The sequence below is a fragment of the Heterodontus francisci genome, chromosome 11 (assembly GCF_036365525.1).
Source record: "Heterodontus francisci isolate sHetFra1 chromosome 11, sHetFra1.hap1, whole genome shotgun sequence".
Lineage (NCBI taxonomy): Eukaryota > Metazoa > Chordata > Chondrichthyes > Heterodontiformes > Heterodontidae > Heterodontus > Heterodontus francisci.
This window is the reverse complement of record NC_090381.1, coordinates 107,650,278-107,938,635: the sequence shown is the minus strand read 5'-3', so window position 1 is coordinate 107,938,635 and position 288,358 is coordinate 107,650,278. Positions and strand designations below refer to the sequence as shown.

Sequence of the window (288,358 nt, the reverse complement as noted above, 5' to 3'; positions counted from 1 at the left end):
ACCCACAGCGGGACATTGGCTCCTAATCCAGGTTGACACTGCAGTGTAATAATGAGGAACGCTACAGTGATGGAGTCGGATGAGATGCTAAACAGAGGCTCTATCTGCCTGTTTCAATGGACGTAAATGATCCTAGGGCAATAATTGAAGCGCCAGGGGCTCTCCCACTGTCATGGCCAACATTTATCCCTCAACCTACACCCCTAAAACAGATTAATTGATCTTATCTCTCAGTTACTGCTTGTGGGAGCTTGCTGCCCACAGTTCGGCTGCAGCATTTTCCTACATTACAACTTCAAAAGTACTTCCTTGGCTGCAAAGGGCTTTGGGACTTCCTGATGTCATGAACGGTGATATATTAATGCAATTTCTGTCTTCTTTCTCTTTTGCTCTGAAGATGCTGACTCACACCTCATATAAGCAGCCATTCTGTAAGCTGAGACATTAATTCATTTGTACACTTTTCATTTGGAGTGGAGAGGATTCTTCACTTTGGTCAGAAAAATAGAAAAACTGAATATTTTTTAAATAGTGAGAAACCCTTAAAAATTGTTGTTCGGAGGGCCTTGGGAATCCTTATATGAGAAACACAGAAAGTTAGCATGCAGGTACTGTAAGCAATTAGGAAGGCAAAAGATATGGTGGCCTTTATTGCAAGGGGTTGGCGTACAAGAGTAAGGAATTCTTGCTGCAAGTGTACTGGGCTTTGGTGAGACCACACCTGGTGTACTGTGTATAGATCTGGTCTCTATACCTAAAGAGGGGATGCAGTGAAGGTTCACTAGACTGATTCCTGTGATGAGAGGGTTGTCCAATGAGGAGAGACTGAGTAGAATGGGACTATACATGCTGGCATTTAGAAGAATTAGAGGTGATCTCATTGAAACATAAGATTCTGAGAGGACTTGACAGAGAAAATGTTGAGAGGTTATTTCCCCTGGCTGGAGAGTTTAGAACTTCTGGGCATTGTCTCAATAAAAGGAGTCAGCTAATTTAGAACTGGGAAATTTCTTCAGTTCGATGGTTGTAAATCTTTGGAATTCTGTACTGCAGAGGACAGTGGATGTTTAGTCATTGAGTATTTTCAAGGCTGAGACTGATAGATTTTTTCTCTAAAGAAATTGAGAAATATGGGGATTAGGTGGGAAAGTGGAGTTGAGGTTGAGGATCAGCCAGGATCTAATTAGATGGCGGAGAAGGCACAAAGCGTCATAAGGTCTAATCCTGCTCCTATTTTTATGTCCTTACTTTAAGTCAAGACACATGAGTATACACACGCTGGCTCACATGTGCGCACACACAAATACAGCAAATACAGTTGCAGAATTCATTGGGTAATGAAACTGGCTGAGAAGTTCTTTCTTGTCTGCTACCCAGGATCAGATCATCTAATTTAGGAGACACTGACCAGTATTTATCTATGTCATTAGTGTAGGGTAAAGCAAACAATAGACTAGACGGGGGTTAAATTGGTCTTGGGTGAAATGCGCTAGAGAATTGACAGCCTGCTTTACGCCCTACTTGACCTTTTTCATACCCACCTTGTTACAATGGAGCAGGGATTAGGGATTTTACTGAGGAATCTTCTATGTATTCCTTAAAGAAGCAAATAAACATTTACACCTTTTCTATTAAGGCCAGGAAAATGGATGCTCTGCCGATTTTAATGGCAAAGGGCCTCATTTAAATTAGCTGCTGATACCACCTGACAGCCAGGTTGGTTGGTGAGTGCGAGCGCAAAGAGCAGCAGGAGGTTGTAGCTGGAGAGCCGTGAGGATGGTCAGTAGCAGGTGGAAGGCTCTGGGCCACAGCCGGGATCGGGGTTTGGGAGGAGGATTTGGAGCAGGGACATTGGAATCATGATCAGCGCTGGGGTAGACTGAAGGATTCCTTGTGAGGTTTGGGTGGTGTGGGGTGGTGGGGGAGATGTGAAGCATTTGTGCTCCTCCTGGCCCTCAAGGAGTGCCAAATGGAGCTGATCTTTAGCGCATATGTTGGCCTTTTGGCACCCCTCGTCTCGGATCTGCTTCCAGGCAACTGACCAGTGCAAGACTCCTCCTCACCCACTGCTAACCAATAAGTGACGAGATGGATATAGGAGGTCAGTGCCCAATATTTTAGTTGTTTGCCCTTGGTGTACTTGTTGGTAGTGCCACATGTAGTGGTGGTTGTTGAAATCACTGATGTAGATGACTGTGTGGTTGACAGTTGGAATGAGTCTTGTGAAGTGTTTTGGAAATTTTTTTATTGCTCTATTAATACAACGTGTTGCTATAAGGGTTACCATCAATGCAGCACCATGCTGTAACTTCATCCAAGTCAAATCTTATAAACCATTTTTGACACTAGATGGCAAGATTTCACAGCTCTGGTCTTTGCTTGCACTAATAGAGGTACAGATTGCAGCTGCCGCTGAAGTTAATGCAAGTTATAAATTGGGCAATGTTAAAATTGGGCGGTGTGTACAATGGACATTCAATCCTCTCACATTCGAATTCTGTCTGACAGCTAGAGTGAGAATTTGCCTTTCACTGACAACTGTTCCAGAGTTTTGCAATCTGGAGTTAGAGCTTCCAATTATTTCTTCCCATAGTAAAAAAAAAGCCCATAGAATTTGACAGAACTATCCAATTACTTTCACTCGTTCTGCTCTTTGCCCATAGCTCTGCAAAGTTTTGCCACTTCAAATATCTTACAGCACAGAAAGAGCCCATTCAGCCCATCATGGCTGTTCTGGCTCTCTAAAAGAGCTATCCAATTAGTCCCACTCCCCTGACCTTTTCCCACAGCCCGACAGTTTTTCCCCTTCAAGTATTTATCCAATTTCCTTTTGAACCTTGCTATTGGATGTGCTTCCACCATCCTTCCAGATCATAACAACTTGCTGTGTGACAAAATTCTCAGCATCCGGTTCCTTTGCCAATCATCTTAAATTGTAATAAGGATATAGAGGCAATGGAGAAGGTACCATAAAGATTTATAGGGATGATACCAGAGCTGAGCAGTTATAACTATCAGGAACGACTGAGCAGGCTGAGGTTCTTTTCTGCAGAAAAGCGAAGTCTGAGAAGTGACCTGATAGAAGTCTTTAAATTTATGAAGGGATTTTATAGAGGAGAGGTAGGAAAGGTGTTCACACTTGTAGGGAGTACAAAATATGATAGTCACTAACAATAGGGAATTCAGGAAAACTGCTTTACTCAGAGAGCCAAAAGCCCTGTTTCTGTGCTGCATATTCGATGCAGTTACATGTTAACATGAAAAACATATGCACTGAAAATTTATGAGACGTAACAAAAAAGATTGACACGCTACTTCTTTGAAATGTTAATTTCCTGCTCAGACGCTATTCTGAGTCCAGCTGTGATACTATGTCGTGGAACATGTTTCCACTTCATCTGCTGAGTTCACTTGTGTTTGCAGAAATGAGCACATAAATAAGAATTCAAATACTTTCCACTGCATATTCGGTTGGACTGTATCAGATTCAACTGGACTGTTCACAACCCGGGATTCTGTTTGATCCCAAGCTAAGATTCCCACCCTGAATCCTCTCTAATGCAAACACCATCTACTTCTAGCTTTGTAATAGTGTTCACCTCTTCCGGTACCTAAGCCCATCTTCTGCTGAAACCCTCTTTCAACCTCCAGACTTGGTTACACCAGTCATCTCCTGGATAGCCTGCCATTCCCCAACCTCTGTATGCTTAACTCATCCCATACCCTATTCTATGCCAAGTCTATTTTGCACGACACCTCACTGACCTACATTGGATCCTGGCAGCCCCATACCTCTAATTTAAAAACACTGGTCCTTGTACCATATTTGCAAAGGAATTTACAACTGCCTTCTCCAAACAAGGTTAACTTTTGTTAACAATAACTTGCATTTATGTAGCACCTTCCATGTAATAAAATATCCCAGGCTGCGTCATAGGCACATTATCAAATAATATTTGACACTGAGTCACATAAAGAGATATTAGATCAGGTGACCAAAAGCTTGGTCAAAGAACTAGCCTTCAAGGGGTATCATAAAGGAGGAGAGAGAGAGGTGGAGAGGTGAAGACATTTAGGGAGGGAGCTTCAGAGCTTAGTGCCTAGATGCTGAACACATGGCAACCAATGATGGGACAAAAAATCAAGTATGTGCAAGAGACCAGGTCTAAAGGAGCAGAGAGATCTTGGAGGGTTGGAGGGAAGGGACAAGGCCATAGAAGGATTTGAAAACAAAGATAAAAGTTTTTAAATTGAGGCGCTGTCTCAGACGTAACAGTTTGTTGTCTTCTTTGTTTTGAGGAGGCACAGCCTGAAAATTGACAGCCTTGCAATTGCTTTTATTCACTCATCTATCTCCTGTTTAATAAAGCTTTCTATTAATGCACTACGGGTAATCGTGCTCTTTCAGTTCTTGTTCGATTGTTATAGGACTGAACTTTCATTTACTGACTCTTCACCAGCTGCAGCATCACTAGCAAGGCTATCATTTATTCCCCATCCTTAATTCTCCTTGAGAAGGTGGTGATGGGTCTTCTTCTTGAACTGCTGCAGTCCATGTGGTAACAATGCTTCCATAGTGCTATCAGGTAGGCAGTTCCAGGATTTTGATACAGTAGTGTCATGCTAGATACCCACCTGCCAAGAATGAGGCATATTAATTTTGCCACATGGACATAAAATTTCAAATTGTTGCTGGGAAGAAGAGAAGGCCTGTTATAAGGGCTGCCAGACACTTGGCTGGAAGACATTTACATGCCAATAGGGACAAGAGAGGTTACTCCCTTATCCATTTAACCCACAATGGACTTTGAGCACCAGACATTGAAGGCAGGGAAGCGCATTCCACGCCCTGCTAAAATGATACATTCCACAGAGCCAAAACATGGTCAGACCAGTTAGTCACATGATGAAATAAAAACAAGAAATGCTGGAATCACTCAGCAGGTCTGGCAGCATCTGTGAAAAGAGAAGCAGAGTTAACGTTTCGGGTCAGTGACCCTCCTTCGGAACATAATGAACCTGCTTGGCAACATGTGTTTTTCTGAATTGTACGAACTCTTTGAACACAGATTGTCTGTTTGCTCCTGGACTGAAAAGACCTGTCCTGGCTGGCTCACCACAGCCTCTCCTGTCTGCTCCCATCTCTTTTTCACAGAACTCCAAATCCACTGAAGACACATGAAACCCAAGAGAGAAAAGTCTCCTACAGCGAACAAGGTTTAAGAAGAATACTGGGCCCCAACGAAAAGCAAGATCTACCTACAATCAAGGACCCTACAGTGAGCTTGAAGAACCGTAACAAAAACCCTCTTCAGATATTGCCTCAAACCTTTCCACTTTATTTCTTCTGCTCTGTTCTGTTTCTATCTTCATATGTGTCTCGTGTATGCTAATGTGGGAGTGTAGTGTATCCATTTGCGTTAACCAAATTAGAGTTTAAATTTAAGTTTAATAAATTTCAACCTTTCTTCTTTAAACCTAAGAAAACCTGTTTGAGCTGGTATCTTTGCCTTATAATTGGAAAGCAGTGAACAAGGATTCACAAGGGGGGAACTAAAAACACGGTGTGTTTAAAATAAAACCCTGTTACAGGGAACCCTAGACACCTTTCTTACCTTGTTGTGACAGTAATGATGAAGGAATGACCAATATATTTCTAAGTCAGGAAGGTGTGTGACACGATGGGGAACTTGGAGGTGATGCTCCCATGCGCCTGTGGTGAGGGTGAAGAATGAGATCTGATAGTCAATTTGAAGACCGAATGGTCTTTCCTTGCCTTTCTTTTTGCATGTTGTTATGACCGAGGCAGGAGCAACGCACTGCCAATTCAGTCCCATCACTCCACAGGTCACAGTATATTGTTAAAGTTTTCCCACCCAACCAGAAAACAGCCAAATTAAACACTCTAGTAACCCCAGAATAAAACAGAACAAACCAGGTATCGTTAGACAACAACAAATTAAATATTTATTAAAAACTAAATCTTAAACACTATTAAGATAAACCTATGTCTAAAGACCTTATAACTTCTTATTTTAACCTAACTCCCCCGTACACACACATACATTCAAAAATAACAGTCGTTGACCGGTTTTAAAGGTGGTGTTTTTAAAGATTAGCTGTTTCTTAAAAATAAATAAATAAATAAATAAGTCTTTGTGGGTTACATTCCTGATAGGTGAGGTATCCTAGTGTGAAAATAATCAAATGCCTCTTGAAGTCTTCACACAGATTTGATGAAATAATTATTCAATTAGATAGGCATTCAAAACACTACAGCTGCAGCAGGCATCAAGTCCACCGATGAATTCCAGAAATGTAATCAGTCAAGAGAGATTCAATCTTGAAGCCAATACTTACTGGCTTGGAAATAAAGAAAAGGATTTTTGCTACCTTTAGCAATGCAAATGGTCTCTTCAAAAAAAGCTTTTTTTTTTCTCCTTAGACAATTAACTTGGCCTGTAGCTCCTTGTAGAATTTCTGCTGAGAAAGAATAGACAGCTCCTTTCTTCAGTAGCACGCCTCGCTGGTGTTTGTTTCAGACTGGTTTTTGCCAGTTTTACACACAGTCAAATCAAAACATTATACCATGGGACCTCTCCCTTTTCGGCTGTGGCCTAGGGACAGATACAGCTGGCACCCTGCACTCAGTCTTAAAGGCACACTGATTTCAAACAGAGTCTTAAAGGCACACACTTTTTTAAATCCGAGGAGTAAAAAATACAAGTTTGGGACAATGTTTATGTACTAGACAACTCACCAGCCCAGATCAACTTCTTTTTAAACTCCCCAAATGCCCTTGATTCTAATATCTTGCTTGATGGCTTTTTCCAAATACTTGTCAAACGTTGAGTAATTAGTATTCTCCAAGATCTGTTCTAAAAATTTACCTTTTGTTGAATAACATTTCTTGCACTGCCTTCCATTGCAGCAACATTTCTGACTGAAGGGATACTATATTCCGTGGGTGAAAAAATGAGTAATAAATGATCAAATATAACTTTAAAAAAATAAAGTGATATTTTAGATGCAGCTGTGAACTCCTGTTTATCTGCATTGACAGGAAATACTTTGTAGTTTAGATGGTGAAGTTTCACACTTGAAGGCAGATAATGAAACCATTAAACCAACAAGATTGCAAGCTCCAACTGAGGGAAAGTTTCTTCTGTGTGTGCTATGCAAATGCATTCTCGATAAACATTCTTTATAAACACCACCACCTGCAGGCTCCCCTCCAAGACACACACCATCCTGACTTGGAACTATATTTCCATTCCTTCACTGTTGCCGGGTCAAAATCCTGGAACTCCCTTCCTAAAAGCACTAACAGTTTACCTACACCCAAGGACAGCAGCCGTTCAAGAAGGCAGCTCACCACCACCTTCTCAAGGGCAATTAGGGATGGGCAATAAATACTGGCCTAGCCAGTGACAGCTACATCCCATGAATGAATAAAAAAAGAAGCAAGCCAAAGGTGTTTTTTCTAGAAGTTGCATGGAGATCTTCTTCCATTATTTTGCATGACTTCAAAAAGAAATCTTGGGACGTAAATTTAATGCCATCCAGATGTGAAATTGGCGTTGTTATAGAATCTGCTCGGTTTTCATCATATTTGCCCTGTATCCTCTTCAATCTCACCTGTGTTTCTCGAATAAATGCATTCACATGGTAGTACTTCGAAGAACAGCACAGGAATTCTCCCCAAAGTGTAGTCACTATTGCAATGCAGGAAATACAGCAGCCAATTTGTGCACAGCAAACTCCCACAAACAGGAATTTGGTAATGACTAGAAAATCAATTTATTGGGTGTTCGTTGAAGGATAGAATCACAGAATCGTTTCAGTGCAGGAGGCCATTCGGCCCATCGTGTCCGCACTGGCTCTCTGAAAGAGCAATTCCCTCAGTTCCATTCCCCTGTCTTCTCCCCATAACCCTGCACATTCTTCCTTTTCGTATAACTGTCTAATTCCCTTTTGAATGCTTCAATTGAACCTGCCTCCACCACACTCTCAGGCAGCGCATTCCAGACCTTAACCACTCGCTGCGTGAAAAACTTTTTCCTCATGTCACTTTTACTTCTCTGACCAAATAATTTAAATCTGTGCCCTCTCGTTCCCAATCCTTTCATGAGTGGGACCAGTTTCACTCTATCTACTTTGTCCAGATCCCTCATGATTTTTTAATACCTCTATTAAATCACCTCTCAGCCTTCTCTCCTCTGAGGAAACCAGTCCTAATTTCTCCAATCTATCTTCATAACTAAAGTTCTTCATCCATTGAACCATTCTCATGAATCTTTTCTGTACTCGCTCCAGTACCCTCACATCTTTCCAAAGGTGCGGCGCCCAGAACTGGAAGCAATACTCCAGCTGAGGCCGAACTAGTGTCTTATACAAGTTCAACATAACTTCCTTGCTCTTGTACTCTATGTCCCTATTAATAAAGCCCAGGATACTGTATGGTTTATTAACTGCTCTCTCAACCTGTCCTGCCAGCTTCAATGACTTATACACATATACACCTAGGTCCCTCTGTTCCTGCACCCCCTTTAGAATTGTACCCTTTATTTTATATTGTCTCTCCATGTTCTCCCTAACAAAATGAATAACTTCACATTTCTCTGCATTGAACTTCATCTGCCACCTGTCTGCCCATTCCACCAACTTGTCTATGTCCTTTTGAAGTTCTACACTTTTCTCCTCACAGTTCACAATGCTTCCAAGTTTTGTATCATCTACAAACTTTGAAATTGTGCCCTGTACACCAAAGTCTGGATCATTAATGTATATCAGGAAAAGCAAGGGTCCCAACACTGATCCCTGGGGAACTCCACTACAAACTTTCCTCCAGCCCGAAAAACATCCATTAACCACTACTTTTTGTTTCCTGTCACTCAGCCAATTCCATATCCATGTTGCTACCATCCCTTTTATTCTGTGAGCTACAAGTTTGCTCACAAGTCTGTTGTATGGCACTGTATCAAACGCCTTCTGAAAGTCCATGTATACCACATCAACAACACTGCTCTCATCAACCCTCTCTGTTACCTCCTCAAAAAACTCTAGCAAGTTAGTTAAACATGATTTTCCCTTAAGAAATCCATGCTGGCTTACCATAATTAACTCACATTTGCCCATGTGACTATTAATTTTCTCCCAAATTACTTTTTCTAGAAGTTTCCCCACCACTGAAGTTAAACTGACTGGCCTGTAGTTGCTGGGCTTATCTTTACACCCTTTTTTTGAACAAGGGTGTAACATTTGCAATTCTCCAGTCCTCTGGCACCACCCCTGAGTCTAAGAAAAACTGAAAAATTATGGCCAGTGCCTCTGCAATTTCCTCCCTAGGATCCTTGGATGCATCATCTGGTCCTGGTGCTTTATCCACTTTAAGTACAGACAGCCTATCTAATACTTCCTCTTTATCAATCTTAAACCCCTCTAGTGTCTGACTTAACTCCTGTTTCAACATTGCCTGGGTTGCATCTTCTTCCTTGGTAAAGACAGATGCAAAGTATTCATCCACTACCTCAGCTATGTCCTCTGCCTCCATGCGTAAATCCGGTTTCAGGACCCTAATCGGCCCCACTCCTCCTTTTACCACACTTTTACTATTTACATGCCTATAGAAGTGGCAAAGACACCAGAGCTCTCCTACTTCCATGAAGTACACAAATATCAAGAGCCCATTATTGTAAAATTTAGTCATAATTTCAACATGAATGCCTCCTTGCCTTCAAAACCGAAGGTGTGATGTGTGGAACCGTGTGATGAATTTGTTGTTAATCATGGCATCAGTCATGGCTCTATGGTAACAATCTCACCTTTAACCATAAAAATCAAAGCTGACATTTCAGTGCGCTACTTAGGGAGTGCGGCACTGTTAGAGGTGCTATCTTTCGGATGAGATGTTAAACTAAGGTGGACATGAAGGATCCCATAACGCTACTTCAAAGAAAAGTACCGTTGTGCTCCCTGTTGTTCTGGCCAATGTATATCCCACAACCAATATCATTAAAAACAGATTTTCTGGTCATTATCACACTGCTGTTTGTGGGAGCTTGCTGTGTGAAAATTGGCTGCTGCAGTTCCTACATTACAATAATGACTACACTTCAAAAGTACTTCATTTGCTGTAAGGAAGATGGTTGTGGTTGTTAGATGCAAAACATCTAAGTCCTAAAACATCACAGCAGGAGTTCCTCAGGATAGTGTCCTAGGCCCAAACATCTTCTGCTGCTTCATCAATGACCTTCCCTCCATCAGAAGGTCAGAAGTGGGAATGTTTGCTCATGATTGCACAGTGTTCTGTACCATTTGTGTCTCCTCAGGTAATGAAGCAGTCCATGCCCATAAGCAGCAAGACCTGGACAACATTCAGGTTTGGGCTGATAAGTGGCAAGAAACATTCGTGCCACTCAAGTGCTAGGCAATGACCACGTCCAACAAGACAGGATCTAACCATCTCCCATTGACTTTCAATGACATTACTGAGGTTACTCAGGTTACTGAGTTGGATGATCAGCCATAATTATCATGAATGGCGGAGCAGGCTCGAAGGGCCAAATGGCCTACTCCTGCTCCTATTTTCTATGCTTCTATGTTACCATCGCTGAATTCCCCCACAATCAACATTCTGGGGGTTACCATTAACCAGAAACTTAACTGGACCAGCCATATAAATACTGTGGCTACAACAGCAAGTGAGAGGTTGGGAATTCTGCAGCGAGTAACTCACCTCCTGACTCCCCAAAGCCTGTCCACCCTCTACAATGCAAAATCAGTAGTGTGCTGGAATACAGCACCGACGTACAGTGGCAGCAGTGTGTACCATCTACAAGATGCACTGCAGCAATGCACCAAGGCTCCTTAGACAGCACCTTTCAAACCCACGACCTCTACCAACTAGAAGGACAAGGGCAGCAAATACATGGGAACACCACCACCTGCAAGTTCCCCTCCAAGTCACACACCATCCTGACTTGGAACTATATCGCCGTTCCTTCACTGTCACTGGGTCAAAATCCTGGAACTCCCTTCCTAACAGCACTGTGGGTATACCTACCCCAAATGGACTGCAGTGGTTCAAGAAGGCAGCTCACCACCACCTTCTCAAGGGCAATTAGGGATGGGCAATAAACGCTGGCCTGGCCAGCGACACCCACATCCCATGAATGAATTTTTAAAAACTCTCACTTGCCTGGATGCGTACAGCTCAAACCACACTCAAGAAGTTCAACACCATCCAGGTCAAAGCAGCCTGCTTGATCGAGACCCCATCCACCACCTTCAACATTCACTCCCTCCACCACTGATGCACCATGGCAGCAGTGTGTACCATCTACAAGATGCACTGCAGCAACTCACCATGCCTCCTTCGACAGCACCTTCCAAACCCATGACCCCTACAACTAGAAGGACGAGGGCAGCAGATGCATGGGAACACCACCACCTGAAAGTTCCCCTCAAAGCGACACGCCATCCTGACTTGGAACTATATCGCCGTTCCTTCACTATTGCTGGGCCAAAAACCTGGAACTCCCTTCCTAACAACCTTGTGATGAAACGTCATCAACCTAAAACATTAGCTCCGTTTCTCCCTCCACAGGTGCTGCCTGATCCTTTGAGCATTTCCAGCATTTATCTTTTTATTTCAGATTTCCAACATCCACAGCATTTACTTTTGTCTAACTAAAGACAGATGCTGTGAGATGCCCACCCACTGCAAATTATGAGTCAGTAGTCCAGCAACAGCCATATGGCACATACAATCACTTCCATTCAATCACTTTGTACACAAAGTGCAGAACGCACTGTGCTTTGATTCTACATCTGAGCAAAATGTTTCCCAAGTGAAAAGCAGTTCAAGGTAATCAACTACTCAAAGTTGCCGTTGTTTATCTCTTGAATTCCAGACATTTAGTAATCATTGATAAAAGATCTGTGGCATCTTGGATGAGGCTAGTTATCGAAGCATATGCAGTGAGATCCTTTGGAAATGGTACAAGTCCAATGACTGGGTCAGGCACAAACACTGGTATATGGCTGTGTTTTATTGTTGGAGCTGCACACTAGATAAATATTCTACCCAATAAGTCCAAAAATGTTGATGCTATTTTTTGAAGTTCAAGGGTTCAATAATCAGCGTTTGGAACTCATGGTCATCGTGGAACTTCTATTTCACTGCCAGTTCCAATTGTTCCATACGAAACTGATCAACCATCTCTCCCACATTTAGTTGAGCCCAACAAATGGGGGACTTTATCATGCATAATGTTTTTCTTGGCACAGAATGATTGGAAAGTTCTGCTTTGGCCCTGGTGTAATCATCACTCTTTCCCCATATTAGTAAAAAAGCATTGTTGTAATCCCTCCCCATCACGATATGGGAGTACAGCCCTGTTCCACTCAAATGTAGTGATAGTAAATCAAATTATTGCTCCCTTTCAAGCTTTTTAAGTTTGTTTGGCCAAAGATTAGGGTTGCTAACCCTTCAAGATGGATCTGGAAACTCCAGGAATTAAAGATTAATCTCCTGGACTCTGATGCATGTGACGCAGGAGAAAAAGTATAAGGGTATTAAAAACAATTGTGCTTTTTTCTTCTGTTTTCTTTGAACGCTTTCATTTATTAGTTATAACAGTTTTGGAGATGGGAGAAAAGGGCTGTTTGGGTGAGATGGGAGGTAATGTGATTGAACCTCCAGGAGTATGTCCAATCAGATATGGCAACCTTATCAATGAATTGCAACTGGGAAGTTATCAGAATGCACAGCAAACACAGGCAGGATAAGCATTACTGATATAAAAGCAAAATACTGCGGATGCTGGAAATCTGAAACAAAAACAAGAAATGCTGGAATCACTCAGCAGGTCTGGCAGCATCTGTGGAAAGAGAAGCAGAGTTAACGTTTCGGGTCAGTGACCCTTCTTCGGAACTGACAAATATTAGAAAAGTCACAGATTATAAACAAGTGAGGTGGGAGTGGGGCAAGAGATAACAAAGGAGAAGGTGCAGATTGGACCAGGCCACATAGCTGACCTGGCGAAAATGGCGGAGGATGATCCTTTGGATATGGAGGCTGGTGGGATGAAAAGTGAGGACAAGGGGAACCCTGTCACGGTTCTGGGAGGGAGGGGAAGGGGTGAGGGTAGAGGTGCGGGGAATGGGTCGGACACGGTTGAGGGCCCTGTCAACTACAGTGGGGGGAACAGCATCTCATCTACCGATTAGGCACACTACAGCCTGCCGGACTGAACATTGAGTTCAATCATTTCAGAGCATGACAGCCCCCCATTTTACTTTCATTTTTAGTTATTTTTTCTTCCTTTTTTTTACATTCCTTTTTACATTTTTTACAATCTTTTTTTGCATTTATTTCATTTCATCTTAGTTTGTTCAGTTTTCTTACCCACTGTTTTTTTCAGGTTGTTTTTCTTCAGGTTTGCACTTGCTGCTGTTCAATATTCAGTGTATTCACACCTAATCTGTACTAATGCTTTGTCTTTCAACACACCATTAACATATTGTTTGCCTTTTCTCCGTGACCTTTTGGTCAGCTATGTGGCCTGGTCCAATCTGCACCTTCTCCTTTGTTATCTCTTGCCCCACCCCCACCTCACTTGTTTATAATCTGTGACTTTTCTAATATTTGTCAGTTCCGAAGAAGGGTCACTGACCCGAAACGTTAACTCTGCTTCTCTTTCCACAGATGCTGCCAGACCTGCTGAGTGATTCCAGCATTTCTTGTTTTTGTTTAAGCATTACTGATGCCATTTTGATAGATTCACAGATAAGAACTTGCATTTATACTGTACTTTTCAGGACCCCAGGACATCCCAAAGCATTTTACAGCCAATGAAGTTACTTTTAAAGTGTAGTTACTGTTGTAATGTAGAAAGCAGGGTAGCCAATTTGCATACAGCTATCTCCCACAAATAGCAGTGTGATAATGGCCATATCATCTGTTTTAGTGATGTTGGTTGAGGGATAAATATTGGCCAGGGTACTGGGGATAACTCCCATGCTCTTCTTCAAAAAGTGCCATGGGATCTTTTACATTCACCTGCGGGAGCAAACTGGGCCTTGGTTTAAAGAAAGACAGACTTGCATTTATATAGTGCCTTTGATGACCTCGGGATATCCCAAAGCACTTTAAGCCAGAGAAGTACTTTTGAAGTGTAGTCACCATTGTAATGTAGGTTTCAGGCAAACCCCCCACCCCCCAACCCCCCTCGCACCTGTCACGATTGAGGCACACATGATTTCATCACACAAACATTGAAACTTAAAATTGCAAACCCCTGACTGGAAAGATATTTGCATAGTAACAGACAGTGTTGGAACAAAGGGACCCAGTCTTTTGCTTCCCCAATACACAGAAGAAGTGGTCAGACCAGTTTTAGTCACATGACTAGCTGGCTGTTGGTTTTTTGAACTTGCCACAGATTTGAAATGAAAAAGCACTTTTCTCCTGGACTGAGAAGACCTCTCTCCTGTTGCTCTCATCTCACTCTCACCAGCTTCGGAAACCATTGAAGACATATGAACCCCAAGAGAGAAAAGTCTCCTACAGTGAACAAGGTTTAAGAAGAATACTGGGCCCAACAAAAAGTAAGAGCTGTCTGCAATCAAGGAATCTACGATGAGCTGGAAACAGAGAAATAGTAACAAGAAACCCCCTTTAAAGACTGCCTCAAACCTCTCCATTTTATTTTTCTTCTGCTCTTTTCTGTCCCTATTTGCATGTGTGTATCGTGTGTGCATGCTAGCATGGGTGCATCATATATCCGTAGGCATGAACCGTATTAGAGTTTAAGTTTAAGGTTTAATAAATTTCACTTTTCTCCTTTAAATCGAAGAAAGTCTTGCGCATTTCTTTGCCTTATAATTGGAAAGCTGTGAACAAGGATTCAAAAATTGAGTGGGAGGCTCCAGAAGGCCTTCCCGACCGTCTCCCATCTCCACCCCACTTTACGTGGGCCAGGGGTGGGGGGCTTGGGGGAGGGTGGAGAAACAGGCCGGCCGTACCAGGCCAATCAAGGCCCCTAAGTGGCCACTTAACGGCCACTTAAGGGCCTTCACCCGCCTCCACGGGGATTTTACCCGTGGCAAGCGAGCGTCCGGGAGATGTGAAAGGTCACTCAGTGAAACCTGGCGGCCTCTTAGAGCACTGGGGGCAGGGCCTGGACAAACAGGCACAGGGTGCCTAATTGAGGCTGCCCCCACCTCCCCAACCAGCCTCAATGTTTGAGACGCACCCCCTTCCCCCCAAATGACCATCCTTGCCTCACCGGGGCATGACTGATTAGCACGGCGAGGCAAACCCCAACCTGGACTCCTGGTTCCATGTCCTTGGCTGGGCTGCAGTCCCAGCAGTGGCCACCACTCCTGGTGGCGCTGCTGGGACTAAGAGCTGCTGGCCCGATGATTGGCTGGCAGCTCAATGAGGCGGGACTTCCTCCCTCAAGCGGGTGGAAGTCCTGCCTCGGAATAATTCAAACCTGGGGACCCGTAAAATGCGGAACAGATCCCCGGGCCAGGCGGAAGCGGGATCGCCACCGACTTTTACATCAGTGGCCAGCTCCTGACCGCCCGACATAAAATCCAGCCCAGTGTGTTTAAAAATAATACCCTGTTACAATAAGACCAGGCGAAGACAGTAACAGACCCCTAGACACCTTTCTCGCCTGGTCATAACAGTAGTAAATGTGACAGGCAATGTGACACACAGCAAGCTCCCACAAAACAACAATTTGATAATGACCAGATAATTTGTTTTTTGTGATGTGATTGAGGGATGAATATTGAACAGGACCAATGTTCCCTCTAAGCCGCATGGCTGCACAGGAACCTGGAAGTTCCTGCGCAGACCAAACACAAATTGACACCTTTAAGTTTACCACATAGATGCGGGTGAGCAAAAGGGCCCATGCACTTAAACGACTAGGCTGTGCACAACAACAAAAAATATTAGAGGGGATATTGGGGTCAGGACACAAAGAAGAACTCCCTGATCTGAAATATGCCATGGAATCTTTTTCAGGCTACACACGGCCTTGATATAAGGTCTCATTCGAAAGACAATGCCTTCAACAGTGCAGCACCCCCTCAGTACTGCATTGGAGCCTCAGCCTGGAATTTGTACACAAGTCCCTGTAGTGGGACTTGAACATACAGCCTTAGGTTTTCAGAGGCAAGAGTACAATTAACTGACCCACAATAGGTGTAATTTATTTTCCATGCAGACTTTTTCTCTCCTCACAAATAGCAGCTGCTTTTTTTGCCAATTCTCATCATCTAATGTTGCATGTGGAATTGGGTTTGTACCACTGAATAGGAATTATCAGCCATCTGCTTACTTGTCCATCCACAGCATTTCAGCAAGGATATTACCATATCAATAACATTAACTTCAGGATTAGGTTCCCTCTGCTGGACACATAAATAATTATATGATAATAATAAACCCAACAGTCAAAAGATCACAAGTTAGAGATGAAAATTGCCATTCAGCCCACCCTTGTTTATCCATTTAAAAGAAAAAATACTACAGTCTTCCAATCACTTGTGAATTTATCTATTGTTTTCACAGTTGCTAGCCTACCTGGAAGCATATTCCAAGTGAAAATCCTTTTTTGTGAGAATAAACAGGCTGGGGCTTTTTTCTCTCAGAAAGAGAAGACCGAGGGGGTGACCTGAGAGAGGTCTTAAGATTATGAAAGGGTTTGATACGGTAGACGTAGGGAAGATGTTTCCACTTGAGGGCATGACCAGAACTAGGGGCCATAAATATAAGATAGTTACTCACACGTCCAATAGAGAATTGAGAAGAAACGTCTTTATCTAGATACTGGTTAGGATGTGGAACTCGCTACCACAAGGTACAGTTGAGTTGAATAACATAGATGCATTTAAGTGGAAACTAGATAAGTACATGAGGGAGAAAGGAATAGAAAGATATGCTACAAAGTATAACAAAGTATTTACAGTAACAACTTGTATTATATAACGCCTTTAACATAATAAAACATCCCAAAGCTCTTTACAGGATCGTTATAAAACAAAATTTGACACAAAGTCAGATAAGAAGATATTCGAGCTTGATCAAAGGATTAGGTTTTAAGGAGCTTCTCAAAAAAGGAGAGACAGGTAGAGAGGCAGAGAGGTTGAGGGAGAGAATTCCAGAGTTTAGGGGCTTGGCAGCTGAAGGCACGATCACCAATAGTGAAGCAATTAAATTCAGGGATGCTCAAGAGGCCAGATTTAGATGACAGCAGAGAGTTTGGAGGGTTAGGTGACAGGAGGAGATTACAGAAATAGGAAGGAGCGAGGCCATAGAGCAATTTGAAAACAAGAATGAGAATTTTTAAATCGAGGCACTGCTGGACCGGAAGCCAATATAGGTCAGGGAGCAAAGAGGTGAGGGGTGAACTGGACTTGGTGTGAGTTAGGACATGGGCAAAAGCAGTTTAAACGACCTCAAGCTTGTGAAGGGTTGAACATGGGAGGCCGGCCAGGGTGTGTTAGAATAGTCAGGTCTAGAGGTAAGAAAGGCATGGATGAGGGTTTCAGCAGCAGATGAGCTGAGGAAGAGATGAAGTTGGGTGACATTATAGAGGTGAAAATAGTTGGACATAGTGATGGCGTAGATATATGGTCAAAAGCTTATTTTGGAGTCAAAGATGACAACAAGGTTGCGAACAGTTTGGCTCAGCCTCAGTCAATGGCTAGGGAACGGAGTGTGTCGCAGGGAAGGGAGACAATGGGTTTGGTCTTAGCAATATTGGAGGAAATTTCTACTCATTCAGCACTAAACGTCGGACAAGAGGTCTGACAATTTAGAGGAGTCAAGAGAAAAGTGGTGGTGAGGTAGAGCTGAGTGTCATCAGTGTACATGTGGAAACTGAGCTGTGTTTTCAGATGATGATCAGCATATAGATGAGAAATAGGAGGGCGGCAAGTATAACATTGCAGAGGTGGGAAGAGAAGTCATTGAAGGAGATTCTCTGGCTATGATTAGATAGATAAGAAATTACAGCACAGTAACAGGCCACTTAGCCCAACAGGTCCTTGCCAGTGTTTATGCTCCAAATGAGCCTCCTCCCAGCCCTCTTCAGCTAACCCCTTGATGGGAGTTACCTACCTTTTGTATGAGGTGGTCTGTGCCCCAGGCAGAAACAGGTCTAGCTCTCATTTGATGGAATTCAGTGAATCAGCATTCACTGCATGAGTTGGTAGCCTGTTCCAGAAATGCCACTATTCTCTGAGAAAAGAACCATCTCCTGATATCTAACCTAGATCTGGCCGTACATAACTAGAAATTGTCAAACTCTGCCCACCTCAGCCCACCCTGTCTCCCCAAACCCAATCCAGCCTGACCTATTGAGTGCCATCTGTGGCAGTGTGGTTGGCAGGGAATTGTCTGCTGCTTGTTATACAAAGGAAAGACAGTTACTGGTGCTTAATTGGGGTTCCAGTTCTCTTATGCCTTTATATCAAACAAAAAATGGCTTTTTGAAAAATCATTCCTAGTGAATGTTATCTCATGCGCTGAACAATTCAGCCAATAAAATTTCTTGGCTTGTTGTTAATCTTGATATTCTTGAAACATACTCTTCTATAGGAAATTTTGGCATGTTTATCAGTGGGCCAATTCCACAGAAAATAATAGTCCTTGAACAACTTTATTAAACAAGTTTGTTTATTTAAAAAAAAACTTTTAAAAGCATTCATCAATGTCTAAGTGCCATTATTGTAAATGGAGAGATATGCCTGCTATGGGGGAGAAGTGTTGTAAATGGAGAGGGAGTTTCACTCTCCTGGCAGACAACTTATAAATTTAAGTTTATAGAATGAAATAAAAAGGATAGATTCAAATAAATCAGGAACTGATGTGGAACAATGTCTTTAATTCCTAATTTAAATAGAGAAAGGAAGTCATTTGTCATCTCCTCTGACAGATATCAAACCATTGAAATTTCAGCACAGAAAGAAGCCATCTGTGTGATCATGTCTGTGCTACTACCGGCTTCATATTGGAACTATCTGCTCTGGGCCCATTTCCTTGTTGTTTACTTGGACCTTATGATCTTTTCCCACCCCACTCCTGAGCATTTGCCTAATTCACTTACAAATATTTATTTAAAGATTTAAACTTTTTCCAGTATTTGAAAGAGGGCAATAGTCAGACAGACATATATTGAGTTCAGGGAACAGACTCGGCAAGTAACACGCACGGAGGTCCCCTGGTGACTCAGTTGCTAAATGCGTTGTCCCAGTAAAAAAATAACCCTTGCTTATATTGAGTTAGCAGGGAGGTGGTAAGGAAGGTACAGTTATCCTCCAGGTAATGATAAATGGATGAACAGTTAATGCATGCATGGTCAATGTGACCTCCTGGACTGTTTTCAGTTGTCTGAGATGGTCAGAGAGAAATTGTCCAGTTTTTAAAATATTTCTTAGGCATGTTTTTGTTCTTTTTGTTTCTGCCTTTTCCAGAGGATGACATACCTGCAGGGTTGGGGAGAGGGAGGGGGCATAGGGTGGGCTGATAGGAAAGCTCGAGTCAGAATGTTCCAAGCATCAGGCAGTGTGGGGCAATCTCGATCAACCAGTGGGTCTTTTCCTGTCTGTTATTTTGTTATGTTCTGAGAAAGGAAACAAACAAAACACTCCCACTTCTGATTGGTGTCCAGTAGCTGCTGCTGGAAAGCACACACGTAAGCACAAGAGTTGGTCTGTCTCTGTTACCCTTCCATGGTCTACCAACAGTCATTGTCCAAGGTCACACATGAAGAACAGTTATGTGGCTGAGATCCTGAAAGGCTACCCATGAATCGTTACCCCAGCATAAGTTAGTGTCTAAAGCAGAGTAGGGAAAGGAACAGGCATGATGGACTGAATGGCCTCCTTCTGCACTGAATCATTCTAAAGGGAGAGAGAAAACACAATTACTGTCAACTTTGGGTAGTGCCATTTCTGTGTAAATTAGTCTATAAATGGACTTGGATAATTGGAATAAGCAGCCTCTTAGCAGTGAAGATCCCGGGCAATACATTCAACCGAAGCTGCATTACATATTTTATGATATCATCAATCAACATGTTTGCATGGCAAGGGTGAGCCTCTACTCTTTTTTTTTTTAAACATCAAGCAGTTATCTAATTTTCTGAAGCAAAGGGGATAAATTTTGTCTCTCAACATTTGTTACAAATTATGTTCAAGCACACTTGGTGAATGGACCAACGTGAACATATGAGTTAGGAGCAGGTGTAGGCCACTTGGCCTCTCAAGCCTGCTCTGCCATCAACAAGATCATGGCTGATCTGATTGTAACTTTAATTCCACATCCTGCCTATCCGCAATAATCTTTCCCCCCCTTGCTCATCAAGACTCCATCTACACCTACCTTAAAAATATTCAAAGACTCTGCTTCCACCGCCTTTTTGAGGAAGAGAGTTCCAAAGACTCACCAGCATCTTAAATGGGCAACCCCTTATTTTTTTACAGTGACCTCTAGTTCTATATTCTCTTTTCTTTCCACATCCACCCTGTCAAGACCCCTCAGGATCTAATATGATTCAATCAAGCCACCTCTTACTCGTCTAAACTCCAGTGGATGCAAGCCTAGCCTGTCCAATCTTTCCTCATAAAACAATCCGTCCAATCCAGGTATGAGTCTATTAGACCTTCTCTACTGCTTCCAACGCATTTACATCCTTCCTTAAACAAGGAGACCAATACTGTACACAGTACTCCAGATGTGGTCTCACCAATACCCTGTATAACTGTAGCATAACCTCCCTACTTTTGTATTCAATTTCACTTGCAATAAACAATAACCTTCCATTAGTTTTCCTGGTTACTTGCTGTATCTGCATACTAACCTTGTACGATTCATGTACTGGGATACCCAGATCCTTCTGCATCTCAGAGCTCTGCAATCTCTCACTATTTATATAATATGCCTCCTTTTTATTTTTCTTGCCAAAATGGACAATTACACATTTTCCCACATTATACTAATGTCCTTTAGGGAAGGAAATCTGCTGTCCTTACTTGGTCTGGCCTACATGTGATTCCAGACCCACAGCAATGTGATTGACTCTTACATGCCCCCTCTGAAATGGCCTAGCAAAGCACTCAGTTTTATCTAACCGTACGAAGTCAATAAAGAATGAAACTGAACGGACCACCCGGCATCGACCTAGGCACCGGAAGCGACAATGGCAAACCCTGCCCTGTCGACCCCGCAAAGTCCTCCTTACTAACATCTGGGGCTTGTCCCACAGACTCATCAAGCAACAGCCTGACATAGTCATACTCATGGAATCATACTGTACAGACAATGTCCCAGACACTGCCATCACTATCCCCGAGTATGTCCTGTCCCACCGGTAGGACAGACCCAGCAGAGGTGGCGGCACAGTGGTATACAGTGGGGAGGGAGTTGCCCTGGGAGTCCTCAACATGGGCTCTGGATCCTGTGAAGTTACATGGCATCAGGTCAAACATGGACAAGGTAACCTCCTGCTGATTACCACCTGCCGCCCTCCCTCAGCTGATGAATCAATACTCCTCCATTTGAACATCACTTGGAGGAAGCACTGAGGGTGGCAAGGGTGCAAAATGTTCTCTGGGTGGGGGACTTCAATGTCCATCACCAAGAGTGGCCTGGTAGCACCACTACTGACTGAGCTGGCCGAGTCCTAAAGGACATAGCAGCTAGTCTGAGTCTGTGGCAGGTGGTGAGGGAACCAACAAAAGGGAAAAACATACTTGACCTCATCCTCACCAATCTGTCTGCCGCAGATGCATCTGTCCATGACAGCATTGGTAGGAGTGACCACCGCACAGTCCTCGTGGAGACCAAGTCCCGCCTTCACATTGAGGATACCCACCAGTGTGTTGTGTGGCACTACCACCATGCTAAATGGGATAGATTTCGAACAGATCTAGCAATGCAAAACTGGGCACGCATGAGGCGCTGTGGGCCATCAGCAGCAGCAGAATTGTACTCAACCATACTCTCATGGTCCGGCATATCCCCAACTTTACCATCACCATCAAGCCGGGAGACCAACCCTGGTTCAATGAAGAGTGCAGAAGGGCATGCCAGGAGCAGCACCATTCATACCTCAAAATGAGGTGTTGACTTGGCGAAGCTACAAGCCAGGACTACTTGCGTACAAAACTGAGTAAGCAGCGTGCAATAGACAGAGCTAAAAGATCCCATAACGAATGGATCAGATCTAAGCTCTGCAGTCCTGCCACATCCAGTTGTGACAATTATACAACTAATTGGAGGAGGTGGATCCTCAAATATCCACATCCACAATGATGGGGGAGCCCAGCACATCAGTGCAAAAGATAAGGCTGAAGCATCTGCAACAATCTTCAGCCAGAAGTGCTGAGTTGATGATCCATCTCGGCTCCTCCTGAAGTCCCCAGCATCACAGATACCAGTCTTCCCATTTCAATTCACTCCACGTGATATCAAGAAACAACTGAAGGCATTGGATACTGCAAAGGCTATGGGCCCTGACAACATTCCAGCAATAGTACTGAAGACCTGTGCTCCAGAACTTGCCGCAACCTTAGCCAAGCTGTTCCTGTACAGCTACAACACTGGCACCTACCGGCAATGTGGAAAATTGCCCAGGTATGTCCTGTACACAAAAAGCAGGACAAGTCATACCCGGCCAATTATTGCCCCATCAGTCTACTCTCAATCATCAGTAAAGTGATGGAAGGTGTCGTCGACAGTGCCATCAAGTGGCACTTCCTTGGCAATAATCTGTTCAGTGATGCTCAGTTTGTGTTCTGCCATGGCCACACAGCTCTTGATCTCATTACAGCCTTGGTTCAAACATGTACAAAAGAGCTGAACACAAGAGGTGAGGTGAGTGTGACTTCCCTTGACATCAAGGAAGCATTTGACCGAGTATGGCATCAAGGAGCCCTAGCAAAACTGAAGTCAATGGCAATCAGGGAGAAAACTCTCAGTTGGTTGGAGTCATACCTAGCGTAAAGAAAGATGGTTGTGGTTATTGGAGGTCAATCATCTCAGCTCCAGGACACCACTGCAGGAGTTCCTCAGGGTAGTGTCCTAGGCCCAACCATCTTCAGCTGCTTCATCAATGACCTTCCTTCAATCATAAGGTCAGAAGTAGGGATGTTCGCTGATGATTGCACAATGTTCAGCACCATTCGTGACTCCTCAGATACTGAAGCAGTCTGTGTAGAAATGTAGCAAGACCTGGACAATATCCAGGCTTGGGCTGATAAGTGGCAAGTAACATTTGCGCCACACAAGTGCTAGGTAATGACCATCTCCAACAAGAGAGAATCTAACCATCTCCCCTTGACATTCAATGGCATTACCATCACTGAATCCCCCAATATCAACATCCTGGAGGTTACCAGTGACCAGAAACTGAACTGGAATAGCCATATAAATACCATAGCTACAAGAGCAGGTCAGAGGCTAGGAATCCTGCAGTGAGTAACTCACCTCCTGACTCCCCAAAGACGTCCATCATCTACAATGCACTAGTCAGGAGTGTGATGGAATACTCTCTACTTGCCTGGATGGGTGCAGTCCAACAAAACTCAAGAAGCTCAACACTATCCAGGACAAAGCAGCCCGCTTGATTCGTACCTCATCAACAAATATTCACTCCCTCCACCACCGACGCACTGCGGCAGCAGTGTGTGCCATCTACAAGATGGACTGTTGCAACGCACCAAGGCACATTGGACAGCACCTTCCAAACTGGCGACCTCCACCAACTAAAAGGACAATGGCAGCAAATGGTTGGGAATATCACCACCTGCAAGTTCTCCTCCAAGCCACACACCATCCTGACTTGGAACTATGTTGCCGTTCCTTCATTGTCACTGGGTCAAAATCCTGTAACTCCCTTCCTAACATCACTGTGGGTGTCCCTAACCCACATGGATTTCAGCAGTTTAAGAAGGCAGCTCACCACCACCTACCTAGCCAGCAATGCCCACATCCAAAAAAAAATACTCCGTTTGCCAGATCTTTGCCTACTCAGTTAACCTATCTATATCCCTTTGTAGCCTCCTTATGTCCTCATCACAACTTATTTTCCTCCTTATCTTTGTGTGATCAGCAATTTACCAACCATACTTTCAGTCCCTTCATCCAAGTCATTTATATAAATTGTAAAACGTTGAGGTCCCAGCACTGATCCCTGTGGCACACCATCCTGCCAACCAGAAAATGACCCATTTATGCCTACTCTCTGTTTCCTGTTAGCTAACCAATCTTCTATCCATGCTGATATGTTACCCCCTACACCATGAGCTATTATTTTCCACAATAACTTTTGATGTGGCACCCTATCAAATGCCTTCTGGAAATCTAAGTACCATAAATCCATCCATTTCTCTTTATCCACAGCACATGTTGCTTCTTCAAAGAACTCCAATAAATGATTTCCCTTTCACAAAACCATATTGACTCTGCTTGATTACCTTGAATTTTTCTAAATGCCCTGCTATAACGTCTTTAATAATAGCTTTCAACATTTTCCCTGAGACAGATGTTAAGCTAACTGGCCTGTAGTTTCTTGCTTTCTGGCTCCCTCCCTTTTTGCATAAAGGAGTTACATTTGCCATTCCCAATTTCTTCCCCAAATCTAGGGAATTTTGGAAAATTAAAACCAACACATCAACACATTCACTATCTCATTAGCCACTTCTTTTAATATGCTAGGATGAAGTCCATCAGGACCTGGGGGCTTGTCAGCCCACAGGTCCAACAATTTGCTCAGTACCACTTCCCTGCTGATGTTAATTTTCTTGAGTTCCTACCTCCCTTCCAGTTCCTGATTTATGCTATTTCTGGGCTGTTACTTGTATCCTCTATGGTGAAGACTGATGCAAAATACCTGTTCAATTCATTTGCTATCTCCTTATTTTCCATTATTAATTCCCTAGACTCACTGGACTCATGCTCATTTTGTTGACTCTTCTTCTTTAATTATCTATAGAAACTCTTACTATTTGTTTTTACATTTCTAGCTAGCTTTCTCTCGGACTCTAATTTTTCCCTCCTTATTAATCTTTTGGTCATTCTTCTGTCCAATCTTCTGACCTGCCACCCATTTTTGCATAATTATCTGCTTTTTCTTTAAGTTTGATACTATCTTTAACTTTTTTAGTTAAGAACGGATGGTGAGTCCACCCCTTGGAATTTTTCTTTCTCGTTGGAATGTATCTATTCTGTATATTCTGAAATATTCCCTTAAATGTCTGCCACTACACCTCTATTGACCTAATTTCCAGTTCAGTTTTCCTAGCTCTGCTTTCTTGCCCTCATAATTACCCTTATTTTAAAATACTAGTCTTAGTCCCACTCTTCTCTCCCGCAATCTGAATGTAAAATTCAATCATATTATGATCGCTGCTTCCTCGGGGCACCTTCACTATGAGGTCATAAATTAATCCTATCTCGTTGCACAATATCAGGTGAAGTATAGCCTGCTCTCTGGTTGGCTCCAGAATGCGCTGTTCTAAGAAACAATCCCAAAAACATTTTATGAACTCCTTTGGCTACCTCTAGGCTACTTTTGCCCATCTGATTTTTCCAGTCTATATGTAGATTAAAATCCCCCATGATTATTTCCATACCTTTCTGACAAGCTCCCATTATTTCTTCCTTTATGCCCTGTCCTACTGTGTGGTTACTGTTAGGGGGCCTGTACATCACTCCCACCAGTGACTTCTTGCCTTTATCATTTCTCATCCCCACCCAAACCGCATCGACATCCTGGTTTCCTGAACCAATTGTGCTAATACGAACATTAATTGACAGAACCACCTCTCCACCCTTTCGTAGCTTCGCTAATAGACCAGCAATTGCCATTCCTCAGCTCTGCTTTCCTAGGTCTGCACACAAGTTGGAACCCAAATTCGAAAGCATAGTAATACTGTGGCATCAACTTACGCATATATATTGTATTAATGCATTAAATAAATTCTTACATTACATTGAACAACAATTGACATACATACGAACATATGAACATACGAATTAGGAGCAGAAGTAGGCCATTCGCCCCTCTAGCCTGCTCCACCATTCAATAAGATCCTGACTGACCTGTTTGTGTCTTGACTTCCACACTCCCATCTACCTCTGATAACCTTTGATTCCCTTGCCTAACAAGAATCTACCCCCACCTTAAAATTATTCAATGACCCTGCCTCCTCCACCTTCTGAGGCAGAGAGTTCCAAAGTCGCACAACCCTCTGAGAGAAAAAAATTCTCTGTCCTAAAAGTATGACCCCAAATTCTAAAACAGTGCCCCCTAGTTCTGGACTTCCCCCACAAGAGGAAACATCCTTTCCACATCCACCTTGTCAAGACCATTCAGGATCTTATGTACTTCAATCAAGCATCCCTCACTCTTCTAATCTCCAGTGAAAACAAGCCCAGTCTGTCCAACCTTTCCTCATAAGACAGCCAGCTCATTCCAGGTATCAATCTAGTAAACCTCCTCTGAACCACCACCAACACATTCACATCCTTCCTTAAATAAGGAGACCAAAACTGCACACAGTATTCGAGATGTGGTCTCACCAATGCCCTGTATAACTGAAGCATAACATCTTTACTTTTATTTTCAATTCCTCTCGTAATAAAAGATAACGTTCCATTAGCCTTCTTTATTACTTGCTGTACCTATATACTAACTTTTAGTGACTCATGCACTAGAACACCTAGATCCCTCTGCACCTCAGAGTTCTGCAGGTGTTCTCCATTTAAGCAATACACTGCTTTTTTATAGTTCCAGCCAATGTGAACAACTTCACATTTTCCCACATTATATTCCATCTGCCAGACTTTTGCCCACTCAACCTATCTATATCGTTCTGCAACCTCCTTATGTTCTCTTCACAACATGCTTTCCTACCTACCTTTGTGTCATCTGCAAATTTAGCTACGATGCCATCACTCCCCTCATCTAAGTCATTGATATAAATAGTAGAAAGTTGAGGCCCCAGCACAGACCCCTGTGCGACTCCACTCGTCACATCCTGCTAATCAGAAAAGGACCCCTTTATGCATACTCTCTGTTTTCTGCCAGTCAGCCAATCTTCTATCCATGCTAATATGTTACCCACTACACCATGAGCTCCTACCTTGCGCAATAAACTTTTATGTGGCACCTTGTCAAATGCCTGCTGGAAATCCAAGTACAGTACATCAACAGGCTCCCCTTTATCCATGGCACCTGTTACTCCTTCAAAGAACTCCAAAAAATTGGTTAAACATGATTTCCCTTTCATAAAGCCATGCTGACTATTCCCGACTACCTTGAGTTTTTCAAAGTGCCCAGCTATCACCTCCTTAATGATTGATTCTAACACCTTCCCCACGACAGACGTCAACATAACTGGCCTATAGTTTTCTGTTTTCTGCCTGCCCCCCTTTTTAAATAGAGGGGTTATGTTTGTTATTTTCCAGTCTGAGGGAACCTTTCCAGAATCTAGTAATCTAGCGAATTTTGAAAAATTACCACCAACGCATCTACTACCTCATTAGCCATCTCTTTTAAGACCCTAGGATGAAGCCCATCAGGACCTGAGGACTCGTCAGCCTGCAGCTCCATCAGTTTGCTCAGTACCACTTCCCTGGTTATTGTAATTTCATCAAGTTCTTCTCTTCCTTCCATCTCCTGATTTACAGCTATTACTGGAATGTTTTCTGTATCCTCTATAGTGAAGACAGAAGCAAAATATTTGTTCATTTCATCCACCATTTCCTTATTATCCAATATTAACTCCCCATTCTCACTCACTAGAGGTTCAACACTCACTTTACTTACTCTTTTCCCTTTTAAATACCTGTAGAAACACTTGCTATCCGTTTTCACATTTCCAGCTAGCTTCTCATACTCTAATGTATTGCTCCTGATTAACCTTTTAGTCATTCTCTGCTGTTCTTTATCTTCTGACCAATCATCTGACCTGCCACTCATCTTTGCACAATTATATGCCTTTTCCTTAAGTTTGATGCTTTCTTTAACTTCTTTATTTAACCACGGATGATGGGTCCACCCCTTAGAACTTTTCTTTATAGTAGGAATATTCTTATACTGAGTATTCCGAAATATCCCCTTGAATGCCTGCCACTGCTTCTCTTTTGATCTATCTCCTAGCCTAGTAACCCAATTCACTTTGGTTAGCTTAGCTTTCATGCCCACATAGTTGACCTTATTTAAATTTAAAATTGGATGTAAAATTCAATCATATTGCTGCTGCCTAGAGGTGCCTTTACTCTGAGGTCATTAATTAATCTTGTCACATTACACAATACCAAGTCTAATATAACCTGCTCTCGGGTTGGTTCCAGAACATGCTGCTCCAAGAAACTATCTCGAAACCATTCTATGAACTCCTCATCCAGGCTACTATTGTCAAACAATGTAGATAATATACAGATTAAAATTACCCATGATTACTGCCGTTCCTTTATCACAAGCACCAATATTTCTTCTTGTTCCCTTCATCCTACATTATGGTTACTGTTAGGGGGCCTGCACGCCACTCCCACTAGTGACTTCTTTCCCCTAGTATTCCTCATCTCCACCCAAAGCTATTCTACATCCTGATCTCCTGAACCAAGGTCATCTCTAACTATTGCACCAATGCCATCCTTGATTAACAGTGCTACCCCTCCACCTTTACCTAGCTTCCTATTCTTCTTGAACGTCATATACCCCTCAATATTCAGGACCCAATCCTTGTCATCTGCAGCCACATGTCCATAATGGCTATCAGATCATATTTATTCACTTCAATGTGAGCTATCAGTTCATCTACTTTGTTATGAATGCTACGTGCATTCAGATACAGAGCCTTTAGTTTTGTCTTTTTGTTATCTTTATAACATCTAGTCTTGACTGTTGGTGTGTTATTAGGTTTTTTCTCTCTGTCCTTCCCTGCCATTCTCTGCCTTTCATTTCCCATATTACTATTCTGCTCTCCTGCCTTGACTCTACCCCTTGGTTTGCTACATCTACCCAGGCTTGATCCCTCACCCCCCTTGTTTAGTTTAAAGCCCTCTCTACTTCCCTAGTTATACAGTTTGCTAGAAGACTGGTCCCAGCACGGTTTAGGTGCAGATCGTCCCAACGGTACAGCTTCCACTTTCCCAGTGCTGGTGCCAGTGCCCCACGAACTGAAACCTACTTCTCCCACACCAGTCTTTGAACCATGTATTAATTTCACTAATATTATGTGCCCTCTGCCAATTGGCACGTGACTCAGGTAATAATTCAAAGATCATTACCCTTGAGGTTCTGCTCTTCAATTTGGTGCTTAGCTCCTCATACTGTCTAAGCTGAACCTCTTTCCTAGTCTTACCTATGTCATTGGTACCTACACGGACCACGACAATTGGATCCTCCCCCTCCCACTCCAAGTTCCTGTCCAGTCCTGAGCAGATCTCCTGAACCCTGGCACCGGGTAGGCACCACAGCCTTCTGGACTCATGCTCTCGACTGCACAGAACAATGTCAATCCCCCTCACCATACTATCCCTTACTACCACTACATTCCTTTTTGGTCCCCTCACTTGAATGGCTTCCTGTACCACAGTGCCATGGCCAGTCTGCTCATCCACCTTGCAGACCTCACTTTCGTCCATACAGGTTGAGAGCACCACAAACCTGTTTGACAACTGCAAAGTCTGAGGCTCCGACACTGCTGTCTGCTCTGTCCCTTTACCTGCCTCACTCACGGTCACATCCTTCTGTCCTTGCATTTGCTTTACATTGAGTCAGAACCGAAAGAGAAGAAATGAGGTTTTGCTGCTCCAAACCACGATTGGAACGAATTTCAGCTTTTGTCATAGTCTACACCAATGTTCATTTCAAAACTGTTGCCCAGACATTTCAAATGGAGATTGATATCAATTCTAAAACAACAGTTTCAATCTAATTTAGGAAGGAATATTAGGTTGTTCTTTACACTTCCAGGGGCAATGGTAAGAGCATTTAAAAACCTTTTCTCCCATTTGCTCAGAAGCACACAATGCAATAAAGCAAATTAGGTCAAAATGGGTTAATTGGGCCTTTTGGGCCTGAGAGGTAGTTTATGAAGAGCAATGAGCACACTTCATCCTCACAAAGAGACATTTGATGGAGGACCTTCAAAGCGACAGCAGCATCTGTACCTCAGTGGATAGCACTCTTGCTTCTGAGTTCAAAGGCTGTGGATTCAATTTTCACTCCAGAAACAACAGCACAAAAATCTAGGCTGACACTCCAGTACTGAGGGAGTGCTGCACTGTTTGAGATGCTGTCTTCTGGATGAAACATTAAACTGAGGCCCCATCTGCTCTTTCAGGTGGATGTAAAAGATCCTGTGCCACTATTTTGAAGACGAGCAGAGGGGATCTTCCTAGACTGCTGACTAATATCAATCCCTCAATCAACAGCACGACAGCAGATTATCTGGTCATTATCACACAGCTGTTTGTGGAGCTTGATGTGCGCAAATTGGCTGCCGCCTTTCCTGCAGTACAACAATGACTACACTTCAAAAGTGCTTTATCGGCTGCAAAGTGCTTTGGAATGTCCTGAGATCAGGAAAGGCTGCAGCCAATTTGCTTACAGCAAGCTGTCACAAGCAGCAATGTGATAATGACCAGATAATCTGCTGTCGTAATGTTGATTAAGCGATAAATATTGGACAGGACACCAGGGATAGCGCCCCTTCTCTTCTTCAAAATAGCAGCATGGGATCTTTTACAGGCAACTGGGGTCCTCAGTTTAATGGCTCATCTGAAAGGTCACACCTCTAACAGTGCAGACCTCCCTCAATCCTACCTTCGGATTTCAGCACTGATTTTTGTGCTTACCTGCTAGACTGGGACTTGAACTCAGAGCCTCACAGCTTAGTGATGAGACTGCTACTGACTGAACCACAGCTGGGACTGGATAGGGCTCAGGAAGTAAATGCATATTTTACAGATATCAATGAAACAAGTTCAGTGGGAAAATTGAGAACAAACATCAAGGCATATTTCTTTACGCAGAATGCAGTCATAGTTGGAATGGATTTTCAAGAAGGGAGGACACAGGACTGATTTAAGAGGCATTAGTTGCTTCAGTAGGAAGATGATAGGATTGGCTAGTCTGGTGTGGTGACATCAGCTGGATTGAAGTGTCTTCTTCAGCCAAATCTATCTTGTATCAAAAGATGTTTGGTTCTTCTCTCCACAGCAAAAATTGAAGATAATTTCTCTTTAACTATTGTGAAATACACCTTATACACTGGGCTTTCAACATTGAAGACCTATGAGATATGAATGTCCTGGAATATATAAGCAGAGCACACATTTTACAGAAAATTATATGCTAAACAACAAATGTTCCCCTAACAACCACAGTACCTGTAATGAATAGGGGAAATGCCAATTAGAATATTTCCTGCACTTATAGCCATGACAACAGTGACAGAGCCAATAAAGAATGAATGAAAGAACTTGCATTTATATATCACCTTTCACAAACTCAGGATGTCTCACAGCACTTTGCAGCCAATGAAGGACATTTGCAGTGTAGTTACAGGTTGACCTAAAACATTAACTCCGTTTCTCTCTCAACAGATGCTGCCTGACCTGCTGACCTACTTTCAGCATTTTCTGTTTTATTTTCAATCTGTTTTTGTAATGTTAGTTGAAGGGTAAATATTAGCCAGGACACTGGGGAAAACTCCCCTGCAGTTCTTTGAAATAGTGTCACAGGATCTTTTATATCCATCTGAGATGGTAAAAAGGGGCTTGGTTTAACATCTAATCCAAAAGACAGCACCTCTGACAGGACAGCACTCTCTCAGTCCTGCACTGGAATGTCAGCCTAAATTATGAGCTCAAGTCTCTGGAGTGGAACTGGAACCCCTGACCTTCTGACTCAGAGACAAGAATGCTGTCACTAAAAAAAAAACTGGTTATTTATCTCTGTTGTTTGTGGGAGTTTTCTGTGCACAAATTGACTGCTGCACTTCTGACATCACAACAGTGACTACACTTCAACAATATCTAATTTTCTGTGAAGTGCTTTGGGATGTACTCAGGTAGTGAAAGGCGCTATATGAATGTAAACTCTACCTATCTAGAGGTGAGGTACACATTGCTTTTGAGATGGAATGCTTTTTCTGTATCCTGTCTAGCAAAGAGAGAAAGAAATTGCATTTATATAGTGCCTCTCAGATCCACAAGGCAGCCCAAAACACTTTGCAACCAATGAATTTGTTTCAAAGTACAGTGACTTCTTGGTACACAAACATGATAGCCAATTTGCACACAGAAGAATTCCACAAACAGCAAATAATCAGTTAATCTGATGGTTGAAGGATGGATATTGATTAAATAGTGATATGGGATCTTCTACATTCATCTGAGCAGGTGGAGAGTGCCTCAGTTTGACATTTTATCTGAAACACTGCACCTCAGACATTGTGGCAGCCTCTCAGTACTGGTGTGTCAGTCTACATTATATAATCAAACCCAGGACTGAGGCTTTGAGACCTTTTGATTTAGAGTACAATCAACTTGGCCAAATAGCATCCACATGGGCACAATGAAATATGAAGTTATCTATTGGTCCACAGCAAATCAGGACCTTACCCATTGGTAATGAATTACTTAGTCTGGAGTAAGGCTTGAACATACACCTTCGAATTTACAGACATGATTACTGCCAACAGATACTCAGCAGTAAAGGCCTGCTACCCGACCCGAACCCAAAGGGATGACATGTTTGGGTCGGGCCGGATTGGGCCATGTCCGGATCAGGCTTTCGGGCTCGGGTCAGGTCGGGCCACGTCCGGGTTGGACACACAAAGTAAAAATTGAATTGTGCTCTGCTGGTAAGTGTTAAAAGTAATAAACCTAAATGAGCTGGGAGTCCGGGACGTCAAGGAATGAAACTCTGACTCTGCGCAGTGAGCGAGTGAGTGTCTCCATGACATCATCACGCTCATGCTGCAGCTTCCTGCAGATTCGGAATGGGAAGCTAGGTAAAGGGAAAAATTCAGTGGTCGGGTCGGGCTCGGGTCAGGTCAGGTTGGGGTCAGGCTCGGGTCGGGTCGGGTCGTGTGCGGGAAAAAATGGAGGGTCTTGGGCCGGGTTGGACAGGGGTCGGATGTGGTTCTGTTGGGTTCGAGTCGGGTTTTTTTTATCCCTGACCTGAAAAGGCCTTTACTCGGCAGGAACAGGAGTAGGCCATTCAGCCCTTCAAACCCCTTCTGCCATTCAATTAGATCCTGGCTGATCTGCACTTCATCTCCATTGACCCACCTTTGATCTCTGTCCCTTGATCCCATTACCCAACAAAATCTAACAATAACCGTCTTGAAAATTTAAATTGACCAGCATCTGCAACTTTTTGGGTGATGGAATTCCAGATTCCCGTTAGCCTTCATGTGAAAAAGAGCTTCCTGATTTCATTGCATTGTTTTGGGACTAAATTACAACTTGGGCAGATTGGCTGTCCGTTTTGCACACTGCCCAACTTTCTAATCAATTGAACTCTCAAAATCTAATTAATCCTATTAGAATGTGATAATGTCTGTTGCTGTCATGTCTTTGTTCTATGAAAGTCATTTCTGCAAGTTTTTTTAAACAATAACCTCTGGAAGGATCTAGAGGGAATTCAGTAATGAAACAGTACATTACGGAGGAAATGAAATGATATTAAAACAAGGCAGATGGCCCATAGTGATAAATGGGAACTTTTAAAAATAAGTAATTTTCAGATAGTCAGCTAGAAAGTTCTACTCACAAAAATGATTATAAACTGGTTATAATCATAAAACCTTCAAATGTGATAAATTGTGTCATCAGCCTGAAGGCGCAGGAATTTGAAACATTATTAATTATTAAACATTTGTCCAGTTTTTCAGAATTTTTGCACTAGTGCTCATCTTATCACATCTCAGAAATATTTCAGTGTGCCTCACATGGAATTAAATACTTTAGCATGCAGTGTTATACAGCAATCATTCTGTGCACAGGAAGATCTCACAAATAGCAATGAATGGCCAGTTAATCTGCTTTCAGCGTGCTAAAGAGAAATGCTGGCTAGGAGTATCGGGAGAGTTCCCTCATTCTTCTTCTTCTTCTTATAACATGCAATCTTTACTATCCAGCTGACTATGCAGTCAGGACATTACCTGTGATAACAGAGCACTCCATCAACACTGCACTTTTCCATCAGTCTAATATAACATTTAGAGGTGCAGTCACTGATGCAATGGTCCAGGTTTTATGCTTCCTGTTGCCCAATGTAGCTGTGTGAAATGAGCAGGTGGAAGCGTGTCAACCGAGTTCAGTTTGCTGCCTGATGGAGTTTCTCATGGGGGGTGGCCAGTAGCGGAGGAACAACCTGTCTGAAACAGGCAGACACTTTATTTAATTAATACTTTGGTAATTCAGGGATGGTAAGGCACAGAATAGATTCTTACGATCTAGCATGCACTGCCTGAAAGGGTGGTAGATTCAATAATAACTTTCAAAAGGGAATTGGAATTTGCAGGGCTATGGGGAAATGGCAGGGGAATGGGACTAATTGGGTGACTCTTCAAAGGAGCCGGCACAGGCATGATGGGCCGAATGGCTTCCTTCTGTGTTGTATCAGTCTATGATTCTATGAAATGAAAGAACTTGTTTTGATAGGACAACTTATCGCATCCTGAGGATGCTTCAAAGTGATTCCAAAGCTGTTAAACCTATTTGGAATGCAGTCACTGTTGTTATGTCGGCAAAAAGAGCAACTCGCTTGCTTTTCAGATGTGTTGGCAATAGCATCTAAGTAAGGTATGCCTTGTTGATATCAAGTGTAACCTTGAATGCAGCTGCTCTTTGATAGTGCCTTTATGTGCTCATGTTGTTTGTGGCATAATTTCTAACACATACTTTATGTGGAACATTGCAGCTTCTCTTACCAAAATAAAATGCTGCCTTAGTTTTCATTGCACTTTCTATTCCTTGCCATCTCCGAATCTCAGTCTCTATTAATTATTCCTTGTTAGGTCGGTTGGTTCTCATTCACCTTCCCATGAATATCTGCGCTGATTATAACTTGCCACTAATAGGATTCTGCAGGAAGAAAGGGAGGATGGATGGGCGAGTGACCTAACGACATGAGTTCAAATCCCACCACGACAACTGGGTAATTTAAATTCAGTTAATTTATTAGGTAAATATGGAATACAAATCTAGAATCAGTAATGGTGACTGTGTAACAACTGGATTGTTGTAAAAATCCATCTGGTTCACACAATGCACTTTAGGGAAGGAAATCTGCTGTCCTTATGTGGTTTAGCCTGTATGTGACTCCAGATCCACAGCAATGTGGCTGAATCTGAAGTGGCCAAGCAAGCCTGACAGTGGGGCAATAAATGCTGGTCTTGCCAGTCACAGCCATATCATGTGAATGAAATGAACTGCTTGTATTTATGCACGTTTCATTGAAACATCTCAAAGAATTTCACACAAAGAACTGTTTTCTTTGGAGTGCAATGATTATTACTATTGCTATTTAGCCAAATGTGACAAACATTTGATGATACAAAGCTCGGTGGAAAGGTTAGGTACGGGAAGGACGTAGAGAGGCTGCACAGAGATATGGACAGGTTAAGTGAGCGGGCAACAAAATGGCAAATGGAGCGTAATGTAGGGAAGTGTGAAGTTGTTCACTTTAGTCATAAAAATAGAAAAGCAGAATATTTTTTAAAAGGTATGAAACTGGTAAGTGTTGATGTTCAAAGAGAGTTGGGGGTACTTGTACAGGGAATGCATAAAGTTAACATGTAGGTACAGCAGGCTATTAGCAAGACAAATGGCCCGTTGGCCTTTGTTGCAAAGGGATTGTAGTACAGGAATAAAGAAGTCTTGCTAAAATTGTACAGGGCTTTGGTGAGACCGCACCTGGAATACTGTGTGCAGTTTGGGTCGCCACATTTAAGAAAGGATATACTTGCACTGGAGGCGGTGCAGCAAAGATTTGCTAAATTGGTCCCTGGATGAGGGGGTTGTCCTATGATGAGAGGCTGAGTAAATTGGGCCTATATTCTCTGGAGTTTCAAAGAATGAGAGGCGATCTAATTGACACATACAAGATTCTGAAAGGGCTTGATAGGGTAGAAGCTGAGAGATTGTTTCCACTGGTCAGGGAATGTAGAACACGGGGACACAGTCTCAGGATAAGGCGCCAATCATTCAGGACTGAGATGAGGAGAAAATACTTCACTCAAAGGGCTGTGACTCCTTGGAATTCTCTACTCCAGAAGGTTGTGGATGCTCCATCATTGAATACATTTAAGGCTGGGATTGATAGATGTTTGGTCTCACAGGGAATCAAGGAATATGGGGAGCAGGTAGGAAAGTGGCATTGAAGCCCAAGATCAGCCATGATCGTATTGAATGGCAGAGCAGGATTGATGGGCCATATGATCTACTTCTGCTCTTATTTCATTTGTTTTTGTGTTCTTGTGAACATTCTGTGCCAGAAATATTGTGCAAATAGCAATGAAATGAGTCATCAACTATTCCATTATCTTCTGATGAAAGGTCACCAACCTAAAATGTTAACTCTATATCTCTCTCCACAGATGCTGACTGACCTGCTGAGCATTTCCAGCATTTTCTGTTTGCATTTCAAATTTCCAGCATCTGCAGCATTTTGTCTTTGTATGCCATTAGCTATTGTGACAGAAACCACAACTGCCAAATGAAAATATATTAATTTTGTCATATGGAACATTATTTGATCATTTAATGGACATTGAAATAACTTATTTAAAAAGACCACAGAACAGTGGCTGAAAACATGGCTGAACATTTGCATTCTGAGAGACAGTTGCCCACAGACAATGGAAGTACTCCCAGATTCAATTAGCCGGATGGGTTTTGTCAATAGTGATGATCAAGAGATATTGTGAATCGTTGAATGTGTAAAAGCCAGGTTTACAACCCCCCATACCCCTCCCCCCACCCCCACTGAGTATGTCTGGTAAGCTTGGAAGAATCAACAAACTTTACAGGCAATGCTGTTTCAAACAAAGAGCGAGCAACATGATTAATCTGCTGGTCAGCCTGGAATTGATAAAATTGTGCTCACGGTAAAGTTTGGAGACAGAATGCTTTTTGAAGACCAAAGAGAAGCAAGGCCTCTCTCTCTCTCACACACAAAGTTCCAGGGACCCATGTAAGTAACTTAAGCCTCAAGACAGGAGACTCCTGCATCCTTCTGGTACCAGCAATACAAGTTTGAAAGTGTACACTGGGCCCCAACGAGAAGTGCAAGACTTAACTTCAATCAAAGACTTTACAACCAGTCCAAAACCGGTAACTGAATTCCATCTACTACTTCAAACCTTTCCCCGTTTAGTTCTTTCTCCTCCTCTGTACCTATTTTTGTGTGTGTTTATCGCGTATGCATGCTACCGTGGTCGCATTGCATATTCTTAGTAGTTTTAACTGAGTTAGAGTTTTAAGGTTAATAAACTTACACCTTTCTTGCTTAAACCTAAGAAAATCTGTCTGTTTGATTTCTTTACAATTACAACTAGAGAGCAGTGAGCAAGGACTCACTGAGGGGAAGCTAAAACACTGTGTTTTAAAATGTTAAACCTAATTATGGCCAAACCAGGAAAAGACCGAGATGGGAGCCCTAGACCCCTTCTTCAGCTGATCGTAACAGAAATTTTGGGGCTAGGGTCCATGATTGGAACCACAGACAAACGAGAAATTGGAAGTGGGAAATCAAATTGATCCCAATCAAAAAGAGGAAAGATTTCAATACAGGTATTCTTGTGTTTGTGTGTGCTAGGATACTAACATGTCCATGACTGAAGCCAGTAACTACCTCAGCCAGGGTGAAGTAACTTGGGATAAGTTAAAGGCACTGTCTATGGAGGAGTTGAGAAATATGGCTAAGCAGTGTGGGATCACTTTCTGGGTCAAGGCTTGGAAGTCCGAACTCCTAAGACAAGTGGCCAACCATTTTTCCCTCAAATCTGAAGAATCAGAAACAGGGTTAGAAATAGACTCTGACAGGGTATGTCTAGTAAAGATACAATTGGAACAGAGGAAACTTGAGTTAGAAGAGAGACAGGGAAAGCACCTTCCAGAACAAACGAGAGGAAAGAGAGCTGAGGCGGCTTGCGTTAGCTAGGGGGCGACAGAGTAACCCCAGTGAAAGCATGGAAAATACAAGTGGTGCAAGGCTGTGTACTGAATTATTAAAATTTTCCCAGCTGATTCCAAAATTCAATGAGGGAGATGTGGAAGAATATTTTGTATCTTTTGAGAAATTGGCAAGGCAGTTAAAATAGCCGGCTGAGAGTTGGGTTCTTCTGCTGCAAAGTAAGCTAACCAGGAAAACCCATGAGGTTGATTCCCTGTTGCCAGATGAGAGTTCATCAAATTATGAACTAACAAAAAATGCTATCCTCGGGACACATGAGCTAGTACCAGAGCCTACCGCCAGAAATTTTGAACCCTCGGCAAGCAAGTTGATCAAACTTACTTGGAGTTTGACAGAAGTAAGCAGCTGGCTTTTGACCAGTGGCGGAAGGCTCTTAAAGTGCAGCCCAGCTATGAAAATCTCAGAGAGGAGATTTTGCTAGAAGAATTTAAAACTCTCTCCCCCTCTCCATAAAGACCCATGTGGAGGAACAAAAAGTACATAAAGTGAGGCAAGCCACAGTTCTGGCTGATGAGTTTGCTCTAATATACAAGTCAGTTCCCCAGAGGAAAACTTTCCGAGTCACCACCACAAATCCGACAAGGACAAAGGGTGGGAAGATAGTCGAAGCCCAAGCAGTCCTGGAAAAATAAGAAAAGCAGGAGACACAGGGGGCCCTCCTCCAGCCAAAAATGAAGATGCTGTAACTAGGAGTGAGACCCAGAGATCTGTGTGCTTCCATTGTAATAAGGCAGGTCATCTGAGAGCTGACTGCTGGAAACTGTGGGGAAAGCCTTTAGGGTTAATCAGGGCACACCCACTCAGTGAAGGAGAAAGGACCCTGATGGAAAGCACAGTTGAACAAGCTGTGGCTTTAACTGGAGCAGTAGTAAGGCCCAGAAAACATACTGCTGTGGGTCCAGGAGAATTTAGTAGGATTTCTGAAGGTTATCAGGATTTTGTGCCTGAAGGGAGAGTAACCCCATACCCCTCGAGTGGGACAAGCAAGCCAATAGTAATCCTCAGGGACACAGGGGCCACGTGATCCCTTTTACTGGGAAAAGGACTGACCTTTCCCCCATAAAGTGCAGTAAATACCATATGGTGATGAATGGTATTGGAGGGCAGTGTACGCCTGTACCTTTACATCTGGTGCACTTAGAGTGTGACCTAGTTTCAGGATCAGTGACCATAGGGATTGTCCCTAGTTTGCCTGTGGACGGGATTGACTTGCTCCTAGGTAATGATGTGGCAGGGGTGAAGGTGTTAGCTACCCCAGTAGTGAAGGACAGATCGCAAGAGGTCAGAGAGACAGGGCAGTGGCAAGAGTTCCCCTGAATGTATAGTGAATCAGGCCATGACCAAACCAGCTCCCCCAGAGGAGACTGAATTGGCACTGCAGGCAAATGACCATGAGGTCTGTCTGTCTGAAATGATTTTTGGAAAGCTAGTGGACCCAGGGAATGGATTAAATGAATCTTTCCTAGTTGAGTCTCATCGAGCTGACCCAGTACTGAGAGAGCTAGCACAGGCTGCCCAGACTGAAATTGAAGCAGAGGGAGCTCCTGATTGCTACTATTTAAAGAATAAGGTATTGATGTGGAAATTGAGTTTTCCTCACAGACCTGAGGACAAAGAGTGGACAGTGGTTCACCAATTAGTGGTGCCACAAAGGTACCAGAGAGAAATATTAAGTATGGCCCATGAGATTACAGTGGCTGTACATGTCAGTATACGAAAAACCAAAGCCTGCATAAGACAGCAGTTTGACTGGCCAAAACGCCACAACGATGTGTGCTGGAGTACTGCAGGAGTTGCTACATGTGCCAGGTTGAGGGGAAGCCCCAATCTACAGTGAAATCTGCACCCCTCATTCCTGTATCGGCTTTTGGGAAATCCTCCAGCAGAGGTGGTGAATTGTAAGGGACCCCTGCCGAGAACAAAAAGGGACAGACAGGCACAGGGCTGGCAAAACGTTAGAGAGGAAAGGGGAAAAAGGGACAAAGAGGACAGGTTACAGGAGGTCCGAGAGGATTCCCAAATAAAAACCCCTACTGTCCGGTCAGCCAACCCCGAAATGTTGGAAAATTAGACCCCACATCCTCCGATGTAAATTCAGACACCAGAGGTACCCCACCAGAGTTGCTAACAGCATTTACATCCATCTGCAAGGACAAGGAAAGCCCTTGAGAGGGCAGAGAAACTGTTAGAGTGATGTCTCACCTAGTTGAAGTACTGCAGGGCAGTGTAGTAGAACCTGGACAAATATCTGCAAGCAGGAGTGTCCCAGAGGGCAAAGGCAAGATTAGCAAAGAATTCTCCCCACAGTCAGGAGAAAAGGGAACAAACCATACCCTAAAGTGAAAAGCAGTTGCATGACTCATCAGAGCACTGAAAGAGTGATCAGATTGGATCCACCCACTGCCGATGCCCAGGATCAAAACTCCAAACCAGGGCTAATTAAATCTAACTACCTTCCTGCGGACCTCAACAGGAACAAAGACACCCTAGACAATCATGGAATTGCTCAAACTGCAAACCTCCTGAAAAATTACATATTTATTGGGATGCCCATTCCCAACATATTGCAGGCTGATAGTGAAAAAACTTTAAACCCCTTGGGCAACACATAAATATCTCAGATCCACCTCAAGGACAAAAGGGGCAGTCCAAAGCAGCACTGCTACCAAGGAAAGACAGACTGTAACAATTTTAAGATTTCTGAATGAATAAGAATGAATGAGAGAAATGCATGTGTGTTTTCCTGTACTTTCTCTCCTTCCTATTTTACAATGAAATGCTTCCCGAAGGTCACATTTCATTCGGCCGGATATGGCGGTGTGACAGAATCCACACCTGCCAAATGGAAATATATTAATTTTGTCATATGAAACATTATTTGAACGTTTACTGGACATTTAAATAACTTATTGAAAAAGACCACAGAACAATGGCTGAAAACATGGCTGCACATTTGCTTTCTGAGACACAGTTGCCTAGAGAAGCAATCAAAGTACTCTGGATTCAATTAGCCAGATGGGTTTTGCCAATAGTGATGATCAAGAGACATTGAGAGTCATTGAATGTGTAAGAGCCAGCATTCCACCCCCCCTCCCTCCCGCGCCCCCCCCCCCCCCCCACACCCCCCCCCCCCCAACTCAGCATGTCTGGTAAGCTTGGAAGAATCAACAAACTTTACAGGCAATGCTGTTTCAAAGAACTAGTCACATGATTACCTGCTGGCCAACCTTGGAATTGATTCAATTATGCTCACAGTAAATTTTTGAGGCAGACTGCTTTTTAAAGACCAAAGAGAAGCAAGGCCTCTCTCTCTCTCTCTCACTCACTCACACACGCGCAAAGTTCCAGGGACCTACAGAAGTAACTTAAGCCTCAAGACAGAGGACTCCTGCATCCTTCTGGTACCAGCGAAACAAGTTTGAAAGTGTGCACTGGGCCCCATCAAGAACTGCAAGACTTAACTTCAAGCAAAGATTTTATATCCAGCCCAAAACGAATAACTGAATTCCATCTACTACTTCAGACCTTCCCACCTTTAGTTCTTTCTCCTCCTCTGCTTCTATTTGTGTGCATGTTTATTACGTATGCATGCTAGCGTGGTCGCATTGCGTATTCTTAGTAGTTTTAACTGAGGTAGAATTTTAAAGTTAATAAACTTGCACCTTTCATGTTTGAACCTAAGAAAATCTGTCTGGTCAATTTCTTTACAATTACAATTAGAGAGCTGTGAGCAAGGACTCACCGAGGGGAAGCTAAAACACTGTGTTTTAAAAGTTAAACCCTGTTACAACCAAGCCAGAAAAATGCCAAGAGCCCTTCCTCACTTGGTCATAACACTATGCTAGAAATGGTTCAATGAAACCTACTTCCCTGGTAGAATGCCTTGCTCTTGTAAGAACCTAGGAGTCTTAATGAAAAGAGAAAAAAAACTTGCATGTTTATAGTGCCTTTCAGAACCACAGGACATCCCTAATCTAATACCATACTTCTGAAGTGTAGTCACTGTTGAAATTTAGCAACTAACTTTCACACAGCGGTACCACAAATAGCAATGTGATATTAAATCATCTGTTTTTTAGGCATTGGTTGAGGAATAACTGTTGCCAGGACACCAGGAAAAGATACCATGCTTTTCTTCCAAATAGGGATATTTTACACCACCTCAGAGGGCAGACAGGACCTCAGTTTAATGCCTTATCCAAACGATAACAACTCTGACAGTGCAGCACTTCCTCAATACTACACTGTAGCGTCAGCCTGGATTATTTGGGCTCAAATCCTAGAGTTGTGACTTGAACTCACAAACCTTCTGGCTTAGAGGCAACTGAGCCACAGCTGATACTGCAGACTTACTACCCAGCACGTCAGAACAGCAATTAACACAGTTGAACTACATACCATGGGGATTCTGCAAGACATGGTACGAAACTCTATAAAGCTGCAGTCAGAAAAACACGTTCTTCTTGAATAGTTCCAAATTCCTTACTAAACAACTCTTCAGCCTGCTGTTTTATTAACTCTACTGCCTTACTAGTCTGTTATCATTCATCTAACGTCAGCTTTTGTTTAGCAACTTTCATCTAAGAGATTTATTCAGTGTTCAAGAAATAGGTCCATCCCTTAGTTTTTGCCAGACCATTAAACTCATAGGTTCTCACTGTGAGGCAATAGGGTTGATCTCCACTTGGTGATTTCTTTCATCTTCTGCATATGTAAGATTTCCGCGTCTTTCATTTCAGATTGCCAGGATCACTCATTTATTTTCTATTATGTTATACCAAGTATCAAATGCTCTCACTACCCACTGAGCCACGACTTCAAAAACATTGAAATAGTAATCTTCCCTTTACTGTTGGCCAATAAATTGTTCCCCATGCTGGGCCAGAGGCACTGTGCTATAGGACTGATCTTGGGACCTACTTTAACTTCAGCAGCTCTAATGATCCCAAAGCCTGTAGCTGTCTGTCAGCTACTCACACCAATATCATTACATAATCGGCCCAGAAACGTCTTTGCTTTGAATTCTCTCTGTCCTCTGGCAAACCACCTGTCATCTGATCACTGTCCCTGTATAACAATGACCAAAATCTTGCGATCAATGGTGACCGAACAGCGCTCGTAGTTCATTACTCTTACAGTTGCCCCAAAATTTTCTCTAGGCTTTCACACAGAAACTTTTCATTATTGTAGATCCAAAATGGCATGCTGCCCCTCTGCAGGGGATTTTGGACCTGTGTGAACAGGGCAAGCGATGGTGAACCAGCACAACTGAAGAATCCTTACTGAGACACACAGTCTAAAACAGAAAGTGTAAGTTAGAATATTAAATTCAATGCAAATCATGCACAGAAAGTGAAATAAAGAGAGGCAAAGAAATATGAGATTAAGAGAGAGAAAAGATAGAAAGAAAAAGTAAAACAAAAGTTTTTATTGCAATTTTTTATCTTTCAAAAACTCTCTAACATTAATCAAACACTGAAGGAATGAGACAACATGTTCTTAAAGGTAAATTTTCAGTGCCAGAATGTTGTTCCGTCAGTAATCGAAACTTATTATGCCGTTAACAGTTTACTTAAACTTAAGTGAACAGGCCTAAATTTTTCTGGCATGTTTAGTGGGTATCTAATAGGTAAGTACAACACCCTCATGCCTTTCCATATATGTGAATGCAAGTCTCTCAGCGAGATACTGGCAGAGTGAAATTTCTGGAGGAGCAGAGCAGCAACTTCCTGATTTTTGCATTGAACTGCACATGCGCATTTGCTGGAAGTTGCTGTCTGATTTACTCATTATAAATGGTGAGAGCGGACAGCCTTACTGTTATTTCCACTGTGAACATCAGGCCAGTATGACTAAAGTTAGGGGCCCAATGGAGTGGAACATCTGATCTGCATCTCTCCACTTTAGAGGTACTACACTCTAATGCACTGAGCCACTGGGCCTTCTGACCATAATTTATGGACATAAAATGTAAACATCTTTATCTTTCTGAAATTCATTTACAATGTTCCAGAGTTTACCTAATATGTATCTGGTGAACAAATTGTACCTACATGGGACACCAGTTTATGTCTTGATTACACTACTGCCCAACAAAGAAACATTTTGTATTGTTGGTCCTAGAGTTGTTGGGGCTAGCTGTGTTTGAGCATAGCTTGTCATGTTGTTCAATAGATTGCATGGTAAGCTCATAGCTGGAGAACAGTTCAAGTCTTCACAGAAAAACAACTGTGGTGCTATTTTCCCATCACTTTCCCACATATTGCCGTGAGAAATCACAACCAATAAACATACTATATAAGAACATAAGCGAAGATGATACAGACCCTCAAGAAGGGTCACTGACCCGAAACGTTAACTCTGCTTCTCTTTTCACAGATGCTGCCAGACCTGCTGAGTGGTTCCAGCATTTCTTGTTTTAATACAGACCCTCAAGTCTGCTCCGCCATTCAATCGATCAGACTGATCTACTATGTCAACCAAACCTCCCCCACCTAGTCCCATATGCCATGATTTCCTTAGTGTGCAAAAAACTATTATATTTTAGAAGTACATGGATATAACTTGCATTTATATAGTATCATTCATGACCTCAGGATGCCCTAAAGCGTATTACAGCCAAAGATGTAGTGCTGTTGTAACATAGGAAACAGATCAGCTAATTTTCATACAGCAAGATCCCACAAGCAGCAATGAGATAACAGTCAGAGAATGTTTTTTTTGTGATGTTGATTGAGGGATAAAGATAGACCAGGCCACCAGGGAGAACTCACCTGCACCTCTTTGAATTTAAGCCATGAGATCTACTTAAGAGGTAAGATTTATGATAATTGTTTCTAAAATTCTGACTTTTGTGACATATCAGAGCTATTCCATAGTATCCTGAAACTGTAAATCCACCATTTGAGAAAAGGTAGTTGTTTTTCTTAAAGATGTATTGAGCTAAATTTTTATTAGAATTTTATTTATCTCTTTAAGACTCTAATATCCAGTTAGGTTCTTCTATGAGAGGTTTAAATATTGAACAGGTTCAACATAGTTTTTCTGGTTTAGTACTCAATGTCTCTATTTATGAAGCCCAAGATCACATATGCTTTACTAACCATGATCTCAATATGTCCTGCCACCATCAAAGATCGATGCACATGCACCCCAGATCCCTCTGTTCCTGCACACTGTTTAGAACTGTGCCATTAAGTATATATTGCCTCTCCCTATTATTACTGCCAAAATGCGTCACTTCACACTTGTCAGTATTAAATTCCATCTGTCACTTGTCTGCCCATTCTGCTAGCCTATCTATGTCCTGTTGCAGGCAGTCCATATCATCCTCACTGTTTGCCTCACCTTCAAGTTTGGTGTAAATAGTAATTTTTGAGATTTCACTCTGTAACATAGCAAGTAACATCTGTGCCACACAACTGCCAGGCAATAACCATCTCAAACATTGTTGAATCCCCCACTATCAATATCCTAGCGGCTACCATTGACGAGAAACTGAACTGGAGTAGCCATATAAATACCGTGGCCACAAGAGCAAGTCAGAGGCTAGGAATTCTGTGTCGAGTAACTCACCAACTGACTCCCCAAAGCCTGTCCACCATCTACAAGGCACAAGCCAGAAGTGTGATGGAATACTCTCCACTTGCCTGAATGGGTGCAGCTCCAACACACTCAAGAAGCTCAACCCATCCAGGACAAAGCAGCCCACTTGATTGGCACCTCATCCACAAACAGTCACTCCCTCCACCACCGACGTACAGTGGCAGCAGTGTGTACCATCTACAAGATGCACTGCAGCAATGCATCAAGGCTCCTTAGACAGCACCTTCCAAACCCACAATCTCTACCACCTAGAAGGACAAGGGCAGCCGTTGCATGGGAACGCCACCACCTGAAAGTTCCCCTCCAAGTCACACACCATGCTGACTTGGAACTATATCACCGTTCCTTCACTGTCGCTCGGTCAAAATCCTGGAACTCACTTCCTAACAGCACTGTGGGTGTACCTACACCACATGGACTTCAGTGGTTCAAGGAGGTGGGTCACCACCACCTTCCCTTGAGCAATTAGGGATGGGCAATAAATTCTGGCCTAGCAAACAATGCCCACATCCCATGAATGAATTTTAAAAACTCCAAGGTCCAAGTATTTTATAAAAGCAAAATACTGCGGATGCTGGAAATCTGAAACAAAAACAAGAAATGCTGGATTCACTCAGCAGGTCTGGCAGCATCTGTGGAAAGAGAAGCAGAGTTAACGTTTCGGGTCAGTGACCCTTCTTCGGAACCGAAGAAGGGTCACTGACCCGAAACGTTAACTCTGCTTCTCTTTCCACAGATGCTGCCAGACCTGCTGAGTGACTCCAGCATTTCTTGTTTTTGTTCCAAGTATTTTATATCTAGCAAAAAAAGCAGTGGTTCTGTAGGCCTGAGGCCTGAGGCCTGCCGCCTCTACTTTTTGTATGTTTTTGCATTTTACTTCTGCCTTGCTTTTACTTTGCTTTTGATTTTTTTAAAAACTGTATTAAACCTGTCGTGAATTTTTCAAGGTTACTTTGTAGATATTGATCTAAAACTAAGTGTGATTGTACTCAGATTAAGTTCAGCAAGTTATCAATTATTTCATCAATGGCAATTAATACTATGAACTTCTTTTTCCCCAAGAACTTCTTTTTATTTTCATGTTGGTCAGGGTAGGCCACGAGCAGCTTCTTTTGTCGAAACTACTGTTTTCTCTTCTTGAAAATAATCATTGTTTAAACAGAAATCAGATCTTATGGTATCGATGACCCTTGAACTAAGACTATGGATAACCTTGCACTGGGGTGGTCCACTGCAGTGTTAGATGGAGTTTACTTGATGGACAGTATCACCGAATTGATGGCAGGTGAGAGACACCATCAAAGGATGTGTCAACAGCTTGAACAGCCTCATAGTTCCTGTGAGAAGAAGTTGATAAGGACTCATGGTTGTCAGATCTTTTTTTTGAGAAAGTCTGGATGGAAACCTCGGAAAGCCGGAATGGAGCCAGAAATTGGATTTAAAGGGACAAAGCATCCAATGCTCGAGGCTGCAGCCGGAGTGGACTAGTCAACCACTGAAGACTACGGAGAAAGGGATGTCAATGGAGTGACTGACTGGAGAGTCCATCCCATGCAAGGTTCTCCGGAGACTTAGTGATGTATGTAGCAAGGAACAGACTAATTTGGTGTTATAGCAGTGTGCCAAAAGATGTTTGGAGACCTAGTGGTGTATGTACCAAGGGTAACACTGTACCATTTTAGAGAGCTGTCATGAACAGACTAATTTGGGATTATAGCAGTGTGATATAAGGTTTTTTTTTTGTCTTTCTATACTCTTTTCCTTCCTTTCTTTTTAATAAAGTTATCTTTCTTTCCTTTTTATCATTAATAATTGTTCAATAATTACTTAATAATTGCTCAATAAAATTACTGTTTTTACACATTATTTGGTGTTGAGTCATTCATTCCTATTACGTCTCGAGTTCAGCTCTGAACCTAGGTGAGACACCACAGCAGACTTTCACACCCTATAGGTTTTTGGTGAGCCAGCGGGGAGCCCGAAGACGAACATGGCTATCAAGAGGTATCTTAGGGATAAGTTACCCCTGAAAGAAGGGTGGGTTCGACTCATTGTGAAGTCGGCCGATCCAGTCTTCGAGTTGGAACTCTGAATGGAGGGATTCTTGTGTAAAATAGGCCTTGATGGAAGCAGTTTGCCTGATGACATCTAAGAAACAGTGCAGGAGAGATAAGGCCAAGGAACTTTAAAGTGAGTAAAGGAATGTTACTGTGTCTTTTATTCAAGTCTGTATAAATGTTGGAGACTTCCATGACTAAATGTCCTTGTCTGTGTAGTTTGTGTTCTGTAGAGCTAATAATCGTCAGCACTTTGTAGTCTGGCTTTGATGTTGAAAGCATGAGTCTGTTACCTCTTCTATAGTTTCATGTTTATATGAGTTGTGGAACCCATCACAAGAATCCAGCCATGAGTCAAACCTGGAATCCTCTGGAATACTTATAAATTGCTTGGAATTAAGAAAGTGTAATTATTGAATGTGCCTATGTTAATTTAATATTATGTAAAGTTTAAATGGGAACTCAAAGGCAGGTTAATTATGAGAATTGTAAGTCGACAGGAATGTGGAATTTGTGCTGGGATATTATTGTGTTGTCACATTTCTCCCAGATGAAAGAAGAGAATTTTGCAGGAGGTAATGGACTGAATTTTATGTTGCCCACGCCATGATTGGCGGTGGCCATAAAATATGGCAGCCTGCGTGCGCGGGCTTTACTCCACAGAGCTGCCGCAATATTAAAGGTGATGGCTCATTTACATGGCTGGGGTGGACCGCCCCCCTCCCCCCGGTGACGTGGAGGGAACAGACGGTCCATCCCCTGCAATGGTGTCTGATGCCATTGCGCAAGCACTGACACCATTTTTAAAGGGCTTCTAGCCCTTACATTTAATTTGAATTTTTAAAGGAATAGGCACTTAGAATTTATTCAAACAAATTATCTGAATGTTTCAAGCCCCTCGCCCACCCCCTCAATGACCAAATAATTCTTTCCTTTCCCTATCACCCCCCCCCCAAAAAAATACTTACCTTGTGCACCTGACCTTCCCCTGCCAAAGTTCACAAACCTTAATCTTTAACCCTTCCTACAACCCCCTTGACCAATGAAATTAGTTTCACCCTGCTCCCCCGACTCCTGCACTGAGAAACCTTCCAGCTCCCCCTCCCCACCAGGGTTCCGCCTTACTTCAATGGTCGGAGATCCGACGGTGCGGGAGTGACGTCTGCTGGCTCCAATATGACACCAGAATGGACAGCGGAACGGTTAAATATTTAATTCTTTAATTAGCATTTTTAAAAATATGTTAATTTGTATCCTGCCGCCGAGTGGTGGCGGGGGGCTGCCGCGGGGCCTCGCTGCCACAGGCAATATGGAGCCGGGCCTTCCCAGCTTTGAGGCCAGTGGTGGGCCTCTCCTGGACCCATTTTCTGGGCCCCTCCGCCACAACCCCCGACGTCGTGAGGTCGGTAAAATCCAGACCAATGTGTTTGATTGAGAATCAGTTTGAGATTTTAAATCTGTACAGAATGAGTAATGCGGATAACATCAGAAATTGGAAGTTGGTTTAAGTTGCGAAAAGGGAGAAGTTAAGTTATGATGATATGAAGGAGAATAGAAAATTCTGTTTCAATCTCCCTGCGGCTGTGCAAAGTTTACAGGCTGTGAAAACTCTAGCAGATAATTTGTGAATACTTGACACTGCTGTTGATTTTCTTTTGTGTTTCTTTTTGTTTATTTGTGAGAATTAACTTTTTCTTTAGTTTTTGACGCCAGGTAACTGAAGAAAGAAAACAAAGTGATGTAATTTGTATTTCTTTCTGCCTTTTTCCAAAAATAAGCATGTGCTATTTTATTCTGTGTTTAGTTGATAAAGTATTGGTTTAACCTAAGTTGCAAGTTGTTAAGGTTGCACTTAAAGCAAAACTGCGTCATGAGAATGGAGAATGTAAAGTATACAGCACAAGGGAGCTCCTGCTTGTTTGTGGAATGAAAGGATTTCTGTGAATGATTTTTTAAATGTATTTCAAGTTTTAATGTATTTTTCTTCCTGAAATTGTAATTTTGCTGTAGGAGTTTTAGCACTTTATGTTTTTTTTTAAAAAAACACCAACAGTGAGAGCTACAAGCATAGATTAACAGGGAAGTGTAATTAATAAATGCTTTAGGTTATGAAAGCTGGAGTTGTGATTTTATTTATTTAGAGATACAGCACTGAAACAGGCCCTTTGGCCCACCGAGTCTGTGCCGACCAACAACCACCCATTTATACTAACCCTACAGTAATACCCATATTCCCTACCACCTACCTATACTAGGGGCAATTTACAGCAGCCAATTTACCTATCACCTGCAAGTCTTTGGCTGTGGGAGAAAACCAGAGCACCCGGTGAAAACTCACATGGTCACAGGGAGAACTTGCCAACTCCGCACAGACAGTACCCAGAATTAAACCCGGGTCCCTGGAGCTGTGAGGCTGTGGTGCTAACCACTGCGCCACTGTGCCACCCACTGGCCAATGTCACAACTTGAGCGTATTATTATAAATATTTGGGAATTTTACTCCGAACACAATTTTCAAAAAGAAAAGGGGAAATTTTTGGGATTGAGTGAACTGCTATTTGGAACTTGAAAACAAATAGTTTGAGCTTGGAACAGTCCCGGGTGTTCTGAACTCAAACTGTAAAACAAAAACTGAAAAGGGAATTTGAAGAAAAAGGGGGTTTGGAAACAATTGGTGTTCTCTTGTCTAAAAAAGAGAGACTGGGATGATGTTATCATGCCCATCTGACAGTGTAGCTCTACCCCCTATTAAAACTTGCAGGAAAGTTAACCCTTTCTACTAGCAGCCTAGCTTGCCACAACTGTTAGTTTGCTGAATGATAATTTATATATAGGGCACTACGAAATTTTAAGTTTCTGAATTGTCAGATACGTCTGGATGAATTAATGCCTTCAGCTCTGGGCAAAATGAGTCTTTTGCTTTTTTTTCCACAGGTAACTGCAAGTGCAACAGGATTTCCAGCAACTTCAAGAATTCAAGACTTTCAATGTCACTGCAGATTCACAATTTGGACTGAAGGCTTTGCCTTTTCAAAAACATTTGTTACTTGTTATCTTCTGAGACAAAGGGATTGAGAATGGAAGATATGTTACCTCTAAACTAGTTGCAAACATTACTGGCTTTAATATAAAACACCAGGCAATACCACCAAGCCTGGGCATAAGAACAAAGAACAAAGAACAAAGAAAATTACAGCACAGGAACAGGCCCTTCGGCCCTCCAAGCCTGCGCCGATCCAGATCCTCTATCTAAACATGTCGCCTATTTTCTAAGGGTCTGTATCTCTTTTCTTACTGCCCATTCATGTATCTGTCTAGATACATCTTAAAAGACGCCATCGTGCCCGCATCTATCACCTCCGCTGGCAACGTGTTTCAGGCACCCACCACACTCTGCGTAAAGAACTTTCCACGCATATCCCCCCTAAACTTTTCCCCTTTCACTTTGAACTCGTGTCCTCTAGTAATTGAATCCCCCACTCTGGGAAAAAGCCTCTTGCTATCCACCCTGTCTATACCTCTCATGATTTTGTACACCTCAATCAGGTCCCCCCTCAACCTTCGTCTTTCTAATGAAAATAATCCTAATCTACTCAACCTCTCTTCATAGCTAGCGCCCTCCATACCAGGCAACATCCTGGTGAACCTCCTCTGCACCCTCTCCAAAGCATCCACATCCTTTTGGTAATGTGGCGACCAGAACTGCACGCAGTATTCCAAATGTGGCCGAACCAAAGTCCTATACAACTGTAACATGACCTGCCAACTCTTGTACTCAATACCCCGTCCGATGAAGGAAAGCATGCCGTATGCCTTCTTGACCACTCTATTGACCTGCGTTGCCACCTTCAGGGAACAGTGGACCTGAACACCCAAATCTCTCTGGACATCAATTTTCCCCAGGACTTTTCCATCTATTGTATAGTTCACTCTTGAATTGGATCTTCCAAAATGCATCACCTCGCATTTGCCCTGATTGAACTCCATCTGCCATTTCTCTGCCCAACTCTCCAATCTATCTATATTCTGCTGTATTCTCTGACAGTCCCCTTCACTATCTGCTACTCCACCAATCTTAGTGTCGTCTGCAAACTTGCTAATCAGACCACCTATACTTTCCTCCAAATCATTTATGTATATCACAAACAACAGTGGTCCCAGCACGGATCCCTGTGGAACACCACTGGTCACACGTCTCCATTTTGAGAAACTCCCTTCTACTGCTACTCTCTGTCTCCTGTTGCCCAGCCAGTTCTTTATCCATCTAGCTAGTACACCTTGGACCCCATGCGCCTTCACTTTCTCCATCAGCCTGCCATGGGGAACCTTATCAAACGCCTTACTGAAGTCCATGTATATGACATCGACAGCCCTTCCCTCATCAATCAACTTTGTCACTTCCTCAAAGAATTCTATTAAGTTGGTAAGACATAACCTTCCCTGCACAAAACCATGTTGCCTATCACTGATAAGCCCATTTTCTTCCAAATGGGAATAGATCCTATCCCTCAGTATCTTCTCCAGCAGCTTCCCTACCACTGACGTCAGGCTCACCGGTCTATAATTACCTGGATTATCCCTGCTACCCTTTTTAAACAAGGGGACAACATTAGCAATTCTCCAGTCCTCCGGGACCTCACCCGTGTTTAAGGATGCTGCAAAGATATCTGTTAAGGCCCCAGCTATTTCCTCTCTCGCTTCCCTCAGTAACCTGGGATAGATCCCATCCGGACCTGGGGACTTGTCCACCTTAATGCCTTTAGAATACCCAACACTTCCTCCCTCCTTATGCCGACTTGACCTAGAGTAATCAAACATCTGTCCCTAACTTCAACATCCGTCATGTCCCTCTCCTCGGTGAATACCGATGCAAAGTACTCGTTTAGAATCTCACCCATTTTCTCTGACTCCAAGTATAACATTCCTCCTTTGTCCTTTAGTGGGCCAATCCTTTCTCTAGTTACCCTCTTTCTCCTTATATATGAATAAAAGGCTTTGGGATTTTCTTTAACCCTGTTTGCTAAAGATATTTCATGACCCCTTTTAGCCCTCTTAATTCCTCGTTTCAGATTGGTCCTACATTCCCGATATTCTTTCAAAGCTTCGTCTTTCATCAGCCGCCTAGACCTTATGTATGCTTCCTTTTTCCTCTTAGCTAGTCTCACAATTTCACAATTGGACTCAATAAGCAAAATTAAATTTATATGAGTGATTATTTCAAACACTCAAAGAGGAATTTATTTGAAGTTTAAGGGATAATAAAATTTAGCAAAACTAAAAAAACAAGTCTACCTGTAACCCTAGCAACACTTATTTGGGATAACTTTGAGATGCAAAATGTCCAGTGTAATTTAGCAAATTACTTTAAAAAACTAAAATGAATGTACTTTTAAGCTCAGATAAAGAACAAACAAACAAAATATGGTAATGCCTGGAATCAAATGTGAATGTTTGATTTCTGTTTTAAAGACTGTAAAATTTCTCCAGGAATCATGAATGAAATAGAATTATAATTAATGGGAATTGGAAGTTAAATATGGATGACGCAAGAGCTAATAAAGGAATTTTGGGGAAACACAATAGTGAAATTAAACTTCAAACCAGTAACATAGTCTGGAATTTCCAAGAAGTTCAGAACTTTCCAGTGAAAGTCAGGAAAGTGCAGAAAAAACTGGTAGTTTAATAGCTTTCTCTTGGAGATATTTGTATCTTTGCCTTCTGAGCTTTTTTAAAGGGAGCTGCATTTGACAGTCTGGCCACTACCCAAAACATCAGCCAGAATTTTACGCTGGGCGGACGGGAGCTGGAATCCGACGTAAATGTCGGTGCGTCCTGGTTCCCGGGGTTGGGGTGGGAGGTCGGGGCGGCCCTCAATCGGGCACCCTGTGCCCGATTGCCAGGCCCCCCCACCCCGGGGTGCGGAAAGGCCGGCAGCTGTAGCTAGGCGGCCTTTCACGTCCCCGGCACACCCGCTTGCCACGGGTAAAAAACACAGGCAATAGTATGAGTAGTGGAACCCTTTATGATTTGCTATTTGCTACTTGTGACAAATGTGTTACAAGACATGAAGCGTAGAGCTCACTGCTTTTCTTGAAAGTTGTAAAATAGTTTACGAGGGGTCAATACGAATTGTATTTAACTAGTATAAACTAACATTTAGCTTTATTAGAATCCTTCTTTATAGTATGGTAAGTGAAAAAAACTTGGGAAATAGGGCACAGAATAGAAAAGATGTCAAGGAAGAGGGACTCTGGGAGATTATGTCAACTTTTAAAATACTTACTTGCAGTAAAAGTGTGAGACCTTGAGAATAGACAGTGAAAAACTGCTGATGAGAACAAAATGTAGATTTGTTCCATACGAGATAAGGGACCATCCTAAAGCAACACGTGGGTTTAATCAAACATGAGTAAATTGCACAATGGAGGCTGTTAGAGGTCGCCTAAAGCCGATACAAACTGCACATGTAGGAGAAAGGGAATACTGTGTTACCATCATAGAACAAGAATATAATCATGGATAGGAAAAAATATGCCCTGTTCCTAAAGCAACCTTATGTTTTACCCCAGAATCACCTGTCAGAATTGGTGACCGAGAATTGATAAATATTTACCATCATAAAGATAAAAGGAAGGGACAATTATGGATGGATGTGGAAAGATCGGGTTATAATGTCCCACAGCTGCCCAAACATCTGGAAGAATTAAGAGAGAGCATTGCTAAATCCAAAAAATTGTATTTCTGCTTGCAGAAACATAACAAGTATATTAGTAAAAACATTGATGATATCAAGATTACCACATGGTGGGAGGATTTAAGGAATTGGGGCATGAATGTGAATGTTCATCCATGGATTAAGATTATATCGCATGAGTTAGTCTTTATTCAATTACTGATAATTTTGCCTCTGCTAGTTAATTGCTGTATACAATAACGCATAAGTAAAAAGTATCAACAATTGCCTGCTTTGAAACCCCAATGGAATATGAAAAAAATCATTCCAACTGAATAAATTACAAGAAGTAGTTATCCTGATTATAAACACTGCTAAAAGTTGTAATTTGAAGGGGGCAGCCTAAGGGCTGCAGCCACTACTTTTTGTATGTTTTTGCATTTTATTTCTGCCCTGCTTTTGCTTTTCTTTTGATTAAACAAAAACTAGTAAACCTGTGGTGAATTTTTAAAGGTGACTTTGTAGACATTGATTTAAAACTATGGGCGAATTTTACAGATCCCACCCCCCGACATCGGGGGTTGTGGTGGGGATGGACGGAAAATGCCTCCGGGAGAGGCCCTCAACAGTGGGAAGGCCTGGTGGGGCCCCCCTCACTCCCCACTCCTTCAGATCCCCATCTGGGGCGGAACACTACTAGGGAGGGGGCAGTAGGTACATTTCTTTGTGCGTGGGGGGGGGGAGGTGGTGGGGAGCGGGGTCATTGGTCTAAGAGATGGTAGGAAGGGGTAAAGTGTAAAGCTGATGGACTTTGGTGGGGGGAAGGTAATGTGCACAAGGTTTTGGGCGAGAGGGAAGATAATTAAATAAATGGTTTTTGAGGGGGTTGGAGAGGGGAAAGATCAATTTATTTAATTTTTTAAAGACAATTCTTCTTTAAATATTTAAATGTAAAGGTAGGGCTCGAAGCCCTTTAAAAATGGCGTCAGCACCTGCACAAAGGCAGCTGATGTCATTGCCAGGGACGGACTGCGCACCCCCTCTGCACCATCAGGTGGGGGGGGGGGGGGGTGTGAGTAGGGATCGGTCTGCCCTGGCTATTTAAATGAGCCACCATGCTTAATATCGCAGCGGCTCCGCGACATGCTGTCCGTGCAGATGGACCCTCATTGTTTCTGCCCGCCACCAGTCTCGGCAGCGGACTTTTAGATTCCAGCCCTTCGTGTGATTGTACTCTGATTAAGTCAAGTAAGTTATCAATTATGTAATCAATGGCAATCAATAGTGTGAATTTGTTTTTCTCCAAGAACTTTTTCTTTTTGTTTTCATGCTGGTCAAGGTCGGCCATGTACAGCTGTTGTTTTGTCTAAACTACTGTTTTTCTCTTCTTAAAAATAACTTTGTGTTCCTATTGTTTAGACAGAAGTCAGATCTTACGGCATCGATGACCCTTGAACTACAAGCCACTTCAATGGATAACTTTGCACATGGGGTGGTCCACGACAGTATTGGATGGCATTTAACTGATGGACAGTATAACCTAATTGATGGCAGGTGAGAGACAACATCAAAGGATGCGTCAACAGCTTGAATGGCCTCGCAGTGCCTGCGAAGAAGAATTTGATAAGGACTCATGGTTGTCAGACGTTTTTTTGAGAAAGTCCAGATGGAAACCTTGGGAAGCTGGAATGGAGCCAGAAATTGGACTTAACGAGATACAGCATCCAATGTTCAGGGCTGCAGCCAGAGTTGACTAGTCAACCATTGAAGACAACGGAGGAAGTGATGTCGATGGAGTGACTGACCAGACAGCCCACCCTCGTGCAGGATTCTCCAGAGACTTGGTGTCATGCAGACCCCCAACTGCCAAGAATGAGGCATATTAATTTTGTCATATGAACATTGATTTTAAACTGTTGCTGAAGTAAAGAAAGGACTGTGTTAAAAGGACTTGGCTGGAAAAACATTTGCATACTAACAGACAATGCATGGAGAAACAAAGGACTATTCCCTGGTCCACTTAACCCAAAATGGACTGTGATCACCAACCATTGAAGGTGAGGAAGCTCACATTCCAGGATGACTGCTAAGATGGCAGAATCAGCAAACAGCAGTGGTCAAGTCAGCTGGTCATATGACTAACCTGCTGAGCAACCTGGGTTTTTTTTTAATTGTGCCACAGAGAAAGAGGCAGAAGGTGGTTGAAACTGAAGCTGGAGCAAGGAAGCCTCTCTCTCTCTCTCACTTTTCCCCCAAGCCACCAGACCCATGGGAGGCAGGTAAACCTCAAGAGAGAAAAGACTCCGACATTGAAACAAGTTGAAGCGTGCACTGGGCCCCAGTGAACAGCAGGGCTGACCAACAACCAAAGACTCCACATTGAACTTAAAGGACTGTAACTACAAGATATTGCCTCAGACATTTCACCTTTATTCCTTCTACTTTTACTGTCTCTATCTGCGCGTGTGTTTATCACGTATGCATACTAGCGTGGTCATGTCGCAAATTCATAGTCGTTAACCGGATTAGAGTTTAAGATTAATAAACTTCTACCTTTCTTGATTAAATCTAAGAAAACGTGTCTGAAGTGATTTATTTGCCTTACCATTGAAAAGCGGTGAACAAGGATTCACTAAGTGGGAGCTAAAATGTGGAGTTTTTAAAAATTAAACCCTGTTATGGTTAAACTAGGCAAAGGCTGAGAGGGAAGCCCTAGACCCCTCTCCCCTGGTCATAACGCTTGGTGATATATGTACCAAGGGGAGCACTGTACCATTTTAAGGAGCTGTTGTGAACAGACTAATTTGGGGTTATAGCAGTTTACTATAAGCTTTTTTGTCTTTCGATACTCGTTTCCTTCCTTTCTTTTTCACAAAGTTATCTTTCTTTCCTTTTTATCATTAATAACTGTTTAATAATTACTTAATAATTGCTCAATAAAATTACTGTTTTTACACATTATTTGGTTTTGAGTCTCCCATTCCTGTTGCATCTAGAGTACGGCTCCAAACTGAAGTGAGACTCTGCAGGGGCCTTTCGTGCACTACAGTCCCAGCAATGACCCTTGGGGAACACCACAGCCTAACATCCTCCAGTCTGAAAAACAACCATTTACTATGACTCGCTGTTTTCTGTCCTTGAGCCAATTTTTTATCCAATTGGTCACTGACCCTCCTATTCCATGAGCCTCAGTTTTGTTAACCAGCTTTTTATGCATTTCATTATCAAACGTTATCTTAACATCCCTATAAACAACATCCACCGCATTCCCTTCATCAACCTTCTCTGTTACTTCATCAACAATTGAATTAGATTGTCAAGCATGATCTGCCTTTTACAAATCCATGCTGTCTATCTTTAATTAACTCGAACCTCTCTGAAGGGGGAATTTTATCCTGGCGGCAGGGGTCTCAACGTCTGAAAGAAGCGACGCCGATATCCCCACATTGCCTCTTCTCCAATCAGGCACTTAAGTAGACAGTGGTGGGCTTTGCACAGGATCAAGGACCCCGATACCGGAAGTCCCACCCTTGGAGAGCTGCGGACCAACCAGAGACCAACAACCGCAGCGCCACCGCAGAGGCAGTGGCTGAAGCTGGAAGAGCACCTACTGGAGGTCGGCAAGCATTGCTGGAACAAGACCTCAGGTAGGTCAGGGTGGGAAGGGTCTAGTGGGGTGGGTGGAGTCACAGGGGAGGGGGTCAGCAACAAGGGCAGGAGGTGTGGCCCTCTTCGGGTCCCCCTCTTCCCAATGTCAGGTCCCTCATTCAGGCTCTAAATGCCTGTAAATGAGGGCCCCACCTCCCAGAGGCAGAAAGCAGTTTGCACGGTTTTCCATACCATTTCTTCCTTAACGCCAACCTGGCTGCCCGCCACATGGCTAATTGCCACTGTGGTGGGAAGAGGCCCTTAATTGGAGGTTAATTGCCCAGTTAAGCACCTCAATTGGTGGCAGGGCAGGAAGACCATTAACAGGCTTTCCCATCCCGGACAAGATTCCCACCACCACAATCCTACCTAATTTTATGCTCTTCCCACCTCCAAACCTGTCACGGGACAGAGCATAAACCACACCAAGCCCCCGCAACCCACCCTCCCCCCCCCACCCCCACCCCCCCGCCCAAGTGTCTGTTGATTTCTTCCCCAATTATTGTTTCTAAAACCTTATCCGCCACTGATGTTAAACTAACTGGCCTGTAGTGCTAGGACTGTACTTACACCCTTTCTTCAACAAGGGTGTCACATTTGCCAGTCTTCAATCCTCTGGCATCTCCCCAGTATCCAGGGAAGATTGGAAGATTATGGCAAGCCCTTCTACTATCTCCTTCCCCACCTCCTTTAGCAACCTGGGATGCAAGCTATCTGGACCAGATGACTTATCTACCATAAGCATCGCCAGCCCTTTTAGTACCTTCCCCTTCTCAATTTTTACCCTATCCAATGCCTCTACTCTCTCTGCTTCTACTGATATTTGTCTGCCCATTTGTCCCGTCTGTCCATGTCCCTCCTGAACTCTCCTGCTCACTAACTGAAAGAAAACCTCTCCTTGGCAAACCTCCATAAACCAGCAATTATCCAGGTTTTAATTCTTTGGGAAATTATATTCATTATATTTAACTTTTAACTCTAGGTGACGGAGAGTAACGGGGAGAAATTCAATAAGGGCCATTTTAGAGCGTGGGGATCACAATGCGAGGTTACCCCACACCTGAGCCTGTTGAGGCAAGCAGCACGTAACCTTTGTGCTGCCTACACATCAGCATAATTAGAGCTTGCAGTCAATGCAAATGTGCTACTGACTGGCTATATGCATGACTAGCATGATGTCTAGCTAACCTGCACTTTTTAAAGGCAGCCTGCTCCTCTTAAAGGGGAGGTGCACTCAACTACAGCAGCTGCTCGAACAGTCTCAGTAAAGTATTGATGGAAGGGAGAAGACTGGTAATGGAGCAACAAATGAGAGAGAGGGCTTCCAGGTTCTCTGATGTGGTGATGGGGGCCTTAGTGATGGAAGTGAAAAGGAGGAAAGAGGTGATAATTCCACAGGGAGCCAGGAGGCTTTCAAAGCAAATCCTCTGAAGGAAATAGGAGTAGGTGGTCAGCAGGTCAATTTTCGAGTCTGGCTCTGAGACTGCAGTGGCAGAAAAAGTTCAATGACCTCACATGTGTGGTCAAGGTTAATGATTGCATCTTCAAATGACATCTCCTACCCAGTGCACCACCAACCTTTCACACTGCTCAATGGACCCAACATCATCACTCACCCATCATCAATCGGGATTCATGTCTAACATTCAGATGCTCCACCTTACCCTCACACATAGACCAGTCCTCAATGTCGGTTGAGGGAGAACTGCCCAGCTCTTCAAGAAGGTGCCATGGGCTCTTTTATGCCAAATGAGAGGACAGACAGGGACTCACTTTAACTTCTCATCTGAAAGAATGTGCTGCACTCCCTCAGTACTGCACTGGAGTGTTCATCTAGATTTTGCACTCAAGTCTCAAGAGACTTAGGAGTTCTATTACCTTCTGACTGAGAGGTGAGAGTGCTATCACTGAGATATGACTGAGCCACTATGCAACACACCACAGATTAAAGGCCTGCTCATGTCAGGGAAAAAAAACCCGACCAGAACCCGACAGAACTACATTGGACCCAAACCCAACCCAGCCCGAGTCCCTCCATTTTTTCCCCAGGCCCGACCCGAGCTCGACCCAACCCGACCCGACCCGACGACCGAAATGTTCAGTTTACCTACCTTCCGATTCCGAATCTGCCGGAAGCTGCAGCATGAGCGCGATGATGTCATAGAGACGCTCACTCGATCACTGCGCGGAGTCAGAGTTTCCCTCCTTGACGTCCCGTACTCCCAGCTCAAGTAGGCTTTTAAACTTTTGGCACATCCCAGCAGAGCAAAATGCAATACTTACCTTTTGTGTCCGACCCGCACCCGACCTGAGCCTGAAAGCCAGACCCGGAAATGCGACCCGACCCGACACCAACCCAACACGTCGTCGGGTCCCGTCAGGTTCGGGCCGGGTAGCAGGCCTTTACCACAGCTCAGTCCCAATATATACCCATCCTATATCATCAAATGTCAGCTTTAAATTGTGTGCAGGGAGGAAGTGGGAGGAATGGAACGCTGATCAATGTTTAATATTGCATCAGTAAGACACCGTACCACTCGTGGACTAAGAGCACAGAGTTCTTGCAGGTGTCCTGGCCAACAGTTCTTTGTCATCCATCACTCGGGAAGATAAAAAAGATGGAATTCAGCTCAGCGCTGGGTCTGGGACTCTGTGTGTGCAAAACAGTTGCTGTGTTTGCCTACATAACCACCAGTGATTGCCCTTCAAACAAACATTGGGAGCAGGTCTGAGAGTTACATGTTATTCAGCAACATCAGGCATGCAAGCTTCTGCTGAAATTCAACCATGATTTCATGCTACTCCCTGCTGGTCGATAAAATAATAAGTGATTTTCCTTTTCCATGCAATTGTTTCTCCTTCTCGCCTGTATGTTGAGATTGATTGAACAAGTGCCATTCTTCGTCTGATGCCATACCCTAGTAACTGCTCTTTTCAAGTTGTTGAAAAGTAAGGGTATCAAACCTTGTCAATCAGATTTCCACCCCTTCCACAATACTAAAACAACCCTTATCAACATTACAAATGATATCTTATGTGGCTGCAACTGTAGAAAACTATCTCTCTCTACATCGTTCCGGACCTGCCTGCAGACTTTGTGATGGGTGACCACTTCATTCTCCTCCAACACCTCTTGTTCCAGCAAACTTTCTGTGCCCCACCCCCCCATCAATCCCCACTAACCCAACCCCTCCCCGATCTTTCCCTTCCTACTCTCTGCTTCCTGGCTGAGGGCCTGATGCTGCAGGCCTGCTGGGCTCACATCCAGCTAGCCTTTCAATCTGGCTGGCTCCAGCCTGGAAACTAATTCTAAAAATGGTAATTGGGTCCTGCTGTTAAATTCAACAGGAGCAAGCGCGACCAGTAAACAGCTGCCCTGCTGTCTCCCCAACTCCTCATAAATATCTGGGCCTATATCTGTACAGAGGTTAGCTACAGGCAGCTTCGAGATCAGTTTGCACATGTTTACATTTTTTTCTCAGAGATTCAGCACTGAAACAGGCCCTTCAGCCCACCGAGTCTGTGCCGACCATCAACCACCCATTTATACCAATCCTACACTAATTCCATATTCCTATCACATCCCCACCTATCCCTATATTTCCCTACCACCTACCTATACTAGGGGCAATTTATAATGGTCAATTAACCTATCAACCTGCAAGTCTTTGGCATGTCGGAGGAAACCGGAGCATCCGGAGGAAACCCACGCAGACACAGGGAGAACTTGCAAATTCCACACAGGCAGTACCCGGAATTGAACCCGGGTCACTGGAGCTGTGAGGCTGCGGTGCTAACCACTGCGCCACTGTGCCGCCCATTTAAATTCACTTCATCACTCCAAACTGAAGACTTAGCTCGCCTTTTCTGCCTTGTTCACCCAAAACACAGATTTTTGTCTGTTCCCCTGCAGAACCATGGACATCAGAATTGGAAGTTAAATGTTTAGGTAGCCGGAAACATCTTGATAAATACTGATAGTGGGCTGAACTGAAAATGAGTGAAGACTTATGGAATGCAGATGTGTAACAGTGCAGCTAAAAACGATATAAATGATGAGATCACAGCCTTGAATTAGAAGAGGAGGAGGTTGAGTTCAATTAGATGTGATGTGTGTTCTTCGATGCAAAACGTCTTTTGTAATCTTGATGTTCGTGGTGAATGTATGTTCACTTAATCTTTAATTACCAAGCAAAGTCTCTGACGTTACGTCTCAAACACATTCGCGGTAAATAAGCACAGGAATGGCAGCCTTTGCTGAAACATATGGGCTTATTTTCCTTAGAGAAGAGAAGGTTAAGAGGAGATTTAATAGATCAAAATCATGAAGGATTTTGGTGGAGTACATAACGAGAAACTGTTTCCACTGGTAGAAGGGTTGATAACCAAAGGACATAGATTTCAGGTAATTGGAAAATGAACCAAAGATAAGAACAAAGAACAAAGAACAAAGAAAATTACAGCACAGGAACAGGCCCTTCGGCCCTCCAAGCCTGCACCGATCCAGGTCCTCTATCTTAACCTGTCGCCTATTTTCTAAGGGTCTTTATCTCTTTGCTTCCTGCCCATTCATGTATCTGTCTAGATACATCTTAAAACACGCTATCGTGCCCGCGTCTACCACCTCCGCTGGCAACGCGTTCCAAGCACCCACCACCCTCTGCATAAAGAACTTTCCACGCATATCCCCCCTAAACTTTTCCCCTCTCACTTTGAACTCGTGACCCCTAGTAATTGAATCCCCCACTCTGGGAAAAAGCTTCTTGCTATCCACCCTGTCTATACCTCTCATGATTTTGTACACCTCAATCAGGTCCCCCCTCAACCTCCGTCTTTCTAATGAAAATAATCCTAATCTACTCAACCTCTCTTCATAGCTAGCGCCCTCCATACCAGGCAACATCCTGGTGAACCTCCTCTGCACCCTCTAAAAAGCATCCACATCCTTTTGGTAATGTGGCGACCAGAACTGCACGCAGTATTCCAAATGTGGCCGAACCAAAGTCCTATACAACTGTAACATGACCTGCCAACTCTTGTACTCAATACCCCGTCCGATGAAGGAAAGCATGCCGTATGCCTTCTTGATCACTCTATTGACCTGCGTTGCCACCTTCAGGGAACAATGGACCTGAACACCCAAATCTCTCTGTACATCAATTTTCCCCAGGACTTTTCCATCTATTGTATAGTTCACTCTTGAATTGGATCTTCCAAAATGCATCACCTCGCATTTGCCCTGATTGAACTCCATCTGCCCTTTCTCTGCCCAACTCTCCAATCTATCTATATTCTGCTGTATTCTCTGACAGTCCCCTTCACTATCTGCTACTCCACCAATCTTAGTGTCGTCTGCAAACTTGCTAATCAGACCACCTATACTTTCCTCCAAATCATTTATGTATATCACAAACAACAGTGGTCCCAGCACGGATCCCTGTGGAACACCACTGGTCACACCTCTCCATTTTGAGAAATTCCCTTCCACTGCTACTCTCTGTCTCCTGTTGCCCAGCCAGTTCTTTATCCATCTAGCTAGTACACCCTGGACCCCATGCGACTTCACTTTCTCCATCAACCTACCATGGGGAACCTTATCAAACGCCTTACTGAAGTCCGTGTATATGACATCTACAGCCCTCCCCTCATCAATCAACTTTGTCACTTCCTCAAAGAATTCTATTAATTTGGTAAGACATGACCTTCCCTGCACAAAACCATGTTGCCTATCACTGATAAGCCCATTTTCTTCCAAATGGGAATAGATCCTATCCCTCAGTATCTTCTCCAGCAGCTTCCCTACCACTGACGTCAGGCTCACCGGTCTATAATTACCTGGATTATCCCTGCTACCCTTCTTAAACAAGGGGACAACATTTGCAATTCTCCAGTCCTCCGGGACCTCACCCGTGTTTAAGGATGCTGCAAAGATATCTGTTAAGGCCCCAGCTATTTCCTCTCTCGCTTCCCTCAGTAACCTGGGATAGATCCCATCCGGACCTGGGGACTTGTCCACCTTAATGCCTTTTAGAATACCCAATACTTCCTCCCTCCTTATGCCGACTTGACCTAGAGTAATCAAACATCTATCCCTCACCTCAACATCCGTCATGTCCCTCTCCTCGGTGAATACCGATGCAAAGTACTCGTTTAGAATCTCACCCATTTTCTCTGACTCCACGCATAATTTTCCTCCTTTGTCCTTGAGTGGGCCAATCCTTTCTCTAGTTACCCTCTTTCTCCTTATATATGAATAAAAGGCTTTGGGATTTTCCTTAACCCTGTTTGCTAAAGATATTTCATGACCCCTTTTAGCCCTCTTAATTCCTCGTTTCAGATTGGTCCTACATTCCCGATATTCTTCCAAAGCTTCGTCTTTCTTCAGCCGCCTAGACCTTATGTAAGCTTCCTTTTTCCTCTTAGCTAGTCTCACAATTTCACCTGTCATCCATGGTTCCCTAATCTTGCCATTTCTATTCCTCATTTTCACAGGAACATGTCTCTCCTGCACGCTAATCAACCTCTCTTTAAAAGCCTCCCACATATCACATGTGGATTTATCTTCAAACAGCTGCTCCCAATCTACATTCCCCAGTTCCTGCCGAATTTTGGTATAGTTGGCCTTCCCCCAATTTAGCACTCTTCCTTTGGGACCACTCTCGTCTTTGTCCATGAGTATTCTAAAACTTACGGAATTGTGATCACTATTCCCAAAGTAGTCCCCTACTGAAACTTCAACAACCTGGCCGGGCTCATTCCCCAACACCAGGTCCAGTATGGCCCCTTCCCCAGTTGGACTATTTACAGACTGCACTAGAAAACCCTCCTGGATGCTCCTTACAAATTCTGCTCCATCTAGACCTCTAACACTAAGCGAATCCCAGTCAATGTTGGGAAAATTAAAATCTCCTATCACCACCACCCTGTTGCTCCTACATCTTTCCATAATCTGTTTACATATTTGTACCTCTATCTCACGCTCGCTGTTGGGAGGCCTGTAGTACAGCCCCAACATTGTTACCGCACCCTTCCTATTTCTGAGTTCTGCCCATATTGCCTCACTGCTCGAGTCCTCCATAGTGCCCTCCTTCAGCACAGCTGTGATATCCTCTTTGACCAGTAATGCAACTACTCCACCCCTTTTACCTCCCTCTCTATCCCGTCTGAAGCATCGATATCCTGGGATATTTAGTTGCAAATCGTGCCCTTCCCTCAACCAAGTCTCAGTAATAGCAATAACATCATACTCCCAGGTACTAATCCAAGCCCTAAGTTCATCTGCCTTACCTGCTACACTTCTTGCATTAAAACAAATGCACCTCAGACCACCAGTCCCTTTGCGTTCATCATCTGCTCCCTGCCTACTCTTCCCCTTAGTCACACTGACTTCATTATCTAGTTCCTTACAGGCTTTAGTTACTACCTCCTTACTGTCCACTGACCTCCTCATTTGGTTCCCATCCCCCTGCCACATTAGTTTAAACCCTCCCCAACAGCGTTAGCAAAAGCACCCCTAAGGACATTGGTTCTAGTCCGGCACAGGTGTAGACCGTCCAATTTGTAATCGTCCCACCTCCCCTAGAACCGGTCCCAATGTCCCAAAAATCTGAACCCCTCCCTCCTGCACCATCTCTCAAGCCACGCATTCATCCTGCCAATTTTTCATTTCTACTCTGACTAGCACGTGGCACTGGTAGCAATCCTGAGATTACTACCTCTGAGGTCCTACTTTTTAACTTGGCTCCTAACTCCCTAAATTCTGCTTGTAGGACCTCATCCCGTTTTTTACCTATATCATTGGTGCCTATGTGCACAATGACAACTGGCTGTTCACCCTCCCCCTTCAGAATGTTCTGCAGCCGATCTGAGACATCCCTGACCCGTGCACCTGGGAGGCAACATACCATTCGGGAGTCTCGTTTTCGACCACAGAACCGCCTATCTACTCCCCTTACAATCGAATCCCCTATGACTATAGCCCTTCCAGTCTTTTTCCCGCCCTTCTGAACAGCAGAGCCAGCCACAGTGCCATGAACCTGGCTACTGCTGCCTTCCCCTGGTGAGCCATCTCCCTCAACAGTATCCAAAACGGTATAAGATGAGGAAATATTTTTTACTCAGCAAATTATTATGCTCAGTAATGAACTGCCTGAATGAATGGCGGAAGTAGATTTTATTGTAACTTTCATAAGGGCATTGGATAAATACTGGAAGGGGAAATAATTGCAGGGCTATGGGGAGAGATCAGAGGAGTGGAACTAATTGGATAGCTCTTTGAGAGAGCCAGAACAGTCACGATGGTCTGAATGGCCTCCTTCTATTCTGTAAGATTCTATGACTGTATATTATTACAAAAATACACATCCTGACATCTCCATAAGTCTTTGAAGCCTGAGGCCTATTATACTGCATATTAATCCCTGTCATGCAGGCCCCCACCTGCCAAAAATGAGGCACATCAATTTTGCCACATGGACATTAAATTTCCAATTGTTGCTGGGAAGAAGAGAAAGCCTGTGACAAGGGGTTGCCAAGCTACTGGCTGGAAAGACATTTTTGCATATTAACAGACAGCGTTTGGAACAAAGGAGCTATCCCCGGCTCCAATACAATCCACAAACAGACGTGGTCAAACCAGTTAGTCACATGACTAACCTGCTTGGCAGTCTGGATGTTTTTTCTGAATTGTACAGTTTAAACGGCACAGTATGGGCGGCACAGTGGCGCAGTGGTTAGCACCGCAGCCTCACAGCTCCAGCGACCCGGGTTCAATTCTGGGTACTGCCTGTGTGGGGTTTGCAAGTTCTCCCTGTGTCTGCGTGGGTTTCCTCCGAGTGCTCCGGTTTCCTCCCACATGCCAAAGACTTGCAGGTTGATAGGTAAATTGACCATTATAAATTGCCCCTAGTATAGGTAGGTGGTAGGGAAATATAGGGACAGGTGGGGATGTGGTAGGAATATGGAATTAGTGTAGGATTAGTATAAATGGGTGGTTGATGGTTGGCACAGACTCGGTGGGCCAAAGGGCCTGTTTCAGTGCTGTATCTCTAAATAAATAACTGAGAGTCTCCAGAAAGCGGAATGCGCCTGGACTGAAGAAAACCTCCTGTCTGCCTGTCTGCTCCTATCTCTTTCTCACGGAACTCCAAAACCCACTGAAGACAGATGAACCCCAAGGGAGAAAAGTCTCCTGCAGTGAACAAGGTTTAAGAAGAATACTAGGCCCCAACAAAAAGCAAGATCTACCGACAATCAAGGACTCTACAACAAGCTCAAAGCACAGTAACAAAAAAAACCCTCTTCAGAGATTGCCTCAAACCTTTCTGTCCCTATCTGCATGTGTGTATCGCGTATGCATGCTCACGTGGGCATGTTGTGTATTCATAGGTGTTAACCAAATTAGAGTTCAAGTTTAATAAATTTCAACCTTTCTTGTTTAAACCTAAGAAAGCCTCTTTGTGCGGGTTTCTTTGCCTTATAATTGGAAAGCGGTGAACAAGGATTCACCAAGCGGGAGCGAAGTACATGGTGTGTCTAAAATTCAACCCTGTTACAGTAAGACCAGGTGAAGGCTGGGAGAGACCCCTAGACCTCTTTCTCACCTGGTCGTAACACAAATTTGGGTGCTAGCATCCGGAATTGACCCACAGACGAACAAAAGAAATTGGAAGTGGGAAGCCAAATTGTTCCCAATCAAAAAAGAGCAAAATTAATACAGGTTTTCTTGTGGTTGTGTGTGCTTGAATACGAACATGTCTGCAACTGAAGCTAATAGCTCTCCAAGCAAGGGTGAAGAAACTTGGGATAAGTTAAAAGCACTGTTTTTGGAGGAGTTGAGGAAAATGGCTGAGCATTGTGGGATCACTGTAAGTGGCAAGGCTGGGAAGTCTGAATTCCTAAGTCTAGTGGCCAAACATTTTTCCCTTGAATCTGAGGAAGTAGAAATAGGGATAGAAGCAAACTCCAACAGGGTATTGTTAGCAAAGATACAATTGGAACAGAGGAAACTTGAATTTGAGGAATGTGAGAGGGAGAAAGACAGAGCCTTTCAGAAAGAACGTGAAGAATATGAAAGGCAGGAGAGGGAGAGAGAAAGAAGATTCCAGAAGGAATGTGAAGAAAGAGAGCTGAAGCGGCTTGAGTTAATTAGGGGTAGGGGTGGGGGAAACAGGGTAACCCTAATGAAAGCATGGCCAATATGGAGGAGCATAATTCAGGGCTGGGTACAAAATTGTTAAAACTAGTTCAACGAATTCCAAAATTCAATGAGGAAGATGTGGAGGACTTTTTGTTTCTTTTGAGAAACTGACAAGGCAGCTAAAATGGCCAGCTGAGATCTGGCCTCTTTTACTGCAAAGCAAACTAACTGGAAAAGCCCATGAGGTTTATTTCCTGTTGCCAGATGAGAGTTCATCAAATTATGAACTGACCAAAAATGCTATACCCAGGGCATATGAATTAGTACCCGAAGCCTATCGCCAAAAGTTTAAAACCCTCAAGAAGCAAGCTAATCAAACTTATCTGGAGTTTGAAAGAAGTAAGCAACTGGCTTTTGACCAGTGGCTGAGGGCTCTTAAAGTGCAGCTCAGCTATGAAAATCTCAGGGAAGTAATTCTGTTAGAGGAATTTAAAAACTCTCTCCCACTCTCCATAAAGACCCATGTAGAGGAGCAGCGGGTCCATAGAGCCCGGCAAGTGGCCGTTCTGGCCGATGAGTTTGCTTTAATTTTAAAGTCAGTTTCCCGGGGAGAACCTTTCCTCGTCACCCCTACAGATCCAAAAAGGACAAAGGATGGAAAGATGATAGAAGCCTAAGCAGTCCTGGGAGAGAAAGGAAAACAGGAGACACAGGGGGCCCTCCTATAGCCAAAAAGGAATGTGCTGGGAGCAAGAGTGAGACCCGGAGACCTTTGTGCTTCCATTGTAATAAACCAGGGCATTTAAAAGCTGACTGCTGGAAACTAAAGGGAAAACCGATAAGGTTGATCAGGGCACACCCACTCAGTGAAGAAGTGAATCTGATGGAAAGCACAGCAGAACAAGCTGTGGCTTTAGCTGCAATAAAAGTGAGACCCAGGAAGCTTACAGCAAGTGCAGGAAAATTTCATTGGATTCCTGAGGGTTATCAAGGTTTTGTGTCTGAAGGGAAAGTAACCCCATACCCCTCGAATGGGGCAGGCAAGCCCATAGTAATTCTCAGGGACACAGGGGCCACTAGATCCCTTTTAATGGGAAAAGGCCTGACCTTTCCCCCAGAGATTGCAGTGAACACCAGAATGGTGGTTAATGATATTGGAGGGCAATGTATGTCTGTACCTGTACACCGGGTGCACCTGGAGTGCGACCTAGTTTCGGGACCGGTGACCATAGGGATTGTCCCTAGTTTGCCTGTGGATGGGGTTGGCCTGCTCCTAGGTAATGATCTGGTGGGGGTGAAGGTGGTAGCACCCCTCCCCCCCCCCCCAGTAGTGAAAGAAAGACCGCAAGAGGTCAGAGAGAGAGGGCAGTGGCGGGAGTTTCTCTGAATGTGTAGTCAATCAGGCCATGATCCTCCCCCAGAGGAGACTGCATTGGCACTGCAGGCAGATGACCATGAGGTTTGCTTGTCCAAGACTTTCTTTGTAAAGTTAGAAGACCCAGGGAATGAATTAAATGGATTTTCCCTAGCTGAGACTCAGCAAGCCGAGCCAGTATTGCAAGAATTAGCACAGGCTGCCCAGTCTGAAAGTGAAGCAGAGGGAGCCCCTGATTGCTACTATTTAAAGAATGGAGTATTAATGAGGAAATGGAGTTCTTCTCACAGACCTGAGAACAAGGAATGGGCAGTAGTTCACCAGTTAGTGTGCCACAGAGGTACTGGAGAGAAATATTAATAATAGCCCACGAGACTACAGTGGCTGTACATGCTGGTATATGAAAGACCAAAACCCGCATAAGACAACGGTTTGACTGGCCAGAACTCCACAAAGATGTGGTGGAGTACTGCAGGAGTTGCCACATGTGCCAGGTTGAGGGGAAACCCCAAACTACAGTGAAACCTGCACCCCTACGTCCTGCACTGGTGTTAGGAAGACCCTCCAGCAGAGGGCTGGTGAACTATAAGGGACCCCTGCCGAGAACAAAAAGGGACAGGCAGGCACAAGGCTGGCAAAAGGTTAGAAAGGGAAGGGGAAAAAGCAACCAAGAGTTCAAGTTAAAGGAAGTCCGGGAGGAACCCTGGATGAAAACCCCTACTGTCCGGTCAGCCAACCCCGAAAAATGTGAAAAGTTAGGCCCCACATCCTCCTATGTCAATGCAGACACTGGAAGCACCCCACCAGAGTTGCTAACAGCATTTACCGGAACCTGTAGAGACAAAGGAAGACCTCCACAGGGCAGAGAAACCGTGAAGGTGATGCCTCACCTAGTTGAAGTGCCACAGGGGAGTGCAGTAGAGTCTGCACAAATACCTGCAGGCAGGAGTGTTCTCTGGGATAAAGGGAGAATAGCAAAGAATCCTCCTCCACAGTCAGAGAAAAAGGGAACCATCAACCCCCTGAAGTCAAAAGCCTTTGCATGACTCAGCAAAACACTGAGAGTTCAGGATTGGCCTGCGCAGTACTGACTCTCTTGGAAAAAAATTCCAATTTAGGGCAAATTAAATCTAACTCTCCGTACCCCCGCCCCCTCACCTCTTGGCAGACCTCAACAGGAACAAAGACCCCAGGCAGTCATGGCAATGGGCAAACTGAAGAAAAACTTCCCCAAAGAACCACATGTTTATTGGGATGCCTAAAAGGGGACAAATAAAGAAGCACTGGCACCAAGAAAAGACAGTCAATTTTTAAAAAGCATTAGGAATTATGAATGAATGGAAATGAATGAGAGAAATGCATTTTTTTCCTGTATCTTATATCTTCTCTCAACCCTTTTAATGAAATGTGCTTTTCTCAAATTGCATTTCATTTCCCTGGATGTGGAGGTGTCATGCAGGCCCCCACCTGCCAAGAATGAGGCATATTAATTTTGCCACATGGACATTAAATTTCCAATTGTTACTGGGAAGAAAAGAAGGCTTGTGACAAGGGGTTACCAGGCCACTGGCTGGAAAGACATTTTTGCATATTAACAGATAACGTTTGGAACAAAGGAACTGTCCCCAGCTCCAACACAATCCACAAACAGACGTGGTCAAACCAGTTAGTCACATGACTAACCTGCTTGGCAGTCTGGGTGTTTTTTCTGAATTGTACAGTTTGAACTGAGAGTCTGCAGAAAGCAGAATGCTCCTGGACTGAAGAAGAGCCCCTGACTGCCTGTCTGCTCCCATCTCTTTCTCACAGAACTCTAAAACTCACTGAAGACACATGAACCCCAAGGGAGAAAAGTCTCCTGCAGTGAACAAGGTTTAAGAAGAATACTAGGCCCCAACAAAAAGCAAGATCTACCTACAATCAAGGACTCTACAGTGAGCTCGAAGCACAGTAATAAAAAAACCCTCTTCAGAGATTGCCTCAAACCTTTCCACTTTATATTTCTTCTGCTCTTTCTGTCCATATCTGCATGTGTGCATCACAAATGCATGCTAGTGTGGGCATGTTGTGTATCTGTAGGCATTAACCAAATTAGAGTTTAAGTTTATATTTAATAACTTTCAACTTTTCTTCTTTAAACCTAAGAAAGCTTGTTTTGTGCTGGCTTCTTTTACTTATAATTGGAAAGCGGTGAACAAGGATTCACCAAGGGGGAGCTAAAAACACGGTGTGTTTAAAATTAAAACCTGTTACAGTAAGACCAGGTGAAGGCTGACAGGGACACCTAGACACCTTTCTCACCTGGTCTTAACAATCCTCAAGGCTGAAATCAGCCTGAGCTGATCCTGTTTTACTTTTAGGAATCAGTGGGGGCCATTTTAATTCTATCACCAAGCCAAGAATGGGTGATCTTGAATTGGATTCCCGTTTTATGCCTCGACCAATGTTTTGGCCCATTGAGTTGGAAAACAAATTGGAGTGGGTGTAAAATGGACAATTGATCCACTAACACCCGTTTTCTCCTGCCAGTAAAAGTTAAAGTTAACCCCAAAGCTTGTTAAAGATATTTCCTTACAAAGCCATTGGGTACCTCCTGTAGAGAATATCCCAAGGTGTCGCAGGAGCGTTAGCAAACATAATTTGACACCGAGCCACATAAGGACGCGTAAGGGCAGATGAACAAAAGCTTGGTCAAAGAGGTCAGTTTTGAGAAGCGTCTTAAAGGAGAAGAGAGAGATCGAGAGACAGAGAGGTTTAGGGAGGGAATTCCAGCTCTTAGGGCTTAGGCAGCTAAAGGCACAGCTGCCAATGTTGGAGGGAAGGGAATTGGGGATGCTCAAGAGGCCAGAATTTGGGAGGGTTGTAGAGCTGGAGGAAGTTACAGAGATAGGGAGGGACAAGGCCATGCAGGAACTTAGAAAAAAAGGATGAGAATTTTAAAACTGAGATGTTGCTGAACTAGCACCCAAAGTGGGTCAGTGAGCACAGGGATGATGGATATACTACAAAAAGTACTACAGTAAACAACTTAACTGTCATCTTGAGGCAAATGCAGTGTCATGCCTGATAGTGTAACCTCTTTATAAAAAGAGAATCTGAATATTCCAATGGCTTCAATGGGAAATGCAAACTAATAGTCATTGAATTATTGACAACACTCGAAGACTTGAAATGTCCTTGAGCTCAAAATACTTCGTGCCACAGCTTTCTTATTAGTTCTTCATCATCAAATATCAAAGGCAAAAGACTCGCGAAAGTGTATATTTCCATCACCCATCCCGCAGTCTCTCTGAACTATGTAGCAGAAGAGTAATTGCCTGCATGTTTATCCTTCTCTATTTTTGCAGACTCCCCAAAGACACATTGTACAGCGAGCTCGCCACTGGTATCAGACCCACCGGCCGTCCATGTCTCCGCTTTAAAGACGTCTGCAAACGCGACATGAAATCCTGTGACATTGATCACAAGTCGTGGGAGTCAGTTGCCAGCGTCCGCCAGAGCTGGCGGGCAGCCATAAAGACGGGGCTAAAGTGTGGTGAGTCGAAGAGACTTAGTAGTTGGCAGGAAAAAAGACAGAGGCGCAAGGGGAGAGCCAACTGTGTAACAGCCCCGACAAACAAATTTCTCTGCAGCACCTGTGGAAGAGCCTGTCACTCTAGAATTGGCCTTTATAGCCACTCCAGGCGCTGCTTCACAAACCACTGACCACATCCATTGTCTCTCGAGATAAGGAGGCCAAAGAAGAAGATTTTTGCAGACTGCTATTAGATGTGTGATTTTAAAACATAAGAAGGCACTAACATTTTGTACAAAAATGCATAAGTAATTCAGTGTGTTCTTGTCAGTTAATTATGGTGCTGCTCAGCTTCTGTGCTTTTGCAATTTATTTGTTTTTAATTAAGTGTTGGGTATCTGCCAAAATCTGGAATTAGAAATTTATTGAGCTACTGAATGAATACAAAGTAGGGAAGTGGAATTATGTTTTGTGCTTGGGGATTGTCTTTAAAATTCTGCACACGGAAAACCATATTCAAAGATTTCATTTTTGCAACTAACTTGGGTTCTGAGATGGTTTATTTGGTAAATGTGATGCATAGGGTTGAATAGAACTAAAGCAAGGTCCCAGATTCCTGTGGTCTGTACTGTTAGGACCAGGTGAGGAGGGGGTCTCAGGCTCCCCCTGTCGCCCTTTCTCTGGTTTAACCGCAACAGGATTTATCATTTTTCCACATTGATTGAACGTACCACCTCAGCGAGCGCATGCTCCTGTTCTTCTAATATAATTGCCAAAGAACCAATCAGACAGGTTTTCTTGAGTTTGAACAAGAAAGATATAAGTTTATTATCCTTGACATTCTAAACCAGTTAAAATTGCTAAAATACGCTAGGCATCCATGCACACATTCACATAAGAGCCACACTCACACAATAGATTACAGAGGGATAATTAGAGTTGGTGGTTGGAGTAGAGTCTGTAATAAATTGAATTTAAAGACTGAATATCAGTCCCAGAGTCCTTAGCTGAAATTATAGTCCTGAAGTCCTCGCTGGGCCATGTGCACGGATCGGGCTTGCTTCTTAGATTCCGAAAGGCAGAAGAGGGGCTTTGGTCCTTGTCCCCTAATTGTTGGCTGTGCTGATCTGTAGGTTTGAGACTTCAGCAGTTGCAACCGAGGCTTCTCTGGATCTTTACTGGAGAGAGAGAGAGAGAGAGAGAGAGAGAAAGCGAACTGCCTCTTTGATGGCTTTCAGTTACACCTCTGCTTTCTCACGGTCAAAGTTTAGCCCCTCCAGAGCTGCACAGCAGTCACATGATATTCCAAAACCTCTTTGTTGAGTTAATGAGGCCCTTCTGGAATATTCTCTGAGATTCAAGGCGCCACACCTCAAGCTGTTCAGACAAAGTTGAAGGGGTTGGCTCTTTCAAAGTCAATGGGTGTCAATTGCTCTTGTCGATCATATTGACAATGCCATTTCAGGTAATTTAATCAGAGCGCACCCTATTGTTCTGGCTAGGTTGAATCAGTCACGTTATCTCCGGTCTACTTGTCGATGATTCATATGTAAATTGCAGTGGCTATCTTGGCTGCCAGGTTACTGTTTCTAAAAGAAGTTATTTGTTAAGAATTTCCAGCAACAGTCTACGGCAAGGTTCCAACCGATAAAATTAATATTTCCCATTTGGCATGTCGGGTTTCCTGACAGTACTAAGTTAGCTGAGCAGGGCCAGAATGGCCACAGGACAACTGCAATCAGCTGCAGTGCTCTGAGACAATTTCCCCACCGTTCCCTGTCTCAACCATCCAGTAAATCCTACTTGAAAGCGCATGGGCTTGGCTTGTCCAGTGAGGAGAAGATCAGGCTTAGCTCAGATGCTCACACAGTCACCTGGTTTACCCATGCTCAATGTGCAGGCTTGGACATAATAAGTAGCCATTTGGGTGAAGTAATGGATAGGGGACTGAGACCCAGTAAGCTGCACCCCAGAATGAACTAGCACCCTTAACAAAGGAAGGCAAAAGGATGAACTGGTACCGGTAAAATATTCAGAGAATGATCCAGCTCAATGAAACAAATTCTTCTCATGCACAGTGAGAAGTTCCTTCTTATTCCACAGTAATATTCCCCTTCTCAATACTCTCTTTAGTTACACATCCACTTATGATATTGTCTCATCCCTCGTTTTGTCATCATCCAATATCTACAACATGCATATCTTGCAGCATGCCTCACTGAATGACACTTAGCAATAGGAACCTTGGCTACCCTTTCCCTCCTTACTCCAAGACCACTTGTAGCAGCACCATGACTGAGATCAGCTACCTGTCTGCAGACTAGGGGTCTAACCTGGGACCTTCCTGTTCTGCATATCTCAGTTACTCCCTGGACAAGTTCATCCAGTCATGGTGAGGGTGAAGGGAGGAGGGGGTGTGGGGTGGATAAAGTCCTAAGGGAGAGATTTATCTTGGGATAATCATTAAAATTAAGATAAAGATAATGTCTTGTAATAACTTTTTTAAAAATTTCTTTGTGGGATGTGGGCATCGCCGGCTAGGCCAGCATTTATTGCCCATCCCTTATTGCCCATCCCCATGCCCTTGAACTGAGTGACTTGCCAGGCCATTTCAGAGGGCATTTAAGAGTCAACCACATTGCTGTGGGGCTGGAGTCACATGTAGGCCAGACCGGGTAAGGACGGCAGATTTCCTTCCCTAAAAGACATTAGTGAACCAGATGGATTTTTATAACAATCGACAATGGTTTCATGGTCACCATTAGACTAGCTTTTAATTCCAGATTGATTAATTGAATTCAAATTTCACCATCTGCCATAGTAGGGTTCGAACCCATGTCCCCAGAGCATTCGCCGATTGTATCATTGTGCCTATGCTCATTTATATACAAGACAGATTACCATGGATGCTCTATCCCTTTTAACACAAAGGTTTTTTGGGGGAGAATCACTATTTTCAATTGTGGCACAATGTAATTAAAAGAAAGAAATTTGTTGGAATATTTAGGTACCTCTCTGAAATGCTAACTTTATAAAGATGCTTACAGATTGATCTGATGTGTAATTGTTACCAGAAATTCACCAATTCTCCTCTCATCTTCAATTAACTAGAAGCAAATATTCAGTATTCAAAAATAATTATGTCTAGCTGGAATGTACCTGGTTTAAGAAAGAATGTGTAGTATGCTGTCTTGGACACATTTATCCACAAACAGTCAACCACAATGTAATCACTCTGCTTGCTTGGTGCAATCAATCAGGGCTGATTAATTTATTCCTGCAGATTTCACTTTAAAATTAGCTTTCTCTTACCCTTGAGAAACCTTGGTCCAATGATGCAGGACACGGTCCTGATAAAGTCAACAGGAAAGAGGACAAGAGAAACTAAGAAGTAATGTGCAGATAACTCTAACCGTGGGTTGTCAAAGTTCATAGATTGCAAGAAGAAGGAAAGAGAGAGAAGTGTTCTACTTATTTCGAGAAAGAAATAGTATGATGGGTCTTGAGGGTTAATTATCCATCGTTATGCTCTTGTTGAGATGGTATGATGGGTCTTGAGGGTTAATTATCCATTCTCATGCTCTTGTTGAGAAGGAATGAGCATCTTTGCATTCTTGATCAAATGCCCTGTGCAGCAGAAGAAAATATCCAAATTTCAGGTACATGCTGAATATTATTTATTTGGAAAATGACATGCAGTCCAAATCCAGATTTCTATTACATGCTACTGGCCAGCAGATCAACCCCTCAGCACAAGGCTCAGAAAATTGCCTATTGATTTCAACATGGTAAAGATGCAGAATGGAACACGCATAGCTCATAAATCCTTTTATGGATCATCTTAACACTCTGTAAGAATATGTCCATTTGCTGCATTCAGATCTTTTAGTTTTTCTCGACTAAGTAAATGGGCAGTTTTTCTCACCTTAGTCCTATGTGAAATGACGGGACTATTAGCGGGTCAGGAACCCGTTGAAATCTTAGTGGGCTTTGCCAATGCTCTTTTATTAAATCATGGCATCAGTAGACTGCCTTCAGGTTCCCTCGCCAATCAGGGAGGGCGAGTGGGATAATGCATCGATTGCGTCAAAGGAAGGATTTCTAATTATAGGACCCGGACATGGATTAGAATGGGTCAACTGAACATGGATTTCTGAGACTGAAGCAACCACAGGAACGGAGAGTAGACTTGGGAAGGCTCTTCTCGGTCTCATTCTTACCTGGCGGTCCTGCTGTCGGATCTGAGGGACTGCAGTGATTTTTCCCAAGGATGGGAGAAAGAGGACAACCTCTTCAACCATGCAGGCATGATGGAAGTGGCCGAGGAGGTCAGCAGCAGAAGTGTGGTCTGGTCCCTGCAACAGGGAAGCAGTGCACCAAGAGGACCCAGGACCTCAGGAGGGCAGGAAAGATGCTTGACATAGCAATTTCTGGTGCCAACCCCACTCTCTGACTTTCCCATCATTCTTCTGCACAGCACTCGTTAGGTCAACACATCTTGCGGATCCACTATTCTTCTCTCTGCAGGCTCCTCACATGCTCCTCTGGACAGCCAACACTCACACTCAACCTAGGCCTCACAGTGACCTCCACAAATGGTATCCTTCCCGACTACCCACACAAGACATTGCTAACAATTATAACTCTCTGCTTTCTCTCCTTGCAGAAGAGAGCGCACAATCTCAGGGAGAAGCAGCAACTGGTGTGGGAGTGGGGGTGAATGCTCCAGTGACAGGCACCTTGACGGCCACCGGCAATGGGTGCCCACCTGGCCCACTGGGAATGATGTCTTGTTCCAGAAGTCTGTAGATGTTAGCAATGAACTGCCATGAAAACCTAAGCCTTCTGAGATACTGCAAGCGATCAAGAAGGCAAGTGGAATATTGGCATTTACTGAAAGAGGAATGGAATATAAAAGTAGCAAAGTTTTACAGGGCTTTGGTGAGACCACATCTGGAGTACTGTGTACACTTTTGGTCTCCTTATTTGGAAAAGGATAACATTTCATTAGAGGCAATTCAGAGAAAGTTCCTGAGCTGAGGAACTTATCTTATGAAGAAAGGTTGAACAGGTTGGGCCTTTACCCATTGTAGTTTAGAAGAATGAGGGATGATCTTATTGAAACATATAAGATTCTGAGGGTACTTGATTGGGTGGATACTGGGAAGATGTTTCCTCTTGTGGGGGAGAGTAGAACAAAGGGGCACAGTTTAAATTCCATTTAACTAGTATATTGCATTTCTATTCTTCCTGCCAAAGTGGACAAGTTCACATTTTCCCACATTACGGGCTGAATTTTATTCGGGCACCGTGCTCCGCGGTAGCATCCTTTAAACTCGGCAAGGTGCCCGCATTCAGCCACCGCTGCAGACCTCCCGTGATATTTCACGTGGGGCCTCATTTAAATCGTGGGGGTGGAGCACCCACCCCCAATGACGTGTAGTGGCAGCGTCCAAGGCAGCGGCATCTGGCACTACCGCGCAGATGCTGGCGCTATTTTTAAAGGGCCTTAAGCCCTTAGAATTACTTCAAATTTTTACATGGGCAGCAGTATGACATTTTTATTAAACAATAAAAAATATTTGGACAGTCCTTCCCTAACCCCCCAATAGTCATTTCAATGCCCGCACATTCCTTTTTCCCTACCCGAACCTTACCTCCTAAACTTATAACATTTGGCCTATAAGCCCCTCCCACCATCCCCACATCCAATAAAAATTGTTTTTTCCGCTCCTCCACTCCTCCCGCCCCACCAGGTTCTCACCTCGGTACTCCGTGCAGAGTTCCGAAAGCCCGCGAAGGCCGAATGGAGGCCATAAAATCGTCGTGGGACGGCAGATAAGTTAATTTGAATATAATTACTGTCGATTTAAATATGTAGATGAAGGGCGTGCTGCCAGTCGGTGGAGGGGGGGGTGGTGGGGCCGCACCGAGGTCTCCCTGCCCCCGGTAATATGCAGCGCACCCTTCTAAACGTCGTGGTTCTGCCTGCAACATTTTACCGGCCCCCGCACCATAACCTGCGGCGTCGAGGAGCCGGTAAAATTCAGCCCCATATTTTTTCCCTACTCACTTAATCTATCTATGTCCTTTTTTAGACGCTTTACCTCCTCTTGACACCTTACTTTCCTACCTATCTTGGTGTCATTGGCAAATTTAGCGACCATACATTTGTTATTTTCTGTCAGAGGATTGTTAGTCTGTGGACTTCTCTTCCCCAGAAAACAGCAGAGGCTGGGTCATTGAATTCATTCAAGGCTGAGTTCGATAGATTCTTGATAGACAAGGGGGTCAAGGGTTATGGGCGGGAGTATGGGGGGCAGACAGGAAAGTGGAGTTGAGACCAAATCAGATCAGCCATGATCTTATCCAATAGCGGAGAAGGGTCGAAGGACCGAGTGGCCTACTTCTGTTCCTATGTTCCTAAAATGTTATTGGAACCCATGATTTATTTCAGTGACTGCTTTGAACATCAAAGATGCACCACCCAAGTGCCAGGCAAAAAGCATCTCCAACAAGAGAGAGTCTAATCACCCTCCCTTGACTTTCAATGGCATTACCATCATCAAAATCCCCACCATCAACAGTCTGGGGTCACCATTGACCAGAAACTTAGAGTCATATAAATACTGTAGCTACAAGCGCAGTCAGAGGCTGGGTATTCTACAGTGACTGAAGCATCTTCCATTCACCAAAGCCCTTCCACCACCTACAAGGCACAAGTCAGGCAGTTGCCTGGATGAGTGCAGCTCCAACAACACCCAAGAAGTTCAACACCATCCAGGAGAAAAAAAAAGTACTTCATTGGCTGTAGCATTTTGAGATGTCCTGAGGTTGTGAAAGTGCTATATAAAATGCAAGCCTTTCTTTCATTCTTGAGCTTTGAAGGGTTGTATAACTGGAAAATGGAACTAAGCTCCAAGACGGCTACTTCACTCAAGGGCTCCAAAGCCATCTAAAGCTCCAAACAAACAGGTAAAAACACAAAGATTTAAGTTAACTTTAAGTGAATATGGTAAACTTTGCTCATTAGCATTGGAGCTGAAACAGGTGTAAAAGTTGTTCATCTTTCATATTACCTTTCTCTAATATCTGCATCCCTACAATTTAATCCCAATTCCATTACATGTATTTGGTGTAGGGAGGCTGCATTTTCGCACAAACACTAACTTACTTAGACCTTTTTCAGCGTGGCAACAGAACACAGGTGCATTCTGGCCCCATTTTGCAAGACTACTTAGTATGTTGATCTCCAAGAAAAGTTGTAGGAAAAATTGTAAATTGGACAAAAAAAGAAGCAAATTACATTTTGAAGCATTTTATTGATTTCATAAACAAAACAAAATTACAGAAAATGGTGGCTTGGTTTTTGATTTCCAAATATTTCATTCATAACAGGAGAAAAACTAAAAAAAACTAAATTTAAACATACGATGGAGGATTCATTATCAAATCTCTATATACAGTCTTTTGAAATCTCCTGAACTCTTTAACCTCAGGCAGTTCCCTCGATAAAGCTTCACTTTGTTCAAGACTCAGAAGCCTTTATTTCTCAAACTAGAAAAATCCCAAAAAAGTACAATATTTAAATAAATGTTAATACATAAAGCATCTGGTGCTATAAAAAAAGGTTAAAATGATGGTCTCAACTCTAATAACTAATATTCCTTGGGCTGTTTAAGGCCATAATCAATGTATTTTGAACTAAGCATGTTATGTTCCTCAAAAATACATTTAATGAGAAACTATAAAATGTCTTTCATGGAACTGTGAGCAAACCCCTCAATAATGTTTATACACAACATACACAACAGGATAAAGGACATTATACACTCTCAGTTCGGCCACCCAGAAACAAATGTCCATGGAGCAAAGATGTTATCTATCCATAGGGCCATACATACAATTACTGATTCAATTTGCTTTTATGCAATCACCATGTACATATGTTCTGGATTTCTTTGGCTTGCAATTCCTGCCCAACCCCTATCAGCTCCCTGTGCAAGGGGGTTGATCTCCAAAACCTTTTCCAAAAAAAAATCCGATGGCAGGTCATGTTACAGTTGTATAGGACTTTGGTTCGGCCACATTTGGAATACTGCGTGCAGTTCTGGTCGCCACATTACCAAAAGGATGTGGATGCTTTGGAGAGGGTGCAGAGGAGGTTCACCAGGATGTTGCCTGGTATGGAGGGCGCTAGCTATGAAGAGAGGTTGAGTAGATTAGGATTATTTTCATTAGAAAGACGGAGGTTGAGGGGGGATCTGATTAAGGTGTACAAAATCATGAGAGGTATAGACAGGGTGGATAGCAAGAGGCTTTTTCCCAGAGTGGGGGATTCAATTACTAGAGGACACGAGTTCAAAGTGAAAGGGGAAAAGTTTAGGGGGGATATGCGTGGAAAGTTCTTTACGCAGAGGGTGGTGGGTGTCTGGAACGCGTTGCCAGCGGAGGTGGTAGATGCAGGCACGATGGCGTCTTTTAAGATGTATCTAGACAGATACATGAATGGGCAGGAAGAAAAGAGATACAGACCCTTAGAAAATAGGCGACATGTTTAGATAGAGGATCTGGATCGGCGCAGGCTTGGAGGGCCGAAGGGCCTGTTCCTGTGCTGTAATTTTCTTTGTTCTTTGACCCTTCAGGTGTCGTGCTCACTTGCCTCAGTTGGACACCACTGGTAGGGTACATCTGCACCCTTAAGGAGGCTGGTATGTCTCCACTAAAGCAACACACCAGCTAATGCACAAATTTCTGGGTACCAACTTTGGATCAGGAGAGACGACTCACACCAGGCCCCAGCTCTACCTGCTATTTGCCTTACATGGGCTGGGCAGAAGTTCCTGTAAACAGCATAAGCAGGTCTGGATCATTTTCCTGTGTAGTTCTGGAGGTCTCCTGTTGGATGTAGGGCAGGAGTCCTTCACTAACCACTCCTTCACTAACCACTCCATCTCCCACCCCTCCACACTCCACTGTACTGTAGAACTTCAGGGCCAGATTGTTGTAAGATGCATATTTCTCCCTAGCAGTTTCACCTGAATACCAAGCCTTAGCACATAGGCCATTTTATCTGCAGTAGCTTAAAATAGCTACTGCACTCTGCCCCACCATTGTAGTACATGCAGATCTCATTCCCCACTGTTCAGATTGAATGGTGCATTACTGCACCCCATCTCAGAACCAAGCCAGATTTGTCCAGAGTCCTCCCTTGCTCATGGAGAAGGAAAAAAAATCCACTCATATAAAAATCCACAGGTTAAAGAGTTATGGTAGATTACAAACAAGGGTATATTTAAAGCATCATCATTAACACTTTCTAGCTTAGCCAAGGTCCGATAATTATATTGCCATCAGGCCAAAGCCTTTTTGTACGTTGTGTATCCTTGAAGAAACCAAGACTGTTAGTCAATTGGTATATTAATCTTGTCCTTTACATTTGCTGGCGACAGATTTCTGTATGTAACTGGTAATGGCCAATTACTTGTTCACCTCTGGTCTTGGGAAGCAACAGCATGCTTGTAAAGTGGAACAATAACTTGGCACTGCCAGTATTAATGGGTAAACTAATGATTCAATATGGGCATAAGCTAGAAAAGGTCAATGAATGATTGGAACGGCAACTGTACATAACCTGGTGTACTCAATAGAAGTACTCACTAGTTACAATAAATATGAAAATCTTTGGTGTCATATATAGTAACAGTTATTTAATCAATAGTACACTAGGAATCCATTTTTATCTTCCATATATCATTTATAAGAAATGTTTAATCTAGAAAATCAGTAACATTCAATGCTTTATTTTGAAATCATTTGAATTACACCTACAAAAATGCCTTATTTGTAAATCAACTAAACACTTTTAATCTTTTAGTTGTTGCAAATAAATCCCTTAAGATACAACTTTCTCAGATGTCCACTGGAACTTTGGGCCAGACTTTGGACTGACTTTGTGCTCACTTGACTTTCCACACTGACGAGATTTGCAAAAAAAAAATCCAGGCAATGCTTTGACCTGAAAATCTGATTATTTCTCAGAGTTTCCGTTAACACACTAGCAAACAGCTTGTTGTGCCTGCCTGCCAGGAGAAGGTTTAGGAAAACAGCAGAACAAGTGGTGATTTCGCAGAAATATTGGGTGAATCTGGAAATGGCAATAAACAAGAACAGCAGTATGTTTACTCCAGAGGAGTGAAGCTATTTTGGCATGGCTTGAAAGGGCTGAAGTCTGAGCTCACGCAGGGTGTGAAATCTGTCCTCTCTCCCCGATGCAGAATAATGCAATGGAGACAGTTTTTTTCGGATCTCAACAGGGGCTCTGCTCGATAGCTGTTAGCTCAGTGGCTAACTGCACTCTATGGTGGAACACTCAGCTCACATGGAACAACAATGGACACCTGATGTGACCTCTGTTGTTATCCAGCCAAAGCTGTACAGTTGGCTTCAGTGAAACAGGAGGAGAGGAAAACTGAGCTAAAAAATAGAAGGAAATATATATGCCTGCCTTCTCAATTGGTTTCCCCATTACAGAAAGGGTCTCAAGTGTGACTGGCAGGTGGGGATAGGATTGGGTTCAGCTTTAATTTTCTGATATTGAAATAGCTTGCCATGCTGACTCACAAAATTCGCGAGTGAACACCAAGGACTTGGGCGAAGAACAAGTTAATGTTGCCCATTCTTAAGCCTTCATGGGAGGAGATTAGTAGATAACCGAAGTACCTTTAACTTAGTAAAAACATGGGCTTCAAAGGTGCATTATAAAAACAAATTTGATACACAGCCACATGAAGAGATATTAGAACAAGGTAACCAAAAGTTTGGTCGAAGAGTTGGGTTTTAAAGGCGCATCTTAAAGAAGGAGAGAGCGAGGTAGAGAGGCGGAGACTTTTAGGGATGGAGCTTAGGGTTGAGACAGCTGAAAGCATGGCTGATAGTGCAATGGTGAAAATCTGGGATATGCACGAGGCGATAACTGGAGTAGCGCAGAGATCTTGGAGGATTGTCGTTCTGCAGGAGGTTAGAGAGATAGGGAGGGCTGAGGTCATTGACATATTTGAAAACCACAGATGAGAACATTAAGATAGCATTGGAAAGCAGCTTATTACACTAAATACTCTCATGGTTATGGTTTGCAGTAATTTCTATTTAATTGTGCATCAAGATGCACATCTTGCAGATTGTCAAAGCCATAATTTATGGTGCCTCTGGAAAACAAGGCTGACAGGATAACAAAAACAGGAGCACAAAGAACTTGAAAGTCAGGTCCATAATTCCTAGAAACATATTCTTTGGGATTATTCAAGTTCTACCAAATATTTACTAAAGGGGGGAAAAAAATCATGTTTTATTTTGCTACACAGCATTAGATGACTTAAATTCAATTTATAAAATCACCTTTCTGTAGGGCCAATTGCTGTTTGTGACCCAATTATATAGTTTCAATTTAAAAAAAGACATTATAATTTCTTAAGGAATGAGGTACAACCCAGGAAATGTCTACATTCTCCTTCCTTTGTGAGCAGCACGCAATTTTCTTTCAATGGTAAATTTGTTGGCTTGCAGCTGGTCAGGGATTGCAGAGCCACTGGCATGTTGACTGACTGCAGTTTTTCTGTGTGTTCAATTCACTGCAGGAAAATTGTGGGCAAAATGTACCCGTGGTCTCTTGAACCTATTGATTGCATGCAAGGCTCTACTGGCAGCAAAGGAGCCTCCCAAAATTTATCTGGTGCAATATGTTGGAATACCTCCCGTGAGATTTATTAAGGGAAAAATTTCCTTCTCTGTCCCCCAAATTGAACTAAATACCAAATCATGAAGTAGAAATTGTGATCTCCACTGTTCTCATGCCAATGCTTAATGGCCAGCCAAAAATGCACTCGGTGCTATTTTAGTGCAAATGTTAGTCAATTTGAAATATTAAACCGTTACCTGCACCTGGGTAGTTCAGGGAGGCACTTAGTGTCTGCACATTAAACGTTTATACGGGAACAACACCTATTTAGAATTACTGCCCTCAAACCCATACTGCACGATCCCACAAAGTCAATGTTATTGCAGTAACAGGCAATCAGCATAACAAACAGCTTTGACAAAATAGAGTTTCACCTTTGCTATCTTAATATGCTGAATATAAAGTAATGATGTTATTACTTCTTAAATGAAAACAGAAGATGGTTCCAGTACACAGCTGATATGTTCGCATTTGAAAGAGAAAGAGCAATTAATGTTAGGGTTAGGACTCTTCATCTGAATATCATGAGTTGTGTTGAGGTGTCTCGCACAAAACTTTAAAGTATCTTTTTCCTGCGGAGGCTTACTGACGGGCTGTGTATTTTCCATTTTTTTTTAAATTTCAGATTTCTGATACTCATTTTTTTCTGTCGTTGCTTTTATTGCTGTTCTATTCACACATTAGCTGGTTAGTCACCATATTATAGTCTACGAACAGTCCATTGTTTCTTTTCTAAAGGGCGGAGGGAAGAGACAATGGGTTTGCAAACAAACTCTGCTCGTCTGGTAAAGGGGTGGGGGGAGGGGGGCATTGATATTTGACCCAGCTCAGACGAGCACAGAAGCCAGCCATTCAGCCCTCATGCCTCTGCTGTCCCTTTAAATTAATCAAATTACATGTAAAATAGACACTTTCAGTCAGAGAGTTGGGAAGAGTTGGTGAGATGCAAATGTTATGTTTATATACCGGAGGGCGTTCACTTTAAAGGTTAGCTTTAGCAAAGTGTTTTATAATTGGCTTTCCCTGTATGTTCCTCAAACAGATAGCTTCAGGTCAATATGAGTGGCTTGTTGTGGGGCCATATCCAGGACAAATCCTCTGATTCTACACTTGCTGTGTGTAGCATGACTATACAATCTTTGCATAAAATGGTCCCTGACGTGGTGAAACTTCTGGTTTCTTAATGGATCTGAATGAGAGCAAATCAGTCACTTCAAATGATCACTTTCCCAATTTCTGATAAATGGTTGACGAGGGGAAACGATGTGAAAAAAGACTTGAAAAGAATGACTTGCATTTTATAGCACTTTCCATGATGTCAGGACATCCCACAAAGCACTTGACAGCCAATTTAAGTACTTTTGAAGTGTAGTCACTATTGTAATATAGTGACTATACAGAAGTTAACATGTGCACAGCAAGCTCCTGCAAAAAACAATGTGACAAATGACCAGAACATCCTACTTTAGTGATGCATGTTGTTTTAGAAGGGTAGCTTAAAAAAAAATGTTCCTGACTATTTAGAGAAATGGAACCAAGTCCTTTTGCATTCTTGGATTGATCTTACAAATCTCCAGTTTGTCAGGCAGCCTCACCCATTGGAAACTTAAGATGGCTTCATGGTAGGAAAGGTCCCCCAACAGCATGCAGCATTCTAACATTCTGCCTAATTTACAATAGATCAGGTAATTATATCTGACGAAATACTTATACCCTGACCTATAACAGGGATGGTAATATTATATCTCACTAATATGATGGGGAAAATATGTCTCAATAACAAGTTTCTCAAAATTGTATGTCTGAGGCCTCTCTTATATTGAAGAGTCAGATTTATTAAATACTATCTTTTTTTTTCAATATTTGATTGTGGTCTCTCACAACTCCCATGTTTTTGGGTCCAGGCAAATATTTATCCCTTAATCAACATCACTAAAAAAAATGATTTTCTGGTCATCATCACATTACTGTCTGTGGGAGCAGGCTGTGCACAAATTGACTGCCACATTTCCCCACATTACAACAGTGACTACACTTCATACAGTACTTCATTGGCTTTAAAGTTCACTTGGGAAACCCCGAGGTCAGGAAAGGCACTATATAAATGCAAGTTCTTTCTGTGCAGATTAACATATGTGGAACTCTTGGTAAAATGTGACTAGTATGGAACTATAAAATGCCAATTCACTTATTAAGCCCACTCCTGTCAACAAACCAAAGCAAAGTTTGTGTTGTAGTAGCTTCTGTCTATTAAGGAGGTAAATAAGCATGGGTAAAACTAGCAGGAGATCAAATTAGGTGAACTTTCTCCCTAATTTCTGGTCAGAAACTCCCAGCATTACAATTTGGATCATTCAGCCCTGGAGTGTTCCCATTTCCAAGGACACTTTAAAACTAGCTGCACACTAGTTCAGGGATATCGCTTCCTTTGATTTTTCTTCACATTACTGCAGGCAAGTATCTGGTCTCTGATTGCCATCTGTTCCCTAGACAGCACTGTAAAACTCAGGAACTCAGAGAACTCCTTTCTCCATTGACTCTTCATCAGTTCTACACTAATCCTGATAACTTTCAATGTTGTTCTTAATCTCTCGATTTTATAACGATTTCACACAGCATTAGTTGTTTCTCATAAGATCTGCTGTCATGTGGAGGATGGCATGGGGGTGGGGTGTGGGGGAATCTTCTAATTTATCTCGGCTTGTTAATCTTGCATTAATTTCCACTCATTTACCAAGTGCACCTGGTAACTGGCTAACGTTTACAAACTGCAAGTCGTTAAAACACTGATGATATCGCTGAATTCTCTTTCCCCTCCCTAAACTTCCTTTTAAGTCTGTGATTTTGGTTATGTTTGGTGCACACAGCTAACGAATAAAAGCAATTCTTCATTTTCCATAGGGATTGCGTGCAACTGAAGCCACAACATTAAGATAGCCAAGGCTTATAATGCAGTTGCAGTACTTACCAATGTAGCTTTGTTTTTCCTAATTCAGTTTCTTTCAAAATCATTTGTTGGGTATTAGCAGTTAGGGCAATTTGATTGATATGAGGTATCATCAAAAATGGGCATTAATCTATCCTTATTACTAAGTACAAAGTGATTCATTCCAGCTCAACGTTACATCCACTCACAAATCCTGGAAGAAGACATTCTAGACAGTTTTAAGTACAGCAGGAACAGTTTGGCTACCAAACACGGCATTTTTTTTCAGGATTCATGTACTCATTCTTTGTGCAGTGAAAAGCATTACTGAACTCTTCAAAATTCTGGAGAGATCCTAAAACTCTGTAATATAAGAGAGAGAGAAAAAATAATAAGATTTACTTTATGGCCCATAAAATTTGAATATAAAGGCACTGGAGTTAAATCTAGTGGACATGTACAAAAATTAATCAAATGGCTAATGGAATGTTGGGCTTTATCTCAAGAGAGCTGAAATAAAAAAGGGGTGGGAGTTATGTTCCAGCTGTACAGAGCTCTGTGTTTAGTTCTGGGCACCACACTTCAGCAAGGGTACATTATATTGGAGTGGGTGCAACACAGATTCACCAGAATGATACCAGGGCTAAAAAGGTTAAATTATGAGGACACGTGAGGCATAGATTAGATATGTATTCGCTTGAATGTAGAAGATTAAGGGATGATCTAATTAAGGTGCCAAAATTATAAAAGGATTTTATATGGTAGATGGAGTTAAGATACAGATCAACAATGATCTAATTGAATGGCAGAACAAGCTTGAGGGGCTGAGTAGACTACTCATGTATGTTCCTAAATTGGGTGACATCAGTTGTGGAAAATGGTCTCATAGCAAATCGACAGCCTGCCAAGAGACAGGGATAAAGAGGCAGAGAGGTATAGGGAGGGAATTCCAGAGCTTAGGGCCTAGACAGCTAAGGTCACAACCACCACTAGCAGGCCAAAAGATACACAAGAGGCCAGAATTGGAGGCATGCAGAGATCCCCAAGAGTTGTCTGGCTGCATGGGTTTACAGAGATAGGGAGGGGTGAGGCCATGGTGGAATTTAAATACAAGGATGCAAATTTTAAATTCAAGGTGTTGCAAGAAAGCTACAGTGAATATTCCTGCTGTGAGGTAAGATAGGGAGCATAGATTTGAATGAGCTCATGATTGTGGAGGGTGGAAGAAGAAAAGCTGTCCTGGAGAGCACTGGAATAGTTTATGTGTGTCTTTGATAAAACGAAGGACACTTCCAAGTCATATGTCATACCAAAGAGTCAAAAACCCTCACCTGAATTCACCTGGGCTGTGCACATCAGTTTTAATAGAGTTGACAGCATACTCCGGTCTGTACATTCCACACCACACCTGACAAAGCAATGAGTGACAATCATTATTACTCAGTTTATAACAATAAACTGGAAAATAGTGAACATAACTCCTTTATTCAAAAAGGGAGGCAGACAGAAAGCAGGAAACTACAGGCCAGTTAGCTTAACATCTGTGTTAGGGAAAATGCTAGAAGCTATTATTAAAGATATTGTAGCAGGGCATTTAGAAAAATTGAAGGTAATCAAGCAGAGTCAACATGGTTATGTGAAAGGTAAATCATGTTTAACCAATTTATTGGAGTTCTTTGAGGGACTTACATGTGCTGTGGATAAAGGTGAATCGGTGGATGTATTGTACTTAGATTTCTAGAAGGCATTTGATAAGGTGCCACATCAAAGGTTATTGCAGAAAATAAAAGCTAATGGTGTAGGGGGTAACATATTGGCATGGACAGAAGATTGGCTAGCTAACAGGAAACAGAGAGTAGGCATAAATGGGTCATTTTCTGGTTGGCAAGACATAACGAGTGGTGTACCACAGGGATTAGAGCTGGGGCCTCAACTTTTTACAATTTATATAAATGACTTAGATGAAGGGACCAAAGGTGTGGCTGCTAAATTTGCTGATGACACAAAGATAGGTTGGAAACTAACTTGTGAAGAGGACATAAGGAGGCTACATAGGGATTATAGATAGGTTAAGCGAGTGGGCAAAGACCTGGCAAATGGAGTATAATGTGGGAAGGTATGAAATTGTCCACTTTGGTAGGAAGAATAAAAAAGAAGCATATTATCTAAATGGTGAGAGGTTGCAGAGCTCTGAGATGCAGAGGGATCTGGATGTCTTTGTGCATGAATCGTAAAAGGTTAGTATGCAGGTACAGCACGTAATTAGGAAAGCTAATAGAATGTCATCATTTATCGCGAGGGGAATTGAATACAAAAGTAGGGAGGTTATGCTTCAGCTATATAGAGTATTGGTGAGATCACATCTGGAGTACTGTGAACAGTACTGGTCTCCTTATTTAAGGAAGGATATAAATGCATTGGAGGAAGTACAGAGAAGGTTTACTAGACTAATACCTGTATTGGGGGGATTGTCTTATGAGGAAGGATTGGACAGGCTAGGCTTGTAACCACTGGAATTTAAAAGAGTAAGAGGCGACTTGATTGAAACATATAAGATCCTGAGGGGTCTTGACAGGATAGATGTGGAAAGGATGTTTCCCCTTGTGGGAGAATCTATAATTAGGGGTCACTGTTTAAAAATAAGGGGTCGCCCATTTAAGACAGAGATGAGGAGAATTTTTTTCTCTCTGAGGGTCGTGAGTCTTTGGAATTCTCTTCCTCAAAAGGCGGTGGAATAGTTTTAAGGTAGAGGTAGATATATTCTTGATAAGCAAGAGAGTGGAAGGTTATCGGGGGTAGGTGAAAATAATGAGTAATGAGTTCAGCCATGAAGTTATTGAATGGCGGAGCAGGCTCAAGCGGCTGAGTGGTCTACTCCTGCTCCTAATTCATACGTTCGTATGTACTTTACTGGCAACTACAGCACAGTATCTACAGAACTATGTTAGGATGTCCAAATAATGTTAACTGAGCCTTGGTTAAACCCCAGGCAACTCAGTCATATTTGTACTGTTACGATCGACCGCTCCAGTCAAAGCCCCCAATCAAAATATACGATTTTGATTGTGGTGGGAGAGATGCACTGATAATTCAATCCCTTCGCTCCACAGATTACCTAACATATCATCTAAAACATTCCAAATTAAAGAAAGACCCAGCCAAATTGTACCATCTATTAACCCCCGAATGAGGCTAACCAAACCAGGTGTCTTTCAATCAACAAATTAACTGTTTAATTAAAAAAAACTAAATTCTTAAACACTATGAAGATATAAACAACATTTAAAATAGAAAAAAAATAGAGTTCTAGCAAATTTACAGTCCAATGTTGCTTGAATTCCTCACAGAATGTTGCTTGAAGTTCTCACAGAATGTTGCTTGACGTCCTCACAGAATGTTGCTTTCCTTCTCCAGCGAATTTCAACAATTAACGACTTGTAAGCACTTTCAACAGAATCAATCTGACTTTAGAGTTTTTGAGGGATAAAAGATTGTTACAGTCTAACGTCCCTTTCTTCAATTCAAATTACCAGAGATCTCCGTTTTGGCTTGATGTTTTAGAATTTTGACAGATAATAATTAAACAGACTAAATTCCTATTTCTTCAGTTTAAATGTCTGAGAGGATTTCAAGTTTCAAGTGCTAAACAGCACAGCTGTCTGTGTCTGTTAGAACAAACTGTCTTCAACCAAAAGCCAGTTCAAAACTGAATTACAACAAATGTATCGCATGAGACTCACTCCCAGTGGCTATATCTACAGTAACGAGAATGCACCCTTTGAATCGCAGTCTCCAAATGGCTGTTTCTCAGGCAATGAAAATGCACCTTCCTATGACTCATGAGGCTTGCTGGTTCTTAAAGCAATACTGATCCCTTGCAAGCCTTAAAGGCAAACTGCATATTCCGAAAAAAAACTACAGGACCATGACAGTACATATACTTACTCTCCAAATCATTGATTTATAGAATCAGACAGCACAGATATAGGCCATTCGGTCCTCTGCTGGCTGTTTGAAAGAGCTATCTAATTGGTCCTACTCCCCTGTTCTTTCACCTTAGTCATGCAGATTTTTATCTTTCAAATGTTTATGCAATTCACTTCTGAAAGTTACAATTGAATCTTTTTCCACCATCCCTTGAGGCAGTGCATTCTAGATTACAACAACTCACTGCACAAACACATTTCTTCTCATTTCCCCTGACAGTCCTTTAAAAGCTTTGAGCGCCTGGAAGTTTGGAAAGGGCTGTTCTTAGTGCTTTTACCTCAATGGAGGATAAATGCTTAATCAGAGCTCTAATATCTTATGGTATCGGCAGCTTAATGATATCGGTTGGTGATATTAGCTTTCATCTTAAAGTAATAGCCTTAAAAATCAGAGCCAGACCATTCAGGAGAGAAGTTTAGAAAAACATCCGTATGGCAAGGATGGTAGAAATGTGGAACTCACTCCCACAAAAAGCAGTCAATACTAACTCAATAATTTTAAATTTGAGATCAACAGATTTTAGTTAGCCAAAGGTATAAAAGGATCTGGAGCCAAGGCAGGTGAATGGAGTTAAGTTACAGATTAATCATGATCTTATTGAATGGTGCCACAGGCCTGAGGGACTGAATGGCCTACTCCTGATCCGATGTTCCTACCTTCCAACAGTAACGTCTGGGGGTTACTTTAATAATAAGTCATGTTCTTTAAAGAAGAACTTAGTTGAAAACAATTGGTCAGCCACAGCCTAGTATTTTCTTTCTAATCTGTCATGATAGAATCAGGCAATGGTACCAAGCTGGACAAGATAATACAAGGCCATGTTAGTGTACTGGTTATATTACTGGACTAATAACCCAGAGCGTGCAAGTTCAAATTCTACTATAAGAATTTGAGTTGAGTTGCAAAAAATCTAGAAAATAATATCTAATATCAATAAAGTTGACCAGAAAGCTGTTGGATTGTCCTAAAAACTCAACAGGCTCACCAATGTCCTTCAAAGAAGGAAGCATGTCATGACCCCAGTCCTACACCAATGCGGCTGATTCTTCACTTGGAAGTGCCTTTGCCAACCATTCAGTTTTGTCAAAACACTATGTCAAGAAGAATGTCCAATACCACTTCCATATGGGTGGTAAATGCCAGCATTGACAGTGATACATCTTAATGAATTAAAAAAGGCTCTGGCAATATCTAAATCATACAACTAGATGTCAATAGCACATTAACAAAACTGCGCTAAATACATTAAGTGTACAGATCATTACTGCATCAATTCTTTGTCCAATGCCATGAAAATTGCACATATAGAAGTCTAGAAAAAAGTCTTGGCTGGGATTGGGCACTCATGAACTTACCAGATTGCCAATTTCCACCCATTTATTTCAATGAGAAAAAAATCATGATAACTCCAGCCTTACTGTCTGAAATCCAAGTCCAATAGTGCTCTCAATTATTACCTTCTTCGACAGAGCACTTGTCTCAATCTTCCCTTCTACTTGCAATCCACAGGCAGTTAAATTGACAGCTGTGCCTTCAGCTGCCTAGACCCTAAGTTCTGGAATTCCCTGCCTAACCTTCTCTGCCTCTCTACCTCTCTATTTTTCTTCAACACGCTCCTTAAACCCTATCTCTTTGACCAAGCTTTTGATTACTTGTCTTAATATTTCCTTATGTGGCTCAATGTCACATTTTGTTTGATTATGCTCATGTGAAGCATCTCAGGACATTTCTGTACGTTAAAAGTGCTATATAAATGCTAGTTGTTATTGGTGTTATGATCTAATCATTATGTCCTGATTGTATCTTTTCATAGAATCATATAGCATATTAAGAGACTATTCAGCCCGCTCTCTGCAAGAACTACCCAATTTGTCTCACCCACCCCTGCTTATTCCCCATAGCCTTGCAAGTTTTTCAAGTACTTATCCATGTCCCTTTAGAAAGTTATTATTGAATATGCTTCCACCGCCCTTTCAGGGAGTGCATTCCAGATCATAACTCGTTACATAAAAAATATCTCCTCATCGCGCCCTCTGGTTCTCGCTTAATCTTTTCACCCTTGATAATGTCCTGCAGAATGAAACTCTGTCTTAATATGGGCTTCTTAATATGAAAATAAAGAACTACTGGATCCTTAATTGCATGTCCAACGATCACTTGAAAGCTAATGAATCGTGATTAAAAATTAGTTCTGCATCTTAGTGAAAATGCATCTGTGAGAGTTATTAATAATATCAATTCCAGTATTTATATTAACATCTCAGAGGACAAAGAAGACGTTTTAAATACTCACATGAATTTTAATACAGGATTTAAATGTTTCGGCTAAAATATGAAGTAGATTCTTAATCACTATGTAGATTTTTCTAATGTTGTTTCCTAACATTAAAATGATTATACTGCGGAGTCCTAACATCCAAGCCAAATGGCTATTGGGGAGGAGAGAAAATAGAAATAAATGTTGACATTAAATCCAGTTGTGATGCTATTGTAAAGCTAGCTGACAAGAAAAAGAAGTGCATTCTGTGGGTTAAAGTATTACTTGAAGTATTGTCACTGGTAACTGAGAGCAGTTAAACTTTCTTTTTTGCCTCATATTTTCTCCTCCCAGTCACTCACTAACCTGAACTGGATTTGTTGGTCATTTCTTCATTATTACTTGGTCAAAATCCTCCCGACCCAACAGCACCTTCATAGAACATAGAACATAGAACATTACAGCGCAGTACAGGCCCTTCGGCCCTCGATGTTGCGCCGACCTGTGAAACCATCTGACCTACACTATTCCATTTTCATCCATATGTCTATCCAATGACCACTTAAATGCCCTTAAAGTTGGCGAGTCTACTACTGTTGCAGGCAGGGCGTTCCACGCCCCTACTACTCTCTGAATAAAGAAACTACCTCTAACATCTGTCCTATATCTATCACCTCTCAACTTAAAGCTATGTCCCCTCGTGTTTGCCATCACCATCCGAGGAAAAAGACTCTCACTATCCACCCTATCTAACCCTCTGATTATCTTATATGTCTCTATTAAGTCACCTCTCCTCCTCCTTCTCTCTAACGAAAACAACCTCAAGTCCCTCAGCCTTTCCTCGTAAGACCTTCGCTCCATACCAGGCAACATCCTAGTAAATCTCCTCTGCACCCTTTCCAAAGCTTCCACATCCTTCCTGTAATGCGGTGACCAGAACTGCACGCAATACTCCAGGTGTGGCCGCACCAGAGTTTTGTACAGCTGCAGCATGACCTCGTGGCTCCGAAACTCGATCCCCCTATTAATAAAAGCTAACACACCATATGCCTTCAATACATGGACTGCAGTGATTCAAGGAGAAGGCCCACCCATCATCTTTTCAGGGGATTTAGGGATGGGCAATAAACGTCAGCCTTGATAGCAATGGCCATATCCCAAAAATGAATTTAAAAAAATAAAAGTTTCCATTGTCACAACAGAGGGTAGCTCTCAGGTCAAACCCCCTGCTGGTATCCTTGAAATTACCTGGTTTCTAGTTTTTTTTCTTTGTTCCTGGGATGTGGGCATTGCTAGCTAGGCCAGCATTTATTGCCCATCGTTAATTGCCCTTGAGAAGGTGGAGGTGAACTGCCTTCTTGAACCGCTGCAGTCCATACGAGGTAGGGACATCCACAGTGCTGTTAGGAAGGGAATTCCAGAATTTTGACCCAGCGACAGGGAAGGAATGGTGATATAGTTCCAAGTCAGGATGGTGTGTGGCTTGGAGGGGAATTTGCAGGTGGTGGCATTCTCATACGACTGCTGCCCTTGTCCTTCTAGGTGGTAGAGGTCGTGGGTTTGGAAGGTGCTGTCTAAGGAGCCTTGGTACGTTGCTGCAGTGTATCTTGTAGATGGTACACACTGCTGCCACTGTGCACCGGGGTGGAGGGAGTGAATATTGGTGGATGGCGTGCTAATCAAGAGGGGTACTTTGCCCTGGATGGTGTTGAGCTTCTTGAGTGTTGTTGGAGCTGCACCCATCCAGGCAAGTAAAGTGGAGAATATTCCATCACACTCCTGACTTGTGTCTTGTAGATGGTGGACAGGCTTTGGGGAGTCAAGAAGTGAGTTACTTGCTGCAGGATTCCTAGCCTCTGACTTGTTCTTGTAGCTACTTATTGTAGGTATTTATATGGCTACTCCAGTTCAGTTTCTGGTCAATAGTAACCCCCAGGATGTTGATAGTGGGGGATTCAGCAATTGTAATGTCAAGGGGAGGTGGTTAGATTCTCTCTTGTTGGAGATGGCCATTGCCTGGCACTTGTGTGGTGTGAATGTTACTTGCTACTTATCAGCCCAAGCCTAGATATTGTTCAGGTCTTACTGCATTTCTGCACGGACTGAGTCAGTATCTCAGGAGTCGCGAATGGTGCTGAACCTTGTGCAATCATCAGCAAACATCCCCACTTCTGACCTTCTGATTGAAGGAAGGTCATTGATGAAGCAGTTGAAGATGGTTGGGCCTAGGACACTACCCTGAGGATCTCCTGCAGTTATGTTCTGGAGCATCCTTTGTGCTAGGTACGACTCCGAACAGTGGAGAGTTTTCCCCGATTCCCATTGACTCCAGTTTTGCTAGGGCTCCTTGATGCCATACTTAGTCAAATGCTGCTTTGATGTCAAGGGCAGTCACTCTCACCTCGCCTCTTGAGTTCAGCTCTTTTGTACATGTTTGAACCAAGGTTATAATGAGGTCAGGAGCTGAGCGTCATTGAGCAGGCTATTGCTAAGTAAGTGCCACTTGATAGCACTGTCGACGACACCTTCCATCGCTTTACTGATGATTGAGAGTAGACTGATGGGCGGCAACTGGCTGGGTTGGACCTGTCCTGCTTTTTGTGTACATAGAAACAGAAAAATAGGAGCAGGAGTAGGCCATTCGGCCATTTGACCCTGCATCGCCATTCAATACAATCATGGCTGATCATCCAAACTCAGTACCCTGTTCCCACTTTCTCCCCGTATCCCTTGATCCCTTTAGCCCCAAGAACTACATGTAACTCTTTCTTGAATATATTTAATGATTTGGCCTCAATTGCTTTCTGTGGTAGAGAATTACACAGATTCACCACCCTCTGGGTGAAGTAATCCCTCCTCATCTCAGTCCTAAATGGCTTACCCCTTATCCTTAGACTGTTCTGGACTTCCCTGCCATCGGGAACATCCTTCCTGCATCTAGTCTGTCCAGTTCTGTTAGAATTTTGTAGGTTTCTATGAGATCCCCTCTCATTCTTCTAAACTCTAACGAATACAAGCCTAATAGACCCAATCTCTCTTCATACATCAGTCCTGCCATCCCAGGAATCAGTCTGGTGAACCTTCGCTGCACTTCCTCCATAGCAAGAACATCCTTCCTCCGACAAGGAGACCAAAACTGTACAGGACATACTTGGGCAATTTTCCACATTGCCGGGTAGATGTCAGTGTTGTCGCTGTACTGGAACAGCTTGGCTAGGGGCGCAGCAAGTTCTGGAGCACAGGTCTTCAAGTACTATTGCCAGAATGTTGTCAGGGCCTCTAGCCTTTGCAGTATCCAGAGCCTTCAGTCATTTGTTGATATCACGCGGAGTGAATCGAATTGGCTGAAGACTGGCATCTGTGATGCTGGGGACTTCAGGAGGAGGCTGAGATGGATCGTCCACTCGGCACTTCTGATTGAAAATTATTGCAAATGCTTCAGCCTTATCTTTCGCACTAATGTGCTGGGCTCCCCCATCATTGATAATGGGGATATTTGTGGAGCCACCTCCTCCAGTTAGTTGTTTAATTGTCCACCACCATTCACGACTGGATGTGGCAGGACTGCAGAGCTTAGATCTGATCCGTTGGTTATGGGATCGCTTAGCTCTGCCTATCATATGCTGCTTACGCAGTTTGGCACGCAAGTAGTCCTGTGTTGTAGCTTCACCAGGTTGACACCTCATTTTGAGGTATGCCTGCTGATAATCCTGGCATGCCCTCCTGCACTCTTCATTGAACCAGGGTTGGTCCCCAGGTTTGATGGTAATGGTAGAGTGGGGGATATGCAGGGCCATGAGGTTATAGATTGTGGTCGAGTATAATTCTCCTGCTGCTGATGGCCCACAGTGCCTCATGGATGTCCAGTTTTGTATTGCTAGATCTGTTTGAAATCTATCCCATTTAGCACAGTGGTAGTGCCACACAACACGATGGAGGGTATCCTCAATATGAAGAAGGGACGTCGTCTCCACAAGGACTGTGCAATGGTCACTCCTACTAATGCTGTCGTGGACAGATGCATCTGTGGCAGGCAGATTGGTGAGGATGAGGCATATTTTTCCCTCTTGTTGGTTCCCTCACCACCTGCCACTGACCCAGTCTAGTAGCTATGTCCTTTAGGACTCGTCCAACTCAGTCAGTAGTGTCGCTACTGAGCCAATCTTGGTGGTGGACATTGAAGTGCCCCACCCAGAGTACATTCTGTGCCCTTGTCACCCTCAATGCTGTTCAACATGGAGGAGCACTGATTCATCAGCTAAGTGGGGGGGCGGTGCAGTCGGTGGTAATCAGCAGGAGTTTTCCTTGCCCATGTTTGACCTGATGCCATGAGACTTCATGGGGTCTGGACTCGATATTGAGGACTCCCAGGGCAACTCCCTCTTGTCTGTATACCACTGTGCCATCACCTCTGCTGGGTCTGTCCTGCCGGTGGGACAGGACATACACAGGGATGGTGATGGTCATATCTGGGACATTGTCTGTAAGTTATGATTCCGTGCGTATGCCTATGTCAGGCTGTTGCTTGACTAGTCTGTGGGACAGCTCTCCCAACTTTGGCACAAGACTCCAGATGTTAGTAAGGAGGTCTTTGCGAGGTCGACAGGGCTGGGTTTGCCATTGTCGTTTCCGATGCCTAGGGCGATGCCGGGTGGTCCGTGCGGTTTCATTCCTTATTGACTTCGTAGCGGTTAGATACAACTGAGTGGCTTGCTGGGGCATTTCAGAGGGCATGTAAGAGTCATCCACATTGCTGTGGGTCTGGAGTCACATGTTGGCCAGACCAGGTAAGATTCCCTTCCCTAAAGGATATTAGTGAACCAGATGGGTTTTTACAACAATCGACAATGCTTCATGGCCATCATTAGACTAGCTTTTTAATTCCATATTTTTATTAATTGAATTCAATTTTCACCTTCTGCCGTGGTGGGATGTGTTTACTGGTCAAAACCAGGAACATTTTGTTAACCTAGCTTTTTTTAAAAAAACCATCCATAAAGTTCAGCTACCTCCAGATGTTTCGATGTCCACTGAAATCCTTTTCAGTTTTTAAAAACATTATAGATTCTCAAGTTTTAACAAAAAAAGTGAAATCTCATTACACCATCCTCTCCTCAACAGTCTGACTTGTGATGTGGCATTGCTCTGAAAGGGTTCTTTGGTACCTTGTTCAGAGGCTGCACTTCAAATACGAACAATAGGAAGCTATCTGACCATGGGAGCCTTGCAGCAGATCCTGATTCTAACCTTGCCCACTCACCATACACAAGCATCATACAGGGGGGCACAATGGAGTCAGAAAGAAAAAGTCCAGCTGATTTACCGCCCCCCCCCCCAACCATCCCGTGTCCAGGGGCATGTGCCCAATTGTAGAAACACCTACCATTGTTCCTGTTGAGATCAGCCAGCTCAGCACATATCAGGCATGTGAGGAGCTTAGACAGAGAGAACAACCCTCCAAAATGTTCGGAGGGAAATACTTGGGGTTTCACTCCTTCATAACTTGCTTGTGCTGAATTAATTTCACCAGTAAATTCTAAAATGCACTCTAAGGGAAGTAAGTGTCATCAGGGAAGAAACTGACCTACATAAAGTGGGTCTAAAACATGTGCAAAATGCACGAATTTACCAATGGGACAGACTCTGTACAATCTGTACAAGCATTGGTACCAGTGCTAAATTTATGAAGCCTATTTTTTAGGCATCCCAGGTCAATGCCTAAAACAGGGAGTTAGGCCTCTAAATATGTAGATTAGAGGCCCAACGCTGATAAAAAAAGGCCCCTGTTTGGCCATTTATCGGTGCTGAGCGTTATGGGTGCCTGATCTGGTCCATTCAAGATTCTTCAGCAGCCCCCTGTTGGCACCACGAAGTTAGAGAGCCCCTCGACGCCCAGGGATAGAATTCAGAGTGGAGGGGCCCGTCTTGACCCCCGGCGTCGAGAGGGGCCCGTCGCACATTACTGGCGGCGATGGGACCTTGGTGCGGAAACGGCGGGGCCTTCATCTATATATTTAAATGAACAGTAATGAGACTTAAAATGAACTAACCTGCAGACGGTGGCCGTCCCACATCGATTTTACAGCCGCCAAACACAGCTGGCACACCTTCATAACTCCGTAAGGAGTTCCAAGACGAGAACAAGGCAAGGTGGGGAGGGGGGCAGGAATAAAATTTTCAGGGCGTAAGGGGTGGGGGAGCAGGGAAAACAATTTTTCTTGGCTGTGGGGATGGTGGGAAGGGGTTGAGGGTCAAAGGGAACAAATTTCAGGGGGGAAAGATCAGGATATTAATAAAAGTTTATTATGCGGGGGGGGGGTGGGGAGAGGAAATTAATATATAAATTACCCATTGGGGGATGGGAGACGGGATTTAGAGTTGAAATTAAAGTTTCTTTTTATTTCCCGGAGATTGGGACCTTTAAATTTTAGAATGTTACCAAAGGGCTTGCAGCCCTTTAAAAATGGCGCCGTCGCCTGTGTGGTGGCACCGGATGCTGTTGCCATGGATGCAGCGATTGCCCCCTCTACGTCATCGGGGGCAGCCGCTCTGCCCCCCACTATGTGAATGAGCCCCTGCACGTAATATCACGGGGGCTCTGTGGATGCACTTCCATGTCAGAGGTCACCGAGTTCAAAGTGCGCCACCGCAGAGTGTGGTGCGCGAATAAAATTCAGCCCATAATCTTTTCTTCGTAAAATACAAACCCTTCCTGAGTGTGGTAAGAGGAGCAGGAATGCTCTCCCGACTCCATAGGCATCACGATCCACCCTCCCCTTGCTCCTGCTCCAATAACCAACACCACCACCCACCCCCCAACACCCCCCGGGACATGCCCGTGAGCCAGTGCCATGCCAACCTGACATTGATACCCACTTCACTGGAGAGCTGCCTGGGGACCCACATCGAGTGTCTGCTGCTTACTGATCTAATTTAAAAGAGGGCCTACCTCTTCTAGCACAGAGATTGTTCCTTGTGACCTGTTTTTACCAACAGGAGCTGTGTACTTTCCAACCCATAGTGTTTTATATGAGCCCATAGGATTAAAGGGTCAGTCATTGGTACACAATTGGCTAAAGGGCAGAAAGCAGAGAGTAGTGCTGAACGATTATTATTCAGACTGCAGTGAAGTGTGCAATGGTGTTCCTCAGGGATCTGGATTAGGATCACTGCTCTTTTTGGTATATTGAGCACCTGGACTTGGGGTTTCCAGGGCATAATTTCAAAGTTGGCAGATGATATGAAACTTGGAAATGCAGTAAACAATGAGAAGGATAATAACAGACTTCAGAAGGACATAGGAGAAACAGACCAGTAAAATGGTCAGACACACGGCTCATAATTTACTCATAACTGACATGCTGGCACAAATACTGCAGATTGGCACAGTGGATTTTAAACTCTATTGAGACAGCTCCAAAGCAAAACAAAATTAAGGATAAAATAGTTGGCCACACCTGTGCAAAGTTCAGGAAGAAGAGCTGATAGTGGTTGAGGTCGATTCCAGGGAGCAGGCCATCTTTCCCACTTTTCCTCACATGCAATTGATAAGCCTGTAAATATACATTCAATTAGGAATCGCAGCACAGGTTGGGAATGCTGAAACTGCACAATGTATATGTACCTGAAAGAGAGAGAAGAGATAGAGAGAGAAGTCAAAGCCCCAGGTGTGTCTCCCTGACAGAACACTTGAAACATTAACTTATCTTTTTCTCTTTCAGCTACCTACCAACATGGAGAAAGAGTTCCTCTGGTCAATGTGCACCAGAAACTTTGTAAACATAGTGCGGAGATACCAGGCTGATTCTACACCGTTGTGCATTCATTTTAATGGGAGAAAAACTATGAACTATGTGCCCGCAATTTCTTGCAACGAGCTCCCTGCTGAAAGTGCAGAATTCATAGAATCATTCACTTCGATTTTCACAGGGAACAGAGTGGGCCTGGTGGGAAGAATTGGGTGAAGAATTTGGCAAGGTCAGCAACACAGAGGCCCTGCCAGCCGTAATAATTATGAATAATTATCACATCATTAAAAGGCTACTTACACCATTAGGTGTATGTCCTAAATTTTTGCGGTGGGTTTAACGGGCAATTAATGTGCAAATCCAGCAAGTTCTTAAAAATAATGAGGAGGCAAAGGGTGAGAAGCCTGTTGTGTGAAGCAAACAGTGCAGCAGCATAAATCAATCAGAATATTCTGGAGACTTGCAACGCACTTTATGCCCTGAATTTGCTGCCCGATTTTCACATTAATAACAGCATGCGTCATTACCACATTATTATCCCAGCAAGATATGGTCCAGTAAATGTTTTACAAAGGAACACAAGTTAAATTCCCACTTCATTATCTCAACCACAGAGTGAAATGAATCCATTGTTCTTCACGGGAGTGGTGGAGTTCAGTCTGTGTCACACCGTGAACGACAATATTGAACAGTCCTTCAGCTAGCCGACTGCAGCACTTGACAAAGCTCCAGCATCCTGCACTGTTGACTAGCCAGATGACTGGAAAATGACACCAATGCACAAACCGAACAACTGTTCCAGTTTCCACATTAAGTTTGTGAAGATTACATGCTCGGCAACAGAGAAAAAAATAGACTTGCATTTATATAGCACCCTTCATGACCACCGATGTTTCAAAATGCTTTACAGCCAATGCAGTACTTTTTGAACTGTTAGAATGTAGGAAGGGCAGCAGCCAATTTGCACATAGCAAGCTCCCACACATAGCAATGTGAGAATGATCAGATAATTTATTTTTGCAATGTTGGTTGAGGGATAAATATTGGCCAGGACACTAGGGGTAACTCCCTAAATGTTCTTCAAAATAGTGTAATGGGATCTTTTACATCCACCGTAGAGGGCAGATAGGGCCTCGGTTTAGCATATCATCCAAAAGACAGCACCTCCGACAATGCAGCACTCCCTCTGTACTGCACAGTCAGCCTTGATTTTTGTGCTCAAGCACTGGAGTGGGACTTGAATCTAGAGGTGAGAGTGCTAACAACTGAGCCACGACTGACACTCAAACAGGCTGAAGAGAGTAACTTGGAGGAAAATGTATTTACGCTCAATTCCTTCCCGGAACCCTTCCACCTCTCTACATCTTTATCCCTCTCTCTCCTCCTTTAATATAGAGTCATAGAGAGATACAGCACTGAAACAGGTCCTTCGGCCCACCGAGTCTGTGCCGACCAACAACCACCCGTTTATACTAATCCTACATTAATCCCATATTCCCTAGCACATCCCCACCATTCTCCTACCACCTACACTCGGGGCACTTTACAATGGCCAATTTACCTATCAACATGCAAGTCTTTGGCTGTGGGAGGAAACTGGAGCACCCGGTGAAAACCCACGCGGTCACAGGGAGAACTTGCAAACTCCGCACAGGCAGTACCCAGAACTGAACCCGGGTCACTGGAGCTGTGATGCTAACCACTGCGCCAATATGCTCCTTAAAATCTACCTCTTTGACTTAGCTTTTGGTCATATCTCTGAATGTCTCCTTATATGTCTTGGTGTCAAATTGTATTTGATATTTGCTCCTGTGAAGTACTTTGGAGGTTATACTACATTAAAGGCACTGTATAAATGCAAGTTTTTGTTATTAAAGAGGAAAAGAAGCTGAGTCTCACCTTGTAGGCTTGTCTGATGCCTCCATTATCTGCAATGTTCTCTCCTAGTGTATTAATACCACTAAGCTGCAATTTAAGAAGCAAAACGTAATATAGATTAGATTAGCAAATGCAGTGGAATCCAATGACTGTTCACTTTTGGGATGTTTATGAGACTGCGTCTCCACGAATACTTCTGAGCTTACGAATACTTTTGCTTTCTGTGGGTGAAAACCCCCTGAACACAAAATGGAAGGCTGAATTATTATTAGGAAGGCAGAGTACAGTTTTGAAATGTGTGGTTTCTGACAACATGGGTGTGAATTTTCATACTGCTGCTATTCATGTACAAACACTTGGTGCATTCCCCTGTGCAATTAGGGACCTGCAAAGTGGTGGGGATTATGTTACAGCTGTATGGAGCTCTGGGGAGATCCAGTCTGGAGTATTGTATTCAGTTCTGGCCACTGCATCTCAGCAAGGATATATTGACCTTGCAGGGATTGCAGCGAAGATTCACCAGAATCATTCCAGGCTAAAAGGGTTAAACTATGAGGTCAGGTTACATTCGCTAAGTTTGTATTCCCCAGAATATAAAAGATTAAGGGTGATCTAACTGAGGTGTTTAAGATGATTAAAGCAGTTGATAGGGCAGCTGGAGAGGAACTATTTCCTCTGGTGGGAGATTCCAGAACAAGGAGACATAATCTTAAAATTAGAGCTAAGCCAATCAGGGGTGATGTCAGGAAGCACTTCTTCACACAAAGGGTAGTGAAAATCTGGAACCCTCTTTCCAAGAAAGCTGTTAATGCTGATTATGGAACAAAGGCAGGTAGATAGAGTGAAGATATAGATCCGCTATGATCTAAGTAAATGGTGGAACAGTGACAAGGGGCTGAATGGCCTCCTCCTTTTCCTATGTTCCTCAAAAAAAGCATGCAGAGCGATTAAAGCAAGAGTTTCATATGCGAATAGCTATACAGAACTCTCGTGAGACTTCATTTAGAAATGTGTTCAGTTCTGGGCACCTCATCTCAGGAAGGATATATTGGCCTTGGAGGGGGCAGAGTGTAGATTCACCAGAATTATAAGGAGGTTAACAGGATTAAATTATATGGCTTTGTAGACATTGAATGTATATTATTAGGTTTATCGACCACGTGAAGAAAAGCGGGAAGATTGGCCTGCTCCCTGGAATTGACCTGAACCACAATCAGCTGGCGGGAATATTTTTTGTTAGCAAATTGTTCATTGAGCTGTGTGGGAGGGCCGGAAATCTGGCAGGGCACTGATGGAAATGGATGTCCAATAGCAACTTAGATCGGGAGTGGAAGGAGAGGCCAGTGAGTCAATAGAACAGTGGAATTTAGATAGCACACCAATCTACAAAGAGTTGAACTTAGGGATGCTTTTACGGCCAAAAGGCCTCAAAAATAATGAAGTCATTACCAGTTCTGCTTCAAGCTTTACCCAATTACAGTTCCTAATCCCGTTCAGTAGCATTGCAAATGGCTCTCTCCCAAGCTCCACCGCCCATTGTTTGTAGGCAAGTTGAGAAAGCAGTCCTAACAATATCCTCGGACCCTCGTTTTAATACATTAATTAGCCCCTTCCTCATTTCAGGCAGGAGTGCTGACAGCTGCGGTCATGACCCATCTAAAAATTGCAACAGGCATTTCAGCCATTTACCTTAGTGATTTTAATTCTGCTTACTGCCCTGCTCACACTGAAACACAGGGTGTTGGGGAGGTGGAAGTCGGCTCCTGTGAACTTCATTTCCAGGGTTGGTGGTTGAGGCAGCAAACTACGGCCAAGAATTTGCTCACAGCTGCTCCTGCTCAGTCACACCTCCGGTGAAGTTATGACTCTGCAGGAAATTCCTGATCTATGACAACATTTGGGATTAGATTGAATAGGTGGATGAAGGAAAAAGGCTTGAAGGGGTTTAGGAACAAGATGAGGAAGTGTGATTTGCACATTTGGTCATGGAGGGTAATTGTTGACAGAGAATAGTTGGGATGATTGGCCTGTTTGTGTGTTTCCAGTTCAATGTATATCTTTCACCACCTCCCCACCTCATTTCTCTAACGATACAGATTCTTACTAAGATACACTTCCAAAGTTGCTAATTGCCCTATTGTACCTGAACAGAGTGGGCCATATGTGTCAGCATAAGACAAAGGTCAAGAGATGGTTTGACTCGGGTTTGGGGAAGGGAGGAATCCTGCCTCTTAACTGATATACATACATAAGTAGTATGTATATACATACAGGAAGAGTGACTGGTCAGTGTATAGGAGTCAGAAACATCTTTGTCTTCCAACTGCCTGTCTCAGGGTAATTGTAGCATTCATAAAGGATGATGTCAGCTAACCCAACATAGCCAAGGAATGAAATCTGGTTTGTGTGGCTCAGTTTGTTTACTATGAAGGGGCTACAACTCATAAGTGTTGTGAACAATTGACCCATCATTTCACTGCCATGTTTAATTGGAATGGGGTTTTTGCTTAAGAGTCACAGGTATTAGCACTCACTTGCCAATGATCTAACTTTCCTTGTCTAATCAGAACAGCCAGTTATTAATTCAAACAGAATTGAAAAGTAAACTTATGCTAAATTTGTACTGAATTTTAGTCAGACCATACCACTAGCACTGAGTACAATTCTGGACTCCATATTAGAAAAAAGTATCGACAGGCACTGGAGAGAGTGCAAAAGAGATTTACAAGGATGATAGCAGAAATGTGGGAGTATACCTATCGGGACAGGATGAAAAGGAAAAGGCTAAGGGATGACCTAATAAAGGCCTTGAACATTTTGAAGAGTTTTGATAGAGTAGATACAGAGAGAATGTTTCCACTTGTGAGCAAGACTAGAAGTCATCAATATAAGATAGTCACCAGGAAATCAAATAGGGGTTTCAGAAGAAACTTCTTTACCCGGAGGTTGGTGAGAATGTGGAACTCTCTACCACAGGGTGAAGTGAATAATATAGATGCATTAAAGGGAAAGCTAGATAAGCATATGAAGGAGAGGGGAATAGAGGGTCATGGTCGATACAGTTAGATGAGGCATGGCAGGAGGAGGTTCAAGTGGAGGACAAATGGACTGGCTGGGCCGAATAGCCTGTTTCTGTTCTATATAATCCTATGTAAACAGGAATAAGTACAACAGAACTTTCTAATTTGTTGACATACATGTTGACCACCTGCCAGGTCCCATGAAAAGTTTCCATACTCGTACACCACGCATTGTGAAAGGTCTTTGAAATTCATGGCTGACTGTTTTGTCCACCAGTCCAAGAGGTTTCCTTCTTTGTCGAAGTTACGACCTGCATCAGGTGCACAGACGGATCCGTTAGAAGTCCAGCTAGGCAATGAACCTACATTCTCTCCAATTTATTATTAATTATTTGGTCTTACCATTGTCATCGAATCCATGAGTGATTTCATGGCCAATAACCATGCCAATAGCACCAAAGTTCAACGCACTTGGTTGTCCTTGTCCAAAGAAAGGTGGTTGAAGAATACCAGCTGGGAAAACTGGCATAAAAACAAACTTTAGTTAATTAACTGAAGAAAAGATAATTTCAATCTCTTTGACCTTATCTTGAACTCCCTTTATCCAACCAGCCTTTGTAACCTCATAAATCCCAGCTTGCACCCTCTGCTCTCCTGAGCCTAGGCCTCTGTGTATTTGCCCCCATCTCCCGCTCCCTGCCTCTTTCAGCTGCCCCGGGGCGGGGAGGGCGCAGTGGAGAGGGAGGGGGCCCAGGCATTTTTTTTTGGAGGGTCCCCACCCCGCTTCTGGGGCTGGAGTTAGCGCTGAGGGAGGGTAGAGGGAGAGAAGGCCACCGCCGCCATTGGGAGCAGGGTGTGCGTGTGCGCGGGGGGAATGGGAACCCGAAACCCCAGGGCAGCAGCAGGGGAACTGGATTATAGGGAGCGAGGGTGAAGGGAAGAGGGGCAGAGGGCGGAGGAGGGGAAGGAGTGGTCCCTTATCCTGAGGAGGGGGAAGAGAGTGAGGGAGTTTATTCTTGGGGTTGGGGGGTTTGAGAGGGTGAGGGAGTTTATTCGGGGATGGGGGAGAGGGTGAAGGAGTTTATTCCAGGGTGGGGAAGTTTAATTCTGGGGGAGGGGGAAGAGGGTGTAGGAATTTATTCCTGGAGTGGGGGGGGGGGGGCGGTGGGTGAGAGGGTGAGGGAGTTTATTCGGGGATGGGGGAGAGGGTGAGGGAGTTTATTCCAGAATGGGTGAGAGGGTGGGGGAGTTCAATTCTGGGAGAGGGGGAAGAGGGTGTGGGAGTTTATTCCTGGGGTGGGGGAGGAAAGAGAGGGTGAAGGAGTTTATTCCAGGGTGGGGGAGTTTAATTCTGGGGGAGGGGAAAGAGGGTGTGGGAGTTTATTCCTGGGGTGGGGGAGGAAAGAGAGGGTGAAGGAGTTTATTCCAGGGTAGGGATGAGGGAGTTTATACCAGGGCGGGGGAGAGGTTAGGGTGCTCGAAGATGGGATTAGACTGGGGAGATAGTTTTTTGAGCCAGCGCAGACACGATGTGCTGAATGGCCTCTTTCTGTGCTGTAACTTTTCTATGGTTCTATGGTTTTCTTGTCAACAAATAGTGTCACAGGGGATTTTACATCCACTTGAACAGGCAGATTGACCTTGTTTTAACATTTTGTCTGAAAAGTGACACCTCCAACAAGTGCAGCACACCCTCAGTACTACATTCAAGTGGAAACCTAGACTGTGTGCTCAAATCTCTGGAGTTGGGCTTCCCAAAACCTCCTACTCAGAGGCGAGAGTGATATCCACTGAGCAATGACTAATACCACAGCCACAGCTTGTTAATTTATGTACATCTATTAAACGATAAATTGCAACGTAACATTTATTACAGCAAAGACTGAGGGGGGACCTGCTGGAAGCCTTAAAGTTTAGGCTGCGTTTGCTGACAATGCAATGACTAGGTGGTGCCGTACTGACACATGCGTAAATGCAGCCTCATTCACTGAAACGTCACTGTCTGCACAGTTGCCAGTAATAAAAATGGCGCTGCTCAATTTAACACAAAAAAAAGAACTGAAGCCAAACCCCCTCAGCCCTCAATGGCTGCGATCACCACCTCCACACGCACCCACCCCACCCCCCCGCCTCAACAGTACCCTCTCGCAATCGCTGCCTCGATCGCCACATTCAGTTTCCAGCTCACTCCCACACCCACCTTCTCACCACTCCCTCCCACTGCTTCACACTAATTGTTGCTCCATCCCACTGTTCTCTCCCATGCCCGACTGGTTGCCATTCCTTCCCGCCACTCGGTCCCTGCCTCGCTGCCCGGAGAAGTGGCAGGTTGGGGAAGGGGTGAGGGGGAGCATGCGAGGTGCCAGCGACGCGGTGTGATGGGGCGGTGACCAGTGGGAGCAGCGAAATGGAGCAGTGAGCAGGCGGACACGGGAGAGAGTGCGGGGGTGAGGGGGAGGGAGCGGGAAAGAGAAGAGGCAACTGAAACCGCTTTCCAAAACTCGTGCTGGAGGTTGACGCCCAACTGCGCCATGATGCATTCGCGTGCATGCGCGTATTGGTACTGGCAAGCTGGGAAAGCTCAGGAGCATTTTGCGTGTGTGTAAAGATGAATGCATTCCGTGCACGTGCGCAGTTTGGACCGCAGTGATGACGTCGACGCTTGGCTGCCTTGTCAGGGGACACTCCGTAAAGTGTATGAAGGGGTTTGATAAGGTCGACATAGAGAAGATTTTTGCACTTGTGGCAAGTCCAAAACTAGAGTCATAAATATAAGTCATTAATAATTCCAATAGGGAACCACCGACTCAGTGACAAGAGCGCTAACCACTGAACCAAGTCTGACACTAAGTATTGGATGATCATTTATCTGGTGCCTCTACTGGAGAAATGCAAATTAAGAAGGAAAGAGGAAAGGAGAAGAAGGGTGGGAAGAAGTGAAACGCTGTGGGGAGGAAAGTAAAGAGTGGATTAATTTTGACAACAGATGGTCCGCAGTATTGGGATTAATTTCAATAGTCAATTAAGTCTATTACACGTTACTGTCTGTTAATGGCCAAAATGCAAGCATCTCAACTCCAGAGATGATAGGAACTAGAAAGCGAAAGTTCAAGCAGGTTAATACAAATAGTGCAGCATATTTTAAAAATTGTTTTTCTTGTTCACAAGGAGGGGTCTGAAGTTATTTGGATTAAGATGAGGTTGCATAATAAATGTATGTTCACTTGCTGTCTGTAACATCAAGCCGTTTAATAAATTCATATCTGGTCTCATCTCACTCATGTCTTTTCGGTCTGCCTACTGAAAGATTAGAGAGGCACATGTAAATGACATCATGCCCAAGCAATTACTATTGAGCATGCCCCAGTTTATGCAATCGTATTGGTCAGATAAGGTGCACTCCTGAACATAAGATGCTCAAACCACTTATAGAATTGACCAGCCCTGCCGAGCCCAAGAAATATATGGTATAAAGTCTGCAAATGGTGCACACTTTTAGCGCAGGTCCTTTACAATAGGTATAAAACTCATATGCCCATATTTGCCTCAGGAGAGGAGCATATTTTCTTTTAAATTGGGTAACATTAACAGTTAAACACATTGGTGTATTGGGTACCATGGTGACTGGGATATAATAACTCAGTTAGAGGCCAATTCCTCTAATGGAGCAATTTTCCAATTATGGTTCCTTTGATTCTTGAAAGTTATAGTGAGCTCAACGTCTCACCAGAAACTTCAATTATGGCTGCCTTATTACCATGATTTCAATTATCTGGAAAAGGTAAGATGCATTTGGGAGAAATGGTGGATTTATTCCGTACAGCCCAGTTGAAAATGAATGTTGAGTATACAACAGCAACTTTCATTTATACAGTGCCTTTAATGAAGTAAAATGTCCCTAGGCAATTCACAGGAATGTAATCAGCCAAAAAAGGAGACGCTAGGACAGGTGATGAATAGTTTGGTCACAGAGATTTGAAAGAGCGTCTTAAAGGAGGAGAGCGAGGTAGAGAGGCGGAAAGGTTTAGGGAGGGAATTCCAGAGCTTAGGGCCCAGGAAGCTGAAGGCACAGCCGCCAATGGTGCAGCAGTGAAAATCTGGCATGTGCAAGAGGCCAGAACTGACAGAGTGTAGAGATCTCGGAGGGCTGTAGGGCTGGAGGAGGTTACAGAGATAGGGAACGGTGAGGACATGGAGTGATTGAACACAAGGATAGAGTTTTAACTTGGAGGCTTTGGTCGACCGCGAGCCAATGTAGGTGAGTGAACATAGGGATATAGAGGACTTGGTTTGAGTTAGGATACAGGCATCAAGAGCTGTTATGTCACCCCTTTCCTAACTCCACTGCTAGTTAAACAGTTTACTGCCTCTCACTGCCAAAGCTCGCACTTGAAGAATGGTTGGGCAGGTGAGGTCGTTAAATCGAGGCCCTGTCTGTCCTCTCAAGTGGACGTAAAATATTCTATGGCACTATTTGAAGAAGAATAGAAAAGTTCTCCCCGGCGTCCTGGGCAATATTTATCCCTCAACCAATACCTACAACAGTTTAACTGGTCATTATCCTACTGCTGTGCATAAATTGGCTGCTACGGTTCCTACATTCCAACAGTGACTACATTTCAAAGTATTTAATTGTCTGTAAAGCACTTTGGGACATTCTGAGGTCAGGAAAGGCGCTATATAAATGCAAGTTCCTCTTTCCTTTGACATTATAATTGGTTTTGTACAATCATAGACACCTTCCAATAGACAAGATTCTCCCTATTGTTGTTTATTTTTTTGGTTGAGATTTTGTTGATTTTGAATCTCTTCAATCAGGTGGCCGGCCAATCTGACATCCTGCCCCAGAGACAAGAATCCAGGATGTGACTTCCTTTTCAACTCATTGGTGCAATTCCATAATTGACCAAAAGGTGGAGCAATTTGTGAAGTATAGTCTGTAAATGACTGGTGGAAAAATAGTGGACACTGACTTCAGTGCAAATGAAAATCAGGAGAGATGTCAATCAGGCTATCGCACTAAGTCAAAATGACTTCCCTAAGTGTCCATCTGTTATTGTTGCCAACAGACGTTTCTCGTCTATAGAACACATGGAATTACATAGAATTTATATCAAAAAAGCAGGCCATTCATCCCAACAGGTCTATGCTAGTGTTTATGCTCCACACAAGCCTCCTCCCACCCCATCTCACTCCATTGCCATAACCTTCCATTCCTTCCTCACGTGTGTATCTAGCTTCCCCTTAAATGTGTTTATTTTATTCACCTCAACCACTCTCTGTGGTCGTGAGTTCCACATTCTCTCCACTCGCTGGATAAAGAAGGTTCTCCAGAATTGCTTATTGGATTTATTAGTGACTACCTCATAGTTATGACTACTGATTTTGTACTCCCAGTGGAAATATCCTCTCCAAGTGTATGCTATCAACCTTCCTCAAGTCACCTCTCAGTCTTCCCTTTTCTAGAGAAAAGAGCCAGTTCAATCTTTCCTGATAGTTGTACCCTCCCCAGTAGTAGCATCATCCTTGAAAATCAAAGATAGAAGGAGGTATTGCAGTCAATGACAATGACAATCAGGTTATGCATGACTCTGTTGGCCATTCTGCGAACATCTGCTTTCTGCCTGGAGTGAAAATTCACCCTTTTTTTAAAATGCAGTTGGAGTCAACAAGTTGTCAATAACTGCCTTTTATTTGTCTGTTGGGCAACTTTGGACCATATCATTTCTGCTTTGAATAGAGTAGCCATTACTGCTAACTTCAACAAGAACAATGAGTAATTTGCATTTAATGTAGTAAAATGTCCCAAGGCGCTTCACTGGAGCCTAATCAAACAACAATTGTCTCTGAGCTGGGCCCTTTCCACATGCTGTCATGCCAAATATAAAAATTGTATTTTTGTATCGTGTTTAATTATCCCTACCCGGCATTGAATTGGCATGGGACCAGACAGATTAGGAAGGCCCCACATTTGGTCGGTGCTGAATTAGCTAACGCCAGGTGAACTGTAATAAAGGTTATGATTGGCCTTGACATCGGAAATAAAAATCACAGACAAGGTTTGAGCTGAATTCCTATCCTGCAACTCCAGCTGGAAATGTAGATGGCTGGTGATTTGGCTTAGTGACTATTCTAGAAGGGAAAAGGCTGAGGGATGATCTGATAGAGGTTGCTAAGATAGAATTTTAGCTAATTAATTAATTAAATTCAGATTGAATGGTTTGATAGGGTAGACATAGGTGCGAATTTTACAGACACCCCCCCAGTGTCAGGAGTCATGGCAGGGAGACGGGGGGTGCGGTGGTGGCAGAGAATGCCTCCGGGAGAGGCCTGCCACAGGCTATGACGCCTGGAAGGCCCGGCCTGATATTGCTGGTGGTGGCAAGGCCCTGTGGCGGGCTCCCTGCTGCTCGGCGATGGGACCAAAATTTAAATATGGTAATTTATTAAAATAAATGAATTGATACTTACCCGCTCACGCTGTCCATCCCGATGAGATACTGGTGCTGGTGGCCGGCATTCCCGCGCCTTCAAATCCCCATCCAGGGATCCAGGGGCAGAACACTGGTGGGGAGGGGGGAGCAGGTAAGTTTTCAGTGTGGTGGGGGGGGGGGGGGGGGGGAATGGGATCAAACTAACCTGATTGGTGTCGTGGATGGTGAGAAGGGGTGAAGTTAAAAGTTTATGAACTTTGGGTGGCGGGTAAGGTCAGGTGCACAAGGTATTTTGGGTGGGGGGGGTGGTGGAGAAGAGGACTAGGAATGAATTCTCTGGTTATTGGGGGGGGGAGCAGAGGGATGTGCTAGAAACATATATTTATTTTTTCCAAAATAATATTAATTCACTATACCTTTAAATATTAAAATTAAACGGAAGGGTTTCAGGCCCTTTAAAAATGACGTCAGCGCCTGCGTAAAGACTGCGGACACCATTGCCGGAGACGGACCGCCCACTCACTCCACATCATCCAGTGGGAGGGTGATGGGGGGGAAGTGGGGTGTGGCCGCCGCGGCCATTTAAATGAGCCGTCGCGTTTAATATCGCGGTAGCTCCGCGACCTGTGGTCCGCGCTGGCAGATGCTATAGTTTACGTCTGCCGCCAAATTGTAAAATGCAGCCCGTAGAGAAGCTGTTTCCACTTGTGGCTATGTCCAAAACTAAGGACAATAAATATTAGATAGTCACGAATAAATCCAGTAAGGAATTCAGGAGAAACTTCTTTACTCAGAGAGCGATTAGAAACAGGAACTCGTTACCATAAGGAGTAGTTGAGGTGAATAGTATAGAAGCATTTAATGGGAAGCTGGATAAACAAATAGGGGAGAAAGAGAAGGTTTAGATGAAAAGGGCTGGGAGGAGGCTTGTGAGAGGCATAAATACCAGAAGGACCAGTTGGGCCAAATCAGCTGATTCTCTGTAGTACATTCAATAGTAATTCTATGGGCAGAATCTATTGGGCTCCCAGGAGACAGGCTGGGAGGTGATGGGTGGGGGTGCCATAGAATAGCGACACAAAACAGGGGTTGGAGGATCCATCGCTTTTCCGTCATGCTGCGATAAATTTGAAGACGGCAAAGGCTGAAGATGGCCTTCCCGCCCAGAGGCCAATTGAGGCCCTTAAGAGGCCAATTAATATCCACTTAAAGGCTTCATCCCGCTGCCGCTGGAATTATACCAACGGTGGGGGAGGAGGCTCCGCTATGCGGGGAGGTCGCTCAGCAAAGCAAAGCAGCCTTCCTGTGGACTTAGGGTGGAAAAGCGGCTGGCCTGCTCAACCCAGCAAGAACAGCCCGTCAGATTTTTATTGAGGGGGCAGACGGGGCCTCGGCTTAACATCTCACCTGAAAGATGGCACCTCCTTGGCTGCTCTTCCTGGGTTAAGCAGGCCTGCCGAGACACGGTTCCAGATGGTGTGGCGCTTGGCAGGACTCGTGAGAGTTGAGTCAGTCGTCAGGACTCGACTGTGAGTAAACGCACTCTTCTGGGTGTGTTTGCTGGCCATGCAGAGGTGCTACTTTAGGGCACAGCCTATTCACCCTGTAATACTTGGGCAATAATCCTACAGGCACTGGGGCCTTCTGCTACTTTGTCTAAGTGAGAGGCAACAAGCGTGTTCTTGGACAATGACTGTCAATGCACCATTGAACTGTAAGGAAGATTGTCACGTAGAATCACATAGGGCTGAATTTAATGGAGCCAGCTAGGGTCATTTCAGAGCTCCCCCCACTCCGGCACGATGTGAAGAAGAGCAGGAGTTCTCCACGGTGACCTGGCCAATAATTATCCCTCAACCAGCATCACTAAATAAACACTAAAATAAAAGCAAAATACTGCGGATGCTGGAAATCTGAAACAAAAACAAGAAATGCTGGATTCACTCAGCAGGTCTGGCAGCATCTGTGGAAAGAGAAGCAGAGTTAACGTTTCGGGTCAGTGACCCTTCTTCGGAATTCCGAAGAAGGGTCACTGACCCGAAACGTTAACTCTGCTTCTCTTTCCACAGATGCTGCCAGACCTGCTGAGTGAATCCAGCATTTCTTGTTTTTGTCACTAAATAAACAGATTATTTGCTCATTTATCACATTGCTGTTTGCAAGGCCTCGCTGTGCACAAATTGGCCTTTGTGTTTCTTACATTACAATAGTGACTACACTTCAAAACTACTTCATTGGTTGGAAAGCACCATGGAAACATCGAAAATGTCCTGGGATCATAAAAGAGGCTAAAAGACATATAACCTACTTTCTCCTACAATAAACATCTTTTATTTATAGAAAAAGCAGTGCATATCATCTGTCATTAAAACTTGCGACTGCCCATTAGAGCATTATTGACAACATGTTTGCTTAGCTAAGCCTTGCTCCAATTCAGATTCTGGCGTTCGCCAGAGCTGGCGGGCAGCCATAAAGACGGGGCTAAAATGTGGCGAGTCAAAGAGACTTAGTAGTTGGCAGGAAAAAAGACAGGGGCTCAAGGGGAGAGCCAACTGTGTAACAGCCCCGACAAACAAATTTCTCTGCAGCACCTGTGGAAGAGCCTGTCACTCTAGAATTGGCCTTTACAGCCACTCCAGGCGCTGCTTCACAAACCACTGACCACCTCCAGGCGCTTATCCATTGTCTCTCGAGATAAGGAGGCCAAAGAAGGAAGAAGCTCCAATTCAGATTTACAATCTATGACTGCAGTAAGTCAACATCAGCTCTCAAACTGCGCTCTCTACCACCTCGAAGGACAAGGGCAGCAAGCGAATGGGAAAACCACCATCCTGATTTGAAAATATATCACCTTTCCTTCATCACCACTGGGTCAAAATCTTTGAACTCCCTTCCAAACAGCATTGTGGATATATCTTCACGGCACAGACTACAGTTCAAGAAGGTGGCAATACGGCAGTTGGGGCAGGGTAATAAATGCTGGTCTTGACAGCAACATCCACATGCCATGAATGAATAAATAATTTTAAAAAACAGATACACATGTGTCACTGGGGTGGGGGAGGAAGTGAGAAACTGCTGTAACCGAAGGTCAACAATTAGCTCCACCTTGGTTTTATGAGAGATCCTGATTTTACGATGGTCCTTAGGGAATCATATCCTTAATCTTCTAACATGTGGAATTTGATGTGTGACTTGGTGTGTGTCGATGAAACATTGGAGTTCTGAAAGATCTTGGCTGACCCAAGACATTGTACATTTCCAACCCAGACCTATCTTTAAGGATGCAAATAAATCCCTAGTATATTTTGTAACTTGGAACCCAAAATTTAAAGAAGAGCTGGGGCTCTTTTCTCTAGAAAAGGGAAGGCTGAGGGGTAGTCTGATAGAGGCCTTTAAGATTATGAAAGGAATTGATAGGATAAACTTACAGGAGATGCTTCCATTTGGGGGTAAGAACAGAACCAGGAGCAATAAATATAAGATAGTCGCTAATAACAGGAGAAACTTCTTTACCCAGAGAGTGTTTAGAATGTGGAACTACCACATGGAGTAGATGAGGTAAATAGTATGGATGCATTTAAGGGGAAGCTCGATACGCACAAGGGAGAAAGGATTCGAAGGATACGTTGATAGGGTTAGATGAAGAAGGGTGGGTGGAGGCTCATGTGGATCAGTGGTGTCGAATAGAATGTTTCTATGCTATAAATGCTGCCGTACAGGTCCCCACCTGCCAAGAATGAGGCACATTAATTTCACCACATGGACATTAAACTTCAAATTGCTGCTGGGAAGAAAAGAGCGCCTATTACAAGGAATTGCCAGGCCCCGAGCCAGAAAGACATTTTTGCATACTAGCAGACAGTGTCGGAACAAAGGAACCAGTCCCTGCTCCCAGTACACAGAACGGACATGGTCAGACCAGTTTAGTCACATGACTAACTGGCTGTTTCAGAGTTTTGAACTGAGAGTTTTAAATTGGAGAAACAGTGTTTGAAGACAAAAGTTCCTGGATTGAGAACATCTCTCTCCTGTCTGTTCCCATCTCTTTCTCACCAGCTTTGGAATCCATTGAAAACACATGAACCCGAAGAGAGAAAAGTGAACAAGGTTTACGAAGAATACTGGACCCCAACGAAAAGCAAGAATTACCTACAAGCAAGGACTCTACACTGAGCTCGAAGAATGGTAACTAACACTTCAGATAGTGCCTCAAAATTCTCCACTTTATCTTCTGCTCTTATCTGTTTCTATCTGCATGTGTGTATCGCGTATGCATGCTAGCATGGGTGCATCGTATATCCATAGGCGTCAACCGAATTAGAGTTTAACTTTAAGTTTTAATAAAATTCACCTTTCTTTTTTAAATCTAAGAAAGCCTGTTTGTGCTCATTTTTTTGCCTTATAATTGGAAAGCGGTGAACAAGGATTCACTAAGTTGGATCTCAAAACACAGTGTGTTTAAAAATAAGACTCCGTTACAGTAAGATCAAGTGAAGGCAAAAAGGGAACCCTAGACCTCTTTCTCACCAGGTCGTAACAATACTTTGTAATCATATGTAAATGCAGAAACATCCATTCTTTGACTAGTCAATGGTGAAAATCAGGGCTGTAGATTCCAATGAAGTCCCAGACATTAAAAAAGACCACAATCAGCCAATATATTAAACTGGCATCATTGCAACCAATGTCTGGCCATGTGATTGGGCAGTTTACATTCAAACTGTATCTGTAAACATCGGGGACAGTAGATTGTGTAACACAAACAGTAAGTAAAAAATATATTTTTTAATGCTGCTAATGGGACACCACTAGATTTTTAATGAAGTGCTTTACCTATTTGGTTTCTGCTCGATGAATAGAAGGCATTTACCACAGCAGCTCCTGATATCCACCTGCAAAGCAAACCAGATAAAAATTAGCCTGACTCTTCTCCCCATACCCCTTTACCCTCCATTGTGACCTTTCACTTCTGCCCCACCTCCATCCAGCTGGAAAAGAGGTAGGGTTTTCTTAAAAAGTCTATTTCAGGCTCCTGAACTCAATGCCCCCTCTCTCTCCCTCCCACTCCACTTGAAAATAATCTACACACACAGTTAAAATCTGCAATGTCTTTTGTTTACCATATACAAGGCACCAGTCAGGAGTGTGATGGAATACTCTCCACTTGCCTGGATGAATACAGCTCTAAAAAAAACTCGAGAAGCTCAACACCATACAGGACAAAGCAGCCCGTTTGATTGACACTCTATCCACCACCTTAAACATTCACTCCCTGATGAGTGGGGTGGGGTGCGGAATTCACAACCAATCTTGTCATCACCAAACTTTTACACACACACTCACATTCTATTAGGTTTCACTGAACAATGTTGAGGCACCTGGCTGTGGTTCGCTACAAACTCAGTGTAGAGCAGAGATCGAACCTGGGATGACTCCTGGTCAGTATATGACAGATTAACACAATCACCAATTCAACAAAGTCGCACAAAGACCGCACCTTTGACAGAACTAATTGGCAGCCACTAAATCTTAAAGCTGCATTACTGAGGACTGGGAAGATTTCCTCTGTGCATTGTGTGCAATTAAATTGTCAATGCATTCTGGACAATATTTTTTGGACATATGGTACACTGATCAAAAGAATTAGGAGCAGACGTAGGCTACCCGGCCCCTCAAGCCTGCTCCGCAAAGTAACATCTTTCAATTGGATAACTATCCAATTCAACTGTTAGAAAATGGAGAAACAAAAATTGTTTGACTTCAATCTTCCGAACTTGCAGAAAACAGGGTGAAAGGGGTGAAAGAGAAGGGTGCAGAAAGATAAACCAATCTAGTCCTGAGAAAATAGTACACTTTTTTGAGAGAGAGACGGAGGTGAGTGACGCAAAGCAATTAGTGCAAGGTCACTACGAGGCTGAAAACATAGAGAAGAAACATTTAGCCCCTCCAGTCTGTTCTGCCATTCAATGAGATCATGGCTGAGCTGCGACCTAACAGCATTTACCCATCGTTGTCCCATATTCCTGAATACTTTTGGCTAAGAAAAATATATCAATCTCAGATTTAAAATTAACAATTGATCCAGCATCAATTGCTGTTTGCCGAAGAGAGTTCCAAACTCCTATCACCATTTGAGGGAAGAAATGTTTCCTAATTTCATTTGTGAACTGTCTGGCTATATTTTTTGACTATATCCCCTAGACCTCGACTCCTCAGTTAGTGGAAATAGTTTCTCCCAATCTACCTTAACTGTTCCCCTTAATATTTTGAAAACTTCAATTAAATTACTCTTTAACTTTCTAAATTCCAGGGAATATAACCCTAGTTTGTGCAATCACTCCTCGTAACTTAACCGTTCGAGTCCAGGTATCATTCTGGTAAATCTACTCTATGCTCCCTCCAAGGCTAATATATCCTTCCGAAGGATTTTACCCTTGGTGGATGGGAGCTGTCCACTGACTGAAAAGTCAATGGCAAACTAGCTACCACCTGGCCTGGCTTGGGGATCCGACTTGCATTTTGCGAGTCCCCAGCCTTAATTGTTCTGAAGCGGGACTTCCACACGCTTGAGGCAGGAAGTCCTGCCTAATAGAGCAGCTGGCCAATCAATGGGCCTGCAGTACAGCATGGCTGCCTGACCCGAACCCGACAGGACCTGATGACATGTGTCAGGGTCGGGTCAGGTCGCACTTCCAGGTCCGGCATTCGGGCTCGGGTCGGTCAGGCCGGGGCGGACATGCTCTATCACCACCTCCGGTAAGTGGCTCCAATGTTAATGTACTTTTTGGACTTGAAAGGTGGTTTTGTTACAGTTTTTTTAAGCTTGTGCAGAGAAGCAACAAAGTGAAAAACGGAAGGTAGGTTAACTGATGGTCAGGTCAGGTTGGGTCGGGCGCGGAAAAAAATGAAAAGGCTGGGGCCAGATCGGGCTTGGGGTCGGATGTGGTTCTACCGGGCTCGGGTTGGGTTTCATTTGCAGACCCGAGCCAGCCTTTAGCTGGCAGCTCTCTGAACCAGCAGCGCCAACGGGAGCAGTAGCGACTGCTGGGACTGCAGCCCAGCTTCATGAGGAAAATGTCGGGGTGCCACAGAACGCAGGTAAGTTTTTGTTGCCTCACCGGGGGTGATCAGTCGGGCCACGGCGAGGCAAGGGTGGTCGATTGGAGAGACGGGGGGGTGGGGGGCAGGCGTGTTGGGTGCTGGGGGCGGGTGGGACAGAGGGGGCGACCCTCCATCAGGCACAGGCGGCCTTTCTCGGACCTGGCTGCCCAACCAGCCACAGGTAAAATCCCCCTGGCAACGGGCTGAGGCCCTTAAGTGGCCATTTAAAGGACTTGATTGGCCTGGGGCGGGCCGTTTTCAGCCGCCGCTGCCCTGCGTAAAGTGGCGGCAGAAGCAAGAGCGGGTCGGGAAGGGTCCCTCGAGTCCCCCACTCCATTTTATCCACCACCCCACCTCCCAACCATCTTCCCGGTCTTTAGGGGGGGGCGTAAAATTCTGGCCGTGGTGTCCAAAACTGTTCACAGTGCCTCCAGGTGTGGTCTGACCAGGGCTTTGTATAACTGTAGCAACACTTCTACCTGCTTGTAGTCAATTCCCTGAGGTATAAAGACCAGCATTCCTCATGTCTTTTTGATTATTTTCTTATTATTTTTATGGAAACACAGAAAATTGATGGCACAGAAGACAATTTAGCCCATTGTGTCTGTGCCGGCTAACAAAGAGCTACCTGTCATGAGTTTCTTTGTGTTATCTTAAGCAACACAATGAGGTACGTGGATTTCAGTTCCTTGAAGATCTCTGGAAGGTTTATTAATAGCTAAATTAGTAAATACAATACAGAGCAAATTACATACAGAACCTTTCTCCAGTGTGTTACAGTGCAGTGACTATGGCTTCTAGTCACATGAATACATCCTGGTACTTAGCTCATTAGCATACTGATTTCTTAAAGGGACATCACTCTGAAAGCAACCAGACAGCACTATCCAACCTAATAGCCCTTTCCAGCTCTTGGTCTGTAGCCCTCTAGGTTACGGCATCTCAAGTACATATCCAAGTATTTTTCAAATGCGATGTGGGCTTCTGTCTCCACCATTGCAGGCAAACACCCACCACCCTCTGGGTGAAAACATTTCTCCTCAATTCCCCTCCAATCCTTCTGCCAATTACTTTAAATTTAGGCCCCCAGTTATTGACCTCTCTGCAAAGGGAAGTAGGTCCTTCCTATCCACTCTACCTAGGCCTCTCATAACTTTAATCACAGAAAATGATACTTCAGAAAGTAGTTGTTAGAAAGCTCACAGTTGGAACACTGTGAGTAGGTATAGGAGTTAAGGTGCAGTTATCAGCAGGTACAGCCCAGATTCACTGAGATGTGGCCTGGTATGAGGAAATACACATACAAAGAAAGGCTTGAAAAAGTTGTAGCTTTTTCATTAGAAAGGAGATTAAGGGTGGTATAACAGAGATATTTCAATTTATAAAGGTATGGGACGGTGTAAATAGAAGCAGATTGTTTCCAGTGAGTGAGGTGTTTCGAACAAAAGGACATTGATGTACGCTTAAATGGATTAGCTCAGAGTTTGTGAACAAAATAACAGCATATAAAATGGTGCTGGCTGTCGTTAATGTGTAATCGCCCAGTGACTTGTGCTGACAACGAGAGACCCCATGAATTGTGAATCACCACAAGTTGCTGGTCGATTTGGGATGTTCCACTGTTAGCCTTGTGAAAACAGCAGCTCACCCTGAATCTACCCGCAAGTTTCACAAACTTGTGGGATTTATACAGTAAACTCGAATTGAACTCATCATTGAAAGACAGAACTGGTACTTTAACAAATTTTATGATAGGATAATTGTTCATGCAATCCCAGTTAATCTCTCCAGCCCAGAAAGGGAACAATTTAAACTATTAAGTCTCATTCCTGCAAGAACTTCTTAGAGACTTACATTTAAAAAGAAAACTTACTTTCCCTTTTTGTCTCCTTGTGTCTCTTGTTTTCTCTGAATACAATCTTCCTTTCCCTCTCTTTATTTCTCTTTCTGTACCTGATTTGACTCCAGTTCACCCTATTTCCTTCTCATTTGTTCCTCTGTTTCTTTCTCGACCCTTAAATTTCATTGATTATAGAGATTGACTATTCAGTCACCAAGGTCTGAAATGCTTGTTGTCCTTGCTGTGCTGTAATCAGTTCACAATTCTAGCAAGTTAAGGCACAAAAAATCTGAAAGCTGCAGGGTGCAAGAAAAAGTCTAACTAACGGCATGTATTGCACAATGTCCTTAATCAGAAAGATCTGGGACAAGTGCTTCAGCACAAAGAATAGGAGATACGTTTTTACACAGAATATTGTGAGCTAGTGATTGAAACATTCAAGAATAGGTTCAAGAGGCAAGTTAAAGGAAAGGGGGATATAGGGATTTAGGAACATACGAACATACATACAGACGAATCAGGAGCAGGTGTAGGCTACTTGGACCTTCGAGCCTGCTCCGCCATTCAATAAGTTCATAGCTGAACTGATTACTCCACATTTCCGCCTACTCCCGATAGCCATTCACCGCCTTGCTTAGCAAGAATCTATCTACCTCTGTCTTAAAAATATTCAAAGACTCTGCTTCCACCACCTTTTAAGGAAGAGAATTCCAAAGATTCACGACCCTCAGAGAGAAAAAAAAAATTCTCCTCATCTCCGTCCCAAATGGGCTATCCATTATTTTTAAATAGTGACCCCTAGTTTTAGATTCTCCCACAAGGAGAAACATCCTTTCCACATCCACCCTGTCAAGACCCTTATATGTTTTAATCAAGTTACCTGGTACTCTTCTAAATTCCAGCAGATACAAGCCGAGCCTGTCCAATCTTTCCTCATAAGATAGCCCGCCCATTCCAGGTATTAGTCTAGTAAACCTTCTCAGTACTGCCTCTAATGCATTTTTACATCCTTCCGTAAATAAGGAGACCAGTCCTCACCAATCTGCCTGCCGGAGATGCATCTGTCCATGACAGTATTGGTAGGAGTGACCACCGCACAGTCCTTGTGGAGACGAAGTCCCGCCTTCACATTGAGAATACCGTCCATCATGTTGTGTGGCACTATTACCGTGCTGAATGGGATAGATCTCGAACAGATCCAGCAATGCAAAACTGGGCATCCATGAGGCGCTGTGGGCCATCAGCAGCAGCAGAATTGTACTCAACCACAATCTGTAACCTCATGGCCCGGCATATCCCCCACTCTACCATTACCATCAAACCAGGAGACTAACTCTGGTTCAATGAAGAGTGCAGGAAGGCATGCCAGGAGCAGCACCAGGCATACCTCAAAATGAGGTGTCAATCTGGCGAAGCTACAACACAGGACTACTTGCATGCCAAACTGCGTAAGCAGCATGTGATAGACAGAGCTAAGCGATCCCATACCCAACGGAGCAGGGATCTGTTCTGGGACCTCTGCCCTTTGTGATTTTTATAAATGACTTGGATGAGGAAGTGGAAGGCTGGGTTAGCAAGTTTGCCGATGACACAAAGGTTGCTGGAGTTGTGGATAGTGTGGAAGGCTGTTGTAGGTTGCAACGGGACAGTGACAGGATGCAGAGCTGGGCTGAGAAGTGGCAGATGGAGTTCAACCTAGAAAAGTGTGAATTGATTCATTTTGGAAGGTCGAATTTGAATGCAGAATACAGGCTTAAAGACAGGATTCTTGGCAGTGTGGAGGAACAGAGGGATCTTGGGGTCCATGTCCATAGATCGCTCAAAGTTGCCACCCAAGTTGATAGGGTTGTTAAGAAGGCGCATGGTGTGTTGGCTTTCATTAACAGGGGGATTGAGTTTAAGAGCCGCGAGGTTATGCTGCAGCTCTATAAGGCCCTGGTTTGACCACACTTGGAATATTGTGTTCAGTTCTGGTCGCCTCATTATAGGAAGGATGTGGAAGCTTCAGAGAGGGTGCAGAGGAGATTTACCAGGATGCTGCCTGGACTGGAGGGCATGTCTTATGAAGAAAGATTGAGGGAGCTAGGGCTTTTCTCATTGGAGCAAAGAAGGATGAGAGGTGACTTGATAGAGGGGTACAAGATGATGAGAGGCATAGATAGAGTGGATAGCCAGAGACTTTTTCCCAGGGTGGGAAGGGCTATCACCAGGGGGCATAATTTTAAGGTGATTGGAGGAAGGTTTCGGGGAGATGTCAGAGGTAGGTTCTTTACACAGAGCGTGGTGGGTGTGTGGAATGCGCTGCCAGCGGTGGTAGTAGAAGCAGATACATTAGGGACATTTAAGCGACTCTTGGATAGGTACATGGATGAGAGTAGAATGAAGAGTAGGTAGGTAGTTTGATCTTAGAGTAGGTTAAAGGTTCGGCACAACATCGTGGGCCGAAGGGCCTGTACTGTGCTGTACTGTTCTATGTTCTATGTTCTATGTTCTATCAGATCTGAGCTCTGCAGTCCTGTCACATCCAGCCAAGAATGGTGGTGGGCAATTAAACAACTAACTGGAGGAGGTGGCTCCACAAATATCTGCATCCTCAATGATGGGGGAGCCCAGCACATCAGTGCGAAAGATAAGGCTGAAGCATTTGCAGCAATCTTCAGCCAGAAGTGCCGAGTTGATGATCCATCTCGGCCTCCTCCAGCATCACAGATGCCAGACTTCAGCCAATTCGATTCACTCCACATGATATCAAAAAACGACTGAAGGCACTGGATACTGCAAAAGCTAAGGGCCCTGACAATATTCCAGCAATAGTACTGAAGACCTGTACTCCAGAACTTGCCGCACCCCTTGCCAAGCTGTTCCAGTACAGCTACAACACTGGCATCTACCCTGCAATGTGGAAAATTGCCCAGGTATGTCCTGTACACAAAAAGCAGGACAAATCCAACCCGGCCAACTACCGCCCCATCAGCCTACTCTCATTCATCAGTAGAGTGATGGAAGGTGTCATCAACAGTGCCATCAAGCAGCACTTGCTTAGCAACAACCTGCTCAGTGAAGCTCAGTTTGGGTTCCGCCAGGGTCCCTCAGCTCCTGACCTCATTACAGCCTTGGTTCAAACATGGACAAAAGAGCTGAACTCAAGAGGTGCCCCTGACATCAAGGCAGCATTTGACTGAGTATGGCATCAAGGAGCCCTCACATAACTGAGGTCAATGGGAATCAGGGGGAAAATCCTCTGCTGGCTGGAGTCATACCTAGCACAAAGGAAGATGGTTGTGGTTGTTGGAGGTCAATCATCTGAGCTCCAGGGCATCACTGCAGGAGTTCCTCAGGGTAGTGTCCTCGGCCCAACCATCTTCAGCTGCTTCATCAATGACCTTCCTTCAGTCATAAGGTCAGAAGTGGGGATGTTCGCTGATGATTGCACAATGTTCAGCACCATTCATGACGCCTCAGATACTGAAGCAGTCTGTGTAGAAATGCAGCAAGACCTGGACAATATCCAGGCTTGGGTTGATAAGTGGAAAATAACATTCGCGCCACACAAGTGCCAGGCAATGACCATCTCCAACAAGAGAGAATCTAACCATCTCCCCTTGACATTCAACAGCATTACCATCACTGAATCCCCCACTATCAACATCCTAGGGGCTACCATTGACCAGAAACTGAACTGGAGTAGCCATATAAATATTGTGGCTACAAAAGCAGGTCAGAGGCTAGGAATCCTGTGACGAATACCTCACCTCCTGACTCCCCAAAGCTTGTCCACCATCTACAAGGCACAAGTCAGGAGTGTGATGGAATACTCTCCACTTGCTTGGATGGGTGCAGCTCCAACAACACTCAAGAAGCTCGACACCATCCAGGACAAAGCAGCCCGCTTGATTGGCACCCCATCTACAAACATTCACTCCCTCCACCACTGACGCACAGTGGCAGCAGTGTGTACCATCTACAAGATGCACTGCAGCAATGCACCAAGGCTCCTCAGACAGAACCTTCCAAACCCGCGAGCTCTACCAACTAGAAGGACAATGGCAGCAAATACATGGGAACGCCACCACCTGCAAGTTCCCCTCCAAGTCACACACCATCCTGACTTGGAACTATATCACCGTTCCTTCACTGTCGCTGGGTCAAAATCCTGGAACTCCCTTCCTAACAGCACTGTCGATGTACCTACCCCACATGGACTGCAGCGGTTCAAGAAGGCAGCTCACCACCACCTTCTCAAGGCAATTAGTGATGGGCAATAAATGCTGGCCTGGCCAGCGACACCCACATCCCACGAATGAATAAAAAAATAGTACTGTACACAGTATTCCAGATGTGGTCTCACCAATGCCCTGTATAGCTGAAGCATAACCTCCCTACGTTTGTATTCAATTCCCCTCGTGATAAACGATAACATTCTATTAGCTTTCCTAATTATGTGCTGTACCTGCATACTAACCTTTTGTGATTCATGCACTAGGGCACCCAGATCCCTCTGCAGCTCAGAGGTCTGCAACCTCTCATCATTTAGATAATATGCTTCTTTTTTATTCTTCCTGCAAAAGTGGACAATTTCACACTTTTCTACATTATACTCCATTAGCCAGGTCTTTGCCCACTCGCTTAACCTATCTATATCCCTTTGTAGCCCCCTTAAGCCCTCTTCACAAGTTACTTTCCTACCTATCTTTGTGTCATCAGCAAATTTAGCAATCACACCTTTGGTCCCTTCATCTAAGTCATTTATATAAATTGTAAAAAGTTGAGGCCCCAGCACAGATTCCATCACTCATTATATCTTGCCAACCAGAAAATGACCCATTTATTCCTACTTTCTGTTTTCTGTTAGTTAGCCAATCTTCTATCCATGCCAATATGTTACCCCCTACACCATGAGCTTTTATTTTCTGCACCTTATCAAATGCCTTCTGGAAATCTAACTACAATATATCCACCAGTTCCCCTTTATCCACAGCATCTGTAACTCCTTCAAAGAACTCCAATAAATTGGTTAAACATGATTTCCCTTTCCGCTCTGCCTGATTACATAGAATGTTTCGAAATACCCTGCTATAACGTCTTTAATAATAGCTTCTAACATTTTCCCTAAGACAGATGTTAAGCTAACTGGCCTGTAGCTTCCTGCTTTCTGTCTCCCTCCCTTTTTGAATAAGGGAGTTACATTCACTATTTTCCAATCTAACAGAACCTTCCCCGAATCTAGGGAGTTTTGGGAAATTAAAACTAACGCATCAACTATCTCATTAACCACTTCTTTTAACACCCTAGGATGAAGTCCATCAGGACCTGGGGACTTGTCAGCCTGCAGCTGCAACAATTTGTTGAGTACCACTTCCCTGGTGATTGTAATTTTCTTGAGTTCCTTCCTCCCTTCCATTTCCTGATTTACAGCTAATACTGGGATGTTACTTGTATCCTCTATAGTAAAGACCGATGCAAAATATCTGTTCAATTCATCTGCCATCTCCTTATTATCCATTATTAATTATCAATTATGAAATCTTCTGAAAAAATAATTTCGAGTAGGTCAGTGTGTAACACAGTGAGAATGTAAGGAAGGGGATATAGTAGCATTTGTTAGCATGAGTGGAAATTTCAAAGGGACACTGATGATAAGCTGTATTGATAGAACAGAAAAAGAATAGGATAGGCACACTTTGAACGCGATTCTGAGACAGAGAAAAAATCTTTATTAAAACATGACCTGGCTCTGGTCTCTTCTGTAGAAATATATCATAGAGCCACAGAATTATTGAGTACAGAATGAGAACATTCAGCCCATCATGCCTGTGCAGGCTCTTTGGTAGACCTATCCTATTAGTCCCACTCTCCTGCTCTTTCCCCACAGCCCTGCAAAATTTTCCCCATCAAGTATTTATCCAATTCTCTTTTGAACATGACTATTGAATCGATTACCACCACCCTTTCAGACAGTGCATTTCAGATCATAATAACACAAATACGTAAAAAAAAATCTCCTCATCTCACTTCAGGTTCCTTTGCCAATTACCTTAGGTCTGAGTCCTCTGGTTACTCACCCTCCTACCGCTGGTGTTCTAAGACAGTAAATGTCCATGCTTAGAACCAGCTAAAATTGCAAGACAGAACAATAAAGGGATACTTACACTTCTTTGTTAACCTTTTCTCTGAGCTTTTTCAGACTCTTCATTTGTCCCGATTGCATATTTTGAAGAATGTTCTTAAAGTATTCGTCAATGCTGAAGTCCAACTGAATGGAAAAAACGCAGATCAATTATCTTGTACCTCTATTACATTCCAGTTATCAGCTTCAGATACCCTCCAAACAAGTTCTCTATTTACACAGCAAACGAGGCTGTTTTGCTGCTAGCATTTTACCGCCCTCCTATAACAGCTTTACAGCGTATTTATATCAACAATAACATCTTCCAGTTATATACGAGAGAGAGGCGGAGAGGTTTAGGGAGGGGATTCCAAAACCTAGGGTCCAGACAGCTGAAGGCACGGTCATCAGTGCTGCACCAATGGAAATAGAACCAAAGAAATTTCTAGAAAAGAAGGAGGCAAGAACTGCAACATGCATTGATATAGCATATCTAACATGGAAGAGTCTCAAACAATTGACAAGAGATATTACTAAGGGTGACTAGACTTGTGGTCTAAGAGACAGCTTTTAAGGAGGGTCTTCAAGGAAGAGGTGGAGATGCAGAGACAGGGAATTCCATAGCTTAAGGCTGAGACAACAGAAGCTAAGACTGCCAATGGTGGGGGCGAAGAGAGTGGGGGTGCATAAGAAGCTGCAATTGGAGGAGTGAAGCAAGCAGAAGAAATATCAATCTCAGTTCCAGTACTACTTACTATCCAGTGATTACTGTGAGATGGTATGTCTGTTGATGTCAGGTGAGGATAGAAGCAGGCTTGGCTGTGATGGCCCCCACAGTCAGATAGCCTGTCAATATTTACTGTGTATACTGACTTATGAAGAATGGCCATTGCTAAGATAATTTACCAACCCCCCACAGAACTGTAGCCTATGCGTCAACACTTTCTACCACAGCTTATCTAATCTTTCATGTTTCAAATGAATTTCACATGCAACAGCCTTGGCTCAATCCCAACTAAGAAAGCTAACGCAACACAAACCAGAGTTTAATGAAAGCCAGTGTAATTAATACAGAGTTAATAGTAGTACAGTAAGATACTGTTATCTTGTGGCACCATTTGACTATGAAACAAAGAGGACCCATTCCCTGAGTCATTTGCATGGTCACAAGATAGATTTAGATGGAAAACCCTTTGGGCCCAGATTCCCATCACAGCATCAGCCTTGTTACTTAAAGGAGAATGTGCCCTGACCTCAATTACACATCCTGTCAATCTGTTTGAGCTGTTGATTGTGCACTGTATAAAAAAAACTTCCTGGCATCTGTTCTAAACTAGCCTTTCACAATCCAAAACATTGGTCCCTTGCTTCACTGCTTTTGCACATTGCTGATCCTGGTTTATTTCTCCATCCAGTTAAGCACCCAATATACCTCTACGGTGTCAGCCTAGGCTCAGTCAGTCGCATGCTGGGTCAGAAGGTTGCGAGTTCAAGTCCCACTCCAGAAACTTGAGCTCACAATCAAGGCTGACACTCCAATGCTGTACAGAGGGATAGCTGCATTGATGGAGGTGTCATTTTTCAGATGAGATATTAAACTAAGGCCCTGACTGCCCGATCAGGTAAGTATGAATCATCCAACTATTTCAAAGAACAGGGGAGCTATCCCTGGTGTTCTAGCCAATTTTTATCTTTCAACGAACATCATAAACACAGTTTATTGTCTCATTGTTGTCTGTGGGACCTTGCTGTGTGCAAACTGACTGTTGTGTTTACTACATTACAACAATGATTAAATTTCAAAAGTTAAACACTTTGGAAAGTCCGGAGGCTGTGAAAGGTGCTTTATAAATGGATGATTTCTTTCTTTTATATAAGATCTCTGAGATCGCTTTTTGCTAGGCTAGAGAGTTGTAAATAATCAAGTTGTCTTTTATATGGGCTGTGTTGCTGTTCTCAGAATGCTCACAGCTCCTTATATTATGGCAACCCCAGAACTGTATGCAGTCAGCTCAGTGGTAGTGCTCTCACCTCTGAGTCTGAAAGTGTGGGTTGAAGTCCCACCCCAGAGTCTTGACTGCATTCTCTAGGGTGATCAATCAGTGTATTACTGAGGGAGTCTGCAATGTTGGAACTGCTGTCTTTCGGATGACACGTCAGACACATTAGACTGTAGGTTTAGGAAAAAGAACCCAGTGCATTCTTTAGAAGAAGAGCATGGGACATTTCACCTCTGTAATGGCCAATATTAATTCCTCAACCAACCTCACTGAAAACACAGATGATCTGATCATTTATCTCATTGCTGCTTGAGGGATCTTACTGTGTGAAAATTGGTTGCACAAAGTACTTAATTGGCTATGAACCACTTTGGGACTGCAGTCATGAATGGTGCTATATAAATTCAAGTTCTTATTTTACTCAGGATGTAGCCTGACAGGATGATTTGAGCTCAGCTCATTCATAATTATGGACCGGCAAATTAATATTAATGTTATTTCTTTCATTCCATCTGAGCTTTATTTGCTACAGTTTGGAATGCAAGAGCAAAAATTGTGTGTGTGCAAAAGTGGGAAGGACACTCCAGTGTCTCACAGTGACCCCAACAATCATCAACTCATCACAGATGTCTTGCTTCACCAAACACAGGACCTCATCTGCAATAACCATATTGTGCCATGGGCTTATGATCCCCCTATGTTAAGCTGATACTTGATCCACATAAATCCCATATCTGCAGGCGTTCTTCAGTCTTCATGCCATTTTCTGTTAGCTACTTGCCAATCTAGTGTGCTTGAGCAAAATTCTAAGTGGGGATTCTAGAAATTTCCCGTGGGCTCATCTCGAACTACATGGCCTGATGATGTAATCCCCTACTCTACTGTTCAACCCATTAGGTCTGCAGATTTCACACAGCTTTTCTTTAACTTGCAGCTTCCAGCTTCTCTTTCCATAGGGCTGCCAGCTGGGTTTCTTGCTGCTGGCTGTGTTCCACTCAGGTCAACATACACAAAGACAACTTGCACTTATAAAGCACCCTTGACACAGTAAAACTTTCCAAGTCACTTCACAGGAGCACCAAAGAAGGAGACATCAGGACAGATGACCAATAGCTTGGTCACAGAGGTAGGTTTGACGGAGCATTTTAAATGAGAAGGGTGAGATGAGGACATGGTGAGGTTCAGGGAGGGAATTCCAGACCTTTGGATCCAGACAGCTGAAGGCACAGCCGCTAATGGTGGAGCGATGCAAATCAGGGATGTGCAAGATGCCAAAATAGATTAGCGCAGAGATCTCCAAAGCTGTGCAGCTGGAGGAAGTGACAATGATAGGAAGGGGTGAGGAATTGGAGGCATTTGAAAATGAGGATGAGAATTTTAAATTTCCAACTCCCAAAGGAATGGGATAGATTTTCAACATGCTGTTCAGGCATGTGTGCGGTGTTGCATCCCTTATAGAAACCTTCTTGCCTGATACCTATCTATGGAGCTGCTTGGGATGGTGGGGGAGGAGTTATGAATGGGAAACCCAGAAGTAAGGATTTCCTGAATGTCCAGTAGTTTTTTTAACTGCAGGGCGTCTCGTAAATTTTTTCTCCCTGTTCCCTGATTGACAGGCTGGCTCTCAGTCTGGCAGCCAGCCTGCAGCAGAAGGATGTGGTGCAGGAACAGGTAGGAACGCAGGCAAGGATTGTGGTCGGGGGCAGGGATCACAAGGGGGTGGAGATGGTGGTCAGCAGGGTTGAATCAGCGGTGGGCAACAGCAGACCAATTGTTGGAGGAGAGGAATTTACAGGGTAACTTGTTGGGGTGAGGTATATCCTCCTACTGCTATTGGACCACAAGCCTTACGGATCCAGCTCTTCTCACCTCCTTTCATCTGCTGGGTTTCATGAGATCTGGGAAACACAGCCAGGATGAGTTAAAAATAAATCAAGGCACGCAGCCTCCTTAAAAGGTTCCAACAACCAACCCACCTCTTGAGAGCATATTAGCTAACCATTCGCTGTATCACCTTCTGGTAAAACCTGAAGTGGGCAGATTCGAGATGGGTTGGGCTCCTGTTTCAGATTTCTAAACTTTTAGCTTCCCACCCAACCTAAACCCACACATTTTTCTGCAGTTAAAATTACCCCCTTTGATTTCCAATTTAATTGTGGAAATCCAAGTTGAAAATCTAACCCAATATCATAACTTTGTAGCAAATTAATGAAAGGAGGAATTCAATCTCAATGAGTTGACAAAATGATTTACACCAAATAAACTGGAGACAACGGTACCTACTTACCCCTTTGTACTCAGCATTCAGTTTGGCATTATCCTTAATGTCAGCTGGATATCCAATTCTCTGCCTGATAGCTCTAGCCTAGAAATAAACAGCTCATGTTAACCCATCTATAGTGGAATCTTGGACTGTTATTAAAATATATTGTTATGAAAGTGCTTCCATTTTTAATATTTTTGTGAGGACTTGTGTTTTAGATTTGTGGAGATGGATTCATTTGAGATTGAAGGGATTCCATAGATGTGTTTTTTAAAGGGTCACTGGAAGGACTCTGTTTAAAAACAATATTTACTGGATGTCACAAGTAAGTAAACAATAGGTGCCTTCAGACTATGGGAGTTGTTTACAAGAGAAGTGACATGTCAAGATTTATGGTGCTCAAGACTGGGTTTTATTTTTGAATATTGTTCTGAGTCAGTTGAGGGTAAGCCTGCTGAAAGAAACACACAGCTCATATTTTCTCCACCTCTCTGAGAAACCCTGAAAGATCCAGTATGTGATAGCTAAAACCTCTGATGCCGCATTTCTCGCTTCTGGAAGACTTCTTCTTGACTTCTCCTGAATGAACTGCTTCTGAAAAGATCCCAGTGACCTGTCTATGTGTACACAGATGCCAGATTGTATGCCATCTGGACTATAACATATCTTATCCTTTTTCTTCAAGAATTAACAAGTACTTTGGCCAAAGCATCTTTATGTTTTCCTTTAACCGGTATGTGTGTGTGTGTGTGTGTGTGTGTGTGTGTGTGTGTGTGTGTGTGTGTGTGTTGGGGGGGGTGGGGCAGGGGTATTTAGAAGGGAATATATATATTTACTGTCATATTTCAAACTGTGTGTTAAAGCTTTGCATCTTTAAGTCTTGTTTCATAATAAATTAATACTTCTGTTGTTTATTAAAGAAAACTGGTCAGTGGATTTTTTTTCTGAAACTAAAATAGATAGCGTATATAATTGGCTGCATCGGTAACTGGGTACACATTTAAATAGATGTTGTGACCTGTGGAGAAGTGGAATTAGAGAAATACAGTGCACACCCCCTGCCTTGGTCATAACAATATTACCCATGCCTGAATGTAAATTAATGAGATCAATTGCATGGCCTATAGTTAATAGAAAAACAAAATATGAAGATGCTGGAAATCTGAAATAAAAACAGAAAATGCTGGAAATACTCAGCAGATCAGGCAGCATCTGTGGAGAGAGAAACAGAGTTAACATTTCAGGTTGATGACCTTTCATCAGATGAAAGATGATGAAAGGGGTCTAGGGTTTCCCTCGCAGCCTTTGCCTGGTTTGACCGTAATGGTTTAATTTTTAAAACACCGTGTTTTTAGCTCCCCCTCAGTGAATCCTTATTCACTGCTCTCCAATTGTGAAATCAACCAGATGGATTTTCTTAGATTTAAACAAGAAAGGTGGAAGTTTAATAACCTTAAAATTCTAATTCGGTTAAAATGACCACGAATATGCGACGCCACCATGTTAGCACGCATACGCAATAAACACGCATGCAGATAGAGTCAGAAAAGTAGAAAGAATAAAGGGAAAATTTTGAAGCAATAGCTGGGGCTTGTTTACTGTCCTTTGAGTTCGATGTAGAGTCTTTGATTGCAGGTAAATCTTGTCGTTTCGTTGGGGCCCAGTGGATGCTTTCAAACTTGTTTTGATGTAGCAGTCTTATCTCTTAAGGTTTAAGTGCCTTCAGTGGATCTGGGAATTCATGAGAAGAGCCAGATAGGAGAGAGACTCCTTCTTCAAGTTCAGTTGCAGTCTGACCCAAACTGTTCTGTGAGCAGTTCAAAACCAAACCTGGGCCAGCAGGTTAGTCATGTTGTTTCTTAACAAACTCCCCTGTGTTTTTGTGGATTCCTTTCACCTTAGTAGACACCCGCAGTGGGGGGGAGGGGAGGGGGGGGGAGGGGTGGAAATGGAATGCTGGTTTGTTCCACATTCAATGTCTGGTGATCAAAATCCATTTGGGTTAATTGGATCAGGGAGCCATTCTATTATCTCTCCAGGCAACTGTCTCTTAGTCTGCAAAAAAATGTTTTCAGCCACTGCTGTGATTTCTTTAAAAAAGTTATCTTTCCAGTCCAGCAACAATTTAAGATTAATGTTCATATGACAAAATTAATATGCCTCATTCTTGGCAGGTGGGGTCTTCATGACAAAAGGTCATGATGTTGGCCGCCTCGAGGATTTCTGTGTTGGAGATACGGTCCTGCCACCTGATGCCAAGTATTCTCTGGAGGCAGCGAAGATGGAATGAATTGAGACATCGCTTTTGGCTGACATACGTTGTCCAGGCCTCGCTGCCGTAGAGCAAGGTACTGAGGACACAGGCTTGATAGACTCGGACTTTTGTGTTCCGTGTCAGTGCGCCATTTTCCCACACTCTCTTGGCCAGTCTGGACATAGCAGTGGAAGCCTTTCCCATGCGCTTGTTGATTTCTGCATCTAGAGACAGGTTACTGGTGATAGTTGAGCCTAGGTAGGTGAACTCTTGAACCACTTCCAGAGTGTGGTCGCCAATATTGATGGATGGAGCATTTCTGATGTCCTGCCCCATGATGTTCGTTTTCTTGAGGCTGATGGTTAGGCCAAATTCATTGCAGGCAGCCGCAAACCTGTCGATGAGACTCTGCAGGCACTCTTTAGTGTGAGATGTTAAAGCAGCATCGTCAGCAAAGAGGAGTTCCCTGATGAGGACTTTCCGTACTTTGGACTTCGCTCTTAGACAGGCAAGGTTGAACAACCTGCCCCCTGATCTTGTGTGGAGGAAAATTCCTTCTTCAGAGGACTTGAACGCATGTGAAAGCAGTAGGGAGAAGAAAATCCCAAAAAGTGTGGGTGCGAGAACACAGCCCTGTTTCACGCCACTCAGGATAGGAAAGGGGTCTGATAAGGAGCCACCATGTTGAATTGTGCCTTTCATATTGTCATGGAATGAGGTGATGATACTTAGTAGCTTTGGTGGGCATCCAATCTTTTCTAGTAATCTGAAGAGACCACGTCTGCTGATGAGGTCAAAGGCTTTGGTGAGATCAATGAAAGCAATGAAGAGGGGCAAGCTTAGGTGCTTGCTGAGAGTGTATATAGTAACTGTAAATAACAGAGTTGTTAGTTAACCTAATCGGAGTCCAAGACTTTCTCTGGAATGCCCTACAACGCTGCTAATACAAACCCAGCAAAACAATATGGTGGCAACGGTGAAAGCGACCAGGAGAATTTGAAGATTTCCTTACCTTTGGAAGAAACACCAAGGGAACAACAGAGAAAGTTAAATACTGGCCTGGTACAGTAAGAAAAATTAACTGACAGAAGAGTCTGTGAAGAGCTCTGCAGCCTCTCAGATCACACCATAGCAGCGTGAGGCTCTGCGTCGTATTTCCAGCACATTCAGCAGTGGGGTTCAAGTCTTCATGCTGGGCGACGATCCAGGATCAGTGAGACTGGGAAACTGGCCATTTATTTAAATGACGCACTGGCAAAAAAAATCGTGTGCAGAACACGATCTCGGTCAAATCGGTGACTAGGGAGGCGAGTACAATCGGCAGCCATTTCTCAGCCTCGCCGAGGAGAAAAATCACGGTAATCATCGGAAAGCGTGGGAAAGGTTTGGGAGTGCGGGAAAGCCCTGAACAGAGCGTGAACACATTAAGCCATGCCTAAAAAAATTAAAATTAAACCCTAGCAAAGCCTATCAAACAAAAGGAAGCAATATGTATCCAAAATTGGGAATGCCTCAGAGTTTCCAGATAATGTCCCAATCAGGTCCAAAATTGGCTAGTATGGAAAAAAAGGTTCTTAAAGTTCAGAATTACTTCTCAACTCCAGACCAAGTCTGAAGTGGAGCAAGTGAACACCCTCCTGTATTCAGTAGGAGCGATAGCAGACGACGTAATTGTCTATCGAAAAATTCGAAGAGGTACTCCAAGCCTTTGATAAATATTTTAATCTCTGTACCAATAAAATATTGAAAGGAGCCAAATTTAATAAGTGGGCGCAGATGATTAGTGAATCTGTAGACTCCTATAGTAATGCCCTGTATAGATTGGCAGAAGGTTGCGAATACGGTGAATTAAAGGCAGAACTAATCAGAGACTGGATAGTCATCGGCATAGTGGATGAATCCTCATCAAACCTGTTGCAATCCAAGGAAGACCTTACACTGGAAAAGACCACTCGAACTGTAAGACAGGCTGAAGTTCACAAGCAGAATAGGGACATCCTATCAGCTGAAGACAAACCGTGGATGAGGAAGTGTACAATGCCCATCCAACTGTTTATATCAAAGCCAGGGAAACACTTTGAGGAACAGAAAAAACACAGGTGAGAAGGCACATGAAGTCGGAAAACCTTGCCAACATTGTGGAGCCAAGAAGACCCACAGACAAGAGCAGTGCCCAGCAAGAAAAGCTGAGTGTTTTAAGTGTGGCAAAACTGGACACTATGGGAAGATGTGTCACAGCAGCATTTCTGTACTTAAGGGTACAAAACAGAAGACCTCCTCGCAAAGAGCAGTGAATCAAGTACAGCAGTACCCATAAGAGAAAGAACCAGGAGAGTTACATATGAACATACGAATTAGGAGCAGGAGTAGGCCACTCGGCCTCTCGAGCCTGCTCCATCATTTAATAAGATCATGGCTGATCTGATTGTAACCTCGACTCCACATTCCCGCCTACCCTCAATAACCTTTCACCCCTTTGCTTATCAAGAACCGATCTACCTCTACCTTAAAAATATTAAAAGACTCTGCTTCCACCGCCTTTTGAGGAAGAGAGTTCCAAAGACCCACTAAGAGAAAAAATTTCTCCTCATCTCTGTCTTAAATGGGCGACCCCTTATTTTTAAATAGTGACCCCGAGTTCTAGATTCTCCCCCAAGGGGAAACTTCCTTCCCACGTCCTCCCTGTCAGGACCCCTCAGAAGCTCGTATGTTTCAATCAAGTCGCCTCTTACTCTTCTAAACTCCAGCGGATACAAGCCTAGCCTACCCAAGCTTTCCTCATAAGACAACATGCTCATTCCAGGATTTATTCCAGAAAACCTTCTCTGAATTGCTTCCAAAGCACTTACATCCTTCTTTAAACAAGGAGACCAATACTGTACACAGTACTCCAGATATGATCTCGCCAATGCCCTGAATAGCTGAAGCATAACCTCCCTACTTTTGTATTCAATTCCCTTCACAATTCCTCCCCTCTTGGGAGAAATCAGGAATCCAGACCATGATTTCTCGACAGCAGGCATCTACACAAATGAACACTGCACGAATTTTAAGCTTGACACAGGGACTAGCATCATGGTATTGTCTGACCAAGAGCCTTGGGTGAAGAGACATTATCTGCAAGCGACAGATATACAGTTGCATGGTCCAGGTGGGACACAACTGCGAGCAAAAGGCAAACTCCAAGCAACTCTTCAGCATAGAGGCAGACAACTGGTAGAGACCTTATATGTCTTAAACAATCAAGAATTTTCTTTACTGAGCAGGAATGCATGCTTGAAATGGCAGTTGATTGAAATGGTAGCCGAAGTCAAGCAAACAAAGGTAAACAATTCCTTCCAATCGCCAGCCGATGTGTTATCGAGGGCAACCGTAGATCATCCATCACGGGAAGATGCGAACTTCATAGGTGACGTAGAGCCATACTCACAACACACAGCACAAAGGTGGCCAGCAAACACACAGAAGTTGTGAGAAATATGACAAGCACAGAAGAATGACGAAGAGTGCATTCGCTTTAGGCAATATTGTACACATGGGTGACCACAAGAAAGTCCAGGAGGGAGAACAATGAAGATGTTCCATGAGTATAGGAAATACTTTACCATAAATGATGACGTAGTAGTTTACAATGACAGAATTGTTATTTCTACTTCAATGAGATCCAATATCTTAGATCGATTACACCAAGGACATTTGGGTGTAACCAAATGCAGAGCGAGGGCACAATCTTCGGTATGGTGGCCTAGGATATCTAAGGATATCAAGACCATGATGAACAACTGTCAGACATGCGTGATACAGAAGCCAGAACAGCGTGAACCGCTGTTGACTACCCAATTTCCAAATACACCTTGGCAAAGGCTGGGCATGGGTTTATTCATGTTTGGTGGGAAGTCATATATCATCATTATCAACTACTTTTCCAGGTGGATAGAAGTCAGACATTTAAATTCTAGGAAACCACCGAGGTAGTTATCAGAATCCTTATGGACATCTTCATGACACGTGAGATTCCAGATGAAATATTATCAGACAATGGACCACAGTTCGAGAATGAATGTTTTACCCAGTTTGCTGTGAAGATGGGCTTTTAGCATCTTACGAGCTCACTGAGGTATCCACAGTGGGGCAGAACAAGGTGCAAGGACCATAAAATCTTTACTCAAGAAAAATGAAGATCTTCCTATCTCACTCCTCGTTTATTGTTCAATGCCACTGCTGCGGGGATTATCACCGGCAGAGTTACAAATGAGAAGGAAGTTAAGAACACAGCTTCCAGTATTACCTCAACAATTAATGCCAGGATTGAAGACTCAAGAGTATGAGAAAGTTCAAGAAAGAGAAAACTCCTACAGAAGGCCCATCCTCATGCAGTTGAGGATTGTCCAGATTTTCCGTGGGAGGTTGAAACCTGGGGCTTCACCACTCAGGTCAGTTACCAGGTTGTGATTGGTGATGTTCGCAGTGAACCAGGATGGGCACCATTGGAAGATGAGGCTGTCGACGGTTTGTAGGATGTACAGTGTGTTTCAGTAGGGGCTCTGAAGTTTCAGGCGAGTTACATTGTTTTCTTTTGAGGTCCTGTATCAATGGGAGCCAAGGTTAGGGGCGGCACAGTGGCGCAGTGGTTAGCACCGCAGCCTCACAGCTCCAGGGACCCGGGTTCGATTCCGGGTACTGCCTGTGTGGAGTTTGCAAGTTCTCCCTGTGTCTGCGTGGGTTTTCTCCGGGTGCTCCGGTTTCCTCCCACAAGCCAAAAGACTTGCAGGTTGATAGGTAAATTGGCCATTATAAATTGTCACCAGTATAGGTAGGTGGTAGGGAAATATAGGGACAGGTGGGGATGTTTGTTGGGAATATGGGATTAGTGTAGGATTAGTATAAATGGGTGGTTGATGTTCGGCACAGACTCGGTGGGCCGAAGGGCCTGTTTCAGTGCTGTATCTCTAATCTAATCTAATCTAATCTAATATTGCACAAGTTAATTCCAAATGACAGTGTTAATAAGCCCCTCTTGCTCTATGGATACTAGTGTAGGCCTACACTTTGTAACTTTCCCTTGTTTTATGTCAGTTGGACATTAGGAAAACGAATTGGATTTTTAAGGTAATTGGCAAAAGAACCAAACACGAAATGAGGCGAATTTTATTTTTTTTAACGTGGCTAGATGAAATGATCTGGAATGCGCTGCCTGCAAGTGTGATAGAAGCGGATTCAATAATATCTTTCACATGAGAATTGGATATGTACTTGAAAGGAAAAAAAATTGCAGGGCTATGGGGAAAGAGCCGGGGAGTGGGACTAATTCGATCACTCTGTCTAAGAGCTGGCACAACCACAATGGGACGAATGGCCTCCCCCTGTACTGTATAACTCTAAGAAAAGGATCTCACGCTCCCTGTGAATTGCACAAAACCATTTGCAAATGCTGCTTCCCTTCACTAAATAAATGTTCTGTAATAATGTGATTGCCTTTGTAGCTACTGGGCTTGGAAAAATAACTTAGGCTCCTCTTCTTTTTATAAGATCAGAAGTGGATATGGATGAATAGGGCCATTCATCTTAGGTTAGCCCATTCATACTAAAAAGGAATCTCCAGCTACTCGCCTCAGAGTTTCCAGTTGTCACTTAAAGGATCTGAGAATTTGTGCCCTCCAGTCTCCAAACCGGAACTCTTGATAGGAGTATAATAAAAACAAGAGGCCATTCAATATTATTTATCCTCATAAACTTATAATCAACATTTCCATATCATAACACTCTTTATTCCACTATCTACTATTTGAAAAAATATTATTGCATGCTGGTAAGAACTCCATATCTCGCTATTTAATGGCATATAGTGTGCGGTTTGTGGCACTGTAATCGACTAATCCCCAATATCAAATATAGCAACTGGCATCGTCACTGGGTCAATATCCAGGAACTTCCTCTCTAACAGCACTGTGGGTGTACCTACAGCACTTGGACTGCTGCGGTTTGAGGAGGTAGCTCACCACTATCTTCTCGAGGGCAATTAATGATCGGCAATAAATGCTGGCCTTGCCAGTGAATAAATCCTGTGAATAAATAAATAAAAATGAAAAAATCCTTTTAAAATTTTGAAAATCTCAATGGAACAGGTGACTATATCATCTTACTTTATCTTCTGCTTTCCTTTTGGTTTCCTGGTCCATCCAGCTGAGCTCATGTAAATTCTGGACGAAAACTTCACGGATCTGCTCAATCAGTTCTTCAACCTGGAAGAAGGAGTGGACAAAAGGTTCATTGAAGTCAGGTGGGACAAAGGTGAGAATAAATGGGAACACTGAACATCATCAAATTAAACATTAAGTGTAACTGATTAGTGAAGGAAAAACTGTTTCCACTAGCAAGAGGGTCAGTAATCAGAGGACACAGGCTTAAGGAAGTTGACTGAAAATCCAGGGGGAGATGGGAAGATTTTTACACGATCTTGTTATGATCTAGACTACATTGCCTTTAAGGGTGGCGTAACATTCAAAAGGGAAGTGGATAAATACTTGAAAAGGATTACAAGGAAAGAGCAAAGCTCTTTCGAAGAGCCAACACAAGCATGATGTCCCAAATGGCCGCCTTCTGTGCCATATGATTCTATGATCAGAGATTGAGAGGACGAGAAAATGCTTATTTGTCTTCACAAAGGAGGACACAAATATCATACCAGGAATGTTGGGGAACACAGGGCTTAGAGAGAGAGAGTAACTGAAGGAAATCAAAGAAATGGTGTTGGGGAAATTGATGGGAATGAAGGCTGATAAATCCCCGGGGCCTGATGGTATGCATCCCAGACTACTTAAGGAAGTGGCCCTAGAAATAGTGGAAGCATTGGTGGTCATCTTCCAAGATTCTATAGACTCAGGAACAGTTCCTACAGATTGGAGGGTAGCTAATGTAACCCCACTATTTAAAAAGGGAGGTAGAGAGAAAACAGGGAATTAGAGACCAGTCAGCCTGATGTCGGTAGTGGGGAAAATTCTAGAGTCCATTATCAAAGATTTTATAGCAGAGCACTTGGAGAACAGTGGTAGAATTGGGCAGAGGCAGCATGGATTTATGAAAGGGAAATCATGCTTGACAAATCTACTACAATTCTTCGAGGATGTAACTAGCAAGGTTGATGAGGGGAAGCCAGAGGATGTGGTTTATTTGGACTTTCAGAAGGCTTTTGACAAAGTCCCACATAAGAGATTAGAATGTAAAATTAAAGCGCATGGGATTATGGGTAGTGTATTGCGATGGATAGAAAATTGGTTGGCAGACAGGAAACAAAGAGTAGGGATAAATGGGTCTTTTTCCGAATGGCAGGCATTGACTAGTGGGGTACCGCAGGGATCGGTGCTAGGACCCCAGCTATTCACAATATACATTAATGATTTCGATGAGGGAACTAAATGTAATATCTCCAAATTTGCAGATGACACAAAACTGGGTGGGAGGATGAGTTGTGAGGAGGATGCAGAGAGGCTTCAGGGTGATTTGGACAAGCTGAGTGAGTGGGCTAATGCATGGCAGATGCAGTATAATGCAGATAAATGTGAGGTTATCCACTTTGGTAGCAAAAACAGGAAGGCAGATTATCTGAATGGCTATAAACTGAGAGGGGGGAATATGCAGCGTGACCTGGGTGTTCTCATACACCAATCGCTGAAGGTAAGCATGCAGGTGCAACAGGCGGTAAAAAAGGCAAATGGTATGTTGGCCTTCATAGCGAGAGGATTCGAGTACAGAAGCAGAGATGTCTTGCTGCAATTATACAGGGCCTTGGTGAGGCCACACGTGGAATATTGTGTGCAGTTTTGGTCTCCTTAACTGAGGAAGGATGTTCTTGCTATAGAGGGAGTGCAGCGAAAGCTTACAGACTGATTCCTGGGATGGCGGGACTGACGTATGAGGAGAGATTGAGTCGGTTAGGATTATATTCGGTGGAGTTCAGAAGAGTGAGGGGGGATCTCATAGAAACCTATAAAATTCTAACAGGACTTGACAGGGTAGATGCAGGAAGGATGTTCCCAATGGTTGAGGAGTCCAGAACCAGGGGTCATAGTCTAAGGATACGGGGTAAACCATTCAGGACTGAGATGAGGAGAAATTTCTTCACGCAGAGAGTGGTGAGCCTGTGGAATTCGCTACCACAGAAAGCAGCTGAGGCCAAAACATTGTTTGTTTTCAAGAAGGAGTTAGATATAGCTCTTGGGTCTAAAGTGATCAAAGGGTATGGGGCGAAAGCGGGAACAAGTTACTGAGTTGGATGATCAGCCATGATCATAATGAATGGCGGAGCAGGCTCGAAGGGCTGAATGGCCTACTCCTGCTCCTATTTTCAATGTTTCTATGTTATAATGTAGGGATAGATTTTACAAAGTAATGCTCCAAGCATTAGCAGAGCGGAGCAAATGGAAAGTCATGTGGGACATACTGACTTTGAGCTGAATTGCCAGTAAATATTTCTGTTGCCTGAATCTTTGCACAAAGAATGCTTTGGGTAAAGTTCAAGTCCATTTTTGCTCCAGGAACTAGTTCATCTGAAATCATGGAGAAAATGAAGGCTGCACTCTTCTCACTAATGAAATAAATGGAATGTGTTACAAAAGACACTTACGGTAGATAGAGAGAAACTATTTCCTCTGGTGGCAGAGCCCAGAACAAGGGGCATAACCTTAAAATTGGAGCTAGGCCACACAGGGTAAATATCAAGAAGCACTTCTTCACACAAAGGGTTGTAGAAATCTGGAACTCTCATCATGAAAAAGCTGTTGAGACTGCGGATTAATTAAATATTTCAAAACTGTGATCATTTGACTTTTCTTAGGCAAGGGTATTAAGGTTATGGAACCAAGGAGGGTAAATGGAATAAAGATACTGATCAACCATCATCCAACTGAATGGCGGAACAAGCTTGAGTTGGGGTTAGAACAGGGTTAGACAATTTGCGATTATGAAAGCTGCATGTGTGTTTGAAGGGAAGCTGTGATGTGACTGGAACCATCATTTTGAGCAAGCTGAAGTTGGATCTGTGACTGTAAAAAGAAGCATCCCAGGATTGACTCCTGAAAAACAGGTGTTCCAAGTTCATGCTTTTGGAAATAATACAAATGGCTGTATCAGTACAGAACCTTACTATGGCCCTTTTGTAAAGAGTCATGGTGGACCAGATGACCAAAAAAGACAAGGTGGCAATTTTGGCAATGTGGAGGCTAATGGAAATGGTGAAGACACCTTTGACATGAAGGATAAACTGTTATATCTATCGGCAGACAGGTCCATTATTGGACGTACACTCGCGGTTCATGGAAAGAAGGTTGACTTGGGCAAAGGTGGAAATGATGAGAGCTCTAGATCAGGAAATGCTGGAGGACATTTAGCCTCTGGTGAGATTGGAACCACTAAAGAATGAAACTAATATATCTGTAGGGCCTAATCCTGCTCCGATGTTCCTAGGATTTTTAAAAATTCTTTCTCAGGATGTGGGCATCGCTGGCTAGGCCAGCATTTATTGCCCATCTCTAATTGCGCTTGAGAAGGTAGTGGTGAGCCACTTTCTTGAAGCGCTGCAATCCATGTGGTGTAGGTACACCAACAGTGCTGTTAGGAAGGGAGTTCCAGGAGTTTGGCCCAGTGACTGTGAAGGAACAGCAATGTAGTTCCTAGTCAGGATGGTGTGTGGCTTGGAAGGGAACTTGCAGGTGGTGGTATTCCCATGCATCTGTTGACCTTGTCCTTCTAGGTGGTAGAGGTTGTGGGTTTGGAAGGTGTTGCCAAAGAAGCCCTGGTGAGTTGCTGCAGTGCATCTTACAGATGGTGCACACTGCTGCCACTGTACATCGGTGGTGGAGGGAATGAATGTTGAAGGTGGTGGATGGGATGCCAATCAAGTGGGCTGCTTTGTCCTGAGCTTCCTGTGTTGAGCTTCCTGAGTGTTGTTGGAGCTGCACTCATCCAGACAAGTGGAGAGTATTCCATCACACTCCTGACTTGTACCTTGTAGATGGTGGCCAGACTTTGGGGAGTCTGGAGGTGAGTTACTCATTGCAGAATTCCCAGTCTCTCACCTGCTCATAGCCACAGTATTTATATAGCTGGTCCAGTTCAGTTCTGATCAATGGTAACCCCCAGGATGTTGATGGTGGGGGATTCAGCAATGGTAATGCCATTGAATGTGAATGGGAGATGGTTGGATTTTTTCTTGTTGGAGATGGTCATTGATTGGCACTTATGTAGTCTGAAAGCAACTTGCCACTTAACAGCCCAAACCTGAATGTTGTCCAGGTCTTGCTGCATTTCTACACGGACTACTTCACTATCTGAGGAGTCACAAATGATGCTGAACAACCCCACCTCTGACCTTATGGAGGGAAGGTCATTGATGAAGCAGCTGAAGATGATTGGGCCTAGGACACTACCCTGAGGATCTCTGCAGCAATGTCCTGGGACTGAGATGATTGACCTTCAACAACCACAATCATCTTCCTTTGTGCTATGTATGACTCCAACTAGCAGAGAGATTGTCCCTTGATTCCCATTGACTCCAGTTTTGCTAGGGCTCTTTGATGCCATACTTGGTCAAATGCTGCCTTGATGTCAAGGGCAGTCACTCTCATCTAATCCCTTGAGTTCAGCTCTTTTGCCTATGCTTGGATGAAGGTTGTAATGAGGTCAGGAGCTGAGTAACCCTGGTGGAACCCAACCTGAGCATCAGTGAGGACGTCATTGCTGAGTGCCGCTTGATAGCACTGTTGACGGCACCTTCCATCACTTTGCTGATGATCAAGAGTAGACTGATGGGGCGGTAATCGGCTAGGTTGGATTTGTCCTGCTTTTTGTTGACTGGACATACCTGGTAAATATCAGGTATGTTCATTCATAATATGCAATATCATAAAAGGAAAAAAAAGACTTGCATTTCTATAGCATTTCTCATGACCATCAGATGCCTCAAAGCACTTTTCAGTCAATGAAGTACTTTTGAAGTGTAGTCATTCTTGCAATGTGAGAAATACAGCAGGAAATTTGCACACAGCAAGCTCCCACAAACAGCAAAGCGATGATGACCAGATAATCTGTTTTTGTGATGCTGATTGAGGGATTGACAAGGACAACTCCCCTGCTCTTCTACAAAATAGTGCCATGGGATCTTGTATGTCCACCAGAGAGGGCAGATAAGGCTTTAGTTTGACATCTCATCCAAAAGACAGCATCTCTGACAGGTCAGTACTCCCTCCTGGAACCACAATCTTCTAATTCAGAGGCAAGCATGCTACCAAGTGAAGCACACCTGACACACTGTGGTATTCAATAACCCAGTAGAGTCCAGCCTCTGTTCTAAATGTATTTGAAAGGAGGTAATTTTAACTTTTGGCAATACAGTACATGATTAATAAGTTAAAGCAGAAGACACTATAAAAAAGTTCTTTGTATGTTAATGCCCTGAGTGATCCCAAATCTACCAAAGAACTGGTGGGGTTGGGGTGAGAAATGAGCAGAAAATCTAGTCCACCAATTTTAATGATTTTAAATTGGGAGTGCTCGAATCAGACATAATGGCGACCACACCTCACGATTTGATTTCTCCTCCTCTGTGTGAGGCTAAACAATAGGAGTGCAGTCTCGTAACTTTCATTGATTATACTGGTTCAATTCAAATTGACCATATTTCGAGCCCAAGTTACATTAGAAAGGTCGGACTTAATGAGATCCATTAGCTTAAAGGCAAGGGGAAAGCATCTAAAGATAAATGCTTGGGAGAACATTTGCTTCAAATATTATGAGACTGGCACACAGTTTATCTGATAGGAACTAAGTTTGTACCTTGGTGTACTTTGATAAATATGCTCTGTTGATGCTGTGTCCTCCCATTCGCTGACAGACAGGCATTTTATTTTTGATAAAAATACAGCTACGTTTTAACTCACTGTATGGCCTATTATGAAGATACCATCAATTATTAATTTGCGGTTTGCTAAAGCATTATTGAAATCGTTGATGTGCTTTCTCTTCTTTCAAATGCACCTACGATGTCCAGCCAGTTTTTGAAATACATGTCTGCCTGAAGGTCTGTTTGCATCTTTGCAGTTCACACAGACAGTACGGTGCCTGTAAAACTATCTTGTTTGTTCTGTCCAATTACACTTTCATTCCTAACATTGCAGTTAGTTAATAAGAAATAAAAAGGACACATTTGAAAAGAGCAGTGATTCTTCAAGTTCAGGCTGTACAGCTGTTAAATTATCACCATTCAGTGTTCCTTCAATAACTGTGTAGCTTTGCTTGTTTGTTTTAGCAACATTTTTGCTGAAATTCCTCAATTCATTTTTTAACCTGGAAAACTCCCTCCTGCTCCCACTGCAACTTTACACGGGCCGGCAGCAAGAAACAGCCCACCCACCCCAGGACAATCAAGGCCCTTAAGTGGCCAATTAACTAGCATTTAAGGGCCTCCTCCCACTGCCGCAAGTAGTTTACCTTCAGCAGCCGGATGGCAAAGGCCTCAGGAACCCCGGCGAGTCCCTAAAAACTTACATAGTTCCAGGGCCGTCCTTCACCTTGCATGCAATGGCTGGGTGTCTTCCCAGCAGCAGCCACCTCTCGAATAGCTGCTGGCCCACTGATTGGCCAGCAGCTCCATTAGGCAGGACTTCCCGCCCAAGACCAATTAAGGGCCTGGGGAGCGAAAAGTCCCAGCCTGGCTCCCCACGCCTGGTAGAGGAGGGCTCACCACTGACTTTTCAGCCGGTGGGTGTGGCCTCCCACCCAAAGTAAAATTCCAGCCTTGAATACAGAAGGCAGGCTGATACTCCAGTGCAGTACTGAAGGCATGCCGTGCTGTCGGAAATGCCACCTTTCAATTGAGAAGTTAAACCAAGGTTGCATCTGCCCTTTTAGGTGGGCATGAACAATTCCATCTCACTATTTTTAAGTAAAACAGGGGAGTTTTCCCTGGCTCCCTGGCCAATATGTATTCAACATCACTAAAAACAGATTATCTAGTCATTATCATGTTGCTGTTTGTAGGAGCTTGCTGCGTGCAAATTGGGTTCTATGTTTCCTTAAATGATTCCACTTAAAAAGTACTTAATTAGCAGTAAAATTCTTTGGAATGTCCTGAGGTTATTAAAGGCACTATAGAAATGCAAGTTCTTTCTTTCAGCAATAAGTTACTCAGAGGTCTGTAAAAGGTCCCACACTCACAGCACTTGTACAGGCCCCTCTTCCAATGGGCGGCGCAGTGGTTAGCACCGCAGCCTCACAGCTTCAGGGACCCGGGTTCAATTCTGGGTACTGCCTTGTGGAGTTTGCAAGATTTCCCTGTAACCGTGTGGGTTTTCGCCGGGTGCTCCGGTTTCCTCCCACTGCCAAAGACTTGCAGGTGATAGGTAAATTGGCCATTGTAAATTGCCCCTAGTGTAGGTAGGTGGTAGGGAATATGGGATTACTGTAGGGTTAGTATAAATGGGTGGCTCTTGGTCAGCACAGACTCGGTGGGCAGAAGGGCCTGTTTCAGTGCTGTATCTCTAGAAAGAAAAATAACCTTATGGAGGGACTTGGGACAGAAAGCAGTTCTAAAAGTTGGAAAACAGTCACGTCTCCCAATAGCAAATCCCTTGCTGCACACAAGCATAAAAATTCACAACTCACTTAAAATGTTCAAAATGATGAATATTACCATTTGTTTGCTCTCCCCAGCAAAAGCATCGTCTACGTATAGTCGTCCAACAGCTTTATCCATATTGCTGTTGACATAATTTGCACACTTTCTCCACACTGCATTTTCTGATGTTGTGCCATAAAGTGCCTATATGAAAAAAAAAAACAATTTTAAGAGAAAGGTGAGCTCAAACATTTACATTTCAAGGGCTGATTACACTAGGCTGGAACTGACCTCAACAAAATGGCTACCAGCACTGTGTAAGTGACCCACAATGGAGGAGAATCAGATTAGAAACAGATTCTGAAGAGCAGAGGTGAGTTTTTGATGACCTTTTTCAGAGTACTGAATTGTGGGAAATGCTTTCAGTATAATATTCCATTTTAAACTCATCTGGATAGGTTTTGATTTGCTTCGAAAGAATAAAATTAGTGATAGTGAATTGGCAGACTACTTCACATTTCTCCTGATTATATTTCTATTCAAAAATGTCCTCACATTTTTATATTAAAAATATTGCTAGAATGTTCACTTTTTGATTACAAACCCTACTTCTAGGTGTCATGATCTTTGGTCACACTTTTTACACTGTTAAAATTTGCCACAGTAAATTGCTATGTCAACAATTCCCATTCAGTTTTGCAATGTCAACTGTCATGGTGTAGTTTCAGGCTCCGGTCACTAGATGGCATCGTGGACTGAGTTTCTGATGTTTCTTTCCCAATTCTGTCACCATCTTGTGTGTAAAAGAAAAAATTATATTCATCAAAAGCTATGGGCGGCTCATGAGTATTTAAAAGAAATATACGACTCACCTTACGGAATGCTGCTCTTGTCTCCTTGTAGGCAGAGCTCAGACTACCAACGAGATCCATTACTTGCCTCCATATAATGTAGTTTTGAATATCTCTGCAGCAAATCACATAAGCAAACTGCAGTACGGTTTCATTACTGTCAACAGCCGTTCAATACCTCACTCAAGTTGCTGGTCTCTACATCTGAGCTAAGACAACAAGTAACGGCACACTATTTCATTGGGCAAGGCATCACAAATGACCATCACAATAGCATCCTGTCCTCAATTGACATCCATGCTCAACAATTTCTGATTGGATTCCCTATCTCTATGATCTCCTCAAGCCCTACAATCTCTGATCACTCTGTGTCCCTTCAACTCTGGCCTCTTGTGCATCTCCCACTTCCTCTGATTCACCATTAGTGGCTGTCCCTTCAGCCATTGATGCCCTAAGTTCTGGAATTCCCTTGCTGAACCTGTCAGCCTCTCCACCTCTCCTTCCTCCTTTAACATGCTTCTTAAAACCGACCACTTTGATGAAGCCTGTCCGAATATCTCCTACTTTGGATCGGCGTCCATTTTTGTCATATCACTGTCTGCTTTAAAGACGCTATATAAATGCAGGTTGTTGCTGTAGCATAGAAATCAGGAGTGACCTTTCCTCATTTCTCAGCTGCACATGCGCAGTTCTGGTCACCTCATTACAGAAAGGATGTAATTGCACCGGCGAAGGTACAGAGGAGATTTACGAGGATGTTGCCAGGACTGGAAAAATGCAGCTATGAGGAAAGATTGGATAGGCTGGTGTTGTTCTCCGTGGAACAGAGAAGGCTGAGGGGAGATCTGATTGAAATGTACAAAATTTTGAGGGGCCTGGATAGAGTGGAGGTGAAGGGCCTATTCACCTTAGCAGAGAGGTCAGTGACTAAGGGGCATAGATTTAAAGTGCCTGAAAGGGTAGTTGAGGCAGAAACCCTCAACTCATTCTAAAGGAGTCTGGACATGCACCTCAAGTGCAGTAGTCTGCAGGGCTACGGACCAAATGCTGGAAGGCGGGATTAGACTGGGTGGATCGCTTTTTGGCCGGCACAGACACGATGGGCCAGTGGCCTCTTTCTGTTCCTTAAATTTTTGATGATTCTTTCCCTGGCCTTTTATCTGAGGCTACGCCAGTTGAGAAGGGTTAAGTTATAATCATACTCTTTCTCACACATACAGACAACCACACATTACTTCTTGCATACAGACCTGGGTTTATATTTTTTGAGAACAGGCGCTAGTTTCTCAAGGTAATCTGGTGCATAAACAACAATTGGTTCCGAATTCGTCACGTTCAGAAGCACTGTCGAGAGGATTTGATTGATGAAATCACTCCAGCTGAATGACTGGATCAAGAAAAAAGAAATTGACTCTGTAATTTCATATGCACAAATTAATTTTAAAAAACTATGATTGCATCCTTTCACCCAGCGCAGACTTAATGGGCCTTTGCACTCACCACAAGTAAATACTTGGCTGCCAAGTGAAAGAAAACCAAGAAATAAAAAATTTAGAATCAGTAAAAGTGACCACAAAGCTCCTGAATTGTTAAAACACTTCTGGTTCACTAATGTCCTTCAAGGAAGGAAGCTGACCAGTCTTGCCCTGTCTGGGCTTATATATGACTCCAGTCCCACACCAACATGGTTGACTCTTAACTGCCCTCTGAAATAGTCTAGCAAGCAAGCCCCCAACCACTCTCTCAGGGCAACTAGGGATGGGCAATAAATTCTCACTTTACCAGCGATGCCCACATCCTGAGGATGACTAAAAAGGCGAAGAAAATGTTGATCTGAACTCCAAGTTCACAGCTCTTTACACTTTCTACCTTTCTTTTGTTCTTTTGGGCCTCCTTATCTCGAGAGACAATGGATACGCGCCTGGAGGTGGTCAGTGGTTTGTGAAGCAGCGCCTGGAGTGGCTATAAAGGCCAATTCTGGAGTGACAGGCTCTTCCACAGGTGCTGCAGAGAAATTTGTTTGTTGGGGCTGTTGCACAGTTGGCTCTCCCCTTGCGCCTCTGTCTTTTTTCCTGCCAACTACTAAGTCTCTTCGACTCGCCACAATTTAGCCCTGTCTTTATGGCTGCCCGCCAGCTCTGGCGAATGCTGGCAACTGACTCCCACGACTTGTGATCAATGTCACACGATTTCATGTCGCGTTTGCAGACGTCTTTATAACGGAGACATGGACGGCCGGTGGGTCTGATACCAGTGGCGAGCTCACTGTACAATGTGTCTTTGGGGATCCTGCCATCTTCCATGCGGCTCACATGGCCAAGCCATCTCAAGCGCCGCTGACTCAGTAGTGTGTATAAGCTGGGGATGTTGGCCGCTTCAAGGACTTCTGTGTTGGAGATATAGTCCTGCCACCTGATGCCAAGTATTCTCCGAAGGCAGCGAAGATGGAACTTTCTACCTACAAACTCCAATAACAGTCCGGAAAGATGGTGGTCAATTAAACAACTAACGGGGGTGGTGGAGGCTCCATAAACATTGCCCATTTTTCAATGCTAATGGGTCCAGAACGTGAATGCAAAAGGAAAGGCTGAAGCATTTGCAAGACATCTTCAGCCAGAAGTGCCAAGTGGATGATTCATCTCAGCCTCCTACTGAGGTCACAGATGCCAGTCTTCAGCCAATTCAACTCACTCCACATGATATTAAGAAATGGCTGAGGGCACTGGAAATAGCAAAGGCTATGATTCAAACAACATCCCAGCTGTACTGCTGAAGAACTGGGCTCCAGAACTAGTCACGTCCCTAGCCAATCTGTTCTAGCATAGCTACAAGACTGGCTCCTACCCCATAAAATGCAAAATTGCTCAAATACGCCCTGTCCACAAAAAAACAGGATAAATCTAATCCAGCCTACTCTCAATCATCAGCAAAAGGATGGAAGGTGTTGTCAACAGTGCTATCAAGTCACACTTACTCATCAATAAACTGCTCACTGATGCTGAATCTGGGACATAGACAGACGGGTGAAATGGGCAGACATATGGCAGATACAATTTAACATGGATAAGTGTGAAGAGGTGTACTTTGGGAGAAATCACATGGAGAGGCAGCATAATCTAAATGGTACTATTTTGAGGAGGGTGCAAGAACAGAGGGGTCGGGGGTGTATATTACAAATATTTGAAGGTGGCTGAGTAAACTGTTTCTCCAGGGAGCAGAGAAGGTTAAGGAGAGACCTAATAGAGGTATTCAAAGTTATGAGGGGCTTTGACAGAGTAAGTAGGGAAAAGCTATTTCCTCTAGCAAGTGGAGTGGTAACCAAAGGTCATAGATTTAACACAATTGACAAAAGAAAGCAAATGGAAATGAGGAGAAATTTCTTCACACAGAAGGTCGTTACGATTTGGAATGCCCAACCTGAATCAGTGGAATTAGATTCCATTAAAAAATACAATTGGACATGTATTGGAAGAGGACTAATTTGCAACGTTATGGGGAAAAAGCTGGCATTTGCCACTAATTTGGACAACTCTTTCAAAGAGCTGGCACAGGGATGATGGGTCAAATGGCCTCCTTCTTGGCTGTAAGATTCTATGATTCTTTTAAAAGCTTAAACTGGTTAGTGCCTTTCTTAAAATCTTGACTGCAGAATATCATGTTAAGTGTTTGGTCACTTATATCATAAATTGAAATTCCAAAGTCAGACATCGATGATAAATCATGACTAAAAATCTTGTTATAGTGCGTCATTCTAATATTATTGAATACTCTTGTGGAAATAACAAGCATTGAGATGGGTTGTAAATTCTTTCCAGACTATTTTGTAGCAGGTTAAAAATATTAAAATAACACTCACAGCATTTGATATGAACGTGTTAATCAGTGCTCCAAAAATAGCACACAGAGGAATTTCAACCTCCCAGGGGTGTTGGCTTGGAGTCATTAATGAACAGCACAGAGTGATCATAAAAGGAGTGCAGGGTAAACAAAATGGAAAAAGTTGGGAATTTGGTGCAGGGGAGAAGGACATGCTGCTTTCTCTCTCCAATACTTGTAGTGATTCATGTAAGCTTGAGGTAGGATGTTTTAAAAAAATGTTTGGCCAGTGTTTCCATGCTTAGTGCAAGTTAAGTGTGTAGAAAAAGAAAAATCTTTCAAAAACTAAAAAGTAGTTATAAATAATCTGGACTAAGACATAGCAGAGCAGTGTGTGTGTCTGGACTGCAGTATTTGAGAATTTGTGGACAGTGAGACTGTCCCAAGTGAACACATCTGCAGTAGATATCACCATATCGAACCTCTCCAGCTCAGAGTCATTGAGCTGAAGTGTGAGTTGGAGACACTCTGACACATAAGGGAAAGGGAATAGTATCTGGACAGTTTGCTCCTGCTTTTGGTCATACTTCATAGAGAGATGCAGGCTCAAAACATGGTTGGTGTGATCAATAGCAGGCAGAGTAATTGGACCCCAGGTAAAATAGAGAATAAAGATCCGCAGAAACTGATCCTATTCAACAGGTATAATGTACTGGCTACCTGTGATAAAGACTGTCAGAAGGACAGCCAGAATGCAGACCATAGCATAATAATAAAATCAAAATACTGCAGATGCTGGAAATCTGAAAGAAAAACAAGGAATGCTGGAAATACTCAGTAGGTCTGGCAGCATCTGTGGAGAGAGAAGCAGAGTTAATGTTTCAGGTCAGTGACCATCAGAACTGACAAATATTAGAAATGTAAAAGGTTTTAAGCAAGTAAAGCGGGGGTGGGGCTAGAGATAACAAAAGAGAAGGTGTTGATAGGACAAGGTCACAGAAATAACTGACCAGAAGGTCATGGAACAAAGGCAAACAGTATGTTAATGGTGCAGTGAAAGACAAAGCATTAGTACAGAGGGAGTGTGAATAGACTGTAAATTGGGGTGACAGAGAGACAGAGCAGACAGAGAGAGAGATAAAGGGAGAGAGAGAGAGAGAGAGAAAGGGGGACAGAGAGACAGTAGGGGGGACAGAGAGGGAAAGAGGGTGTTGGTGGGGGGGACCACAGAGAAAGCGAGGACGACACAGAGTGGGGAACAACATGGAGGGGGGGAATACAGAGAGGGGGGAACACAGGGAGAGAGACAGAGAGAGAGAGAGAGGGAGAGAGAGTGATCAAGATCACTCCTGACAGATGGACATCTATCTGGAATACTCCGTATGCTACAAGTGTGAGGGCAAACATTGACTACTTGCGCAAGCAAAATGGTGCAAGGTATCTCACTAAATCAGTGTCCAACATAGTGAAGAGAAAGTAAGTCAATAAATCTGTCTTCTCATTTAAAGCTTCTTCACAAAAATGTATAAAAATGTGCATTTGCTCTTGTTTTGATGAATGGTAAAATACATTTTAATTGCCTTTATCTTTCCAAAATTGTCTCACCGGGCCCCTATGCAAGACAAAAATTGTAATGTGCCCCCTACCCCACCCACACGAAAAGGTTGGACAACCCTGGCTTAAATTATGAGCAGAGATTATATAAACTAGGGTTGTATTCCCTGGAATTTAGAAGGTTGGAGTGTGATTTGATTTAACTTTTCAAGATATTAGGGTGAATGGATAGGGTAGATACAGAGATTTAATTTCCACTAGTTGGGCAGTCCTGGACCAGGGAGTATAGTCTAAAAATTAGAGTCAGACTTTTCAGAAGTGAGTTTAGGAAACACTTCTAAACACAAAGTGTGGTAGAAATTTGGAACTCTCTTCAGCACACGGTAATTGATGCTGGATCAATTGTAAGTTTTAAGTCTGAGATTGCTAAATTTTTATTAACCCAAGGTATAATGGGATATGGGGCAAAGGCGGGTACGTAGAGTTCGGTCACAGATCAGTCATGATCTCTTTGCATGAATGCAGCTTCAACAACACTCAAGAAGCTTGACACCATCCAGGACAAAGCATCCGACTTGATGGGCAACCTATTCACAAACATTCACTCTCTCCACCACCAACGCACAGTGGCAGCAGTGTGTACGAACTACAAGATGCACTGCAGCAACCCACCAAGCCTTCTTCGATCGCACCTTCCAAACCCATGACCTCTGCCACCTAGAAGGACAAGGACAGCAGAAGCATGGGAACAAAACCACCTGCAAGTTCGCCTCCAAGCCACACACCATCCTGACTGAGAACTATATTGTCGTTCTTTCACTGTCCACTGGGTCAAAATCCTGGAACTCCCTTCCTAACAGCACTGTGGGTGTATCTACCCCACATGGACTGCAGTGATTCAAGAAGGCAGCTCACCACCAGCTTCTCAAATGCAATTAGGGATGGGCAATAAATGCTGCCTAGTCAGCGACGTTCACATCCCATAAATGAATAGAATAATAAACATGCTGTTATGACCGAACCGGGAGGAGTGCACTGTTTACTCTCGTTCCACTTCTCCATAGGTCACAACATATATTTACATTTTTTCCCACTTACTGATACGGTCAATCATAGACTCTGGCTGGAATTTTACACGCCCCAAACGAGCGGGCTGAGGCATGAGTTGGGGGGGTGGGGTGGGTGTAAAATGGAGTGGTGGGCTGGGGGGATTGGGGGGTGGTGCTCTTCCTGACCTTCTCCCACCCCGTTGCAAATTTACACAGGGCAGCGGCAAGAAGCGGTCCACCTGCCCCAGGCCAATCAAGGTCCTTAAGCGGTCAATTAACTGCCACTTAAGGATCTCCGCCCGCCACCGTGGGTATTTTACGCTTGGCTGGCGGGCAGCTGAGCTTTCAAAAAGCCCGCCTCGTGAAACAGGCAGCGTTCTTGCAGATTGTGAGGTGGGGGGGATCCCTCCTGATCGGGCACGCTGTGCCATACGGAGGGCCGCACCTAAAGCCCCAACTGCCCCCAATGCACAACACTCCCCCCGCCCCTCTAACTGACCCCCCCCCTTGCCTCGCCGGGGCCCAACCGGTTGTTCCTGGGAAAGGCCTACGTTCTTATCTTTTTTCCGGGCTGTCCTTCATCTTCGTTCCAATAGGTGGTGTATTCCCAGCAGTGGCCACCACTCCCGGTGACTAAGCTCCATTAGGCGGGACTTCCTGCCCAAGACCAATTAAGTGGCTGGGGAGCATAAAATCCAATCTAGATCCCCAGGCCCAGTGGAGGCGGGCTCGCCACCGACTTTTCGGCCAGTGGACGGTGCTCCCCTGCCCAATGAAAAATTCCGGCCTCTATTTTTATCTCAGAATCAAACAAACCAACTAGGTTTCTTTAATAAACAACAAAGTTATCAGTTTACTATAAAACAAGTCTTTACTGGTCATGAAGCAATGTATAAACACACAGATTGAAATAGAAATGTTCCCTTCTTACCTTAGCTCCTCAGACACACACACACACACATACATATACACCTACATACACCGGTTAACCAAAAAAAAGAGAGATTTACTCTTTAGAGCTCTAGTACAAAAAAACAAAAAGAGTACGTTGGCAAAAATACTTGCTAACTCTTGAAGAAAAATAGAGAAGATATGAAAAGATGGCAGATATCTTTTTTGGTTTGGTGTCCCGAATACATATGGTTTTACACCCTGCTGATCTTACTCCTTATTGAAGTCAACAGAGTGCAATATAGGGTACGTGTAAAACCGGCATTCCTATCGAGACCATCAGATTCCATAAGGCGAGATTACATTAAAATTGCCTCCAAATCTCTGTTCAAAAAAATCAGACAAAGGAATGTCCTGTGAGCATATTGAACCAGCATTGCTAATAGTAATTCCAAGGCAAAATTGGACCAAGGAAGTTGAAAAGATGAACTGGACAAAGCTGTGCATTGTAGCTGTAGGCTGATCAGTGTTGGCTGCACTAGAAACTTGCAGTTTCTATATTTTAAAAGATGTGACTCCCTTTAAAAATGTGCAAAGAATTAGAATTAGCTTTTAACAGCTCAGCAGCATTAAGTGCATTGCATCATTGAAATAATGAGATTATACTGGAGAATGTGGGTTAAAAATTGAAACTGTGGCAGTTAATTAGTTCTCACCTTCTGGTTACATTAGCATAGGAACAGGAGTAGGCCATTTAGCCCCTTGAGCATGTTCATTATTTTATTTGTTTAAGGGATGTAGACGTCGCTGGCAAAGCAGTATTTGTTGCCCATCCCTAATTGCTCTATGGACTGTTCCCAGGGACACACACTGAGATAAGCATCAACTGCTGCTGGAGGACCGTCAACTCGGTAGAAGACGCTCTTTGGTCTGCCCGGTCTTCCAGTGCAAAGAGCTGTCGACGAACGAGTGTTGCAGACTGGCACATTCCAAGATCCAAGACTATGTGCTGAGGGTCGCACTAAAGCTTGGGGCAGCTGCCACAAAGGCTTAACGGGGAAAGACCACTGTGTAAGGTCCTACCTCTATAGTATACCAAGAGGCTGGAAACCTGTAAAACCCCTTGGGCTCTAATCACCAGGGAATGTTTGTAAATCTACATTGCAAATATAACCTGTAAAGGAAAGTGTATATTGTATTGAAAGAAACTGATCTGTGTTATACTATATGGAATGCCAAATTTGAACTGTTATGACATGTATTTTTACAAATTTTATGAATAAAGCATAATTTTGGGGGAAAAAATGAACAGGAGGAGGCCATTCAGCCCCATAAGTCAGGTCTGCAATTCAATTACATCATGGCTGATTTGTATCTCAACTCCATCTACTTGCTTTGGTTGTGTAACCTTTAATACCCTTGCCTTACAAAAATCTATCCAGTAAAATTGCTGATTCAGTGTCACTGCTGGCAAGTGTGGGCTCAGGACCCCCATGTGGTCCTGATGTCGGGGTCCCGAGACCCATAATAAAATCCTGCCTAATGAGGCTACAACAGACCCAGACATGGCGTGAGGAAAAACCCAGTGGTAGAGAGGTTCAAAGCCATCTTGTTCCTCCCAAGCATGCTTAGCTCACCACATGTCATAGACTAGACTAATACCTGGGATGGGCGGGTTGCCTTAAGAGGAAAGATTGGACAAGCTAGGCTTATATCCGCTGGAGTTTAGAAGTCTAAGAGGTGACTTGATTGAAACATATAAGCTTCTGCGGGGTTTTGACAGGGTGGATGTGGAAAAGATGTTTCCTCTTGTGGGAGAATCTAGAACTAGGGGTCACTGTTTAAAAATAAAGGGTCGCCCATTTAAGACAGAGATGAGGAGAAATTTTTTCTCTCAGAGGATCATGAGTCTTTGGAACTCTTTTCCCCATAGGGCTGTGAAGCAGAGTCTTTGAATATTTTCAAGGCAGAGGTAGATAGATTCTTGATAAGCAATGGGGGTGAACGGTTATTTGGGGGGGTAGGCTGGAATGTAGAGTTGAGGTTACAATCAGATCAGCCATGATCTTATTGAATGGCGGAGCAGGCTCGAGGGGCCAAGTGACCTACTCATGCTCCTAATTTGTATGTTCGTATGTTCATATGTTTGTTCAAATTGCTTATACATTGGATCCCAAGGTGTTATTTTCTAAAAGAAATCAATCTAATTTGCATTTGAGAGCAGTGCCAGAATGCTGGTGTCGTGCAGCATAATAGCACCACTTGGCATTGACACTGGATATCAGTGGGAATAGTTTATATTTCCTATCCACTGACTTCTGTGTCTTTGACAAGACACACACTATTTCATTCAAGAAAGCTTCTTACCTTAGCATCAATTATTAGAGGGAAGTGTCTGGTCAGGTTGGACAAAGTCATTTTGTTGTACAGTTGATTGGGATCAGTTCTATCTTCAGATTTGGTTGTTGCCTATCAAATAAAATATTTAAGTATGAATATTCCTTTTATCTTGTTTCAAAATTACCATACATTTTGTGGTATAACACTCATTTTCTTCAACCAATAATTGTCCAAAAGTGGACAGTACATGTTATTAGGTGTCAGCTGTGCCTCAGTTTGTAGCACTCTTCTCTCTGAATCAGAAAGTTGTGGGTTCAAGCCCCACTCCAGAGACTTGAGCGCCCTACCCGATACTCAGTGCTGTACAGAGGGAGCACAGCACCTTTGGCAGTGCCATATTTCAGATGCAATGCTAAATCAAGGCCCTGTCTGCCCTCTCAGGTAGGTGCAAGATCCCATGGCACAACTGCAAGGAATTCTCCTGCTCAATATTTCATACTCAAGCAACATAATTAAAAAAAAAACGATCTGCTCATGATCACATTGCTGTTTGTGGGACCTTCCTGTGGGCAAATTAGCTGCCATGTTTCCTACAACAGTGACCAAACTTAAAATGTACTTCATTGGCTGCACAGCACTTTGCCGCATTCTGAGGATATGGAAGATGCTATCATAGAATCATAGAAAGTTTATGGCACAGAAAGAGGCCACTTGGCCCACTGTTTCTGTGACAGCTGAAAAAATGAGCCAGCCAGCCTAAACCCACTTTCCAGCATTTGATCAGTCGCCCTGTAGGTTACGGCACTTGAGGTGCATATCCAGACACCTTTTAAACGAGTTGGGGGTTTCGGCCTCTACTACCCTTTCAGGTAGTGAGTTCTAGACCCCCACCACTTTCTGGGTGAAAAATTCTTTCCTCATCTATATACATGCAAGTTCTCTATTTGGAATGTGAGAACAAGTTGGAACTTCCTGTTTTATCATTCTGGGTCTAGAAGGTTGACAGAACAAAAACAAAAAAAACACACACAAATATGGCATTTTTCACCAAACCAGGACTGGAAGGACAAAGAGCAGGAAGCAGGAGAGGGGGTTGTAGGCCAATTAAGCTGCTAGATTTGTGAGGATGTTTTTGGAGGTGACAATTTGAAATGAAAGTTTGGAGCACAGGGGCATGGTTGCTGAACAGTGGGACAGGAAACGGTCAGATCAAATTGCAATTGCCACTTCGCTGCTCCATTGCGCAAAGTGACTGTTCTCTAAAGGGGAAGGGGGGTGGAATTATTCTTTCAACCACATATAGGACAATGTTGTAATTAACAAACTGCCAGTAACGCAACACACTCAGAGATCAAAGCAGGGTGTTTGTAGAATTCTATTAGTGGTCGTTAGGAACAGACTGATTTTCATAAAGAGGGAACTTTATCCCTGTAAGTTATTAGTCTAGCATTGCTATGAAAAAAGAAAATCAAAGCGTGCCTTTTGCACACTAAAGATTTTGCTGATGTTATTGCACCAACATTTAACATCCTCAGACCAAGTTCTACTCAAAGAAGTTTAAAAAGAGGCATTAACAACAAAAACAACTTGCATTTATATAGTGTGTTTAACATAGTAAAATATCCCAAGGTGCATCTCAGGAACAATACCAAACTAGTTTTGACAGCGAGCCACATAAGGAGATGTTAGGACAGTGACTGAAAGGAGCATCTTAGAGGAGGAGAGTTGAGTAGAGAAGAGGAGAGGTTTAGTGTTGGAATTCCAGAGTTTAGGGCCTAGAGAGCTGAAGACATGACCGTCAATGGCAGAGCAGTGAAATTTGGTGGTGTGTAATTTATTAACACATTTATTTTAAACAATTTAGCTGTGTGGTAAAATAGTGGACAAACCAATGCTATCTGAATGCATTAATTGTATGTAAAGCTTAATTTCTTGGACATGGAAGTGTAATGTATTCTCTAATACCAGACTAAAGGTGAGGACTGTTGTATTGAGAATAATTTAATATCATCTTCAAAGGATGCTTATGAAAGAGCAGGTACTTTACTATATTCAGCATTAAAAATAATGCACGGGGGCGGGGGTGGGGATAATTCTGTCATTGCGTGACAGAGTAAAATGGGTGATAGTGAGTCAGCAGCCTGCTTTACATCTCTCCTCATTTTTATTTTTGTTGACTTTGAGCCAAAATGACTCCCACTGAATGTGGGACAAATTACAGACTCGCATGAATTGTGTGTATTAAAAAGCTCCATATGCTTTGGAGCATTGAAACAAAAATTATAGCATACAGAATGGGTGGATTGCAAACAGCCCATCTCTCCTTCCCCTTCTCTTTGTAAAATAGGCAGAGGTACATTTCCCAGTGTCTTGGGCACATGCCAATGCCTCACCCAAGCTTTGATTCTAGCCAACAAAGGGTTAATTTCATGAGGTTCCACTGTATGATGCTCATGAGCCAGTTCAGAGATAAGTGTCGCCCTAATCCTCCAACCTGTGCTCACTGCTAATGAGGCTTCATGTCTCAATAGGGGCAACACAGGACAAATTAAATTTTCCTCTCATTCGCTATCTACGTGCATGCGTGACTGGAAAGAAAGAGGAAGACTTGCATTTATATAGCACCTTTCACAACCTCAGAATATTCCAAAGCACTTTACAGCCAATGAAGTACTCTTGAACTTTGCTCCTTCTTGTAACGTAGAAAAACATTGTAGCCAATTTGCACACTGCAAGATTCCAGAGACAGTTTACTCTATTTGAGGTGATGTTGATTGCCGGATAGATATTAGCCAGGACACTGGGCCGAGCTCCCCAACACTTCTTTGAAATAGTGCCGCAGGGTCGTTTACATTCCCCTGAGGGGACAGGCAGGGGCACTGTTTAGCATTTCATTGGAAAAACTGCACCTACAACATGGCACTACTCCATCAGTTCTGCCTCAAAGCATCAGCCTAGATTTATTTACTCAAGCCACTGGAGTGAGACTTAAACCCATTACCATCTAAGTCAGAGGGGAAAGCAGTATCCATAGAGCCAAAGGATCAGGAGCTGAAACTCTGAGTTTCCTCCTTCCAAACCTAGATGCCAAGACCGATAAAATAACTCTACCACCCCCGAACACCCGCTTCCCCATCACTCAGAACAGACCAGGATTCTTACTCTGTATGGCTCAGTCACCAACTGGACCATGGGGTGAAGTCAGACCACCATTTCTTATCTAGACAAATGAGGCAGCACAAGTGGCAGTAAAAAGAAAAAGGAACTTACATTGGCTATTTCTTTCTCCAGCTGCAGGACAGCATCCATTTCCCGTTTGATTTCAGAATTAGTCACGTTTAAACCTTTATCCTTACGAACCAATGTAGCCACTTTCGTCATGAACTGGGAGTAAGCTTCGCATGACTGTACAGAATCAAAAGAAATAAACGGATGTAGCATTCCCTTGGAAAAATCCCAGGACCATATCAGCTTTGTTATAGTAGTATATAGCATCACCTCTCAGTCTTTCTTCTGCACAAACCCCAACCTACTCAGTTTTTCCTGAAAATGACCTCTCAATTCTAGTATCATCCTTGCAAATCTTTCTTGCAGCTTCCCAATGCCTCTATATTCCTTTTATAACATGGAGACCAGAATTGTACACAGTACTTACTCCAAGTGTGGTCCAAACAAGACTCTACATAAATTTCAACATGACTTCTTTGCTTTTGAATTCTAATCTTTTACAAATGAACTTGTGCTTTGTTTGCATTTTTTATTGCTTTGTTAATCTGTGTCGCTACTTTAGTGGTTTGTGAATCTGCACCCCTAGATCCTTTGCTCTTCTACCCCATTTTATCTTCCAAACAATATACACCTATCAGAATGCATCATTTAACAGTCTTTTGGCATTTACATGTCCATTCTGCAAATTTATTAAGGTCTTTTTCTATTTTGTCACAATCTTCTTCAGTATTAACTATTGTTACAATCCTGTGTTTTTTTTTTCTCGGGAAATGTTGAGGTTCACCTTTAAGGCTGTAAAAGATCAGTAATTCTTTAAGGCAGTAAGCTCCAGAGACTGTAAGCCAAAGTACATTCTGCCAACAACAACCATACAGAGAGGGAGAACAGGACTTCAAATGCATCCATTTTGACTTTGAAACTGGCTAGCAGAGACACACAGTTGACAGACGGATCTGGCACGTGAAGGAAATAGGAGAACTCTCTCTAATTCAATTTAGACCCTGGGTAGTTTTTCTCTTAAAATTCTAAAAGCTTCAAGCCTGATTAATTTCTTAAAGAAATAACAGATTATTGATCTACTGGGTTCATCGCTGGACAAAAGAAGAGTTTAAAACTAGAACTGCTAAACTGAACTGCTGAATTCCTATCTCTGGAAGGACCTTCAGATTCATCTGACCTTGGAAGACTGCAAGTGAACTTTGACTGTGTTGTATCAGAAGACCATTTGTTGGAAGAGTAATCTGCAAAGACTTCATTGTTTTTTCAATTTTTTCAGGCAGCTAATTAAAAACTAAACTACTGTTAGTTTGAGTACATGTATGCGAATGCAGGTGTTAGTTTTTTAAAGTAACAAGTTATAAGGTCTTTAGATATTAGTTTATCTTAGTAGTGTTTAAGATTTTAGTTTTTTTAATAAACAGTTAATTCATTGATATCTAAAGATATCTGGTTTGCTTCGCCTCATTTGGGGGTTACTAGATTGTTTCAATTCGGCTGCTGCTTTCTTCGATTTGGAAAGCTTAAAGAAATATAATGCAGCCTGTGGAGTGAAGGGACTGAATTGACAGTGCATTGCTCCCACCGCAATCAGAATCATATATTTTGATTGGGGGCTTTGTCCTGAGCAGTCGTAACACTATACCTCCCAATTTGGCGTCATTCAAAAGTTTTGATATATCAGATTCATATGGGAGAAAGGAACAGAAGGATATGTTGATACAGTGAGACAAAGTAAGGTGAAAGGAGGCTTGTATGGACAGTGGACAGGATACTTGTTGGGCCGAATGGCCAGTTTCTGTGCTGTAAAATTCTATGTAATTCTGTGGAGAGGTAGGTCACACAAGCCCTGATTTCATTGCCTACACAAACTGCTTCAAATAACTTTTTAAGTCTTTTCACAAACTGGATTCTCAACTCAAGATGGTCCAGAACTCCTGCTTCTCATTTTTCCTTCTGATTGTGATGTGTTTTCTAAATTGATCGCTTGCTGAATTTATGTGCTCACTGAAATGAATTTTTATTAGGAAGGAGTATTAAGGGTTAGGCAACCAAAATGGGGAGAGAGAGTTGTGATACAAGTCAGCCATGATTGAATTAAATGGCGAAACGGCCTGAAGAGATGGAATGGCCTACTCCGATTCCTAGGTTCCTTAGCATCAACTTCAGGAGAGTAAACACTTGCTGAATGTGTCCATCGAGAACTGGCTTAACACTGCATGAGGATACTTTATGTACAGGCAAATCAAGTAGGCTTCTTTTCTGGCATTCTGAGGTGGATTCAGGTTTAAATATCCTGTGTCGAAATAAACTCCACTTCTTAGTCTTTCAAGCTCTGCCTGTGATTCCAAAAGTATTACTTTCAGTCAATTTGAAATAAAACAGCCTCAAATATATTCAGATAATAGGACAATGCTGTCCAATGGAAATTGCGAACTAACCGTAGATGTGGCTATGGTGACACTGTTTTAACCTCTTACCCTAATTTATTCCAAAACATTTTACACTAAATACAGGTGAATAGACTGCACATGTGTATATTCACTTAACACTTATCACCATAGACTAACCAAGGAAGTAAAGCACTTGCAACGATCAAAGAATTCTCAACAGCCTGCTTTTCGTCTTAACATTTTGCCAACAAACGTTCAAGAATGGTTCAAGTTCACATGCACAAGCCGTGCGAGTACGGGTATGGAGATCACAGGCCCAACACTGACTGTGTCTGCTACTCATTTGTTATTTAGGAAAATTAGCCACATCTGGAATTCCAATTACCACATGTGTTCGAAAAGACTGCGTTGGGAAAGGTAGCAGCCTTGGTTAAAAGCGAAAACAGCATCTTTGAAAAAACATGCATGCACAAAACAATTTATACACTGGGCATGGTGCTGCAGAGATTGCTGCATAAAGTGCATGGCCCCTTCACATTGAGGGACCTACAGCCAGCACTGCAGAATCATGTCCTGGACCAGCTTGGTCAGAACAATGCACCGTGTCTAGCTTAGTGTTTACTGTTTCTTGTCAGCAATCAAAGAATTAATGGTTACTTCTAAATTGTCCAACATCTGGAGCACTTATGAAGCCAGGAACCCTAATTACTCACCCTTGTTACCAGTAAAATTCAGTGATAATATAAAACAGAGCTAATTATCAGCAGCGTTATTAATAAAAGTAACGATAGCAATAAACAGGCTGCTGTGGCTAACCAATTCCCCCTCCCCCAGGGACCTATGCTAGGTCTTCTGTCACTTGTAAACTTAAATAGCTGAAGATACTGCATCTGGAATGTATATGGTCTCAGATCATGCAAAGCAGTGTCGTGCAGGAAGAACTTGGTTGTCAGCTATGGCTCAGTGGGTAGCACTTTTGCCTCTAAGTCAGAAGGTTGTGAGCTCATCCTCACTCCAGAAACTTGAGCACATGATACAGTCTGACACCCCCATTGTAGCACAGAAGGAGTGCTGCACTTCTGGAGGTGCCATCTCTCAGAAGAGATTTGAAACAGTGGCCCTGTCCAGCCTCTCAGGTGGACGCAAAAAATTCCATGCCACTACTTTGAAGAAGAGTAAGAGAGTTCTCCCTGGTTTCCTGAGCAATATTCATCCCTCAATCAACATCACTAAAAATGATTATCTAGTCATTGTCACATTGCTGTTTGTGGGATCTTGCTGTATTCAAATTGTGTGTATCCTTCTTTACAACAGTAACTACACTACAAGTATATTGCATTGGCTGTAAAGTGCTTTGGGGCATCCTGGAGTAATGAAAGGTGCTGTATAAATATCACATTCTCAGGACCTCCAAAAGTGTGGTTGCAAAGAACGAAGAACAGTACAGCACAGGAACAGGCCATTTGGCCCTCCAAGCCTGTGCCGATCTTGATGCCTGTCTAAACTAAAACCTTCTGCACTTCCAGGGACCGTATCCCTCTATTCCCATCCTATTCATGTATTTGTCAAGATGCCTCTTAAACATCGCTATCATACCTGCTTCCACCACCTCCCCCAGCAGCAAGTTCCAGCCACTCACCACCCTCTGTGTAAAGAACTTGCCTCGCACATCCCCTCTAAACTTTGCCCCTCGCACCTTAAATCTATATCCCCTAGTAACTGACTCTTCCACCCTGGGAAAAAGCTTCTGACTATCCACTCTGTCCATGCCACTCATAACTTTGTAAACCTCTATCATGTCGCCCCTCCACCTCCGTCGTTCCAGTGAAAACAATCCCAGTTTATCCAACTTCTCCTCATAGCTAATGCCCTCCAGACTAGGCAACATCCTGGTAAACCTCTTCTGTACCCTCTCCAAAGCCTCCACGTTCTTCTGGTAGTGTGGCGACCAGAATTACACGCTATATTCTAAGTGTGGCCTAACTAAAGTTCTGTACAGCTGCAGCATGACTTGCCAATTTTTATACTCTATGCCCCGACCGATGAAGACAAGCATGCCGTATGCCTTCTTGACTACCTTATCCACCTGCGTTGCCACTTTCAGTGACCTGTGGACCTGTATGCCCAGATCTCTCTGCCTGTCAATACTCCTAAGGGTTCTGCCATTTACTGTATACTTCCCAACTGCATTAGATCTTCCAAAATGCATTACCTCACATTTGTCCAGATTAAACTCCATCTGCCATTTCTCCGTCCAACTCTCCAACCAATCTATATCCTGCTGTATCCTCTGACAATCCTCATCATTATCTGCAACTCCACCAACCTTTGTGTCATCTGCAAACTTACTAATTAGACCAACTACATTTTCCTCCAAATCATTTATATATACTACAAACAGCAAAGGTCCCAGCACTGATCCCTGCGGAACACCACTAGTCACAGCCCTCCACTCAGAAAAGCACCCTTCCACTGCTACCCTCTGTCTTCTATGACGGAGCCAGTTCTGTATCCATCTTGCCAGCTGTTACAACTGTTCTGCCCCACTGTGTGAAGGAGGTTCCCACAACCAGCAATGAGATAAATGGTCAACCTGTCCCATTCCCTGATAATGTTGGTTGCCTGCTCCTCTTTGAATGGTGTCATGGGACTAAAACGAACCAGGTAAACTAGGACTGAGTTTGACAGCCCACCTGGAAGCTGTCGCTTCTGCCACAGTCCCATAGGCTCTGGCCTAACTTGTCAAAATGGTAATTTATCTTTTCTCTTCTCTCTCCCTCAACTTACTATTGCTTCAAGAGGAGCACTCGTGGTTGTCCTCGGGTTGGGAAACTCTTCTTTTCATGTTGAAAAGAAAATTAGACAGGGTGTATAACAGGCAGCCAAAGACTGCCATTTTTTTGCGCCCTGCCAAATTTGACTCTTTGAACCACTACCCTTACTCAAGTGGCAGCTTGGCTCAGTTGGTAGCACTCTTTCCTCTATATGTGAAGGATTTGGCTGCAGTAGTTCAGAATTTGAGCACACAATCGAGGATAACACTCTAGTGCAGTACTAAGGGAGTGCTGCATCATTAGGGTTGTCATGCTTTGGATGAGATTTTTTTTAACATTAAGGTAATCATGGGATATGGGGATAGGGCAGGAAAGTGGAGTTGAGAAAGAAGATCAGTCATGACCTTATTCAATGGTGGATCAGCTTGAGGGACCATTTGGCCTAATCTTGTTTTTATTTCTATGTTCTTCTGAACTGGTAACTTATTCCCCAGCTCTCATTACCCTTTCAGTCAAGAGGTGTCACCTGACTTTATTTCACCCTCCTAACCACCTCATTTAAAATTTGTAGCCACTTGCGATATGAACTCTTTGCTACGGTACACAGCTTGCCTAAATCAACTCGGTCACTTTGTAGTCTCCTCATTCCCAAGGACAAGGTAGACAACTTCTGTTACTCTGCTCACAGGCACAGCTGCAAAGTTAATTTAGACAACCTATTAGCAGTTTTTAAAGGGTCAAAGGGGAGTACAATTTAAAGGCCAGAAATTACTGTGAGCAATATTACCACATGCGACCTCTTAAAGCATTTGTACACTTTCTGGTCTGCTATTTTAACAGATGTAATGAATGCTTTTATTTTAAATAGCTTAACACAGCCATGAGAACAGCAGACAGAACATGATACAAATGAGCATATTTGTCTGCCCATAATCTCCAGTCCATAATGCTCCAAGAAAATGTTAACAACCAGCTCCTCAATGGCATGCTGGGTACATGCACTGCCGATGCCATCAAATCACTTGTCAGCACTCTAATTTCAAAGGGATGAGAATAGAACCAGGGACGATAAACTGGAAAAAAAAACATATTGATATACAAAGAGATAGAAAAGCCATGGGATATATTTAAAAAGGGGATCAAAAGAGTTTTGTAGAATTATATTCCATTAAAAAAGAGCAAACTATCCAAAATGAGACACCATGGATGAATAAAGAAAGGAGGGCAAAACTGAAATAAAGAAAAAGATATACTCTAAATCCAGGGACAATAAAGGAGAGGATGATAAACAGAAATACAAAGAGGTTAGGAAAGAAGTAAGCAAAAATTTTGAAAAAACAAAGAGGAACAATGAAATTAAACAATCAAGCAATATAATAAGAAATAGCTAAGTATTCTAATAGCTAAGACACAGAAGAATATATTTTGATAGGTTGAGATGAAGTTGGCAGGAAGAGGTTCATGTGGAGCATAAACAGTGGCACAAACCAGTGGACTGAATAGCCTGTTTCTGTGCTGTAAATTCTATATAACTCTCTCCAGACCCACACACGAAGATTTCCACTTGGTTGAGATACTGGAGGGCTGCCAGTGGTTGTGGAAAGGTGCCTCAACAAGGAACTGGCATCTTTGAGACCCAAGGGGAACAAAGAGATGAATATTGGAGAAGACAGAAGAAGTCTGGCCAGTACTGGAGTGTAGCTTTGACATAAATTCCCATCTCACTGCCTTCCCACCCATTGTTCGAAAACAAAATCATGTAATTAATCCTTCTCAGTTCCAAAATTTGAAAGTTAGCCAAATATTACATGCTGTGATAATACTCATTAAATAGGTTATTTTAAAATAATTTATATATCTGCATTTCAACAAAGGCTCAACAATGGGAGAAAGACTATCGTGCTCATAAGGTTATAATTTGGGAATGTTTAGAATGTTATGAAATCTGGATGAAATCATTGCCCATTTGTCTTTTAATATAGCCAATAAACATTTCTGCATCTCAAGAGCTCCTAATTGTCTGCAAGTAGCCTGGGTTACATTCTGAACAAGAACTGTGGTATTAGTAAGTTAGTATTTTCCCAGTAATAGACCCCTTAGCAATCGACAATACTGGCCATATTTCCATTTTACAGCCTCCTTGAGTTAAAAGTTCAAACATCACAACATCTGCAAAAACAGAACAAATGATCTCCAGTAATTGTAATCATTACAATTGATTCATGAGCTTGTGATCAACAAAGACTGTTGACATAGTATCAAAGAATCAAGCTCCATATGTTAAGCCAGTGCCTTTTCCAAATTTAACAGCAAACAGATTGCAGCAGAAGGTCTTCATGAGTTTAACCGTAGGAAATGTTGTGTATGTTAGCACTGAAACCTGAAGAATTGTCAGACACATGATTGGGAATCACTTTGGTATCGGAGACTCCTAGGTAAACACAAATCTCTGTTGCAGTATCTACATGTCGATCAGGCTGTGATATAGTCCCGGAACAGATTTACACTGTACCACCAGTGTAGGCTATTCTGTGCCGACTATGTAGGTTTATAAATATAGCCGTAACCTATCCTGTGCTATACCTGACCAAGACATAGTTAATAATGTGTGACTGAATTAGGAAATGATTATCTTGCTAAGCACTGAAATCTCTCACCTTCACGAACACAACATTCTCCATAATAATTTTTTTACAGTAAATGTGTTAAAGAGTGCAGATTTGGCTGCTTGATTGGCACTCCATCTACCACCCTAAACTCTCCACCACTGGCATACGGTGGCTGCAGAGTGTACGTCTACAATGCAGCAACTCACCAAGGCTCCTTCAACTGACCTTCCAAACCCACGACCTCTACCACCTAGAAGACCAAGGACAGCAGGCACATGGGAACACCACCACCTGCAAGTTCCCCTTCAAGCCACACACCATCCTGACTTGGAAATATATTGCTGTTCTTTCACTGTCGTTGGATCAAAATCCGGGAACTCCTTCCCCCAACAGCACTGTGGGTATACCTACACCACATGGACCACAGCAGTTTAAGAAGGCAGCTCACCATCGCCTTCTCAAGGGCGATGAGGGATGGGTAATAAATGCTGGCCTTTCTGGGAATGTCCACATCCCACGAACAATTGAAAAGAAGATTAAAAAATACAAGTTGTGGGTGAAAGTCTCACTCCAGAGATATGAGCACAAAATCCAAGCTGACACTCCTGGTACTGAGGCAGTGATGCACAGCTGAGGATGTCTTCTTTTGGATATGAAGTTTAATCTGGGGCCCTGTTTGTCCTGTCAGGTGAATGTAAAAGATCCCATCATGTTATTTGAAGAAAAGCAGGGAAATACTCACTGGCGTCCTGGCCACTAGTTATCACTCAACCAACATCACTAAAAACAGATTACCTAGTCTCTTCATTGGGTTGAAATCCAGATTCATTGTACCATCTTCATTCTTCTCCCTCAAACTTGGAATGCTTTATATTTCTCTGTGTCTTCCCTTCCTCCGACAGTCTACAGGCTTTTAAAACCCAAACAAGGCATTGCCAAGCTATTGACTAGCTTTCTTTAGCTAAGAATTGATTAGATAATCTTTTGAACATTGGTGCACCTGAAGCCTTATCCTTTCACTGAGGCTTCTCAATAATGAAGATTACAATAAACAGTTTCCATAGGACCAAAGCTGTGAGATTACCATTTGGGATACTGGTTGATGTGTTACCAGTATGATAGATATCAGTTTCCTGGAATTATGCATCACAGAATGAGGCTATTCAGCCAATAGTACTTCTCCTGGCTCTTTGAAAGAGCTACCCAATTGATCCCACTTCCGTGCTCGTTCCCCATAGCCCCATAAATGTTTCTTTTTTGAGTATTTATCCAATTCCTTTTGGAAAGTTCCCTCTGAATCTACTACCACCACCATATCAAGTGCAGTAAAAGCTTTGTTATCCGGCACTTTACCAACTGGCAAACTCTTATTATCCAGAATTTCCAAAATCTTCTAATGCTCTCCCAGGCCGTGTTTTCCCAAGTGCAGTCAACTGTTCTCGGCATTAGTGAGCGATGCTCATTGGAAAGGTCTGACTCTCGTGAGTACAACAGGTATATTGTTGCGCTGACCCCAAAGGAGTAAAGGAAAATAAAAAATCGGCTTTCTCAATGCCGGGCCCTGGGTACCCTTCGGTCCTCCGGCAATAACCTCGGGACGGAAGGTCCAATCTCCATACAGACAATGGCAGGTGACAGGGCTCAGTGAGATGCGATGAGCTGTACCAGTGCCCCATGGCTACACCTCTGCTCTGCCAAGTGACAATAGGAAAAGTGAAAACTGCTTTGTGTCTCTTGAATCCACAAGGCCAAGGCTGACCATCTCCGTGTGTCAGTTGGTGATAGCAGGGCTCAAGGGGCATCCAATGATACTAGGGTTCCGAAGAAGGGTCACTGACCCGAAACGTTAACTCTGCTTCTCTTTTCACAGATGTTGCCAGACCTGCTGAGTGGTTCCAGCATTTCTTGTTTTTATTTCAGATTTCCAGCATCAGCAGTATTTTGCTTTTATGATACTAGAATCAACCCAGTCGGACACCGGGAAGCCGGTTGGGAGACTTGGCAACCTGTCGGGTTGGACCACTAAGAACTGCGGGAACTAATGTTTCCATCTGCGGCTGGAAATGCTACCTTGTCTCAGTGACTGGTTCCCCATTCACTAAAATGGGATTCTTGGTCCCTGTAGTCAGTCTTGTTTTGCTCTGGAGCTCCGCATACAATACATGATAAACCGAAATGTTTGATTATCCAGCCCCTCTCAGGTCTGACACATGCCGGATAACAAAGCTTTTACCATTCCAGATCCTAACAATGTAAAACAAATTGCCCTCATCTCCCCATTGGATTTTGTCCAATTATCTTAAATCTGTGCCACTCTCCTGCCAATGGAAACAGTTTTTCCTTATTTATTCTATCAAATCCTTTATAATTTAATGTTTGATTAACTATATAGTCTTTGTAGAAGATTTAAACTATTTGAAATATAATGAGGAATGCTACATACCTCCTTATAAGCACCTGTGCATTCATAGTAATCACGGGAAGGCAGGCCAAGGTTGGGCTGGTCAATCTGTTAATTCACCAAATGTTAAAATATGTTTAATGTTTTGTCGATTCCAGCTTCTTTACTCTAATCTTGAGCCAGATTTTGCGGCAGAAATAATGTCTTGGTAATGACATGTACGGTTGGCAATGTGCTAATCGGCCACTTCAGGGAATTAAGAGACGCACAGTGAGGCTGGAATTTTACATTGGGTGGGGCCAGCCAAAATGTTTGGGGCGAGACTGCCTCCGCTGGGCCAGGGAGCCACTCTTTGATTGTATGTGATCCAGGCCCTTAATCGGCCACAGGCAGGGCTTCCGCCCCTCTGAGGGGTGCCTGAACAGGAGGGCCCCCTCCAGCCCACAAAGAGGCCACCAAGTTTTACAGAATGGCCTCCAGAGGGTCCTGAGACACCTGCCTGCCACTGGTAATATACCAGCGGCGGCAGAAGGTGGTGCTTAAGTGGCAGTTAATTGGCCACTGAAGGGCTTTAATTGGCCTGGTCGGGCCATTTCTCACCACCGCCGCCCCTCGTAAAATTGCACCAGGGGCAGGAAGGGAACAGGAACAGCATCCCCACTCAATTTCATGGCCCACCCGCACCTTCATCCCACTCCTGCAGGGGGTGTAAAATACCAGTCTGAATTGCAAATCTTCAGAACTAGCTGGTCGATTTTCAGTCCTCCAGTGTTTGCCTCGCACAAACGGCATCTTGTGCTTAGCCTCCTCATTATTTTTCAGAACTTTTGGATTTGCACATTAATTACCCATTAAACTCGCTGCAGAAAGTTAAGACTGGTAACTAACAACGCAATTAACTTTTTTACTCACACAATAATTATTAATGCGATGCCAATCAATCTCTCCACCCCAGAAATTAAATTATTTAAATTGTAAGATGGTAAATCTTTCCTAGAGATTTAAAAATGTCAGATTTTAATTATTTTTCCTTTCTGCCTTTTTTCTCTCTCTCCTCAATCCTTAACTCATATTGGTTGAAGAGATAGATGGTTGGTCCCATCGTTCACTGAGGTCCCAGATGCCCCGTTACCCGTTATCAGCTTGCAATTCCCACAAGTTATGGCCAAAAAACAGTTGAGCTGAAGAAAAAGTGTAACTAATGGGGCACAACATGAGATGGCTTGCTCCAGTGAGATCCGAGCCTCCCAAGACTATGTGTTGGATTTTGTTGGGCCCCATGTCGTGGGGTTGGAGGTGAGGGTGCATGGAGTATCGCAAGAGGTGGCAGGGGACGGCGGGGCAGAGGACCCGTCAGCACCCTGTCACCCAGCAATCTTCCCAGGTCAGGGTAGGTCAACGGCCTTCCCGCCCACAGGCCAATTGAGGCCCTTAAATGGCCTATTAACAGCCAATTAAGGGCCTCTTCCCAGTGCTGCTGGGATCTTACCAGCAGTGGGGGGGCCTCCACCATGTGGGGAGGGCGTCTTGTAAAACAAGGCACCATCCCTGCAGGCTTGGATTGGGTCCCTCCTTCGTGGGCAATTTGTGGCCCATGGAGGATGCCCACTGGGAACAACTTTACCCCCCCATCCGGACTGCACGTCCACCACCCCCCCCCACCGCCCCCCCTCATTGGGGCCTTTTAAACTGGCCCAGGGGACCTCGCCTCACCCATCTATGGTCCAGGGTTCCAGAGCTGGGCCTGGGTCCAAGGCCTCTGAAGTACCAACAGTGGCCACCACTCCTGGTAGCGCTGCCAACACTGCTGAGCTGCAGGCCCTCTGATTGACTGGCAGCTCTTGGAAGCAGGATCTCCGTCCATTTGAAGACTTTATAAAGGGACAGGGATCCTGCCTCCTGAAACTTCAATTTAAAAAGACCGGCGGATCACTCGGGTGTCTGCGAAAATGGAGAGATGGGTTTCCCCCCACCTTTTTGGCCCGGGGCCCCGCCTCCTACACAAGTTCCAGCCCCCTATGACTGGACCTGCCCAATTTGCCTCTGTTTAATTTTAAATGGAAAAAAATCAGATGGATTCTGTTCCCATCCTGAATCCTCCTCTCCTGATTTTTCTCCTTGCGATCTGCACAGATGACGCCTCAAATTCAAAATCTACCCCAATGTGCCTTTCTCAACTGAGCAAAAATATGTTTGAAATTTGTATGCTATATGTAAAAATAATAGTTTGCAAATAAATTAATCTAAATGGCAATATAACAAAAATGAGCGTTAAGAAAGACACTTACGTGGATTATGTGAGCATTGGAGTTTTTGTCGTCTGTCCCAACAAAAAAGTCTATGATGACCCGCTTTCCATACTTGGCGGTCATTTTCCCAATGACAGCCTCAAGTGTCCAGTTTTTACCTAGGAGAAAGCAAACACAAAACATGATTAGAGCAAACTGGACGACCTTCAGTTCAAAGAATATTCCCTTACCTCGCCCAAAAATAAAATTCCCTTGAGCAGCTTACAGAAAATCGGTCACCTTCTCCTTGGGAATGAGGAGACGACAAGGCGACCAAACTGATTCAGGTAAACTGTTATCCATAGCAAAGAGTTCATAACGCGAGCAGCCACAAGTTTAAAATGAGATTAGGAGTGTGGAATGAAGTCAGGTGAGGCCTCTTGGCCCAAAGCTTGATGAAAACTGAGGAATAGATTATCAGTAAAAACAGTGAAAGTGGAAGGAAGGTTCTAAAAATCAACTATGGAGGGGGAGAAAAATGCTCAGCAATGGTTTGGGTGTCCTCTATATACCCTGTCTGATCTTCCTTTCCATTGTCTAATATCAAGGGCTATGAACACTATACGAGATGCTTCCTTAATAGAGACATTAAGCATTTTATTAAAACAGGTGAACACTGCCACTAAAATAGAAAAAAATTAGTACACATTAATATTTTTGGCTAAAGTATGAGTCGCTTGCAAAGGGGATTCATTTAGCAAATTGTGCTGTGCCTATGTGTGTGTGTGAGCGTATGAATGTGTGTGTGAATCAGTGTTTATGTGTGGCATTGTACATTTGGAGTGTAGATCAGTCCTCGTCATTCTGTCAGTGTAAAAGATATCCACTCCAAGTAGGAGTGAGTTCCACATTTTCACCAGTCTCTGCAAATAAATTCTTCCTAAATTATTTATTTGATCTTTTAGTGGTATCTTACATTTATGTTGCCCTTGCTCTGGACTCACCAACAAGTGGAAACAGTTTATTCACACCCACACTATTAAGTCCCTAAGGGCAGCACAGTGGCGCAGTGGTTAGCACCGCAGCCTCACAGCTCCAGGGGCCCAGGTTCGATTCTGGGTACTGCCTGTGTGGAGTTTGCAAGTTCTCCCTGTGACTGCATGGGTTTTCGCCGGGTGCTCCGGTTTCCTCCCACAGCCAAAGACTTGCAGGTGATAGGTAAATTGGCTGTTGTAAATTGCCCCTAGTGTAGATAGGTAGTAGGGAATATGGGATTACTGTAGGATTAGTACAAATGGGTGGTTGTTGGTCAGCACAGACTCGGTGGGCCGAAGGGCCTGTTTCAGTGCTGTATCTCTAAATAATTAAATATTCAGGAGTTCTATAGGTCTCCTCTTAGTCTTCTCTTTTACAGAGAATAAAACACCATCCTGCTTAATCTTTCCTGATCGATGCATCCTCTTGGTCTGGTAACATGCTTGTCATTGTTTTCTGCACTTTCTCCAATATTTCAATGTTATTTTTATAGTCTGGAGACCAGAACTGTGCATTATACTCAAAGTGTGGTCAAATCAAGTTTCTCACATATATTTAATGCTATCTCGCTGCTTTTGTGTTCTATTTCCCTAGAAACGCATTCCATTACTTTATTTGCGCTCTTAATGGCCTTGCCAACTTGTTGCTACTTTTAGCCATTTATTTATCTGTATTCTCTGGTCATTGCAGCACTTCAGGAGACTCGCCTCCCCGCGAGTGGCTCTCTAGCAGAGCAAGACTACACCTTCTTCTGGCAGGGCAGGGATCCTGAAGAACCAAGACAGCATGGAGTGGGCTTCGCCATCAGAAACTCCTTGCTCAGCATGATAGAGCCTCCCTCAAATGGCTCGGAACGCATACTGTCCATCCGACTGCTCACCACCTCTGGTCCAGTACACCTACTCAGCATCTATGCTCCAACACTCTGCTCCCCACCTGAAGCTAAAGACCAGTTCTATGAACAACTCCATAACATCATTAGCAGCATCCCCAACACCGAACACCTATTCCTGCTGGGGGACTTTAATGCCAGGGTTGGGGCCGACCATGACTCATGGCCCTCCTGCCTTGGGCGCTATGGCGTTGGAAGGATGAATGAGAACGGGCAGAGACTGCTTGAGTTGTGTACCTATCATAACCTCTGCATCACCAACTCGTTCTTTCACACTAAACCCTGTCACCAGGTTTCATGGAGGCACCCAAGATCACGTCGTTGGCACCAGCTAGACCTCATTGTCACAAGGCGAGCCGCCTTAAACAGTGTTCAAATCACACGCAGCTTCCACAGTGCGGACTGTGACACCGACCACTCCCTGGTGTGCAGCAAGGTTAGACTCAGACCAAAGAAGTTGCATCATTCCAAGCAGAAGGGCCACCCGCGCATCAACACGAGCAGAATTTCTCACCCACAGCTGTTACAAAAATTTCTAAATTCACTTGTAACAGCCCTTCAAAACACTCCCACAGGGGATGCTGAGACCAAGTGGGCCCACATCAGAGACGCCATCTATGAGTCAGCTTTGACCACCTACGGCAAAAGTGCGAAGAGAAATGCAGACTGGTTTCAATCTCATAATGAAGAGCTGGAACCTGTCATAGCCGCTAAGCGCATTGCACTTTTGAACTACAAGAAAGCCCCCAGCGATTTAACATCCGCAGCACTTAAAGCAGCCAGAAGTACTGCACAAAGAACAGCTAGGCGTTGCGCAAACGACTACTGGCAACACCTATGCAGTCATATTCAGCTGGCCTCAGACACCGGAAACATCAGAGGAATGTATGATGGCATGAAGAGAGCTCTTGGGCCAACCATCAAGAAGATCGCCCCCCTCAAGTCTAAATCAGGGGACATAATCACTGACCAACGCAAACAGATGGACCGCTGGGTTGAGCACTACCTAGAACTGTACTCCAGGGAGAATGCTGTCACTGAGACTGCCCTCAATGCAGCCCAGTCTCTACCAGTCATGGATGAGCTGGACATACAGCCAACCAAATCGGAACTCAGTGATGCCATTGATTCCCTAGCCAGCGGAAAGGCCCCTGGGAAGGACAGCATTACCCCTGAAATAATCAAGAGTGCCAAGCCTGCTATACTCTCAGCACTACATGAACTGCTATGCCTGTGCTGGGACGAGGGAGCAGTACCCCAGGACATGCGCGATGCCAACATCATCACCCTCTATAAAAACAAAGGTGACCGCGGTGACTGCAACAACTACCGTGGAATCTCCCTGCTCAGCATAGTGGGGAAAGTCTTTGCTCGAGTCGCTCTGAACAGGCTCCAGAAGCTGGCCGAGCGCGTCTACCCTGAGGCACAGTGTGGCTTTCGTGCAGAGAGATCGACTATTGACATGCTGTTCTCCCTTCGTCAGATACAGGAGAAATGCCGTGAACAACAGATGCCCCTCTACATTGCTTTCATTGATCTCACCAAAGCCTTTGACCTCGTCAGCAGACGTGGTCTCTTCAGACTACTAGAAAAGATCGGATGTCCACCAAAGCTACTAAGTATCATCACCTCATTCCATGACAATATGAAAGGCACAATTCAACATGGTGGCTCCTCATCAGAGCCCTTTCCTATCCTGAGTGGTGTGAAACAGGGCTGTGTTCTCGCACCCACACTTTTTGGGATTTTCTTCTCCCTGCTGCTTTCACATGCGTTCAAATCCTCTGAAGAAGGAATTTTCCTCCACACAAGATCAGGGGGCAGGTTGTTCAACCTTGCCCGTCTAAGAGCGAAGTCCAAAGTACGGAAAGTCCTCATCAGAGAACTCCTCTTTGCTGACGATGCTGCTTTAACATCTCACACTGAAGAATGCCTGCAGAGTCTCATCGACAGGTTTGCGTCTGCCTGCAATGAATTTGGCCTAACCATCAGCCTCAAGAAAACGAACATCATGGGGCAGGATGTCAGAAATGCTCCATCCATCAATATTGGCGACCACGCTCTGGAAGTGGTTCAAGAGTTCACCTACCTAGGCTCAACTATCACCAGTAACCTGTCTCTAGATGCAGAAATCAACAAGCGCATGGGTAAGGCTTCCACTGCTATGTCCAGACTGGCCAAGAGAGTGTGGGAAAATGGCGCACTGACACGGAACACAAAAGTCCGAGTGTATCAGGCCTGTGTCCTCAGTACCTTGCTCTACGGCAGCGAGGCCTGGACAACGTATGCCAGCCAAGAGCGACGTCTCAATTCATTCCATCTTCGCTGCCTTCGGAGAATACTTGGCATCAGGTGGCAGGACTATATCTCCAACACAGAAGTCCTTGAAGCGGCCAACACCCCCAGCTTATACACACTACTGAGTCAGCGGCGCTTGAGATGGCTTGGCCATGTGAGCCGCATGGAAGATGGCAGGATCCCCAAAGACACATTGTACAGCGAGCTCGCCACTGGTATCAGACCCACCGGCCGTCCATGTCTCCGTTATAAAGACGTCTGCAAACGCGACATGAAATCGTGTGACATTGATCACAAGTCGTGGGAGTCAGTTGCCAGCATTCGCCAGAGCTGGCGGGCAGCCATAAAGACAGGGCTAAATTGTGGCGAGTCGAAGAGACTTAGTAGTTGGCAGGAAAAAAGACAGAGGCGCAAGGGGAGAGCCAACTGTGCCCCAACAAACAAATTTCTCTGCAGCACCTGTGGAAGAGCCTGTCACTCCAGAATTGGCCTTTATAGCCACTCCAGGCGCTGCTTCACAAACCACTGACCACCTCCAGGCGCGTATCCATTGTCTCTCGAGATAAGGAGGCCCAAAAGAAAAAGAAAAGAAATTCTCTGGTCTCTTTGCTCCATTACCCCATTTAATGTCTTAGTTTCCAAGGAATAAGTGGCTTCTTTGTTCCTCCTACAATCTCACACTTTGCGATGGTCAATTTCATTTACCATTGATCTGCCCAATCTGCAAGCCTCTTGATGTCTTCCTGTATTTTGGTGCAGTCCTCCACATGATTAGTTATATACCCCTCAATGTTGATATCGCCTGGAAATTCCGATGCCACACCTCCAATTTTGGAATCCAAATTATCTACATGCATGGCCAACTGCAGTGGCCCCATCACGGAGCAGCAGTGGATCGACAATTGCACAGCTGGCATGCGCTCATTGCTCAATTCATGACTGTGTGCTGTTTATATTAACCTGAGGGGCTTCCTTTCTTCAGCTTGACAATTTCGATAAGAAATAAAGATGCATCAAATGTTCTAAAACCACTTTCTGATCTTACCGTGTTCCTTGTCCCAGTTGTCTGTTGCGACTGGCCATTCAAACACACCGGACAGCATGTTAATTAATGGTGCCCCACCTTTGCTTTCAATTGCAGCTGAAGTAAAACAAGGACAAGCGTTAGCACATGTCAAGGCAGCCATAAAAATGGTTGGGTTAGTCTCGAGATCATCACTTACTTTGATTCGTGCATGACTTGTACAGTGTCTTTGCTTTCTTAATCGCTTCAGGATCTCCGTTATCTGGCTTCTCAAGGACATCTAGAATCAGTGTACAGAAGAGAAATAAAGTCATCAGGTTGGCTGAGACACATTTTTGGTAAGTTGATGTAATTTTTTTTCCACAACCACTTAATGGTAAGAAGGTATTTCATCCAAGGATTGACAAACATAGTAACAGTAGGAGCAGGAGTAGTCCATTCAGCCCTTCAAACCTTTTCTGCCATTCAATCAGATTGCAGATGATCTGCCTTTGCTGCATATCCTTTGATACCCTTCCTAGTGTTGCCTGGAGTATTTCTTTATGAGCGCTCCTTCCCTTTGAAACATTTTCATTTCGAGATCGTCAGGAGATTATCTAAGATTAGGAATTTCATTTTAAAGTCCTACAGCTTGACACTGCTCTTTGAATTGTGCCTGCTATCTCTCAATCTCAGATGTTTCAGGTTGCCAACTGTGGTTGGACATAATTTGGTCATCACATGACCTCCAACTGCCCCCCCCCCCACCTCTGACCGCGCCCCCCCCCCCAACCCACCCCCATGAAGCTCCCACACTGGTTACCCAATAAGTCCATCCTCACGGACTCTTCATTACCCCGATTGAATGATTCTTGGCTGTTAGTCAAACAGTTTCTTTCCTCCTCATCACCAGTACTTTTTATAACTAATAAATTAAAACACTCAAAGAAAAGGAACTCAAATGCAATTATTCTCCTGTGTTTGCTCTCAGCAGCATCCAGTGAATTACTCTTAAATTCCTGGAGACTCCAGGTCAATACTGTAGGGTTGGCAACCTTAGCTGGGTCGTATTGACGTCTTCACACCAGCTGCTAGTACCACAGCAATAAGCCAACTCACACTTAACAGCAGTACAACAGTGCTCAAGCATGCCTATTGCATTCCAGTACTCGATGCAGATACGAAGCTGTAAAAGTACATCAGGACAGTTTAAAACACATGGCTGCTGACAGATAAAACAGTCCAGCTATGCAAGCTCTCCTAACAGCTTATAAATGAGCAGGTTTCAAGAGAATGACCTTCAACTCCAATTCCTCTCAGGTCAATCCATGCTTTCAACACCAAGTATTATCTGCCACAGGTCACAGAGCCACAATCGGTACTTCTGGCATTTTCATAAAGTTGTTGTGAGGACATAATTTAGACTAACATGAGCACAGACCATTAACCTGGTATCAGCTGTGGCTCAGTAAGCAGCACTCTTGTTTTTGAGTCAGACTTGGTTATGGATTCAAGTCCCATGCCAGAAACCTGAACATGGAATCCAGGCTGACATTGTCAGTGCTGGTATTGAGAGAGTGCTGCACTAATGGAAGTGCCGTCTTTCTGATGAGATGTTGTACTGATTCCCTGCCTACTCACTCAGGCAGATATAAAAGATACCAGAGCCCTATTTTGAAGAAGAGTTATTGTCAATGGCCTCGGCCAATATTTACCTCTCAACCAACATCCTTAAAAACAGATGATCTGATCATTAGCTCATTGGTGTCTGTGGGATCTTGCTGTGCGCACATTGATAGCCCTGTTTCCCTATCTTACAACAGTGACTACACTTCAAAAGTGCTTCATTGGCTCTAAAACACCTTAGGAGATCCTGAGGTCATGATAGACGTTATATAAATGCAAGTCCTTCTATCTTCCATTCTTCAAGGAAGAATTGTGGGACCAAATATTTTCCTTTCCTGTCAGACTGAGCACAAGTTGGATGGTGGGCAACCAAGGTGGGCTCCTGTTCGAGGAACCAGAGCCTTCCTGTATGTGCCACTTAAGTCATTACCATGATTAGCAATGCTCTGAAATGCACCCCCCCCCCCTTCCCCCCCAAACCCCCTGGTGGAAAATACATCCTTTCCAAAGAGTTTGTGTTCAAAACTGAGGGAGGAGAGTGAATCATTAATAGCTTCCAACAGTTGCAATGTCCTCTGGCTTTGGGGTGTTCTGACTGCTGTCCAAAGCAGAAGATGGCAGAGGTCTTGTCGCCAGGGCGGAAAGTGGGGCGGTGACCCCACTTCAGAGGGTAGTGGGTCCCAGGGCCACATTTTACAGTTGCCAGCCAATTACGTGGCTACCACTAGGGCTGCCGTCCAATTAAGGATGGTGGCCCATCCTCAAGAACTGCCAGCCCAAGCAGAAGACCGGTAGCTCAGCAGCGCCACTGGGAGCGGTGGCCATTGCTGGGGCTGTACCTGGAGGAAGAGGGCACACCGTTGGACATGTGCCTGTAAAGTAAGATAATCAGGATCTGGGGACACTGGGACCAGTCATGCTGTTCCCAGCAAGGACGAGGGGTGAGCAGTCACTGAGGGTAAGCATCTTTGATGCTGCGGGTGCTGCCATTGCTGCTAGGGGCTCCTTCCATGCCCAAAGAGTGTGTGAAGAGGAGGGTCTCCCCTGAAGCCCACTATGAGAGTAAAATACCTTTAATTGGCCACTTATGTGGCTCAACTGGGCTCCGGGTAGGCCTTGTACCACCTTTCCCACCGCTGACAAACTGGCATGGTGGGGGGGAAGACATTGGGCACACCACCTGCTGCCTTCCAACGTCATCTTGACAGCCTTCTTGCATCCCAGCTCAGCCCCAAAGGCCACATAAAATTTTGGTCATAGAAACATTACCGGAAGAGATATCCAGCCTAATCCTACTTTCCAGCTGTTGGTGCTTTGCCCTGTCGGTTAAGGCACATCCACATATTTTTTAAATGCAATGAGGGTTTCTGCCTGTATCTCCCTCTCAGGCAGTGAGTTCCAGACCCCCACTTCCCTTTAGGTAAAAGCACTTCTCCTCAACTCCCCTCTAATTCTTCTACCAATCACCTTAAATCTATACCCCGGATTATTGATCTGTCTGCTAAGGGAAAAAGGTTCTTCAAATTTGCTCTACTAAATTGTAACAAATTCGCTCTACTAAACTGTAATTAATAAAAAAGAATGCAACAAAATACAAAAAGACATAAATAAGCTTGCAGAATGGGTAAGTAATTGGCAAATGAACTTCAATACAGATAAATGTAAAGTGACACAGTTTGGTAGGAAGATTAAGGATGCCACATACTACTTGGATAATCAGACTCCAGAGGGAGTAGAGGAGCAAAGACACACAGATCAGTAAAAGTAGTGACACAGGTTAATAAGGCCAAAAAAAGCAAAAATAAAAATTGGGGTTTATTTCTAAAGGGTTAGAATTGAAAAGCAGAGAAGTTATCCTAAAACTGTATAGAACATTGGTTAGACCCACGCTTGGTGTACTGTGTACACATCTGGTCTCCATATTATAAAAAGTATATAAAGGCAATGGTGAATGTTGTGTGATTGCCATGACACTAATAAAAAGTTCACAAGGATGATCCTGGAACTGAGAGGATAAACCTATCAGGAAAGACTGAACAAGTTTGGGCTCTTTTCTCTGGAAAAGAAAGGCTGAGGTCTGGCCTGATAGAGACCCTTAAGATAATAAAGTGATTTGATAGGGTCGATGTAGGGAAGATGTGTCCACTGGTCAACGGATCCAAAACTAGAGGTAATCAATATGATAGTCACTAATAAAACCAACTGGGAATTCAGTAGAAACCTCTTTACCTCAGAGAGTGGTGAGAATGTGGAACTTGCTACCACAAAGAGTAGTTGAGGTAAAAAGTACGGATGCATGAAGAGGAAAGCAAGGTAAACATGAGGAAGAAATGAATAGAAGGACATGCTGATAGGGTGAGATGAAGAGGAGTGGGAGGAAGCTGGTGTAGAGCATAGACCAGTTGGGCTGAATGGCCTGTTTCGTAGATTCAGTGTACTTATGTGAGGGTGCAGGGAGGTTGCTGGCCATTTCCCCTCTCAGATCTTCCACTGCGAGAGAGGTGGGCCCAAACCAGAGGCCCATTTTTAATGGGTGCCATTCCGAAAGGGCCTCCATCAGACTGACATCCATGAAAATGAGGAGGGGCGCATCTTGATATTTCACCTGCCTCATTAGCAAGGCATTTAAATACTGCCACCTGTTTCACACACTCCCCCCTCATCCCCACCCCACAGAATGCTTTTAAAGCCATTTCTCCTCACCACTACTCCACCTGAGAAATGGGCCTACCTGGGACACAAAGCAAAGGAAAATCCACCTTTACATTTCAGAATCAGAATAAATGTTCCCATGCACTGGCATGAAGACTGGATCAATTAAAACAGAACCTGTGTTTAAGTAATGCTTCATCACATCTTCAGATGGCCCAACGTGCTTTGTATCCAATGAGTTACTTTTGCCGATGCACTCTCTGGCCAAATAGTCTGTTGAAACTCACTGTCTAGAATTATACATGAAGAATAGCCAATTGGGCAAGTGAAAGGAGGAACTGAACAATAGAATAGTATCATACAATCTTAAAGCACAGAAGCAAGCCATTCAGTCCATCATACCTGCGCTGGCTCTTTGAAAGAGCTGTCCACTTATTCCACTGCTGACAATAAGTTCCTGAAAAAGTATCCTCAAAATTTCTTGCAATAATTAGAATTACAGGTAATTTAAAATTTGGTTTGTACATAGGAGTAGCTTTTTAGGACTTATGGAGAACTTAGTGAGTTAATGAATAGAAAATCATGCAGGTCAGAAAATGGACACACTAAATACACAAATTATGTGCACCTCAAAAAGGACACACTAACCTTCTCACTCACATGGCCTCAAAATGGACACACAAACCTCCTCACTCACACAGCCTCAAAAAGGACACACCAACCTCCTCACTCACACAGCCTCAAAAAGGACACACTAACCTCCTCACTCACACTGGCTCAAAAAGGACACACCAACCTCCTCACTCACACAGCCTCAAAAAGGACACACTAACCTCCTCACTCACACTGGCTCAAAAAGGACACACCAACCTCCTCACTCACACAGCCTCAAAAAGGACACACTAACCTCCTCACTCACACTGGCTCAAAAAGGACACACCAACCTCCTCACTCACACAGCCTCAAAAAGGACACACTAACCTCCTCACTCACACAGCCTCGAAAAAGGACACACTAACCTCCTCACTCACACAGCCTCAAAAAGGACACACTAACCTCCTCACTCACACAGCCTCAAAAAGGACACACTAACCTCCTCACTCACACTGCCTCAGAATGGACACAATAACCTCCTCACTCACACTGCCTCAAAAAGGAAACACCAACCTCCTCACTCACACAGCCTCAAAAAGGACACACTAACCTCCTCACTCACACTGCCTCAAAAAGGAAACACCAACCTCCTCACTCACGCTGCCTCAAAAAGGACACACTAACCTCCTCACTCACACTGCCTCAGAATGGACACACTAAGCTTCTTACTTGTGCAAGTCTCAAAATGGGCAAACTGCACACTGGGAGCTGGATTTTATGCGGCTGGCGGGGGTTGCAGCACCTGGCCCAAAAGGTGAGGGAATCCAGCCTCGGTCCTTTGGAGGAACACCCTGGCTGAATTCAATGGTGTTCGGGAAATTAACTTCCTGGTCCTGGGCGCCCCATTCCTTTAAGGACGGGTACCTTGCCTCCAAGAGCTGCCGGCCAATCAGAGGGCCAGCAGTTCAGCAGTTCCAGCAGCACCACTGAGAACAGTGGCCACTGCTGGAACTGCAGCAGTCACTTGAAAAAGAGCAGCCATGGACCCTGGACTGAAGGTAAGTTGGAGCAGGCTCGCCGGGACCACTCAGGCAGGTCATGGTGAGGTGGGGGAGGGGGATCCTGAGGGCAAGGGGATGGGTGATGCCACAGGGGCGGCTTTTGCCATGGGGGCCCTCCGTGGCCCACAGATTGCCCATGGAGGAGGGCTCCCCCCCACATGCCCACATGGAGGTTGCCTTAGTTATTGGGTGACGTCTTCCCATGTTGGAAGCAAACCCCCACTGCCGCTGGTGCAATTAATTGGAAATGTAAGGGCCTCAATTGGACTTTCGGTGGGAAGGTCTTTCTTGGCCTTCCCCACCCCAGACTAAATTTGAAGGCATCGGGAAGGCGACGGGCATTCCATCCTTTCCTTCACTCAAATTTTATTCTCATCCCTCAGGGACCCATAAAATTCAGCTCTGTGTGCTGAAGGTGATCTTCTGAATTAGAGGCCTTCAATTGTCCATTTTACCAGTAACAGCACACAACCAGAAGAACCAGCAATGTTTCAAAACCAGCTAAAAAAAACCCTCAAGCTTAAGATGATCATTTTCACAAATAGCACAAAAAAGGTTCCAATACTAACAAAAAGCTTCACTTCAATTTGACACTTTAATCACCTGTATTTCCAAATGCCTCGCAGCTTCAGCCACAATTTCCATAGATTAAAAAGGCACAGAGCTATTGAGGACAGAGAAGGTTCACAGCCTATTTATAGTTTCCATAGCAACAAAAAGGTGACAATAAACTGGAAAGTAAGACTGTCATTCGTGTAAAATTTCAAATGTTGTTTTAATATATTTGCAGCTTAATTACGAAACCAATTTTTATAATGTACCTTCACTATAATTAGATTGTATGATGAGGGGTCTCTATGAACAGATCTGAAATCTGTGCATTCATGTAAGGAGAGATTCCCTTTAAGGGAAGGAGAAAGCCTTGCATTTATATAGCACCTATCACATCCTCAGGACATCCCAAAGCGCTGTACAGCAATGAAGTACTTTTGAAGTGTAGTCACTGTTGTAATTTAGGAAATGTGACAGCTAGTTTGTGCATAACATGGTCCCACAAACAGATTTATGATCAGATAACCTGTTTTAGTGACGTTGTTGGAGGGATAAATATTGATCAGACACCAGGAAGAATTTTCCTTTTCTCCTTTACGTCCACCTGAAAGGATAGCTGGGGCCTCGGTTTAACACCTCATCTGAAAGAAGGCACCTCTGACAGTGCAGCATGCCCTTAGTACTGTACAGGTACAGCAACCTGAATTTTGCGAGCAAGTCCTTGATGTGAGATTTGAACCTATTCCCTCTTGCTCATAGGTGAGACTGCTACCCACAGAACCACAGCTGACAGCGCTATGAAATGATAGTATAGATTTCCCTGTCTGGTCTCTGACCAGGAAAGCATCAGGTGAAGCGTAATGCACGTGACCTTTAGTTATTATGACGACATTGCCAGAATTTCTGGGGTAGGCCTCAACTACAAGGGTTCAGCGAGTTCTCACCTTCAAAAATACCTTTTAATGCAAGTTTCCTATTCTGTGGCTGGCAAATCAGGTGCTGCTATAGCTTTTAAAGGTCTGCAGCAACTTAAAAATGAGGGTATTTTCTGGAAACCACATAGTGACATCACTATTCCTATCCAGAATGGAAATTACTGAGTCAATCACACCTAGAGACCAGACTGCTGTAAGTGACTGGCGTTAATGTTATGCACATCATTTGTGTTATGTAACTATACTGCACTCATGCATTTTGCTGGAGAAATCACCCCGCTGTTATTAGGAGACATTGCTGTAGTTTTGGTCATGTCTCCTTTTTCTGTAGTGCATAGAGACTCTGTTTTCTTTTTGCTGAGTAATTGGACTCTGTTTGCTGTAAAATAGACTGTTTGTTGCATAAGTCTTACTCCAGCTTCAACTTATTGGCTGACACAGTGGAGTCAGTAGGCACAGTACATTTTCTGGCTATGATCTTTAATACCAGGAGATCCAGGCAAATTGCACACTGCTTGGAAGAAAAGAACTTCCCTGATTTGGGAGCCACTGAAATGGTAACTGGGAATTCACTGGGCTGTAGTGCCACAGTAATGGTGCATGTCATTACTATCACCACTACAGTTGCAGGAAATTATGGCATTCATGAATAATACCATTGTCAGCATTAAGGCTTGTTTCATTCCCACTTGTGACAGGATCACTGGAGAGAAGTCCCTAGCGGTAAGGTTCTGAGATAGACAACTGGTGAAAGATATAGAGAAATGTTTCCATTTGTGGGACAGTCCACAACTGGGGACCATGACTTTAAGACAGTCACTAAATCAATGCAATAAAGGATTCAGGAGAATCTTCTTTACCCAGAGAGTTGCTAGAATGTGTAACTCGCTCCACATGGAGTAGTTAAGGAGAATAGCATAGTTACATTAAAGTGGAAGCTTGATAAGTGCAGGAAGGAGAAATGAATAGAAGGTTTTTTTTTTATTAGCTTGGAATGTGATTCTCACTGGCCAGGCCAGCATTTATTGTCCATCCCTAATTGCCCTTGAGAAGGTGGTGATGAGCCGCCTACAACTGAGTAGCTTGCTAGGTCATTTCAGAGTGCAGTTAAGAGTCAACCAGATTGCTGTGGGTCTGGAGTCACATGTAGGCCAGACTGGGCAAGGAGGGCAAATTTCCTCCTCTGAAGGACATTAGTGAACCAGATGAGTTTTTACTACAATCCAGTTGCTTCATGATCATTATTAATGAGACAAGCATTTTATTCCAGATATAATCAATTAAATTTTAAGCTCCTCCAGCTGCCATGGTGGGATTTAAACTCATGTCTCCAGTGGATTAGTCTGCTCAAAGTGCTCCCACTCCATCCCCTTGCCCCCCCGTCACCACCCACCCCAGTTAGTGCCCCACATTTTGCCGACTGTCCTGATGGTCGAGTCTGCTGCTGCACAGATGCAGGAGGGCCAGTCTTTTCCAGGGCCCTGACAGGCTCCAAAATCTACAGGATGTTGACCAAGAGCATCTCAGCAGTCAAAGCAGAGATGTCAGCAGCCTGTCTCTATCCCTGCTGAAGTCACAAGAGTTGCACCATGTTGAAGCAGTGGGAAAAGGAAGAGTAAAGATTTGTAGTTGCACATGGGTGTATGACACAATGTTAGGTTGTTAATTTCTGTTTAATCTTTCTGTAACATTAAAGTTATTTGTTTGCTCTATTTCCCCATATTGACCATTTTTGCCTGGCAAGTGGCCTTCTCACTTATGATAAATGGTAAAACAAGAGTTAAAGACGAGCAATGGATATTTCTAACAGGGATGCTTTGTTGATTCTATAACTACTTTCCATTGGGGAGAGGGGGGAAGCTAAGTGGGTTCAGAAATTGGCTGCCAGATGGGTATACTTCTTCAGCCTAATGGAAGCGGGCCAGGATTAGGCCATGCCGGGCATCAAAGTGTGCCACTGCTGGTGTCCTCTCCACATCAAGTCCCTCCTCCCTCTGCTCCTGTTGTTGTTTCTCCTCCTCCTTCTCCTCCTCTGAAGAGGCAATGCGCTCAGCATCTTTAGGCAGAGTCAACATTGGTTTATGAAAGGGAAATTGTGTTTGACAAACCTACTGCACTTTTTTGAGGATGTTATTTGTAGCATAGATAAAGGAGAACCAGTGGATGTGGTGTATTTGGATTATCAGAAGGCTTTTGATAAGGTCCCACACAGGTTAGTAAACAAAATTAGAGCGTGTGGGATTGGGGATAATGTACTGGTATGGATTGAGAATTGGCTAACAGACAGAAAACAGGGAGAAGGAATAAATGGATCATTCTCAGGATGGCAGGCTGTTACCAGTGGGGTACTGCAAGGATCAGTGCTTGGGCCACAGCTGTTCACAATCTATATTAATGATTTGGATGTGGGAACCAAATGTAATTTTCCAAATTTGCTGATGACACAAAACTAGGTGGGAATGTAAGTTGTGAGGAGGATGCAAAGAGACTTCAAGGGGACGTAGACAGGCTAAGTGAATGAGCAAGAACATTGCAGATGGAATATAATGTGAATAAGTGTGAAGTTATCCACTTTGGTAGAAAAAACAGATAGACGGAGTATTTTTTAAATGGTGAGCGGTTGGGAAGTGTTGATGTCCAAAGGGACCTGGGTGTCCTTGTTCATGAGTCACTAAAAGCTAGTATGCAGGTGCAGCAAGCAATTAGGAAGGCAAATGGTATTTTGGCCTTCATTGCAAGGGTTTTGAGTACAGGAGTAAAGAAGGCTTGCTGCAATTGTATAGAGCCTTGGTGAGACCACACCTGGAGTATTGTGTACAGTTCTGGTCTCCTCATCCAAGGATATACTTGCCATAGAGGGAGTGCAACGGAGGTTCACTGGGATGGTGGGATTGTCTTATGTGGAGAGATTGAGGAAACTGGGCCTGCCTTCTCTAAAGTTTTGAAGAATGACAGGTGATCTCATTGAAACTTACAAAATTCTTTCAGGGCATGACAGGGTAGATGTGGATAGGATGTTTCCCCTGGCTGGTGAGTCTAGAGCAAGGGAACATAGTCTCAGAATAAAGGGTAGGCCATTTAAGACTGAGATGAGGAGGAATTTCTTCACTCAGAGGGTGGTGAATCATTGGAATTCTCTCCCCTAGAGGACTATGGAAGCTCAATTATTGAGCATGTTCAAGACAGAAATTGATAGATATCTGGATACTAATGGCACCAGCAGAAGCGGGAGGAGACCATTAAGTGGCAATTAATTGGCCACTCAAGGGCTGTAATTAGCCTGGGAAGGGCAAGCTGCTTGCCACCTCCCCCGCCACTGGTAAAATAGCAGTGGGGGTGGGTAGGCGATAGGAACTGCATCCCTGCCTCCCACTTGATTTTACGCACCCCCCCACCCCCCGCACCCTGCCTCCAAGCCCAATCCCGGGGGCACGTAAAATTCCAGCCTGTTTCACACTCCACAGTTGCTACCTGACCCGCTGAGTATTTCCATCATTTTCTGATTTTAAGATCTGTTAGAAGTTGGCTTTGCTTCTGTTGTGCTTAATGTTTTGTTTTGAATGGCTGTTCTTCTAAACAACATCTGTGAAGTTTTATCCTCATTTGGCTGTAAAGGACTGTCACTGCTATTCATCACCTTGTCTTCACTCACTGTCCACACACATGCACACAGCAGGAACCACTGGACCATAGTCAAGAATGGGAAACTTTGGCAAAATCCTCCTATCGCAAGGTCACTTGGATGTATATTAGTGACCTGCTACTGTTTGGCAGCTAACTCACCACAGCTCAGGGATCAAGTCTGAGACCTTTCAACTCTGCACAGTTCCATGTATTGGTTCAGGAGTTGTTGAGAGTTGTGCTGTACTTTACAAATTCAAGATTGCGTTGAAATGACTGTAAATATAAAAGTAAATATATATATTTGAAGGAAAACTGTTTGCAGGGCTATAGGGAACTAGCAGGGGCTGGGATTATTTGGATAAATCTACCAGGCTGAATGGCCTCCTTCTGTGCTGTAACTTCTATAATTCCATATAAATGTCATATTGCCCTTAACTATTTCACAACAGAATAGAAGGCCCACGTCTTGCTTTAACGCGAGTATGTGTGCTTGGCAGTGATAGAGTGACACCTGATCCTTCTAACTAAACTTTTATTTTCTTTGAAGGTGATCACACGAGCCAAACATTTGCACTGACCAGCTATCACATTAAGCAGTTCTTACATGGACTGCAAATGAATGCTAAAAATAATTCGATTGGATTGCAACAGCTGCCACCTCATCACAAGTTGTGATTTCAGGGTCAAACGCTAATGTGCAAATGCTGTGGAGCTAAAACAGAAAGATGGCAGCAAGGCTGCATAATACAATGGGGACTGAAAACAGATCAAAACTTTGTCCACTGCTAATCCAGAAAATTGTACCTCATCGAATATATTTGAGAATATTGGGCTTATAACCGTCTGGAGTTACGAAGAATGAGAGGTGATCTCATTGACGCTTAGAAGATTTTGAGAAGGCTTGACGTTGAGAGGTTGTTTCCCCTGGCTAGAGAGTCTAGAATGATGGAGCATAGTCTCAGGATAAGGGGTGAATCATTTAGGACTTTTTTTTAATTCTTTCACGGGATCTGGGCATTGCTGGCTAGGCCAGCATTTATTACCCATCCTAAACTGCCCTTGAGAAGGTGGTGGTGAGCCACCTACTTTAACCACTGCAGTCCACGTGGTGTAGGTGCAACCACAGTGCTGTTAGGAAGGGAATTCCAGCATTTTGACCTAGCGACAGTGATAGAATTCCAAGTCAGGACGGTGTATGGCTTGGAGGGGAACTTGCATCTGCTGCCCTTGTCCTTTTAGGTGGTAGAGGTCAGAGGTTCTATTGCTGTTGAAGGAGCCTTGGTGAGTTGCTGCAGTGCATTTGTACATGGTACACACTGATGCCATTGTGCATCGGTGGGTGGAGGGAGTGAATATTGAAGGTGGTGGATGGGGTGCCAATCAAGTGGGCTGCTTTGTCCCACTGAGGTGAGGAGAAATTTCTTCACTCTGAGGGTTGTGAATCTTTGGAATTCTCTACCCCAGAGAGCTGTGGATGCTCAATGGTTGAGCACATTCAAGACAGAGCTTGATAGATTTTTAGGTACAAAGCGAACCGAGGAATATGGGAAGAGTACAGGAAGGTGGAGTTTATTTATTTAGAGATACAGCACTGAAACAGGCCCTTCAGCCCACCAAGTCTGTGCCAACCATCAACCACCCATTTATACTAATCCTATATTAATCCCATATTCCTACCACATCCCCACCAGCTACCTATACGAGGGACAATTTATAATGGCCAATTTACCTATCAACCCGCAAGTCTTTGGCTGTGGGAGGAAACTGGAGGACTCGGCGAAAACCCAAGCTGTCACAGGGAAACTGTGCAACTGTTGCAAACTCCACACGGGCAGTACCCAGAATTGAACCCAGGTCGCTGGAGCTGTGAGGCTGCGGTGCTAACCACTGCACCACTGGTCCGAGGTAGCACATCAGCCATGATCTTACTGAATGGCAGAACAAGCTTGAAGGACCAAATGGACTACTTAGGCTCCTATTTTTTATATGTATATTTCTTAGGTTGCCAGACCTACTGAGTATTACCAACACTTTCTGTTTGTATTTCAGATTTCCAGCATCTGCAGTATTTTACTCCTATTTCTTCTGTTTTATTTTCATAATAGCAATGTGAGGAGAGTTTTTTTTGTAAGCTAAAATTTTAATTTAAAAAAATGTTTGCTCCATTAATTTTAAAGCGTTTGGAAAACAGTGGCACTTTTAACCAATGGTTTGACTCTACACCTGTGCATGCCATCCGCAACATGAAAACAGGGAACATTTTTTCTGTCTCTTCTCATCTGCATAACATTCTAAAAGTATCCTTTTTTTTAAAGCAGCGAAAGATGTTGAGCTGGATTTTACAGCCCACCCAACATCGGGGGCCGTGGTGGGGGGGGGCCTGAAAATGCCTCCGGCAGATGCCCATCACAGGCCTTGACGCTGGGAAGGCCTGGCCTGATATCGCCGGTGGCGGCGAGGTCTCGTTAATTAATGAATTAAGTTCTTACCCCCCCCCCCACCCCCCCCCGCTGTCCGTTCCGCTCCAATAATAGTGCCAGTGGCTGGCACTCCCAAGCATCCAAGGCGCAACCCTGCTGGGAAGGGGGGAGCTGGTAAGTTTCTCTGTGCGGGGAGGGGGGAGGGAGTGGCATCCGAGCAATTTGATTGGTGTAGGGGATGGTGGGAAGGGGTAAAGATTAACGTTTGTGAACCTTGTGGGGGCGGGGGAAGGTCAGGTGCACAAGGTAAGCAGTTTGGGGGCAGAAGACAAGGAATGAAGTGTTTGGTCATTGGAGGGGTGGGAGAGGGGCTAGAAACATTTATTTAATTTTTTGAATAAATTCTAACTCACTATTTCTTTAAAAATTCAAATGAAATGTAAAGCTTTGGAGCCCTTTAAAAATGGCATTGGCACCTGCACAATGGTGCCTGACACCATTGCCGGGGATGGAGCGCCTGCCCCCTCCATGTCATCGGGGAGGTGGGGCGGGGGGCGGGGGCAGTCCGCCCTGTCCATTTAAATGAGCAGCTGCATTTAATATTGTGGCGGCTGCCAAGATCAAGATATGTAAGATTCAGCCCGTTATTTTGTACTTTCTTTTCTGACCTGGAGCCAGAAATTTACCCCAATTTCCAATCTGCAATTATGTCCAAACAAGCAATAATTTAACTCTAGTTGATATCAGGATATGTATACTTCAGTAATTAGATTGTGTGACTTTAAAGGAACAGACCCTTAAACATAGCTACATCTGTTTAGCAGCAGTTTACTACATTGCATATTAAATGGAATAAAACTTTTCTCATTTGACCAGCTGTATAATTGCTTGCTTACCCAGATTTATTCTGCCAGTTTATTAAACTCTGGATTCCCCTTAATTTATCATTTTATATTACTAGTTTTTTAAAATGAACCAAACATAAAGTATTACAATTCACAGCTACCCAGTTACAACTGAATAGCCATGCCTCCATCAAACCTATGATTAATCACCCTGATTTATCATTGATTTAATTTTTCTTGCTTCGTCCACACTCTTTTCCTTTAAATCAATAGTGTCAGCCATTCCAATCTCATCCTACAAGTCCTTGCTGCAAGTCTTCCATATATCAAAGTCCATGGTATCTGCAACTTCATCAGGGAGTTGGACAATTCATTTTTGGTGAAAAAAGCAATTGAAACAATAAAAACTTCCATTTATATAGCACTTTTAACATAGTAAAACATCGCAAGGCACTTTACAGGAATGTTAACGGACAAAATTTAGGAACTTAGAGAGAGAGAGACTGTGAGGTTGTTGAGCAAATTGTCATAGTAAGTCACAAGGTATTGGAGGTTTTGGAAGGCTTAAAAGTGGACAAATCTCCAGGTCCGGACGATTTGTGTCCCAGGATGCTGCGGGAGGCGAGGGTGGAGATTGCAGGGGCTCTGACCCTAATTTTTAATTCCTCTCTGGCCAGAAGGGAGGTGCCAGAGGACTGGAGAACAGCTAATGTGGTCCCACTATTTAAGAAAGGTTATAGAGATAAGCCAGGGAACTACAGACCAGTGAGTCTCACGTCAGAGGTAGGGAAACTATTGGAGAAAATTCTGAAGGAGAGAATCTTTCTCCACTTGGAGAGGCAAAATTTGATTAGAAATATTCAGCATGGCTTTGTCAGAGGGAGGTCATGCCTAACAAATTTGATTGAATTTTTTGAGCATGTGACCAGGTGTGTAGATGAGGGTAGTGCAGTTGATGTAGTTTACATGGATTTCAGCAAAGCCTTTGACAAGGTCCCACATGGGAGACTTATTAAGAAAGCAAATGCACATGGGATACAAGGTAACTTGATAAGGTGGATTCAAAATTGGCTTAGCTGTAGGAGACAGAGAGTAATGACAGACGGCTGTTTTAGTGACTGGAAGCCAGTGTCCAGTGGCATACCACAGGGATCTGTGCTGGGTCCCCTATTGTCTGTCATTTATGTAAATGACATAGATGACTATGTGGGGGGTAGGATCAGTAAGTTTGCAGATGACACAAAGATTGGCCGAGTGGTTAACAGTGAGGTGGAGTGTCTTAGGTTACAGGAAGATATAGATGGGATGGTCAAATGGGCAGAAAAGTGGCAGATGGAATTTAACCCTGAAAAGTGTGAGGTGATACACTTTGGAAGGAGTAATGTGACACGGAAGTATTCAATGAATGGCCTGACACTGGGAAGTTCAGAGGAACAAAGGGACCTTGGCGTGTTTGTCCGTAGATCTCTGAAGGCAGAGGGCAGGTGAATAGGGTGGTGAAAAAGGCATATGGGATACTTGCCTTTATCAATTGAGGCATAGATTACAAAAGCAGGGAGGTCATGTTGGAGTTGTACAGAACTTTGGTAAGGCCACAGCTGGAGTACTGTGTGCAATTCTGGTCGCCACATTATAGGAAGGATGTGATTGCACTGGAGGGGGTGCAGAGGCGATTCACCAGAATGTTGCCTGGAATGGAACATTTAAGCTATGAAGAGAGGTTGGATAGGCTTGGGTTGTTTTCAATGGAGCAGAGAAGACTGAGGGGTGACCTGATCGAGGTGTACAAGATTATGAGGGGCATGGACAGGGTGGATAGGGAGCAGCTGTTCCCCTTAGTTGAAGTTTAAGGTGAGGGGCAGGAGGTTTAAGGGGGATATGAGGAAGAACCTTTTTACCCAGAGGGTGGCGACGGTCTGGAATGCCCTGCCTGGGAGGGTGGTAGAGGCAGGTTGCCTCACATCCTTTAAAAAGTACCTGGATGAGCACTTGGCACGCCATAACATTCAAGGCTATGGGCCAAGTGCTGGCAAATGGGATTAGGTAGACAGGTCAGGTGTTCTGATGTATCGGTGCAGACTCGATGGACCGAAGGGCCTCTTCTGCACTGTATTATTCTGTGATTCTGTGAAAATTTAACACCAAGCCACATAAGAAGATATTCGGACAGGTGGCCAAAAAGTCTGGTGAAAGAGATAGGTTTTAATGAGTATTTTAAAGGAGGAGAGGTAGACAGGCAGAGGTTTAGGGAGGGAATTTCAGAGCTTGGAGTCTTGGCAGCTGAAGGCATGGTGGAGTGAAGGAAATGACAGGAGCACTGTGTGGTAGTTTTGGAACTCCCAGAAGGAGCCCAATGGTCTTTCTCGGCACTTTCCATTCCTAAGTTCCTATGAAATACTCCGCATAATGGTTTTTACTCTGCTAGGACCAAGGAAATGCAATTGTGGAACACACTAAATAATGGAATTCTGCTCAATATAAATATCAGAGAGTGCTTTTTTCCCCAGAATTATTTTAGTAGTTTAAATATGAAAGGAAAACTCTAACATAAAGCAGATTTTAGGTAGCCAGTGGAGGAATGGGTTTGATAATATTTGCTTATCCCGATGCTTTCTTATCTATATAATCGAAACCTCTAATCCTCTTAACGCCTCTCTCCTACTGCAAAAAAGTGTGTATATTGCTGTCCGTCACACTTCAAAGGTCTGTCACATTACAGTTGTTGCATATTGTTTAATGTGAATTTCTATGCTGCACTTGAGGATAAAATAGATGATGAACAAAGGCAGTAATTTGTAATGTACAAAGTCTCCAGTAACATCGCCCGGACCACAATATCCTGGAGGCAGAATGTTTGTAGTCTCCTAACTGACGTCAATATGAGCTCATCCTCTGTTTTTGTAAGAGCAGCAGCTTCTTAATTGATTTTTGCATGAACAGTGTTTCCTTTGTCAAAGTTAAAGGCCTTAAAGTAGCACACATCTGCATTTCCAATGCTATTATCTTGCTGAACCTATGGATTTGAGAAGATAAACCTCCAATGATTGGTGAGCCGGTAACTAGAGGACGTAGATTTACAGTAACTGGCAAAAGAACTGGATTGGGTGGAGATGGGGGTAGGGTGGGGAAGGTGGTAGATGAAAAGAATTTATTTTACACAGAGATGAGTTCTGATCTATAATTCACTGCCTGAAAAGGTGGTTGAAACAGATTCAGTAATAACTTTCAAAAGGGAATTGGATATATCCTTGAATTTATAGGGCTAGGGGGAAAAAATCAGCAGGGAGCGGGACTAATTGGATAGCTCTTTCAAAGAGCCAGCATGGGCATGGTGGGTTGAATGGCCTGCTTTTGTGCTGTAAACTTCTATGATGATTTTATGCTTCTGTACAGCGATGAGTAATGTACCAGGTCAGTCTATCTTATTGGTGGCCATTGAACATTCTGATACTGGTTAGTCTATCTTCACAGCTTTGGCCAAGATGTGATGGAAGAATATGGCAAAGGCACGAGTGTTACAATGGACAGAGTGTAATAGTAGCCCCCAGTATATTATGGTCACACATACTGGGAAAGGTAAAATGGGAAGAGATACCTGAAAGAAAAAGTTAGAAAGAAAATGGGATAGTTTTAAAAGGACTGTTTTAAGATGCAAAAAGAATTTATCCCTGAAATTGTTCACTGACAGAATAAAAACATAAGACCGGATTGGGTTACTAACAACATTGTGAAAGGCATTAGAGTGAAAGAGAAAGCGTGTTTAAGTGCTCAGGAAAGGAACAGGATCATAAGATCTTTAAAGATAGATCAACATGTACCAAGAGAGTGATATAGTCTGCAAAGAGGGATTACAAAGAAATCATAACCGGAAGCATAAAGCAGGATAGTAAACCATCCATTTAATATGTCTGTGTGTGCACACAGCACATCTGCTAAATCATATGGCTTGCTATACAGAATAGCAATGGGAATTTGGTGCAAGTGGGAATTCAGTGCAGAAGGGAAAAAAAGGTGCTAATAGCTTTAAACCAGCAATAAATATATAAATAAACAAATCATAATTTGATCTGTAGGACTAGAATTAAAATTAAATAATTAGAGGATACCATCATTAAAGGAATCCAAATTACATTAAACAAAAATCTTGTCTATATAAATAACAAAATAATAAAGCTCAATAATTCATAAATAATCAAATAATAATAAGCTAAAAATGGAAGAGGCATCTATATCTATATTATGAGCAGATAGAGATTCAACCAAAATAAAAAAAACAGCTGACACATGCATTGCCTGCAATTTCTGTGCCATCTGGGAAACTCAGGATGCTCCATGTGTCCTGGATAACCATGTCTGCAGGAAGTGCTTCCACTTACATAGAAACATAGAAAATAGGAGCAGGAGTAGGCCATTCAGCCCTTTGAGCCTGCTCCGCCATTCATTATGATCATGGTTGATCATCCAACTCAGTAGCCTGTTCCCGCTTTTACCCCATATCCTTTGATCCCTTTCACCCATGAGCTATATCTAACTCCTTCTTGAAAACATACAATGTTTTGGCCTCAACTGCTTTCTGTGGTAGTGAATTCCACAGGCTCACCACTCTCTGGGTGAAGAAATTTCTCCTCATCTCAGTCCTGAAAGGTTTACCCCGTATCCTTAGACTATGACCCCTGGTTCTGAACTCCCCCACCATCGGGAACATCCTTCCTGTATCTATCCTGTCAAGTCTTGTTAGAATTTTATAGGTTTCTATGAGATCCCCCTCACTCTTCTGAGTTGCTTGGAATAGAGGTCAGGGTTTCTCAGCTTGAGGAGCAGCTGGAGTCACTGCAGGGAATAAGGGAGGCTAAATATTTTCTGGCGTGCACAATCCAGGAAGTGATCAACCTGCAGCTACAGAGATTTCCAGAGTATATAAGTAGATGGCCATCCAGTAGGGTAGGAAGAGACCGGCTGTTCAGGAATTCTCTGGGAGTGTGACGCTTTCAAATGGATTTTCAGTGCTGAATACCAGTGAGTATGATGACAGCTTGGGTGAGTGCAGTCCACAGCATATCCACAGCACTGACTGGCAATGCCTACATAGGGCAGCACAGCAAACATGTAGGAATGCAATGATTTCGGGGATTTGTTAGTCATGGGGTTAGATAGGCATTTCTGCAACTGCCCCGATGTGAATCTTGCCCAGTGTGTTGTTTCCCTGGTTCCAAGGTAAAGGACATCACTGAGAGAGTGCAGAACATTTTGAGGGGGATGGGGGAGGAGGGTAACAGCCAGAAGTCATGGTCCATGTGGGAACCAATGACAGGAAGGAAAGGGGTTGAGACCCTGCAGTCAGAGTTTCAGGAGCTAGGGAGGAAGTTAAAAAGCAGGACTTCAAAGGTAGTAATCTCTGGATTACTCCCAGTGTCATATGTTAGGAGTAGTAGGATAAAACAGGTTAATATGTGGATGGAGAAATGATGCAGAAGGGAGAGCTTCAGATTCCTGGGGCATTGGGACCAGTTCTGGGGCAGGATGAATCTGTTAAAAGTGGACAGGTTGGATCTCAACAGAGCTGGGACAAATATCCTTGTGGGGCGATTAACCACTGCTGTAGGCATAGGGATGGAAACCAGGATGAAAAATTAGAGAGCAGAAATAAGGTACAATGAGGACTAGAAGAGGCAAATAGCACTAGAGTACAGAATAGTTCAGAAATAGGAAGGGTCAGACAGGGGCAAATGTGAGGCAGTCTAAGATGGGTTTGGAGTGTATGTAAGTTAATGCGCAGACGGTATGGGAAAATATTTAATTGGGGGAGGGGGAATTACAATGCTATTAGGCAGGAACTGGGGAGCATAAATTGGGAACAGATGTTCTCAGGGAAATGCACGACAGAAATGTGGAGGTTGTTTAGGGAGCACTTGCTGCGACTGCTGGATTGGTTTGTCCCGATGAGGCAGGGAAGGGATGGTAGGGTGAAGGAACCTTGGATGACAAGAGATGTGGAACAGCTAGTCAAGAGGAAGAAGGAAGCTTACTTAAGGGTGAGGAAGCAAGGATCAGACAGGGCTCTAGAGGGTTACAAGGTAGCCAGGAAGGAACTGAAGAATGGATTTAGGAGAGCTAGAAGGGGACATGAAAAAGTCTTGGTGGGTCGGATTAAGGAAAATCCCAAGGCGTTCTACACTTATGTGAGGAACAAGAGGATGGCCAGAGTGAAGGTAGGGCCGATCAGGGATAGGGGAGGGAACTTGTGCCTGGAGTCGGAGGAGGTAGGGGAGGTCCTAAATGAATACTTTGCTTCAGTATTCACTAGTGAGAGGGACCTGGTCGTTTGTGAGGACAGCGTGGAACAGGCTGATATGCTCGAACAGGTTGAGGTTAAGAGGGAGGATGTGCTGGAAATTTTGAATGATATGAGGACAGATAAGTCCCCGGGGCCAGACGGGATATACCCAAGGATATTACGGGAAGCGAGGGAAGAGATTGCTGCGCCTTTGGCGATGATCTTTGTGTCTTCACTGTCCACTGGAGTAGTACCGGATGATTGGAAGGTGGCAAATGTTGTTCCCTTGTTCAAGAAAGGGAATAGGGATAACCCTGGGAATTATAGACCAGTCAGTCTTACGTCGGTAGTGGGCAAATTATTGGAGAGGATTCTGAGAGACAGGATTTATGATTATTTGGAGATGCATGGTTTGATTAGAGACAGTCAGCATGGCTTTGTAAGGGGCAGGTCATGCCTCACAAGCCTTATTTAATTCTTTGAAGATGTGACAAAACACATTGATGAAGGAAGAGCAGTGGATGTGGTGTATATGGATTTTAGCAAGGCGTTTGATAAGGTTCCACATGGTCGGCTCATTCAGAAAGTAAGGAAGCATGGGATACAGGGAAAGTTGGCTGTCTGGATACAAAATTGGCTGGCCCATAGAAGTCAAAGGGTGGTAGTAGATGGAAAGTATTCAGCATGGAGCTCGGTGACCAGTGGTGTTCCACAAGGATCTATTCTGGGACCTCTGCTCTTTGTGATTTTTATAAATGACTTGGATGAGGAAGTGGAAGGCTGGGTTAGCAAGTTTGCCGATGACACGAAGGCTGCTGGAGTTGTGGATAGTGTGGAAGGCTGTTGTAGGTTGCAACGGGACATTGACAGTGTAGAAGGAAAAAAATTGTGGCCGATGCAGCTAAATAAATACATATATATATAAGATGAAAGTATAGCCACATATTGTTACAAAATGGAGTATTTACCCAAGGCATTGTGGGACAAGTTAGTTAGCTTGCAGCCTTGAGCATGGTACTGCTTAGCACAGGCAATTAGCCTGACCAAGGAGGGCCCCTCATATCAGTGTATAAGACAGCTGCTTTGTGTAACTGCAGACTGCACGAAGCAATCAGGAATGCAAGCTTGATAAAGGTAGAAGGATTCATTGTGAAGACTCAAGGATAGTTGATAAGGGGGTCTGGGAAACATCACAAGATGATCAGGGGGCTTGCTATGAGCTGATCACGTAGCCACATGATGCCTAATGAGTAATCTAATTGGTAATATGTGTAATGTATGTAATCAATAACCGTTATGATTGGATCATGTCCAGCCAGGATGGGCTGAGTAACTGTTTGAAAAATGTATAAGTATGGATGATTTTCCTTTGTTCGGTGGAGAGGCATCTGGACAGACCAGTGACCTGCTTGCCGCTTGCGTAACTAAATAAACTGTTTGACATTGGAGCAGACCTGAGTGTTGAGTGATTCTTCTAGATTCATTCCCGCTAACAACAGGATGCAGAGCTGGGCTGAGAAGTGGCAGATGGAGTTCAACCTGGAAAAGTGTGAAGTGATTCATTTTGGAAGGTCGAATTTGAATGCAGAATACAGGCTTAAAGACAGGATTCTTGGCAGTGTGGAGGAACAGAGGGATCTTGGGGTCCATGTCCATAGATCGCTCAAAGTTGCCACCCAAGTTGATAGGGTTGTTAAGAAGGCGCATGGTGTGTTGGCTTTCATTAACAGGGGGATTGAGTTTCAGAGCCGCGAGGTTATGCTGCAGCTCTATAAGGGCCTGGTTTGACCACACTTGAAATATTGTGTTCAGTTCTGGTCGCCTTATTATAGGAAGGATGTGGAAGCTTTAGAGAGGGTGCAGAGGAGATTTACCAGGATGCTGCCTGGACTGGAGGGCATGTCCTACGAAGAAAGATTGAGGGAGCTAGGGCTTTTCTCATTGGAGCGAAGAAGGACAAGAGGTGACTTGATAGAGGGGTACAAGATGATGAGAGGCATAGATAGAGTAGATAGCCAGAGACTTTTTCCCAGGGTGGAAAGGGCTATCACCAGGGGGCATAATTTTAAGGTGATTGGAGGAAGGTTTCGGGGAGATGTCAGAGGTAGGTTCTTTACACAGAGAGTGGTGGGTGCGTGGAATGAGCTGCCAGCAGTGGTAGTAGAGGCAGATACATGAGGGGCATTTAAGCGACTCTTGGATAGGTACATGGATGATAGTAAAATGAAGGGTAGGTAGTTAGTTTGATCTTAGAGTAGGTTAAAGGTTCGGCACAACATCGTGGGCTGTGCTGTACTGTTCAATGTTCTATGTTCTAAGATTGGAGAGCTGCAGGCACAAGTCTCCAATAGGGACTATGACGTAATGGCAATGGCAAAGACCTGGTTCAAAGAAGGGGAGGATTGGGAACTAGATATTCTTGGCTATAGGAATTCAGAAAAGATAGGGAAGGAAAAAAAGGAGGGGGCTGTCAGTATTTATTAAATAAACTATTATCGCACTGGAGTTGATGATATAATTGAGGCGCCAAAGACAAAAGCCATTTGGTTAAAATTAACAACTGAAGAGCTATTATGCTACTGGGTGTATACTATAGGCTACCAAATAGTGGGAAGGATATGGAAGAGAAAATTTTCAGGCAAATTACAGAAAGATGCAGCAACTACAGAGTGGTGAAAATGGGGGACTTCAATTATCCTAATATAGACTGAGATAGTAACCCAGTAAAGGGCAAAGAGGGGAAGGAATTCCAGAAATTCATACAGGAGAATGTTTTTCATTAGTGTTTCCAGTTCAACAAGAAAGGAAGTAGTGCTGGATCTAGTTCTGGGGAATGAACTGGGACAAATTTCAGTGGGACAGCATTTGAGGAACAGTGACTAGAATATCAGCAGGTTTAAAATAAATATGGAAAGATTCAATCAAGTGTAAAAATACTTTACTGGAGGAGAGATAGCTTCAATGAGTTGATATGCGACCTGGTCCAGGCACTGGAATCAAAATTGGTAGGCAAAACAAGAATTTAACAATGGGAGGCCTTCAGAGAAGAGATGATTTAGCTACAGAGTAGACTCCTTGCTATGAGGGGGAAAGGAAGGGAATCCAAAGCTCCCTGGATGACTAAAGATGAATTAAAATGAGGCCAGAAAGGAGGCTGAAGACAATTGTAAGGTTCAATTTATTAGTTTTTGATGAAGTAAAAGAAAGGGTTGATCAGGGTAGTGTTGTTGATGGGAGATGGACTCAAAAAGTGTTTGACAAAGTACCACTTTTTAGACTTGTTGGCAAAATTAAAGTCCATGAGATTAAAGGGTCAGTGGCAGCCTGGATACAAAATTGGCTGAGAGGCAGAAAGCAGAGAGTAATGTTGAACAGTTGTTTTACAGACTAGAGGGAGGTATACATTGGTGTTCCACAGGGCTTGGTATGAGGGCCACTGTTTTTTTTGATATACATTAATGACCTGGACTTGGATATACAGGACATAATTTCAAAGTTTGCAGATGATACAGAACTCAGAATTGTAGTAAACAACAGACTTCAGAGGGTGTAGGTAGGTTGGTGAAATGTGCAGCCACAAAGCAAATTAAATTTAATGCAGAAAAGTGTGAAGTGATTCATTTTGGTAGAAAGAATGAGGAGAGGTAATATAAATTAAATGGTGCATTATTAATGGGAATGCTGGAACAGAGAGACTTGGGGGTGGGCAGACACAAATCTTTAAATGTGGCAGGTCAAGATGAGAAAGCTGTTAAAAAAGCACACAGAATGCTTGGCTTTATTAATAAAGAAATAGAATACAAAATCAAGGATGTTATACTAAACATCTATAAATCACTGGTTAGATCTCAGCCGGAGTACTATGTCCAATTCTGGGCAGCACACTTTAGGAAGGATGTCAAGGCCTTGTAGAGAATGCAGAAGATTTACTGGAATAATACCAGGTATAAGGGATTTTAGATATCTGGAGAGATTAGAGAAGCTGGGATAAAAGCAAAATACTGCAGATGCTGGAAATCTGAAATCAAAACAAGAAATGCTGGAAATACTCAGAAGGTCTGGCAGCATCTGTGGAGAGAAAAACAGAGTTAACGCTTCAGGTCAGTGACCCTTCTTCAGAACTGGCAGATGTAAGAAATGTAAAAGATTTTAAGCAAGTAAAGCAGGGTGGGGCAAGAGATAACAAAAGAGAAGGTGCTGATAGGACAAGGTCACAGAATAGCTGACCAGAAGGTCATGGAGCAAAGGCAAACAATGTGTTAATGGTGTGCTGAAAGACAAAGCATTAGTACAGATAGGGTGTTAATGGACTGAAAACTGAACAGCCACAAGCACAAACATGAAAAAAACACAGTGGGTAGGCACAGTAGAAACAAAGTCAACAAACTAACATTTTTTTTGTGTTAATTTTATTTTACATTTCTTACATCTGCCAGTTCTGAAGAAGGGTCACTGCCTGAAACGTTAACTCTGCTTCTCTCTCCATAGATGCAGCCAGACCTGCTGAGCATTTCCAGCATTTCTTGTTTTTATTTTAGAGAAGCTGGGGTTGTTTTCCTGAGAGCAGAGAAGGGTAAGAGATATGATAGAGGTATTCAAAATCATGAAATGTTTTTAATGGAGTAAATAAGGAAAAACTGTTTCCACAGGCAGAAGGGTCAGTAACCAGAGGACAAATATCTAAGGTAACTGGTATATGATTCAGAGGCAATATGAGGAAAAAAAATTTTTACGCAGCAAGGTTTATGATCCGTAATGCACTGACTGAAAGAGTGGTGGAGGTAGATTGAATAGAAACTTTCAAATGATAATTAGGTAAATACTTGAAGGTGAAAAAAATACAAGGTTATGGGGAATGAGCAAGGGGCATGTGATTAACCTGATAGCTCTACCAAAGAGACAGCTCAGGCATGATGGACTGAATGGCCTCTTTCTGTGCAGTATCATTCTAAGATAATGAATTAAGAGTACAGAGAGGCTTTATTCCACTGAAAAATGAGGAATAGGCAAGTGGCATCCTCGGAAATAGAAACTGTTGAAGTATTTAACCAATATTTTTCAAAAGAAATGAGGAAGAAAAGCTAGAATTGGGGCAAAGTTTAAAGCTGAGTTATTTTTCAAATCACAAGAAAGGACATACATTTGAGAAAGATCAAGAGAGTGAAACTATTTTGAAAGAGTTGGCACAGGCCGCATGGGTTGAATGACCTCCTTTGTGCTGCATGATTCTACAAATCTTTATTAGGGACGTTGTTGAAATTTAAGGTAGACAAGGCTTGGCAACTTTCATCCAAGAGTTCCAAAGGGATTGGCTCAAATGATTGTGAGTTCTCCAGTATTTAGTGGCCTCAGGCAATGACTGTAAGCCTCAGATTCACTGTTGGAAGAAAGGATAATATAATGGAACAAGGAGCATGAGCTAATCCAAGACAGTGCAGTTTTAGAAGTGCAACATCATGCTTGACTAGTTTATTGGATTCTTTTTGGAGATGGCAGACCTGGTAGAAAGGGGAAAAAAAGTCTATCCTATCTATCTGGAATTTAGGAAGATATTTGATATTGTCGCACATAATAAGCAACTACACAAGATCCAAGCCCGTGAATAGATAAGAATGTATTAAAATAGATTGATATGTTGACAACAATGAGTAGTAGTTTATGGATGAGTGAATTGATGGAGTCACAGTTGCTTATAATTTTTATAAAGGATTTTGGAGATGGAATTGTGGCCAAAGTTTCAACATTTATACATAATACTAAATTGACACCAGTGGCAATTCTTGAATATTGATGCATACAAATTCAATTCTCTTAACAAGCTCGATCAGTGGGCAGATACAATTCAACAGAGGGAAATGGAAAATTCTGAGATTTGGTAGAGGGAAGGTTGATGAGGATTATGTCCTAAATGGGAATGACTCACAAAAACCATCAGCACAATGTTCCCAAGCTGTTTATAAAAGAAATAAAAGAATGTTGGGATGCATGACAAGGGGTATTAGCATATAAATCCAGGAAAGTAATTTTAAAACTATATTTCACCCTGGTGAGACCACAACTGGAGCAATGCATGCAGTTCTAGCCTCCTTCTTTGAAAAATTATATGCAATTATTGAAGGGGATACAGAGAATGGCTACAGGGATAATTCCACAAGTTAAGGGCATAACATTTGAGGAAGGATTGATGATTCTGGGTTTTTTCTCTCATACAAAGAGAGTGGATATGATAGAAGCTTTTAAAGTTATGAAAGATTTGCATAAGTTTGATCCATGTAAACTTTTCTGCTGTGGTTAAGCGCAAAGAACAAAGAACAAAGAACTAAGAACAGTACAGCACAGGAACAGGCCATTCAGCCCTCCAAGCCTGCGCTGATCTTGATGCCTGTCTAAACTAAAACCTTCTGTGCTTCCGGGGACCATATCCCTCTATTCCCATCCTATTCATGTATTTGTCAAGATGCCTCTTAAACGTTGCTATCGTACCTGCTTCCACCACCTCCCCCGGCAGCAAGTTCCAGGCACTCACCACCCTCTGTGTAAAGAACTTGCCTCGCACATCCTCTCTAAACTTTGCCCCTCGCACCTAAACCTATGTCCCCTAGTAACTGACTCTTCCACCCTGGGAAAAAGCTCCTGACTATCCATTCTGTCCATGCCACTCATAACTTTCTGAACCTCTATCATGACACCCCTCCACCTCCGTCATTCCAGTGAAAACAATCCGAGTTTATCCAGCCTCTCCTCATAGCCAATGCCCTCCAGACCAGGCAACATCCTGGTAAACCTCTTCTGTACCCTCTCCAAAGCCTCCACATCCTTCTGGTAGTATGGCGACCAGAATTGCACGCAATATTCTAAGTGTGGCCTAACTAAGGTTCTGTACAGCTGCAGCATGATTTGCCAATTTTTATACTCTATGCCCCGACTGATGAAGGCAAGCGTGCCGTATGCCTTCTTGGCCACCTTATCCACCTGCGTTGCCACTTTCAGTGGCCTGTGGACCTGTACACCCAGATCTCTCTGCCTGTCAATACTCCTAAGGGTTCTGCCAATTACTGTATACTTCCCACCTGTATTAGATCTTCCAAAATGCATTACCTGACATTTGTCTGGATTAAACTCCATCTGCCATTTCTCCGCCCAAGTCTCCAACCAATCTATATCCTGCTGTATCCTCTGACAATCCTCATCACTATCTGCAACTCCACCAAACTTTGTGTCGTCTGCAAACTTACTAATCAGACCAGCTACATTTTCCTCCAAATCACTTATATATACTACAAACAGCAAAGGTCCCAGCACTGATCCCTGTGGAACACCACTAGTCACATTCCTCCATTCAGAAAAGCACCCTTCTTCCACTGCTACCCTCTGTCTTCTATGACCGAGCCAGTTCTGTATCCATCTTGCCAGCTCACCTCTGATCCTGTGTGTCTTCACCTTTTGTACCAGTCTGCCATGAGGGACCTCGTCAAAGGCTTTACTGAAGTCCATGTAGACAACATCCACTGCCCTCCCTTCATCAATCATCTTTGTCACTTCCTCAAAAAACTCAATCAAGTTAGTGAGACACGACCTCCCCTTCACAAAACCATGCTGCCTATCGCTAATAAGTTCATTTGTTTCCAAATGGGAGTAAATCCTGTCCCAAAGAATCCTCTCCAATAATTTCCCTACCACTGACGTAAAGCTCACCGGCCTATAATTTCCTGGATTATCCTTGCTACCCTTCTTAAACAAAGGAACAACATTGGCTATTCTCCAGTCCTCTGGGACCTCACCTGTAGCCAATGAGGATACAAAGATTTCTGTCAAGCCCCAGCAATTTCTTCCCTTGCCTCCCTCAGTATTCTGGGGTAGATCCCATCAGGTCCTGGGGGCTTATCTACCTTAATGCTTTGCAAGACGCCCAACACCTCCTCCTTTTTGATAATGACATGACCCAGACTATCTACACTCCCTTACCTAGACTCATCATCCACCAAGTCCTTCTCTTTTGTGAATACTGATGCAAAGTATTCATTTAGTACCTCGCTCATTCCTCTGGCTCCACATATAGATTCCCTCCTCTGTCCTTGAGTGGGCCAACCCTTTCCCTGGCTACCCTCTTGCTCTTTATATACTTATAAAAAGCCTTGGGATTCTCCTTAATCCTGTTTGCCAATGACTTTTCATGACCCCTTTTAGCCCTCCTGACTCCTTGCTTAAGTTCCTTCCTACTTTCTTTCTATTCCTCAAGGGCTTCGTCCATTCCCAGCCTTCTTGCCCTTATGAATGCTTCCTTTTTCTTTTTGATTCAGCTCACAATATCCCTCGTTTTCCAAGGTTCCCGAAACTTGCCAAACTTATCCTTCTTCCTCACAGGAACATGCCGGTCCTGGATTCTAATCAAATGACGTTTGAAAGACTCCCACATGTCAGATGTTGATTTACCCTCAAACAGCCGCCACAAGGGATTATATTTGCAAATTAAAGACAGCAAAGGAAAATTCAGGGGTTTTCTTTTACTGAAAGACTGGTAAAAATATGGAACAGATTACCAGCAAGAGTGATGAGACAAGAAATCTTAATTAAGGGATAGTAGAAATTCCCCAAGTGAACATTGTGGATAGGTAGGCTAGATGGGCTGACGATCTTCTCCACCCTGAAACTGTTTGTATGTAACTATGATACTTTCATCTGATTGTTTGCTCAACAAGATCTAAATGGCCCCTTAATAGCTTCTCTGGCATTGCTTTTGTCAAATCAAAATTTTATCAAGATTTTATTATGTCATTCTTACAAGTAGTTCCCTCCTCCATGTTGAATAACGAATAATCAGCATGTCATTTTGTTGGCAATAAATCACTTGTCTAGGTCAAAAAGAAGTCTTAATGTTTCCAAGCTAATCAAATAAAACTGCGTCTCAAAGCCTTTTCTCCATCTCCGATCCTTCAAACAAACTTATTCATGTCAACTTGGCAAGGATCACTTTACATTTCAGGACCATTATAACAGAAACATGCTGTATTCATTGAACTGAATGTAAACTGAATGACCTTCTTTCCAAAATATGTAATTATTATCAGTTAGCTTTTGTAGCCTTGGGGCAAAGGAGATTGAGGGGAGATTTGATAGATGTGTACAAGATTATGATAGGTTTAGATGAGATATACAAAGAAAAGGTGGTCCCATTAGTTGATGGTACAAGGACTAGGGGACACATTAAAGTTTTTTGGGCAAGAGATGCAGTGGGAATGTGAGGAAGAACATTTTTTATGCAACAAATAGTAATGACCTGGAAATGGCTGCCGACGAGGGTGGTGGAAGCAGAGACGATCAATGATTTCAAAGGGAAATTGGATGGGCCCTTGAAGGAAAAAAACGTGAAGGCTATGGGAATAGAACAAAGAAATGGGATTGACTGGATTACTCTACAGAAAGCCAGAATTGACTCAATGTGCCATATGGCCTCCTTCTGTGCCGAAAATGACACTGAGGTGGGATGTTCATTACAGAGGCGAGAAACAGGAACCAGGTCTGATCTGGGCCAGAAACCTGCCTCCAGTGGGAAACTGATTCAGATTGCAATTTTCAAATGGATGAGCCCTTAATTGCTACGGAGATGGGTTTCTGTGGAGTGGGCCCAGGAATGGAGGTGAGTCGAATAAAGTGTGGAACTCATGTAGACTCCCAAGGCAAGCATCTCAGAGGCTGCTTGTTGTCCTGAGGGAGAGGGGGTGGCAGGAGGAGGCCACCTTGGTCATGCAGCAGAGGCAGCTCACTGTCTCCTCTTTTTCCTCCTCTCTTACCTCCTGCTCCTCTCCTGATGAGCTGTCTCCTTCCAGTGCCTTACTTTCCTTAAGGTCCACACCTCTGTGGAGCGGCATGTTATGGCGAGTAGAACAGACCTCAACAATGATAGAGTCCATTGCAGGAGGGTATTGGAGGGAAACACCCGACCAGTCCAGGCACCGAATCACTTCTTCAGAAGCCCGATGGCCTGTTCAATGGTTGGCCTACTGAATAGGTGGCATTGGTTGTATCGCCTCTGTGCCTCCGTCTGGGGCTCCCTTAGAGGAGTTAGTCGCCATGTCTTCAACGGAGATCCCTTGCCTCCTTGGATCCATCCAAGAACTTTGGGAGTTAGAGTGAAGATCTGAGGCAGCCCGGACTGGCAGAGGATGACGGAATCATGGCAGCTGCCAGGAAAGGGAGCACACATATGGAAGAACCTCTTGTGGCCACAGACTAGATGGACATTGAGGAAGTGGAAGCCCTTCCTGCTGATGGATTTCACTGGCTGGTCACTGGGGGCCTTGATGGCCACATTGATGATGCCCTGCACTGAGGGGAATCCAGCGATGGAGGCGAAACCCAATGCCCTCTGTGCCTGCACAAGCCCGTCTGTGTCAAATTGGATGCAGTCCCACTCCCTCTGGAATATGGTATCTGTGACCTGCCTGATGGCGTGATGAGCTGCTGATTGCAAGATGCCACCTAGGTCCACAGAACATCCCTGGAACAACCTGGTTGCATAGAAATTCAGGTCAACAGTAACCTTGATGGCTGCAGGTAAGGGACTGCCATGGGGGATGCGAGGCTTCAGATCATTGTGGTACACAGCATAAAGGTCCAAGACCATCTGCCTGGATAAGCACAGCCTCCTACGACACTGGCACTGACTCCTTGCTCCTCTGGCCTCCTGCTGTCCAGGAGGTTGGATCTGCTGAAGCTCATCCTGGATGTTCTGTCCAATGTCAGATAAGCCTGCTCCTATCTGAACTCCCTCAGCTGGGCTTTGTGCATTCACCAGGCCTTCCCCTGTCCACCCAAGGTGCCTAAGTGAGGCCAGTGGGCTTACGTCCCTCTCCAGATTCCTGCCACTCACCATTGAGAAAAGAAAGTCTCACTGCTGCAGCAATGGCTACTCCGTGGCACTCTTGAAACTGCTGAGCTTTCTTTTGTGCCTCAGTATTATTTTAATCAGCCCTTCCCATAGCCCGCATGGTCTTGCGCAGTGTTCATATCTTGTACACCCTGCTGTGTTCCCCACATAGCATTCTCCCCATTCCCTACCTTTAGAAAAACCCAAACTGCTGCTTACAAGCCTGTTAATGAGCTCCATAAAGAGCTCAACATCAATTACTTGGAGGCGTGTGAGTTTGGCGTTCCCTGCCTCCCAGCGTCCCTCTAAAAATGACTTCCCATTCCGGAGTTGACAGATCCCAGTGCTAACTTCCGAGCATGTGATCTTCAAATCATGGTCACCCCCGCACCCGCTCTCAGCGAGCTTTAGAAATCCAGCCCAATGACTCAATGACATCTGTTGGCAATCAGAGTTGTGGGCATGATGACAACCTGCACCTGACTGTTAAGGCCTCAGGATTTAAAGGGGCCCCAGCAAGCGACAGAATGGATTCATTCTACAAGTGTCAGGAGAGAGAGAGCAATTGTACTGATGATGCTTTAATGTGGGAAGGCTGCCCCCCCGCACGCCCCCTCCACCCCAATTGCCTCCACCATCAGTTCTCGGAGGCATCCATGGAGATCATGCTGCAGGCAATAACAGCCTACAGAAAAATATTGTTCCCCGCAGAGGGGAGGAAGAGGCCAGCCTGTGAAAGCAAATGGATGTGGCTGGAAGTCATTGAGGAGGTGAGCAGCAGGACTGGGATCCCTCGCTCATGGATATTGTGTCATAAGAGGTTCAATTACCTCATAAGGGCAGAAAAGGTGAGTGTCATGGCACACTCAAGTGGCAACCCACTCCCCCCACCCACCCACTCTGCCCTCTCAAGCCTTCTCCTGCACAGCAGTCCTCAGAGCAACACCCATTCCTCTCTCTCGATGCACCTCCTCACTTCACCATCTGAACAGCCAACTCACATTCCCCCTCATCTAATTGCCATCTCACACCCATGCCTCACAGTCACCGTCCCAAAATGTTGTCATTCTATCCTCTCAGGATGAAGATTTTCAGCTGCCACTATTCAACTATCGATCAACGCCACTCCAGAACGGGTAACCCGGCCCTATGTGAGCTGCTAACGGGTTGGATGTTAAGGACGCAACTACCCACACTCCCAAGAACCCTTCGAGCATGAATCGGTGCAGAAGACCAGGAAAGGGTCAGGGTGAGAGAAGAGAAAGAGAGGTCAATCCAAACACAGAATCATGATAGATACTACAGAGCAAAAACTCAAACAGATCTACGACCTGGAGATTTGGTTTGGATTAAAGATTAGGGTCGATATGGGGAAGTGATGGAGAAATCTCCATATCCTCAATCCTACATAGTGCAGACAGACCATGGATGGATAAAAAGAGATAGAAGATCATTGATACTGCATCACAGAAAAAACAAATTGGAAAAAAATCAGGAGAATCACATACCAGAGAGAGCTGATGAACTGGTGATACAATTAACAATAGATCACCCAGACGACAACGAAAGCAGAGAACTTGAGCCATCCAGTAGTTCCACTCACACACAGGAAAGTGAGGAAAAAGAACTGAAAGACCCAATACCCCAAAGAAGTGAAAGAAGAACACGCTGTGGCAGAGTTGTGAGAACCCCACAGCCAAGAGACTCGGGGGGAAATGTAGTATAATGTACGTAAGCTGTTGCTGGGTAGATTATGTATATAGACCTTCAGCATCATCACAAGATGTGATGTCAAGAGTATGAACCTTGTGTTGTTGAGTGTTAATATAAATGCTTTGGAGTTAATAAATAAACTCCTGTTACTTTGACCCAAAGTCTGCTATCCTCATTTAATATTAATCGCACACTGACCAGTATAGTGTACTCAACAGCTTCCATTTCTCACACTCGTAGATCCTTTCTTTCTCTCCTTGCAGGAGAAGAGGGTGCAGAACACCAGGGAGAGGCAGAAAACCGGGGCTACCCTCCAGTCATAGCCACCCTCACCACTGTGGAGGAGCAGGCCATGGAGATCAGCAAAGTGGTGAAGTGCATGGCCATTGGAGATGCAGAGATGGGGATCTCCCAGCTGCCTGGTGTCAGGATTAAATATCACACAGCCGTGTGGCACACAATGTTCCTTCATGTTGAGTTGATATCAGCAGCCACTGAAATATGATGATCTGCACAATAATGACTTAGAATCATTCTTCGGCCTGCACTGACACCTGCGCCCTCCCAACACCAACCACTCCCCCCCACCTCCCCCTCCCCCCCAGCCCCGCCACCGTTGCAGGCTAAAAGTCCTCTGATTCTCATAACAGCATCCCCAATGAGGCCCTGGGCTGACAACAGGGCTGTGACGATTGCAGAACGGGAACTCATGAGGTAGGTTTCCAACTTCCTGCCCGGGTGTAAAATTGCGCTGTATATCAGCCACCTGCTTTAGAAACTGCTCGATTCTCATTTCCATTGATTTGGGTTTTGATAAGGGACATCTGATCCACCAATGCAAGTTGAAAATTAACGTTATACCACTTATCATGTCGGTATTGTCACTCCATGTATCAGCAGTTGTAATCACGAAAAATTGGCACCATAATAATTATTATAGAAACATAAAATATTATACTTCAGAAGGAAGCCATTCAGTCCATTGTGTCTTTGATGAGTCTTTGAAAGAGCTATCCAATTATTCCCATTCCGCTGCCCTTTCCCTATAGCCCTGCAAATATTTCCCATTCGAGTATTTATCCAATTTCCCTTTTTGAAAGTTACTACTGAATCTGTTTCCACCACCCTTTCCGGTAGTGAATTCCAGATCATAACATCGCACTGACTAAAAAACATTCTTCTCATCTCACTTTGGCTCTTTTGCCAATTACCTTAAATCTGTGCCCTCTGGTCACCGGACCTTCAGCCACTGGAAAGTTGTTTTTTTATTTACTCTATCAAAAGCCTTCATGATTTTAGAACCCCTGTATTAAATCTCTCTTAACTTTTTCTGCTCTAAGGAGGACACTCAGCGGCTCTATCTCCCCTCAAATGAAGTCCTGTATCCCTGCTACCATTCCTGTGAATCTTCTCTGCACCCTTGCTAACTTCTTGATATCCTTTCGAAAGTGTGGTGCCCTGAATTGGACAGTACGTGATTTATTATTCCATTTAATCTGTTTGCATCATCTCCATCTGTATATTGCCATATTTAGAGCAATTAATCCACTGACACTAATTAACCACACCCAATCCAAATTCACAAAGTTCAATGTGAAATTGCTGGTTCCAGCACAGTTGAGCCTAATATACTTTATGATGGTTTATAAATAGCTCCATTGCAAATATAAACATGTCCTGCCTCAAACTGCAATTGTACCCATAAATTATTCCCACATCTTGTTACATTTTCTGAAAATATGAAATGACATTAAGTTAGACAACTCAGTAGAAAAAGATCCAGGCTCATTCTAAAGAAAGCCCTCTGTACACAATGAGGATAATTGATTTGCATTCAGTTTTGGGCACTGCACCTCAGGATCGATATATTGGCCTTGAAAGGGGTGCTGTGCAAATTCAACTAGAATCATCTTGAAGCTTAGAGAGCCCAAAATTCATTCACTGGGGTTTTGGGGTGTGAGGTCGGTTCATGGCGTGCCTGTGCCCATTTCAAACAGTTTGGGTGAGACATAAAGTTTATCCAACTACCTCACCTCCATGATCGTTGCATGGCAAGGAGCGGAACCCACCCAGCCCCAGTCTCCATTTCAGTGCAGTCATCCTCAGGACACCGAGTAGTGTTCTTCAGAAACCACATGCTACAGCCTCCCCTATTTAAAGGTGCAATGCCTATACAAGGGAAGTTGCAGCAATGCACTTCAGGCTGCTGGATAATTGCTTTTGGCCAATGAAAGAGAAGCTATGTCACACCTGTAATAAGAAGGTTTTTATATTGTCTGATGCAACATAAATAAGATGCGTGGCATTGAATTGATTGAAGATCTCAAAGGTTTATTAACAGCTAACAAGTATATACAGTGCAGAACTATCTATTTACAGATCTTGCCTCTTGGTGTTACAGTTACAGAGTGAAGCTGGCAAGTAGTCATGTGACTGCATCCTGGCACATAGCTCATTAGCATACTAAGATCTTAAAGGGACATCACTCTTAAAGGCAATCACATAACAACACCAAGGGAAGGAGTGGGCGCCCAGATTTATCGATGCCACCCTGGACTCACTTTGTGGAAAGGCTGAAACCAAGATGCAGGTGGCTTTGGAGGCTGGAAGGTGTGGAAATTTCAATGGAATCACATTGGGCCTACACTGTGACATTTCCTGCCTCGCTGCCCTTTTCCCAGAGGCAGATTCCCAGCAGTGGCGCATAGCCAATCAAGGCACTTAATAGGACAATCAATCCCTATTCTGGCAATGGACTGAAATTTTCCCAAATGGGCACTATGTCAGGAACCCGGCAATGTAGCAGCAGCGGCTTCACAGCAGGAGGTCCAAGATTGGAAACATTTACATACGGATATATGAATTAGGAGCAGGAGTAGGCCACTCAGCCCCTCGAGCCTGCTCCACCATTCAATAAGATCATGGCTGATCTGATTGTAACCTCAACTCCACATTCCCACCTACCTCCAATAACCTTTCACCCCTTTGCTTATCAAGAATCTATCTACCTCTGCCTGAAAAATATTCAAAAGCTCTGCTTCCACAGCCCTCTGGGGAAGATAGTTCCAAAGACTCAGGACCCTCTGAGAGAAAAATTTCTCCTCATCTCCTCAACTCCTTAATTTGGTGACCCCTTATTTTTAAACAGTGGCCCCTAGTTCTAGATTCTCCCACAAGAGGAAACATCCTTTCCACATCCACCCTGTCAAGACCCCTCAAAATCTTATATGTTTCAATCAAGTCGTCTCTTACTCTTCTAAATTCCAGCAGATACAATCCTAGCCTGTCCAATCTTCAAGATTACAGTAGAAGCTGCTTCCCTCATTTTAAAGTGACACATTCACCAGATATTAAAACATGATTTTCAGTTTCTCAGTATCATAGAGTCATAGACGACATAAAACGAGGCCTCATTTCTAGGGCTGCTGTACTACTGTAGCTCAAGCACAGTACGAGCACACAAACATACGTATTAGGAGCTGGAGTAGGCCACTCGGCCCTTCGAGCCTGCTCCACCATTCAATACGTTCATGGCTGAACTGATTACTCCACATTTCCAACTACCCCCAATAACCTTCCACTCCCTTGCTTATCAAGAATCTATCTACCTCTACCTTAAAAAAATTCAAAGACTCTGCATCCACTGTCTTTTGAGGAAGAGAGTTCCAAAAATTTACGACCCTCTGAGAGAAAACATTTTTCCTCATCTCTGTCTTAAATGGGCGACCCCTTATTTTTAAACAGTGACCCCTAGTTCCAGATTCTCCCATAAGGGGAAACGTCCCCCCACCACCCTGTCTCACCCACCCCCCGAAACTGCTGGGCAATGGGACTTGGATTAAAATATTCAAATTACCACAATGCATACATTTAAATAAAATTGACTCCAATCTTACCGTCGGGCTCCGATCTTCTGAGCAGCGGCTGGCACTCATGCGTCTTCAATATCCCGTCTGGAGAAAGCAGGCAGCGCAGTGAAGGGGAAGGGGGGAACTTAAGATTTGTAGTGTGGGGTGGCGGGGGGGAACGGGGTCAAATTTTCATCATTAGTGTAGGGGATGGTGGGAAGGGGTGACCTGTGCACTTTGTTCAGTATTGGGGGGTGTGGGGGGAAGGTCACGTGTGGAAGGTATGTGTGTTTGTGGGGGAAAGGGCAAATAATTAATTTTATTGTTATTGGGGGGGGTCGGGAAATGGTGGCAGATCTTTGATCAGAAAAGTGGGGGGAGGGGGGCTTTAACCTTAAAAATGTAAATTAGCTGGCTGCCCTTTAAAATGGCACCAGCGCCAGCGCACATGCACCTGACGCCATTGCCAGTGTCGGAGAACCCAGTCCCTCCATGTGATTTCGGGGGTTGGGGGGTGGGGGGGGTCGGCCCGACTTGATCATTAGCATAGGCCGCTGCAAGGAAGATCGCGGCACATGGCGGCGAGCAGCCCGCGGTGGGTATGTAAAATCCAGCCCATCATTATTACAATGGGATTTCCTGGGGTACCTCAGTAACTAGAGTAGAGCTAATGGAATTTGTCAGTATTTGCAGTGCGGCTCCTGGAATGTTGCAGCATTCACAGTAGGATAAGAACTTAAGAACATAAGAAATAGGAGCAAGAATGGGCCATTTGGCCCCTTGAGCCTTGTTCGTCATTCAATAAGATCATGACTGATCTGATTGTGGCCTTAACTCCACTTTCCTGCCTGCCTCGCATAACTTGTAGATCAACCTTCCTTCTATGCCCCTATTCGTGAAGTCCTGGATCCCATATTCTTTGCAAACCACTCTTTCAATATGTCCTGCCACCTTCAAAGATCGATGCACATGCACCTACAGATCACCTCTGTTCCTGCACACGCTTTCGAACTGTGCCATTAAGTCTATATTGCCTCACCCTATCCCTTCTGCAAAAATGCATCACCTCATACTTGTCTGCATTTCATTCCATCTGCCAGTTGGCTGCCCATTCTGCTAGCCTATCTATGTCCTGTTGCAGGCAGTTTGTATCATCCTCACTGTTCGCCATTCCTCCAAGTTTGTTATCATCGGTAAATTTTGAAATTTTACTCTGTATTCCAAGTCATTTATATATAGCTAAAAAAGCAATGGTCCTAGTACTGAACCTTGGGGGTCACCACAGTCTATCATGCACCTGTCTGACAAATAACCATTTACCACAACTCGCTGCTTTCTGTCCTTAAGCCAATTTTTTATCCAATTGGACACTGACCCTCCTATTCCATGAGCCTCAATTCTGTCAACCAGCCTTTACCAAATGCTTTCTTCAAATCCATAAAGAAAACATCCACCACATTCCCTTCATCAACCTTCTCTGTTATTTCATCAACAACCTCAATTACATTAGTCGAGCATGATCTCCCTTTTACAAATCCATACTGGCTTTCCTTAATTAATTCAAACCTCTCCAAGTGCCTGTTGATTTTTTTCCATGATTATTGTTTCTAAAACCTTATCCAACACTGATGTTAAACTAACTGGCCTGTAGTTGCTAGGACGGTCCTTACACCCTTTCTTGAATAAGGGTGTCATATTTGTCATTCTTCAATCCTCTGGCACCTTCCCCATATCTAGGGAAGATTGGAAGATTATGGTAAGTCCTTCCGCTATCTCCACCCCCACTTCCTTTTGCAACCTGGGATGCAAGCCATCTGGACCAGGTGACTTATCTACCCTAAGCATAGCCAGTCTTTCCAGTATCTCCTCCGTCTCACGTTTTACTCTATCCATTGCCTCTACTGTCTCCATTTCTGATATTTTGTTAGATTCTTCTTCTTTCGTAAATACTGCGAAAAATAATTCAATGGGTGGAATTTTATGCTCTCCCAAGTGGCGGGTTTGGAGGCGAGAGAGCATAAAATCGGGTGAGATCGTGGTGGCAGGGACCCCGCTACTATCCCACCTCCACTGAAATTTAGTCCGGGGCAGGAAGACCTGTCAACAGCATTCCCACCTCACCACCAATTGAGGCCCTTAACTGGATAATTAACCCCTAATTAAGGGCCTCTTCCCGCCACAGCCGCAATTAAGCGTGCGGTGGGTGGCCCTGTCACCGCACAGGAAGCATGGCATGATAAACTGTGCGGGCTGCTTCCCAGCTGTGGGGGGAAGGGTTCCTTGTTCAAAGGCACTTAGTACTTGAACGAGGGACCTGGCATTTGGAAGGCGGGGGCCTGCTGAGGGCCACGCCCTGCCCTTGTGCCAACTCCACGACCCTCATTCCGCATGACCCCTCCCGCCCGGACCTACCTTGAGCCTGGTTCCAGCGCTGCACCTCAGTGTCAGGTCGCTGCAGCTATAGCAGCAGTCACCGCCTCCACCGTGGTGCTGCAGCTGCCGACTCTGATTGGCCAGCAGCTCTGCAAGGCCATGACTTCCAGTAATGGGGTTCGAAATCATACAGACGGACCACCACTGTCCATTTAATTGCCTTATTGGTAATAAATTCAGCAGGACTTCTGTACAAGAGCCAACATAGGGATTTCGGCGTTGGTTTCCTCCGATGTCGAGACCCCTGCCGCCAACACAAAATTCCAGCCATTAAGTAGTCTAGCCTTGCCCTGTACCTCTAAACATATATTACCCTCTGACCCTCTTATCTTGTGCAGTGATCTTTTATGTGTCAGTATTTACAGATGGATTTCCTGTGGGGTGTATTCAATTGCAGAGGGAGTTCCTGGAAAGATTCAGTAATTATCATGGGATATCCTAGAATATGTCAGTGCTTAAAATCTCCTGGGACAGAATTTACATTGGTCTTTCCCAGAGTGTGTCCTTTTCTCAAAATGAAACGTCCCATTGTAAATACTGATACATTCACAAAAACCCCATTGTAAACAATGACAGACATGAGGAAATCCCATTGTAAAATCTGACACATTACAGGAAATCCCGTTGTACATACTATCACACTGCAGCAGATTATAACTGTAAATAATAATACATTCCAGAAAATTCACCTCTAAATTCTGACTCACTCTAGGAAATCTAATTCTGAATATTGGAACACTGCAGGAAATTAGGATTTTCTAGTACGTGTCAGTATTTACAATGAGATTTCCTAGAAAATATCATATTTACAATGCGCGTTTTCTGAGAACGTTCGAAATTAAAGTAGAATATAACAAATTGGCCTGAAATTTAAGGAGCTGCCGCGGTAGCTCATTTAAATAGCCGGGGCAGACTTCCCAACCCATTGACATGGAGGGGGTGGGCTGTCCATCCCCGGCAATGGCGTCATCAGCCTTTGCACAGGCATTGATGCCATTTTTAAAGGGCTTTGAGCCCTTCCATTTAATTTAGATATTTAAAGAGAGATGTTACAACATTTTTTTTAACATTTACGTTGCCCCTCTCCCACCCACCCAATGACCATGCAATGCATTACTTACCCTCTCCCCCCAAAACAATTCCCCCACCCACCTGACCTTTCCCCCTTCAAAGTTCATAAATTGTGCACTATAACCCTTCCCACCATCCCCTACACCAATCAGATGCGTTTGACCTCACTACCCCCCCCCCATCCTGCACTGTAAAACTTACCGGCTCCCCCTCCCTACTGGTGTTCCACCTCGGATCCCCGTGCGGCACCAATATCGCTCCGGGACAGACGGTGGGAACGCGACAGTCATTAATTCAGCTATCTACATTAATTTACATATTGAAATTGGGCTCCCGTCTACAAACGACAGGGGTGCTGCCATGAGGCCTCACTGGCGTCGGCAAAATGGGGCCGAGCCTTCCCGCCATCGAGGTCCATGGTGGGCCTCTCCCGGAAGCATTTTCTGCCCTCCCTCCGCCACGCCCCCGATGTTGGGGGGGGTCTGTAAATTTCAGCCCAATGTATCAGTATTTACAGTGGGATTTTCCTCTGTGTGTCAGTATTTATGAGTAGCCTCTCTTGTAGTGTGCAAGTTTTCGCACTGGCATTTCCTAGTGTGAGCCATGATTTACAATGGGATTTTCTAGAATGTGTCAGCATTTACAGTGGGATTTCCTGCAGTGTATCAATATTCAGAATGAGATTTCCTAGAGTGAGTCAGAATTTAGAGGTAAATTTTCTGGAATATGTTATTTACAGTTATAATCTGCTGGAGTGTGTTATAATGGGAATTCCTGTAATGTGTCAGATTTTACAATGGGTTTTCCTCATGTCTGTCATTGTTTACAATGGGGTTTTCTGGAATGTATCAGTATTTACAATGGAACGTTTCGTTCTGAGGAAAGGTCATCAACCTGAAAGGTTAACTCTGTTTCTCTTGCCACAGATGCTGCCTAACCTGCTGAGTATTTCCAGCATTTTCTCTTTATATTTTAGATTTCCAGCATCTGCAGTATTTGGCTTTTGTTTTACAATGAGACCTCTGGAGTTAGTCGCTATTTAGAGCTAAATGTTCCATAATGTGTCAGTATTTACAGTAGTTTCTCCTGCAGTGTTTATAATAAATAATCTTCTAGAGTGTGTCAGTATTTACAATGACATTTTCCAGAGTGAGTCGATATTTACAATGGGATTCAATATTTACGGCAGAATCTCCAAGAGTGCCTTAGTATTTATAATTGGGCTTCTGGGAGTGTGTCAGTAATCACGGTGGGGTTTCCTGGAGTGTACATTTATTTTCAGTTGAAGTTCGTGGAAATTATCGGCATTGGAATCTCCTGAAGTGTGCCAGTATTTAGAGTGGGATTGCCTGGAGTCTGTCAGCATTTGCAATGGGAGTATCAATATTACTTTGGAATTGTCTGGAGTGTGTCGGAATTACAATGGGGTTTCCTGATTTCAGAGTTTACAGTGGTAACTCCTGGAATGTATCAGTATGTACAGTGGGAACTCCTGGAGTTGAATTTTACCAGCCCCTCGACGCCGTGGATCGTGGCGGGGGGGTGGGGGGGGCCCGTAAAATTTTGCGGGGAGAGGCCCACCTCGACCCCCGACGTCGAGAAGGGCCCACCGCACATTACCGGCGGTGGGGGGACCTCGGTGCAGCTCCCCCCGCCACCCCACCCTGCCACTTGGCAGTGGGACCTTCATCTGAATATTTTAATCAACCTAAATTATATGTAAATGCACTTACCTGCTGGCGGCGGCCGTCCCACGCCGATTTTACAGCTGCCGATCGTGCCTGGCACGCCTTCAGAACTCCGTACAGAGTTCCCAGCCAAGAACCTGGTGGGGAGGGGAAGGAATCAAATTTTCAGGGCGGAAGGGGTGGGGGAGTGGGGAGAACACTTTTTATTGGCTGTGGGGATGGTGGGAAGGGGTTGAAGGGCAAATGTTAGAAGGTTGGGGGAGAAAGTTCAGGGTAGAGAATAAAGTGAGATTTGTTCCTATCGGGCAACGAAAAGACCATTGGGGAGGTTGGGGAAGGCCCTCCATCACCAAAGGATTTATTTAATAAAAATTAATTATAATGCACCTTTAAACATTTAAATCTTTGCTAAGGGATTGAAGTCCTTTAAAAATGGCACTGGCACCTGCGCGGTGGTGCCGGACGCCATTGCTGGGGACGCAGCAGCCACCCTCTCTACATCATCGGGGGTGGCCGCTCTGCCCCCTCTATTTAAATTAGCCCCCGTGCATAATATCACTGGGGCTATGCGGCGGCACTTCCATGTCGGAAGGCCACTGCTCTCACAGCGTGCCGCCACGGAACGCGGTGCACTGATAAAATTCAGCCCCTGGTGTCTGTCAGTATTTACAATGAGACATCATGGAGTGAGTTCCAGTTTGCAGTTAAATTTTCGGGTGTATGTCAGCAATTCTAGAAGAATCACCTTCAATGTGTCAGCCCTCACAAAGTAATGTCCTGGAAGGTGCCAGTATTTACAATAGAATACCCTGCATCATGCCAGTATTTATTTTGGGATTTTCTGGAGTGTGCTAGTATTTACAGTGGGATTTCCTTGAATGTGTCCATTTTTATGAGATTTCCTAGTGTGAGTCACGATAAACAGTGAGATTTCCTGGAATGTGTCAGTATTTTCAGTGGGAGTTCCTGGAGAGTGTCAGTATTCATAATAGAATCTGCACTCGTGTGCCACTTTTGGGACTTTCTGGAGTGAGCCAGTATTTACAATGGAATTTTCTGGATTGAGTCAGTTTTTAACAATGGGAATTCCTACAGTCAGTAAGCACTTACAGGAGAATAATTTTTGGAGTGTGTCGCCATACGCATTAGAATCTCCTGTAGTTAGCCAGTATTTACAGCTGGATCTCCTGGATTGTGTCACTATTCACAGCACAACCTCCAGAAATGTGTCAACATTTACAATGGCAGTTCATAGAGTGATCAGTATTTACAATAAGATTTTGTGGGATTTCCCACAGTTTGCCAGTGTTTGTATTGCTTTTTTTTCCTGGAATTTATAGTATAATCTCCTGCAATGCCTCTGTTTTCACAATAGAATTTCCTAGACTGAGTCAACATTTGCAGTGGAATGATTTTCAGTATTAAATGTAGAATCTTCTAAATGTGACAGTATTTCTCATAGTGTTCCTGTTGTTAAATTTGATATTCTGGAGTTTCCCAGTATTTAATGTTAGATTTTCTGCAGTGTGTCAATACTTAAATGAAGGATTTCCTAAGATATGTCAGTGTTTGCAGTGAGATTTCCTACTATGTGTCAGTATTTGCAGTACAATCTTGTATTGTGCCATTGTTAGATTTTCTAGAATGTATCAGTATTTACATTTGATTTTCTGAAGTGTGCTAGTATTTGCAGTAGAATAGCCTGCAGTGTGCCACTATTTACAATTAATTTTTGGGAAAGTGTCGGAATAAACAGTGGGATTTCCTGATGCGTGTTAGTATTTAGAATGGGATTTACTAGATCGCGTCGGTATTTAGCATTAGATTTTCTGGAGTGTGTCACCATTATACACAATGGAATCTCATGCAGTTTATGAGTATTTGCACTGTCTTATCCTGGAGTGTGTCAGAATTTACACTGGATTCTCCAGGGATGAGTAGGAATTTACACTGGAATCTCCTGGAGCATGTCAGTATTTAGATTGGAATGTCAGTTTTTACAGTGAAGTTTCCTTGAGTATTTTCAATGGAAATTCGTGAAATGTGTCAGTATGTGCACTGGAGTCCACTGAGTGTGTCAGCATTTACAGTACAGTATTTATACTGGGTTTCCCTGGATTGTGTGTCAGTATTTAGAATGTAATCTCCTGTATTGTCCCAGTTTTTGTAATGGGATTACCTGGTGTAAATCAGTATTTAGAGTTAGATTTTCTGGAATGTGTCTGTATTTACAGTGGAATTTCCCAGAGTAAGTCAGTATTTTCAATTGACTTCCCTGGTGTGTGCCAGTATAAAAAATGGAATCTCCTTGAATGTGCCAGTTTTTACTCTGGATTCTCTTGGAATGCCTCACTATTTACAAAGGGATGTCCTGGATTGTGTCAGTATTCACAGTGACATTTTCTGCTGTGTGCCAGTATAACAATTGGGATCACCTGGAGTGTGTCAAAATTTACACTGTAATCTCCTGGGTGCATCAGAGTTTACGCTGAAACCTTCTGGAGTGGATCAGTATATATACTGTAATTATAGTATAAGAGTCTGACAGGGTTAATGTTGAGAGTGTGTAAAGAGTACCTCTTACCATGATGATGTAATGATCACACATGAGAGAGACTTGAAGATAGATGCCGAATGGCTTTTGGAGAAGTCACACAGATTGGTGTGAAGTTGTACATAGTTGTAATGTAATAAATGTTAATGTTCTAATTACTCCAGACTAAGAAATCTCTCTAAACTAGACCAACTAAGGTGGCAGTGTACTTAACAAACATACATTAATCTCCTGGAGTGTGTCAACATTTTCACTGTAAACTCCTGGAGTTCATCAATATTTATTTTTATTTTTTTTTTATTTATTTAGAGATACAGCACTGAAACAGGCCCTTCGGCCCACCGAGTCTGTGCCGACCATCAACCACCCATTTATACTAATCCTACGCTAATCCCATATTCCTATCACATCCCCACCTGTCCCTATATTCTCCTACCACCTACCTATACTAGGGGCAATTTATAATGGCCAATTTACCTATCAACCTGCAAGTCTTTTGGTGTAATCTGAGATTATACTGTAATCTCCTAGATGTGTCAGAATTTACACTGGAATCTCATGGAGTTTTTTTTATATTCTTTTATGGGATGTCACTGGCAAGGCCAGCATTTGTTGCCCGTCCCTAATTGCTCTTGACAACTGAGTGGCTTGGTAGGCCATTTCTGAGGGCAGTTAAGTGTCAACCACATTACTGTGTGGCTGCAGTAACATGTAGGCCAGACCAGGTAAGGACAGCAGATTTTATACTGGAAACTCCTGGAATGGCTCAGTCTTTACACTGGTATTTCCTGGAGTGTGTCAGCATTTATGCTGGAATCTCCTGGAATGTGTCAGTATTTACACTGGAATCGCCTGGACTGTGTCAGTATTTATACTGTAGTGTCTAGAATGTGTCAGTATTTATACAGGAATTATGTTTGTGCTTGAAGTGCTCTGTGTTTTACAATCATTCACACCCTCTCTGTACTAATGCTTTGTCTTTCAGCACACCATTAACATACCATTCGCCTTTGTTCCATGACCTCCTGGTCAGTTATTCTCTGTGACCTTGTCCTATCAACACCTTCACCTTTGTTATCTCTTGCCCCACCCCCACTTTACTTGCTTATAACCTTTTACATTTCTAATATTTGCCAGTTCTGAAGAAGGGTCTCCGACCTGAAACATTAACTTTGCTTCTCTTTGCACAGATGCTGCCAGACCTGCTGAGAATTTCCAGCATTTCTTGTTTTTATTTCAGATTTCCAGCATCCGCAGTATTTTGCTTTTATTTATACAGGAATCTCCTGGAGTGTGGCTGTATTTACACTGGGGTTTCCCAGATTTTGTCAGTATTTACTCGGGAATTTCCTAGAGTGTGGTAGATTTTAAGTATGTTAAACCAGTGCTCTGAATAATTTTTGAGCTTTTTTTCTCTATGTGTGAATCTGCCTCTTTTCAGATTCCTCAAAATAGATTGTGTAAGAATTTGTCTATTCTTTAACAAACGATATAGAATCATAGAATCGTAGAGCACAGAAGGTGCCATAATGCCTGTTCCCGCTCTTTGAGAGTGGAATCTTCTTGGTCTTGTGAGGACGGCCTCGAAGGAGGGACTGGGAGTAATTTAACAGAATTTGGCATCGGCCAACACATTCCCACCTCTGGTCAGTGTTTCGGGAAGCGGGTCATCACTGGCAGAGGCTCTCCACTTGGCAGCGGCTTGTAGCCAATCTGTATAATTCTCTGCCTATTTGTGGGCTGACTGGACATGTCATTGGGATCTTCCCAGTGGGAGACAGTTCCCCCCACCTGAGGACCAAGCCTGCAGGTACCTGGAGGCAGCTGGCCTGGGGGACCCATGAAGCCTCCTACAGTCTCCCTCTCATTTGAGCTGCATCCATCAGCAAGCCACAGCTTCGGCCGCTGACCATCCTGAGGAAGGGTTTCCCCTCCACAGGGGTGGCCGCATAGCTGTGGCCAGTGTTTTTACAAAAACAAATCCAAGCCTCTTCAGAGGGTGCTTCAAGATGGAGGGGCCCTCACACTTCCCCTCCAACGGGGGCTGCCATCATTCCAAGGCTGCAGGCAGTCTGATTGGGCCTGCAGCCTCAGGAACCTGCCTGCCTACCTTAATTACATGGTGCACCTGGACGCGGCCTCTTAATTGGTCCCTTCCAGGAAGATATCCCAGGCAGGCATGCCAACAGTCAGTGCGGGGTTGGGAGCCGGAAATGGTCCCAATCCTTGACTATGCCCTAAAGGGCACAAGATTCCGCCCTGAAAGAGCTATCCAATTAGTCCTACTCTCCTGCTCGTTCCCCATAGCCCTTGAAATGGTTTCTACAAACTCAGTTGCAAAAAAAACATTTGATGTAGTGTGGCATAAAAATGTGCTCAACGGATCACAGTATTTTAAAACGAAATTTCATTATGATTTACAATGCGTAACGCTGTGATTGCCTTTCTTCTGCAGGGAGCAGGTACATTAGAATTATATTCACAAAGTGTAGACGGAAATTTTTTCAGAGCAACCCCTGCCGTTAATTTCATGGAATCATGGCGAACCCCTGCTTTTTAAGCTATACTTCTGGCACGGTTATGGGGGGAGAGTGGGAATCCTGAAGTAATTCCCAGCCAATGCTTACTGCAAACCCCCAATATATTTCTCTTCCCATTTCCTTTGCTAAAGGTGCTAGCTGTGAAATTCTATGGGAGATTTTCCCAGTCTCCCATTGAAACTTACAGAGAATCTACGGCAGAGAAACAGGCCAAATGGCCCAACTGCTGCTTGCCGGTGTTTACGCGCCACTTGAGCCTCATTTCCCGCTCTTCAGCTAACCCCATCAACGTAATCTTCTATTCCTTTCTTTGAACTCTCTACCCCAGAGAGCTGTGGATGCTCAGTCACTGAGCATGATCAAGACAGGGATCGATACTAAGGGAATCCAGGGATATGGGGATGAGGCAGGAAAGTGGAGTTGTGTTAGATCAGCCATGATCTTATCAAATGATGGAGCATGCTCGAAGGGCTATATGGCTTACTTACTCAGTCATATCCTTGTTTAGCTTTGTCTGGGGCTGGGCGGGGTGTGGAGGAGAAAGAGGTCCAACAGTCTCCGACCGGGGCTACAACAGGACACTGGAAGAAATCCCAGGGAATGTCAGGGCTGCTGTTGAATCTTCAGGCACACTTGCTGCTCACCCACATAGCATTTTGTCACATGCTCACCTATAGAGTGAGTGTCTGCAAGCTATTTAACTCAGGGGCATCACTTTCCGGCAGGAAAAACAATTAGTTCAAGGATGCTGAGGTGGATTGTTGCAATTTTAACAAGGACTCAGTTAAGGTCAGCCAATTCAACTTAGACCAGGAATTGGTCCTTGGGACCTATTTGATCTTTGTGAGTCATTCTGACACTCACCATTTGCCTTTCGAGTTAGCTCTGTAACTATGAATTGTTAATTAAGTAAGGAAAGAACATAGGAACAGGAGGAGATCTTTCAGTCCCTTGAGCTTGTTCCAGCATTCAATTAGATAATGGCTGATCCATACCTTAATTCCATCTACACACTTTGGTTCCCTATCTCCTAATACTCCTACCTAACAAAAATCTATCATAGCTTTGAAATTTTCAATTGACCCCTCCTGCCCCCGACCCCCTGAAACCTCAACAGATCTTTGGGGGAGAGACATCCAGGTTTCCACTACCCTTTGTGTGAAGAAGTGCTTTCTGACATCACCTCATTGCTGAGCTCGGTTCTGAACTAACCCCAGAGGAAATAGTTTCTCTTCATCTACCCAATCAGTTCCAGTAATCATGCTAAACATCTCATTTTAATTACCCGTTAATCTTCTATACTCAAGCCTTGTCTATATAGCCTGCTCTCATAATTTAACCCTTTCTGGAGGAACAGTTAACTAAGTTTGGTATGCAGCGAGGAATAATCTTTGATTTTTTTTTGCTGCTCCTGCCACTGGTCTTTGCATGCCAGGAACACAAGTTGGCAAGTTGGGCATGTGCCCATTTCTTCACTCCCAGCATGTGGAGCTTTGCATCGGCAGCCTTTCAAATAATAATGCATCCCCAAAAAGAAAACAAGCAAGGGGAGCTGTAACATATTAACAAACAGGCAGATAGTTATAGTGCGGGGATTGGATGTCCTGAATATATGCAAGCTGGTGATTAGTACAAACCCCTGGCTTAAAATGAATGTAATGTATGTTGGAAAGTGCAAGCTTGACAAAGTGAAAGGTGAGTGCTACTTAGATGTGCAACTGAGGAAAACTTGGCACTTCAAAATACATGTGGGGCCTTTGATTGGAGGAGAGGGGTGGTGGTGAAGCAATCTATTTAAGCTTGACCTTCTCACTTGTAAAGTGACATGGCTAAAAACCAAACGATCTGCTTTCTATTTGTGTCAGTAATACGATAAACTGCAGGGCATACCCACACAGCACGAAGGAATGTGCAGCACGCTGCATTGGAACCCATGATGAAATTTCATTGCTAGAGAATAATCGGGAGCTGGAAAAGGAGGTTTCTGAGCTTTCCAAAAAAATTGCAAAGAGCTGCGGCTCTTTTCTCTGGAAAAGAGAAGGCCTGATAGAGGTCTTTAAGATTATCAGAAGATTTTACAGGGTAGCTGTAGAGAAGATGTTTCCACTTGTGGGGGAAATCAAAACTGGAGGCCATAAATATAAGATAGTTAAAATAAATCCAATAAAGAATTCAGATAACATAGAAACATAGAAAATAGGAGCAGGAGTAGGCCATTCGGCCCTTCGAGCCTGCTCCGCCATTCATTATGATCATGGCTGATCATCCAACTCAGTAGCCTGTTCTCGCTTTCGCCCCATACCCTTTGATCCCTTTAGACCCAAGAGCTATATCTAACTCCTTCTTGAAAACAATGTTTTGGCCTCAGCTGCTTTCTGTGGTAGTGAATTCCACAGGTTCACCACTCTCTGGGTGAAGAAATTTCTCCTCATCTCAGTCCTGAATGGTTTACCCCCTATCCTTAGACTATGACCCCTGGTTCTGGACTCCCCCACCATCGGGAACATCCTTTCTGCATCTACCCTGTCAAGTCCTTTTATAATTTTATAGGTTTCTATGAGATCCCCCCTCTCTCTTCTGAACTCCAGCGAATATAATCCTAACCGACTCAATCTCTCCTCATACGTCAGTCTTGCCATCCCAGGAATCAGTCTGGTAAACCTTCGCTGCACTCCCTCTATAGCAAGAACATCCTTCCTCAGATAAGGAGACCAAAACTGCACACAATATTCCACGTGTGGCCTCACCAAGGCCCTGTATAATTGCAGCAAGACATCCCTGCTTCTGTACTTGAATCCTTTCGCTATGAAGGCCAACATACCATTTGCCTTTTTTACCACCTTGTTGCACCTGCATGCTTACCTTCAGTGACTGGTGTACGAGAACATCCAGGTCTCGTTGCATATTCCCCTCTCTCAGTTTATAGCTTTTCAGATAATAATCTGCCTTCCTGTTTTTGCTACCAAAATGGATAACCTCACATTTATCCACATTATACTGCATCTGCCAAGCATTAGCCCACTCACTCAACTTGTCCAAATCACCCTGAAGCCTCCCTGCATCCTCCTCACAACTCACCCTCCCACCCAGTTTTGTGTCATCTGCAAATTTGGAGATATTACATTTAGTTCCCTCATCTAAATCATTAATGTATATTGTGAATAGCTGGGGTCCTAGCACCGATCCCTGCGGTACCCCACTAGTCACTGCCTGCCATTCGGAAAAAGACCCATTTATCCCTACTCTTTGTTTCCTGTCCGCCAACCAATTTTCTATCCATCGCAATACACTACCCCCAATCCCATGTGCTTTAATTTTACATGCTAACCTCTTATGTGGGACTTTGTCGAAAGCCTTCTGAAAGTCCAAATAAACCACATCCACTGGCTCCCCCTCATCAACTGTACAATTACATCCTCGAAGAATTCTAGTAGATTTGTCAAGCATGATTTCCCTTTCATAAATCCATGCTGACTCTGCCCAATTCTACCACTGTTCTCCAAGTGCTCTGCTATAAAATCTTTGATAATGGACTCTAGAATTTTCCCCACTACCGACGTCAGGCTGACTGGTCTATAATTCCCTGCTTTCTCTCTACCTCCCTTTTTAAATAGTGGGGTTACATTAGCTACCCTCCAATCTGCCTGTTCGAGTGTGAAATGCTATATAAAATTGCCCTGCAAATTTACACCAATATAAAGAAAGAACTTGTGCTTACATGGTGCACTTCACATATTCGGCAGGTCCCAAAGAACCTCACAGCCAACTAATTCCTGTTTGAACTTAGGGGGCTGAAATTTACACTGCGCCAGCGGGTTGGATGGTGGCATGGGGGAAAATGGGGGCAGCGTAAAATTGAGCGGGAGGCTCTGGGAGGTCTACCACCCCCACTTCCGCCTCCCGTCAACTTTCTGGCAGTTGGGCAGGGGGGGTTGGTGGGTGGCGGGGGGCAACGGCTCGCCTGCCCGAGGCCAATCAAGGTCCTTAAGTGGCCACTTAACGGCCACTTGAGGGCTCTCACCCACCTCCATGGGTATTTTACCCGTGGCAAGCGGGTGTGCTGAGGATGTGAAAGGCCTTCTTCAAAAACTAAGTGGTCAGAGACCCCAAAACCGCTCCTGAATAGCTGCACTTCTGATCTCAGAAATTCCTTCCAGCCATTCTGCAGGGAAGCACTTCCCATATATGTTGCTCCTGCACATTCTTCACTTCCTGCCAGTTCTTTACAGCTTCTAAATTAGATAAAATCAGTAGACCACTGAAGCATTGCTTGTGCAGGTCACAATATGATCATTGCTGGTGGAATCTCTCAGTTCAGTTAGATTTACATCTGCCTATCAGATATTTCTATCTATGTTTCAGAAACTCATCATCACATCATGTTTGAGATCCAGAATGAAAAGTGACCTCTGACACAGCCTGCTCTTTCCCCCAAAATATTCCCCTGTTTGCTTCTCTCCTCTCTTTAAAGCTCTCACTGATCCTGGAGGGGGTCCCACAGATGCAGCCAACCCTCTGTTATCTCAACCAAGTGGCAAATCATCATCTATGAGCTTTGAAAAAAGAAATAACTTACATTTATTTAGTACTTTTCATGTTCACAGGATGAAGTACTTTTTGAAGTGTCGCCACAAGTTTAGGGTAGTATCGAATTGAAAGAAAGGACACAAAATGCTGTGAAGGTTAGTTGTAGGCCAGAAGATTGGATAAATTTTAGAAACCACCAAAGGATGACTACAAAAAAGGGAGAAATTGGAGTATGAGAGAAAACTCGCAAGAAATAGAAGAACAGACAGTAAAAGCTTCTACAAATATATAAAAAGGAAAAGAGTAGCTAACATGAGTATTGGTCTCTTTGAGGGTGGGACTGGGAAATTCATAATGGGAAACAAGGAAATGACAGAGGCTTTCAATAAGTTAGAGGGAGCGGTGGCATAGTGGTAATGTCACTAAGCTAGTAAACTAGAGGCCCAGGCTAATGCCCTGGGGACACGGGTTCAAATCCCACCATGGTTGCTGGTGGAGCTTAAATTCAATTAATTAATAAACATCTGGAATTGAAAGCTAGTCTCAGTACTGGTGCCATGAAATTATCTTCGATTGCCGTAAAAAAAACATCTGGTTCACTCATGACCTTTAGGGAAGGAAATTTGCCATCCTTACCTAGTCTGGCTGGCTAGTTGTGCCAGTGGATCTCCCGGTTATGGACTGAAAAGGTGAGGGGAACCTCGCCTCGGCCTTTTGGAGGCCCCCCCCACCCCACCCCGGCACGATTCAACTTAGGCAATTAAATGCCCAGCGCCAGGGTCCCCACCCCATTAGGGATCCTGCCTCCAAGAGCTGCTGGCTAAGCAGAAGCAGCTCAGTAGTGTCTGCAATGCCTCTGGGAGCAGTGGCCACTGCCAGTACGACAGGAGGCCTGGGAGAGGCTCAGCGTTGGAGATTGGGACAAGTCGTAAGGTGGGTGGGGACACTGGGGCCAGACCAGTGAGGGTGAGCAATGATTCCGGGGCTGAGGGCGGGATGTTACAGGAGGTGGGGTGTTTGTCAGCAGGGGCACTCTGCGAGCCACAGATTGCCCAAGGAGGAGGTGGTCCGCCTAAGCCCACAGGGAGATCGCCTTGTTTCACTGGGCGCCCTCCTCGCATGGGGAGAGGCTGTCTCTGGCTTACTTCCAGTGGCAGCAGGAAGAGGCCCTTAAGTGGTTAATAATTGGCCACTTAATGGCCTCAATTGGCCTCTGGGCAGAAGACTGTCTTTGGCCTTTCCTGCCCCCAACGTAATCGCGGAGTGATGGGAAGGCACCCCCACCCTCCCCTCCCCCACTCCTCCACCACTTCTTGTCGCGATTCTATGGGGCCCCATCCCCGTCTCTCAGCCTGCCTCCAGGGGGGTCCATTAAATCCAGCCCATAATCTATTGCTTGCTACTATTCCTATCAGAAATTTGATTTAAAACATAAATTTAAAACTTGCAATCAAAACGGATTAATCGGTGCAACTGTTGGTCACTGGGAATCTGATTCTAATGACTGTCAATTACAAACATTTTCTGGTTTTATGGATTATGGGATTTCTGGGCCAATTAGCTTTTTTGTGACATGCGCATTTTTATGTGTGCCTTTGATTTATTATCAAGCTTTTTTTCTTCTCTCCCTGATATGTGGATAACAGTTATGTAGCGTGACTGGAGAAGCAAGGATTGTTCTCCTTAGAGCAGAGATGGTTCAGATGAGATTTAGTAGATTATGAGGAGTTGTGATAGAGTAGATAGGAAGAAACTGTTTCCATTGGCAGGTGGGTCAATAACCAATGGATACAGATTGAGGGTAACTGGCAAAAGAAGCAGAGGCGAGATGATGTGAAAATTTTCTTCAACAGCAAGTTGCTATTCTCTGGAATGTACTGGCTGAAAGATTAAATAATAACTTTCAATAAGGAATGGTCGACATGGATGCGGTGGGCCGAAGGGCCTGTTTCTATGCTGTACGACTCTTTGACTCTATAAATACTGGAAAATCTTGTTTAACTAAATTGCGAGAGTTTTTTGAGGAGAGAACAGGGAGGGTGGATGAGGGCAATGCTGTTGATGTGGTGTACATGGATTTTCAAAAGGCCTTTGATACAGTGCCACACAAATGACCTGTGAGCAAAGTTATAGTTCATGGAATAAAAGTAACATAGATACGGAATTGGCTGAGTGACAGGAAACAAAGAGTAGTGGTTAATGGATGTTTTTCAGGCTGGAGTGGAGTTCCCCAGGGGTCAGTGTTGGGACCCTTGCTTTTCTTGATATATATTGATGACCTAGACTTTGGTGTACAGGGCGCAATTTCAAAGTTTGTGGATGACACAAAACTTGGAAGCATTGTGAACTGTGAGGAGGATAGTGTAGAACTTCAAAAGGACATAGACATGTTGGTGGAATGGGCAGACAAGTGGCAGATGAAGTTCAATGCAGAGATATGTGAAGTGATTCATTTTGGTAGAAGAACATGGTGAGATAATATAAAATAAAGGGTACAATTCTAAAGGGGATGCAGGATCAGAGGGACTGAGAGCATCGTGGATAGCACATTTAGAGAGGTGGTCACACCGCAGCTGAAGGGACTTGAGGAAGGAAGGGAATGGGTGACCACCAGGCAGCCCAAGAGAAACAGGCAGGTAGTTCAGGAGTCCCCTGGGGTCCCGCTTGCAAATCGGTATTCCATTTTGGAGGCTGATGAGGCTGGTTCCTCGAGGGAGCGCGGGCAGAGCCAAGCTTCTGGCACCACAAGCAGCTTGTCTGCACAGGAAGGAGGAAAGAGAGGAAGAGCAATAGTAATAGGGGATTCTATAGTCAGGGGAACAGATAGGCGCTACTGTGGCCGTCAACGTGACTCCAGGATGGTGTGTCGCCTCCCTGGTGCCAGGGTCCGGGATGTCACTGAACGGCTGCAGGGCAGCCTGAAGGGGGACGGTGATAAGGCAGAGGTCATGGTACATGTTGGTACCAATGACATAGGTAGAAAGAGGGATGAGGTCTTGCATCAAGAATTCAGGGAGTTAGGCAGTAGACTAAAAAGCAGGACTTCTCGGGTTGTAATCTCTGGATTACTCCCAGTGCCACATGCTAGCGAGTATAGAAATAGGAGAATAGCACAGATGAATGTGTGGCTTAAGAGTTGGTGCAGGAGGGAGGGTTTTAGATTCCTGGACCACTGGGACCATTTCTGGGGAAGGTGGGACCTGTACAAGCGGGACAGTCTACATCTGAACCAGAGGAGGACTAACATCCTTGCTGGTGGGTTTGCTAGTGCTATTGGGAGGAGTTTAAACTAATTTGGCAGGGGGAGGGGATGCAGAATAGGGACACAGCTAATCACAGGAAAGCAAACAAGTCAGAGGGAATACAGCGGAAGTAAGTTTCAAGGGAGTAAGACCAGGATGGATGGCCTCTACTTTAATGCCAGGAGTATTACAGGTAAAATGGATGAGTTAAGGGCAAGGATTGACACGTGGAATTGTGATATAGTAGCCAGCACGGAGACATGGTTGAGGGAGGGGCAGGATTGGCAGTTCAATATCCCGGGATATAGAACCTTCAGGCGAGACAGGGGAGGGGGTAAAAGAGGAGGGGACATTGCAATATTAGTTAAGGAGTCAGTTACTGCAGTAAGGAGAGATGATATCTTGGAGAGGGCATCAAATGAAGCTTTATGGGTAGAGTTTAGGAATAAAAAAGGGACAGCCACATTGCTAGGTGTTTATTATAGACCCCCAGATAGTCAGCGGGAAATTGACGAGCAAATATGTGTGCAATTCGCAGAGGTGTGTAAAAATAATAATAGGGTAATTATATTAGGTGATTTCAACTTTCCCAATATTAATATTAATATGGGATAGTCATCTTGTTAAGGGCTTAGATGGAGTGGAGATCTTAAAATGTATACAGGAGAACTCTTCAGCTCAATATGTAGAGGATCCAACAAGGGAGGGTGCAGTGCTGGACCTAATTCTGGGGAATGAAGGTGGTTGATGTGTTGGTGGGGGTGCATTTTGGTGATAGCAACCACAACATGGTACAATTTAAGCTTGTTATGGAGAAAGAAATAGAAAAGTTGCAAAAAAAGGTTTTGGATTGGGGATGAGCGAATTTTAATAAAATAAAGCAGGATCTGGCCAAGGTAGACTGGAAAGAGTTACTTGTTGGGAAATCTACAGAAGAGCAGTGGGGGGCATTCAAAAAGGAAATGGGGAGGGTACAGGCCCAACGTGTTCCCTCTAGGGTAATAGGTAGGAGCAACAAGCCCAGAGAACCATGGATGACCAGAAACAATCAGGGTACCATGAGAAGGAAAATAGAGACTTTTAGAAAATACAAGGAGAGAAAACCAATGGAAGCATTAGTGGAGTACAGAAAGTGTAGGATGGAGCTTAAGAAAGCAATTAGGAGAGCAAAGAGGGGATATGAGAAAGCTCTGGCTGGTAAAAGTAGGGAAAATCCCAAGATATTCTACATGTATATCAATGGGAAGAGGATAACCAGGGAAAGAGTAGGACCCATTAGGGACCAAGGGGGAAACTGTGGGTGGAGCCAGAGGACATTGGTAGACTGTTGAACGAATACTTCACATCTGTCTTCACCCAAGAGAATGAGGATGTAGATATGGAACTCAGAGAGAAGACTGTGAGGTTCTTGAGAAAATTGTCATAGGGAGTGACAAGGTATTGGAGGTTTTGGCAGGCTTAAAAGTGGACAGATCTCCAGGTCCGGACGATTTGTGTCCCAGGATGCTGTGGGAGGCGAGGGTGGAGATTGCAGGGGCTCTGACCCAAATTTTTAATTCCTCTCTGGCCATGGGGGAGAACAGCTAATGTGGTCCCACTATTTAAGAAAGGTTGCAGAGATAAGCCAGGGAACTACAGACCAGTGAGTCTCACGTCAGTGGTAGGGAAATTATTGGAGAAAATTCTGAAGGAGAGAATCTATCTCCACTTAGAGAAGCAAAATTTGATTCGAAATAGTCAGCGTGGCTTTGTCAGAGGGAGGTCATGCCTAACAAATTTGACTGAATTTTTTGAGCATGTGACCAGGTGTGTAGATGAGGGTAGTGCAGTTGATGTAGTTTACATGGATTTCAGCAAAGCCTTTGACAAGGTCCCACATGGGAGACTTATCAAGAAAGCAAATGCACATGGGATACAGGGTAACTTGATAAGGTGGATTCAAAATTGGCTGTAGGAGACAGAGAGTGATAATAGATGGTTGTTTTAGTGACTGGAAGCCAGTATCCAGTGGCGTACCACAGGGATCTGTGTTAAGTCCCCTATTATTTGTCATTTATATAAACGACCTAGATGACTATGTGGGGGATAGGATCAGTAAGTTTGTGGATGACACAAAGATTGGCCGAGTGGTTAAGTGTCTTGGGTTACAGGAAGATATAGACAGGATGGTCAAATGGGCAGAAAAGTGGCAGATGGAATTTAACCCTGAAAAGTGTGAGGTGATACACTTTGGAAGGAGTAATGTGACACGGAAGTATTCAATGAATGGCCTGACACTGGGAAGTTCCGAGGAACAAAGGGACCTTGGCGTGTTTGTCCATAGATCTCTGAAGGCAGAAGGGCAGGTTAATAGGGTGGTGAAAAAGACATATGGGACACTTGCCTTTATCAATCGAGGCAGAGATTACAAAAGCAGGGAGGTCACGTTAGAGTTGTATAGAACTTTGGTAAGGCCACAGCTGGAGTACTGTGTGCAATTCTGGTCGCCACATTATAGGAAGGATGTGATTGCATTGGAGGGGGTGCAGAGGCGATTCACCAGGATGTTGCCTGGGATGGAACATTTAAGCTATGAAGAGAGGTTGGATAGGCTTGGGTTGTTTTCGCTGGAGCAAAGAAGACTGAGGGGCATGGACAGGGTGGATAGGGAGCAGCTGTTCCCCTTAGTTGAAGGGTCAGTTACGAGGGGACACAAGTTTAAGGTGAGGGGCAGGAGGTTTAAGGGGGATTTGAGGAAGAGCTTTTTTACCCAGAGGGTGGTGACGGTCTGGACTGCCTGGGAGGGTGGTAGAGGCGGGTTGCTTCACATCTTTTAAAAAGTACCTGGATAAGCGCTTGGCATGTCATAACATTCAAGGCTATGGGCCAAGTGCTGGCAAATGGGATTAGGTAGACAGGTCAGGTGTCTTTAATGCATCGGTGCAGACTCGATGGGCTGAAGGGCCTCTTCTGCAACGTATTATTCTGTGATTCTGATTCTGTGATTTGTGATTCTGTGACTTGGGTGTATATGTGCATAAATCATTGAAGGTGGCAGTACAGGTCGAAAGAGTGGTTATTAAAGTACCGTATCCTGGGGTTCATTAATAGGGGCATAGAGTACAAAAGGAAGGAAGTTATGTTGAACTTATATAAGATACTAGTTTGTCCTCAGCTGGAGTATAGTGTCCTCCAGTTCTGGGCGCCGCACTTTAGGAAAGAAATAAGGGCATTGGAGAGAGTACAGAAAAGATTCATGAGAATGGTTCCAGGGATGAGGAATTTCAGTTATGAAGATAGACTGGGGAAGTTAGGACTGTTTTCCTTGGAGAAGAGAAGGCTGAGAGGTGATTTGATAGAGGTATTCAAAATCATGAGGGATCTGGACAGAGTAGATAGGGAGAAACTGTTCCCTCTCATGAAAGGATCAAGAATGAGAGGGCACAGATTTAAAGTATTTGGTAAAAGAAGCAAAAGTGATATGAGGAAAAACCTTTTCGCGCAGCGAGTGGTTAAAGTCTGGAATGCGCTGCCTGAGTGTGTAGTGGAGGTAGGTACAATTGAAGCAGTCAAAGGGGAATTAGACTGTTATACAAGAAGGAAGAACGTGCAGGGTTACGGGGAGAAGGCAGGGGAAATGGCATTAAGTGAATTGCTCTTTTGGAGAGCCAGTGTGGACACGATGGGCCAAATGGCCTCCTTCTGCACTATAACAGTTCTGTGATTCTGTGAAAAGGAAAAAAATTGCAGGGCTATGAGGAAAGAACAGAGGAGTGAGCCTAATCGGATAGCTTTTTCAAAGAGCTGGCACACGCAAGGTGGGCCGAATAGCCATCTGCTTTGCTGTATGACTCTGTGATTCTATGATTCTATTTGACATGACTTTAACAGACGCACATGGGGAAAGTGTTAGAGCACAAAGTTGAGTTATCATATTTTTCCACATTCTAACTGCATTCCAACCAAGCAGTTAATTGTTTTACAAAGGCATGTAAAACAATCTATCCAAATTGATTAAAATAGCTTTTGGCCATTAGGACACCATTACCCACTGACAGACTATTAGTCAGGGTTTATTTTTCAGAAAAAAATGTCTTTGGGCAGAGATTTTAAAAATGAAAAACTGCTATCTGTCTTTCAGATGCTGAGAGGAAGACATGATGCGGATTTGGTTGTTAGGTTATTTGCTTTAATGAAGAAAGAAATTATTTTATATAGTGCAGTTCAAAACCTCTGGATGTCCCAAAGCACTTTACAGTCAACGAATTACTTTTGAAGTGTAGTCACTGTTCTAATGTAGGAAACTCGGCAGCCAATTTTCCTCAGCAATCTCCTACAAGCAATGCAATTGATGATCCACTTATCTGTTTTGAATGTTGGTTCAGGGATAAATATTGGCCAGAACACCAGGGAGAACTCCCCTGCTCTACTTCAAATAGTGCCATGGATCTTCTACACTCACCTGAGAGGGTAGATGGGGCCTCAGTTTAATGTCTTATCTGAAAGACAGTACCCCTGACAGTGCAGCACTCCCTTGGTACCACACTGAAATACCAGCCTGGATTATGTGCTCAAATCTCTGTTAGTGGCATTTGAACCCACAACTTTCTAACTCAGTGAGCTACCCACTGAGCCATGGCTGACACCTAATGAGATGGGAGATACTAGGGATAAATATGGATCCAGCTCAATAAGTGTAATGGCCTACTCCTGTTGCTATGTATAGACTTAAACATCAGAACATGAAAGTTCCTTTACCTATTCTGCTGAGGACAATTTAACAAGGAAGGAAAGTGGTAGGGGAAATGGGATAGATAGGCACTCTGGAATTTTACTTTCTTACTTTTGTTTATCAGAGGCCATTTATGCAAAACTTTTCAGCAAGAGGTTAAGCAGATGGGGCAGAGTCCATTGAAGGGCAGTTTGTACGTGCAATGGGCTTGTTAGCTCATATGATCAATTCTGCTTCTATGCCTCATGTTCTTATCACTGTGCAATTAAGAAGCACTGTAAAAGGTACTACTGCAATTGATAGATCTTTGAACCCTAGATGTTTATCTTTCAGTTCATGAAGCAGATATTCTCTTGCGTGCACTGTGCAAAGCAGTCTGACAAAAGATAATGAGATGCATTTAACTTCATTAGTAATGAGCATGCATGACTTGCATCAGATTGGCATTAGACTTGTTTTTACGAGTCTCATTTATTTGATCTATGTTCTTCTCTTTCGCTCCCTATTTATGAACATTCATACAGCTAAGATCACAATCTCATTCCTTCAATTTATTGAGTAGAGTATTTTATCATCTTTTCAAAGTCACTGGGTGGAAAAATCATTCCAACAAAAGGAACAAACTATTGGAACATCCATGCGTAATGAGCATTAATCCTCCTATTGTGACAACACATAAACAAGAGTTGCCATTCGGCCCAACTGGCTATACCAGCCTTCTCCCACCCACTTCATCTCCCTTATCAGCATACTCTTCTAATTCTTTCTCCCACATGTATTTATCTCACTTCCCCTTAAATGCACCTATACTATTTGCCTGAACTATTCCATGTTGCAACATGTTCCACATGGATAAATGGGTCATTTTCAGGTTGGCAAGCTGTAACTAATGGAGTACCACAGGGAGCAGTGCTGCTGTCTCAACTATTTACAATCTATATCAATGACTTGGATGAAGGGACAGGATGTACAGTTGCTAAATTTGCTGATGACACAAAGGGAGGTAGGAGAGTAAGTTGTGAAGAGGACATGAGTCTGCAAAGGGATATTGATAGGTTAAGTGAGTGGGCAAAAATTTGGCAGAAGGAGTATAATGTGGAAAAATGTGAGCTTTTTCACTTTGGCAGGAAGAATCGAAAAGCAGTGTATTATTTAAATGGCGAGAGATTGCAGAACTCTGTGGTACAGAGGGATCTGGATGTCCAGGTACATGAATCACAAAAAGTTAGTATGCAGGTACAGCAAGTGATTAGGAAGGCAAATGGAATGTTGCTGTTTATTGCAAGGGGAATCGGGTATAAAAGTAGAGATGTTTTGCTACAGTTGTACCGAGCATTGGTGAGATCACATCTGAAGCACGATGTACAGTTTCGGTCTCCTTACTTAAGAAAGAATATAATTGGATTAGAAGGTTCACTCAACTGTTTCCAGGTATGAAGAGGTTATCTTATGAGGAAAGGTTGAACAGGTTGGACCTGTATCCGTTAGAGTTTAGAAGAATGAGAGATGATCTTTTGAAACATAGAAGATCTTGAGGGGACTTGACAGGGTGGATGCTGACAGGATGTTTCCCCTTGTGGGAGAGACTAGAACTAGGGCACACAGTTTAAAAATAAGAGGTCCCCCATTTAATAGGAAGACTAGGAGAAATTTTTTCTCTCAGAGGGTCGCTAGGCTGTGGAATTCGCTTCGCCAGAGAGCGGTGGAGACAGGATCATTGAATATTTCTATGCATGAGTTGGATAGATTCTTGATTGACAAGGGAGTCAACGGGTATGGGGATAGACAGGAAAGTAGAGTTGAGGCCACAATCGGACATCCATGACATTATCAAATGGCGGAGCGAGCTCGAGGGCCCTAATAGCCTACTCCTATTCCTAACTCGTATGTACATTGTAACCACTTTCTAAGTGAAGATTTTTTTTTAATTGCTTATTGATTTTAGGAGTGATTATCTTATCTTTATGACCCCTAGTTTCAAACTGCCCCACAAATGGAAACATCTGCTCTACCTCTATCCAATTAACCCCTTCATAATTTTAAGACCCCTATCAGATCACCCTTCAGCCTTCTGCTTCCCAGAGAAAAGAGCCCCAGTCTGTTCAGTTTTTCCTCTCATGTCCTCTTATTTCTGGTATTATCATTGTAATTTTTTTTTTGCTCTTTACCAAGGCTGCTATTTTCTTTTTTTTATAGTATGGAGACCAGAAATGTGCACAGACTACCTAAAAAAGGGGAGAGAAAGAAAGCGCTTTACCAACCTAAACCTTACTACCTGAAAGGACAAGAACAGGAAGCTCATGGGAACACCAACACCTCCAATTTCCCCTCCAAGCTACATACACAATCTTGACTTGGAAGTATATTGTCATTCCTGCACTGAAATATCAGCCCTGGATTATGTGCTCAAGTCTCTGGAATGGGACGAGAGCCTACAACCTTCCAAGTTTGAGTGCTACCCACTGAACCATGGCTGACACCTAATGGGATGCCTCCAATGCAAGTATATCCTTTCTTAAATGTGGAGACCAAAACTGCACACAGTATTCCAGATATGGTCTCACCAAAACCCTGTACAATTGTAGCAATACTTCCTTTTTCCTGTACTCCAATCCCCTTGCAATAAAGGCCAACATGCCATTTGCCTTCCTAATTGCTTGTTGGACCTGCATGTTAACTTTCTGCGTTCCTTGTACAAGCACACCCAAATCTCTTTGAACATCGACACTTACAAGTTGCATACCTTTTAAAAAAATATTCTTCTTTTCTATTCTTACAAGGTGCATAACCACACTTACCTACATTATACTCCATCTGCCATCTTGTTGCCCACTCAGTTAACCTGTCTATATCTCTTTGCAGCTTCTCTGTGTCCTTCCCACAGCTTACCTTTCCACCTACCTTCGTATCATTAGCAAACTCAGATACATTACTCTCTGTCTCTTCATCCAAGTCACTAATATAGATTGTAAATAGCTGAGGCCCCAGCACTGATCCTTGCAGTACTCCACTATTTATTGCCTGCCAACTTGAAAATGCCCCATTCATGCCCACTCTTTGCTTCCTGCCTGTTAACCAATCATCTATCCATGCTAATATATTATTCCCAGCTCCATGAGCCCTTATCGTGCCAATAAGCATTTTGCGTGGCACCTTACGAATGCCTTTTGGAAAACCAGGTATACTACATCTACTGGTTCCCCTTTATCTGCTCTACTAATTACATCATCAAAATAACTTATTTTTAAAAATACATTTGTCAAACAGGATTTCCCTTTAGCAAAACCATGTTGACTTGTTCTAATCATACTGCGCTTTTCCAAGTGCATTGTTAAGACTTGCTTAATAATAGATTCCAGTATTTTCCCAATTAAGTATTTTAGACTAACTGGCCTGTAGTTCCCTGTTTTCTCTCTCCCTCCTTTCTTGAAAATCGGTGTAACATTTTCCAACTTCCAATCAGATGGGACCGTTCCCGAATCTAAGGAATTTTGGAAAATTATAATTAGCACATCCACTATATCTGCAGCTATCTCTTTAAGAACGCCAGAGTGTAGGCCATTAGATCCTGGAGATTTGTCAGATTTGAGTCTCTTAAGTTTCTCCAATACTTTTTCTCTGCTGATATGAATTTCCTTAATTTCCTCACTCTTTTAGCCCCTAGGTTATTGTCTGTTTCTGGTTTGGAACTTGTGAACTGTGAAAATAAACACAAAATATTTGTTCAGTGCCTCTGCCATTTCCTCATTCCCCATGATAATTTCTCCTGTCTCTACTTCCAAGAGACCAACATTTACTTTAGCTACTCTTTTCCTTTTGATATAAAAGCTCTTACAATCTGTTTTTATGTTACTAGCTGGTTTACTCTCATTCTATTTTTTCCCTTTTTTTGTCAACTTTTTGGTGGCCCTTTGCTGGTTTCTAAAACACTCCCAATCCTCAGCCTTGCTACTCTTTTTTGCAGCATTGTAAGCCTTTTCTTTTAATCTAATACTATCCTTAACTTTCTGAGTGAGCCACAGATGGGTCTTTCTTCTTGAGTTTTTGTTTTTCAAGGGAAAGTATTGTTGTTGAACATTTTGAATCATTTCTTTAAAAATTTCCCACTGTTCATTTACCGCCATACCTTTTAGTCTATTTACCCAATTTACCTTAGCCAGTTCTCCCCTCATGCCTATATAATTGGCTTTGTTTAGGTTTAAGATTCTTGTTTGTGATTGGAGCATGTCACTTTCAAACATAACATGGAATTCAATGGCATTATGATCACTGTCTCCCAGTGGATCTTTTACTATGACATTGCTTATTAACCGTGCTTCATTACACAATACTAGATTAAAGATAGCTTTATCCCTAGTTGGCTCCACAATGTATTGCTCCAAGAAACTGTCCTGAAAACATTCTACAAGCTCATCTTCTAGATCACTCCTGCAAATTTCATTGTTCCAGTGTATATGAATATTAAAGTCCCCCACAATTATTACATTACCTTTGTTACAAGCTTCAATTCTAGTTTAATGCTCTTTCCACTGGTATAACTACTGTTAAGGGGTCTATAAACTACTCCCACCAGTGTTTTCTGATTCTTGCTTTTCCTTATTTCCAACCATATTATTCTACTTCATGATCTTCTGAGGCCAGATCCTTTCTCACTAATGTCCTTATGTCATCCTTTACCATCAGTGCTACCCCTCCTCCTTTGCTATTCTGTCTGTCTTTCCATAAAATTGTGTACCCTGGAATATTTATTTCCCAACCTTGATCACCATGTAACCATGTCTCTTTGATGGCAATTAGATCTAAATCATGTACCTCTCTTTGTGCCATTCGTTCACCTATTAGTTCATCTTATTGCAGATAGTTCGCACATTCAGATATAGAACCTTTAATCTCACTTTTTTTCTTCGATTCCCTTATTTGCTGATATACATTTCTGTTAAACTCTCTGTCCCTTCCTGTCCCATTCTGCTTGTCTTTATACGCAACGCTAAACTGTTCCAATACTTTCTCTTTGGATTTTTAAATCTCACCTTTCCTGAATCCTCCCCCCACTCTGTCAGTTCACAACCTCTTGTCTTACCTGTTGGTTCGCTCTTGAGTTTGTATCTACTATCTCTTCCTGTCACACCCTGATTAACATTATCCTTATTGCGATCGTGCTCTTTTGCCTTCTCCACTCTCTTTAAACTATCTCATCTTCTCTCATTTGATCCCTCACCCCCACTATTTAGTTTAAAGCCCTCTCTACTGCCCTAGTTATACGACTTGCCAGAACACTAGTCTCAGCATGGTTCAAGTATAGACCGTCCCAACGGTACAGCTCCCACTTTCCCCAGTATTGGGGTCAATGTCCCATGAATTGAAATCCATTTCTCCCACATCAATCTTTGAGCTAAGCATTTAACTGTCTAATCTTATTTACCCTGTGTCATTTTGCTCATGGTTCAGGTAATAACCCAAAGATTATTGCCTTTGAGGTTCTTCTTTTTAATTTAACCCTTAGCTGCCCATCCTCCTTATGCAAAACCTCTTTCCTAGTCCTTTCTATGTCATTGGTACCCACATGGACCATGGCAACTTGATCCTCCCCCTCCCACTGCAGCCCCGAGCAGATGTCCCGAACCCTGCAACCAGGTAGGCAACACAGCCTTATTGACTCATGCTCTTGGCTACAGAGAACGGTGTCTATCCCCCTAACTATATTGTCCTGACTACCACTACATTCCTATTTATTCCTCCCATTTGAATAGCTTCCTGTACCATAGTGCCATGGTCAGGTTGCTCATCCACCCTGCAGCCCTCGCTCTTAACCATACAAGCTGAAAGAACCTCAAACCTGTTGGACAATTGCAAGAGCTGAGCCTCCTCCACTTCTGCCTTCTCGATCCCCTTACCTGCCTTACTCGCAGTCACACCCTCCTGTTCCTGACCACTGACCAAATCAGAAGACCCCATCCCAGGGGGTGTGACTGCCTCCTGGAACAAAGTGTCTAAGTAACTTTGCCCCTCCCTGATGCATTGCAGTGTCTGTAGCTCAGCCTCCAACTCACTGATTCTGAGCCGAAGCTCTTCGAGCTGCAGACACTTACTGCAGACATGTTTGCCGTGGATCACACTGGTAACCATAAGCTCCCACATACTGCTGCTGCAACACATCACCTGCCCTGCCATCTTGATTGTGTTTGAAATAACTAATTAATTATTTACTCAATTAATTAATAGGGAATATTCACTAGCCAATCTATTAAACTTAACTAGTATTAACAAATAAAACCTTACAATGAATAAAATTACCTGAGTTTTGTAAGATAAATGATAAAAAAATCTCACCAACACATCAACTACCTGTTCTCCTGCGACATCCCACTTTGATTTTTTTTTACATAAGAACATAAGAAGCAGGAATAGGCCATTCAGTCCCTCAAGCCTGCCCCGCTATTCAATAAGATCATAACTGATCTGTCCCAGGCCTCAACTCCTCTTCTGGGCCTGCTCCACTTATCCCTCGACTCCCTGAGATTTCAAAAATCTATCTATCTCCTCCTTAAATACATTTAGTGACCTAGCCTCCACAACTCTCTGAGGTAGAGAATTCCAGAGATTCATCACCCTCTGAGAAAAGAAATTCCTTCGCATCTCAGTTTTAAATGTGTGCCCCCTTATTTTGTAATTATTTTGTAATTATGTCCCCTAGTTTGAGATTCCCCTACCAGTGGAAACATATTCTTAACATCTATCCTGTCAAGCCCCCTTAAAATCTTATATGTTTCAATAAGATCATCTCTCATTCTTCTAAACTCGAATGAATAAAGGCCTAACCTGTTTAGCCGTTCTTGATAAGACAACCCCCTTCATCCCAGGAATCAGCCGAGTGAACCTTTTCTGAACTGTCTCCAATGCTAGTATATCCTTCCTTAAATACAGGGACCAAAATTGTATGTGGCACTCTAGGTGTGGCCTCACCAACACCCTGTACAGTTGTAATAAGACTTCCCTATTTTTAAACTCTAGCCCCCTAGCAATAAAGGCCAGAATTCCATTTGCCTTCCTAATTACTTGCTTCACCTGCATGCTAACTTTTTGTGTTTCATGTAGAAGAACACCCAGATCCCTCTGTACTGCAGTATTTTGTAGTCTTTCTCCATCTAAATAATAATCTGCCTTTTTATTCTTCCTACCAAAGTAGATTACGTCACAATTTCCTATATTGAACTCCATCTGCCAAGTTTTTGCCCACTCACTTAACCTAACTATATCCCTTCACAGATTCTTTGTGTCCTCATCACAACATGCCTTCCCACCTATTTTTGTATTGTCAGCAAATTTGGATACACTACATTCTGTCCCTTCCTCCAAGTCATTGATATAGATAGTAAATAGTTGAGGCCCCAGGACGGATCCTTGTGGCACCCCACTAGTTACGGCTTTCCAACCCGAAAAAGGCCCATTGATCCCGACTCTCTATCTTCTGTGTGTTAGCCAATCCTCAATCCATGCCAACACATTACCCCCAATACCCTGAGCTCTTATTTTGTGCAATAACCTTTTATGTGGCACCTTATCAAACACCTTCTGAAAATCCAAATACACTACATCTACTGGTTCCCTTTTATCCGCTCTGCTTGTTATATCCTCAAAGAACTCTGGCAAATTTGTCAAACATGATTTCCCTTTCATATAACCATATTGACTCTGTTTGATTGCATTATGTTTTTCTAAATGTCTTGCTATTTCTTCCATAAAAATGGACTCTAGCATTTTCCCAATGACCGATGTTAAGCTAACTGGTCTATAGATTCCTGCTTTCTGTCTCCCTCCTTTTTTGAACAGGGGTGTCACATTAGCGGTTTTCCAATCTGCTGGTACTCTACCGGAATCCAGTGAGTTTTGGTATATTATGACCAATACCTCTACTATCTCTGCAGCCACTTCTTTTAAAACCCTTGGATACAGGCCATCAGATCCTGGTGACTTGTCTGCCTTTAGTCCCATCAGTTTTTCCAGTACCTTTTCCCTCGTGATAGAGATTGTTACAAGTTCCTCCCTCCCATTTACACCTTGTTCATCTATTATTGTCAGAATGTTTATAGTCTTCTCCACTGTGAAGACCGGTGCAAAATATTGGTTTCAATTATCTGCCATTTCCCTGTTCCCTGTTATTAATTCCCCAGTCTCCCTCTAAGGGTCCCACACTTATTTTAGCTACTCTCTTCCTTTTTATATACCCGTAGAAGCTCTTGCTGTTTGTTTTTATATTTCTTGCCAATTTACTCTCATAATCAATTTTCTCCCTCTTTATTAGTTTTTTAGTCATCCGCAGCTGGTTTCTAAAAAATTCCCAATCCTCTGGCCTACCACTAGCTTTTGACAATTTGTATGCCTTTGTTTTTGATTTGATACTCTCCTTAACTTCCTTTGCTAGCCACGGGTGGTTCATCACTCTCATCGAGTCCTTCCTTCTGACCGGAATATATGTTTGATGAGTGTTATGAAATAGCTGCTTAAAAGTCTGCCACTGCTCCTCTACTGACTTTCCCTGTACTCTAGTTTCCCAGCCTGCTTTAGACAACTCTTTCTTCATACCTCTGTAATTGCCCTTGTTTAAGTTGAAGACACTGATTTGAGACCCGGGTTGCTCACCCTCAAACTGAATTTTAAATTCTACTATGTTATGATCGCTTCCCCCTAGGATCCTTAACTATGATGTCTCTTATTAATCCTATCTCATTACACATTACCAGATCTAAAATAGCCTGTTTCCGGGTATGTTCTGCAACATATTGTTCGAAGAAACAATCCCTGATGCACTCTACAAATCTGTCTTCCATGCTACCCTTGCCAATTTGATTTTTCCAGTCTATATGCAGATTAAAATCACCCATGATAATTGCAGTGCCTTTCTTACACACCTCCATTATTTCCTGATTAATATTTTGTCCTACAGAGAGGCAACTCCTCAGGGGCCTATAGACCACTCCCACCCATGATTTCTTTCCCTTGCTATTCCTTACTTCCACCCAAACTAATTCTACATCATGATCTATTACACCTACATCATTACTCACAACTGCACTGATCCCTTCCTTTAATAACAAAGCTACCCCACCTCCTTTTCCTTTCTGCATATTCTTCCGGAACGTTGTATATCCTTGAACTTTGAGTTTTCAGTCCTGGTCATCCTGCAACCACGTCTCTGTGATAGCTATCAAATCATATTAATTTGTTTCTATCTGTGCCGTCAGCTCATCTCTCTTCTTACAAATGCTACGTACATTCAGATAAAGAGCCTTAAGCTTTGACTTTTTACGATCTGGTTCTAATTTATGCTGTACTCTTATGCTTGTATTCTCTGTCCCTTCCTGTCACAATCTGATTGATGTATGCCCCTTCACTACCCTGCACATCTGCTCTCTTGTTACTTGTCAACATTTTTAACTTCCTTTCAATTGAACCCTCCCCGCCACTATTTAGGTTAAAGCCCTATCTACAACCCTAATTATACGATTCACCAGGACACTAGTGGTTCAAGTGAAGCCCATCCCAATGGAACAGCTCTCCCTTTCTCCAGTACTGGTGCCAGTGTCCCATGAATCGGAACCCATTTTTCCCACACCAATCTTTGAGCTACACAGTTACCTCTCGAATCTTATTTACCCTATGCCAATTTGCAAATGGCTCAGGTCGTAATCCCGAGGTTATTACTTTTGTGGTTCTGCTTTTTAATTTAGCCCCGAGCTGCTCATAATCCCTCAGCAGAACCTCTTTCCTAGTCCTACCTATGTCGTTGGTACCTACGTGGACCACGATAACTGGATCCTTTCCCTTCCACTCCAAGTTCCTCTCTAGCCCAGAAGAGATGTCCTTAACCTTGGCACCAGGTAGGCAACACAGCCTTCAGGACTCTCTATCTTTGCTGCAGAGAACAGTATCTATTCCCCTAACTATACTATCCCCTATTACAACTGTATTTCTCTTTTCTCCTCCCACTTGAATGGTGCTCTGAACCATGGTGCAGTAGTCAGTTCGCTCATCCTCCTTGCAGTCTGTGCCCTTGTCTACAATGGGAGTGAGATCCTTTGACTCTTGTGCCTACATATAACTGAAGTAATGGTTGCTCGGTCAAAGTCCTGGAACTCGTTACCAAACAACACTCTGAGTGTACTTTCACCTTTGGACTACGGTGATTCAGGAACTTCTCAAGGGTAATTAGCTACTGGTAATAAATGTTGGCCTTGCTAGCGATGCCTGCATCTCTTCAATAAGTAAATAATTAAAAAACAGAATCTCAAATCAGTATTTCCTCATGATCATTCTAGCCCCCAAACCCTTAAAGAGCTCATTCAAAATACTGCTGCTCATATCGTAACTCGCACCAAGTTCTGTTCATTCAGCGACAATGTGTTTGCTGACTTATATTGGCTCCCAGTTAAGCAATGCCTCAATTTTAAAATTCTCCGTTGCCTCGTCCCTTCTTATCTCTGTAATCACCTTCAGCCCTACAACCCTCCGAGATATCGGCGCTCATCTAATTCTGGCCTCTTTAGCATCCCTGATTTTAATCGTGCCACCTTCAGTGGCCGTGCCTCCAGCAGCCTAGGCCTTAAACTCTGAAACTCCTCCCAAAACCTCTCTCTCTTCCTTTAAGCTACTCCTTACAACCTACCTCTCACCTGTCCTAATATTTCCTTATGTGGCTGAAAATCAGATTATGTCTGATAACACTCCTGTAAAGCATCTTAGGACACTTTACTATGGGAAAGGGCTATGTAAATGCAAGTTATTGTTGTTAAATGCCAACCGTCTAATGTCTCTGACAATTGAGGGATGGTCTCCCTTGAGAAAAGTGGGACTTTGCACCCCAACGAACCTCAGACAAACTCAAGATGAAAGAAATTCTAGGAAATATGAATCGAAGGACAGTAAACTCCACAGAAAACAAAGAGATCAGCAAAGACTTTTTACAGGGGAATGGGGATGTGAATTTAAAGGTATCTGACCTTGGCCCCTGCAGCCTTCCAATTCTCCCCATAATTTAAATTACCTGTCCTGAGTCCTGAAAAATGAATTGGGTCAGATCAGTCACAAAGAAACAGGAGCAGACCATTGAGCCCCTCGAGGCTGTCCGCCATTCAATAAGATCATGGCTGATTTGCAATCCGACACCATATGCCCAGCTTTGTCCATTCTCCTTTAATACATTTGGTTACGAAAATCTATTAATCTTAGATTTAAAATTAACAATTGATCTAGCATCAACTTCCATTTGCGGAAGAGAGTTCCAAACTTCTGACACCCTTAGCTTGCAGAAGTGTTTCCTAACTTCAGTCCTGAACGGCCTGCTCTAATTTTAAGGCTCTGTCCCCAAGCCCTAGACTTCCCAACCATGCTGGCAACTGATGGACACAAAGTGGGGGTAGGGGTACAGGATAACAGAAAAAGGCAAAGGATGGCAACAGCGATAAGTGATGGAAAATATAGGTAAGGTAAGGGAAAAAATAGGAATGTGAGAGGAAAACATGAGGAATGTGAGGGTAAAAGAATTTGAAACATAATATTACATATAATTGACAGCACAGAATGGTCCAACTGGTCTATGCAGGTTTTTATGTTCCACACAAGTTTCCTCCTGCTCCTCCCACCTCTCTCCATCTAACTCTATCAGCATAAGCTTCTATTCCTTTCTCCCTCATGTACTTATCTAGCTACCTCTTAAATGCTGTTCTAAGTATGGTTGAAGTCAATTTTCCATAAAAATTTAACATAAACTTCTATTTTTCAATTACAGCCCTCTAGAAATTAACTCCAGTACTTTGCATTTTGATATGGCCTTCTTAACCTGCATTGCTACTTTTAATGATTTGTAAATTGTGTTGCAATTCATGTTATTAAAATCCTGAACTTTATTGCAAGGGGAATGGAATATAAAAGGAGATGGGCTGAATTTTACCAGCCTTCGGACGTCAATGGTTGTGGCCGGGGGGCCCGGAATATTCTTCCAGGAGAGGCCCGCCTCAACCCCTGACGCCGAGAAGGCCCCACTACATTTTACCAGTGGCGGCAAGGCCTCGGTGCAGCCATTTGCATTGTAAAATGTATTCAAATAAATGTAAATAAGCCTACCTAGACCCGGTGGCTGTCCCACGCCGGTATTCCGGCTGGTGGCTGGAGGTCCCGTACCTTCAGATCCCCGTTTGGAGAACCGAGGCGAGACACTGGTGGGGAGGGGCGTAATTCTCAGGGTAGGGGGAGGAGGAGGGGCACGGGGAATGGTCTTGTGATTGGTGGGGGGGATGGTGGGAAGGGGTTAAGGTTTAAGGTTAATAAAGGTCGGGGGGAAGGTCAGATACTGCATAGAAGTTTTTTTGGGGGGGAATGGGCAATTAATGGATCGATTCTTCCTTGGGGGTGTGGGTAAAGGGAGTGAAAATGTTACTACATGTCTAACTTTAATTTTGAACGTTTGTTCCCTTTAAAAATGCAAGTGTTAGTGAAGGGCTTGAAGCCTTTTAAAAATGGCGCAGGCAACTGCGGGGTGGCGGGCGGACACCGTGGTTGGGGATGGAGTGGCTGCCCGCTCTACGTCATCAGGGGCAGTCGCCCTTCCCCTTCCATTTAAATGAGCCCCCGCGCAAAATATCGCGAAAGCTCAGCGGCTGCCGCTCCGCACGGCTGGACCGCCAACTTCAAAGCACGTCACCGCAAATGGCGGCACGCTCGTAAAATTCAGCCCAAGATGTTTTGCTGCAGTTGTACAGGACATTCGTGACACCACATCTAGAGTATTGTGTACAGTTTTGGTCTCCTTACTGAAGAAAGGATCTAATTGCATTCGAAGCAGTTCAGGGAAGGTTCACTTGACTGATTCCTGGGATGAGAGGGTTATCTTGCGAGGAATGGTTGGGCAGGTTGTGTCTGTATTCATTGGAATTTAGAAGGATGAGAGGTGATCTTATTGAAACATATAAGATCCTGAGGGGACTTGACAGGAAGAGACTAAAACTAGGGGGCACTGTTTAAAAATAAAGGGTCTCCCATTTAGGACAGAGATGAGGAGAATTTTTTTCTCTCAGAGGGTCGTGAGTCTGTGGAACTCTCTCTTCCCAGAGCACAGTTGAGGCAGTGTCATTGAATTTTAAGGCAGAGGTAGACAGATTCTTGACAAACAAGGGAGTCAAAGGGTATTGGGGAAAGGCAGGAAAGTCGAGTTAAGTTCACAAACAGATCAGCCATGATCTTAAAGAATGGCGGAGCAGGCCCGAGGGGCCGAATGGCCTACTCCTGCTCCTAGTTCGTATGCTCCTAGGAGTGTACTATGCTCCTAGTACATTCATATATATCACTGTGATCCTTTTGCAGTGACTGAGTAAGAAACTTAAGGAGCTTGAACAGCATCTTGGCTCATGTGAAGGGCAAGTTTAGGACAAACACCAGAAATATCTCTTTACTAACTATCAGCTGAAACAGTTGTCAGAAGCATTGGGCCACTGGACTATTTAAGAAACAGCTGGACATTGTAATGGGAAGAATAGATCCTTTGCAAGTTGTAGCACTCTTCAAAGAATAGTTTACATTTAAAATGTTTTTTTAATTGAGCCACAGATGCCCATTCAGGATGTTCACTTTCCCAAACAAAAAGCCAGGGAGCACAAAATTTCATTTTGTTTCATTTAGTTCCCAAATGTATATTCCCATCCTTGCTGCTATTCATTATTTTTGTCCATTTGATTCTTCTTTATTTCTCTCTTTTCAGTATTCTGCCTGCATACAGTTCTCTCATATCCATGACAATGTGGGCTATGTACAATATACCTTATATTAAAATAAACTGTATCATTTAAAATGAAGAAAGTCATGGCGAATCAATAAGATTAGTCAGAAAGGTGATGACAACAACTTTCTAGACTTCAGTTTGCAAAATGCCTTTTTCCACTGATGTGGCAAAAATTCATGAACTATTCTTGTCAGTTAACTGATAGTCAGCATTTATTGATGACCTTTAGAGCAGTGTCATAATCACAATTTACTGAGTCTGCTACATGCTGAGAAATGCCTTGGTTCCGAGGGCACACTAACCACACTGTTTGTGATTAAAACAATGTATCTGCATAACACAACATGGAGCTCCTAGTGAAAAAAGTAACACAGAACAATCCACAGGAATGGCAGCCTTATAAATTCTGTGGCTACGAGAGCAAGTCAGGGGCTGGGAATTCTGCAGTGAGTAACACACCTCCTGACTCCCCAAAGCCTGTTCACACATCAGGATTGTAATGGAAGACTCTCCACTTGCCTGGATCAGTGCAGCTCCAATAACACACAAGAGGCTCCACACCATCTAGGACAAAGCAGCATGTTTGATCGGCACCACCTTAAACATTCAGTTCCTACAACATCGGTGCACAACGGCAGCAGTTTGTGCCATTAAATCCATCTGTCACCTTTTTATTAAAGCAATTGGCAAATTTTGGACTCAAACTCTCCCAGTTGGTATTTCAGTCCTGCCAGGAGCTTCTCCACTCCGACTGTATCAGTGATGAATGAGGGGCAATCTGATCGAGATGTTTTGAATATTAAAAGGATTTGACAGAGTAGCTAGGAAGAAATCATTCCCTCTGGTTGGGGAAATCAAGAACAGGGAGGACCTAATCTTAAAATTAGAGCTAGGGCATTCAGGAGCGAAATTACTCAGCACTTCCTCACACAACAGATGTTGTAGTAGATGTCAGGAACTCTTTCCCTCAATAGGCTATGGATGCTGGGACAACTGGAGCTCTCAGGACGAAGATATATGGATTTTTATTAGGTTACTGGATCAAGGGAACAAAGGCAGATGAATGGAGTTGAGGTATCAATGAGTAATGGTCTAATTAAATGGTGGAGCAGGCTCAAGGATCTGAATGGCTGACTCCTGTTTTTCATGACCCCATGTTCCTACGTGATAAAAGATTCCATCTGAAATAGTAACTCTCATTCTGAGTTGCAGTTTGAGCATCTTCTCTTATTATTTGTAGAAAAACTAATTGCAACTTGTGACCAGGGCAATGGTTGAGTATTGAATAAGATAGCAGGTTCTGAGGGTCCTAATCACAAGGTTGATAAATAGGCAGCAAATGACAATCTCCCCTAAGCATAATCTTACTGAGTATATTGCTTTTGCATGTACTTGGATCTTCAGGGTCCAAACTTAGGGGGAGAGGCGGGGTCGGTGGGGGGGGGGGGGGGGCGGTGTGGTGGGAGGTGGGGCATAAATTTCTTTGCAGCTCATCCTAGTTCCAACATGTTAAATTCATTGGAAACTCTGTATACGCATGTGAATTTCAGGGTCTTCCCTGAAGCTATGACATTAGAGCACGAGCAAGGAAATTTGCTCCATAGATGTCTGCACTCAGGCATTCCACTTGAGGCTAGAAATTAAGCTTTTGGAGAAGTTTGTATTCAGTAAGATGATGAACCTTGAAGATGAAATTGGTCTTGGGTGTGGACTGCTTTATGCTCCTGCCCTTTTCCACTGCAGGAAAGAACGGTTTCGTTCTGTGAGTCCATTGCCATAGGAACTGGATTGAGTCTGGCGAACCTCAATTCACATTGAACCCTCACACTTTATAGACCTACGAAGGAGATTTTAATCCCATCAGTCTAGCCTGGAGTTTAGCTGGAAAAGGCACTGTCAAATCCACAGCAACTTTCCCCTGCCTTCCCCCACAGAAATTTGTCATTTGTTAATGGGACTAAAAATGTCTTTAATTATTTTTCCTGAAAGGTGAAATTGCTCAATGCAATAACTACTGCAACATTATATGCAGAAGCATATTCCACAGTGTGGCCTGAAAAGATTGTTTAAGGCTGTTCAAACTTCTTATTAGTTCTCTAAAAACATGGACTGACCTTTCAAGATGACTTCCAATTCGTCCCTCAGAATGTCAAAGGTACTGTATCGGGAGCTGGTCTCAGGGATGACATGCTTCTTTAACCATCCTCCACAGGCATACTGGTAAAAATTGTTACAAGGATCCACAGCTTGGTCCATATTCCCAATGATACGGGCGGCTAAGAGGGGAAGGGAACAAAGGTTAAAATGTATGTTGAATTTTCCGTGAACACCACTCACCTTTCCAGACCACTGGAATCGTTTCCAGCACTGGACCCATATTCTTGAGACCACCCCACGGCAACTGACTTGCTTGGTTACCTCCAGCCATGTCTTCTTCATGAGGCTTGCTGGCCTCCTCCACCCGTTAGTTGGAAACAGCACATCTCTCCGTTCCCTTGCCACCTGCAGGAGCATCTCCAGAGAGTCATCACTAAATCTTGGAGAGACCCTTCCTCACACTGCAGCCATTCCTTGCTCAGCACCCGTTCCAATAGACCGTGTCTGCAGCCTGCCTCAAGCCAGCAGACTGCCCTTTCAAAATGACACCTTCCAGCGACCTGCTGGCAGTAGCTCCCACCTGCCACACATAATTGGTTGGCTCTCCCATCTGCTGGCTGTTAATTGGCTCTGCATGGTAAGATTGGCAAGGAAGACCCGCCTTCTGCCCGTGTGGCTCGATGACCCGGATTTGACCTCACTGTCAGGTCCTCCACACAAATATAAAATCCAGCCCCATGTGTTTAGCTTGTTCTATCCAACCAATAATTGAATTTAATGGTACCCAGAGGAAGCAATGTGACTTACTTGAGCACAGGCTGGGACTCCAGTGCAGTATTGAGGGAGTGCTGTACTGTTGGAAGTTGTCATCTTTAGGATGAAACTTTAAACCAAGGCCCCATCTGCCCTCTTAGATGGACATGAAAGATCCTATGATATTATTCTAAAGAAGAGCTTGGAGTTCTCCCTGATGCTCTGGGCCAATATTTATCCCTCAATCTACATCTTTAAAATAAATTACAGGTCATTATCATATTGCTGTTGTGGGAACTTACTGTACACAGATTGGCTGTGTTTCCTACATTACAACAGTGACTACACTTCAAAAAGTACTTCATTGGCTGTAAGCACTTTGGGATGTCCTGAAATAAAGAAATACGTTATAAAAACAAATGCAAGTTCTTTTTGTTGGGAGATCGCAGTGGCTTACTTCTCACACAGGTGAAGGAGAAACCCATTTTGTGTTCCAGTGCCAATATAGGCCCATAACCAAAGGTTTGGCATTAGCCAAACATAACCTAACCAGTTATTTTTTCATTCAATTGTTTCTCAGACACAGACCACCGTGTATCAGTAATGCGTGAGTATTATAGATAGACATGAATAGGTTTACAATGTGACATGCCTTTTACATATCTCTAAAAATTCTATTTCTGGTATATTAAATTACATAAGATTATGTAAGATAACGTAGGATATTCGGCACAGAAACAGGACATTCGGCCTAACCACCCCCTGCCAACATTTATGCTCCACTCGAGCCTCTTCCCATCTTTCCTCATCTAAATCTATCATCGGCACCCTCTATTCCCATCTCCCTCATAAGCTCATCTAGCTTCCCCTTAAATACATCTATACTATTCGCTTCAACCACTCGCTGTGGTAGCAAGTTTAATATTCTCACCACTCTTTGGCTGCAATTTGGCATCGACCCAGCAATTTGGAAAATTGCCCAGGTATGTCCTGTACACAAAAAGCAGGACAAGTCCAATCCGGCCAATTACCACCCTATAAGTCTACTCTCAATCATCTGTAAAATGATGGAAAGTGTCGTTGACAGTGTTATCAAGTGGCACTTGCTTAGCAATAGCCTACTCAATGATGCTCAATTTCGGTTCCACCAGGGCCACTCAGCTTTTGACCTCATTGCAGCCTTGGTTCAAACATGGACACAAGAGATGAACTCAAGAGGTGAGGTGAAAGTGCTCGTGACATCAAGGCAGCATTTGACTGAGTATGGCATCAAGGAGCCCTAGCAAAACTGGAGTCAATGGGAATCAGGGGGAAAACTCTCTGCTGGTTGGAGTCATACCTAGTGCAAAGGAAGATGGTTGTGGTTGTTGGAGGTCAATCATCTCAGCATCAGGACATCACTGCAGGAGTTCCTCAGGGTAGTGTCCTAGGCCCAACCATCATCAGCTGCTTTATCAATGACCTTCCTTCAATAATAAGGTCAGAAGTGGGGATATTCGCTGATGATTGCACAATGTTCAGCACCATTCACGACTCCTCATATACTGAAGCAGTCCAGGCAGAAATGCAACAAGACCTGGATAATATCCAGGCTTGGGCTGATAAGTGGCAAGTAACATCCATGCCACACAAGTGCCAGGCAATGACCATCTCCTACAAGAAAGAATCTAACCATCTCCCCTTGACATTCAATGGTATTACCATTGCTGAATCCCCCACTACTAACATCCTGGGGGTTACCATTGACCAGAAACTGAACTACAGCAGCCATATAAATACCATGGATACAAGAGCAGATCAGAGGTTAGGAATCCTGTGGCGAGTAACTCACCTCCTGACTCCCCAAAGCCTGTCCACCATCTACAAGGCACAAGTCAGGAGTGTGATGGAATACCCTCCATTTGCCTGAATGGGTGCAACTCCAACAACATTCAAGAAGCTCAACACCATCCAGGACAAAGCAGCCTGCTTGATTGCACCCCTCCCCCCCCATCCACAAACATTCACTCCCTCCACAACAGACGCACAGTGGCAGCAGTGCGTACCATCTACAAGATGCACTGCACCAACGCACCAAGGCCCCTTAGACAGCATCTTCCAAACCCGCGACCTCTACCACCTAGAAGGACAAGGGCAGCAAATGCATGGGGACACCACCACCTGCAAGTTCCCCTCCAAGTCACACACCATCCTGACTTGGAACTATATCGTCATTCCTTCACTGTCGCTGGGTCAAAATCCTGGAACTCCCTTCCGAACAGCACTGTGGGTGTACCTACCCCACATGGACTGCAGCAGATCAAGAAAACAGCTCACCACCACCTTCTCAAGGGCAATTAAAGATGGACAATAAATGCTTGCCTAGCCAGCGACATCCCGATCCCATGAATGAATGAAAAAAAGTCTGAATTCTCTATCGGATTTCATGGTACCTATCTTATACTGATGTCCTCTAGTTATGCTCTTGCCCACATGTGGAATCATTCTCTGTATCCACTCTATCAAAAACTTTCAGAATTTTAAAGACCTCTATTAGGTCATCCTGCAGCTTTCTTTTTTCAAGGGAAAAGAGACCCAGCCTGTTCATCCTTTCCTGATAAGTATACCCACATATTTCTGGTATCATCCTTGTAACACTCCAGTGCAACTATAGTCTTTCTATAATATGGTGACCAGAGTTGCCTGCAGTATTCTAAGCGTGGTCTAACCAAGGTTCAATACAGGTTCAACATAACTTCGCTACTTTTCAATTCTATCCCACTAGAAATAAAACCTATTGCTTGGTTTGATTTTTTTTTTATGACCTTGCTAACCTGTCACGCAACTTTTAGTAACCCGTATATTTGTACCCTGAGATCCCTTTGTTTCTGTACCCCACCCAGACTTGTACCTTCCAAGTAATAAGTGACCTCCCTATTCTTCCTACCAAAATGTACTACCTCACATTTATCTGTGTTGGACTTCATTTGCCAATTAATTGTCCATTCTGCAAGTTTATTAATGTTCTCCTGTAATTTGTTGCAGTCCTCCTCAGTATTGACTTTTAAACCCCCCAATTTGGTGTCATCCGCAAATTTAGAAATTGTGTTTTTGATTCCAAAGTCCAAATCATTAATATAAATAGCAAACAGCAGTGGTCCCAACACTGATCCTTGTGGAAAACCACTTCCACCTTCTGCCACTCTGAATAACTACCCTTTACTCTCTGCTTTCGGTCTTGAAGCCAGCTTGCAATCCATTCTGCCACTTGTCCCCTGATTCCGCATTCTCTGACCTTATTCATTAGTCTATCATTGGGTACTTATCGAAGGCCTTTTGAAAATCCAGATGAATTACATCTACTGCATTCCCATTGTCTACTGTCTCTGTTGCCTCCTCAAAAATTTCGATGAGGTTGGTCAAGCAAGATTATTCCTTTTGAAATCCATGCTGACTATTCATTATTATGTTTTTCTTTTTTGCGATGTTCTTCTATTCTCTTCTTTAGTAAGGATTCCATTATTGTTCCTACCAAGGATGTTGAGCTGATTGATCTATAATTCCTCGGGCATGTTCTGTCCCCTTCTTAAGTATATAGGCACTAACTAGTTTATTTTAAACAGGTTAACTCCTTCATTGGAAGTAATTTCATGTGCATGCATGGATTTTCAGGTTACTAAAGTCACGCAGCATGATTATAACCCAGAAATATCCTAGGTTTGCATAAAATGGCAATTGAATGCATTTAAGATCTAAGACCATTGAGATAGATTTTCATTAAAATTATAGTTAGGGCATTTAGCAGTGAAACCACAAAGCACTTTTACACACAAAGAGTAGTGAAAATCTGGAACTCTCTTCCCCACAAAAGGCTGTGGATGTTGGGGGTCAATTGGAGTGTTCAAGACTGAGATTGATGCATTTTTGTTAGGTAAGAGCATCAGGGGATATGGAACATTGATGGTTAAATGGAATTGAGGTGCAGATCAGCCGCAATCTAATTCACTTGTGGAATAGGGTCAAGGGGCTGAATGGCCTACTTCTGTTTATCCAACCATCCTCCTAATTTAACCATCTGAGTACCAGTGGTGAATCTGCCAGACAGCTATAGGTAGCTAGCAGAGGGGAAAGAATAAGAAGAGGTGTTGTGATAAGAAGAAAGAAAGAACTTGCATTTATATAACACCTGTTACAATATTAGGACATCACAAAGCACTTTACAGTCAGTTAAGTTTGAAAATATAGCCACTGTTTTCATGTAGGAATGTGTACATCAAATAGTTATTTGGTAGTACAGAACTTGAGTATTGCCGAAAATAGAGACATGTTGTCGAAGCTTTTCGTCTTGCACTCATCAGGACAATCTGCAAGAATATCAATGTAAGGTAAAACGACAACTTTATACTGTATAAGAAGAGAATATTGATTGGTTGACAAGTGAACTCTGATTGGTAGAGGTGTTGCCATGGAGAATGCACCAGTTTACGGTGACTGACAGCTAACTGCCAAGCTTTGTTTGAAATTTAAACCAGGCAGCTTGGCTCTGATTGGTCAAGGCATTGCCCTGAGGAATTAGAATTAGAATTAGAACATTACAGCGCAGTACAGGCCCTTCGGCCCTCGATGTTGCGCCGACCTGTGAAACCATCTGACCTACACTATTCCATTTTCATCCATATGTCTATCCAATGACCACTTAAATGCCCTTAAAGTTGGCGAGTCTACTACGGTTGCAGGCAGGGCGTTCCACGCCCCTACTACTCTCTGAGTAAAGAAACTACCTCTTACATCTGTCCTATATCTATCACCCCTCAACTTAAAGCTATGTCCCCTCGTGTTTGCCATCACCATCCGAGGAAAAAGACTCTCACTATCCACCCTATCTAACCCTCTGATTATCTTATATGTCTCTATTAAGTCACCTCTCCTCCTCCTTCTCTCCAACGAAAACAACCTCAAGTCCCTCAGCCTTTCCTCGTAAGACCTTCCCTCCATACCAGGCAACATTCTAGTAAATCTCCTCTGCACCCTTTCCAAAGCTTCCACATCCTTCCTATAATGCGGTGACCAGAACTGCATGCAATACTCCAGGTGCGGTCTCACCAGAGTTTTGTACAGCTGCAGCATGACCTCGTGGCTCCGAAACTCGATCCCCCTACTAATAAAAGCTAACACACCATATGCCTTCTTAACAGCCCTATTAACCTGGGTAGCAACTTTCAGGGATTTATGTAGCTGGACACCAAGATCTCTCTGTTCATCTACACTACCAAGAATCTTCCCATTAGCCCAGTACTCTGCATTCCTGTTACTCCTTCCAAAGTGAATCACCTCACACTTTTCCGCATTAAACTCCATTTGCCATCTCTCAGCCCAGCTCTGCAGCCTATCTATGTCCCTCTGTACACTACAACATCCTTCGGCACTATCCACAACTCCACCGACCTTAGTGTCATCCGCAAATTTACTAACCCACCCTTCTACACCCTCTTCCAGGTCATTTATAAAAATGACAAACAGCAGTGGCCCCAAAACAGATCCTTGCGGTACACCACTAGTAACTAAACTCCAGGATGAACATTTGCCATCAACCACCACCCTCTGTCTTCTTTCAGCTAGCCAATTTCTGATCCAAAGCTCTAAATCACCTTCAGCCCCATACTTCCGTATTTTCTGCAATAGCCTACCGTGGGGAACCTTATCAAACGCCTTACTGAAATCCATATACACCACATCCACTGCTTTACCCTCATCCACCTGTTTGGTCACCTTCTCGAAAAACTCAATAAGGTTTGTGAGGCACGACCTACCCTTCACAAAACCGTGCTGACTATCGCTAATGAACTTATTCTTTTCAAGATGATTATAAATCCTGTCTCTTATAACCTTTTCATAAATCCTGTCTCTTATAACCTTGAACTAGCAAATGGCTGTCACTTATTTTGTTTAGCTGAAACAGACGCAATGTTTGTACATGTTCTTTCTGCCTGCAAAGAACATGGCCCACGTATTAATATATGGAGCTTCCAGTATGCGCAAATGCACCACACTGTGAGCCCTACTGACAATCTTAAATTGGTTGTCAGCGTAATTCTTAGCACACTGAGGTTTATTTAGCCAATGTTGCAAACGGCAGAAGGGACATGTTGTTTGATACAATCCGCCAGTCTTTGGGATGTACGGTCTATATACTTAGCATCACACTGGCATTGAAATTCATATATTATTTGTATACCTGAGACAGAGATACAACAAAGACTAAATTTGGGATATCAACAGAATAGTTCAATTTACAGGTAAGTTTAGAACAGGTAAGCTGTCTATCGAATTTCTCCAAGAGTGTATTAAACCTAAGATTGTGCCATTTTCATTTCCAAATGTACCGATAATGCTAAAGTGAGACACAGTCCCACGATTGAGCGAACATTTATGCGAGATGAGATTAAACAGCTTGGTAATAGGGTTAGCAATTTACACCGTGCCCTATGCTGCGTTAGGTCTGTTGTGCTCAAATTTCTTTCAGTTTTCGATTCGATCCGTTTATGCCACTATATTGTTTTAATTTATTTTTATTTTATTTTATTTATTTATTTAGAGATACAGCACTGAAACAGGCCCTTCGGCCCACCGAGTCTGTGCCGACCAACAACCACCCATTTATACTAACCCTACATTAATCCCATATTCCCTGCCACCTATCTATACTAGGGGCAATTTACAATGGCCAATTTACCTATCAACCTGCAAGTCTTTGGCTGTGAGAGGAAACAGGAACACCCGGCGGAAACCCACGCAGTCACAGGGAGAACTTGCAAACTCCGCACAGGCAGGACCCAGAACTGAACCCGGGTCGCTGGAGCTGTGAGGCTGCGGTGCTAACCACTACATGACCGCACCATAAACAGTACTCATTTGAAACACGCCCGCACCATAAACTCAGTTACGCGAAAGCGGTTTGGCAACGGAATTAACGACGCCACTAAGCACATAACAAATCTCTTTGACCATGTACTCGCAGAAAGTGAGGAGTTTGTTCTTGTGCATGGTTTCAATTCATTCCAAATTAAACAGAAGAGATATTTGCTGATTTTGAACTCCTCTATTCCCAAATTTCCTGCCATAAACCGGCGTCCACTGAAGACGTTGAATCCTTGAAAGCACGCCACGCTGATCTAGCGCACGCATATTGCGGGATTCCAAATGACATGTCTGATTTCCACAATGCAACGTGAATGTCTGACAGCGTTGCGAGGCCTTAAAGCAACCCTGACATACACATCAGTAAACCTGACAAAGGGACGGGAATAGTTATCCTTAACAAGTGTGACTATATCAACAAAATGCATGTCTTTCTTAATGATGGATCCAAATTCGTATCCATTGGACCTGCCGCTCAACATGACCGGACAACCTTACTCAAAAGTAAGCTAAAAAAAAACACTTGCTGGACTTGTGTAAGAAAGAGCAATGAGCTGCCGGGTGATATATATGACAGGGTTCGTCCTCACAGTTCGCTGTGTCCCCGTTTGTATGGGCTGCCCAAGACACACAAAAGTGATGTCCCTCTACGCTCTAACTTATCTATGACCAGTTCTGCACAACTTGAATTGGCTAAATGGTTGGGCGGATTGTTACAACCAGTTTTGAGCTAGTTCTCCACAAACACAGTGAAGGATTCCTTCACATTTGCGAAGACCATACAGGACTTGCGTATTGATAGCAACGCCGTGTCCATGTGCTTATTTGACATTGCTAGCCTATTCACCAATGTACCACTTAAGGAAGCTATAGATATTTGTGCTGCAGCACTATATCATGGTGATCTACACCCGCCACCATTATGTGAATCGGTATTCATTGAACTTATGAACTCGGCAACTCACGCAATTTGAGTTCAGTTTTAACGACACCATGTATACCCAAATAGATGGGGTTGCCATGGGATTCCCTCTAGGCCCAGCTCTCACAAACATCTTTGTTGGGTTCTATGAGAAATGTATGTTTGAGAGAATGACACCTAACTTCATACCTCTTGCATATTTCCAATATATAGATGACACGTTTGCTTTATTTGAATCCGCAGCTGCATGCAATATTTCCTTACACGTCTTAGCGGGCTTCATCCTGCGCTCAAATTTACCTTTGAAATGGAGCAGTCAAATGAGATCCCTTTCCTTGACGTCCTAGTTGAGAAATCCGCTAAGGGATTCTCTACTACGGTCTACTGCAAACCTACCTTCACTGGTCAATACACGCATTGGGGTTCTTACAGTTCCACGTGCTATAAGATTGTCCTTATCGGCACCCTTGTAAATAGGGCCCGAGCCATTTGCTCACCATACAAGCTTGATGCTGAAATAGGGCGAATCAAAGACATCCTGCGTGATATGGCTACCCTGATCAGATCATTTCTCGCTGTATATCGGGCAAACTTATGAACGGGCCTAAGGCCATGGTTTTAGGCCCTGAAAAGTGCCCAGTCTACCTCAGATTATCCTGGAAGGGTAATGTATCCCAAAAATTTGAGCAACAGGTGAAGCTAACTGTTTCACGCTGCTACTATGCAGTAGCAACACGCGTGGTGTTTGCCACTAACAGGATGCTGCCAAAGAGACGTCCTGCCTATCACACAAATGAGTAATGTGATATATGAATTTCAATGCCAGTGTGATGCTCGGGATATTGGCCGTACGTCCCAAATGTTGGCAGATTGTATCAAACAACAAGTCCCTTCCACTGTTCCCAATGAGAAAAGTACAGGCTGTACCCAACCAGCCCATGCTTGCAAAACTCAGAACACACTGTCCAATATTCGATGAGATTCCTTAATTGGACACCATTTGCTAAATAATCCTCAATGTGCTAAGAATTACGCTGACAACCAATTTAAGATTGTCAATAGGGCTCACAGTATGGTGCATTTGAACTTTGCGGATGCTCCATATGTTAATACACAGGGTCCTGTTCTTTGCAGACAGAAAGAACATGTACAAACATTGCACCTGTTTCAACTAAACAAAATAAGTGACAGCCATTCACTGGTGCATTACTCAGGGAAATGCCTTGAGCAATCAGCGTCAGGTTGCTTGGTTCAAATTTCAAATAAAGCTTGGCAGTTAACTGTCAGACTCCATAAACTGGTGCATTCTCCATGGCAATGCCTCTACTAATCAGAGTTCACTTGCCAACCAATCACCAATCTCTTCTCATGCAGTATAAAGTCATTGTTTTCCCTTACATTGGTATTCTTGCGGATTGTCCTGATGAGTACAAGACGAAAAACTTCAACAACATTTTTCTACTTTCAGCAAAAATTTGTACATCATTAGTTATGATTGACTGACAACTGGCATGACACGTCAATGGAATATTAATGTACTTTGACTGGTTTAAATTTAAAGGGAATTTTAACTAACATTTAGAAACAGAGGATAACATTGTTCAGATTTGATTGCATTACTGTGTCACAAAACATTGTTTAAAAATGAGAATGCCACAGTTCTTTTGGATTGTTTGCTTCCAATTAACTTGGGATTTTACATGGTGCTTGACAACGTGCTGTACATAATCTTTAGAGATGGGATGACAGGGCAGATTAATAACACTTTACTCTTTCTTTGAAAAGTGAGCTTACCTGCCGCTACACACGATGGCGTAGTACATGTATGGTCTGTGGAGTAACAGAAGAAAAACAATCATGAGCGGTCCCATAATCCAGCAGCACTGTAATTAATTAGACGGCACAATCTCCATTATCTATACTCCAATTATCCACGATCATTTTCACAGAGCAAATCCTAACCTGAGATGTTGTCCTTAAGGCACCACCTCCTGGAAGATAGAATTCAACCTCACAGACCGAGATTACTCTAATTTATAAAGAGTAAATTCGACTTTTGTTATAATTATTAATCTTACCTCCATTCCTGTGGCTAAGATATTAACGTACCATTTGTACATTTTTTGTTTTATAACACTCCTGTGAAACACCTTGGGATATTTTACTACTTTAAAGGTGCATATAAGTACAAATTGTTGTTGTGTAGAACAAAAATCCCCTTCCTCTTGTTTATGTCTCTGTTAACTTGAGCTTATCCAAAACTCTTTATCCTAACTCAAACCAAATCCCGTTCACCAGTCACTCCTGTGCTCATTGAGTTCATTGGATCCTGACCCTGCAATACCTCAATTAAAAAATTCTTATCCTTGTTTTCAAATCCCTCCGTGGACTTACCCCGTCCCTATCTCTGTATCCTCCTCCAGCCATACAACCTTCCATGAACTCTGCATTGCTCCAATTCTGGCTTCTCGCGCATTCCCAATTCCCATTGCTATTGGCGGCTGTGTCTTCAGCCGCACAGGCCCTAAGCTCTGGAATTCTTGCCCTAAACCTCTCTGTGTCTATCTCTCCCACCTCCTTTCAGGACTGAGATAGATTGATTTTTGTTTGGTAAAGTTGCATAAACCTGGTTCGTATACCTTTGTGCATGGGTGATCTGATCGGGATGTTGAAAATGATAAAGGGATTTTTTTTGTGTATTTGTTCATTCATGGGATGTGAGCATCACTAGCAAGGTCAACATTAATTGCCCATCTTTAACTGGCCTTGAGAAAGTGGTGGTGAGCCACCTTTTTGAACCGCTACAGTCTCTGTGGTGTAGGTACACCCATATGCTGTTATGTTGGCAATTCCAGGATTTTGACCCAGTGACATTGAAGGAACAGGGATATAATTCGAACTCAGGATGGTGTGTGACTTTCAGGGGGAACTTGCAGGTGGTGGTGTTCCCATGCACCTGTTGCCCTTGTTCTTCTTGGTGGTACAGGTGATGGGTTTGGAAGCTGCTTTCGAAGAAGCCTTGGTGAGTTGCTACACTGCATCTTATAGATGGTACACACTGCTGTCACTGTGCCCAAGTGGTGGCAGGCATGAATATTTAAGGTGGTGGATGGCTAGACTGCACCGGGAGTACTGTGTGCAGTTTTGGTTCCCTTACCTTAGGAAGGATATTATTGTCATAGAGGGAGTGCAACGACGATTCACCAGACTTCTCGGGATGGCAGGATGGACTGTCCTATGAAGAGAGATTGGGGAAACTGGGCCTGTATTCAAAGAATGGGAGGTGATCTCATTGAAACCTACAAAATACCTAAAGGGATAGACAGGGTAGACGCAGGTAAGATGTTTCCCCTGTTTTGGGGAGTCTAGAACCTGGGCACACAATTTCAAAATAAGGGGGAAGCCACTTAGGACAGAGATGAGGAGAAATTTCTTTGCTCAGAGGGTTGTGAATCTTTGGAATTCTCCACCCCAGAGGGCTGTGGAAGCTCAGTCATTGAGTATGTTTAAAGCAGAGATTGACAGATTTCTAAATACTAATGACATAAAGGAATTATGGGGATAGTGTAGGAAAAAGGCATTGAAGTGGGTGATCTGCCATGATCGTATTGAATGGTGGGGCAGGGCCGATGGGCTGAATGGCCTATCCCTGCTGCTATGTTCCTTTGGGGTGTTAATCAAGTGGGCTGCTTTGTCCTGGATGGTGTTAAGTTTCTTGTGTGTTGTTGGGGCTGCCCTCATCCAGGCAAGTGGAGAGTATCACAGAATCACAGAATTGTTACAGTGCAGAAGGAGGCCATTTGGCTCATCATGTCTGCACTGGCTCTCTGAAAGAGCAATTCCCTCAGTTCTATTCCCCCGCCTTCTCCCTGTAACCCTGCACATTTTTTCTTTTCATATAACTGTCTAATTCCCTTTTGAATGCTTCTCAGGCAGCACATTCTAGACCTTAACCACTCGCTGCCTGAAAATGTTTTTCCTTATGACACTTTTACTTCTCTTACCAAATACTTTAAATCTGTGCCCTCTCATTCTCGATCCTTTCATGAGTGAGAACAGTTTCTCTCTATCTACTCTGTCCAGACCCCTCATGATTTTGAATACCTCTATTAAATCACCTCTCAGCCTTCTCTTCTCCAAGGAAAACAGTCCTAACTTCTCCAATCTATCTTCATAACTGAAATTCCTCATCCCTGGAAACATTCTCGTGAATCTTTTCTGTACTCTCTCCAATGCCCTTATTTCTTTCCTAAAGTGTGGCGCCCAGAACTGGACGCAATACTCCAGCTGAGGCTGAGGCCTGAGTATTCCATCACTTATCTGACTTGTACTTTGTAAATGGCCTACTCCTGTTCCTAATGTTACTATGTAGTTAAATCTATAAGGTTTTCTCATCCTCACTCTTCAAAGCATTACGCTGTGCCCACTTATTATAGAAATGCTGATATGGGCCATCCAACATTGACACACAGATAGGACTAAGGTTGCAAACTCCGGTTGGATGTATTTCTGGAGGTTTCATCACATGAGGCCCCATCTCTCGTTGCCCCATGCTTCCCACTCCGATCATTGGTTGCTGATCACGTCAATCCTCACAACACACCATCTTCCCAAGCCAATTGGAAAGTGAACAGACCCTTCATGACTCAATTGGATGTTTCTTGACTGCCAAATAGCCTTTTTCAAATTCCTATCTTATTACATTTAATAAATGAATGTGTTCAAAGAAAATGAAAAAAAGCAGGCCTTTTTTAATGCCCCTACAATTCTTCTCCAGGGTTTTGTTTGCAGCAGTGCCCTCAAATTAATCTTCAATTTCTGAAGACTCCAGGATAATTTTGGAGCATTGGCAACCCAAGACTGGGCTCAGCGGAGCTGACCACTGGCATGAAGTGCTTACAGTTGGCTTGTACATTCAAGCCAATGTTCTAGGCATGAATGGTCATTGTTCTACTTTACTAAACAACCTAGTCCCTATGGGCCTGTGTACTTTTCACCAGATTATCTTGGATGATTTCAACTATGTAGCTCCAACTGACAAATTCTCTATACAGACTAGACCACTGGAAGAGTCCAAACACTAATTGTTGTTTTGTTGAATTCCATACAGTTTATAAGCAGGGCTTAAAGGTTTGAATGCTAGGAGTATGGGCTGAGTATTGCTTCCATCTCTGAAACAATGTTAAAGATGCAAATCACTGTGTATGCATGATGGTGATAAACCATTTGTTGTTATTAGATAAGACCTCTACCACAAAACGGCACAGATTCAAGGTCAGAAATGGGGACAATGTAAACAGCTTTAACCACATTACATATAAAATGCTGAATATAGGGAAAAGAGTGGAGCCAGAATTAGCAAGTTCAAAAGTGAATGAGATACATGCTTGGCAAAAAAGAGCAATTGAAGGGGCTGAGAGGTAAGGCAAATGGACCATAAGGACAGCATGCAATTCAGCAAGAATACAGCAAAAGGCTATTAAAGATTCCTTGTACCCTTTACTAAGTCTATAGTGTCGACATAGACAGACCAGTGAAATATGTAGACTTGTGGCAGATTAAATTTAACACAAAGAAGTGTGAAGTGATGCATTTTACTGGAGAATGAGGAGAGGTAATATAAATTAAATGGTACAATTTTAAAAGGGGTGCAGGAACAGAAAGACCTGGCGGTATGTGGACACAAGCCTTTGAAGCTGTTTCCAGTGACAAGAGGTTTGGTAACAAGAGGACATAGATTTAAGATAATTGGCAAATACTGTTAAGAAAAAAGCATATGGGATCCTTTGCTTTGTTAATAGAGGCATAGAGTACAAAAGCAAGGAAGTTGTGCTAAACTTTTAGAAAACACTGGCTTGGCCCCATCTGCAGTATTGTCTTCAAATTTGGGCACCGCGCTTTAGGAAGGATGCCAGGATCTCAGAGAGTGTTCAGAAGAGATTTACTAGAACGTTACCAAGAATGAGGGTCTTCAGATCTGTGGAGAGACAAGAGAAGCTGGGGTTCTTCTCTTTAGAACAGAAAAGGTTAAGAAGCGATTTGAAAGAAGTGTTTGAAATCATGAAGAGTTTGGATAGAGTAAATAAGCAGACACTGTTTTCAGTGACAAGAAGGTTGGTAAGGAGAGGACATAGATTTAAAATGATTGGCAAATGAGCCAGAGGCAACATGAGGAAATGTTCTTTTCTGCAGCGAGTTCTTGTGATCTGGGATGCACTACCTGGAAGGGTGGCTGAAGTAGATTCAATAATAACTGTCAAAAGAGAATTAGATAACTACTTGAAGCGAAAATACTTAAAAGGCAATGGGAAAGAGCAGGGGAGTGGGACTATTCGATAGCTCTTTCAAAGTGCCAGCACAGGCATGATGGGATGAATGGCCTTCTTATTTGCTGTATCATACTATGAACTCACAGATCATAAACTCAGCAGGAAGGTCAACATACTGAAAAATTGAGAATAGTTTTAATAATGCCCCTAGATTTTTTTCGGTATGTCTCATGTTTGTGCTGAATTTTCTTCATGAATACATTTTGATTTGACCTCACATTTCTTCTAGTGATTGAAGAGACCAGGTGAGGGTCCTCACTTCCTTCACCCCACCATTGACTCCCTGGCCTTCAGCTGCCTAGTCCCTGTAGCTCTGAGATTTCCTCTCCAAGCCTCTCCACCTCTCTACCTCTCTCTCATCATTTAAGATGTTCCTTAAAACATAACTCTTTGACCAAGCTTTTGGTCACCTGCCCATATATTTCCTTATGTGGCTTGGTGTTAATCTTCATCTGGTAACACTCCTGTGAAGCACCTCGAGACATTTTGCTACATTATAAATGCATGTTGTTGTTGGTAGATTTTCCTGGTGCTGCACCTGGATACAGTGAATTTTCTTGATGCAGTGAATGCCAGATTTGCAGCCTGTTGTGAGGAAGCCTGTCTGATTTTCTGCCCATTTAAGTGAATGAACTGAATGGGCTCTTGTATTGATGTGTGCTCATACCCGCCTGATTTTCCTATACTTGCTGTGCCCAGATGATCCAATAGACCCAGGCAGAGGACCACGATAAACTACCCTTAAGTGTAAATGAAATGGCCATGTTAAAGGGGAAAGAGTAGTATGGCCTGCTGGCAGTTATATTTTGACATCAGTTCACAACTGCTCTTTTCCCCTTCCTCCTTTTGTCCACCAATCTTCCCTCCTTCATCTACCTCCTGTCAGGAAAAAGTTGACTGTCTGTTGAGATATGGTTTCACAGGTAAACCTCAGTACCATACCTCAGTGTCCACTCTTCATGTGTAAGACCAGACAATGTGTATTGACAGGCTATTGTATCATGGAAGATATCACAGGTGAACTTGATCTTAACATCTACACATGCTGACTTCCAGCAGGGATTGCTGGATAAAAATTAGGATTGAAAATCCTGGCCAATTTTTCCCTTTCTAATCTGAAATGCTGAGCTCAACTGCTATCCTAGATATACAGATTACTCAATACTGACCTAGGATCAAACTTGGGAACCCCTGGTCCGTACGGATTACCCAATGTCTCCATCACTTGGACCATTATTAGAGCTTTTATTTTACCATCCTACGATAAAATAACTGGAGCAACATTATACATCCACAAGAACAGCCAAATTTAGAGTATTTGTGAAGCTCTATATTAATGGAACAATAACTATTATGCAATTGCAGACCATATTTCAGTAAAGTGGGTGTGAGGAAGTTGCTTTGCACTAATTGATCTAATATAAATCCCTATGTGCATTTCCCTAATTTCATTTGTAAATAATCCATAAAGGCAATAATTTAGAAAGCATTTACTGGAAGTACTGAATAGGGGAAACCTTCACTAAACACCACAACAGCAGGATTTCTTCCTTCAGTGTTGGGACAGGATGGGAGAAGATTTAATATTCACTTAATCATCTTGAAGTGCTGGGTCAGCACACTAGCTGTTCAAAATGGCAGCATTAATCTCCCTCAACTTGGTGGGAGCAAAATTTAAAAATAAATGTGAATAACTCACTGCTTTCTTCTCACTGCTCCATTCTGTCATTCACCATGCCTTTTCACTGTTCCATTTTGTCATTTACTCCTGCATTTCCGCTGCCCCATTCTGTCATTCACTACTTCAATTACTCTGCTTCATTCTGTCATTCACCATTGCCTTTCCACAGTTCCAATCCGTAATTGATTGCTGCCTTTCCACTGCTGGAGTCTGTCAGTCACTGCTGTCTTGCCTCTGCTCCAGTCTGCCAATCACAACAGACGTTTCACTGCTCCATTCCGTCATTTAGCCCTGCATTTCCACTGCTTTATTCTGTCATTCACCACTGAATATCCTTTGCCCCATTCTTTCATTCACCGTTGCCTTTCTACTGTTCCATTCCATCATTCACCACTGCCTTTCCAATGCCGAATTCCGTCATTCACTGCTGCCTTTCAATTGTTTCCTTTCTGTCATTCACAGCTGCCGAGCTAATGCCCGGAGGTTCAAATGCTTGTCCACCCATCTCCTCCATATCCTACATTGCAATGTTTTCTCTTATGGCTGGATGTCAAATGCTTAGTAAGCAGGAGCTCCTTCAGGGGTAGCAAAATATCAAGTACTGCCTCTTAAATATTAATTTATTGCATTGCGGCTTTACTGCCAATAGTGGAAAATGACTGCAGCAAATACAAAAAAACAATTTCTAGTGGTATTGAGCCATTGCTGAAAATATGGCAGTATTTCAAGTTATGGGTATAGATTACCAAAGTTAACTAGTTCATTCCATACTATATTTTCTATCAGTTCTGATGAAAGGTCATTGACCTGAAACATTAACTTTGTTTCTCTCTCCACAGATACTGACTGGCCTGCTCAGTATTCCCAGCATTCCCTGTTTTCATTTCAGATGTTCAGTATCTGCAGTATTTTGCTTTTGTATTTTCAATCAACTCTCTTCAGTTAACCTACTGGTGCTAGGTTGGAGCCAAGTTATAATATCGATTCTGCACTGCTGTCTTGCCAAGGAAAATGCATTTGTACAGAGATCCATTCATCTGCTTCCAAATGCTCGTTAAATGTTAATCTTTATAAAAAAGGGCAGTCATTTTTTGCGAATCGTAAAAAGCTGAAAAGTTGGACCTTATCAGAAGTTATTTAAGGGCCTTTGGCAACGGTATCAGCTGTGGCTCAGTGGGTAGCATTATCACTTCCAAAGCAGCTGGCTATGCGTTCAAGACCTGCTCCAGGGACTTGAATGCAAAAAATATACACTGATGCTCCTCTACAGTACTGAGGGAGTACTGTACCGAACTGTACTGTCAAAGGTGCCACTTTTCAGATAAAGTGTTAAACTGAGTCCTTGTCTGCTCTCCCTTATGTGGATGTAGTGATCCCATGGTACTCCTTTGAAGAAGAGAAAGGGAGTTCTCCCTGATGTTCTGGCCAATATTTGTCCCTCAATTAACACCACTAAATTAGATTATCAGATCATTATCGCAATGCTGTTTGTGGGAGCTTGCTGTGTGCAAATTGGCTACTGCACTTCCTACACTACAAACAGTGACGACACTTCAAATGTACTCAGTTGGCTGTTAAGCACTTTGAGACTTCCCGATAACATGGAATGCAAGCTTTTCTTTTTTACACTAAAGCTTGCCTGAACTGAAATGTATGGGGCCACTTCTGTCACATAATCTCACATCAATTGCCCAAACTTGGTTCAGATTTCTACATGGAAGCCCATGGAACTTGAAAGAAAAAAGATTTACATTTCTATAGTGCCTTTCCGAACCACAGGAATTTCAAAGTGCTTTACATGCAATGAAGTTCTATTTGGAAGTGTATTTGCTGTTGTAATGTAGGAAACATGAGTCAATTTGCATATAGCAAGCTCCCACAAACAGCAATGTGATAATGACCAGATAACCTCTTTCTGTTATGTTGATTGATGGATAAATATTGTGAAGACACTGGGAAGAACTCCGTTACACTTTTTTGAAATTGTGCCATGAGATCTTTTACATTCACCTGAGGTCAGATGGGGCCTCAGTTTAACATCTCTTTCAAAAGACATGACAGCACTCCCTCAGTACTACACTTGAAGGGTTTGTTATTGTTTGTGCTCAAGTCCTGGCATGGGACTTAAATCCAAAACCTTGTGAGCTAAAAACAAGAGTGTTACCAACTGAGTCACAGAAAGTGGGGTCAGGGCTAGGGAATTGGTTCAGGTACAGGAAGCAGAGGGTTTTAGTGGATGATAGTTTTCAGACTGGAAAGTAATTCGCAATGGTGTTCCCCAAGGATCAGTTTTGGGTCCATTACTCGTTTTTAAGTCACAAGGCTCCCCTCCAGGACTTCAGCACAAAAATCAAGGCTGACTCTCCAATGCAGTACTGAGGGAGTGCCGCACTGTCGGAGGTGCCATCTTTCAGATGAGATGTCCTCTCAGGTGGACATTAAAGATCCCATGGCACTATTTCAAAGAAAACCAGTGTAGTTATCCCCACTGAACAACAAAGTTTCACTAGAATGGTCCCTGGGATGAGAAGGTTGTCCTATGATGAGAGGTTGAGTAAATTGGGCCTGTATTCTCTGGAGTTTAGAAGAATGAGAGATGATCTCATTGAAACTTACAAGATTCTAAAGGGAAAGTTCTGCAGAAGTGTCACTGACCTGAAACGTTAACTCTGCTTCTCTCTCCACATATGCCGCCAGACCTGCTGAGTATTTCCAGCATTTCTTGTTTTTATTTCAGATTTCCAGCATCTGCAGTATTTTGCTTTTAATTAAGATTCTAAAGGGGCTTGACAGGGTAGACATTGAGAGGTTGTTTTCCCTGGCTGGGGAATCTAAAATACAGAGCTCAGTCTCAGGATAAGGGGCCAATCGTTTAGGACTGAGATGAGGAGAAATTTCTTCGCTCAAAGGGTTGTGAATCTTTGGAAGTCTGTACCCCAGAGGGTAGTGGATGTTCCATCATTGAATATATTATGGCTGGAATAGACAGAGTTTTGGTTTCTCAGAAAATCAAAGGATATGGGGAGTGCGTGGGAAAGTGGAGTTGAAGATCAAGATCAGCCATGATGTTACTGAATAGTGGAGCAGGCTCGACAGGCCATATGGTCTACTCCAGCTCCTATTTCTTATGTACTTATGTTCTATGTGTCCTGGTCAATATTTATCTCTCAATTAACAACACAAAAACAGATTATCTGGTCATTATCACATTGCTGTTTGTGGGTTCTTGCTACGCTCAAATTAGCTGTTGTGTTTCCTACTTTACAAGAGTAACTACACTTCAAAAGTACTTAATTATGACCATAATTCCATAAGTTTTAAGGTACTTGTGGATAAGGATAAGAGTAGTCCTCGGGTGAAGGTGCTAAATTGGGGGAAGGCTAATTATAACAATATTAGTCAGGAACTGAAGAATTTAGATTGGGGGCAGCTGTTTGAGGGTAAATCAACATCTGACATGTGGGAGTCTTTCAAACGTCAGTTGATTAGAATCCAGGGCCGGCATGTTCCTGTGAGGAAGAAGGATAAGTTTGGCAAGTTTCGGGAACCTTGGATAACGCAGGATATTGTGAGCCTAGTCAAAAAGAAAAAGGAAGCATTCGTAAGGGCTGGAAGGCTAGGAACAGATGAAGCACTTGAGGAATATAAAGACAGTAGGAAGGAACTTAAGCAAGGAGTCAGGAGGGCTAAAAGGGGTCATGAAAAGTCATTGGCAAACAGGATTAAGGAGAATCCCAAGGCTTTTTATACGTACATGAAGAGCAAGAGGGTAACGAGGGAAAGGGTTGGCCCACTCAAGGACAGAGAAGGGAATCTATGTGTGGAGCCAGAAGAAATGTGCGAGGTACTAAATGAGTACTTTGCATCAGTATTCACCAAAGAGAAGGACTTGGTGGATGATGAGCCTAGGGAAGGGAGTGTAGATAGTCTCAGTCATTTCATTATCAAAAAGGAGGAGGTGTTGGGTGTCTTGCAAAGCATTAAGGTAGATAAGTCCCCAGGGCCTGATGGGATCTACCCCAGAATACTGAGGGAGGCAAGGGAAGAAATTGCTGGGGCCTTGACAGAAATCTTTGCATCCTCATTGGCACAGGTGAGGTTCCAGAGGACTGGAGAATAGCCAATGTTGTTCCTTTGTTTAAGAAGGGTAGCAAGGATAATCCAGGAAATTATAGGCCGGTGAGCCTTACGTCAGTGGTAGGGAAACTATTAGAGAGGATTCTTTGGGACAGGATTTACTCCCATTTGGAAACAAATGAACTTATTAGTGAGAGGCAACATGGTTTTGTGAAGGGGAGGTCGTGTCTCACTAATTTGATTGAGTTTTTTGAGGAAGTGACGAAGATGATTGATGAAGGGAGGGCAGTGGATGTTATCTATATGGACTTCAGTAAAGCCTTTGACAAGGTCCCTCATGGCAGACTGGTACAAAAGGTGAAGTCACATGGGATCAGAGGTGAGCTGGCAAGATGGATACAGAACTGGCTCTGTCATAGAAGACAAAGGGTAGCAGTGGGAAGGGTGCTTTTCTGAATGGAGGGATGTGACTAGTGGTGTTCCGCAGGGATCAGTGTTGGGACCTTTGCTGTTTGTAGTATATATAAATGATTTGGAGGAAAATGTAGCTGGTCTGATTAGTAAGTTTGCGGACGACACAAAGGTTGGAGGAGTTGCGGATAATGATGAGGATTGTCAGAGGATACAGCAGGATATAGATCGGTTGGAGACTTGGGCAGAGAAATGGCAGATAGAGTTTAATCCAGACAAATGTCAGGTAATGCATTTTGGAAGGTCTAATGCAGGTGGGAGGTATACAGTAAATGGCAGAACCCTTAGGAGTATTGACAGGCAGAGAGATCTGGGCGTACAGGTCTACAGATCACTGAAAGTGGCAACGCAGGTGGATAAGGTAGTCAAGAAGGCATACGGCATGCTTGCCTTCATCGGTCGGGGCACAGAGTATAAAAATTGGCAAGTCATGCTGCAGCTGTACAGAACCTTAGTTAGGCCACACTTCTGGTCGCCACACTACCAGAAGGACGTGGAGGCGTTGGAGAGGGTACAGAAGAGGTTTACAAGGATGTTGCCTGGTCTGGAGGGCATTAGCTATGAGGAGAGTTTGGATAAACTCGGATTGTTTTCACTGGAACGACGGAGGTGGAGGGGTGACATGATAGAGGTTTACAAATTTATGAGTGGCATGGACAGAGTGGATAGTCAGAAGCTTTTTCCCAGGGTGGAATAGTCAGTTACTGGGGGACATAGGTTTAAGGTGAGAGGGGCAAAGTTTAGAGGGAATGTGCGAGGCAAGTTCTTTACACAGAGGGTGGTGAGTGCCTGGAACTTGCTTCCGGGGGAGGTGGTGGAAGCAGGTACGATAGCGACGTTTAAGAAGCATCTTGACAAATACATGAATAGGATGGGAATAGAGGGATATGGGCCCCGGAAGTGCAGAAGGTTTTAGTTTCGGCAGGCATCAAGATCGGCGCAGGCTTGGAGGGCCGAATGGCCTGTTCCTGTGCTGTACTGTTCTTTGTTCTTTGTTCTATTGGCTGTAAAGCACTTTGAGACATCTGGTGGTCATGAAAGATGCTATCTAAATGCAAGTCTTTTTTTAAATGACCTAGATTCCAGTGTAAAGAGTAGTATTAAAAACTTTGCAGATGATACAATACTCGGCAACATAATGGATAGTGATGAGACTCATTGTAGACCTCAGGGTGACATAGTCAGAATGGTGAAATGGACAGAAGCATGGCAGATGAAGTTCAATGCGGAAAAGTGTGAAGTGATTTACTTTGAAAGGACTAGTATGGAAAGACAATATACTATCAATGGCATGATTTTGATAAATGTAGATGAGCAGAGACCCTGGTGTTTATATATACAAAACCTTCAAGGTGGCAGGACAAGTTGCTATGATGGTTAAAAAAGCATATGGGTTACTTGGGTTTATAAATAGAGGCATGGAATATAAAAATGAAGACGTCATGCTGGAACTTTATAAATCAATGGTTAGGCCTCAAATAGCAAGCTCCGACAAACAACATTATGATAATGACCAGATAATCTGTTTCTGTCATGTTGATTGAGGGATAAATATTGGTCAAGACACTGGGGAGAGCTTCCCTGCTCTTTTACATATGCCTGAGAGGTCAGATGGGGCCTGGGTTTAACATCTGATCCAAAAGACATTTGTGGACATTTACGGGCATCAGACTTCAGGAAAGATGTAAAGGCCTTAGAAGGGGTACAGAGGAGGCTTATCAGAATGTTGCCAGGAATGAGGGACTGCAGTTATAAAGAGAAGTTGGAAAACTATTCTCCTTAGAACAGAGAAGGTTAAGAGGTGACCTAATAGACGTTTTCAAGCTATTGAGATGTTTTGATAGACTAGATAGAGAAAGGCTGTTCCCACTGGCTAGTGGGTCAATGACTAGAGGTCATACATTCAAAATCATTGGAAAAAGATCTATAGAGTTGTCAGGATCTGGAACACATTACCTGAAAATATGATGGATGCTGATTCCATAAATATTCCATAAAATTAAAAGGGAGTTGGATAGGTGCTTGAGGATGCAGAACTTATCAGGTTACAGAAAGAAGAGGGGATGTGGGACTGAGTATGGCGGCTCTTTCAAAGAGCTCGCACAGGCACAAAAGGCTGAATGGTCGCTATCTGTGCTTAAGTTTCTATGATTCTGTGATTCTACCATAAAGGTGCAATACACTTTTCATGGGAGAAAAAGCAAAAGCCCTTTATATCAACAGAGAGAGTTTGAAATTAGGGTTAGAGCAGGGGAATGAGACTGACTGGATTGCTCTACGGAGAGCCAGTATGGACTCGATGGGCTGAAAAGCCTCCTTCTGTGCCGGAATGACTTGATGACTCTTACTGCACTGCGCATTTAAAATGTGCTAACACTCTTTGTTAAAGCAATCGCTAAAGGAATTTGATATGAGTATATAACATTTATTATTAATACTGCACAGTGTCATTTCAACCACAGAATGTACGGTATAACTGGACCACGTATTGTGGGAGATGCCTTTTATCTTAATACTTAAGGAAGGTTAGCCTGGTTATCTTTTTAAAAAGCTTGTGATGTTACAAGTCAATTAACAACATTTAAGTTATGATGGCACTGTGTTATTTCAGGCACAAGCATGTCTTCAAAACAGCAGGTGTAAGGCTACAAAGCGCGTTCGACCTGTGATGTCTCGGAACATTATTAAACTTAGAGCAAAGGGAAAGGCGCATTGCAGCTCTCTACTTCCTCCGTTCATGACAGGCTATCTCAATCATGGACTCCTCTGCCCCACCTAAAATCGCCAAGTTCCCCTTTCTAATCCCATAAACAGATTAGTCAATCGGGCCAATTTTAACTTCGGGCGATACAGAAAGATTATGTACCACGCCTGATTTTCCGTACCGTTGAAGGCAATGGAGGGGAAAATTGGACGAGAAGTCCGATCAACCAGAGCAGGTATAGATTGGGTTCACTTTAAAAAGTATCAATGATCAATAATTAATGAAATAAAAACAAGAAATGCTGGAAATACCCAGCAGGTCTGGCAGCATCTGTGGAGAGAGAAGCAGAGTTAACGTTTCAGGTCAGTTCTGATGAGGGGTTACTGGCCTGAAGCGTTAACTCTGCTTCTCTCTCCACAGATGCTGCCAGACCTGCTGGGTATTTCCAGCATTTTTTGCTTTTATTTCAGATTTCCAGCATCCGCAGTATTTCGCTTTTATATCAATAATTAATGACTTGTGTTTGAAAAATAACTTCTATGTCCCGAAATTTGTCTTTCTGTTTTGTGCTGTAGATTCAATGAGAAATCCGAAAACAGATCTTCACAGGACTGGGGCACATATCGGGGATTTGGACATAACGCAGCGTGTCCCTTTCCATCCAGTCACTTTAATGGTTTGGGAATTCAGCAATATCCACTCACTCCCAGCTCTAAAAGAAATCCAACGTGCGCTCCAGTTGCACAAAGCTTGGCGCCAGAGGCGTGGATTCATTTCAGCGTTGAATTCTTCGTTAAATCTGGTGAGCTGGAGTTGTGCTTATGTTTGGGAGGTGGATATTGAGGTACAGCTTGTGTCCCCCAGCACCAGAGATTCCCCTGCCCTGCACTTGTTGGTGTAATCACTGGGATTCTTGTAGTACTCTAACCATTCATTAACAACCGACGCACAATCAACCATTCATTATCGAGGCTCGGAAGTTGTTGCAACTCTTTAGAAAATTGTGGTCTTGCGAAAAGTCACTTTTGTGGCCCTTCAATTGAAAAGTTTGTGAAAAGCCCTGAAAAGCTGAAATGTGATTTACTCCTCTCTCTTGTAAGTCAATTCATTAAATTCACACACATAGACCCATATACACACAAGGGCAATACACACACATGTCTGCACTACTCACCCTTGCGTGTTGCATAAAGAGCGATCAAAGAGATGATTACAATGAGCAGTAAAACTACAATAGTGGTCAATCCAATCTCCAGAGAGGTCCATGAATTCCACGACTTCTTCGATTTTGGTGGGTTCCTTTCTACTATATCCATTTGGCTTTCAGACTTGCCCATAACAACAATCTGAAGAGCAAAGTCATAACACGCCGTTAGACCAAGAACCGGTATATTAAATATACACATCTTATACACAGCGCATTGAAGTCATTACTCCCTCTGCAAAAGTTTTGAGATGATTACAGCTCCAGTACAGTTGAAACAAAATATATGATTTGCCACGTTTAGAATTAGCAGTATTTGTGTTACGCTCTGTGCACAGACATTAACTCACTGTGAATCCCGGCTGAGACTAAAAGGATCCGCTAGTGATCATTCCCATTTCCAGGTAACAAACAGAGGAACTTTGCAATAATAATTTCCCTCATCAGATTCTCCTCTATAAATAGAATGAACAACAGCACACAGTGCGATTGCAGCTAACAAAAAAACGTATTTGAAATTAAAATTGCAAATTAACTGAAAATATATTCGACCTAGAACCAAAACTATCTGCAATAAGTAATTTAACAAGATGACCCTTTTTGTACAATATAATCACTGATCTCATTGAATCATCCGATTAAACTCAATTGATTGGGCTAATAGGTTCGAGTTCGTGTCTTGTAAGGTAAATAAACCTATAAAAAAAAGTTTGCCGCAAACTTGTAGTCTGTAAAGTTTAGGAATGCAAAAAATAACTCAGAGGCATGGGAGTAGTGTATCATATTGTATACTTACACCGCACACAGAATCGGCTGAACAGCGGGAGTGGAAAGAATTGGGATCAGTGAAAGGCAACTATTTGGACCTGGTGTAATCATCCAGCCCCCGCAATCAAGAGAAAAAAAAACAGAAATAGTCATTCAGCTTTTTTTTTGCATATGTCCTATTGCCCCCAGATCAAGGTTAAAGATCGGTCAGTGTTGGCGCCAAGACATGCCTGATCAGCGTTTCAATGGCCTTGCATAGATGGCCGTGTACAGTGAGAGGTTGTTTCCCCTGGCTGGAGAATCTGGACCAGGGGAGGCCACAGTCTCATGATGAGGGGTCGATCATTCAGGACTGAGAGGAGGAAAAGATTCTTCACTGAGAGGGTTGTGAATTTTTGGAATTCTCTTCCCGAGAGGGTCATGAAGTGTATTCAAGGATAAGGTAGATTTTTGGAATCAAAGTACGTGGGGAAGCGGGTGGGAAAGTTGAGTTGAGGGAGAAGATCAGCAATTATGGTATTGAATGGGCTGAGCAGGCTCGAGGAAATGAATGACCAACTCCTGCTCCTATTTCTTATGTTCTGCTGTAAAATGCACTCGGGACAGAAAAGGCAAAAATGCCTGTTCAACGAACCGCGAGAACGAAGTTGGGGTGAAATCACGGAACCAGCTCATCGACTGTGAGAAACGGGAGGTGGGGGGGGGGGGGGGGGGGAGGGTGCGGGGGGACATCACACATTTAAAATATCAGTCACATACGAATGAAAAGAAATAGAGCTGGAATCATTAAAACATACTTTACATATGAAATTGACTTATTCAGAGGAAAGGATAGGAATAAGGAAATGATTGAATTGATGTCGCTTGATTTTACTAAACCGTTTGGCAGTCTGTCTGAAACTGACAGAAATAACATTTGAAAGAGACATTCTTAAAGCAAAGTTCTGGTGAAGATGGAGAACGATTATTGGACGTGTTGCTCCGTTTCCCTTGGTTCTACACGCACCCAATTGATGCAATTAACTTGAAATTGACATTTTTTAACCAATAACTACAATTGGTTGGGTAGTACCCCAGATCTACCTGGGAACAGTTGTTATGGGGGTGGGGTAGGAGAGGAAGGATTACTGTAGCAAATCTACCTGGGAACAGGTGTTATGGGGGTGGGGTAGGAGAGGAAGGATTACTGTAACAGCTGGGTCAAAATCCTGGAACTCCCTTCCTAACAGCACTGTGAGTGTACCTACCTCACATGGACTGCAGCGGTTCAAGAAGGCAGCTCACCACCACCTTCTCAAGGGTAATTAGGGATGGGCAATAAATGCTGGCAGAGCCAGCGACGCCCACATCCCATGAATGAATAAAAAATAATACGTTTTATCCTATAGTTAGACATAAATAAGAGTGGGGACTTCAACTACAGGTAATACGATCGTGACCGTATTCTCCTTTTACAATCTCCCCAGTGGGAATACAAGTTTTAGATTCGGCGAACTGCCTCCTTCACTTACAAGAGCGAGCAGAAATCTCTGATGAGTGTCCTTTCATAATTTGAGTGTTGCTGTTGCTTTGTAACTGGCGTTCGGGCATCTTTATCCCAGCAAGGCGTGGGGGCAGGGAACTAATTAGATCTTTAGCATCGAGCACAAACCCTAGAGACCTGGCGAAGATTCCCGACCAGAAAATCACATGGAGAAATTCACTGCTCACCAACGCCAACAAATCTAGTGGAAAACCCCAGCGCTCAAACCGTCCGCCGGGGTGTTCAATTTCACGACTCGGTTGTCAATTTCAGATCAAGTTAGACACAGAGATATACACTGTAATACCGAACAAGTTGAGCAGAAGGCGTCGCTAAGAGATTAGTAAGACTTAAAAAGTGAGGACACAGAGTCCAAAGGCTGTCTTTTTTATGAGGTGTGGGGGAATCTGTCAATGCATCTTTTTAACTGGGTGGTGCTGAGATTTTCGCCTTCAACAATTAAAGCCACGGCGAGCAGCCGCTGAGCAGTTGCACTTGTCGTCCGTTGGCTGAAGTCCACTGGTCGGATGGACTTTGCAATGGCAAACGGGGAACGACCTCGCCAGCGAAGACCGAGGCAGGCATAGCCGCTCCAAAGAGCTTCCAAGCTGCTCTTTAAAGGGGAACCACACATCATCATCTCCCCCGACCCCGCCCCTCCTCAACTTCTGGAGCAAAGGCAAAAACACCATTGGCTTCGGTGAACCTCACGGTAGAAATCAGTTTAGAGAGGGGTTGCAAAGATTACAGTTTATCTAAGCAGGGCGGTGTCAGCTTTGGATGTACGAGGTCAGCTTCCCAATAAGCGTGGGTCCCAATAGGAGGAAGTCAGCTCACGGCGTACAGGTAATTTTTCAGAACACTGAACCTCTCCTCAGAACAACGTTCAGTTCGTGTCAGCTCCCCTATTGCATCTGGATGTAATGTCAATATCGTCAAAACACTTGACAAACTGTTGTACATTAACCAAGTTCTTGTCAAGCGGTAATGGATTAAAGATTCCTGGACTGAGACAATACATTTTCGCATTCAAAATAGAATGATGATTAAATATTTAGCACGCTTCATTCTATATATTGGATGTGCAACAAGTCTTTAGAGAAATGGTGGAATATTAATGTACTGGAGTCTTTTAGAACAAATGTCACGCTTAGATTTCAGACATATTCATGAGCAATTTGGATCCGTCTTTTTAAAATGTATGTAGAACTAATATTTCTCTGTTCCCTTCATTAAGACAAACACACACAGAACTTACCAGCTATCTGTTGTGTAGGTTGCGCCAGTGCCATTGGATATCACTGACCAATCAGACCCAGGACATAGGCAATAGCAGACATGGTGATCTTCCCCAGGTGATAATATCTTTCCCCAAATCCAAACGAGATAGAAAAAGAACGTTGCAGACACCACCATTAATCCTTGGTCCAGAACCTCTGTCTTTCTCCCTTTCTCTCTCTCTCTCACTCGCGGTCTTTCTCTCCTCTACAATCACACAGGAACTTGCGATCGTCCGGTACTTGTCAAACGAAATATATTTCCCAAAGGCAATCTGACACTATTTTCCCAGCCCAGGCTCATGCTGAACGTGGTTAATATGATCGTGGAATCGTAAAGGAAATGAGGAGGAGGGAAGAGAAGAAGGAGAGGGGGAGGGAGGAGGAAGAGGAGGGTGGTCTGCCTTCAAGAATCCGAGACCGGCACGTAAGTTCCTTTAGTGAGTGCATGACCTGAAGCTTTCAATTCGTGAAGGTCGAGCCGTGATCCAACCGGGCTGATTCCATCAGCTCAAGCGGTTTGTAAAATGAAGCCGGCTATTTAGGTATGAACAGAGAGGCTGGCTGTGAAGACTCCTTTGACAGTAATGCACACTACCTCATTTACATCTGTGCATAATCTCCCTCTCGCTCTCTCCTCCTTGTATTTGCGAACACAATATTCAATAAAGGAGTTGACCATTGGTTTGGTTTGGCTCAGATGCACACTGCTTTTCAAATCACACTGCTTTTCAAATTATGGCTAACACTTCATGCCATTGGCAAAGATGGAACTTTGTATTTTCCAGCATTTGCTTTTCTCACTGGTTGTGGATCTCTCATTTGACAGGCACACTGTATATGAAGGGCAGAGAAAGACCAGCTGGTCCATCAAACCTGCCCCACACTCTGATGGCTGGAGCATCTTGAATAGACACTTCTCCACCTGCCACACCGGCCCCCAACCATCACCCCCCCCCCCCCCCACCCCCGCGCCCCCACCCCCCGACCATGTAATCTGGAAGACAGGCAAAAAAAAGAGACAATTATTGTGGGGAGAGGGGGGAGAACTGCAACAATTCTTCTCTGACCCCCTCAGGCAATCAAAACCAGTCAGGAGATCACATTGACCATGAGTACATTTAATGTGATTCCATGTACCTTCTATATCATGCAATCTCTGCCCTACCCAGGAATCATTGCAGCTCCCTATTACAGGTATATGGACTCACATCCACCAGAACAGTTGACAACACATTCACTACTGTCTGGGAAAAGAAGAGCCGCCCAAGATCCAGTATGTTACTACACTTAGATAGTTTACATGCAAGTCCCCTGTTCCTCCCCAATCTGTCAAAATGAAAGAGTTTATCAACAGGCATGCAATCTCAACCCTTTCATCATTTTATATACTCCTATCAGATCACCTCTAAGTCAATGCTGCTCTAGTTTATCATGATGGAATGAGTCAAATTCTTCTATTCTAAGAGATTCCTGGAATTTCTCCCAGGGCTTTGGAGATAGTAATCCACAAATCCATCCATTTCTGATAAAATTGTCAGCCTTGGCTGAATGATAGCTTTCTTGCTTCTGAGTCAAAGTGATTGTGGGTTCAAATACCACCCTGGAGACTTGAGCACACAATCCAGGCTTACAATTCAGTTCAGTACTGATGGAGTGCTGCACTGTTGGAGGTACCACCTCTTGGATAACACTAAACTGAGGCCTCAACTGGACTTAAAAGATCCAATAGCATTAGTTGTATAAATGCAGAGGAATTCACCCAGGTGCCCTGGCCAGTATTTATTCCCCAACCAACATTACTAAAATAGTTTATCTGCTCATGTATCTCCTTGCTGTTTGTGTATCTCTGTAACCTATTCTAGCCCTACAACCCTTTGAGACCTCTGTGCTCCTCCAATTCTGGCCTCTTGCACATTTTCAATTTTAAATGCTCCACCATTGGCAGTTGTGCCTTCAGCTGCCTATGCCCTAAGCTCTGCAATTCCCTCTCTAAACCTCACTGCCTCTCTACCTCTCTCTTCTTAAAGCCTACCTCTTTGACCAAGTTTTTGGTCCCCTGTTTTAATATCTCCTTAAGCTCGAGGAACAGCATCTCATCTACCGATTAGGCACAGTACAGCCTGCCGGACTGAACATTGAGTTCAATCAGTGCAGAGCATGACAGCCCCCCATTTTACTTTCATTTTTAGTTGTTTTTTCTTTTTTACTTTTTTACATTTTTTACAACCTTTTTTTTTGCATTTATTTCATTTCATCTTAGTTTGTTCAGTTTGCTTACCCACTGTTTTTTTTTCATGTTTGCACTTGCTGCTGTTCAATATTCAGTCCGTTAACACCTATTCTGTACTAATGCTTTGTCTTTCAACACACCATTAACATATTGTTTGCCTTTGCTCCATGACCTTTTGGTCAGCTATGTGGCCTTGTCCAATCTGCACCTTCTCCTTTGTTATCTCTTGCCCCACCCCCACCTCACTTGCTTATAACCTTTGACACCGCTTCTCTTTCCACAGATGCAGCCAGACCTGCTGAGTGGTTCCAGCATTTCTTGTTTTTATTTCAGATTTCCAGCATCTGCAGTATTTTGCTTTTATTTAAGTAGTATGGTATGTCCCATTCATATGAACAGCAAGCTTGTGATTTCAGAAACCATTGGAAATACCCTTCTGGACCCCAGTTTGAGCCAGAGGAACATATGGAGCTGCTTTGCATGGATATACATTGGCTGTACTCTTGCCCTGAATTACAACAACAATAATAATTTGCATTTATATAGCACATTTAACAGAGTAAAACATCCCAAGGTGCTTTACAGGAGTGTTACCAAATAGAATTTGATGCCCAGCCTCATAAGGTGAGGTTAGACAGGTGACCAAAAGCTTGGTCAAAGAGGTAGGATTTAAGGAACACATTAAAGGAGGAGAGCGGCAGAGAGGTGGAGAGGTTTAGGGAGGGAATTCCAGAACTTGAGGCCCTAGACAGGTAAAGGCACAAATGCCAATGGTGGAGCGTTGATAATCAGGGATGGTTAAGAGGCCAGAATTGGAGGATGTGGGTTTAAGATCCACTTGAGTATTTGAACAATGTCAAGTATGCTGACGCCCAACTGTAGTATTGAGGGAATGCTACACTGTTGGAGGCAGCACCCTCCGATTCAGGTGCTGAACTAAGGTGCTGTTCATCTATTTATCAAGTGACCCTTAAAGATAGCAGGGCATGAAAAGAAAAGCAGGAATTTAACCTGGGTGTCCTTGTTAAGACTCTTATCTCAGCCGCTCCAACAAAACAGAAAAAGAGAGACATGCTGTCGAAGCTTTTTGTCTTGCACTCATCAGGACCGACGCAAGAATGCCAAATTTCAAAGGGAGCAACAATTTATACTGCATGAGAAAAGGGTACTGATTGGTTGCCATGGAGTATGCACCAGGGAACTACTGTCCCCCAACGCTTTTGTTTAATTCAAAAAAGGCACAAAGCCTGGACATGTTCCTTTTGCCTGCAGAGGACAGGTCCTTGCATATAAATATATGTAGCTTCTAGCAAACATTGCGAACCTGACTGGTAATCTTAAATTGGTCATTAGTGTAATTCCTAGCTCTCAGTTTGTTCACTAAGTTCTGTCCAATCGCGGAATCACATCTAATATTAGACAATGTGTTCTGAGTTTTGAAAGTACAGGTTGGTTGAGTACCGTCATATATGATCCGCCAGTCGTTGGGATGTAACAGATTAACTAGTCATTCATCTTATTGTTATTTGTGGGATCTTTCTGTGTGTCAAACAACTGTTATGTGTTTGCTACTGTAACTCACTGTAAGTGAAGCGCCTTCAGATGTTTCTGGAAGATGTGATAAAGTGTTATATTAATGCAAGTGTTTCTATTTAAAGAAGGCAGATATGGAAATGCAGCCTGTGATAAAGACTGCAGCAAATTAATCCTAGGTGTTTGTTTTTAGTCTGCTTTTCTTTACATAATTTCCCACTCAAAAATGAAGGCAATTTTCCTTTCAGATGAGAATCCTCCAAACACTGAATTATTTCCATTTACTGCAGCGATCTCGATGCTAAAATGCTCCTTAAACATTTTAAATCAACATTTTACTCTGCGGTTATGTTTTAATATAATATTCCCTGCTTTCCTTTCTGTATCTCATTGACATAATCAAGTTACTGCGTGAAAAGGGTTTTTATGGCTGTGATTCAAGTATTTAACAGATCTAATTAGTTAGTAGTGGCAAAACAAACATTAGCGAGCACACCACTAATTGTTTGTTTGGAAGGGGTGCTACAAACAAAGTGCTTTATTGTTAAAAGATCATCG

General features: G+C 43.5%; 1 protein-coding gene across 4 annotated transcripts; it reads right to left on the bottom strand.

The window, feature by feature from the left end:
- Window positions 1-80,564: 80,564 nt before the first annotated feature.
- On the bottom strand, window positions 80,565-284,378 carry LOC137375456 (neprilysin-like). 4 transcript variants are annotated; one of them, XM_068042736.1, is made up of 23 exons: window positions 284,016-284,378; window positions 280,438-280,609; window positions 265,796-265,831; window positions 255,447-255,608; window positions 180,005-180,085; window positions 179,827-179,922; window positions 174,617-174,735; window positions 172,371-172,436; window positions 162,197-162,331; window positions 158,954-159,055; window positions 150,527-150,663; window positions 149,298-149,391; window positions 148,501-148,629; window positions 140,960-141,058; window positions 132,587-132,664; window positions 128,343-128,446; window positions 118,086-118,144; window positions 107,218-107,337; window positions 106,993-107,126; window positions 103,817-103,882; window positions 101,627-101,722; window positions 89,257-89,333; window positions 80,565-88,288 (listed from the first exon to the last, which is right to left on the bottom strand). In XM_068042736.1, exons 2-23 carry the CDS (start codon window positions 280,598-280,600, stop codon window positions 88,189-88,191), a joined length of 2,253 nt encoding a protein of 750 aa, XP_067898837.1. In that variant the 5' UTR covers window positions 280,601-280,609; window positions 284,016-284,378; the 3' UTR covers window positions 80,565-88,188. The 4 variants fall into 4 exon arrangements, with proteins under 4 accessions (XP_067898837.1, XP_067898834.1, XP_067898838.1 ...); XM_068042733.1 differs by lacking the exon at window positions 284,016-284,378 and adding an exon at window positions 282,747-283,334; XM_068042737.1 differs by lacking the exon at window positions 284,016-284,378 and adding an exon at window positions 282,946-283,334.
- Between the last annotated feature and the right edge of the window lie 3,980 nt (window positions 284,379-288,358).

Coding starts and splice junctions, on each gene's coding strand:
- LOC137375456 (XM_068042736.1), bottom strand. CDS start 280,600: ATGGGCAAGTCTGAAAGCCAAATGGATATAGTAGAAAGGAACCCACCA. Junction 107,127..107,217: donor TCATGGATTCGATGACAATG/GTAAGACCAAAT, acceptor CACCTGATGCAG/GTCGTAACTTCGACAAAGAA. Junction 101,723..103,816: donor GCATCAGACAAGCCTACAAG/GTGAGACTCAGC, acceptor GTATATTTACAG/GCTTATCAATTGCATGTGAG.